The 232,192-nt window shown below is 58.7% G+C and overlaps 15 protein-coding genes and 1 long non-coding RNA gene across 26 annotated transcripts; 7 read left to right on the top strand and 9 right to left on the bottom strand.

The window, feature by feature from the left end:
- Positions 1 to 18,205: 18,205 nt before the first annotated feature.
- On the top strand, positions 18,206 to 41,202 carry SEMA3F (semaphorin 3F). Of its 3 annotated transcripts, none has more exons than XM_065642334.1 (19): positions 18,206 to 18,368; positions 21,474 to 21,638; positions 30,293 to 30,453; positions 30,617 to 30,679; positions 31,314 to 31,433; positions 32,879 to 32,959; positions 34,748 to 34,841; positions 35,219 to 35,338; positions 36,810 to 36,949; positions 37,026 to 37,140; positions 37,342 to 37,411; positions 37,525 to 37,669; positions 37,767 to 37,989; positions 38,840 to 38,928; positions 39,219 to 39,260; positions 39,509 to 39,666; positions 39,746 to 39,813; positions 40,487 to 40,620; positions 40,700 to 41,202. In XM_065642334.1, exons 2-19 carry the CDS (start codon positions 21,527 to 21,529, stop codon positions 41,108 to 41,110), a joined length of 2,346 nt encoding a protein of 781 aa, XP_065498406.1. In that variant the 5' UTR covers positions 18,206 to 18,368; positions 21,474 to 21,526; the 3' UTR covers positions 41,111 to 41,202. The 3 variants fall into 3 exon arrangements, with proteins under 3 accessions (XP_065498406.1, XP_065498405.1, XP_065498407.1); XM_065642333.1 differs by lacking the exon at positions 18,206 to 18,368 and adding an exon at positions 21,322 to 21,383; XM_065642335.1 differs by lacking the exons at positions 18,206 to 18,368; positions 32,879 to 32,959 and adding an exon at positions 21,324 to 21,383.
- Positions 41,203 to 44,346: 3,144 nt separating this feature from the next.
- GNAT1 (G protein subunit alpha transducin 1) lies at positions 44,347 to 47,381 on the top strand. The gene is made up of 8 exons (XM_065642300.1): positions 44,347 to 44,539; positions 45,667 to 45,709; positions 45,934 to 46,075; positions 46,148 to 46,305; positions 46,391 to 46,519; positions 46,603 to 46,732; positions 46,822 to 46,975; positions 47,191 to 47,381. The coding sequence occupies exons 1-8, from the start codon at positions 44,434 to 44,436 to the stop codon at positions 47,379 to 47,381; spliced, it is 1,053 nt and encodes a 350-aa protein (XP_065498372.1). The 5' UTR covers positions 44,347 to 44,433.
- Positions 47,382 to 48,054: 673 nt separating this feature from the next.
- On the bottom strand, positions 48,055 to 63,021 carry GNAI2 (G protein subunit alpha i2). The gene is made up of 9 exons (XM_065642460.1): positions 62,863 to 63,021; positions 54,765 to 54,807; positions 54,475 to 54,616; positions 53,949 to 54,109; positions 51,360 to 51,488; positions 50,063 to 50,192; positions 49,686 to 49,839; positions 49,128 to 49,334; positions 48,055 to 48,984 (listed from the first exon to the last, which is right to left on the bottom strand). The coding sequence occupies exons 1-8, from the start codon at positions 62,978 to 62,980 to the stop codon at positions 49,144 to 49,146; spliced, it is 1,068 nt and encodes a 355-aa protein (XP_065498532.1). The 5' UTR covers positions 62,981 to 63,021; the 3' UTR covers positions 48,055 to 48,984; positions 49,128 to 49,143.
- Positions 63,022 to 64,830: 1,809 nt separating this feature from the next.
- On the bottom strand, positions 64,831 to 79,444 carry SLC38A3 (solute carrier family 38 member 3). The gene is made up of 16 exons (XM_065642496.1): positions 79,275 to 79,444; positions 71,576 to 71,727; positions 71,327 to 71,411; positions 71,116 to 71,231; positions 70,565 to 70,638; positions 70,392 to 70,484; positions 70,216 to 70,297; positions 69,237 to 69,319; positions 69,049 to 69,107; positions 68,442 to 68,615; positions 68,228 to 68,307; positions 67,684 to 67,784; positions 67,458 to 67,582; positions 66,982 to 67,126; positions 66,602 to 66,705; positions 64,831 to 66,504 (listed from the first exon to the last, which is right to left on the bottom strand). Exons 2-16 carry the CDS (start codon positions 71,683 to 71,685, stop codon positions 66,400 to 66,402), a joined length of 1,536 nt encoding a protein of 511 aa, XP_065498568.1. The 5' UTR covers positions 71,686 to 71,727; positions 79,275 to 79,444; the 3' UTR covers positions 64,831 to 66,399.
- Positions 79,445 to 87,786: 8,342 nt separating this feature from the next.
- Positions 87,787 to 99,806, top strand: SEMA3B (semaphorin 3B). Of its 3 annotated transcripts, none has more exons than XM_065642277.1 (18): positions 87,787 to 87,827; positions 94,597 to 94,730; positions 95,577 to 95,734; positions 95,820 to 95,882; positions 95,972 to 96,091; positions 96,165 to 96,258; positions 96,346 to 96,465; positions 96,762 to 96,907; positions 97,002 to 97,116; positions 97,203 to 97,272; positions 97,395 to 97,539; positions 97,648 to 97,867; positions 97,950 to 98,041; positions 98,199 to 98,240; positions 98,343 to 98,500; positions 98,612 to 98,667; positions 98,740 to 98,879; positions 98,963 to 99,806. In XM_065642277.1, exons 2-18 carry the CDS (start codon positions 94,625 to 94,627, stop codon positions 99,401 to 99,403), a joined length of 2,286 nt encoding a protein of 761 aa, XP_065498349.1. In that variant the 5' UTR covers positions 87,787 to 87,827; positions 94,597 to 94,624; the 3' UTR covers positions 99,404 to 99,806. The 3 variants fall into 3 exon arrangements, with proteins under 3 accessions (XP_065498349.1, XP_065498348.1, XP_065498347.1); XM_065642276.1 differs by lacking the exon at positions 87,787 to 87,827 and adding an exon at positions 92,729 to 92,750; XM_065642275.1 differs by lacking the exon at positions 87,787 to 87,827 and adding an exon at positions 94,069 to 94,105.
- A 959-nt stretch (positions 99,807 to 100,765) lies between these two features.
- On the bottom strand, positions 100,766 to 102,985 carry LOC135992865 (2'-5'-oligoadenylate synthase 1-like). The gene is made up of 6 exons (XM_065642278.1): positions 102,734 to 102,985; positions 102,239 to 102,533; positions 101,972 to 102,159; positions 101,649 to 101,890; positions 101,429 to 101,561; positions 100,766 to 101,349 (listed from the first exon to the last, which is right to left on the bottom strand). Exons 1-6 carry the CDS (start codon positions 102,926 to 102,928, stop codon positions 100,846 to 100,848), a joined length of 1,557 nt encoding a protein of 518 aa, XP_065498350.1. The 5' UTR covers positions 102,929 to 102,985; the 3' UTR covers positions 100,766 to 100,845.
- Positions 102,986 to 105,905: 2,920 nt separating this feature from the next.
- On the top strand, positions 105,906 to 109,864 carry IFRD2 (interferon related developmental regulator 2). Its single transcript, XM_065642625.1, has 12 exons — positions 105,906 to 105,968; positions 106,228 to 106,344; positions 106,490 to 106,574; positions 106,706 to 106,830; positions 106,903 to 107,060; positions 107,278 to 107,328; positions 107,671 to 107,840; positions 107,955 to 108,060; positions 108,301 to 108,438; positions 108,580 to 108,708; positions 108,783 to 108,878; positions 109,018 to 109,864. The coding sequence occupies exons 1-12, from the start codon at positions 105,941 to 105,943 to the stop codon at positions 109,096 to 109,098; spliced, it is 1,284 nt and encodes a 427-aa protein (XP_065498697.1). The 5' UTR covers positions 105,906 to 105,940; the 3' UTR covers positions 109,099 to 109,864.
- On the bottom strand, positions 109,862 to 111,998 carry LSMEM2 (leucine rich single-pass membrane protein 2). Its single transcript, XM_065642626.1, has 4 exons — positions 111,906 to 111,998; positions 110,637 to 110,777; positions 110,343 to 110,552; positions 109,862 to 110,253 (listed from the first exon to the last, which is right to left on the bottom strand). Exons 1-4 carry the CDS (start codon positions 111,925 to 111,927, stop codon positions 110,117 to 110,119), a joined length of 510 nt encoding a protein of 169 aa, XP_065498698.1. The 5' UTR covers positions 111,928 to 111,998; the 3' UTR covers positions 109,862 to 110,116.
- Positions 111,999 to 112,356: 358 nt separating this feature from the next.
- On the bottom strand, positions 112,357 to 117,926 carry HYAL3 (hyaluronidase 3). Its single transcript, XM_065642700.1, has 4 exons — positions 117,875 to 117,926; positions 113,081 to 114,004; positions 112,903 to 112,992; positions 112,357 to 112,790 (listed from the first exon to the last, which is right to left on the bottom strand). The coding sequence occupies exons 2-4, from the start codon at positions 113,969 to 113,971 to the stop codon at positions 112,443 to 112,445; spliced, it is 1,329 nt and encodes a 442-aa protein (XP_065498772.1). The 5' UTR covers positions 113,972 to 114,004; positions 117,875 to 117,926; the 3' UTR covers positions 112,357 to 112,442.
- Positions 113,984 to 118,071, bottom strand: NAA80 (N-alpha-acetyltransferase 80, NatH catalytic subunit). Of its 5 annotated transcripts, none has more exons than XM_065642703.1 (3): positions 118,032 to 118,050; positions 116,915 to 117,011; positions 113,984 to 115,876 (listed from the first exon to the last, which is right to left on the bottom strand). In XM_065642703.1, exon 3 carries the CDS (start codon positions 115,865 to 115,867, stop codon positions 115,160 to 115,162), a length of 708 nt encoding a protein of 235 aa, XP_065498775.1. In that variant the 5' UTR covers positions 115,868 to 115,876; positions 116,915 to 117,011; positions 118,032 to 118,050; the 3' UTR covers positions 113,984 to 115,159. The 5 variants fall into 5 exon arrangements, with proteins under 5 accessions (XP_065498775.1, XP_065498774.1, XP_065498776.1 ...); XM_065642702.1 differs by lacking the exons at positions 116,915 to 117,011; positions 118,032 to 118,050 and adding exons at positions 117,159 to 117,742; positions 117,804 to 117,833; XM_065642704.1 differs by lacking the exon at positions 116,915 to 117,011 and having other exon boundaries at positions 118,032 to 118,071.
- Positions 118,072 to 130,672: 12,601 nt separating this feature from the next.
- Positions 130,673 to 133,986, top strand: RRP9 (ribosomal RNA processing 9, U3 small nucleolar RNA binding protein). Of its 2 annotated transcripts, XM_065642283.1 has the most exons (15): positions 130,673 to 130,753; positions 130,908 to 130,990; positions 131,057 to 131,169; positions 131,245 to 131,324; positions 131,434 to 131,475; positions 131,639 to 131,765; positions 131,977 to 132,101; positions 132,348 to 132,440; positions 132,536 to 132,636; positions 132,757 to 132,891; positions 133,083 to 133,145; positions 133,220 to 133,365; positions 133,455 to 133,534; positions 133,654 to 133,727; positions 133,820 to 133,985. In XM_065642283.1, the coding sequence occupies exons 1-15, from the start codon at positions 130,682 to 130,684 to the stop codon at positions 133,923 to 133,925; spliced, it is 1,440 nt and encodes a 479-aa protein (XP_065498355.1). In that variant the 5' UTR covers positions 130,673 to 130,681; the 3' UTR covers positions 133,926 to 133,985. The 2 variants fall into 2 exon arrangements, with proteins under 2 accessions (XP_065498355.1, XP_065498356.1); XM_065642284.1 differs by lacking the exon at positions 133,083 to 133,145 and having other exon boundaries at positions 133,820 to 133,986.
- Positions 133,987 to 135,126: 1,140 nt separating this feature from the next.
- On the bottom strand, positions 135,127 to 141,637 carry GRM2 (glutamate metabotropic receptor 2). Of its 2 annotated transcripts, none has more exons than XM_065642281.1 (5): positions 141,173 to 141,631; positions 138,049 to 138,886; positions 136,274 to 137,337; positions 135,385 to 135,608; positions 135,127 to 135,226 (listed from the first exon to the last, which is right to left on the bottom strand). In XM_065642281.1, exons 1-5 carry the CDS (start codon positions 141,629 to 141,631, stop codon positions 135,127 to 135,129), a joined length of 2,685 nt encoding a protein of 894 aa, XP_065498353.1. The 2 variants fall into 2 exon arrangements, with proteins under 2 accessions (XP_065498353.1, XP_065498354.1); XM_065642282.1 differs by having other exon boundaries at positions 135,153 to 135,226; positions 135,385 to 135,559; positions 141,173 to 141,637.
- Positions 141,638 to 147,177: 5,540 nt separating this feature from the next.
- Positions 147,178 to 185,542, bottom strand: TEX264 (testis expressed 264, ER-phagy receptor). Its single transcript, XM_065642286.1, has 6 exons — positions 185,407 to 185,542; positions 184,364 to 184,431; positions 182,935 to 183,226; positions 178,069 to 178,290; positions 154,726 to 154,897; positions 147,178 to 148,014 (listed from the first exon to the last, which is right to left on the bottom strand). The coding sequence occupies exons 3-6, from the start codon at positions 183,190 to 183,192 to the stop codon at positions 147,701 to 147,703; spliced, it is 966 nt and encodes a 321-aa protein (XP_065498358.1). The 5' UTR covers positions 183,193 to 183,226; positions 184,364 to 184,431; positions 185,407 to 185,542; the 3' UTR covers positions 147,178 to 147,700.
- Positions 185,543 to 193,466: 7,924 nt separating this feature from the next.
- LOC135993259 (uncharacterized) lies at positions 193,467 to 199,104 on the bottom strand. Its single transcript, XR_010606839.1, has 4 exons — positions 198,930 to 199,104; positions 197,605 to 197,680; positions 197,189 to 197,317; positions 193,467 to 196,062 (listed from the first exon to the last, which is right to left on the bottom strand). It is a non-coding gene; the product is annotated as an uncharacterized LOC135993259 (long non-coding RNA).
- A 162-nt stretch (positions 199,105 to 199,266) lies between these two features.
- RHOA (ras homolog family member A) lies at positions 199,267 to 225,429 on the top strand. The gene is made up of 5 exons (XM_065642987.1): positions 199,267 to 199,411; positions 217,465 to 217,622; positions 220,033 to 220,153; positions 223,135 to 223,265; positions 224,260 to 225,429. The coding sequence occupies exons 2-5, from the start codon at positions 217,467 to 217,469 to the stop codon at positions 224,431 to 224,433; spliced, it is 582 nt and encodes a 193-aa protein (XP_065499059.1). The 5' UTR covers positions 199,267 to 199,411; positions 217,465 to 217,466; the 3' UTR covers positions 224,434 to 225,429.
- Positions 225,430 to 229,168: 3,739 nt separating this feature from the next.
- GPX1 (glutathione peroxidase 1) lies at positions 229,169 to 230,218 on the top strand. Its single transcript, XM_065642504.1, has 2 exons — positions 229,169 to 229,453; positions 229,569 to 230,218. Exons 1-2 carry the CDS (start codon positions 229,199 to 229,201, stop codon positions 229,932 to 229,934), a joined length of 621 nt encoding a protein of 206 aa, XP_065498576.1. The 5' UTR covers positions 229,169 to 229,198; the 3' UTR covers positions 229,935 to 230,218.
- Positions 230,219 to 232,192: the final 1,974 nt, after the last annotated feature.

Here is a 232,192-nt window from a genome sequence, read left to right as displayed (position 1 = left end):
CAGCAGCCTCCCCCACCTCCCGTAGGTCCCGGCTGGCGACGCGGCAAAGTGCTTTGCTGCTCTGGGCTGTAAACAGAGGGGTTTGTTTCCCAGCAGGTGGGCTCGATGGGTCGATAAAGTGCATTTGTGCAACTCAGCTTCTTCCCAGCCCATCGATCCCATTCTCAGTGCATCCTCCTGATGAGGGGCGATGCCCAGGGCGTGAGGGGGGGCCCAGCCTGTGGTGGGCACAGCGCAGCCTTCTCCTGGCTCTGGCTGGCTCCTGCCAGGCTCGCTCCCTCTTTGCTGCGGCAAAGCGCTGCCCCAGTGCCAGGAGCTGAGCCAGCCCCGGCCGGTACCTCCAGCAGATCGGCTGCAGTGTGGAGCCAGGAGCACGCTTGTGGGGTCACACGGCTGCTTGCGGGGACAACTGCTGGAGGGGGAATGCCTAAAGCAGGACCTTCTCCTGGAGCAAGGCTTTAATGGGGGTTCTGGGAATGCAGCCCACCCCACATGGGTCAAAGCCATGGGGAAGGCACTGCTGCTGGGTGCCCAGTGACAGGGAGAAGTGGTGGTGTGGGAGACATGCGGCCCCCCCACTGCCAGGCATGTCCTTCAGCCCCCACGTCAGGCACTGGAGCAGGGCATGGAGGCACCAGCGCCTGCCAGCGCCCGCACCTCCAATTTAGGCAGCGCAACGCGGCTGTTCGTGACTGAATGTGCTGTGGCCCACTGCCTTTCAGAGGGACGTGGTGTCCCTGCCTCCCCGGGGACCAACCTCTGGGGGCGGAGCGGGGGGAGAAGTGTGGGACAGGGCCAGCCCCATGTGCACAGTAAGGAGGCAGGACCCCCCTCCCGAGCAGAGGGGAGCTCCCTTGAGCACCTGTCCCACTGGGGCTGAGCAGCCAAACTCCCTCTGGCCAGGGGAGCTGCCTCTCCCGATGGCCTGATCCTGATGCAGGTTGCCCCAGGAGAGTGCTGGCTGGTGGCTGAAGTGCCAGATGTGGGCTGATGCGGGTCCTAGCAGGGCCACAGAGGGAAGCAGGGTGCCAGAGAGAGGTTTTTGGAGCAGGGCACGGGCAGGAGGAGATACGGAGCAATCCCTGGATGGGCAGAGCTTCACTGCAATCCTTTTGTGCCTCAGTTTCCCCACTGCTAAGCAGCAAGAAGATCTCTCTGGATAATGCGGGAAGAGTAAGGCTCTGAGCCCCAGAGCACATGGAGACCCCAGACCGGGGGACAAGGGAAACACCCGAAGAGTGGAGACTCCAGGCACCGGGCCGGCTGCAAGGTGACCGCCAGGGCCCTGGCACCAACCAGGCTGCGGCTCCTTCCAGCACCTACAATATGCAGGACTAAAGGTCACTGTCAGTCTGATTTTAAGGTTTGGGGTTTTTCTGGCTAGCTTTCAGCATTATTAATATTAAAACTCCCAGGCCTGCTATGCCCTGGCTCTCCGGGAGGCCCTCCGAGCATCACAAGTTCCTACGCACTAATTGAGGCGAGGAAACCAGCCAAGTCGTTAGTGTGAACAGCCTCTCTCCCCAGAATTTGTTAATCGCTGGAGTTACCAACCCATGGCGGAGCTCGGCTGTCTGCATGGCCAGCCCCAGGCGTGTCTCACTTGCCTGCTTGCACTGTCGCTGAAACGCTGCCTGCAGGCAGGAAAACATCCCTGTGCTGCTGGCTGGGGCTGCCGGAGATCCAGGGTGCAGGGGGACTGGTCTGGAGCGCTTGTTGCAGCAAAACACGTTTGGGGTGCTCACAGAAGCTTGGCTTGGCCTCAGGTTTTGATGTGGCCTGGCTTGGCCCTCCTGCAATCCCCCCCTGCCAAAAAGCTGCTGTGCCCAGGGCCACTTCACCCCTCAGGGTTTATCTCCCTTGTGCCAAAAGCTGCCCTGAGACCTGAGACGGGAGGTGGTGTTTGCTGCCTGGGGGGCGGGCAGAGCCTGGCGTAGGGGGTGCAGGCAGGCACACGGGTGTGTGTGTGCAGGGGCGTACATGCTTATGCATCTGCCTGCGTGTCCACGGATGTGCGTGTGTGCTTATGCACCTATGTGTGCACTTGTGCACCGACACGTGTGTGCATGTATGCGCTTACACTCCATCAGCTTTCCAGCTCTGCCGCGGGGGAGGTAACACAGCTGCTTCCCCTTCTTCTCCCTGCCGTGTCACTCCAGCCTCTCTAGAGCTACCAAATATGTCTGAATTACTTTGGAATTGCCCTGGAAGAGTTTTCCCTTCCCTGCATAAATGATTTCAGCCAAATGCTCCATGGTTGTTCCACTCGAGCCTCAGCCATGGGGCTGTTGTGGGGAAGACAGGCAGGGCCATGGTGCAGCATCCTGCTCCCTTGGGAACCACATGGTCAAGATTTCCCTGCTGGGGCAGAAAAGAAGATGTTTTTTATTGAGTCACGATCTGCAGCAACATGGACACAACTTGCAGCCCTGGGGGTGGAGCAGAGGGTTCTGCTGCTGTTGGAAGAAACCAAAAGCAGCCAGGGTTGGGATCCCAGGGCCTGGGACCTGTGTGTGCACCCAGCACCAGTATTCCCGTGCCAGGCAGCCGGCTGGGTGCCAGGCTGCACGCCAGCCTCTGGGGCTCTGCCGCGCTGAGCACCGGGCACAGGCAGCTCACCCCGACTTGGGCACTTGAGCATCTTCCAGTGCCAGGCTGTCCCAGGAGAGATGCTCCAACCTTGCAGAAATTCTGAAACAAGAGGGTTTGGAGGGTAAAGAAATGGTTTCCCCAGCAGAGAGCCTTCCCGGCTGCTGGCAGCAAGCTGTCAATCACCCGCCAGGCGGTGTGGTGTCTCTGGAGCCGTGGCACGCTGGGCTGGCACTGGCTGCCCTGCAGAGCTGCAGTCGGTGGAGCCGAGCCCCTGGGGGAGAGGATGAGGGGGAGGCCCAGGGGCTGCAGGCAGCTGGACAAGCCAGTGCTGAGCTTGGTGCAGGCAGGGCCCTGGGGGGCGAGCCAAAGCCCCAAGGGCATGTTACTCCTGGGGAGGTTGGTGTGTTTCCTGTGCTGCCTCAGTTTCCCTCTTTCCCAGGGTACAGTGCACACCTTGTGCTCTGAGGGGTCCTCATACCCCTTAGTCCTCTTCCCACCGGGGCTGCTGAGGGAAATCGGGTCATGTGTGATTGACAGGCAGGCATGATTTTCAAGCAGGGCATGACTGACAGCAGGGTGGTAAGCGCCATGGGATGCTGTGCCGTGCTGGGGGTCCCGTGGTGCTGGCAACGGGTGGAGGTGGGTGTAGATGGTGTCTGGACCAGCTTAGGGCACCCCAAGCCGGGGTCACCAAGCAACCACCACCAAAACACGAGATGCCCCTTGCCAGCGCAGGGAAGAGAGTTTTGGAGAGCCAGGCTGGCTGTGGAGGCAGCGTGACACACACGGGAGCCGGACGCTGTGGGGCAGCCCGAGCCCCCTGTGCTGCTCCATGGGGCACCCGCTGGCTCCCGGCCCACAGAGGGGACTGAACAGCTCGGGTCCTTTGCCAGGCGTGGGAGTCGGGGGACCCGCTCACCATCTCCGCTAGGAGGGAACTTGGATGTGAGACAGCTTCATGTCAGAAACGTTTTCGCAGGAATTTGTCACCACCTACAAACGCTTTTTTTTTTTTTCTCCCCCCCCCCTTTTTTTTTTCCCATTAATGGCAACCAGACCCGAGGGGTGCGTGCGTGCGGGTGTGATGGGGAAATGGGGGCTGGGTTTTTTTGCTCCAGTTCCTTGGAAAAAATTGTTTGGTGCTCAATCCCCTCCTCCAAAGCCTGGTTTTGGGGGAGAAACTGCTTCCTGCAGCACAAAAAGCCAAGCAAGAGAGGGACCGCATTTCCCCCAGCATACCCCATCATGGTCCCTGCAGGGTCGACCCCATCCTGGGCACCTCGAAACATCTGTGGGCACTGGAAGCTGCTTAAAACCCCTCACCCCCAGCTCCATCCCTCCCCCAGGCCTGAATCGGGGTGGGATGCACCCGCAGCATCATTAGCACTCGTCTAGCCGCAGCAGCGGTGGTTTGAACCCGTTTGAAATGCACTTGAAAAGGGCGGATTTGATGGGAGGAATGTGACGGGTTTTTGTTCTCTGAGCCCCCCCGGTTGAAGATGTGCGTAATGAAGAGCTGTGACTTTCACTCGGGTTATTTTGGGATGGACTACTTTTTTTTTCTGAGCTGGTGGAAGACCATCAAAGCGGCGCTTTGAAAAATGTCCCAGTGTATAAATAACTCTGCTGAGAGCAGAATAACGCGGGCTCCCGCGCGCGGCGCGCCGAGACGAGGCAGACGGCATCTGCCGCGCGACGTTGCATTATAAAAAGGAATTATTCATCCCTTCCTCTAATTAACCGGGTACCGCTCCCCCGCGCAGGAGGGATGGCCCGACACGGAGAGCGTTCCCAGCCACGCTGGCAGAGCAGATGCTGCTCCCGGGTCCCCCCGTGTCCTCCCACCAGGACCCACACGCGTCCCAGCACTGGCGTGGGTGGGAGCAGGCAGGCTGGTGCTGCCTTGCCGTGGGGAACGGTGAGGTGGGCAAGCTGGTATTGGAAAACCAGAATCCCCAGGGGACTCACTATCACTGGAAAACACCTGATCTGCCAACTCACCATCCCCTAGCCAAAATCCAGGCAGAGGGAGCAGGATGGGGGGCAAGCCCTGGGCACCCTGCTAGCTCGTGGGTTCCTACACTGCGTTTTATGGTGCTCAGGGCTGCGAGCGCTGCATGGAGCATCCTGCAAAGAGCAGCTTTTGGTCACAGGAGCCACCCAAATCTGCCCAGAGACTCGGAGATGCGCAGCTCAGCTGCACCCAGGAGTGGGTTTTGGGGAGATCCCAAAGGGATGGGAGCAGCGAGGGGGTCCCTGCGCCCCCAGCCCTGGGAGGGAAGTGGCCGTGGCGGCAGCAGCCGGGCAGGCTCAACGCCACGGCTGTGTCCTGGCAAGGACACAGTGGCCGGGACCTCCCCGGAGGGAGACTTATTTTAAGAGCGCTCCGGAGGGGCTATTTTGGACCATTTGCTCTGTGTGAGTCACCTGCTATTTTTCAACCCCATGGGGCTTATTTCCGTGGCAGTGACTTACGCGGGCTGGGACAATGCTGCTGCCCCTCGCCTGGGGGCTTGGAGCCCAAAGCAATGCCGGGTCCCCAAACCCCTCCGAGCAGGGTGCAGGGAGGGTGCCCAGGTTGCCTGCCGGGGCTCCCAGCAGCTCCCGTGTGGTACCAGGAATGTCCACAGCAGCATGGACCAACCTAGGGCCTGTCCTACCTCTCTGCCACCTTCTTAGGTGACCACACAGTTGGGCTTGGAGCCTGTTGGTCCTCTTCCTTCAGCTCTTCCCATCAGAGATAGAGGGGGAGACGTTGGAAATGGTGGTGGGGTGGGCTGGTGGTGCAGCTGGCAGCTATGGGGAGGGGGACATCTTTGGGGGGTGCTTGGGGCTGAGCATCCTTTCGGCCACCTGTTCCCCACCACATTGGGCTCCCCCTCCCCAAAACCTGCCGCTTCGGAGCCCGCCAGGCAAAAACCTGGCTGTTTCGGGGTTGTCAGAGCGACGTGATGCACCTTTCAGTTACCACGGCAACCTCAGCGAGAAGTTTTTAAAATTCAGGCAAGGTAATTTCTCCTCGCCGCTGTGATTTCGTTATCGCTCGGCTTGCTGTTCCCCAGGGATGCGGCGTCCTGCTTTGCTCCTCCACCAGCAAGGTGGGATCTCAGAGATAAGAAACGCCGGGGCTGGCTTGGGCTGTGAGGAGGGGGAGCGAGCGGGGGCCCTCCCTGCACCCCACTAGCAGGCCTGGCCCCAGAGACGTGGTCTGGTACCTAATGAGCATCAGGAGTGCAGATCACGGGAACCTTGAGTTTGGGAGAGCAGATAGATGGGGGAGAAGGAGAGGTAGAGGCAAGGGTGGGTGGTGGGGTGGGTTGATGGCCCTGAGGGATGGGTGAAGGCAAGGGTGGGTGGGAGGATGGATGGATGGATGGATGGATGGATGGATGGATGGATGGATGGATGGATGGATATCCCCAGCTACCAGCCAAGTGATGAAGGAACCACTCTGAGGTGAGGGGCAGGCCCCATGTAAACTCTGAGGGTCACCCACCCAACAGCAGGTTGAGCTGTAGTCCCCCTGTTTCTCCTGATGGACAACGCAGAGCTGCTGTTCTCCACCATCCCTTCATCTCCAGGCCCTCAAGAGACAGTAGGTCTCTCTCATGCTGCCCTGTGGCCTTCCCCATGGGAGGAGGAAGAAGAGGAGGAGGAGGCGGAGGTTCCTATAGCACTGGCTGTGCAATCCAGCCCGCCTCCTGCCAGTCCTGCTCCTGTGCAGAGGAGGAAACCAAGACTAACGTTAGGGTTTGGAGGGTCAGGGAAGCCATGGGGCTGAAGGTCCCTTTCAGGAAGCAGCGAGAGAGCCAGGCGCAAACACAGAGCTGCCTGTTCTCCTGCCCGAGCTGCCCCACGCGCTGCTGGAGAGCACGTGGCCCCGCCGAGCCCCCTGGCCCCAGCCCATATGTTGTTTATCATAAAGAACTAACAAGCTTAATTAGGGATGTGTCTGCGATAAGGTTATCAACTCATAAACACTCCAGTCCCCCTGATGGCGGCCCTGCAGCTACTGAATGAGCTCGTTGTCTTCCACGAATCCGACCAGGAGAACGTGTGCTCCAGGAGGGTTTCATTCTGCCTGCGGTGCTGGTGGCGAGGGCACGGGGTGCAGGCTGGGCAGGGCTGCAGTTGTGGGAGGAAGGAGGCAGAGGGGCAGAAGCTGCTCCAGCAGGATGCCTTCCTACCCACAGGACAGACTCTTGCCCCACCATTAGATTTCAGAGTAAACACTTACTGGAAGGGACGAACAATGCTTTCCCAGCCCTCAGGATGGAGATGTCCATAGCAAGGGCCAGGTTCCTGAGGGGTGTCTGTGGACATGTCCTGTGGGGATGTGGCCTCCCAGGGAGAAGCGTGGCCAGGAAGAGAGCAGAAGAGGGAGGCAGAGTGTGGGAGCTCCTGGCCATGGAGGCGGTGAAGGCTCCTTTCCAGCTCTGTGAGCCTCTCTAGTGAGAATCTGCCAGCCCTGAGCAAGGCTCCCTGTCCTCATGGGCTGTTGGCGCAGGCTCACCATGCTGCTGGGAGCTGGCTGTTCTGTTCCCTCTGCTGTGTGTTCACTCTGGAACCTAATGGTGGGAGCTGAGGGGGCAGCTTTGGCAGCCAGGCCAGCATCACACTGTGCAAGTGTGCACCAGCAGGGACATGTTCCTGGTGGAGGGGTGCAAGCAGGACCATGAGCAGGGTGCAGGCAGGGCTGTAGACAAGTCAACAGGTCCAGGGATTGGCACCCCTCTGCCAGCCCCATCCTACCAGGGCTGGCAGATTTATTCCTCCACACAGGCAACAGCAATTCCTGCTCCCTGGATGCTTTTGCTAATGGAGCCGGCCCTGGGCAAGGCTGCCAGCACATGGGACACTCATCTTCAGCCGTCTTCTCTGGGGACGCAGGCTGTCACTGTCCCCCGCGGGGGCTGCCATCAGCCTGGGGGGACAGGCAGCATCTTGTCACCGGTACCTGCCACAGTGCTTTCCTTAATGACGAACTCTGCTTGTCTGTCCCCTCAATTAACTCTGCTGTGCCGGCTCATTAGGCTGCACGCGCTGAGAAACGCCGCAGCAAAGGGATGCTGCAGTCTCACAGGCGTGCAACACCGGCTCGGAATTGCACATATATATGTATGTATATGTATATATGTATGTATCTCGCCACAGATGCACTTGCTCCTGAGTACATGCATGTGCTGACACGTGCACACACATGCTGGACACACACACACTGCTGACCACACGTGTCCCAGCAACTCTCCACCCCCGCCAGCCGACACACGCACCTCCTGCCTGCACCCTGGCTCCTGCTGCTCCCGCTGATTGCAGAAACGAAGGGCGATGCGAAGTTTTGCAGGGAAGGTGCATGGAGCCATTGTCTCTAGACCAAGGCTTTGCCTGGCTCCATCCCAGCTCAGCCCACACCGAGCCAAGGAGCTGGGAGCGGGGTGTGTGGGGTGCACGGGGTGGGATGCTGCTTTGGCAGCCACAGCCCATGTTGCGCATCTCCCCCCGCACGCCTCCAGCCAGAGGACGTGCGGGCAGAGCGGCCAAGTCTGGCACATCAGCCCTGCCCCGGCTCTCTTGGCCACCAGCCTGGAGGGCAGCAGGTGACGGAAAGCGAGCCCCTGGCCGGAGATGAAAGGCGGCCGGCAGCTGCCGACACCCGATGCCACCTGCCCGGGCTGTGCGGGCAGGAGCCGGGATGTCCTTGCTCCCACGGGCAGATCCCTGTCCGGCGGAGGCGGTGCAGGCTCTCCAAACACCCAGTGCAGGCAGTGCCCTGCCAGGAGCTGCCTGCCCGTCAGGCAGCAGAGGAGCCCCATGGTCCCACCAGCCCTTGGAGGAGCTTCCCAGGATGAGCTGTGGCTGGGAATCCCAGAGTGGCCAAGTCCCAGCCTTGGCTGAACCCCCCAGGCCATGGGGAGAGGCAGCCTCTGCTGTGCCTCAGTTTACCCTATGCCAAGCACCTCTCCTCCAAGACATCTCCGCTGGGGAGGAGAGGTGGATGCCTGGGAGATGGGGCTGGGATGTACCCCGCTCTCTCCCTCCGGCTGAGCACCAGGATGCTTTCCCAAGGACAGACGTGTTCCGAGTCCCCATCCTGCCTAGTGGGGCCATCTCCATCGCCATGGGAGTAAATCCGAGCTCTGGGGAAGGCTGAGGAATTCTAGCCCAGCCACCTGGGACTCACCCCCAGCCTGCTCTGTCAGCCCTTTACCCTCCATCAGCACCTGCCATGTGTGCCCCGGTGCCGCTGCCTCCTCCTCCGGGCTGATCCCTCGCTCCATAAATCACTCCTCACACCCTGAGCTGCCCCGCAGGGCTGGGGACTGCCAGCACCCAGCCAGGGGCAGCCAGTTGTCCCCAGCCCTCTCAGCCCTCGTAGCCACGCAGTCCACCACGGGGAGGGGGCCAACCCACCCAGTGCAAGAACGCTGCCCAGTCCCCCCTGCTGCATGTCATCAGCAGCACTGTCACCTCCCCACTCCTTCTCGCCTCCATCCCAGGGCGCCAGTCAATGTCCTGACCCACAGCTGCCCTGGGGCTACGCAGGGAATTTGTTCCTACTATTTACCTCCTGCCTCCCAACCAGGTTTGGCTCCACCATGGGTTTCCCCTGCTCTGCATTGCTGCAGCTTCCCAGGCTGTCTCCTGCCTTCCCACACCAAGCAGCCGCTCGCAGCCCTGCAGGATGCCCGAGGATCAGTCCCGCTCCAAGTCCAGGCTCCTGCATCCCACTGCTCAGTCACCATCTCCGCCTGTGGCTGGTCATTACTGCTGTGCTGAGACATTGTGCTCAACCGTTCCTATCCTTGGCGAGAGGAGTGTGTGGAAATAAGCCAGTTTTGAGGTCCGTGCCCTTCCTGCAAAGCTGGTTGAGGCTTAAAATTGCAATTCTGGGAGCTGAGAATCATGTTTTCTATGGCTTTGCGGCAGGTTAGTGGTTCAGGTGATTCCTCCTGCTCCAGGTGATTCATCTGCATTTAATTTCCCCACTCGCTTTGGCACCACTCAGTGCCTCTCGGCCCCTGACAGCATCTCCCCAAGATGATGAGCCCTGGGGTTGTTTTTCTCCTTCATCCATTCTTTGGCGGAGCGGGATATTAGGTAAATCACATCCTTCCTCCGCTGTGGCCGCCCACCTCCCTCCCACGCTCCAGCCTGGGGCTGCCTGCCTGCCCCGCTGCCTGCTGCCTGCCCCCCTGCTGCCTGCCCCCCTGCTGCCTGCCCCGAGCCTCGGCTGCTTTGATCCCTGCCCTGTGGGGTCACCCCCCAGGGTTGCCCGGACATCCCATCCCTGGCTGCTGGACGTCCCTGGGCATCTCCTGACCCCACGGCAAAAAGCCAGGACAGTGGGATGTGGATCCATCCCCTTCATGGGGTGTCACCCGTGTCCCGAGTGGGCACTGCCTGCAGACCTCGCTGACCCCCCTGGCCACACGCATGCCCTTGGCACGGCAGGGACAAAGCTCTGACCCCCAGCCCAGGCAAACAGGTATCTCCTGGGGCAGGACCCCCCGCAAAAGGTGATGGGGAGAATCTGCATCCCCCTCCGGCAGCCTATCCCGCCTGGGACTGGTGCTAACCTTTGCCGCTGCAGCAGCTCCCCCCGCCCGCCCTCCCTGGTGGGTTGCATATTTTTAGCTGACAAAGACAAGGGAAAAAAAAAAAAAAAAAAAGGAGAGAGAGAAGAGAAACAAAGAGGAAAAAGGCTCCTTTTTTGTGGGGTTTTGAAAAAAATGGAAATTACCCTGCAGAGGAGGGGAGAAGGGCCAGGGGCTTTCAAAGCATCTTCTCCGCCCTGGAAGGGATGTGGAGAAGATGCTGCAGGCCATGTGGCCTTTGGTGGCTTTGAAGTTCAGGTGGCAGCCGGGGAGGGAGGGTGGTGAAGGGCAAGGCAGGGAGGCAGCTTCCCAGCAAGGCACGTGCCAGCACCAGCATCAGCATCGGCTGCCTGGGCCCTGCTCGCTGGGGCAGCCCCGGGCAAGGAGCCAGCCCTGGGGCGATGGGGCTGCAGAGGTGCTGGGAAGTGGTCTGGGGCAGGGACAGTGATGGGGGTCGGACCCTGCATCCCTCCCTTGTCGCGCCTGCTGGTTGCCACGGCGACCCGGGAGCAGGAGCATCTTTTCAACAAGATTTTTGCCGGGAAGGGGAGAGGTGGGTTGTGCTTCTGGGAGGGGGGGATCTAAAGGCCGAATGGCCACAGGAGCCAGAGGGGGACTACTCCAGTTCCTCCGGTCTCCATGGGGAAATCTTCCACCAGTATTCCCACTGCAAATGCAGTCTGGGCTCTAGCTTCCTGCTGGAGTGAACGTCCTTTCTCCACCCAGGGGATGCTGGGGGTGGCTGGGCTGTGCTGGGCATGGGGCTGTGGCCAGCACCCGCCTGTCCTCACCCGGGGTGAAGGCAGCCGTCCCTGGACACATGCTGGTGAGGGATCTTGGAGCTGAGCGATCATCAACTCCTCCAGCCAAAAATCCTCTCCAATTTCCTGGTGCTATTTTCTCCACACACACTGATCCAGCTCCCAGGCCAACTTCTCTGGAAGGACCCACGTGCAGGGAGATGTCCCAGTTTTTTCCAGCCCTTGAGCCATTCCGGCTGCCACCGCCCTGTCCTCTCCAGCTCCTCCGTGACCGCCGATGCCCACGGCTGTACCACTGACCCACTTCCATGGCACGCCGGCTCATCGGGGCTGTGCCGCAGAGCTGCTGGCTCCCACTCTCTGCCCATGCTGCCTTCCCAGGCTCTTGAAAGCCCTTGGTAGCCCCAGAAAATTGGGATGTTATTGTAAAAGTGTTTGGTTATCTGTTTCGCCCTCTCCTACAGATGACATCAAGCACCTCCCTGTGTTTTGGCGGCAAGTGGTCCCAGCCCTGTCCCCGTCTTTCCTATGGAGCAGGGACAGGATCTTGTCTTTTTCCAAAATCACCAGTATTCTTAAATTTGGTATGCATGGGGACGTGGCCAAGCCCCATGGCACAACCGCATGCTGTGACACATCCCTGTGCCCCAGCAGCATTCCCCAGGCACAAGGAGCTGCATGGGATGCCCAGAGCACCCCACAGCAAAGCGGGGAGCTGGGCCCATCGTCCCACGTCTGGTTTCCATTAGCTCTTGCCTATTTCCATGCCAACATGTGGGGTCACACAGATGCAGCCCCCACCATGCCATGGTCCCCTGCATGCCTGTGGGCCAGAGGGCACTGGGGATGCTTGGTCCTGGTCGGGCACACTGTGATGCTCCTGCTGCTGCAGAGCCTGGGGATGTGCTTATGGGGCCAGGGGGAAGAGATGGACAAGACGGGGCTGCCCTCGATGCAAGGGGGAGTGGTGGCTCCTTTCTCTGAAGCATGGAGAGCTGACAGGACAGATGACCTTGGTGCTGCCATCCAAACCACAGCTGGTGGGGACATCCTGCTCATACCGCCAGCTTCGAAACCAGCACGAGGGCAGGGAAGGATGAGTCCCCATGGCCGGGCATAGCAGGGGCAGCACTGGACATCTCCTGCCCACCGTCCCAAACAGGGCTTGTGTGCTGGCATCATCATCCCAAACCTCCTGGGTACAACTGGGGAGTAAAATACCCCAGTCCCAGGGGCAGCACTGACTCCGACAATTCCTGTTTTATGAGGCTTGACCTCTCTCCAGCCCTGTGCCCACCAGCACCTCCCGCTGCAGACAGGACCAGGGTACTCCTTTCCCCTCCCTCATGGGCTCTCACTCTGCCTGGGGATTGCAGGATATGCCCCTGCCTTCGCAGGCAGCTATCGATCCACCAAGAACCTCGTCATCATCGGCAGCAGCCGCACTTCAAATGTGTTTGCCATCAGTGCTGGGTTGGGCATCGATCCAGCACTACCCTTCATGTCCTCACCGCACCCGCTTCCCGTAAGAGCCGCGGCCAGGCTGTCCTCTGCCCAAGAGTCCGTGCTTTGTCTGATGCCCCTCTTGCTCCTGGCTCCTCAGCCTCCTGCCCCATGGCACCCGCTGCCAGGTGGTGCTGCTCTCCTGCCTCAGTTTCCCCACCTGCAACACGCATGGATTGGTGACCCTGGGGGCAGTGCTGGTGCAGGGGCTGGGGGCAGCTCTGCCTGATGGCATCTCCAGGTGCAGGGCACATCTGGGTGGCCAAACCCACTCTGCCAGGGGACAATAGGCTTGGCTCAGCCCCACATCACCCTCACTGCACCCACCAGGTCCCTCTGCTTGTCCTCTCTCTTCGCTGGGCCAGTGGCATCGCTGCCATCTGGGTCAGACCCCTCCACCACTGCCAGGGGACCTGCCCGGGCACCCGCACTCGTGCAACCCCCTGTTCGTTTTCCCAGCTCGTCACGGTACGAGGCGGAGGAGATGACATCCCCACTCCTGCCAAGACAAACACGGCGCCTTCCAAACACGCAGGGCTTGGCAAGCCCGTGCCTCGGCCATCGATCACCGAGCCTGCCGCACTCCAGCCCACAACAGCCCAGCTGGGGAGCGGAGCAGGGGAGAAGCAGTGGGGGGCTTGGGGGGGCTCTTGCCAAACCCCTCCCCTCCCGGTGCTGCCTGCTGAAGGATGCAGCAGGCGGCTTCATCCCCTGCCTGGGACTGGGGCTTGCCCTGGGCTCCTGGTGCCCACCCGCTGCTGCTGTGGGGTGCTGGGCAATGCCAGGGGGTTGGTCCCCAGCCCCTTGGCATACAGAGAGTGCCAAGGGTGGGGACAGCTCATCACCGGGGTAGCTGTGCCAAAGGGTGCCCTGCAGCTGCTGGCTTGATCCCAGGCGGAAAGTTGGCCAGAGCCACCTCCGAGCTCTTATAATAATAAACTCTGCTCAGAAAAGCATTTGTCACTGGGGCCGGAGCAGCAAAGGCCCAGCTATCCCAAACATCTGTGGGAGAGAGCGTGGGAGGAAGAGGGCAATGAGGAAGGTCCTGAGGGGCCAGGCAGGGTCTGTCCTCTCCACAGTGTCCTAGGATGGTGACAGCAGAGCATGGCATCATCGCCAGGTCAACCCTTCCAGAGGGCTCAGATCTGGCTGGAGAGGCAAATCCTGCTCCTTCCTTGCATTCCCAGCAGCAGTTCCTGGGCTGGGAGCTGCTCAGGGTCGCATACAAAGCTGGTGTGTCTGAGAGCTGTGGTGTGGGGACAGCCCTGGGACTTTCTGTGCATGGACCCCGTCCTCATGGCATTGCTGGGCTGAGCCTGGATGGAAGAGTGAGGCTGTGGCGCTGCTCTCTCCATGCACCAAGTTGCACCGTTCTCAGCAGTGAGCAAAGGGAGCAGCCACCCTGAGGGAAATGCCACGACCGCTGCTCCCACCTGCCTCCTTCACCAGCCCCCATCTGCCAGGGACCCCTGCAGCTGGGGATCTCCCGGGCTCCAGGGCACCCCACAGCACCACTTCCCACAGAGGGGTGGGAAGAGCAGAGTGCTGTGATGGGTCAGGGGAGGCCCAGCCCCTCACCCTGGACCCCTCTGGGTCCCCTCCAGCCCTTGCATCCCCCTGCTCCTGCCCAGCCCCATGCCCCCTTCCCAGCCCCCAGCCACAGCATCTGCCAGCCCTGCACAGCCCTGCCCACGCTGTGGGTGCCAGCCTGCAGGCACCCCGGGGACCTGGAAGGCCACCCCCACCACCCAGCCAGCCTGGGGGACACCGGCAATATGGGGGGGTCGATCCCGTGGGGCAAATCTCCCTGTCCCCGGGCTCAGCCAGGGGCAGATGCCACTTCCCAGTAGCTCCTGGGCGAGGAGCGGGGCAACAGAGGGTTAAGCAGCGTCTGGCAGGCGGGAAGGGGACCGGGAGGAGGGAGGAGAGATGGAGTTTGTTTAATAGCTGGAGACAAGCTATGCAGCTGTGCAGGTCAGACGGGCCCTGCAGCCCCCCGACCCCTGCCACCCCCTCTGCCTGCTCCTGCCCGGGCACGGCCCCCGGGGCTGCCCTGGGACTGGCGGGCAGGGCGGGCAGGCAGGGTGGGCAGGCAGGGCTGGGCAGGCAGGGTGGGCAGGCAGGGTGGGCAGGCAGGGCGGGCAGGCAGGGCTGGGCAGGCAGGGCAGGCTGGCTGGCACGGGACTGGCAGCTGGAGAGCGTCAGCAGGGTTATAAAAAGCAGGAATGGCTCTCCCAGCAGCAGGACACCCCAGGCGATGCCCGCCAGCCTGGTGGGGAAGGCAGCGCTGCCCGACCGGCTGGCAGCGAGGAGCTGGCACGGGGGGCTCCCCGCATCGAGCCCCCAGTCCAGGGTGCCAGGGAGGATCCCCTGAGCCAGTCCTAGGGTCCCTGCAGGCTCCCTGGGCTGTGTGGTAGTGGGTCAGTCCCCGGACTGGCACAGAGGGGCCACTAAACCCGGTCCAGGCATCTCCTCAGTGCTTAGCTGCCAGCTCTGCTCGGCTCCCTCCTGGCATTGTCCTCCTCACCAGGAGCACCCACCTGCTGCCTGTTCTCCCTGGGGACACGCACCCTGGTGCCTGCTGGTATCCACTGCCTGGGGTGGGCGAGCCAGAGACCCCTGGGCCTGAGGAGGAGGCGTGAGACGGCAGGCAGGGGACAGATGGCCGGAGCACGAAGCTGGCACGGGCTGTGCCGAGGCATCCGGGTGCAGGCTGCAGCCTCCAGCACTGCCGCACAGCAGGGCCAGGGAGGAGAGGAGATGTGGAGGGAGGGGGGAATGGGGACAGGAATGGGGACAGGGATAGGGGTGGGAACAGGAAGAGGAATGGGGATGATGGCAACAGTAGGGATAGGAATGGGAATGGGGACAGGAAAAGGAATGGGAATGTGGATGGGGGAATTGGGACAGGGACAGTTACAGGGATGGGAATGAAGGTGGGGGCAGGAATAGGAATCAGAATAGAAATAGAGACAAGACAAGGATATGGATGAGAATGAGGGTGAGGATGGGGATAGGAACGGGGATGGGGAAAGGGATGGGGTACCAGATGGGTGGTGGGCACCCACGCCAGGCCTGCAGGCAAGGGTCAGGGAGGAAAAAAAACAGCTCACAGGAGCTGGGACAGGCAGGCAGCTGCCCTCAGCAGTGGTGCGAGCGGGGCTGCATCAGGGCTGCCTGTCCCTGGTGCTCTCGGGAGAGCTGGTGGTGAGGGGAAGGGTCCGAGGGTCAGTGCATAAGCAGGGGATGCAGTGGCCCACCCCTCAGAGAGCCTTGGATGTGTAAAGAGGCTGGGGGCCAATTAACCTCACCGGTTAATTAGGACAGGAAGCCACAGGCTTAAACTGTAGCAGGGGAGAAGGAAGTTATGGGCAAGGCTGATTTATAACGATGGGGACTTGGGAGAGCAGGGCCATTAATGGCTCAGTTCTGGGTTAATGATACACCATGTAGGGCCAGGACCCTTTCCTTGCTGGCAAGCCAGGGTTTGTGGGAACAGGGAGGGGATGACAGGGACCCAGCTGCACAGCCCTGGCTCTTTGGCGGGTCTCTGAGACCCCCACACCCATTCCAGGGGGCAGGTCCCAGGAGGGTGGCCTGGGGCAGGGCTGAGCCCCCCCTCTTCTGCTTGGCATTACTCAACACAGCTCAAGGGAGCACCTGCAGCCCGTCCCCAGCACGAGGCAGGTAGTGGAGGTGGGCTGAGAGCAGCCTACGGCTGCTGCTGCCCCAGTTTAATTCACTGACAAATGTGTGCCACCACCCCCAGAACCACAACCGGGGGCCAGGAGGCTGCACTGGAATCCAGTGTCCCAGGGATGCTGTGAGCCTGGGAAGGCTGGGTGACCTGCCACCAGCTCAGCCTGGTGTGCTGAGGTGCCAGCACAGGGGAGAGGGTGCCCCAAGGCATAGACCAACTCACCAGCTGTGAGGAGAGAAAGTGAGACGGGAAATTCAGGGCAGCCTTTGTGTTGGACCAGACCACAAGAGACTGGAGCTCCAAGGGGAAAATAAAACCTCTCCTTAGAAATTCTTTTACCCCCGGAAGCTCTTGGGTATCGTGTTTCGGGCCATTTATTTGTACTGCTGACTGGGGCCATTACAGCTGCACTCTCCCGCACACAGCGTGGCTGGCGATAAGAAGCCATTGTCAAACTCTTCATTTTTTAAGAGAAAGCCAGAGGAGAAGTGTGAGGGCACAGGACAGAGCTGCTTATTTCCAAGGAGCCATCCCTGGGAAAGGAAGTGGCAGCGGGATGCAGATCACAGCCAGGCTGGGACCAGACACCGTCTCTGCCTCCTCCTCGAGCCCCGGTGGGTGCCAGGTGACAAGGTGGCCCTGCCTGGCTGGAAGCTCTGCCCTGCAAACTGTCCCCTCGCCCTGCGGTGGAACTGGGGAGCTGGAGGGGCACTAGGACAGAGCGAGGGGCTGGAATTGCTCCAGCAGCAAGGTCTGCTCATGGGTGTCTACTGCTCTCTGTCCCATGGCCCTTGTGCCCGAACAGCCCTGGCACCCCCGTGCCCTGCTCTGGCCCCCAGGGAGCCAGGCTCAGAGGCATTAGGACCACCCTGGGAGGGGGACATCCCAGGCCCACCCACCCACATGATGGGTCTAGAATCAGGGCACCTTCCCCTCCAGCACCCCTTTTTGTGCTTTCTCAGCAACCTTAATGCCTCGTTACCCTGTGTGGGAGCAACGTAGCACAAGGAGAGTTGGCAAACCTGTGGATGGGACTTCTGAAGCCAAGAGGAAAGGTCTTGCTAGGGTGGGTGGCATGGGACCAAGCTCTGTGGTGCTTGCAGGGGAGTTGTACCCATAGCCAGGGGAGGAGGCAGCTCCTGCCTTTGCAGGCAGCACCGCAGAGGTCCCAGCCTGGCGAGAGCAGAGCAGGGGAGCTGAGGCACATGCCTGGCATCTGAAGGGCTCCATGGTGCCCAGCTTGGGCCAGCAAGGACCAGGGTAGAGCTACAGGGCTCAGCCACATGGCACCTGCCGGTCTCTGCCTTGTGCCATGCTGTGCAGGGGTCCGGTGTTGGGCAGGAATAACCCACGGGCAGCAGATCCATGAGCAGAGAGATGCGGAGGGACCCGTGCTGGGCAGGGGCCAGCAGGTCTTGGGGCAGGGATGTGCATGGGGAATGGTTCTGGGGAGGGATGCCCCAGGGACCAGTGGGATGCCAGGTGCCTGTAGCAAGGCAGGGATCACCTGTCACGCCTGGGCTGCGGGTTGGGGGTCACCGGGGGGTGTAACCGGGGTGGGGATGGCAGAAGGAGCGAGGTGGGGCCGGGTGAAGGAGCCCCGCTCCCTGCCCAAGGAGTTGCCGTGTGTGGGAGGAGGTTTCTCGCCGGAGCCGGAGCCGGAGCTCTCACAAAGCCGCTGGCTCGCCCGGGCTCGGCTCCCCGCTGCCTCCCGCCGCCCCGGGCCGCCCCCCGCCGCCCGCCCAGGCAGACAAAGGAGAGACGGCGCATATTTATTCGCTTCCTTCCCAGGGCCGACGAGAGGGTGGTGGGCGCCGGAGGCCAACCGAGCCGCCCGCGGCCTCGCACGGCAGGACGCCGCCGGCACGGGACAACAAAAGGCCGGAGTGCCGGAGGTGAGCGGCCGGGGCGGTGGCGGGGCTCGAACCCGGAGGTCCGGGCGATGGGCGGGGCTGGGCTGGAGGGCGCGGCTATGCAAATGAACAGCCGCGGCGAGCGCACGGGCTGCGGCGCTCGCTTGGGGCCGGGGCGCCGCCCCGCCCCGCCCCGCCCCGCCCCGCCCCGCCCCGCCCCGCCCCGCCCCGCCGCTCCACGGGCCGGGGCCGCGGCGGCAGTCGCGGCCGCGAGATGGCGGGGGGCCGCGGGTGATCGGCGCGGCGCTGAGCCCCCCCGCCCTCCACCCCCTCCTCGGCCGCCGCCGCCGGGACCTGCACAGAGGTAAGAGCAGGGGCGGGCGGCGGAGCGGGGGCCCGGTGCGGGGGGCGCCCCGAGAAAACTTTCCGCCGCTCGGAACTCGTGTGTGTGTGTCCCCCCCGCCGCAACTTGCCGGTGAAGCGGGCAGGTGGGGTGCAGAATGGGGGTGCCGGTGCCTGCGGTCCGGTGCCGGGACCCGTGCCCCGCGCTGGCAGCGACACGGGGTGCTTCGCAGCTCGTCCCCCGCCGCCTCGCACGGGGGCGATGCCGGCGTGGGGGGTCCCTGCCCGTGCCCCCACCCCCGGGAGCCTGTGGCTGGGCAGGCGCGACCCGCTCCCGCTCGGGGCGGGGAGGCTGTCCCCGGGGGCAGGGTGCAGGCAGGGACGGGGCTGGGAGGGAGCTTCGGGGTAAGGGGGGCTGCTGCGAGGCTCGGCGGCGGGTGGGTGCCCAAGCAGGGGGTGCTGGGGAGACACAACAGAGACCCGCAGCACCGTGGAGCAGACAGCCGAAGCCCGCCGCGGTGGGACCGCCTGCCCCGGTGCAACCTCGAGCCCCGGGAGGGCTGGGGGTCCGGGGAGGGAGCAGCGCCCGGGGCCGGGGAGCAGGGGACAGAGGGCTCTCCCTGGGGAGAGGCCAGGCATGCCAGAGGCGCAAAGTTGTGCAAAGTTATTCCCGTGGTGCGAGGGGCCACGGCAGACAATTAGCATTATTATTTTTTTCTTTTTTTTTTTTTTTCCCCTTCCCGCCAGTGGCATTGCGCATTCGGGCACTGTGGCTGAGGAGTGGGGCAGGGTCCCCTCCCACTGCCCATCCTGCCTGTATTTCTTTTCCCTCCTAAAATGTTCCTGCTCGCTAGGCTCACTCCTGAGGCCACTGGGACCAGGCGTATAGGCAGCCCTACCTCTGAGCCCCCTGAAGCACCCCATCCGTGCTGGGGTCTCAGTCCCCCAAAGGAGTCTCTGTTCCAGCTGAGAAAACCTTTCCCTAATTGCTCCGGCTCAGTGGCACTTGGTTGACTGGCCTGGGGAGGGGGGGGATAAAGTCAAGCGGGATTTTCATCTTCCCGCGGCAGCACCAGCAATGGCCAAACTTTAATTGCCAAAAAAACACCCAACCCAGCCCCAGCCAGCCCGGGTGCTGGTGGGGAGGAATGTGGCTGCTCTCCCCTGGAGTTTCCAGTTTCCCTGGAGCGCAGATGACCCTGGAAATGGAGATTTCCCAGCCAAGGTGCACGCCAATGGGCCGTTTCCCCTTTTTGCTTCCTTGGAATTTGCCTCTCCCGACTGGGCCTGGGTGCCCCCCGCTCGCCGCCGGCTCTTTCCCCCCTCCTCGCCCTGCACTCGCTGCGCTCCCCTCCTCTCCCTCTTTTCCTTTGTTTGCCATCTCGCTCCCTGTCTCTGACGCGTACGCCGCTTCATCCAAATGCAATAGTGGGATTTGCCAGAATTATTTCCTAAAGCTGCTGGGGAGCGGGGGGGAGGTTTGGATTGGGGGGGTAGTGTTTAACTGCAACCAACTGGAGTTTTGGCTGGCGCAGAAATTGGGGGCTCCGGCTGTCCCAGCCTGGCGCTGATGGGAAGGGCAGAGCCTGGGAATGGGTGGGAGAAGGGGGAGGCAGCCTGGAAGGGGACCGAATGCCAGTACAATGGAGCAGAGCTGGGTGTGCGCCGGGGGAGAGGAGCAAATCGAAATATTTACTGACTCCAAAGGCAAGAGTGAGGAAAAAAAATATTGAGCCCTGGGGAACAGCGGTGCCGCTGCGCTCTGGGTCTTGCCCCGCCACTCGAGGAAGCGCGTCGCTGGAGGGGCCGTGTTGGCGCCCGCCTGCCGGTGACCGTGCCGCTGCTCTTGTCCCGTTCGGGGCTGGGGCCGGCGTCATGGGTGCTGTGCTCCCGGGGAGGGGCCAGACAGACCACCCGGGTGGGCTGCAGGCAGAGCCCTGGGGTGCAGGATCACCCTCCCTGCAGTTCAGCATCCGTCTCCCGGGGTGCCCCAAAGGGTTCCTGGCCATCCATCCGGCACCTTCGTGTGTGCGTGTCCCTCATGGGGCTGTGTGCTGGCAGCTGGCAGAGCTGTGGAGGGCATGTTCCCATGGGGGTGGCACGGTGGGGACCCCCCGGCACAGCGTGCTGGCAGGCAGTGCCCATCTCCGCGGTGCAGAGCCCCTGTGGCTGGGCTGGCCGGGCACTCCCTGTTTGCCCCAGCCCAGCCGGGTACCACGGCACAGCACATCCCACCCCGTGTGTGCAGCTCCCTGGGGACGCAAGGGGCTTCCCACTGAGGGCATCCTCCCAAATCCTGCCATGAACCTCCTCTGGAGCCCCCTGGGAGGGTGCTGCCGTGGGAGGGGGACCTGGGCCCGAGGGGACGGTCTCTCTCTGGGAGAGGCAGTGGGGCACACTGGGGGCACCACGTGCCGTGCGGGGTGCTGAGCCGGGGTGCGTGTGTGGCTTGCTGGAGGCAGCTTGGCGGACTCCGCTCAGTGCTGGAGCCCCAGGGAGTCCAGCTGCCTGGCACACAGGCATGGCTTTTTTTTTTTCCTTCTTTTTCTTCCTCTTTTATTTATGAAAAAAAAAAAATCCTCCCCCCCCCCCCCCCCCTTTTTTTTTTTTGTACGTTCTTGGAATAATGAAGTCCAGATTTCCTTCATGTTGGAAAGATTTGATCCCGGCTCTGCTTGCTGTGGCTTTGCTGGGGGCTGGGAGAAGGGGTGGGGGGAATGGGAGAGGGCTGGGTATGGGACCCCTCTGGGTGCCAGCGTGGGGGGAGCCAGCCTGATGGGGTGGGGATGCTGCAGGCTGGGGGGGGTGAGGAGAGATGCTTCTCACCTGGGCAAGGCTTGCTGGCTTGTGCGAAGGAACACGCTGCAGTGGTGCTCGCTGCCACACTCACCTCACCCTGTGCGCTTGGCTTGGCACCCAAGGAGGTGAGGCTGGGCCCCCCAAATCCTGCCCCCCACTCCCCCAGACTGCAGAGCGAGGTTCAGCTGAGCCCCGCCAGGGCTGGCTCCCAGCCCTCCCTGGAGGATGCTGTGTGCCGGTGGGTGATGAAGAGCGGGGTGGGGAGATGTGGGGGGGGCTTGTAGGTGCAGCAAACTGACGTCCCTCCCCCCCATACCCTCTTCGGCAGGCTCAGCCCCCCCTGGACTCCCCTTGACCTCAGCACCCAGGCGCGTGCCCACCATGCCCGTGGTCAGCGTCCTCCTCTGGGCCACCCTGCTGACTCTGGGCTGGCGGGCGGCCCACGCCAAGGACCACAGCGTCGCCACCCCAAGGGTCCAGCTCTCTTTCAAAGGTAAGAGCCGAGCAGCGGCTGTTGGGGAGGGGGTGGGAACCCCAGCTGGGTGGAGGAGACCAGCAGCACCCTGGTCCAGGCTGGTCCTCCTCCTCACTTGTGGGGTGTCAGCACCTCCAGAAATCTCCATGGGGATCTGTGTGCGGCATGGCTGAGCTCCCAGTCTGCCCCTGTCTCTCAGTCTTGGGGGGCTGGTAGCCTGCCCAGTCCCCCCAGTACACTTCCTCTTGTGGGTGGGCGGCTCCCTCCATCTGGCGAAGCTGGGTGCCGAGGTGTGGGGAGCCCCCCCGGCAGCGCCCCAAGTCCAGACGGCAGCTTGACGCCGCCCCGACCCCCCAGCTGGTAGTAACGCCTGGGAGCTGGCAGGGAACCGGCAGGAGGGGAGGATGCTGGGCCAGGGGGGAAGGGGCTTAACCCTTTGGTACTGGGGCTGCACGACCAACCCCCTGTGTGAGCCAGGAGGGGACCCCAGCATCAGCTCTGGGGTGCGTGTTGGCAGAGGGGTTGGTCCTGAGCTCCTGCCAGGGGGATGCTGAAAGGAGGCAGGATGGGGGGTGATGAGGGCTTGGGCTTGGAAACCTGGAGGAGCAGAACACAAATTGCTGCTGCTGACATGGTGTGTTTGGTGCCACCGTCACCCTGGCTCCTGCGGGAGCTGGCTGCTCACTTGGATGCGTCCCAGCCTGGGGACATGTGTCAGGAGGGTGACAGGCACACAGAGCCTCATGTCTGCCCCTCCTTGGGGTCCCGGTGGAGGTGAGCCGCGGCCGCGCTGCCTGCGCCCCTGCCCTGCCTTTGCCCTCTGGTTGGGTACCGAACCGGTGAGTCCGGACTGTGGTGGCAGAGCTGTTGGGGAGCACGGCAGCTCCAGTCTGGCAGAGCCCGGCAGGAGGGGCCGGGGGCGCTGACAGCAAACACAGCGCAGGCAGGGCAAGACGCTGGTGTTAAAGGCTGGTCTCGGCAGAAAAATGGCTGGTATGAAGAGGCTGGGGACAAGTCCAGGCTGGAAAGCAGTGAATTGTTCCTCCCCATTTGGCAGGCACTGCTTTCCTCTCCCAAAGGTGTTTTCGGAGGGTTTTTGGGGGCTGCTGGGGCACTTTGGCTGCTGCTGTTTCCTGCCCAAGGCTGTGTCCCTCACCTCCGCTCGGAGCATCTCTTCCTTGCCTCTGCGGTGAGGGGAGGCTCTGGCAAAGCCCTGGCTGGACCCGGCGCCTGCCACCCCGGTGACGTGTGTGTTAACGCCTGTCACCATCCTGCAGCCACCGGCATGCCTGGGGAGCGGGATTAATTCCGGATAAGCATGGCTGGGCGTGCTGTGCCGCAGGGTGGGGGCTAGTTTGGGGTTGGTTTTTGGCCCCAGATGGGTTGAACGGATGTCCCTGACCTTGCCCAGGGGATGTCACTCAAGTGCCCCTGTTGGGATCTCCAGTCCTTCTCCCTTGTGCCAGGGCAGCAGTGCCCTGAGGGGTCTGGCAGGGCTCCTTCTTCCCAGAGGTTGGATTTGTGGTGGGAGATGGGCCAGTTCCCACTTGCACAGGGAGAAGTGGTGCTAGCGACATGTTGGATCTGAGCATACCAGGACTGGGAAGGGATGCTGCTCGCCCCTTCCCTGCCCATGCTCTTGCAGTGACAGTGGAGGATTAGCTCAGGTCCTCCTTGGGGTGCAACACACCCAGCTGCTGGTACGTGGCTTCACCAAGTCAATAACGTGCACTCATCCTTCCCGAAGCTGTGGGGCCACAAGATGTGGGGCGGCAGTGGCGTGTCCCAGCCAGCCCAGCCTCTTCTCTTGCTTGGGAAACTGGGGCTGGTGCTCAAATCCCCAGCCCCAGGTCGCCTGGGGTGGCTGAGCAGGTGGCGGGGCTCGGCGTGATGGGAGCTGGGCTGTGGGACACCGGTGTGATGAGTTGGGCCGGGCTCTGCCAGCAGGGACACAGCCGTGGTAGCGCAGGGGGCTGCTGAGATGCTGCGGGGCTCGGGGTGCAGGTCCCTGCCACCAGCATCCCCTGGCTGAGGCACTGCCCAGTGGGACCAAGGTGGCTGTCACCATGTGCTGGTGCCGGGGAAGGAGCTGTGCCGGCGGGAGCTGCCGCGTCCCCCCCGGCGCCTCGCCTCGGCCGCGCTGCCTGGAGCCCCGCCAGCCCTGGGAATGTCTCCGGGTTTGTTTGCCTTTGCTTGTTATCGCGCGCCGGAGGTTTGTCGCAGCTCCCTGGGGCCTGCGTCATCCTCTACAGAACCTCTTCGTCTTTGAGTGCTTTTAAAATATATATATATATATATATATATAAAAAATAACGAGGCAATAGGAAAGGAGCTGGAGCCAAGCTCCTTCACGCCAGTGCAGGGGCTGTGCAGGGTTACCTCCCAGTCCTCTCCCCATCTCGTGACCACTGTGGTCCCTGTCTGTCTGTCCTCCCTCTCAAGGCTTTCCTGTCTATGTGTCCGCGGGAGGAAGGTGACCGGCACGGAAAGAGCAGTGCTGGGAGCGGCTCCGGTGTGGCTCCCTTTTGCCAACAGCTCTTCCCAGATCCCAGCCCGGTGCCAGCCAGAAATAGGGTGGATATTTTAAATCATCTCCTTGCTAACAATTCCCCCCTTCTCCCGTGCACATCCTGCGGCCCCCTCTCCTCCAGGCCTTCCTCTGGGCTGGGGGCTCTGGCAACAGAGAGGTCCTTGCTTTCCCCGCAAGGATGCAGGAGGTGATGATGATGATGGTGATTCATCCCTCCGTGTCCTGCTCCCTGTCCAGCGTGGGAAAAGCGTGCGGGAAGGAAGGGTGGGCTCTCGCCCCGCATGGTCGCGGGAAGCCCTCAGGGTCAGAGCTCTCCGTGGGGCTTCAAAGGGGGAGCCGCTCACCCCCCCACGGCGACGGGAACGGCCGTGCCGGCACCTCTCGGAAACGCTGCGGCAAAGGTCCAGCCAGAGGGGCAGCCCTGGCTGGGAGGGGCTGGGCGAGAGGCAGCGCAGTTCCTGTGTGGGGGGAAAAAAAATCACTTTAAAAAGAATGAATCAAGTGGTGGAAACTCCCCTTGGCGCTACTGCCAGCCCTCTGCGTGACTGTGCTCCTCCCCACCTCTTGCCTCAGTTTCCCCTCCCGCCCCGCTGGCATCTTGGCTGGCGGCTGGAGGACATCGGCACGCTTGATCTGAGGCTGAGGGTGGCAGATGGCTGGAGAGGAGCCCGGTGAGGGGGACATGGCCCCAGGGGCCGCCCGGCGCCCTCCTAAGCTGCTGCAGCTGTGGGCACCGCTTGGTGACAGCGGGCTGGGATAAACATAGGGGGACACAGGGGGAATATGCAGGCAGGGCCAAGGGCTTGGGGACAGCCAGCCCTGGGGACAAGCTGGGAGGGTTGGCACCATCAGTCCCCACTCCAGCGCAGGCTGGGTGTGCGCTGGACCCCCATGCTGCTCCTCGGAGCCCTTGAAGGAGGGGATGCCGCACAGTCCCCTCTGCCATGCCCTGGGGGACAGGGACGCGGGGCTGAGCCCTGCAGCCCCTAAGAGGATTTCCCTGGCTGGGGCAGTGGGGGGCTGCCGCAGGGCCCCCCCCCACCCGCTGGGACCGGCTGCCACTGGGGCTGAGCCCCTAAGGCTCTGGCTGCGAAGCTCCATAAGCTCCTTAAACCCTCCTAAAAAAGCCCCCGTGTGATTTCAACCCCTCCACCCCCAAGCCGGTACCTAATAAGCTTGTTATCCCTCAAATTAACGCTGCTCCTTCTGGAGCAGCACAGCCAGCATGGCCCTTCCTGGGGTCCTGGTGTGTGTCCCCCACCCCTGCCCAGAGCCTCCCCAGCCGCTCCCTTTCCCAGGGCCTGGAATAGCGGCTGCCTTCCCACCCAGCACCTCGCCTTGCTCGCAGGGGCTGCAGAAGAAAATAATGTAAAAAAAAAAATTTTAAAAGCCCTAAAAATGGTGAGTGGGGACCCCTCAGCTCAGCCCTTTGCTTTTGCAGGGATTAAAGTGTTTTTTGAAGTGGGGCTCCTTCCTGAGGGGGTTTTCCTGTGGAGCATCCCCTGGATCAGATCCCCTGTGGGGACCGGGGTCACCGCTGCTGAGTGATGCTCAGTGGGGACAGGGTCCCCCTGCCAGCGATGCTTGCTGGGGCACGTCCCCCTGCAAGTGCTTTGGGCAGGCTCACTGGGGGATGAATCAGCAGTTTTGGCTGAAAAAATGTGGTTTTCTTTTTTTTTTCTTTTTTTTCTTCTTTTTTTTGTTTTTGTTTTGGTTTTTTGGCCTGTGCCCAACTGGCCGTGCAGTGGTGGCCGATGGGGGAAGCGCCCGGCCGGCCCTGCTTTTATCCCCAGGGATTTGACCCGGGTGTTGGTGACACCTGTCCCCTGCTGCGGGGGCCGGCGGGGTGAGTGCCGGGGCGATGCTCCCCAAGGGGGGCTGGAGACGGTCGGGGGTGGAAGGCAGCGATCGGGAGCCGGAGCCATTTCATCTCCATAGCCCCAGTAAGGCAGCTTCGGTTTCCTCCCACCTGTGAATCGCTTAAATGGGAAAAGAGCTTGGCTGGGGGCCACGGAAACTCTCTTATTACATGTAATTAGCTTAATTACATCATAAATAACCCATCAAGGGGTAGCAGAGTGACGCTCAAACAAATAAGCAATTCTGCTTTCATCGGGCAACCCACCCAGCGCTTTGATCAGCCCCAATAACAACAAATGCTTTAAACACGCGAGGGGTCGCATCCAGCCCCCCATCCCTCTCCCAGCATTGCTCCGCAGCCCTCCCCTCTGCCCAGTACCCAAAAACCTGCCTTCCACATTTCAAGCAGGGAAAAAATTGGGGAGGATCATCCCCAAAATTTAGGTTGAGCTTTAAATTGATGTGGGATGAAACGCTCTGGGCTGGAGCTGGGATTTATCCCTGCTGGGCCAGGCTCCCTGGGATCTGCACTGGGCTTCTCCATCGGCACGTGGAGTGAATTCATTTGCCTCCACGGACAGAAAGGGCTCCCGAAGGGCGCCGACGCTGCCAGCCGGGGGGAGAGCGGTTATTGAATATAAACACGCCATGTAATTTACATGCTAATTATGTTGAATGCGCTACAAGCCCATAATTAGAAACTAATTTGGTGAGAGCGCCTGTAATTGCTTTTGGGCGAGTGCAGTGCTGGTGCACCTGGGGAGGTGACCGACTCAGGTCCTAATGGCATTAACCCTTTTTGCCAGCACCCTGCTGATGTTTGGGGGGGATCAGGGGCATCTGGGGAGCTCAGGTGGGGTGAGCAGCACCCTGGGATGCTTGGTTTTATTGGTTCCTCCAAAATCTCACCCTTGCTTTGGAGATCAGCGCTGGTCTCCCTGCTGATGGGCGATGGATGGGGACTGCTTATCGCTGCCTGATGGGGACGGGGGTGGCATTCAGCACTGGTGGAGGTGTGGGCAGCTGCCGGAGCTGTAAATTCAGCCTGAATTTGGCATTATGGGAGGAATTTGGCTTTGCAGAGCAGGTAATCTGGCAGAGCTGCTTGCCACTGCCGCGGGCAGAGCTGAGCATGGCCCCAGGTTGCCGGCCAAGGGCCTGACAGTTTCCTGGCCGCCGGCATCGCTTGAGGGTGCTGGGTAATTAAATCTCAACACCTGAGGCCACCAAATGATGCTGGGAAGGCGAGTCCTGGGGGGAATCAGTGGGGGCTCTGTGGGATGCTTGTAAGGGGACAGTCCCCAGAGAGGCCACCCCGGCTGCGATGCCGGGCAGCTCCTGGCTCCGGTGCTGGGCAATTAAAATGGGATTAGGCTCCCAGCCAGCCAGGGAAGCTCCGCCGTGCCGGGGTTGGCAGCAGGGATGCGGGAGGGAATAGGCTCATCTGGGCGCATCCACTAACGAGTCAGATTCTCCATCCCAGGACCCCCCCGTGGCTGCTGGGGGTGGGTTTGGGGGCACAGCAGTGGGGGATTAGGTGGGGAGGGCAGTGGGGGGTGACGGTTTGGGAGGTCAGAGGTTGGGGCAGGGGCTCACCTGTCCCTCCATCCCCTTTGGAGAGGGCGTCACGGGGCAGTGGGTCCATCCCCACCCCGCTTTAGGAGTGCCCCCTCTGATCGCTGGGGCATAGGGGGCTGAATGAGGGCCCCAGCAAGGGGCCAGGGCCCTTTGTGCTGCTGTCCCTGTCCCCTGCTGAGCCCTGGGGCCGCCCATCCTGATGGGCGTGGGATATTTGGGACCGTTGCTGGTGTGGGACCCTCCACTGCCAGGGTCTTGGTGCTGCTCGACTCAGCCCCAGGGTCCCGGCTGGGAGGGGAGAGCAAAGACGGGAGCGCATCCCCTGGGAGGGTGGACATGATGTCCCCTGGGGAGGGTGGACACGAGACCCCCAGGCCAGGCAGCAGTGGCAGAGTGGGGCTGTCCCAGCGTGGGGGTCCTGCCTGGTTTAACTGCCATCCCTGTGCCGGGCTCGTCTCTGCCCCCAGTGGGATGGATGGGCGCATGGTGCTGGTGCTGGCAGTGGGTCCCCGGTGCTGGGGACAACCTGTCCTGCTCTGCCTGCATCACCCACTGCCAGAGCCGCCCTGCCCCTGGCTCCGCAGCTGCAGCGCTCACCGGCACCAGTGTCCCTCGGGGAGAAGCCCCAACAAATTCATCCCATGCCCTTAGGGCACAGTGTGGGGCACACGCAGGCACACACGTGTACACACACGCTGCACGGGGCACGCACAGGCAGACGTTGCATGCTGTATGTGCACACACACGCTCACTGCATGGGGCACGCACACGTGTGCACAGATATTGCACACTGTACACACACGTGTACGTACGTGTTGCACACTGTACATGTACACACACACTGCATGGGGCAGTGGGGCAGCTGCCGGCCATGGGGCAGGCAGGGACCGGACCCAGTGTGCTATGGGACAGGCAGGGGACACCACAGGTGGCAGGCGAGCCGGTGCTGGCAACAGGGAGCATGTGGAGCCCAGATGGGCCAGGCAGGAGGAGTGTGCCGTGGGGTGGGTGGCTGGGCCCCCCCTGTTTCCCCATGCCTTTCACTGCATCACCCCACCTCTGCCATGGTGGGGACACCTCTGCACCCACAACCCAAACTGCCAGCCCCTCCACATTCCCACCATGCTCGCCCCATCCACCCAGCATTGGTGGGGAGGTCTGGACCCCTGGAAGGTGGATGTCCCGTCCCATGACACCGTTTCCCACAGTGTGTCCCGGCAGGTTCCCTCCCCACGGTGCCCGGCATGTACCGACCTCACCGCCATGCTGAGTGGTGCCGGGGGGCTGCAAGTGGCCCGCCATGGGGTGGGCATTGGGGAGCACCACTGCCGACCAGGGGACAGAGTGGGTCCTCCCAGTGACACCAGTGGCTGCGCCTGGGCACCCCTGTGCTCCCTTGGTGTGGGCTCCCATGGAGACCCCTATTCCCCTCAGGCAACAGGAGGTGCCTCCAGCCCACCCCCAGGATGCCAAGCAGGGAGTCCGCAGGGCTATGTGAGGGGGTTCTTAGCACCACTGGGGTGCCAGGGTGCAGGGCACATTCTCCCCTATCCCTCCTGCTCCCCAAAGAGGGCAGACCCCTGCATCCCTGGTGTGCCCAGGACGGGACGCTGAGGACACCCGTGGGACATTGCCAGCCCCACATGGGGCTGGGAGGCAGGAGGTCAGGGGGATGTGCTGAGCTGCCCGTTGGAGCCCTGCCCAGCCCTGCCTGGAAGCTGACGTCCTCCTGCGGGACCCTGCTCCGCTCCCACACAGTAAGGGGCATCCCCAGGGGCTTCCCCCAGCACTTGGCATCTGCACAGAGCATGTTCCTGCCTGGAGGGACAAAATCTGCGGGGTGGGGATGCTCATGGGGCCAGTGTTCCATGGGCTTGGTATCCAAAGGGAGTGACACCTCCAATGGGAGTGGTGTATGGGGAAGCTGACACCCCATAGGGGTGGCATCTGATGGCTGCTGGTGGCATCCAAAGGGTTGGCACCTCCAAAGGAGGTGGCATCCAGGGCAGATGGTGTCCCATGGAGTAGGGTCCTCTGTCTCGCTCGTGTCCTGGCCCTTGCCACGTGGTCCTTGGCACCGGCCCACATCATCTGCAGCACTTCTGCCTTCCATCTGGCTGCCTCATTGCACTTGTGAATATTCATGACCCTCATTATCCTCTTTCACTCGTTGCTCCCACACTCGGGCTAAAAATAACTTCCCAAGGGGGGGATGGGGTGCACGGGGTAGGGGAGAGGCTCGTCCCCTCCCGTTCCTTGGGGTGCTGGCTCCTTAGGGTCCCAGCTCCCCCATTTGAGGAGACAGTGGCCTGGTTGGGACATGGGAACACACGGCTGGAGAGGGATGATGCAGGAGATTTTGGGAGTTGGGCACTTGGCTGGGGCTCCAGGGAGCACCCCCCTTCCTGCCTCATCTCATGGAGCTCCACTCCATGCTGTGGGGTGCTGGGTCTCCTGCTGCCCCCTCCCCTGGCCACCCTTGGTTGTCCCAACTGGCCGTGAGCATCTCTGTCATTGTCCCATGTCCCATGTAGAGGAGGCAGCATCATGGTGCTCATGGAGGGGAATTTGGGGGCTGGAAGGTGGGCACCTCCTCTCACAGGGCATCCTCCATTTGGGACCACACTTGGACTCAAGGGCAGGGGTGGCAGCAGGGAAGGTGAGGGTCCCTGGGATGCTGACATGTGCCCCTTTCTCCCCGCAGAGCTGAAGGCAACAGGCACAGCACACTTCTTCAACTTCCTCCTCAACTCCAGCGACTACCGCATCCTGCTGAAGGACGAGGACCACGACCGCATGTACGTGGGCAGCAAGGACTACGTCCTCTCGCTGGACCTCCATGACATCAACCGCGAGCCCCTCATTGTAAGCTGCCATCACAGGGCATGGGTGGAAGGGGGGCAACCAGGCACCGAGGGGTGCATTTCGGATGCTGGGCCAAGGGCTCGCTGGGCATTGCTGGTGCTGGTGGGGCAGAATTGGGGCCAGGCAGGGAGCCCTGGTCTCCCCTGGGCTGGTGTCTCCACAGATCCACTGGCCCGCGTCCCAGCAGAGGATCGAGGAGTGCATCCTGTCAGGCAAGAACAGCAACGTGAGTGGCCACCACGATCCCCCTTCTGGTAGCGGCGGGTGGGTTGGTGACCAGCACTGGGGAGGGAGTCATGTCCTTGTATCCTGCCCTGGAGAAGCTACCCCTGGGTCCCCTGTAGCAGCATGTGCAGCCATGCCGGGATGGGGTGGCACTCCCAGGTGTCACGGTGTCCTGCCACCCCTTCTGTCCCAGCCACACAGGTCCTGGAGAGCTTCATGGGCGAGCAGGAGGCCAAGGTCCCCATGCTGCTTCCTCCCACCGGCTTCCTCCCGCCATGGCCCATGCCAGCCCCTCACCTGTGCCGTCCCATGACCTATGCCAAACTATGGCCATGCCATCCTAAATCCAGTGCTACCCCTTGACCCATGCCACCCAATGGCCCATACCAACCCATGACCACGCCAACCCATGGCCAAACCCCACCCCCCATGGCATGTCTCATGCCAGCCCGTGCCCTGTGCCAGCCTTCCACCTTCCTGGCTCCTTGCCCCGCTTTCTCCCTTCCCCAGCTCCCACCCTCTGCCGGGGGGCTGGACCCCATGGTGCCCAGCTCAGCGTGAGTGCTGACAGGTGGCGGGAAGAGGGGTGTCCTGTCCCTTTGCTGGGGTTGTCACCCCCCACTTCTTCTTCCCAGGGGGAGTGTGGCAACTTCATCCGCCTGATCCAGCCCTGGAACCGGACCCACCTCTACGTTTGTGGCACCGGTGCCTACAACCCCATCTGCACCTTTGTCAACCGTGGGCGCAAAGCCCAGGTGAGGGGTGGGCGGAACGGGGCGGACAATGAGCCACTGCCCGGCTCAGCGGTGCCGGCGCAGCCGCCGCGGGGCTGCAGCAGGATGCGGGGGGCAGTGCAGCACAGCTCGGCTCTGCCAGCCAGTGCCAGGAGGTTTGGGGGGCAGATTTGGGGGCCAGCAGGCTGAGGGGTGATGGTGGCTAACAGTTCTACACTGCTGAGCGGGGCCAAGCCATCTCCACAGACCAAGGGCTTCTCTTCACGCCGGAACCCGGCTGCCCCAGCTGGACCCCGGACACCGGTTCCACGCAACGTGCCCTCCCGCCCCGCCAGCCGCAGCCGCCACCGGATCTCCACCGGGGTGAGGGATGTGCCCACCCCCAGCTGCCCACCCACCGCCAGCCACCAAGCCCCCGCCACGGATGTGGAGGATACCAGACACCGCGCCAGCACAGGGAGAACCGTGGCTGAGGCCATGCCGGCATGCGAGGCTGTGCTGGAAGTGTCCCTGGATGGAAGGATGTCACCTGGCCCTGAGGACCGTGACGTGCAGCGAGCGCAGTGTCGAAGCTGCATGTCACCAGGCTAGATGTGTGGCAGATGGAGGAGAGCTTTTCGGATGGCCCTTGGAGGGAGCTGATCTCTGCAAGTAGCAGCACAGGTGTCCCGGGGGCCTGGAGTGCTGCAGGGTGTCCGTCCCCTCTGTGCCGGGCTGGCAGGTCCTGGGCTGTGTCCTCTCCCGTGGCTGGACCGAGCTGGGCACCATCAGCCCCAGCTGAGGGAGGAGCACGACGCTGGATGTGGAGGATGGGTGTCTGCCCCAGTGCTCCCCAAGTCCAGCACAGGCACCAAGAGAGGTGGATGCTGCTCAGACCACTCTGGATTGAGACCAGATTGGGACTGGACTGGACTAGGACTGGATTTGGACTGGGCTAGGACAGGATTGACACCAGACTGGGACTAGCCTGGGCAGTGGCAGCATTTGAGGAGCACTAGGGATGCCCATGCAAATGAGGACAGCATTGTGTGTCCCCTCTGGTGGAGCCAGTGGCAGTGTGGCAGGGACCGGGGGTCCTGGTGACCCCCATGGCGTCATGGCTCAGCACCAGGGCCTTGCTTCTCTGCATGGGGCACTGTCAGCTGGGTGGCAGGTGCCAGTGTTGTGTCCCCAGGCATGAGCCCAACCTGGCTGGCTGCTGGCAGCCACCTCTGCCACCCTTCCTGCCCTGCGCCAGGGCACCCCAGTTCTGTTGGAGATGGCAGGATCCTTCCCGGAGACCCTGCTGCTGGAGCCCAGCTCGCGGCATCCAGGGACCTCACCGGCACCCCCCGGGGGAGCTGCGGCTCTGCTGCTCCATGGCACCTGTCACCCCAGCTCTTGGGATCCCCCCGCCTGCCCCCGCCCCAGGGGGTCCTTGCCCCCCCCCGCCGGCGCTAACTCTCTGCCCTGCTCCTTTTCCCCAGGGGTTTCCGCCGAGCCAGCCGGGAGGCCGGGAAAGCAGATCCGCCGACGGCCCCCTCAGCCCGAGACCAGCACAAAGCAAGGTGGGGACCGGTCTGGGGGCCCGCCGCAGCCGTGCCCACCTCTCCCCTGGGCCGCGCCGGAGCCGCGGGCTCCTCCTTCCCACCGGCATGCTCCCGACCCCCGGGCTGGGCACCCTGTGCCATGGGCATCCCCACCATCTTCTTCCCTCTTGGCACAGCATCCTCCAGCCACCGGCCTGGCGTCTCCACTCTCCTTCTCTCACTAACTCCTTCCTCCCGGGCCGTGCACGGGTCCCTCGTGGGGGACACTGTCAGGGACGGTGGCTCTCCCCGCCACCACTGGCTTTGCCTGGCTCTGGAAGTGGGGCAATGTGTTGCGCAAAGCCTCGGGAATCGGGATGGTTCAGGGGAGAATGCCAAGGCAATGTGTAAGGTGTTTTGGTAGGGTCTGTAAAAAAATTGCTGAACAGCTGCTTCGCCCTGCCCTGGGAGGGGCTGGTGTCATCCCAGAGGGCAAGCGGGCTCAGGAAGGTGACAGCATCCCCAGTTTCTGGGGACATCCAGCGCCCAGCCTGCCCTGACAGTGTCACCCCCTGAGCCTCTCCCCCCCAGACTAACGTGGGTCGGTGCATGGGCCGGGGATGGCATGGGGCACCAGCGCCGCAGTGGCTCCTGGGTTGCCCGGCGGGAGGGTGATGTGGTTTGGCCGGGGCCAGGGCTGTGCTGCAGAGCCAGGTTGTCTATGCAAAGGGTTTGCCCAGCTTGGGACCAGGGCCAGCACTTGGCAGGGGCGTTTGTGATGGTGCCAGTGGTGCAGGTGGCATGGTGCAGTGATGGGGAAGGTGGAAGCATGGCCGTGCCTGTCTCTGGGGCTGGGATGCCCCAGGAGGAGCTGGCACAAGCAGATCTTGTGATGGGAGATGTGTGTGGTGAGCATCCCAGCTCCCCACCTGCTCCTGCCTTTCCTGGGGCCAGGGCCTCTGCCAGGACCCTGCTCCCCTCTCGATGGAGGGTGACCACCACCATGACTGTCACCCCTGCATCAAAGAAAGGCTGTGGGGCCAGCAGGCAGCTCCACCAGCCCAATTCGGTTGCCTAAAGGTCCCCTGTGTGCCCAGGCTCCCCATGAGTGCTTCCCTGATGCTGCTTTATCCCAGCTCTGGGGGTCCGTACACTGAGCTGCGAGGTGATGTGCCCCCAGCTGGCACTGGCAGAGGGTTTTGTGTGCGTCTCTGGAGGCAGCGTGGGTCTCCCATGATGGTGCTGGGGCTGGCCATGGGGAAGGCAGAGGCGACATCAGGGAGATGGATCCTAACAGCGTGGGGCAAATACCCTGGAGCGGGTGCAGCGTCTCACCATGATGCCACCGCAGTGGCACCCACTGGAAAATGGGTCCTGGGAAGAGGAGCCCAGTGGGTCTGGCAGCCAAGCAGTGCCAAGCAGTGTCGCTGGCCAAACCCTGCCTGCTGAAGCTGCTGGAGCTACATGACCTGGAGCAGACCAAGTGGCAATGTGCAGCACGGCTGGACGGAGCGAAGAAGCGGCTGGAAGCAGAAGTTTGTCCAGAAGTGGACCTGGGGAATGGATGCCCCATTTCAGCCTGGCGGCTCAGCCAAGTCTCCAGGTGGTGGAGGGCACGGAGGAGCACCCAGCAACGTCGGAGGAGGAGTTCATGGGGGCTTCAGCTTCTCAGGAGACCTGCAGACCCGTGGTGTGGTCCATCTGCATCTGTCCTTGCTGCTGGGCTCTCTCCCGGAGGAGGCTGCCTCTCCCAGTGGACTTTGGAAGGTGCCACAGGGATGGGGGGATGAACGGCTAACCAGCTCCTCCATTTGCTTCCTTCTCCAGGATTATATCTTCTACCTGGAGCCGGACAAACTGGAGTCAGGCAAGGGGAAGTGTTCCTACGACCCCAAAGTAGACACTGTCTCTGCGTTAATAAGTGAGTCCTGCAGCCCCCTGGGGCTGGCTCTGGCTGCGTTGGGCAGAGGGAATGTACAGATGATGTGGGACCCACCATCTTCCTGTGTTGCCCACATACCCCTCAGGAGCTGGGTTCTTGCCCCTACCACCCCTCCAGCTGCAGATGTTGGGGCACCTGGGGTGCCCAGTCCTGGGGCACCTGGCCCAGCAGAGTTGGGGGTCCTAGTTACAGACCACTACCAAACTCCTGAGTTTGCTGGGATGGCCACAGCCAGTGGCTCTTGTTTGCCTGGTGGCTACTAGCCAGAGCTGGGGCTGGATGGAGCCCAGGGCAGTGGGAGAAGGTGGATGGATGTGACTAGGTGGGGGTCCCCAGCTGATCTCTGCCCTCCGCAGATGAAGAGCTCTACGCCGGCGTCTACATTGACTTCATGGGCACCGACGCAGCCATCTTCCGCACCATGGGCAAGCAGACAGCCATGAGGACAGACCAGTACAATTCACGCTGGCTCAATGGTGAGTTGGGGTGTCATTGGCCCAGGTTCCCTGGGGAGCCCACGACTCCAACCCAGAGACCTATCATGTCGTACTGCGTCCTACCAGGAGAGAGACAGCAGCCAGCATGGGCAGTCAGATGGGTCATGGTGTGGGATGGATGGATGGGTGGTCAGATGATGGATGGTTGACAGTTGATGGGTGGATGATTGGGTGGACAGATGATAGATGAACAGATGATGGATGGATGGATGGATGGATGGATGGATGGATGGATGGATGGATGGATGGATGGATGGAAATCCAGACAGAAGAGCAGAGGGATAGCTGTGCAGGGCACAGTGACAGACACACCAGGGGCTTCACTGGGCAGCGGGAGCAGGTGAGAGATGTGACTGGCTCTGCCGGAGTCTGTGCGTGGGTTTCTGCAGGGCTGAGATGTCAACCGTGTCGCCTGCGATCGATGACCCCAAACGCTCATCCTGTCCCCCCGCAGCCCCCCTGCCCATGGGGCAGCAGCTGAGTAAACAGAGCAGAGCAGATGGACTGGTCCTGCCGGGCCAGGGAGCCGGCAGGGCGGTAACCCGAAGAGGGGGAGCTGTCAGTGCAGGCTGGGCACTGGCTGATGGATGGCAGGGAGAAGCTTCCTGAGAAGCTTCCAGGTTGTGTGGTTCCTCCCTGGGGGGTATGACCAGTTCCCACTGCCCTGCTCTTGGAATTGCTGGAGCCCTCCACACTGTGGACCTCAGGGGTGCTCCCAGGGATGCCAGGGATGCCCTGAGCCCCTCCTGGAGCACTGATGACCACCAGAGACCCAGTTCCTCACCCCACCTCTGCGACTTTGCTCCAGATCCAGCTCTCACCCTACAACCACAACAGTGCTTTTCATAGAATCAGTACAGTTTGGGTTGGAAGGGACCTTCAAAGCTCATCCAGTCCCACCCCGCCCTGAGCAGGGACATCTTCACCAGCTCAGGTTGCTCAGAGCCCCATCCAGCTTGGCCTGGGATGTCTCCAGGGATGGGGCATCCACCACCTCTCTGGACAACCTGGGCCAGTATTTTACCACCTTCATTGTAAAAAATTTCTTCCTCCATGTCTGGCCTGAATCTCCCCTCCTTCAGTTTAAAACCATCGCCCCTTGTCCTATCATAACTGGCCCTGCTAAAAAGCCTGTCTCCATCTTTCTTATAAGCTCCTTTTAAGCACTTAAGGGCCGCAATAGGGTCTCCCTGGAGCCTTCTCTTCTCCAGCTGAACACCCCAGCTCTCTCAGCCTGTCCTCCCAGCAGAGCTGTTCCAGCCTCGGATCATTTCTGTGACTCCTCTGGCCCCTCTCCAACAGGTCCATGTCTGTCCTGTGCAGGGGGCTCCAGAGCTGGATGCAGCGCTGCAGGAGCGGGGCGATGCTGGAGGAGGGGGGCTCAGCACCCCACTGTGGTGGTGGGCAGGGGGTGCTGCGGGACTGAGGGTGCCGTGCTGTGCCGTTCCAGACCCGGCCTTTGTCCGCGCCCAGCTCATCCCCGACAGCAGCGAGAGGAACGACGACAAGCTCTACTTCTTCTTCCGAGAGAAGTCGGCTGATGCTCCGCTGAGCCCTGGGGTCTATTCCCGCATCGGGCGCATTTGCCTGGTGGGTGGAGCCGGGGGCGGGCAGGGGGCAGGCAAGGGGGCAGGCAGGGCTCAGCGTGGGGGTCTCTCCGTTGCAGAATGACGATGGGGGCCACTGCTGCCTCGTGAACAAGTGGAGCACCTTCCTGAAGGCTCGGCTCGTGTGCTCTGTGCCAGGACCCGATGGGATTGAAACACACTTCGACGAGCTCCGTGAGTGGGCAAGGCCGGGGGGGGAACCTTCTGCACCCCTGCAGGCTTGGGGGGCACCCTGGGGAGGGCTGCGGACCCCCTTGCTGCCCCCCACCTCTTACTTCTCCCACATGGAGCTGCTCTCCCTCCTGCCCTGGTGTCCCTGAGTGCGAGGGGTGTCCCGTCTGCCCCATGGTGACACCCTGGTTTTTCTGTCTCAAGAGGATGTCTTCATCCAGCAGACTCAGGACACCAAGAACCCTGTTATCTACGCCGTGTTCTCTGCTTCGGGGTGAGTGCTGAGTCTCCTGGCATGGAGCAGGGGAGGGGGATCCCCAGCTGGGTGGGGGTCCTGGTGTTGCTGCAGTGCCAAGCTGGAGGGTGGCAGCAGGTCCTTCCCTCCAGGTCGGTCTTCAAAGGCTCTGCCGTCTGCGTCTACTCCATGGCTGATATCCGCATGGTCTTCAACGGGCCCTTTGCGCACAAGGAGGGACCCAACTACCAGTGGATGCCCTACACGGGCAAGATGCCCTACCCCAGGCCGGGCACCGTAAGTAACCCCAGGCACGTGTGGGGAGCTGAGCTGTCACCCTCAGACCCCTGCCTGGTCACTAGGTCACCGAGCACTGGTGACGTTTGTACTGCAGTGCCCTGGGGGGACCTTCACCCCATCCATGAAGTCAACCAAGGACTACCCCGATGAAGTGATCAACTTCATGCGCGCGCACCCACTGATGTACCACGCTGTCTACCCCGCGCACCGCCGGCCGCTGGTGGTCCGCACCAACGTCAACTACCGCTTCACCACCGTGGCCGTCGACCAGGTGGACGCGGCAGACGGGCGCTATGAGGTGCTTTTCCTGGGCACAGGTACCCACGCCGCGCACCGCGGGGAATGCAGCATGCTCCAGCGCGGCCCCGGAGGGCACGGGCACCACCAGGGCTGGCCAGAGTACTGTGCCCTCCGCCACACTGGAGTGGGGCAAAGAGCCGAGACCCCCTCCAAGATCCCTGCCCCTCCTCGAGGCTCCAGCCTGGTCCTCCCCCTGCCCCATTGCCCATCCCATGGATCCCACCACCCAGCCTGGTCCTTCCCCTAGCCCAGTTCCTGTCTGCAGGGCCAGCAGTCCAGCATGATTCCTCCCATCCAACTAATGCCACCAGCAACCCTGGTCCTCCTCTGGCCCGAGTGCTAACCCTAGGGGCCCCACCATCCAGCCTTGTACTTTCCTGACCCTGGTGCCTGTCCTACAGACTCTATGACTCAGCTTCATGCTTCCCATTGGCCATCCTAATCCCGCCATCATCTAGCCTCAATCTTCCCCTGCCTGGTTGCCCATCCTAGAGGCACCAGCCTCCCACCCTGTCCTTCCCCAGCCCCAGTGCCCATCCTGAGGGCACCATTGCCTGGCCTGGTGCTTTCCCTGCTCTAACCTGCATCCCAGAGCCCCCGTGAGCCCATCCTGGTCCTTCCCCTGCCCCAGTGCCCATCCCTGGCTGCTGCTCCAACCCTGCCCTGGGTGATGGCAGTCCCTAGGCATGTGCAGTGACCTGGGCTGCACCCCGGGCACAGCCACCCACTGCAGCAGGAGAGAGATGGGGGTGGGCTTGGGGGTCTCCTTCCTCCCCCCAGCCCCAAGCAGGGACCCCCTTCACAGGAGGGGAGAGCGCATGTGCCCAGGGGTGGCACTGAGTGCCTGGGCATTGTGGTGTCTTGCAGATCGAGGCACTGTGCAGAAGGTCATCGTGCTCCCCCGGGATGACATGGAGACGGAGGAGCTCATGCTGGAAGAGATCGAGGTGTTCAAGGTAGGAGCTGTCTTGTCCTCCACCCTCACTGAGTGTCCTCAAGCCAGCCAGCCAGTCCCTTGGGACACCAAGCAGCCCCTTGAGACATCAGTCAGCCCCTTGGGACACCAGCCAGCCCTTGGCTGGCACTGGAGGGACCCCAAGCATTGGTTCTCCTGCCCCTCACAGCTCCGCCTGCCCACCCCTGCCCCACCCCAGCTACCTAGGGGGTGTCTGGGCTGCCCCCCCAGGCCTGCAGCATCAGGCCAGGCACTTGCCCCTCCATCTCTTCCACTCTTGCTCCCATCTAGGTGCCAGCACCCGTCAAGACGATGACCATCTCCTCCAAGAGGGTGAGTGATGGCACGTGGGAAAGGGCTGGGCAGATCCCATTGTGGGCCTGACCGTAGCACTGCCCAGTGTCACCACAGCAGAGCAGGAGGCACACGGGTCACCCCAGGATGAGCTGGCTCTGGTGGCCCTGGGTGGCTTTGGTGTCTCGGCCAGTCCCAGCACCAGGAGACTGCAGCTCATTCTGGGGGGGTGCTTACAGGGAGAGGATGAGATGACGTCTCACCCTGTCCTCTTTACCCCCCAACAGCAACAGCTGTATGTGTCCTCGGCCGTTGGCGTGACCCACCTGGCCCTGCACCGCTGTGATGTCTATGGAGAAGCCTGTGCCGACTGCTGCCTGGCACGGGACCCGTACTGCGCCTGGGACGGCAGCGCCTGCACCCGCTACTCCGCCTCCTCCAAGAGGTATGGGGGGCCAGGAGGGGGCAGTCGGGAGGGACCACCTGGCCCCAGGCTCCCCTGCTCACCTCCTGACCCCCCACAGGCGGAGCCGGCGGCAGGACGTGCGGCACGGCAACCCCATCCGCCAGTGTCGGGGCTACAACTCTAACGGTGGGTGAGGTGTGGGGCACAACCCCACAGCACTGGGAGGCAGCTGGAGGGCGTGCTGAGAGCAGGAGGATGTGGGATGTGGGCAGCAGCCAGAGGGGGACATGGGTGGATGGGAGCCCTGGTGGGTTGATGCTTTTGTGGGTGGATATACAGGAAAAGGGTGAGGATGGATGGATGATTTCATGAAAGAATGGGTACATTGGGGAGGAGGATGAACATGGATGGATGGATACATTTGGGAGGAGGATGAGCACTGATGGATGGGCAAGTGGGTGGATGGATGGATGGATGGATGAATGGGTGGATGGAAGAATGGATAGATTGATGAAAAAGTGGACACATTGAGGAGGAGCATGAGCATGGATGGGGGGGACATCGGGGAGTAGGATGAACATGGATGGATAGATGGATACATTGGGGATGAAACATAGAGGGATATGTTGGGGAGGAGGAGTAGATTTGGATGGCTGGAAGGAAGGATGGACATCCTTCTGGAAGGATGGCTTAGCTAGAGGAGGAGCGCACTTGCTTGGTGGCTGGGTAGCTGGCATACACATGGCTGGAGGTGGAGAGAAGCTCTCCCTTGGAGAGTGAGTGGGCTGGGCAGGAGTGCAGCGGGGCAGGGGACACGGAGCTGCAGGTGTGACCTGGCTGCCCGTGGCCACCCCTGCAGCTAACAAGAACGCGGTGGAGGCCGTGCAGTACGGGGTGGAGGGCAGCACCGCTTTCCTGGAGTGCCAGCCCCGCTCGCCCCAGGCCAGCGTCAAGTGGCTGCTGCAGAAGGACAACAGCGACCGGCGGAAAGAGGTAGGGCAGGGGGGTGCTGGGGGGTGCCGGGGGCGGGCAGGGACCGGTCGACTGAGCCATGCCACCTGTCCCCCCGCAGCTGCGGGTGGAGGGCCGGGTGCTGCGGACAGAGCAGGGCTTGCTGCTGCGCGCCCTCCAGCTCACTGACAGCGGCCTCTACTCCTGCACTGCCACCGAGAACAACTTCAAGCACACAGTGACCAAGGTGCAGCTCCGCGTCCTCAGCAGCCGCGCTGTCCACGCCGTGCTGGTGCAGGCGGAGACCCCCCCCGGCCTGCCTGGGGCCCCCACTCCGCGCTACCAGGACCTGCTGCAGCTCCTCACCCAGCCCGAAATGGGACTCCTGGACCAGTATTGCCAGGGCTACTGGCGGCACATGGCCGCTAGCCCCCCCCAGCCGCTGGCTGGCCTCAAAGCCAAGGAGCAGCAGGAGCAGAAGAAACCTCGGAACCGCCGGAATCACCAGCCAGAGACCTACGGGCACACATGAAACCGTCATCAGGGACTTTGCTAGCACAGTGCTCTATTTTTCCTCCCTTTTAATATTAAAAATATCTATAAATAAATATATATATATATATACATCCATGCACACACACACACGCAGACACACGCACTCCCCCCTCCCGCGGGAGATGGTATTTATTTGTAGGTTGTACAAAGTCACTGGGGCAGTGCGACCCCCACCTCCCAGCCCCGCAGAGGAGCGGAGACCCCCAGGGTGGCTGCAGCCAGAATCACTGTCTTCCCACCCCTCCAGGACCCCAGGATCCTGGTGTGGGGGACCACCAGGCACCGTGGCCACTGTCTCCCCCCAGCTGGGACACGTCACTGCACTGGGGACCAGAGGAGCAGGTCCCGGTGTGGGATGAGGGTGATGGGGAGCGGGGCAAACTCCAGTCAGGGGGGACAAGGCAAGGGCAGGGGGAGAAGTGGTGCTGGACAAAGTCTGACCCTCACAGCCTTGGCATGGCCCTCACAGCTTCCTGCCTCAGTTTCCCCAGCCAGTTATTGAGGAGCAAGTGCTTTTCAAGGAGAAGGTGCAGACCACCAGGCAAGCCGAGGAGAAGGGGGCTGTGTGGCCCAGAGGCTTGGGTGGGGACAGACAGGACCCTCAAGACAGGACCCAGGTATCTAAGCCATGGTGGGGGCTCAACCAGGTATTTTGGGTGGGGAAGGGAAGGAGAAAGGGCTGTGCTAGGGTAAAACCTCGGGCAGCTGCCAGCGCTTACTGGCATTGCCACCCCTGGGTGTTTGGGGCATCCAGCCCATCAGCCATCTCCTCAGGGCATCCTGGTGGGTGTGGGGGCCTGTAAATAGTTGTACTTGGGGAGCGCAGGGGTGGCCAGGGCTGAGCAAGTGCCCCCCGACACAGCCAGGGGCACCCCCAAATAAACACTGGCTTTGGGACGGACGCGGGCGCCTGCGTGTGCTCTGTCGGGGAGCGGGCAGGGAGCGGGCAGCAGCTGGGGGCTGTGCTGCCACCTGGCCCCGTCACAGAATCCCCCCAACTCTGCCGCTCAGCCCTGCCAGGGTGTGGAGGGCTGCGCTGGAGCCAGGCAGGGAGCTGGGGAGCCCTTGGGATTCACGTGGCAGGGCTGTATTGGGAACACTGGGGGCACTGGGTGGCACTAAGGGCACTGGGAAGTTGACACTGGACGGGACAGGGGTCATAGAAGGTGGCAGTACTGGTTGACACTGTCTGGGTGCTAGGGGGACGCTGGGCTGGGCTAGTGTCCACTACCGGCTGTTACTGGAGGCACTGGGAGCACTCAAGAGTCACTACTGGGAGCACTGGGGGAAGTACTGGAGCGCTAGGATTCTGTACTTGGAGCCGGTACTTGGCCGTCCTGGGGCCATGGGGAGGGGGAAGACTCTACAGGGGGCACTGGGAGTGATAGTGTCTGATACTGGGCTGTACTGGGAACACTGGTTGGTACCGGGGGCAATGTGGGTTGTACTGGGCTCCTCTGGACAGTCCCAGGAAGGCACTAGGATAAGTGCTGCGAGGTCCTGGGCTAAACTGGGGGCAGTGCAGGGCTGTACGGGGGGCGCTGGGCTGTGCTGGCGCGGTGCAGGGCTGTACTGGGGGCGCTGGGATGTACTGGGGCGGTGGAGGGCTGTACTGGGGTTGCAGGGCTGTACTGGGGTTGCAGGGCTGTACTGGGGGCGCTGGGATGTACTGGGGGTGCTGGGCTGTACTGGGGCGGTGCAGGGCTGTACTGCAGGTGCTGGGCTGTACTGGGGGCGCTGGGCTGTACTGGGGCGGTGCAGGGCTGTACTGGGGGCGCTGGGCTGTACTGGGGGCGCTGGGAGGTACTGGGGGCGCTGGGCTATACTGGGGGCGCTGGGATGTACTGGGGCGGTGGAGGGCTGTACTGGGGGCGCTGGGCTATACTGGGGGCGCTGGGATGTACTGGGGCGGTGGAGGGCTGTACTGGGGGCGCTGTGCTGTACTGGGGGCGCTGGGCTGTACTGGGGGCGCTGGGCTGTACTGGGGGCGCTGGGTTGCGCTGGGTCCTTTCGCCCCCTGGCGGCCGAGAGCGATTCTGCAGAAGCCGCGCGGGACGGGAGGGGCACTGTGGGCGGGGGGGCGGATCAGGACACGGGGCACTTATCTTTACTGGAAACACCTGGGGGAACCCTGGTAGGGCCTTGGAACACGGGGCGGTGGCAGGGGGATACAGAGGAATTACTGGGGTGTCCTTGGAGACACTAAGTCTTACTGGAGGGGCCACGATGGCAATGGGGGGGGGACTGAGGAGGCGGGAGACGGGGAAATGGTGGCCTAAGGACACTGAGGAGGGCGCTGAGGGGCCTGGGGACACTGAAGGGGCGGTCATTGCAGCTGGCATGGGAGCACTGGGGTGCCCCTGGACATTGGGCAGGGCTTGGGGGGGAAAGGGGGGGATCCTGAGGACACTGGGAGGGGACTAGAATTTCTCCTTGGGATGCTGAGGAGTGTTATGGGGAAGGGTTCTGGGGAGGGTACTTGGGTATCCCTGAGGACATTGTGCATGTGTTGCTGGAGGGGCCTGGGGACTCCAGGGGTGATACTGGGCTGGGCTGGTGACGCTGGCAGTGTACGGGTGGGTGAGTGGGGACACGAAGGAGTGCACCTGGGCGGCCTGGGAACGTTGGTGGAGGGTCCTGTAAGGGTCCTGGGGACACAGGGTGAGGTGACTGGGGATGGCATTCAGTCACTGGGTGCCCATGGGGACACTGGGCATGAGAACCTGGGGACGCTGAGATGGCTTACTGGGGAGGTTGTGGGCACTGGTTCAGAGTGGGTGGTAATGACCAGCCTGTGCTGGGGACAATGGGGACATTTCAATCCATGGCACCCAGCCCCTGACAGACCACAACAGATCCCCCCAACACCAACTCCCACCGGGGTCCACAGCAGAGACAGAGCTCGAGGAGTCCCACGTCCCCAGGTCACTGTCCCCAGTCTCACGGCAGGGACAAAGCAGAGGGCTGGCCAGTGTTGTGCCCCCCCGGCAGAAGCGCTGATGCCGGGAGCTGCGGGATTGCTGAGCTCAGCCTGCTGCAGACTTAAGGGGGTTTATCCAGGGGTGGACGGCTTAACCCGTGGGTGCTGGCGCAGCACCGCGCCGGGCGGCCCCCCGGGACCTTGGCCCCGTCCTTGGCCCACATTGGTGGGCGGTGGTGGCAGCGAGGTGGCAGTCGGCGGTGTGCACAGTGGGCACAGCGGGGCAGCGAGCGCTGGAGGCGGCGGGAGGCTGGAACTCGCTGCCCATCCTGGTGCTGACCTCCAAGGAGCGGGTGAGCCGCAGGGCCGCGGGGCCGAGGATGGGCGCCGGGGCCAGCGCCGAGGAGAAGCACTCCCGTGAGCTGGAGAAGAAACTCAAGGAGGATGCTGAGAAGGATGCCAGGACTGTCAAGCTGCTGCTGCTGGGTATGCGGGGGACAACACCCTGGGGGAGATACCCGTCCCTTGTGAATCTTCCCCCAACAGCCCACCCAGTGTTCCTCTGACACCTCCTAGCACCCCTTAACCCAACCAGCCCACCTCAACAGCCCCTCCTAAAACCAACCAGCACACCCAACCTTCCCCTGGCCCCCAGACATGCTCCCTAACCGGCCCACCCCAGCAGCCCACACAAAGTTTCCTGGATTCCCGCAAACCCAACCAGCCCAACCCCAAAAGCCCGCTGCTCCTGAGCACTCCTAAACCTAACCAGCTCACCCTAACAGCCCCCCAACCCTTCCCTTGTCACCCCCCAGCACCCCTAAACCCAGACAGCTGACCCTAAAAAACAACCCAATGTTTTCCTCTTTTCCAAACACTCCTAAGCCAAACTAGCCCACCCCAACAGTTCCCCTATGCCCAGACTCCCCTAAACCAGCTCATCTCAATATCTTGCTCAACAGCCCCCACCCTGCCAGGCACCCCAAACCCAACAAAGCACCTGAACCAACCCTGTGATCCCCTGGCTTCCAGGTATCCCCCAAACCCAGCCAGCCCACCCAACATCTCTCAAATCCCAGCCACCCGCCCCGACCCCAACTAACCCATCTCAAGGGCCTTCACCAACACCCCCTACCAGCACCATGCTGGCAGCCCCCCCACCTTACCCCATCCTCCGAGGCACCCCACACAGCCCACACCAGCACGCCTGTGTCTGCCCCTGCTGTCCCCCAGCACTGTGGGTCCCTCCCAGTCCCTCCCAGCTGCTCCAGTGGTGCCCAGGGACTGGGGTGCCCTAGATGTGTGGGATCATGGGTGCCATCGCTGCCCCCCAGCATGTCCTCCTGTGCTGCTGCAGGCTTGGGTATCAGGTGGTGGGTGGCGGGGGCTGCAATGCCACCATGTCCCCTACCCCTGCCCTGGGTCCCCAAGCACGTCCTTGGCTGAGCTGCCACAGATCCCATTAACCACAGCGGCTCAGCCCAACCTTAATGCCCGTGGCACTGGGCTGTAATCTCCTGCCCTGCGACACGGCCCTGGCACAGCCACCAGTGTCCCCAGGGACCACCGGTGCCAGCGTGGACACTGCTGTGATCTGTGCTTTGTCCCCATAGGAGCAGGGGAGTCAGGGAAGAGCACCATCGTCAAGCAGATGAAGTAAGTGCCAAGGGGTGCCGTGCCCCACTGTGCCACATACCTACCCCACACCACAGCCACCGGGTGTCCATGTCCCACCGTGCCCAGCTCTGCCCCATGCCACATCCATGGGGTGCACCCAGCTCTCAGTGCCTGGCTCAGCCCCATGGTGCCCAATCCAGCCCCACGCTGCACCCATGGGTGCCCCCACTCCAGCTCAGCCCTGTGTCCCTCTCCCCGGCCAGGATCATCCACCAGGATGGCTACTCACTGGAGGAATGCCTGGAGTTCATTGCCATCATCTACAGCAACACGCTCCAGTCCATGCTGGCCATTGTGCGGGCCATGACCACTCTCAATATCCAGTATGGGGACTCGTCTCGCCAGGTGAGGAGCAACCCATGCCAGGCAGGACTGTCCCCCCAACCCCCTGGCCCCGCTGAGCCCCTCTGCCTCTAGGACGATGCCCGCAAGCTGCTGCACCTCTCTGACACCATCGAGGAGGGCACCATGCCCAAGGAGATGTCAGACATCATTGGGCGGCTCTGGAAGGACACGGGCATCCAGGCCTGCTTCGACCGTGCCTCTGAGTACCAGCTCAACGACTCAGCCGGCTAGTATGTCGGGTGTGGGTGGGGGTCTGGGCTGGGGTGGGTCTGGGGGTACCAACCCATGTCTCATGCCCACCATGTGCCTGGTCAGCTACCTGTCAGACCTGGAGCGCCTGGTGACACCTGGCTATGTCCCCACGGAGCAGGATGTGCTGCGCTCACGTGTCAAGACCACTGGCATCATTGAGACCCAGTTCTCCTTCAAAGACCTCAACTTCAGGTGGGGGCCATGTCCCCAGTGAGGGCTGGCACCAGGGGTGGGCAGGGGTGCGGGGTGTTGACCCCTCTCCCTGTCCTGCCCAGGATGTTCGATGTGGGTGGCCAGCGCTCGGAGCGCAAGAAGTGGATCCACTGCTTTGAAGGGGTGACCTGTATCATCTTCATCGCGGCCCTCAGCGCCTATGACATGGTCCTGGTGGAGGATGACGAAGTGGTGAGAAAGGCTCACCAGCCCATACCCCCTCCACTTTGTCCCCATCACGACATGGCGGGGGGTCACCACGGGGCTATGTCCCTCTGCAGAACCGCATGCACGAGAGCCTGCACCTCTTCAACAGCATCTGCAACCACCGTTACTTCGCCACCACCTCCATTGTCCTCTTTCTCAACAAGAAGGATGTCTTCCTGGAGAAGATCAAGAAGGCCCATCTCAGCATCTGCTTCCCTGACTACGATGGTGAGGGTGGCAGCAGCTCACCCGGCAGGTGGTGGGGGGTTGGTGGTGAAGGGTTGGGTGCCAGCACCCTGCAGCAGCACCCACCAGGTGTCCTCAGCACCCCGTGCAAGCAGTGCTGCAGGAGCATTGCTCACGGTTTGCCCACCTGGGGGAGCACCCATGGTTGTGGGAGACATCAGCCCAGGCAGGGACTCCACTCACCATCACACCACCAGGTCCCAACACCTACGACGATGCGGGCAACTACATCAAGCTGCAGTTCCTGGAGCTGAACATGCGGCGGGACGTGAAGGAGATCTACTCCCACATGACCTGCGCCACCGATACCGAGAATGTCAAGTTCGTCTTTGACGCCGTCACTGACATCATCATCAAGGAGAACCTCAAGGACTGCGGGCTCTTCTGAGCCCCAGTCCCAGCACCCCCCCTAGTCTGACCCACCCCCTCCCCTGGGGCCCAGGCCCCCTGTTGCACCCCCCCACTTCTCCCCAACCATCCCCACTTGCCCCCAACCCCCAGGATTTGACCCACTCAGCCCCAGAGCCACTCCTGGGTGGGGCATGGCCCCACTTCCTCCTCTCCATCAGGCCTCCCGCTGGCCAGTGAGGCATCCAGTGCCACTGGGTGCTGGGGAGCACTGGGTGACCCTGGGTGCTGGGCACTCCTGGGGCTCCTTAGGTTCCCCTTGGAGCTGGGGGGTCCTGAGGCTCCCTGGGTTCCTTTTGGAGCTGGGCGATTCTAGGGGTGGGGGAGACCTTGGGTGCCAAGGGTCCCTGGGTGCCCCTTGGATCTGGGGGTCCCCTGGGTGCTGCAGGATGCTGGACATCCATGGGTCCCCCCTGTGGACTGCTGGGTGTGTGGTACTGGGGCCCCTTGGGTGCCAGGAACCCCTGGATGCCACCACCCCCCTACTGCATGGCCAGGGGTTGGTCACAGCCCCCGCAGCAGCACCCCAAGCTGCTGAGCCAGCACTCCTGGGGTCCCACTGCCACCCTCTCCCACCCCTGGGGACCCCCCAGCCCTCCCACAGAGGTGAATCACCCACCTCCACCCCTGGGTCATGGCGGGGAATCAAGACATACATATTTTATCTTTATTTTCTTTCTACATTTTATTATTTCAAACCATGTGAACAATTCGGTAAAACATCCTGTGGGAAAAGCGAGGCCGCGGGCACCGGCTGAGGGGGCCCCCCCGGGCTGGGGGGGGACAGCGGGGGCCGCTCTGTACAGCGGGCTCTCCTCACCCAACGCAACAGCTAGCCCTACAAAACTAGGCTTAGAAAGGGGGGGGGCAGAATACAGGCAGCGGGCAGCACCCCCTGCCCACTCCCCTGCCCAGCCGCTGCCTGCCAGGGGCTGCCCGTCCCTCAGGGTAGTGGGGCGGGGGGCAGCGAGGCGGGGTGGGGTGCAGACGCCCCCCAAGGCACACGGTTGGGGGGTGGGCTGGCCATGGAGGGCACCACCACCACGTAGCACTTGACGCTTTTAAATAGTTTGGTAAAAAGGTTTCTGTAAAAAGCAACCTCGACCCAGCCGGTGTGGTGTGGGTTTTTTTTTTTGCGCACTGTTGTGGTGTTTGTTTTTTTTTTTTTTTCTTCTACTTTTCTTTCTTTTCTGGTTTACTAAAAGGAATGTTGTTGGTTGTGTTTTCAGCCGGGTGGGTGTCCCCGAGGGGACCCCCGTGTCCCCCCCCCCGTGCCAGCAACACTTGCAATGTAAACAGTGAGAGCGCCAGGGCTCGGGAGCGAAGGAACAGGGGGGCTGGAGCGGTTCAGGGGTTAAAAACCAAGATGAAAACCTCATTTTCCGCAGGAAGGCAGAAAGGGTGACGCCGACAAGGAAAAGGAGGATGGTGGGGGGCGAGCGGGGCAGCGGGGGGGACACGGGCCCTGCCACTGCGCTGGCACCCAAAAGTCTCTTTCTGGGGTGGGGGTGGAGGGATGAATCCGAAGAGAAGCAGGAGGTGGGGGCGGCGCGGTCCTCCCTTCGCTGGCATAGCCAGGGGTCCTAGGAAAGAGTGGGGGGTGAGGGGGTGGGGGCTGGGGACAGGGGACACAGGCACCCACCGCCCGGTGGGGTCACGGCCCCAGATGATGCTCTGCTCTGTGACCACCCCATTTGGGGGGGCCACCACCAAGACCAGCACCCACCTGGGCAGCGCCACCCTCAGAAGAGCCCACAGTCCTTCAGGTTGTTCTTGATGATGACGTCGGTGACGGCGTCGAAGACAAACTGCACGTTCTTGGTGTCGGTGGCGCAGGTGAAGTGGGTGTAGATCTCCTTGGTGTCCTTCCGCTTGTTCAGGTCCTCAAACTTGGTCTGGATGTAGCCAGCCGCTTCGTCGTACTTGTTGGCCCCTGGGGAGGAGGAGGAGGAGACACAGGGTTGCCCCACGACGCCCCCACCATTGGCACTGGTTTGGGCTCAGCTCCCAGCGCCACCACCCCAATGTCAGATTGATGCTCCCCAGGCACAGGGAGCCTCAGCTAAACCCCCAGGGCTGCTGCCCCTTGTCTCCCCATCTTCCCCCATCCCTTGGGGCACCCCAAACACCACCGCACCCCCCTTGCTGCCCCAACACGCTGCTCCCTGGGCACAGGAGAGCCACCATCTCCATCCCCAGCATCTCCTGCTACACTGCCTGGGCAAGGTGCCACCCGCTCCTCCTGTCAGGGGTACTGGAGGGGCACTGAGGGACCCCGCAGTACCTGTGTACTCAGGGAAGCAAATGGTCAGGGGGCTGTGCACGATCTTCTCCTCAAAGAGGTCCTTCTTGTTGAGGAAGAGGATGATGGACGTGTCCGTGAACCACTTGTTGTTGCAGATGCTGTCGAACAGCTTCATGCTCTCGTGCATCCGGTTCTGCCAGGGGAGAAAGCAGGCTGAGCCAGGCAGGGACCCCAGGCAGCCCCCACCCCACTGCTGCCCCCCACCACTGCTGCCTGCCCAGGCAAGGGATGCCGAGAGCTCTGCAAGGCTTGGGCCACGCTGGCCAGGGCACTGGTGACCACCAGAGAAGGGGGTGCTCCCCCAGCCTCCCAAGGAAGGACTGGCTCACAGCACTGGCTCCAGCCCCCCGACTCACCATCTCCTCGTCTTCAGCCAGCACAAGGTCGTAGGCGCTCAGGGCCACGCAGAAAATGATGGCTGTCACCCCCTCAAAGCAGTGGATCCACTTCTTCCGCTCCGAGCGCTGGCCGCCCACATCGAACATCCTGGGCCGGGAGACAGCGTGGTGATGGGCAGCAGCTCCTGGCCCCACTGCCCTCACCCCACTCCCTGCCTCAGTTTCCCTGGGGCAGGAGCTGTGCCAGGAAAAGGCACCAGGATGGGCAGAGCACGGTGCCTCTGCCACAGGGGTGTTGCTGGCACTGCGGATCTGCCAGCACCCATTGCCCATCCCAGGGACAGAGCGGTGTCCGGGCTCTTTTCCCAGTCAGAGCAGACCCCAGATCCCCACCAGGAGCCAGGGCACGACCAGGCAGTCTTTCCCAGGGGGTGTCAGCATGATGCTTCCTGGAGCCAGGCTCCAGGAGATGCTCTCAGAGACCCACTCCGGAGCGGGCACAGTGGGGCTTTGCTGGACCAAGGGGAGCCGCTGGTGCTCAGCTGAGTGGCCGGCTCAGCGGGATGGCAGGCAGCGCCAGGGCTCAGGGGATGGTGTCGGAGCACCGCCTGCCTCTCCCGCTGCAGGCAGCAGAGGATGCTCTGCCTCCACAGACAAGAGCCTGGCAGCAGCGCCACATCCACGGCCAGCCTCGCTGCTGTGCTCCTCCCCACACCATTCCCTCTGCCCCGCTGCCACCTCCAAAGCACCGCCCTGGCAACGGTTGACAAAGCACCGCCATCCCATCAGGGTGGCAGGGGGTCCCTGCGAGCCCCCCGCACTCAGGGAGGACCGCATCAGAAATTTCTGCCAGCAAGTCCGTTGCCAAGTGACTAAATACCCTGGGATATGCACAATGCGAGCTTTTTAGCTTTGGAAACCAGAGCCCTGACTATTTCCCACAGGTTTTTGGTGGAAAGCAACCCCAAGGTGCTGGTGGGCAGCAGCACTGGTTCCCAGCCCCAAGACCCCTGATTTCCGCCCAGCACTCTTCCCGCAGCGGAAGCAGCGTCACGGCACCAGGAGGACACCTTCCCCCTTCCTTTCCTCGCCAGAGGCTGGATCCGCCCCCGGGCTGAGCCCTGCGAGACGTTTTTGAGGCTGCTCCAGCTATTTCAGCGGTTTCCGCTCTCTCCGAGGCAGCAGCTCCTGCCATGAGCAAAGCCGGGAGGGTTTGACGTGTGCAGCGCGCAAGCAGGATCCGGCCCGGCATGGGCAGGAAAGGTTCTTTTATCTTTTGCCTTGGAAAAGGCAAAAGTAAAAGGTTTGGACATACTTGAAGTGCAGATCCTTGAAGGTGAAGTGGGTCTCTACGATGCCGGTGGTCTTCACCCTGGTGCGCAGCACATCCTGCTGTGTGGGGATGTAGTCGGCACGGGCTATCCTCTCCAGGTCATTCAGGTAGCTAGGGAGGGAGCAGAAAGGCGCTGGGGAAGCTGGAGCATTGGGCATGACTCATCCAAATCCCATGGGGCATCCCCACACCATCCCAGAGTCCCCTGCCCACAACCCGGCATCGCCCACTTGGGGTGGGCAGCACCAAGCCAGACAACACTGCAGACCCCATCCGCACCCCGGGGCCACCCCACGACCCTACCAGCCACAGGCAGGGCAGGGTGCGAAGCTGCCAGGGTGGCAAGGGGACACGCGGGAACAAGGGCTGGGGGCAGAGTGCCAGCACCAGTGGTTGGGCAGGGGATACAGCTGGGGCTGGGGGGCTCCCCCCCTATTTTCCTGGCCGTTTGCACAGGGGAAGCGGCAAGAGGAAAGTATTCACTGCTATGGCAACCGGTCGCAGCGCCGGCGGAAACAATCGATGGCGCCGTGCCATTTATAGTCAAAAACACAAAGGGCCGGAGCCCTGGGAGGAAGCGGGAGGCTGGCGGCTGGAGGGACCGGGAACAGCATGACTAGGGGGTTGCCGGCCATCCCGGGACCCCCAGGACCAGCACTGCCTGCCCTGCAGACCCCGGCAGCGATGGTGCCTCGGTCCTGATGGCGCAGCAGCTGCCAGGACCAGCAGAGGGATGCCAGGAGGATCAAGGCGAGTTTCCATTTCTCCAGCTCACGTTCCTTTAATTGGGTTACAATAAACGGGCTCCTTTAAGCAAATTAGGCTTGTGTTAATCAAGGCCTTTGCAGCCCTGTAATCTGGTGAAAGCCAGATTACAGCTTGCAAGGCCACGGGGATCCCAGGCTCTGATGGCAACACGGCCACTCGCCAGCTCCTGGGAAGCCTTCGGTGTGCCAGGGCACAGCCGGAGCTGTGGGTGCCCCGGGATCCTGCCGCAGCGTGAGGGTGTGGGGGCCGGCACCCGCCACCACCAAGCAGCTCGACAACAGCCGGAAACACAGGCGGCTCCGGCTGACACAACAACAGGAAACACCGCGGCAGGGCCTTGCGCAGAACCAGCAGCGCTCCTACCTCGCGCCTACCCCGGCACCCCGAGCTCCTGCACCCCAAGGGGCTGCAGGGCAGGCGGCTGGGGGCTGCCACAGAGGGTTGGGTGTGGGGGGCTCCTCATCCCCAGGGTGCCCTGTGCTGGTGGCACCTTGGGTGCAGTTTGAGCCCCGCAGGGACGGACAGGCCATCGGTTGCCGCACCGGCACCTGTGTGGTGCTGGAGAAAGGCTGGAGCAACAGCTCAGTGGGGGCTCCTAATTAATACTTGTCCAACCCCCGTAATGCACCAAACGCTTAATAAATGCGCTTAAGGCGATAGTTGATTTGCAGACGTATTTGCTCAAACTGTGCGTGCGAGCTGCCAGGCACCTGCCGGGTCTCTCCTGCCTCCAGATCAGCCCCCACGGCACAGCGCGGCACTGCCGGGGACACGCCGGCGCTGGCTGGGAGTGATGGGGCTGAGCAGGACGGGGCTGGGGATTGGGGTGGGTTCTGGGCTGGAGGAAGCGAAAGCCACGGGCGCCGGAGCAAAGCGCCAGCAGGAGCTTCTCCGGGGTCGGCGTTTGCCAGGAGCTTTCCTGCAACATCGTCCCCCCAGTGACCTCAGTGCAGAAGAGGGACCTGCCAGTGCCAGGAGGGAGGGGACAGCTGGGCTGGCACACAGGGGGCCAAGCAGCCCCCAGGATGGCAGCCAGTCTTAAGGGTGCCCAGTCCCTTGTGGGGCCAGCATTAGGGGGGGTGTCCCAGTACAGCACGAGCTGCCCCCAGCGCTGCTTTACCGCGAGGAGTCTGGGCAGAGAGGGCAGGAGGGCACTGTGCGAGGTGAACACAGCCTCGGCCACGCCACCCACTCCAGCAATCATATTTTAGGCAGATTAACTTATTTATTAAATCTCTCCAGGGATAAACCCAAGCAGATGCAGGCAAATTATCCACACTAGTTAGCTGGCTAATATGCCTGTGTAATGCCAAGTCTTTCCATACAAATTCAGGCAAAAAGAAAAAGAAAAGCCTCTCGTGCATCCTACTCATCCTGTTCAGGCATAAGGGGCCCCAGTGCTTGCTTTGGGGCTTTTTCTTGCCTTTTTTTTGCCTTCATGGCCCATGAAGGGCCATGAGGATGGGGAAGCCCCCGGGGCTGTGCTCACACGGGGGAGGCCAGGGGGAGAATCCCCCAGGGAAGGGCAGCAGGCACTGAGTAGTGGCAGGAGGGGGATGCCCTGACGCCCCACTCCTGGGGGCTGCAGCACCCCGCCAGAAGAGAAACAGCTTTCGAAACATCTGCCTTCCCAGTTCTGCTCCAGCTCAGCCCCAGCGCTGGGCAGGAAGTGGCAGGACCAGCCCCCAAGCCTGGCGATGGGGAACAGCAGCCCCCAGGGGGATTTTCTGTTGCTCAATAAAAAGGCCGTGGGCCACAGGGCTGGGATCCAACTGAGCTGGGCAGAGGAGCCCGGGTACTCACTAGGCAGCAGAGTCGTTCAGCTGGTACTCTCGGGAGCGGTTAAAACATGCCTGGACCCCGTTGTCAGCCCACAGCCTCCGGATCACATTGGCCAGGTCCTCCGGTAGGATGCCTTGCTCCTCGGCAGTGCAGGAGAGCGCAAACAGCTGCCGAGCATCATCCTGCGGGAAAAAAACTGGGCTCAAGCATCAGCTCAGGGTTACAAAGCTCATTCTGCCCCAAAGGACCTGACTGGAGCCCTCTGTGTCCCACCCGGACAGCAGGGCAGGAGCTCCAGTGGTGGACGGGGATGAGACCCAAGGGACCCCCATCCCTGTACCCATCAGGGGCTGTGCCAGGGCAGGCCACCCACAGGTTATGCTTTTGGTCCCCACATCCCCAGTGTCAGGGACAGGCAGTCACAGCCAGCCAGGGAGCAGCAGGGCTTGGGCAAGGCCACCCTTAATCCTGGCCCAGCTTTGGGCACATCTGCTTTTGCTCCCCAGGACAACCCACCCCTGCCTGGCACAGCATGGTGGGCACCCACCGCTCTGGAGGAGTCTCCAAAGTCAATCTGCAGGTTCCCCATCGCCTTGATAATGGCCATGATGGACTGGATGGTGTTGCTGTAGACCACGGCTTTGTACTGCCGGCACTCCTCCTCTGAGTAGCCATCCTCGTGGATGATCCTGGGGACATGAGAGAGACATGGGCAAGGTCAGCCCTTTGCCAGGCACCCCAGGGTGCTTTCCCCAACCTGTGCCCTGTGGCAACACCAATGGGAAGCTTTCCCCAGCCACCACTGGTTTCAGAGCCCGTGGTGCAAGGATCACTCACTTCATCTGTTTGACGATGGTGCTCTTCCCAGACTCGCCAGCACCTGCGGATAAATGAGAAAGGGGGACGAGCAGTGAGGTGCTGCCTGAAGCCAGGGACCCCCACCCCATTGGGACCCCCAGCCTGGGGCGGAAGGGCAGTGGGTACCTCAGCCATCAGAGAAGAGCTTCCAGCATCAGCCAGAGCAGATGCTTGGATGGGCACTAGGAATGTCAGAGCCAAGAAAGGGGAAGGAAAAGGGGAGCCTGGGTGGGACCTAGCAAGAAATCACACCTACTCCAGGCCAGGAAAATGGCATAAACACACTAACATTTGCCCCATGGTCCCAGTGTGCTGCAGCCGAGACAATTGGCAGCCCCGGCTTTGGTTGAGTTTGGGAGTGGGGAACGCCTGGTGATAGGGGGGCTAAGCCCTGCCTATCACCCTCCATCACAGCTCCAAGCAAAGCTTCTACGTCCGGCATCCCAAGCCTCACATCCACATCATGTCGGGGGACAATGGAGCATCAGCCCCACCATGTGCCCACAGCTGGAGCTGGCAGCGGCCAGGACAAGGAGATGCTTGTGCCACCAGGTACTGACAGGGGGCTGGGCACCCCCAGCCAAGCACCCCAGGGAGCTCGGGAAGAAGCTGCCGCCTCCACCAGTCATCTCGAGCGGCTCCCGGTGGGAGCAGCTTCCCCCGGGTTGCTTTTTAAATCGCGTGGACTTTGCAGCCTGACGGGTCCCGCAACCCGGCCCAGCTGCGGAGGAGGCTGCCAGCAGGAAAAGCTGGTGGATTTTGGGGTGGGTTTATTTTTCAGCATCCCAATGCAGGATGCCAGGGGTTCAGAGGAGACGTGCAGCTCCCAGTCCAGCCCTTCCTGCCCAGGCTGGGAGCGGGGAAGGAGTGAAGTCACCCTGGCTGCAAGAAAGGGGAAGCTCAAAGGGGAAGCTGAAAGACACAGTGCGTGTCCCTTGTTCCCTCTCCAGGCAGGGAGTGCCACTGAGATGGGGGAGCATCTGGCTCACCCCAGCACTGGCAGCATGACAAGCCCCCTTTGGCTGGAGACCAGCACGGTCCCTGCCTCCAGGTGCCAATCCCAGGTGATCCCCCGAGCTGAGCCCGTCCCTGCGTCACTCCATCCCTCTGGGGGTCCCCCCGCTGCTGCCCTCAGCCCTGGCACTGCCCTTAGAGGGGGCCCCAAGCAGGCAGCAGCAGGGCTGTGCCAGCACGGCCACAGAGGGGGAAGAGAGATTACAGAGGAGTTTAAATTTTTTTTTTTTAAATTGAGATTATGCTAAAATTAACCAGGAAAAACAGAGCCCATCATCACGGCAGCCAAGACAGGGCAGCATAGAAAAAAACACCTTCTGCCTGTGCCACTGGCATAAACACAGCCGCAGTGACGGGCACACACACCTGGGGACATCACCGCAGGCACGGAGCCCCCGAGGCTGGGGCCATATCGAGGCTATACAGACCCTCTATTTACTGCCGCAGCCATCCCACTCCACAGCTTCCGCACTGTACATGCTGGAGCGTCTCGGCAGGGCTCTCCGGCACCGCCGGTACCGGTGGCTTTGCTGCTCCAGTCTCTGTCGGCACCCCAGGAGGCTGACGCGGCACCGGCGCAGCCCCGCCAGCGCGGCCAGGCCGGCATTCGTGGTCAGCGCTGGCAGCTCCTGCCCAGAGCTGGGGAGGGAAGGCCTCTGCGTATCCCTTCATTTTTTCCATTAAATATCTCTGGTTTCTGGCCACACCGCCCCATACCACCGGGCTCAGGGATCATGGCCAGCTGCATTCACCGTGCCTGACCCCCCTTCCCTGTGGCTGCCCAGACAGGGAAACTGAGGCACACAGCAAGTGAGGACCCTGCTGATAAGCAACCCCAGGGCAAGCTGCCAGCCAGTGGTCCCCCAGCCTCCTGATCAGCCTGCCCCTGCTGCCACTTGCTCCCTGCCCAGGACAGAACAACCTCCCGGGGACCTCCTGCCTGCTCCCGGCACAGTGACGGTCACCGGCACGGTGGCAGCCACCAGGGCCGGTCACTTCCCCGCGGCTCCTGCCTGCCCCCCCGCAGAACGCAGCCGTGCCATTGCCTCCCCAGTTCAAACCAGCAGCTCCGCTCGTGGCTGGGAGCTCGCCCAGTACCACACGCCTGTGGCGAGCAGAAATTCGGGCCTGAATTAATACCAGGTTCCCGGCTTACCCCACACCGTACTCCCCCAGCACTCCCAGAGAGGCGATTCCCACCCCACTGAGGGCGGGCGGACCCTTCCCAGCCCCCCCAGGCAAGCAGGGCAGAGGGAAAGAGCTTCCAATCCCCGGAAAACCTCAGCTGCCGTCCATTCAGCCCCAAAACAATCCCCGGGCAGGGTGCCAGCCACCGGCTCCCACCCTCCTGCCCAAACCAGGCGGGAGGCAGCAACCGAGGGGCTTTGCTTCCTTTGGACCCCCCGATGCCTGGCCGGCATGGGGAGAAACCCCTACCATGGGGTGACCCCACAGCTGGGCTCCCTTCAGCCCTGCCCACCGGGACCAGGCAGCGCTTGCTCCTGGAGCAGCGCCTGCCAAAAACAGGAGACCTCTCTCTCACGCTGATTCGCCTCTTTTTTTTGTTAAAAATATTCACCAAAAATTTAAAATAAGCAAGCAGCTACCCCACTCCAAAACGCCCTGTTAATCCACCAGTGAAAAATTTGTTTAGCCAACATGTATTTTGCAGTCTGTGATTTAAGATGCTTTCTGGCCAGCATATATTTAATGCCGTATATTTAAGGAGGTGGACACAGGTTTCAGGGTCCACCTCACCCGGCATCGCCGAGAGGGGATTTTCCATCTTGCTGCACAGCACTATCCTTTTTTATACCGTCAAATATCTGGGCATGGATGGAGGTGATGCACAGCTGGAAAATATTCCTTATTATGGGGGAGAAGCTGCAATTCAATCCACCGGGGGGTCTGGGGCCATCCTCATCCCCAGCCGATATACCGGCAAATTTTCCCCGCCCAGCAAACAGCAGTTATCATTCGTGTCTGGATTTACTGAGGGTTTTTACTGCCAGACAAACCCGCCGACCCCCTTGCTTGCAGGGCAGACAGACAGAGAGCTGGGCAGAGGGACGGCTGAAGAGCCCACCCCCCTTGGCACCTGTGAGGTCCCTGCCATCAAATGGGATTTTCAAAGGTGTGTGTTAAAAGCAGAGTTACCCTAAAGACCGAAAAAATAATAATAAAAAGAGATTCCCCTCAACATTTTCCTTCCTACCCAAAATAGATGGAAAATTGCTGTAAAAATAATCGCGTTTTTTTAAAACCCCACAGCGACACAGGGCATTTTTCCCAGGGGCCGTCCCATTCCGGCACAGGGCTGGCCGCTTCCCAGGAGGAGCCCGTACAGCCGGCGGGATGCCACGTCCCCAGGCAGGACCCCCAGAAACTGGGGGGCACCAGGGAGGTGCAGATCTCTCTGTCCAAAGCAGCCAATGGAGACACAGGAAAAAAAAAAAAAAATCACAACAAAGAAATAAATACAAATAAATTGTCAGCAGGAAGGATGTTTGGAACACATGGGGAGGAGGGGGCGGTTTCCCGGGGGGAGTATGGCGAACGCACCCCCGGTGCAGACAAGGGCCGCTGGTGTTCGCAAGCTGGACAAAACTATCCTTGTGCCAGGCTTTTTCCAGGAATCCCAGAACTTTGCTGCTCTGTTTCTGCCCCTGCCATAGCCGGAGCCATCCCGCTCCCCCCCAGCTGGCACCAGCCACCTCCGTGCCCCCATCCCAGCTGTGCCGTGACCCTGCATTTGGGTGCCGTTATTCCCCCCATCCCGCCCTGATGGGGCTGGGGCTCACCCACCGGCACCCTGCTCCCCTGGGGTTTCCACCGGTGGGGATGGGGGGGTACTCAGCTCCCCCGGCCCCGGTGATTCAGTCACCTCTGGCCCGGAGCAGGAAACCCGGTGGCTGCAGAGACACCAGGCTGCACCGGCTACGGCACCCGGGCACATCCCGGCCCCAGCACCCACAACCTTGGGCACACTCAGCCCACGGGAGACCTTCTGTAAAAATATACATGTGTGTAAAGCTATATATATATGCTTTTTAAGACATACATTAAAAAAATCGATATATGTATTGCTCCATATAAAAAAGCAATACATATATACAAAAGAGCAACAAATATTTTTAAATATATGAAATATATTTCTAATACATATGTGTAAAAAAAAATGTAAGATATAAACATATAAGCCTGCATGTGGGACACCACCGGTAGGGACATGGGGGTGATCCGTCCCAGGGCCTGTGTGCCAGGGTCCTTCCTCCTATGCCATCCCACCCCATCCCCATCTCAGTCACCAGCTCCAGGGAGATGGGTGCAGGGTCCCCCTGGATCTAACAGCACCGAGCTCTTCTCTGCTCACGCCCCACCACGACACCTCCTGGTTCGTGGTCAGAAACACCACTGGGACCCCAACAGTGTCCCCATCAAGAGGAGGGCCTGGTCCCCTCCCATCACCCTGGGCTGGGGCAGCAGGAGGGACAAAAGCAAAACCCCAAAACCCAACGAAATGCAGCAAACCCGGCTACTCGCACGCGAGCCCAGGGCAGGGCTGGGGCAACGCAGCCTCCGAAAGTCACAGCTGGTCCCTCCCTTCCTCTATTTTTATGCAAGCCCAAAACAAAATAAATATAAAGCTGCTGAGCCCTGCCTGGGCTGCCCTTGCCCCGGCCACAGTGCAGGATTCGGTACAGGCACCTGTCTGCATGACTTATCCCAATGTGACCCTGCCCAGGTGGGGTGCAAGGGGAGCATCCTCCCCCAGGGTTTGCACGTCCACCTAAACAGCACCGAAAACCACTGGGAATCGACCCACCAGTGCCTTCCCCTGCCTCAAGCACCTTCCCTGCCTCAAACGCCTCCTGAGCAGCAAATAAGTCCTTTTCCTTTCCTCATCCTTTGTAGGAAGACGAGGAATTAGGGGCTCTGAGGACAGTGGCCACTTGCCTGCCGCTGATCCTGCATCCCTCTGGAGCATCCTGGCTCCCGTGGGCAGGGAGCAGGGCTGGGCAGGACCTGACCTCCACTGCTGCCCAGCAGAAACGGCTGGTGACTCCAGCAGTCTGAGCCCTGGCAACGCCAACAAGCTGGTGGTAGCACCAGAAGCTGCCAGCAGCACCACTCCATGTGGTAGGTGAACCAGGGCTGGGGACCTTCAGGTGCCAGTGGCATCTCCTGGCCTCCCCCAGCATCAAAACCTTGGGCGGCTGTTGGTTTCCAGTGGCAGGGAAGGGGACATTGCTTCATTATGGTCTTCTCCCCATCAGAGACCAGAGCTTCAAACCATCCAGCAAGCAACCTATTTGCCCAAGCCAGCAAACAGTGGCAGGTGCCGCGGGCAGGAGCGGTGCTGTGCCAGGTGCTGCCGGGGGGTCCTGCTTCCCCCACCGCACCAACAGCATGTGTCCGTCCATCCCTGTCCAGCTCACCCACTCTGGAGGAGGAAAGGCCGAGGCAGGATCACGGCCACACACAGGGCACGGCACCAAGCTGAGGTGGCTTCACCAGGCAGCCCCAAGCCCTCTGTGGTGCCGGTGGCTGGCATAGTCCTGCGTTCCCGCTGCCACCACCAAACGCCAACACCAATGGTCTCTGCTCACACCGCGTCCTGCCCGGCTGCACCAGCAGCTCCAAGCCAAGTTGCTGGCAAAACCATGCAGTGCTTGGAAGAGGCATCTCTTTGTGCTGTGGGCTGATTCGACACAAAGGGTGAAGCCGTTTTCCTCCTTAATTTTTCCTTCCAAATTTTCCTCCAACCATGGGGAAAATAATAAGCCACAGGAAGGGTGAGGAGCAGGGATGCCTGGAGTATCTCCCTGGCACTGCATCCCCACCTCAAGAGGTTCTTGCGGAAGGGGGAATGCTGCGAGCAGCAACTCATGGGGGGGCACGGCCGGCCCCACCTCCACAGCCACTCCCTGACAGTTGAGAGGATTTTCTGGCTGTGGCTCAGAAATGGGCAGTACTGACCCAAGGTTCCGGTGCTATTTAGACCTGAACAGCTGTGAGGGGAAAAAATAAATGCACATTAAAACCAAAAAAAAGTAAAAAAAAAAAAAAAGAGACCCGTTTTGCTCTATTTTTGGCTTTAGAAACCTGCCAAGATCAGAAACACCACTCATAAATGCCAGCCCCAGCAGATGGGAGCATGTCCATCCTCCTCCTATCCCTGCTTCGGCAGAGAGCAGGACATGGGGTAAGGGATGCTGGCTGGCTGGCCCACACGATGACCCTTGCCAACCAGTGAGCCCCCGGCTGCCCCTTGGTGATGCTCAGCACCCACCAGGCTCCCCAGTGCCAACAGCACTGGAGTGATGCTGCCCATCCCGGCCAGCCCTGAAACCTCCGCATGCCCTGAGAAATGGAGGTGCCAACCCCCCCCAGCCAGCTGCACTCCCAGCACCGTTATTTCATGCCAGGCAGGGGTTCAAGAGGAGCCGTGGCAACAGCAAGGCCCAGGCGGTGAAGGGGGGGAACCACGTGTTTCCCCACCAGCCTGCAAACCCCGTGGGGTTTCGCTCCGCCGGCACCGTCCCCTCCCCGGAAACAAGCAGGTCAGCCAGCTTGCACAACCAGCGAGAGCCCCCCCCAGCAGTGTAGACCCCCGCCTGGCCCCCATCAGGATGGGTCTTGCCCTCGGCACAGCTCACACCAAGGTAAAAATAAAATAAAACCAAAAAAACCTAAGCACTCCGTTAAATGAGCGCTTCAAGGCGTTAATTACGTATTTCTCAAGGCAGGCAGGGGTTGAGCAAATAAAGGACTGCCGGATTTCGGCGTGACTTCCTGCTGCTGGCGGCTTCCTCTGCCGACGGCGACGAGCCCAAAGACATTTTCTGCCGGCGCTCCCCAGGCAGCAGCCGGGGATTTCTCTGCCCATCCCAGGTCCCGCCACCCCCCCATGGTGCCATGGGAGCCCCGCATGCTCCTGCATCACAGCCAGAGCCAGGCTCTCTCTGGGAATTTCGGAAAGGGAATAAAAACTCCAACTGGGAGTTATTAAAAAAAAAAAAATTAAAATAAATAAGTGGCTGCCTTGCCTGCAGGCACAGGGCAGGTCTGTGAACGCCCACAGGAGCATCGCCAGGTCGCTTTGAAGAGCGCAAGCAGCCCGTTATCGGTATGAAAATCGAGTGTCCATGGGGCAGAGGGCCTGTGGGGAGCCCTGCCCACTGTGGGCAGCACGTGGGGCAAAGCCAGCTGCCCGAGCCCCCTATCTCCCCATGGCAAGTGGAGGGCAAAGGAGAGATGGAGAGGCTCAGCCTGTCCCGGTGCCCAGGCAGGGGGAGGCATGGGGCAGCGGGTGCCCATCAGTGCCACCACCTCCCCCCCAGCTAGCCTGGGCCAGGGCAGCCCATGGAGGAGCCCCCTGGCATGGCTGGGGGGGGTCCTGGGCAGGCAGGATAAGGTGCCCAGGCTCCCAGGGTCTTTGCTTGGTGGCCCCAGCCACCAGGAGGGTAGGGATGCCCCCACTTGCACCTCAAAGGAATGTGCCCAGGCTGGACACCGATGGGGTTGGGGGGACGGTAATACAGCGGGGTGGGATTGGCACTTCATTTGTGGGGGGAGCCCCACAGCCCAGGGTGGGTCTGGTACCCTACTCCCGAGGGACACCCAGGGCTTGCTGTACGGCCAGCACCCCACTCCTGGGGAGATGCTCAAAGACTGGAGTGGAGCTGGCACCTCGCTCCCAGGGGAGTTACCCAAAGCCCGGAGTGGGGCTGGGACTCTGCTCCAGAGGAGATTCCCAAGACCTGCTGGGGGGGCAGCACCCCACTCCTGCGGGAGAACCCGGCAGCCTGGGGCGGGGCAGGCACCCCCCTCCAGGGGGAATCCCTGAAATGGGGCCGACACCCCACTGGGGGGAAACCCCGAAGCCTGGGCTGCGGTCAGCATCCCACCCCTGGCTGATGCCCGGGGCGCGGCCGGTACCCCGCGGGCTGGTACCCGGGGTCGGTCCGGTGCAGCATGGGGCGGGGGTGGCGGGGCTGCGCGGTTCCGGCCCCTGCGGTGTGCCGGGGGAGGGGTCCGGGGGGGGTCCCGGAGATCTCACCCAGCAGCAGCAGCTTCACCTCCCGCGCCGCCTTCTCGCCGTCCTCCCGCAGGTTCTTGTCGATCATGCGGGAGCGCTCGGCGGCCGCCTTGTCCTCGGCGCTCACGGTGCAGCCCATGGCGGCGGCGGCGGCTGCCTGCGCGCGCCCGCGGCTCTGCCCTGCCCGGCCCCGCCCGCCCCGCCCCTGCGCGCCGCCGGGGGGCGGGGCCGACGGAAGGGCGGGGCCCATGGGTGGGGCAAGGCGAAGGGCGGGGCCCGACGGGGCGGGGCCGCCGCGGGCAGAGGGGCGGGGCCTCATTCCTGCGCGGCGGGATGGGCCCTCCAGCGGCAGCTCCGGGTACCGGCGTGCGGGGAACCACGGTGTGTCCCGGGAGAGACGTGGGGAGAGAGGTGGAGTCTGGGTGCTGCATTTTGGGACTGGGGTCCTTGGATGCAGACAGGCGGGTGCAGCCGTAGGACCAAAGTGGGGGGATGCTGTTTCTCGGAGGGGACACAGTGTCACAGGGTGGTGGCTCAGCCCGTGGGGACCTGCTTGTCCCATCATTTGCCATGGGGCTCAGCACTCGGGGGCCCACGTGCCACGTTGCTGGAGGAGGGAGCTCCTTGGTCGGTGCGGAGGCTGGGGGTGCCCGCGACAAAGGATGGAGCTGGGTGGCACTGGGCAGGATGAGGCACCCAGCAGCTCTCGCCCAGGGCAGCAGGGGATACTCCTGGCACTTGCCCCCTCCCCGGTTGGCTCCTTTGGGAATTGGACCCCCCACGCAGCCCGAGGAGGGTGCCCGGCTGTGCCAACTGCCCCGTGGCGCTGGCCCGTGCCCAGGAAGCCGCCCCAGCTCCGTGCCAGCCCCCCGGCAGAGCCTCGCCACCCGCCTGGGCTCCCCAGCCCCTCCTGACCTCCCAGGCTGGCACCCACTGAGCGGGCTTGGGGGGCAGCAAGGGCTGCTCCACGCTAGAAGCTGCTGTGCTGGCGGAAGGGGTGCAGCATCGTCCCACACAGCCCAGCCGTGTGAAGGGCCCGTGGGCCCGGCGTGGAGGCAGCAGGGCTGTTCCCGTGGGAGCGGGCCGCGGTGCTAACGAGGCTTCGCTAATGAGCTGGCGCTGTGCCCAGGCCTGGGGCCGGCTGCAGTAAAGCGCTGTCCGTGCCCGTGGGCAGGGGCAGAGAGGGGCCCGGGCTGGGGCTGGGGGGGAAGCGCGCCACGCCGTGCCATGGCAGAGGGCTGGGGGGCTTGGGGTTGCCCACGGGATGTGAGGGGGGACACCCGCTGCCCTGGCACCGGGAACGGGATGTCCCCAGCCCTAACTACAAGAGTCCTGCTGCCCGGGGGTCCTGCTCTTCGGAGGTTCCGTTCCTCGGGGTCTCGCTCCCCTGGGGTCCCGCTCCCCTGGGGTCCCGCCGCCGGATCCGTGCGTGGGGGCGCAGCGCCCCCTGGCGCCCGTGGAGCCCCGCGCCCCCGGGTGCGTGTCCCCGTGGATCTGCCGGCCCCACCGCTGCGCTGCTGGCCCCGCGTCCCTGAGCCTGTGTCCCGGCAAGCGTCCCACTGTGTGTATCCGTGTCTGTCTGTCCCCGTGGGCGCGCAGGAGTGTCTGTATGTCCGTGCTGTCCCGTGTACATCTGTGCAGGAGCACACTGACCCTGCGCATGCATGTCCGTGTGTCCTTCGCTGTCCTCGTGTACACTTGTGCATCCATATGCATGTGTCTGTACATCCGTGCTGTGCGTCCATGTGCAGATGCTGTGCATGTATTATTTATTATTATATGGACATATTATTAATATGTCCGTGCTGTCCCCGTGTATGTCCGTGCATCCATGTGCATGTGTGTCCATATGTCCGTGCTGCCCCCGTGTATGTCCGTGCATCCATGTGTATGTGTGTCCATATGTCCGTGCTGTCCCAAGATGCTGTATGCCAGGTGCCAGCCTGCATTCCAGCTCCTCACCCTCCCCAGTGATGCCCGAGACCTGGGCACATTCACATCTTTATTCTCAGTGCTGGAGAGAGCCAGCTGGCCTCCTCGCCAGCACAGACATCGTCCCCACAGATAATTTAAAAGTGTCACTCCCCCAGCATGGCGCAGAGGTGGCCACAGGGCAGCTGGGCTGGGGATGGGGACACTAGGGCTGTGCTGCAGCCAGCAGCCCCCGGGCAATGGCAAGGGTCTGCCGAGCCCCCCACCGGCACCAGGTTGCAGCCCTCCACCCCACATAGATACATACATTATAACAGAGCTACCCAGAGCAACACGACACATTAAAAAAAATCTACTCTTATATACAGTATTTATAAAAAGCATCCCAGCCTCCACCACCCTGGTAAAAAAATACGTCTCTTATGTACTTCACTGCAGGACAGCCCCCGACTCATGCCACCCACCCTGCCGGGCTGCCCCCCCACTGGGAAGGGAGGTGGGGGGGTGGGAGAGCTGCTTTCAGGATTTTGGCATGGCATGGGGCGTCCCAGCAGCACGGATGGATGGATAGATGGATGGATGGATAGAGGGGTGAGTGGGTGGGTGGATGGGTGGGTGGGAGAGGCCAGTGGAGGCCTGGGTGCTGGCCCTGGGTGCAAGGCAAGCAGGGCCAGCTTGGGTTCAGGAATGCCCGTCACCCTGCTGTCTGGGCACACAGAAAGGGGGGTGGCTCTGGAGCCCCAAGATGGCCCCCAGCGAGTGATGCTCCCAGCCCCCACAACCCCACCCGCACCCCTCAGAAGGGCCCAAGCCCTGGGCAAACAAGCTGCACCATGGGCAGGATGCCAGACAGCGTCGAGCCCCCAGTGGGCACGTCGCCTCCCCAAAGCGATGCAGTTGGTTTCCAAGTGTGGCCTGGAGGTCACCAGGGTCCTGTCCAAGGGCACCGGGAGCCAACAATTCCCTGGTGGGCTCAAAAGCAGCGTGCTGGGTCCCACCAGCCATGGCAGCAGGACCATGCTTACCCGTGGGGCCAGGGTGTCCCCCGGATGCCGGAACAGTGGGGCAGCATGTCATCAGGGACAGGGGGTCCAGGGAGAGATGGCAGATGGCTTGGGCATGGGCACTGCCAGGGTCTCACTGCCCTGCCAGACCCCAGTCTGCTGCAGCCACTGTTCATCAGGGTTCTTGGTGCTGCCCAGGGGGACCAGGACATTGCCCTGGCCCTTGGCCCCCGTGGGGGGCAGTGCCCGCTGCTGGCGGCTCGGGGTGCGCAGAGACGAGCTCCAGCTGACAGCCAGCTCCCGGTGAGGTAGGGCAGTAGTATTCTCCCCATTTTACAGATGGGGAAACTGAGGCGTGGAGCAGGGAGGGTACCCACTGGAAAAAGGGGGAGGCGCACAGCATCTGCCCCAGCCTTGCTGCCCCATCCTGGGCACAGGTCAGGGGGTCCCTGCACCTGCCATGGCTCATGCCCCACCTCCACCACCACGGGTGATGGGCAGTGACAGCGGAGGGTCCCCAGGGTAGCCCACTGGGGCCATGGAACAGGGGCTGAGTGCGGGGCCGGCTCTCCCTGGGGCACCGGCGGGTGGGGGGGAGGTTGGTGTGGGCACCCAGTGCCGGCTAGTGGCTGCCGCCGCTCTTCCCCCCACCTGTGGCCCAGTCGATGATGATGAAGCTCAAGCTCATGATCATGAAGAGCACCCCAAGGAGGGCGAAACAGGCAGCCTGCAGGGACAGGGCAGGGGGTCAGGGACAGCCAGGGTGATGGGCTCCCCAGCCCAGCCCTGGGACCCCCATCCCTGTCCCCTTCCCCTGTGCTTACCAAGATTTTGGGGGTAGAGCGCAGAGGCTCCTTGTCCTTGGGCATGATGCGGATGTAGAAGATGGCAGGGAAGATGAAGATGAGGCAGGGCGCAGAGGTGGCACCTGGAGCAGACAGGGACAGCGAGGGATCAAGGGAAATACCCAGAGGAAGCCCAAGCGCCGGCTGGCAGTGCAGCAAGCAGCAGGGACCGCACCACGGGAATCAGCTTGCTGGGACAGGAATGGGACTCCCCATACACTGTCCAGTCCCGGCACGGTGAGGAAAGGGAAACTGAGGCACAGGGAGATCAGGCAAAGCCCAGCACCAGGCAGGGTCTGGCATGCTGCCTGCCATGCACAGTGCCTGGCAGGGGACGGGAGAGGGGCTCTGCCACACACCTATCAAGCCGAAGATGCCGAGGATGGAGGGGGCGAAGATGACCAGCAGGTTGATGAAGGTCAGCAGGACCACAGCGATGGCAACGTGGCGGATCCAGCTGAAGTCCTTCCCTTGGAACAGCATCTGCTGGATGGCCCGGCGCACCTGGGGACAGGGACGGGGTGTCACACTCTGTCCTGGAGCTAGGGCCCATTTCATGTCCTGTCACCACAGTTCTGAGAGTCCCTGTCACTCCTTCCTCTGCCAAAGCCCTGTCCCCATGGCACTGCTGGTCCCCATCGCCCCTGCCCCAGGCCTGTCCCTGACACCCATCCAGTCCCATCCCTCAATCCCTGCAGCCCCACCAATCCCTGCCACCCTGTCCCCAGGCCTCGGCCCCATGACTGCCCCAGTTTCCCCTCTGAAAGCCTGGTGCCAAAGCCCTGTGGCAGCCAGGGGTGGCAGTACCAGCTGGCATCCCTGCAGGGCCACTCACCGGGAAGAGGACGATGGGGACAGTGAGGGTGACAGCTGTCAGCACAGCCACCCGCACGCACAGGATGAGCACGTCGAAGGGGTCCACCTTGTTGTAGGTGTGCAGCAGCTCCGACTCCACGCGGCCTGCGGGCACCGGTGGGGAGCCACTGGGTCAGTCCCGGCCCCACCACCGCCCTGGTACCCGCACCCCGGCAGGGCCCCCAGCCCCTTCCCCCAGGGCTCACCGTAGAATGTAAGGTAGCCAAAGAGGGCAGCCAAGAAGTACATGAGGTACATGACAGCAATGGAGATGTTGGAGATGCACTGCATCTTCTTCTTGGAGGGGCTGCAGGCAACAGCAGGCTCAGCACGGCCCCCACGGCCGAGTCCACCCCAGTGCTGTGACACTCACTGGCACTGAGTACCAGTCCAGCAGGGAGGAGTGATGCTGGGGCACCCTGGGGTGCACAGGGACTGTGCAGAGAGGCATTGTATCCCCCTCCCCAGGCTGTGTGGTGGGTCAGATCACCCATCACCAACCACCCATGCTGCGTCATAACAACCACCTCCCAGGGATGATACCACCCACCCATTCCAGGTTGTATCACCCACCTACCAGGACTGATGTCACCCATCCCAGGTCCTACCACCCACCCAGGGTCATATCACCCACCATATCCCCACAATGCCCTGGTGCAGGTCCCACACCCAGAGGGCACTGCCTTGCAGTGGGTGCCAAACAAAAAACACAGATCACACCCTCCGTGGGTGCCCCCATCCAGGACTCACTCCTTCAGCTCAGTGTAGATGGGCAGGACCTCGGGGTGGCAGACGAAGGCGAAGGCCATGATGGGGATGGTGTACGCCGTCTGTGTGAGAGGGGGACAGCTGAGCGCCGGGGCCCAAGCCGGCAGGTGGCACCAGCACCGGGACCACCTGGCTTCATGGGGTGCACAGGGTGGGGGCACACGCAGAACCCCAGGGCTGCATCCTCAGCACCCACCTGGGAGTTCAGGGTGAAGAAGCTGGGGGTGCAGGTGCCCTGCTCAGGGGTCTGGAGGACAGTGTAGCCATTCTGGTAGTCACTGGTGCTGACGGAGGTGGCATTGAGGCTGCCCGTGAGGTTCCCCTCCTGCTCGGGGAGTGGGCACGGGATCTGGAACTTCTTATAGATGACCTGGGGTAGGAGGTACATGGGGACAGTCAGTGCCTGGTGCCAGCACTCCCCAGCACCACCTGCCTGAGCTGCAACAGCACTCTTTGCTAGCGGTGTCCCGCAGTGATGCTGTCCCCCCAGCGATGCTGCCCCCCTGGCCTGCCCTGGCGAGGGTGGCAGCGGGTCAGAGTGGGGCAGTGGCACGTGGAGGGGCTGCATGCGTGGCTTTTCCCTCGGCACCCTCTGCCTTCCCCTTTGCCTGACACTTGGCTCCTTCAGCCAAAAATAAACCAGCAGTGTGACAGCACCACCACAGTGTTTCCACAGCCTGGAGCACCCGCTGTCCCCGCTGATCCCACTGCCACTGCAGCTCACAGCCTGGCTGCACACCACTGGAGCCTTGCACCCTGGCAGAAGGGATGCTCGGCGTCCATAGCCACCGGCCAGTGCTCACCGAGATGAGGAAGAAGCCCATACAGCTGAGGGAGAAGCCACTGGCGTAGCCGAGGTAGCCTGCAGAGGGAGGAGAGCGACTGGTGGGTGCAGGCAGGACCTCCACACTGTCTGGGTGCCCTGGCCTTGCTCACCAGCCCCAGGTTGGCACCATCACCCCATGGGAGCCCTGATGTCCCCATGACTTACCCAGCTGCTTCATGAGGGCCAGGGGCAGAATAACAGTGATGGAAACCAGGATCACCAGGTAGTTCCCGTTCATGTACCAGTCCCTGGAAGCAAAGGGCCTGCTCACCACCAGGGCACAGGAGGCACAGGGAGCTATTGCAGGGGGGCTGTCTGCTATCTCTGGGGACCCCAGAGCTGGCAGCACCAGAGACCCCAGAGCTGGCATTGCTGGACCCCTGAGCTGGCACCCTCAGAGATGCTGGCATCTCCTAAGGCTGGCATCCCTGGTGTGCCAGCACCCCCAGGGACCCCTGAGATGGCATCCCCAGGGACACCTGAGGCCAGCGTCCCTGGGAACCCCCAAGATGGGGTCATGCCTACCCCCACAGTGGCACACCCCCAAGGGCTAGAGCTGCTGCAGGCAGGCTGAGAACTGCTGTTCTCAGTACATTTGCTGATGAGCATCCTGGCAGCAGGAGGACATAGGGACAAGGGTACCAGCACCTGCAAGGGGGCTCAGCCAGGTCCTCAATGCCTCAGGTGGAACGAGCTGCCCCCAGCCACCCACGGGGCAGGACCGCTGCCCAGCCCCAGTCCCATGTGCAGTTGAGTAGCTGGAGTCCAGCCTGGCTGGGACATCCCGTCCTGGGCTGGTGGAGGTTCCAGTGGCAGCTCTGCCCAGTATGTGTCCGGCTCTCACCCCTTGGGGATGCGGGCACAGCATGGGGGGGACTCATTCCCAACCAGAGCTCCTGCGTCCCCCCCTGCTGCCCCAGGCTCTGCTCAAGGAGGAAAGCTTGATCCCAAGGGGATGTGAGGAGCAGGGATTGGAAGTTCAACCCGGTTTAATCCCACCCAGGGGCTTATTCAGCACTGACGGTTATCAAAAATAGTAGTGGCTTAATGGCACTAAATCCCTGCCATAGGCTGCACAGCTGGAGATGAAGTCCGGCGCCTGCCCGGCGGAAGGCACGCAGGCAGCGCGACAGCAGGCACTCACGTGGTCTTCTCCTCCAGGTTGAGGAAGGTCTGGATGACAAGAGGCACTTCAGATTTGACGATGTACAGGTAGCTGGACATGGCTGCAGGGCAGAGCAAGGTCATGCTGCGCTGGTGTGCTCCGGTCCCGTGCCCCCCGCCAGCCCCACTGGGTCCCCTTCCCAGTCCCATTCTCACCTCCGATGTTCTGCAGCGTGATGGCAATGGCTGCTGCCATCTTCCCCGGTGTGCCAAAGGCTCGGTAGCCCAGCTGCTCATAGGCACGGATGCCTGTGGGACAGAGAGTGATGGTGGGGTGAGGGTTGGGACGGGACCCCCCAGCATGGCCCCACCAGGGACCTGGCACTCACCCACGATGCCAGAGGACTTGAGAAGCAGGTGGATGGAGTAGCTGGAGAGAAGGGCCACCGCTGTCAGGAGGAAGCTGCAGGAGGACAGCGCTGTCATCAGCAGGTCACAGTACCAGGCTCAGACACAGCCTTGGAGCAAATGCACACAGGCAAGCTCTGCCAGCAGGCAGCCATCCTGGCAGCCACGGGGCCCCTCACCTCAGCACTGCCTCACAGGATGGAGGGGCCAAGGGGTGTGGACACCCCACAGCCATAGGGCTGCCCCAGCCCAGGGGGTCTGTGTCCGCATAACTGAGGGAGGCCAGCACCCATGTCCTTTGGGTAAATCTGGTCTTATATTAAGGCAGTCAAGCCTTCATCCTCCTCCTCCTCTCCAGTGGTGCACAGCACCCAGTAGGGACAGACAAGCTCATGCCAGGGACAGGCATTGCTCAGGTAGCAGAACACTGGTCCCTGTGTCACCTGTGCCTCTGGCACCCACCAATCCCCTTGGAGAAGCCCCCCACACCTGGACACCCCCACCCAAGCCCCCACGGGCACATGGCACTCACAGGAAGAGGATGATGCCGGTGTTGGCCATGGCATAGGCCAGCCCCAGGATGCCACTGCCCATGATGGCATTGCTCAGGTTGAAGACAGACATCCCGAAAGACGTCTTCCCTTCGAACTGCACACAAGAGACACAGCAGGGAGAGGACACAATGGTCACACCAGTAGCCGCCCCCATCCCACCACCACTGTGGTGCCCGCACCAACACTCACATCAGTGAAGTGCGTCTGCTTCTTCTCAGCGCCGTGGGGCAGGAACTCCTCCATCTCAGCCATGCCAGACTGGTTCTCCTCAAACCTGGTCACCACAGAGAGGGGGTGAGGCTGAAGCAGAGCTGGGGGCTGCCATGCCCCTCCATGCCCAGGCAGCACTGTCTGGCATCACGCGAGCAGGGAGCAGCTGGGAGGACATCCCCAGCATCCCCAGGGTGCTGTCATCCCTGCTTGTCCCCATGCCTCTACCTGTCACCCGTCAGCGAGGGGATGGCGGAGGCAGTGAGCATGGCTGCGTGCTTCCCATTAGGCACCAACTCCACCATCTCAGCCTGGAGGGGCATGTCCGTGGTGTCCATGGTGGGGAGGCTGCTGGGCTCGCTGTGGGCTCTCCTTGGGCTCTGCAAGAGGGGGACAACAGGGGTCCAGCTCTGGGCAGGAGTTCCTACAGGTCCCTCATCTGCTGGGGATGCTGGAGTCAGTCTCAGCACCAGTGCTGGTGGCAATGCAGGGACAAGCACCCCAGGGATGACAGGGATGCCCAGCCATGCATCACCACAGCTGGACTTCTCCATTCTACCTGCTCAGCACACGATGCCCTGCAGACCTCGCCCCAGCTCTGACAACCCCACAAGGGTCCCCGGTGGGGACTGTCCCCTTGCCCAGCCAGCTATCCCACAGGCCACCCTGTGGGGCTGCCCCGCTCCCCCGCCCGCATCACGATGCCAGCCCTACAGCCTCTGCCCACCTCTGCTCCCCTGCCTGCAGCTCTCAGTGCCGTGCCTCAGTTTCCCCTCACAGAGATGAGTACCAACAGGCAAGTGGGGGCATTTAGGAGGGCAGCTGGGGACAGGGTGGGGAGCTCAGGGAACCCCCCCAGCCACCGCTGTTATGTAAAGCCTGTGGCGCTGCCCGACGCAAAGGGCTCGCCCGTGTCCCACTGCCTGGGGCCGGCACTGCTGGAATGCCAAGGCAGGGGACTCGGGAGCACGTCAGGGCTGGACAAATGGAGCAGGAAAGAGCACGGGCCCGGGAGACAGCTCCTTGGCAGGGGCAGGCAGCCAGGCTGCCGAGCGCGGGACGCCTTGGCACACCGCACAAAGCTGCCTCTGTGTGAGCCCTGGCCCTCCCCGTCCCGCTGGAAAACGGTACAAGGTGGCTTTCTGGGGCAGGCTGGCAGCCGGGTCAGGGTGCCCTGCCACCCCCAAAGCCCTGGGGGGCTGGGGTCCTGTCAGCCTGGCTGGGGGAGCTCCACCTTGGGTCCACATCCAACCAAGGGATGATGCCACCGGGTCCGAGGTGAGGGCTGGCTGGGATGCAGTTAGGTCCCTGACCCCATGAGGAGGCTGCTGCCCACTCACCCCCGAGCCTGGGGTCCCTGCGGGGTGAGCAGGGGACATGCATGTCTTTGTGCTCCCAGGGGATCGGTGGCCCCAAGGACCAGGTGAGTCTTCCCAAGGCACTGCTGGGGTGGGGAGATGCCGGGGACAGCAGTCCCCTGGCACGCAGGGGAAGGATGTCACAGAGCAGTGTGGGTGCCAGCACCTCCGGGCTCCTGAGCCGCTGCCCTGCCTGTCTGTGCCCATCCAGGCTACCAAGGGGACCTGGCAGGGTCATCCCAGGTCACATGCCAGCTACTGGCAGTGCTCGGGGGACAAGCCACTAAGGCTGGCTTGAGGTGGGGGGCACATGGCTAGGTCACTCTGCCAGCGGCACCCAGCCTGGTAAGGAAACTGAGGCAGGCCACAGGCCAGTGGGAACCAGAGCAGGGTGACTCAGCTGTGCAGGGGAAGAGAGGGAAGGGCAGGACGGCCGCTGGGTGATGATTTACCCCTTCTGCTAGGCCTCCGCTTGGGCTGGATCCAGGCACAAACAAGGCTGCCAGCACGTTCAAACCACCATTAACTCTGCGCCTTCCCGCCGCTTCAGGCGGGCATCACCAAACCCACCACTCCCACTACCAGGCTTGAGGGGTGTCACCAGATCCCTGGTGCCCCATCACCTCCCGAAACCCCCAGCACTGCTGGGCTGCCTGCAGGCAGAGCTCCGCTGCATCCCACAGCGGCGGGCAGGAGCTGCCTGCTCCCCCTGCCCGCTCCCCCGCGGGCGCCGGGGAGGCTGGGCTTTCTCCTCTGCAGCCCTGTTCTTCTCCCAGGTTATAATTACACCTCGCCGGCAGCTCAGGAAATAGCACTTTCTTCCCCCAAGCGCCTCTCAGAATAGCAAGCAACACAGCCGGGCTCATTCGCATGCACTGGGCTTAGCGCTGTCACCCAGACGCTTCCTCCCGCTGGGCAGCACTGGCACAGCTCTGGCACAACCCCGACACAGCCCTGGCACCGCTTACCACCAGCTCCCCAGCTGTTCCTGGCCTTTGCCCCTCGGCCAGGGTCTCCCAGTGGTGGCGGCTGGGGACAGAGGGGAGATGAAAAGGGAGGTGACAGGAGACAGTTCGATCGGGCAGAGCGTGCCCTGCCTGCCGCTGTTTGCCTAGCGATAAGGCTGGGCAGAATAGCAAATACATGGAGAGGGTGGCCCTGGGAGGTGTTGTGGGTCCCCCCAGGGCTGGGGGTGGTGGGTTCACCTGTGTCCCCACCTCAGCGGGGACCCTCTGCTCTGGGCAAAGATCATCTCCCTGGAGATCTCCTCCCGCAGCATGCCAGCCCCAAGAGCCCCAGCCCACAGCAGGGCTGCTGTGCTGCTGCATGGATGGCGTGGGCACAGCCACGTGTGTGGGCTCAGTCCCCCCCACTGTGGCACCCAGGGCCGTGTCCCTGGGAGCGCTGAACCAGCTGCACTGGTTTCCCAGTGTGCGCCGCTCTGCCGCCTACCAGCTCTGGGTGACAAGGACGGTGACAACCCCACTGCACTGAGACCTCCTGCCTCTCCCTACCCAGCCCCAGCTCTCCAGGGGGCTGTTCCTACTGCCCCACTGCTCAGTGACACCGGGGACATCATCCACCCCACTAACCCTCCGGTGTGGCTAGGCAGCCCCAGCGGGGCCCTGGTGCCATCCCACAGCCCCCCCGCGGGGAAGGCCGAGCCGTATGCGAGGGGCCGCACGTACCGTCCCCGCCAGCCACGTCTGCACGGCAGGGAAGGCTACGTTTGGTCTCGCACGCCGCGTCCCCGCCAGCACAGATGCCTGCCCAACCCTTGCCAGGACGGGGAGACGCATGTGGGGCTCCCAGACCAGGCAGCCCTGGTGTCACTGCAGCCCCCTGCCAGCCTTCCCCAAGGACCAGGACACAGCGGCGAGGGATCCACTCCTGGAAGTGGCTGCATCCCTCTGCTGACACCTCGCTTCCACCCGGACTTTTTTTGAAAAGTGGAAAATCCCAGCTGCGAGCGAGGCACAGCCGGGAGCGGGGTGGCCAGGACAGGAGAGCTCTGCCAGCAATGCCAACGGGACGTGTCAGATGGGGGTCCAGCACACCCGCAGCATGACCAGGAGGATTCGTACCAGCCCGGAAAGCCTGGCTCTTGTGCTGTGCCGGTTCCCTTGGTCAAACCTCGGCACGGCACGGTTCCTGCCACAGCACACCATGCCAGTGGGAGTACAGCACACGCAGGGACCAGCAGCTGCTGCCTGCCAGCCCTATCTGCACCACACGGCACCAGCCCAGGGTGCAATAACCCACTGTGTCCCGTGGCACCATCCATGGGCACCCACTGCTCTCACCCACCGGGGACAAAAGCTCCTGCCCGCCCTGGCAGTGAGCGGGTGCTCTCCCAGGGCTGCGGACCCCCGCAGGGCAGAGACTCCCTCCCTGTCTCTTCTCCCTCCGCAGATGAATCCCAGCTAATCCGCCCCAGCTGAGGCCGTGGGACTATTCCGGGTGGTAATCCGGCTTTAGCACCAAGCCTGCCACAGCTGCCAGCCTGCGTGCTCCCAGCCAGGTACCCCACTGCTGCCGGTGTGTGCTGGGGGGGTTGGCAGCAAGACCTCCCTGCCTGCCTCCCCAGGTGGCTGTTCGGGTTTCAGCAGAGCCAGGCATGCACAGGTCTCATGTTTCCTGCGGCTGCGCTGCTGGCAGAGCCCTCCCAGAGACATGGGCAGTGACGCCAGCCGTGACCCTCCACTGCCATCAGCCCCCAGACCTGGAATTACTTTTGGCACTGCTGCCGAGCACAGGGTGACCCCAGCCTGGGGTCCCTGGCCAGCCCTTGACACTACCATGGGCACAGAGCAGAACTGGGGCAACAGCCTGAACATCAGGGCTTCCTGGGCATCAGATCCCCAGAAAGGCTGGTCACAGCAGTGCAGGCACATGCAGCAGGGACCCCCACACTCCTCCCTTTGCCTCTCCACAGAGAAACTCCCCTGGGGTGGCCCTGGGAGCCCAGGCATTGGGAGCAAAACCAGTGCCACCCTGCAGGAGCTGGGCCTGCCCTTCCCCTCTCCCAGCACACACAGATGTGGCTTTCCCCAGGCCTGCCTCCTAAAATTAGCAGCCCAAACCTGTTTTTAAACCTACAGCATTTCTCTGCCCACATCCCAGCCAAGTGAAGGTGGTGCCATCGTCCCACCTCCCCCAGGTCCGATGGGTACCTAGAACAGTAATTCCTTCCACCCAGGGGCATGGCTGGGCACCCCACCTTTGGGGTGAGGGCTCTGGGGTACACCCCCATGTGCATAGGGATACCATCAGCTGCGGGGAGGGACAGTTGGAGACAACCTGCACAGTGCACAACTGGAGAGCCCCACTGTAGATCCTCCCCAAACAGACCACCTGGAGACCCCCATGAGATACCCCCACCAGACTGCCATGCCAGTCAGCCCCACTCATGGTCCCAGCATAAGCATGGCAGTGTGGTCACCACTCCCGGGCTCACCTAGCCCCAGGGTGGCCCAGGGTTCCAACCACAATTATTGTGCCGCAGCTCAGCCTTGGGCCAGGTGACGCTTCTGGTGCTCTGGCCAGGGCAGAATTGTCAGCAGCAAGAAGGAGCAGGTGGCTCTTGAAGCCACCATTGTAGCTAGCAGGGCTCCAGTGGCACTGACAGCTGCCTTGGCAGCTCCAGGTCACCCCTGTCATGCAGGGAGCGGTGTCTATCCAGGATCTTTCCTCGAAGAGCACAAGTGGCACCCGTGTCCTCGGGGACAGCTCTGCCCGAGCCCAGGTACGTGCCTGCAGGCAGAGCGTGCCGGCTGGGCTGGCTCATGGCCACCAGCCCCAGCACCATCCTGCAGCAATGGACATGTCGGTGTCTGGGACACACCAGGGAGGGGAAGGCACGAGAGGGGAGAGTGTGGCAGAGCCAAACTGGAGGGTTTTCCAGTGCTGGAGCCATGGCACAGCCCAGCTACCGCAATCCCCTGCCAGTCGTGTGCCCCAGGACAGAGACACAGGGAGAAGGGAGGGACCATAGGGTAGGTACCAGCCACCACCATCACACCATGACCACCCACATCCAAGCGCTGGGATCGAGGTATGCTGGGAAGAGTGGTGGGGAAACTGAGGCACGTATAGGCCAGGCAGCGGCATGGGAGCCATGCCCAGCACCGGGACAGCCCGGCCTGCTGCTGACACAACCCGGCATGGAAGAAAGGTCTTGAGCCCATGTGGGACAAGGTCAGGCAACAGATGAAGCTGGCAGCACGGGGACAAGACAGGGATGGGGACATGGTAGGCACAGCATGAGGCTGGCAGCACCCAGAGTGGCTCCAGGGGAGGCCGGATGAGACGGCAGCTTGAGCCTGAGGTGTCTCAGTTGACTTCAGGTTCCATGTCAGTATTTGTTTTAAACTTAAAACTGTCAGGAGCTCAGGGGCACCCAGGGAGAGCAGTGGCATGGATGGTGGCACTGCAGGAACGTATGGGCAGGTAATACCCAAAAAGACCTACATTAGGTTTTCTATCGCACCTCTGGAGATATGTTTTGCCTTGGAAGAAAGGTGCTTTCCAGGAGTTTCCACTCCTTGAAACACACCCGGCCTTGAGAGGGACGACACGGAAGGGTCAATGGCAAAAAATCCGAGCTGCCATTTGCTGCGGACATTGCTGGGGACACCAGGAGGGACAAGCCTTAGCCGCGGCCTCATGTGTCCCCCAACACCCCCAGCATGGCACCCTGTCCCGACCAAGGGCTGTGACCTGCCCAAGCTCGGTGGGATCACCACTGTCTCCAGCCCTGCCACTCTTGCCACTGGGCCACCCCCATGCCTGCTCCCTGTTTTGGGGACAACAGGGCCATGTTGACTGTCCCCCCACTGGCACAGGGGACCCAGCCAGCCCCAGACCTGCGTCAGTGGCTGGGGAGGTGCGCAGCGGCCAAGACCCATGCAGCGAGGACGGCCGGAGATATGGGGGGCCTGTCCTGTCCCCAAACCACCTCTGTTTTCTCAAAGGCTTTGTTTCCAAAGGAGCCCGTGGGATCCCACTCCTTCCCCCCGTCCCCACGCGCCAAGGAAAATAGGCTCTGCCAGTGCCTGTTTGTTTGCCGTGGCTGCAGCCCCGGTGTGTGATTACAGCTGCAGCGCGGCTGGGGGCTGTGGCGCCCTTTGCGCCTTGGCCAGGCTCCCCCATGGTGCTGGAACCCCCACATGCCGCCCCTGGGCCGGCCAGGGTGCCCCTGCAGCCCCCCAGCATCCCCGGCCTCCAGAGCCAGAGTCTGCCAACACTCAGTCCCTGGGGGATAGGGCAGCGCCGCGGGGCACAGAGGTCTTTCTCTGGGGTGCCCCCGCAAAGCTGGGGGGTGAACGCGCACTGCTGGCCGGCAGCAGGGACCAGGCAGATCTAACGGCTCAGCTTGGGCAGGATCCAAATGTCAGTGGAAAATTCCCCATCTCCTCCGCGGCGACTCGGCGCAGCCATGCCCTCCACAGCCAGTTGGGGCTCAGCCCCATGCTGAGGCTCTGCCTCCCCTCCACCCCACCTGCCAGCGACTTGCCAGGTCCTCTGGCTCGCCCATGCCACCACAGAGCCAGTCCCTGGCACGGGAAGCCCAGGGCCAGCAGCCGCCTGCTGTGCCTCAGTTTCCCCTTGGGGAAAGTTTCTCTCTGGCAGGACATTTGCAAGCCAACCCAGGCAGAGCAGGCTGCCATGCCGGTTGGCATGGGACACGCGTGGCCGGTGGGAACGCAATGTGCTGCCTGCCTTTCCACACTGCCGTCCCGGCCAGCCAGGCTCTATAAATACCCCGCGTTTTGGAAGCACTGCACGCACAGCCAAGTCGAGCCCCGGCAGCCCCCGTGGTGACCAGCATCGCTCTCCCCGGCCGTGCCCCGCGCTGGGCACCGCTCATCACCCCAGCACCCTGACACCCGATCCCCGCCACGACCGCTTTCAGCCTTAAGAAACATATGTCATTCCCACGGGCAATTAAAAATTAAAGCGGAAAAAAGGGAAAGAAAAGGGGGTTTGAGTGTTGGTGTTATTATCAGAGAAGTGGGTGGCGATGCCGAACCCTGCCGGCACCACGCCGCGGGCAGGAGCTTTGCCTGGGCGTTAGAATGGAAAGGAGGCAAGGCAGGGCTCTGCCTTCGTTTTCCCCACGCAGGATTTGTTACCCAGCCGTGAGAGGGTTTCAGCAGCTGAAGAGGGAAGTGGCAGGAGAAAAGCAAAGCAAACAACCCCGGGGCGCTGCCACCTGCCCGGGCTGCCGAAGCCTCGGAGCCCGGAGCCTGCCGCCGGTGCTGCCGGGGGACGGCGGGGGGAGTTGTCCGGCTCCGGGAGGAGGACGAGAAGGAGGAGGGGAGCGGGGGATTGTGGAGAGCGCCGAGCTAGGGGAGGAGAGTGGGGCCGGGCAGAGGGTGAAGAGAGATGGGTCGGGGTGGGGGTTAGGAAGGGGTGCAGGGCGGGAGAAGAAGGGGAAGCGAGGGGTCCAAGCCCTCGGCAGCCTTCAAGTACGGAGTTTCCCGAAGGAGAAGGAAGGCAAAAAGTACGGGAGTGCGTGCAACTGGGGAGACTGGGAGAAACTGGGAGGGAGTGGTGAGGAAACTTACCTGTCCCCCTCTCCGGCGGTGCCTCTGCTGCAGGCTGGGGCGAGCAGCCCCCGGTGGCCGGTGCCGCGGATTAGGAACTATCCTGCGGCCGTAATCCCGGCCGAGCCGGAGATTAAACCGAAGCCGAGCCCGCCCCCAGCGCGGCGGCTCCCAATCTCCGCGCCGCCGGGACAGCGTCAGGGGCAGCGCCGGGGAGGGACCGGCCGCGGCTGGCAGAGCACCCGGCCCCCGCCCCGGCCCCGCCTCGCCTGCCGCCCCATCGGCTATCGCCGTCCCTCCGGCCATCACCGCCCCACCGGGCATTCATGCCCCACTGGGCGTCATCACTCCATCGGGCATCAGTACCGAACCAAGCATCCCCACCCCACTGGGTATGGCCACCCCACCGGGTACCATTGCTCCACCAGGCATCACCACCCCACCTGGCATCACCGCCCCACCGGGCATTACTACCAGCAGCACCTGGGGGCGACACTCAAAGCAACGAGGCTGCCACACTTACTCTGACCTGAAGGGCTAAATCCGTTAGGTGTCAAGCGTGGGTGCTGGCTTTCCTCTTAGGGAGGGGCAGATTCACTTGACAGCCGAGGAAGGTCCTCCCCAGCTCACCTCACAGCCAGCTTCTCTCCCCAGTCTGGGAAATTCAAGCCACTCCCACATTAAACCAGTCCAGCTGGCTGTCCTGCTCAGGGATGCCCTCTGCCCCTGCAGTGACTGCCCTGGCACCTCCAAATACTGGGAGCAAACAAACCAAGTGAGACCATTCCAACGTGACTGAGAGTGTGTGTGTGTGGGGACACTCCAATTCCCTCCTCCAGTCTCCATCAAACTTCCCTGCTTGAGCTAAAACACCTCTGTTTTCATGGAGACAAAATTTTGGGGTCTATTCTCATAAAAGTGCCCCAAAGAGGAAATTTCTTCTTCCAAGAGCACCTCACACACTGCAGGGAAAGCCAAGAGCTCCTGGCCAGCCAGCAACCATGTTCCCACAGGTTCCCTGCCCCTTCCAAAGGGCTGTAATCCCCAAGTCACCTCCTGCCCTGCTCAGCAGAGCACCTTACTCCTCTGCCCTGCCTGGCTTTTACTTTGGAGAAAAATCTTTGGGATTCTCACCACAGCGAGGCAGGGGCTCAATGCACCCACCTCCCCATGCAGAGCAGGGAACCCTGTGCAGTGCGTGGGATGGAGCTGGACGGCCGCTGCCGCACGTTGGCAGGATGGCTCTATGCGTTGCTGGGAGGCTTTATTTGTATTACGCATATCTTTCATAAATCCTCAAGAAGCCTCAGGAGGCCTGGGATGGAAACGGCTCCTCTGGCCAGCAGCAAGCGTTGCCATCGGGCTGGGAGGAGGAAAACCTCCCCTCGCCCCGCCAGAAGCGGTGGCACCCTCTCGCCTGGCTGTTGTGGGACGTTAAATATTCAGCAGCAACTCTGCCCTCGTGCTCCCGGCAATCCCACAGCTCCTGTTACTGCTGCTCTCCTTTGGCCAGGGACATCCATTAACTAATTTCTAATAACAGCAGCATGCGTAAGTGCTGAACCAGCGCTGGCTGGCACGCCGGGGGACTGGAGGCAGCCAGGTTTGGCAGGGTGGTGAGGGGGGAGTCAGAGGCACCCAGAGCCATGGGTATGGCTGGGCTTCAGCCGTCTGTTTAACCCTTCCCCTGCCCTGGCCCAGGCGGGCACCAGCCACGTGGCACCCGTGCGGAGATGTCCTGGGAATGGGTGGCAATGTGCCTCACTGGGGATTGTAAAAGGAGGCTGAGAGTTGCCGCCCTGTAAGCAAACACAGCACAGGCAGCTGGGTACAGGGACGGGCAGCACAGCCCCACAGCACACGGGGTTCAGCACCCACCGGTGGGGTGGGCATGCCAGGGGACTGGGGACTGGGGTGCAGGCAGTGACTCAGAGCCTGCCTGCTGCTTTCCAGGCTCCAAATGTCACCCTTCCCCTTCTCTTGTTGGCACAAATGAAGGCATGTCCCCTTTTCATCATCCCTTCTCTCATCCTCCACCATGTTTCTCCATCATCTCCTCCTTTTCAGCTAGGCAGAGATGTCCACACCATCTTCATCATGTCCAGCTGTAGCTTTGCAAAAAATCAAAGCAGTGAGAAGGAAAGGAGGAAACAGGAGCAAAGACAGCCCCAAACCTCCCAGAGGATCCCTGCATCCCGCAGTCAGCACATGATGGCCCCAGCCCCATGCAGCCAGGCTGGTCACACAGTGGGGAGCTGGTACGGGGACCGGTCCCCTCACCGCAGCTGGGGGCTACCCGGGAGAGGGATGGGCTACAACCCTCCTCTCACCCTCCCAAACCCCTCAGCCAGTGGTCCTTGCCTGACACAGCCCAGGACAGTTTCGCCACCAGCCCTGGGGGTGTCAGGCCTGTGCCTGCGCTCCAGCGGATTGTGAAACTGCAGCCGTGTGGTTTTCAGCGGAAGGATGGAAAGTTTGACGCTGGATTCCCGGATGTGAGGAGCCTTTGGGGAAGCGCGGCACGGCACAGCATGGAGCGTCCCGCTGGCAGCATCCTGCCTCGCTGGTGGCAGGGAGCTGAGTGCCATGTCACAGCCCTCACCCACAGCCTGGGTGGTTTGCCCTCTCACCAAGCCCCCCAGGCAAAATATTCCCTATTTTCCATTTTTCAGCTACACTTGGAGACTGAGCAGATTAAGGTGAGCCTATAAAACCCCTTGGTCTCCAATGTGTCCTGCCACAGGATGAGGCCAGCCAGAACCCATTCATGAAGGAGGGGATGCTGTGCATGGCCGGGGTGTGCTCTCCTTGTCATGCTTGGTCTCCTTGCCCAACCTTTGTGGCTGCTGTCACTGCCCACCACCGCCTGCTGTTCCCAGGGCCAGGATGGGAGACGGCAGGCAGAGGTGGCAGAGATAATGGTCAGATTTGCATTCAAAGTGGTGTTCCCCCACAACGCTGCCACCTTGACCTCTTGAGCAAGAAGCTACCCGGGACATGTCCTTGCTTGGAACACACCAGTGGGTGCCTCCAGCCATCCCACAGGCACAGCCTCAGGAGCCAGTGGGGGCTCTGAGATCCCCACTGCCCCTGAGCCCATCACCAAGGAGCAAGTGAGGCATGAAAGGAGCTGGGAATGCCAGCGGCAGGAGGAGACGGATGCCTGTGGCAGCAGTGCAGGATGGGGGGATGCTGGGGTGACACCTGCCCGACGCTGTGCCAAGGGCAGGATCCTTCCTCCCCCCCAGCCACCCCCTCTGGAAAAGCCCCCAATGCCAGCAGCATGGCAACCTGGGCGCAGAGCGGGCAGGGCACAGGTCCTGACCCCATCCCTCGCCCTTGACTGCCGGCTCCCTCATGGCACATGCTGTCATGTGGCAGGGCACAACAACAACAAGGACTAATTGGTTAATGCGATTTCAAAACATGATTTGCAATTATAACTTGCCAGAGAGCATTCAATGATCCCGCACATCAGGGTGAGTTGGTTTTTCTCCTTCGTTTGTTCCTGGAACCTCAAAACCAATTACCTTTACAGAAGCCAGAAGCAAAGTGCTGCTCAGCAGACCTGAAGGGTGGGTTATCTCTGCACTCAATCGCTTCCCTGCCAAGCACGGCACTGGGAACCAAGGACCTGAGGATAAGCCCCGGGTAACCTCACCACTTCTCCCTGCAGCACTGTGGGGTTTTGAGGGGGTCCTGGGGCCCCCCAGCTCCCGCAGCCCCCACCAGGATGCTGGTACCACACAGGCTCCTCCAGCTTCCAGTCATCAAGCACCAAGTGAGAGGTCCTGAACCCTAAGAGATGGGAACAAACTTCCTCTTGGCATAAGGGGACCATCTCCTCTGTCACCTCCAGAAGTGCCAGTAACAGCCGGCTCATCTCTGCCACCCAGGAAGGGCAGCATGTCCTCGCTGTCCCTGCTGGCAGCACCCACAGTCCCACTGGGGCCAGGGACTTTGCTCCCGTGGGCTTGCCGTCCTGCAGCAAGGACGTCAATGCCTTTAAATGCAACTTAAATGCCTTTAAAGCCAAACAAGCCCAAGTGGCCGTGATGCTCCTAAGACTCAGCTCCTCTGAGTCTCAGTTTGTTTCCCCAGTGTCCCCAGTTGCTCAGCATCCCACTGGAAAGCTGGGCATGGGTCCGGCAGCATTTTCCCTTGAGCAGGCAAAGAGGGACTCGGTACCAGCTGCTGGAGGGATGCTCTGGCAGCTGTCCGTCAGGAGGGTGCCAGGGCCCTGCTCTGCTGGAGGACCCCTTCTCACAGTGGGACCCACCAGCCCACAGGGGACACTCTCACATGCAAAGGGCTTGAGAGTCTCCAGGTTGCAAGCTGCTTTCCATCAGCTGCCCCAGCCCCAGGGTCCTCCATCCCACGTTGCAGCCATTCAGGATTCCCAAGGATGGGGAGGGAGCCCAGGCAGCTCCCAGAGCCTCTGAGGAGGCATGGGACAATGCCAGCAGTGCAGGACAGCTGGGCTGGGCTACCCTACACCCCAAAACCTGCCTGAGCCAGGCGCAGAGCCAGATCCCCAGCCAAACTCCCCTGGGATCCAGGTCCGAGCTGCAGCCGAGGAGGGAAGTTGACATTTAGCAGAGAAGGAGCAGTGCTCCGGCATGGGACAGTGGAAGGAAATGTGGGACAGCGTTGCGGGGTCTGAAGTGCCCGGGGGGGGTCTCCCGTTCAAAGCTGAGCTCCCCAGCAAGCTGTCATGAGTATGGAGCCGGCTGGGGGAGCCCCAAGGGGGCCCAGGCATGCTGCCCAGGGCCTGGGCAGCAGATGGCTGGGGAGCTGGAGACCAGGGAGCAGTGGAGGACAGGGGGCGCCTTTCAGCCCACACGACTGTAGCATCCTTGTTTAAAAGATATAAATAACTGGGCCAAAAACAGAGACGTGGCCACAGCCATGTCCCTTCTCTCCCCAGGGCAGCAATCAGTTCAGAGCCAGCCCAGGAGCAGATAGAGCTCGTGCAACCCCAGTGAAGCTGTGGTTTGCTCCAGCTCCCCAGGGCCCTGCTGCGCCCCCACCCTCACTGGGGTGACTGACGATCCCAGGGCCAGAGGGCAGCACACGGTGCTGCTGGGTGTGATCTGGCCACGAGGAGGAGAGGGGATAAAGGCCCTTTCATGGCCTGCCAGGGAAATGGATTCAGCAGGAGAAGCACAAAAGGACATGTTGGTGCTCAGGACTGAGGCTGCCATGTCCCCCCAGCACTGGGGAACCCAAGCTCCTGCAGTGGTGGGAGGCAGGGTACAGCTGCCTCAACTAGGGGGCAACTGGTGAGCACTGGATGCCAGGGTCCTGGTGGGCACCCCCAGGTCCCTGCCAGCATCACCCAGCCTTGCACTCAAGTGTGCTGAGCCTGGCATCATTTCAGGCCAGGCGGTGCTGGCATAGTGGCCCCCTCCACAGTTGGGAAAGCCCAGGGAGGCTGCCTCTCTCCCTCCCCTCTGAGCTGGCCAACAATTGGCTGCCCAGGGGACGCTGGCCTTGATCCGCATCCCTGGCCGTCCCCACGGCTGAGCAAACAGAGAAGGAAACAGCCCCAGCCAGCCCCTGCCACTGCTGGCACACAGCCAGGCACCCGGCACCCCCCAGCACTCCCATCCCCAGGGATCCCTGCCACCGAGCAGAGCTGGCAGCACCACCCTGCCTGGCGATGCCAGGGGGGTTAACGGTACAGACCCACCTGCCCCACAGCCAGGAAAAAGCCTAGGGGGCTGTGAGAGCTGAGCTGAGAGGAGGAAGCAGAAGCTGGCATAAGTGCCCACCGCACTGGCGGAGGGGCTGTGCCGAGGTGGCCAGTGCGGTGTGGAAAGTGCCAAGGCGCAGCCAGGGCAGCCCTGCAACCACTGGCCCCAAGTGCAGGACAATCCCTCCTTGCTCAGCCCAGAGGTCGGTTTGCCCAGTTCAGTGCTGTTTGCTGTGGGGCTGGGCCAGTCCTCGGGGCCTGTGGGCTAGTTGGGGCTAGCTGGTTGGCAGCGGGCAGCCAGCGTATGCCAGGGGCATGTGCTCCAACCCTGCCCAGCTGCCCCATGCACTCCCCCCTGCAGCCTGATTCCCTCACACCCTTTTCCAGCTGCAGAGTATGGTGCTTCATGGAAATTCACCCCCGGCCCCCTTCCCAGAGCTCCCCATCAGAGGGACACCCCGCTCCCAGGGAGATGCCAGAGGCTCCAGTCCCATTTCCCCCAGTGCACTTCACGCCACTCAGAGTCCCACCTGCCTGCTCTGTGGCACCCCTGGGACAACCAACCTGCCTGAGGGCAACAGGTCCCACCTGTCACCAGCATCGGGCTCAGATTGCTGCAGGAAGCCGAGGTGGCCAGGATGGGCGTGGGGAACACCGTCACCAGCTCATGGTGGCACCGCGGCCGGCGTGGGGATGGGGACACGGTCTTCCAGCCGCGCCCCTGGCACCGCAGCCTCGGCTGGTCCTCGGGGCGTGGGTGCCGAGGCACAGGCGGCTGCGCCGGCTCTGCCGAGAGCGCTGCCCGCTCCCCGCCCTGCCGCCGGCAAGGTGAGCGCGGTGCCGCGGCCGCCACCGGCCAGCCGCTCCCGGTTCCCGCCGGGCACGGACCTGGTGACCCTGCGCGCCGCCCACGCAGGGACGCTGCCGTCCCGTGACGGCGTGGGCAGAGAGAGCCGGTCACGGCTGGAAGAGGGGCGGGAGCCCTGGCACCGGGAGCCCGCGCCAGCCCCATAGCAGCCCCGGGACTGCCCCATGCCGGGCTCCCGCCGACCCATGTCAGGCTCGGTCCCCGCCCCGCCACTCTGGGTCCCGCCCGCCACACATCGCGGCTCCGGCCCGGCCCGGCTGCGCGGGCCCCGACCGCCCTCTGACGGCAGCCGGTGGCACGGCCGGGCTGCTCCGGGACCCGCCACCCCGGCACACTCGAGTGACCCCGGCCCGTGTGCCCCCCGGCCCGTTTCCCCCCGAAAGCCCTCTCTCCCCACACATCCTCATCTCCCGTTGCCAACCTGCCCACGGGACTACTGCCCCTTGTCCCCCGTGCTGGGGGCTGGCAGGACAGCGCTGGCCCCTGAGGGCAGGGTGCTGTGGCAGGGCAGGCAGGAAGGGTGCAGGCAGGGCCCTGGCAGCCCCCCGCTGTCCCTCCCGGAGTTGGGGGCAGGCCCCTCGAGAGTGGCAGCTGAGGGGGCTTGGGGGTGCCCCCAGCACCCTGGCAAACTGTATGCCCTGCTATGGGGCAGCCCTGGCCCCTCTCAGCCTCTCCACACACCCCCGCTGTGCCCAAAAGATCCCTGTGGAGTTTTACATTGCACGGTGCCCTGCGTCTTCACATGGCACCACTCGACACGGCACGGTGTGCCGTGCATCCGCATCCCCAGCAGCTCCAGGCCGTGCTGGCCTGCAGCCACACAGGCAAGAGCCCGGCTCTGTGTGGGCAACATCCCAGGCTCCATGTCCCCCCAGCCCCTCTCCTCCTGCACAGGGCACAGCTCCTGGGGAGAGAGGCTGGGGCTTGGCTCCACAGCCTGTGGGGCAGCCGTGCCAGCACCTGGCCACCATTGCAACAGAAAAACAAATCAAAACAAAACATTTTCTTCAGATGGAATTTCCTGCCTTGTTTTTTTTATTAAATTGGTGCCTCCCGTGCTGGCGGGCACCGCAGAGCGGAGCTCGGCTCCCTCACCCTCACGTTCTGCCACTGGGCAGCTGGGCTGAGCCTGAGCCTCCCTTTCGGAGGCTGGGGCAGGCGTGGGTGGAGGGACAGCCTCCCTCCTCTGGGGACGGGCTTGTTCCTGTCCCAGCCCAGTGTGCTGCCCACTCCTGCGCCGGCTGCATGGCTCCCGCCCGGATAAAGCTGCCGGCTCCCGGCACGCTGGGTGGGTGAGAGGAGCCGTGCGGCTTGAACTGCCCTGGCCCGGCCGAGAGCTCGTTACACATTTACCCCGCATTAATGAGGCAGCACGGCTGCTCCTGTCCTTTGGACCGCAAGGATGCTTTGCAGGCAGCCAGCCGGCCCTGGGGCCCCAGCCGAGCAGGGTTCTGGGGGTCCCGTGGGGTGAGACCCCCGGGCACAGGCACCGCGGCAGCAGCCATGTCCCTGTTCTCTTGCCCCAGCCCCGCTGGGCCGGGCTTTGCAGGAGCAGATGCGGTGGAAGGACGGTGACAGCGCATTCGCCCTGGCACCCTTTCAGGCAGACACAGGACCAAGCGGGCAGGGACAGGCTCTTGGGGATGTTGGGATGCTCCATGGCTGCGATCGGGGACCCAGGGCTTGCCGGCGGCTCTCCTGCCTTCCCAGCACAGGCAGAGGCGCTGGAGGCACCCTGAGGAGCCTCGGCGTCCCGAGGGGCTGCCCCTGAGCCGCCGGCCGGGTCGCTGGGTGCACAGGGAGGACACGGGACACAGTTGCCTTTTGTTGGTGCCAGCCCCGAGAGCAGGGACCGGGGTTTTGTGTCCCCTCCCTCCGCCCCCGCCGCCGGCAGGACTGGCGCCCGGCACCGGGGATTTGGGGTTTAAAGAGCAGGAGGCAGCCGCAGCCCCAGCTCACCCACCAGGCAAGGAGGCAGGAGAGTTCCAGCAGAGCCAGCGTGCCATAGCAGGTGAGATGGCGGCCACCGGGAACCGGACTGCCCTGTCGAGGCGGGCTGCAGGGTCAGGGGGCCAGAGTGGTGGAGCTCGCTGGGGGGATGCCAGGTCACTGTCTCCCCTTGGTTGGTCCTGGGTGCTGGTGGTCTCGGGCATGATCCCGAGAAGGATGGGAGGGCATCATCAGGCACACACTGCCTCCTTGTCCCTGTCACCCCATGTCTGAGAGGGGGTCCTTGAGCCCTCTCGCAGTTGGGGTGAGCATTGCTGCTTTGGGGGGTTTCCTAAGCCATGTCCCTTCCCCAGGGCGCTGGTTTACAGGAAAAGGGGGATTTGCTCAGTGCCTTCCCACCTGTGGCTCCTCCACTGCACTTGCCGGCTCAGCCTCAGGCAGAGCTTGCCCTGGCTGGGACCTGGGCGAGCTCTGAGCCATTCAGGGAAGAGGGGAGCCCGACACCGGGCACCCGGCTGGGCAGGAGAAGGAGCTGGGCCGGCAGACAAGGCCCTATTGTGCCCCGCCGGGGCCGCCAGCTCGCCCATCAATAGTCGCATTATGCTCGGTGGTGGCCCCCCCAGCCTTCCCAGCCGCCGCGGCTCTGCGGGAGCACCGTGGGAGGCGAGCTGAAGTGGCTGTTGTGTTGGGGTCCAGGGGTGAGAGGAGGAGGGTGGGCAGGGCAGGGTGCAAGGACCCCCCTGCCACTGCCTGGCTGGGTGCTGCTGGGTGCTGTGGCAGTGGGATGCTATGCTCCTGCGTGCCATTCGCTTTGGGGGCACGACGACCTGAATGAGGAGCAGGCAGGCTCAGGGGGCACCCAGGCATCCGTCCTCCCTCCTCTGCCCTTGTCATCCCGCCAGGCATCATTTGTGTCCGAAATGGCCACGGCCAGGCTGCACTGATGGGCACTGCCCCAGGGCAGGGGTGAGCAAGTGGGCAGTGAGGGGCTGACATCAGCCCTGGGCACAGATGCCGCAGGAGCAGATGCATGGTCCTGCATGCTTCCCAGTGAGACACACCCCAGCTAAAATTACCGACCCCACAGCAGGGACACCAGCCTATTTTTAAAGCCTAGAGGAACTGGATGCCACTGTTTGGTGTGCCACAGGGCAGGGCAGCAGGCAAGGGGGCTCAGCCAACATCTCTCCTGCCCTTCCACTGGGATGGGGAGAGGGCCAGGCTGGGGGTAGAGTGCCAGTGTCCTGTGTCCCACACACCATGGCTCCACTGTTGCTCCTGCCCCATTGAGATGGTTTTGAGGAGCTTCAAGCTCAATGTTTTTTGGTGCATGGGACACAGCCCGTCTGTCTGCCCCAGAGCCTGGCTGCTAGCAGCCACAAAGCCAAGGGCAGATGTTCACCCCGGGGCAGCAGGATGGGATCCTAGAAGCCCAGGATCCCTCCCTTTCCCAAAAAGCCATTGTACTGCATCGGGAGGATGGATGTCTCCTTCATCACCAACCCAAAGGCTCACCATGCACCCCACAGCTTGGTTCCATGGCAGGGATACCTGATAATGGCACCCCAGACATGTTCAGGCACGGGGACGCACCCAGCACCCCACATCCCCTGAGCAGCCTGGCCCAGCCCAGCACAGGGTGAGGACAATTAAAAAGAGATTAGCCGGGCTACACTGGTATGGTGCTGCCGGGAGCCGGTACGTAATCCTGGCAGGAATGCACTGGGGCCATGCGGGTCCCTGCTGTGGGGGTCTCGCACCAGCGTGTTGTGATGGAGGGTGGATGTAGGGTTAGGAGGGTGTATCCATAGACGTGGTGTGAGCCCTGAGCTGATGTCCCCCTGGGACATCACCACCACACCAGGCTATGAGGATGCAGCTGGCTCAGGCGTGTTTGCTCACCACCAGCACAGGCCCTCTCACTGGCACACTTGGCACCCCATGGGCTCTGTCCCCTGCCGGGTGTATCCTCCCTTTGCACCAGGGATGTGGCAGCCACTCGAGGCTGATGCCGTCCTGTGGCTGGACGTCACATGCCACGGGGACATGCAGCCACTTTCCTGTCTTGGTGCACAGCCAAGCCAGGAATGATGGCAAGGAGACACTGGCATAGCCATTGAAGTGGCGATGGGAGAGATCCCTGCAGTGTTCATGGCACGGCAGGGCTCACCTCACTCCCCTGGAAAAGCCATGGGCTGCAGTGGGGAGCAGGGCTTGGGATGGGGACCCAGCCTGGCCAGGGATAGAGGGGGCACACAGGCAGGCAGTGAGGGGCCCTGTGCTGGGGAACTCCCAAAGGAGTCCTAAAGCTGGTGATGTCACAAACCACTGAGGGCTTTTTGGGGTGGCCAGGCCCAGGGAGTACCAGCCTGAGGACGTTATCCCCATGCCCGGGCCACAAGTGCAGGCTGGGGTGAGGATGCCTCTCGTCCTTCTGCTCCCTCCTCTCCCCCCGGCAAGCTGGCAGTGTCACCAGAAGTGCTGGCAAAGGCCACTCTGCTGCACAAGCACATCTCTTGGCTGGGGAACAGGGCCGTGCCAAGTCCAGGTGGCACGAGGACAACTATGGCACCAGTTGGTATGATGCAGCTCACTTTGCCCCCGCTTCGTTTTGTCTGGCCCTGGCCACGGTGGCTCCAGCAGGTCAGAGGGTTGATCCTCAGCCCTTATGGAGACGGGGGGGCACCCTGCAGCCGCCTTGCTCTGGGTCAACCCACAGGTCCCTGCGCCAGGGCCCTCTCAGTCACTAGCAAGATGGGGACAAATCACGGCTCATGTCTGTGCAGGCTCTCCAGCAGCCGCTGGTCCTGGTCACCCGCACACTGGCACGCATACTTCTCGCGCTGTGCCAGTGGGCAAGCTGGCACAGGAGGTGCAGGACATGCTGGCTGCTGCCTGCTGCCACGCCGCCCCTGGGAGCCCTGCGGAGGTGGGAAGGAGCCGTTTCCTACCACAAACACCGCTGGGGGCTCGGGTGCTGCTGGCAGAGCTACAGATGCACGCCTAGAGCCGGAACCGCCAGGGGAGATTTGGCCGAGGTAGCAATCCCCCGGCACGGATCTGCCAGCGGCAGGGAAGGGATCAAAGAGCGAAGGAGCCGGCACCTGCTCACACTGCTGGCGGTGACACCCCCGCGCTGGCAGGGAGCCCGGCCACTGGCACCTGACCGTGCCGCCCTCCGCGGGGCTGGCAGTGAGCACAGGGATGAGGGTGGGATGCTGGTGGCGATGCTCATTCCAGCTGCGGACTGTCACCATGTCAGCAGCCAGCAGCTTCAGCGCTTGCCAGAAACACCCAGCGAGGCAGAAAGGGGTGGCCAGCGGGCGACGTGGCGCATCCCTCCCGTGCCGTTTTTTCCGGGATAGAAGCCCAGCCCTTCTGACTCCTGATGGTTTCTCCAGGCAGAGCTGCTGCTGGCAAGGTCCTTGCTGGGCTCTGGGGCTCAGTGACGGTGACACCACACAGCCACCTCAGCACACATACCGGGAGCAGCACCAGACGGAAAGGTCCCAGCTGGGTGGAGGGAAACTGAGGCACAGTGCTGGCACAACAAACGAAGGTGCCCACTGTGCAGGGCTGGGCACAGCATTGCTGTCCCCACTGCCCCAGCTGGTCCTGATGGCTGGGGCAGTAGGGACAGAGACACCATGCCGAACCCTGTCATGGCAACCCAGCCCAAAGCCCCACCACAGCAACTGGGTAAAGTCTTGCAGCAGATTAGCACCTGCCAGCGGCTCCCCTGCCACCTGTCCCCTCAATGTCCCCATCCCCTTTGCCACCCGTGACACTGGACTGGCGCTTGGCACTGCAGCGTGACTGGGAGGAGAGTGGACGGTACACCCGTGCCAGCAGCAGGAACATTACCGGTAGTGAGACGGAAGGGCATTGCTTGGGCACCCAGTCTGGCACAGCTCCTCCTGCCTGCTGCTGGCCTGCCTGTGCCTGCCTGCATGGCTCCCACTGCCTGCTGAACCCACTGCCTGCCTGCGGCAGCTGTCTACCCGCACCTGCACCTGACCTGCCTGCATCCACTGCCGGGCTGCTGGCACCTGCTGCCAGCCTGTGCCTGCTGCTGGCCTGCCTGCACCCTCTGCCTGCCTGCACTCACTGCCGGCACACCTGCACCCACTGCCTGCTGGCACCCGCTGCCTGCTGGCACCCGCTGCCTGCCTGCACCCCCTGCCTCCCCACTCGCCCTGCGCCTGCCTGCACCCACTGCTTCCCGCACCCACCGCTTGCCTGCCCGCACCTGCTGCCTCCCCACTCATGTTGAACCTGCCTTCCTGGACTCTGGCGCCCACAGGTAGGGACAGCCAGGGGCGCGGGAGGAATAAAAGGCAGGGGTGTCCCCCAGGGCAGCCCGTGTCCCCCCCGGCCCCAGGCTCTGCCTGCCGAGGCACGCGTGGCCTCGCTGCCGGCGCTGCTCGGCACTTGCTATTCTTGGCAGCGGTGGCTGGAAAATGGGAGGCAGTGGAGGAATTTTGTTTGCTCCGGGCTGGGCCTGGGCCAGACATCTGGGCAACAGCTGAGTGGGGTGCGGGACCAGCCCCCCACCGTCCACGGTATGGCCCCCAGTGCCCCTCAGCACCCCCCAGCACAGCCTCTAGCACCCCCACACCCGGGCAGGCAGCACACAGCCGTCAGCTGCCCACCCCAGGGACGAAGCAGCCGGGCCACTCGTGTGCTGAGCGTGGGGTGCTCAGCTCTGCCCCGGGGCCGGTGGGTGTCACCGCGAGTGTCACTGTGGGCCACACAGGGTGGCAGCACGGCTCTGTGTGAGTGGGCATGAGGGGGCCTGGGGGCGTTTGCACGCGTGTGTTTGCACGTGTGTGAGTGCGTGTTTGCACACGAGTGTACGTGTGCACGCGTGTTCGCGTGTGCGCGTGCCCCCCGTGCCCCGCCCCGCCCCGCCGGGGCCGCCCCGCTCCCTCCCGGCGGACGCGGAGGGCGGGGCCGGGCCGAGCCGAGCGGAGCCGGGACGCAGGTGGGTGCTGAGGGTCGGGCAGGGTGCGGGGGCTGCCGGGGCCGGGGGGCTCCCGGGGCCGGTACGGGGGGGTGTCCGGGGCCGGGTTATCCGTGCTGCCGTCGGGGCTCTGCCCAGGCTGGCACCGGAGGGCTGGAGGCGGGGGCCGTGTCCCGGCTGGCACCGGGTGCTGGGGGGAGCTGCGTCTGCCCGGGCTGGCACCGGGGGTCTCGGGGGGCTGCGTCCGTGCCGGGGCTGGCACCGGGGCGCTGGGAGATTGCTGCTGCGGGTCTCAGGGACCTCTGTCTGCCGGGCTGGCACCGGGGGTCTAGGGGGCTGGATCTGCCAGTGCTAGCATCGGGAGTCTCTGGTGCTGCCGCTGATGCCCGCCCCCTCCAACTTCCCCGCGCGCCAGCACCAGGCTGGGGCAACTGGCGTTTGGGGTCCGTGCCCGGGGGTCTGCCCTGACCCCTCCATGGGGGCTGGCGGGTGCTGGGCAGGTGGGAGCACCCTTGGTCCCCCCACCACGGCCCTTGCTCATGGCAGTGGGGGTGTCTGGCAGAGCGCGGTGGGTCCCCCGCCTCATCCCAGCACCTCTGGAAATGTCATTAGCGCCTCCCGCCCTCACGCCAGGCTGCTGGGCAGCCCAGCCCTGCGGCACTGTGCCCGGCTGCGGCCGCTGCCTGCCCAGGACCTGCTCCCCACGCTGCCAGCCTGGGAGGGGGCTGCCCATGCCTGCAGGAGCCCAGGGCAAGCCCCAGCCGGCAGGCTGGGCAGCAGGCAGACGTGCCCAGATCTATGCCGGGCACCGCCACCCACACATGCCCCCTGGCCCGGCACTCACCGTGGCCTGGCTGGCACCATGCTTGAGCAGCGCAGCAGCCACTGAGGCAGTTACACGAGTCGCGGTGCTGCAGCGGGGCTTTGGTTGTCACCAGTGTCCTGGCAAGGCCCTGGTGGCCAGAGCACGGGTGAAAACCTGTTGGCTTCACCGGGGGCTGATGGCCAGCATGGCCAGGCTTGTGCTTCACACGCGGCGCAGGGAGGTGCCGGCTGGCACATCCTGGCTGCCTGCAGGTGCCCGGGGCTGCTGTGGCATGGCCGGTGGGTGAGGTGAGGAGCTGCGTGTTGGTGCGGTGCTTGTGATAATCATCACCTCCTGTTCCCCGGGGGAGAGTGTGCCAGAGCCAGAGGACCTCTTCCTCTACCCTGTGGTGGGCACCTGTGAGGATGGCGGGCATACCTGTGTGGGCCCCTTGAGGGGGTGTGGGCACCTGCTCAGCCAGAGCCCCCCTAAACCCAGCCGTTTTTCACAGGGTGGTACAAGAAGGGCCAGGGGCCAAACAGCAGGGGCTGTCGCAGTGGGGGAAACTGAGGTACGGGACCCCTTGATTCCCACAATGGTTAGCTCGCATGACGCTCAGAAGCCTGCCGCCTGTCTGGCGTGCCATGTCTGGCTGGCATCGCCCTGGTGCTCGCCCGTCCCTGCAGGACAGCTCTATGCTCACAGGCAGCAACGGGCAGAGCCCAGTGCCCTCCTGCCAGCAGGGCTCAGGCAGGCGTGGGGAGGGCTGGGTGCTGCTCAGCCATGCTGCCTCAGTTTCCCTTCAGGCAGGAGTGGGAAGGCTGTTCCTGGAGCCCATTTGGTTCAGGGTCAGATTAACACGGGCTTAAAAAACAGGGAGGGGTGTGGCTGGCCTGTTGCCCCCCGACTATCACTGGGTCAAGCCTGTGCTGTGCTGGGGTCGCCCTATGCTGGTGCTTGGTGTTCTCCCAATCCCAGCAGCAGCGCCAGGGAGGGATCGTGGTCTGGGGGCTGTGGGGAGGGGGCTGTAACCTGAGCTGAGGTCTCGCTTCTCTTCCTCAGCTGCGGGGCCGCCAGCCAGGCCCCGGCCATGAGCCGCACGTTGCTCCTGCTCCTGCTCCTGCTGTGTGGCCCCGCTGCTGCCACCAGCCGCCCCCCGCCTGCTGCCACCCCCCGCCTCAAGCTGGCCTTCCACGGTGAGTGTGGGACATGCAATCAGGCGTGGGTGAGATGGTGCTGTGTCAGCACCCAGCATCATCCCGGGGGACAGGGGACAGCATAGCAAGGAAGGGTGCAAAACCCCCGCACTGCCCTGCACCAGCGCCAGCGCTGCCCTCCCCGCAGGCTGCCAGGCATTGGCATGGGCTGCCGAGTTCCTCGCCTGATGCCAGCCCCCCAGGGCCACCTGCCTGCCCTCGGGGCCGTGCCTGAGCTTGGGCCATCGCTCTTGGCCCCCGGCATGTGCCACCTCATGTGCGGGTCCCCCTGTGATGCACCATGCCGGCATTCACCAGTCCTGGCTGCTCCAAGCCTGGTGGGACACCGTGCTGGCCAGGGAGCCAGTGCCGTGTCCCAGCTGGCCACCCCGCAGGCTGAAGCACAGCGCAGGGGGCTTTGTCCGGCAGTGGGTCCCGGCGAGCACTCTCCTCCCAGCCTGACAAAGGGCTGTTTGTTCCCGCCACGGTGGGATTAGCTCCGCAGGGCAGGGAATGGCCCCTTCTCCCCCACCGCCTGCTGCCAGGGTGGGGGGCATGGGGATGGGTGCTGGGGGATACAGGGACAGGTGCTGGGGGGTGTGAGGATGGGTGCTGGACAGCGCAGGGATGGGTGTTAGGCTGGAGTGGGGATGGGTGCTGGGCCGGCTCAGGGTTGATGAACCCGGTCAAGCCAGTGGGACAGGTTTGGGGGAGGGGGCGACACAGCCAGGGGACCGTAGCCAGATCCAGGTCTGCCCTGGGGCACGTGTCCAGGGCCAGGGAGCACGGCAGGCAGCGGCGGGTGCCATGGCTAGGCTGGGCTGAGCAGTGCTGCGGGTCCCACAGAGCTGCGGGCTCGTCACGGGCTGCGCCTCTTCACGCTGGAGCGCTCCTGCTGCTACGAGGCCCTGCTGCTGGACGAGGAGCGCGGCCGCCTCTTTGCTGGAGCCCAGAACAACCTCCTCTCCCTGGCCCTGGATGACATCAGCCAGCAGGACAGGAAGGTAACGTGGGGGGGGATACACATGCAAGCCAGGTGGCCCCAGGCGCACCCCAGGGCTGTGAGTGTCCCCCCTTTTTTCCTTGCAGATCTACTGGCCGGCACAGGTGGAGTGGAGGGAGGAGTGCAACTGGGCTGGCAAGGACATCACTGTGAGTGCTGGGGGGTGCTGGGAGGGGTGCCGGGGAGGTACCCCAGCATTGTTTCCCCAGCACTGCCTCCCCATGCATTCCCCCCACAGGCCGAGTGCATGAACTTTGTGAAGATCCTGCACCCCTACAACCGGACCCACCTGTATGCCTGCGGTACCGGCGCCTTCCACCCTGTCTGCGCCTTTGTGGAGGCTGGCCAGCACCCGGAGGTGAGCCCCCCCAGCACCACTGTGACCCCCGGCTGCTGCTGCCCACCCTCCTCCTGTTCTTACCCCCCTCCAGGAGCCCATCTTCAAGCTGGACCCCCAGCACATAGAGGACGGCAAGGGGAAGAGTCCCTATGACCCCCAGCACACAGCTGCCTCCGTCCTTGTCGGTAAGGGAGAGCTGAGCCCAGTGCTGGTGGGCAGTGTGCCGGGGGGGTGCCAGGGGGCCCCCATAACGCTTCCCGCCCGCCTGCTAGGCGAGGAGCTCTACTCCGGGGTGGCCACCGATCTGATGGGCCGTGACTTTACCATCTTCCGCAGCCTGGGCCGGCGTCCCTCCATCCGCACCGAGCAGCACGACTCCCGCTGGCTCAATGGTCAGTGCAGGGGAGCAGGAGGGTGGGGGGACTGCTGGGACCCTGGCATGGCATTGCTGCTCCCCAGAGGCATCAGGGTACTGAGTCCTCTAGGCTCAGCCACAACCTGTTCTCTGCTGCCTGCAGAGGGTGATCTGGGGAGTCCCTGTGCCTGGTGGGGTCCCACCCTCACTCTGCCTCTGCCCTGCAGCTGGGCAGGGGGCATCTGCACCCTCCTGCAACTCCAGTGGGTGCTCCAGGGTGCCAAGGGAACAGAGCTAGCAAGGGCACTGGACATAGCACCCCTCTGCCCCCAGAGCCCAAGTTCGTGGCCATTTTTTGGGTGCCGGAGAGTGAGGACCCCGATGATGACAAGATCTACTTCTTCTTCCGCGAGACGGCGGTGGAGCGGCAGCAGGGGCTGGGCAAGACCAGCTTCGCTCGCATTGGCCAGATCTGCCGGGTAAGAGCATCTGTGGGCAGGTGGGCTGGGGGCCGGGAGGGGCCGGGGGTGCGACCCGCTGCTGCTGACACCAGCGCCCTCTCTCTCCTGGCAGAATGATGTGGGGGGGCAGCGCAGCCTGGTGAACAAGTGGACAACCTTCCTGAAGGCTCGGCTCGTCTGCGCCGTGCCAGGACCCGATGGGGCGGACACCCACTTCGATGAGCTCCGTGAGTCAGGGTGGGAGTGGCCCCCCAGGGTGCCCACGGGCGACCATGGCATGTCAAAGCGACGCTGTCGCCCTCCCGGCTTGCAGGAGATGTGTTCCTGCTGCAGACAAGGGACAAGCGTAACCCTCTGGTCTACGCCGTCTTCTCCACCTCCAGGTCAAGCCCTCTCCCTGCTCCCCTCGCTATGCCCAGCGGTGCCTCCCTCACCCCTCACATTGTCCCCTCACCCCTCACATTGTCCCCTCTCCCCTCACATTGTCCGCTCTCTCTCCCGTCAGCTCTGTTTTCCAGGGCTCAGCCGTCTGCGTCTACACCATGGCCGACATCCGCCGGGCTTTCCTGGGCCCCTTCGCGCACAAGGAGGGTCCCAACTACCAGTGGGTGTCATACCAGGGACGCGTGCCGTACCCCCGCCCGGGCATGGTACGTGGCACAGGGGTGTCCCGGCTGCTGCCACCAGTGGGATGCCAGTACCTGAGGTGGGGGCTGTGGGGAGCAAGACCCCACTCAGCCAGTGCCGCCCCCACACAGTGCCCCAGCAAGACCTTCGGCACCTTTGGCTCCACCAAGGACTTCCCAGATGAGGTGATCCAGTTTGCCCGGCACCACCCGCTGATGTACAACCCAGTGCTGCCCCACGGCCAGCAGCCCCTTTTCCTACAAGCTGCTGTGCCCTACACCTTCACCCGCATTGCTGTGGACCGTGTCACCGCCGCTGATGGCCACTATGACGTCCTCTTCATTGGCACAGGCACGTGGTGACCCTGGGGCTGGGGGCACAGCTGGGGGGTGTTGCAGCTGTGACCCCCGGCCTAACCTCTCCCTGCCTACAGACATCGGCACGGTGCTGAAGGTGGTCTCGGTGCCCAAGGAGAGCTGGCACCGCATGGAGCCACTGCTGCTGGAGGAGCTGCAGGTCTTCCAGGTGAGACAGAGCTTTGTGCCCTCCCAGTGGGACCCCCCAGGTACCCTCTTGTGCTGCCTGTGCTCTGGGTCATGCTGGGCTGCTCCAGCTACCGGGACATGGGGGCCGGCAGCCTGGTTCCCCTGCACCCTAACTCCTGCCTGCACTCTGCCTGCAGGACGCCTCCCCCATCACCAGCCTGCAGCTCTCCTCCAAGCGGGTAAGGGGGGACTGCGGGGGGTTCCCATGTTCTGCCGAGGCTCTGCCCGGCACTGTGCCACAGCACTGGGGTGCTCAGCTCCGTTCTCCACCCGCCCTCCAGCAACAGCTCTACGCCGGCTCAACCACAGCACTGGCCCAGCTGCCCTTGCACCGCTGCGGCGCCTACGGCAAAGCCTGTGCTGAGTGCTGCCTGGCCCGGGATCCGTACTGCGCCTGGGACGGCACCACCTGCACCCGCTACATCCCCAACACCAAGAGGTAGGTGACATGCCGGGGCACGGTGCTCGGCTGGCCAGCCTGCCCTGAGGCCACGGTGAGGGGCGCAGGTGATGCTGCTGCAGCCGCTGCTCCTTCACCACCTTCCCGCAGGCGTTTCCGCCGACAGGACGTCCGCAATGGTGACCCCAATGTGCTCTGCTCTGAAGGTGAGCCGGGACTCGGCCAGGGGTTCAGCCCTGCCAGGGCAGGGGGCTGACAGCCAGGCCGTGTCCCCCCAGACCCCCGTCGGGGCAGCGTGCCCCAGAAGCAGCTCTATGGGGTGGAGGGCAGCACCGCCTTCCTGGAGTGTGTCCCCAAATCCCTGCAAGCCCGCGTCCTGTGGACATACCAGCGCACCCGGGATGATCCCCAGCGAGAGGTAGGCTCTCCCCGGCCAGGTGCTACCAGTAGGACTGTGCCATGCTGTGCCGACATGACCACCCATCCCCGTGGCTGCCACAGGTGGAGGTGGATGAGCGGGTGGTGCGAACGGAGCGGGGTGTCCTGCTGCGCAGCGTGCAGCGCGCCGATGCCGGCTTCTACCTGTGCCACGCCACCGAGCACGGCTTCACCCAACCGCTGCTGCGGCTCTCCCTGGAGGTGATCAGCACCTGGCAGGCGGCAGGCATGGCCCCCGCCAGCGACCCCCAGCTTGTCGCTGGGCCCCCTGGCCACAAGGTCTGGTACCGGGACTTCCTCCAGCTGGTGGAGCGCCCGCCGCTGGGGGCTGCGGACAGGGTCTGTCAGCAGCTCTGGAGCCGGGGGAGACCTCCACCACCCGCCCGTGCCTATGCTGGACCCCCCGGCCGCGGGCAGGGCGAGGAGCTGCGCAAAGCCCGCCGCCGGCGCACCCACGAGGGGCCGCGGGCCGAGCGGGGCCCCCGCAGCGCATCCCCCTGGTGACCCTGGGGCTGGCCCCGGGCACCAGGCTCTGCCTAGGAGCGGGGCTGCGGGCAGGGGCAAAGCCCCCACCGGCCTCGGCTGCCCCACCGGCAGCACCGGAGCAGGGCACGGGCAGCAGCGGGGGGCCACAGCTCTGGGGCCAGGAGGGCAGCCGGGCTGACCGCCCCCCACCGAGGGGCCACCAGCCACCCGTGCCACCGGCTCCAGCACCAGTGGGGGGACCGAGCCGGCTGCTGGCACCACAGAGTCACCGAAATATTTATTAACAACTGTTACAGATGAATGTAAACCTGCCCCTGGGCATGGCACCACTGGGGGATGGGGCAGCGGGGCCACCCTCATGTCCCAGGGGCCTGTGTGTGGGAGCGGGACCCCAGGGGGGCAGGATGGGCACTGGCGGGACGTGGGGGCCTGGCTGGAGGAGGGGTGCCCGGAGGGAGGTGTGGTGGGGGCACAGAGGTGGTGCCCAGCACCCCAGGTACAGAGCAGCAACACATGGGGGCTTGTACTAATTGAGCACAATAAAGCAGAGGATTCAGCCCAGGGTTCTGTGTCTGCCCCAGAGCCACGAGGAGCACTCGGGGGGAGCAGCCCAGTGTCCTACAGCGGGGACCCTACAGGGACCCTGAGCCGAGAAGGTTGGGGTGCTTGGCAGCACTCGGGGGATGGGGAGGCCAGACATCAGCAAGGCCGACCGGGTGCCCCTGGGCTCCCATCTAGCCAAGCTTTCGTTTCTGGAAGATGAAAACCGAAACTGGACTTGAGGTTTCCCCAGCGCTTAAGGCAGTGACAGGAGATGACCTCGGGCTGTGCTGCCTCCTGCTGCCTCCAGGTGACGCTGGAACCAGCCACATCGCATTGCTTGGGGTGGCATCAGGCCTCCGCCCGCCTCGCCCGGGGACACCCAGCAATGGCAATGTCCCAGCGCTGGCTGTGCCCCTGCCCGGACCCTTGAACCCCCGGCGTGGGCGCAGGCATGGCACCCCCAGCCCTGGGACGCTGCCTCCTGCCAGCTGAACACCCAGGGGACACCCCTAGGGAGTCACGGCCACCTTACCTGCTTGGCAGTCACTGGGGAGGTGGTCTGGGAAGGTTTAAAAGCTGCTGCAGGCAGAGGATGGAGCTGTTGTTTTCCTGAGGTCCAGCTGGCACCAGGCTGGCACCCCTGACCCCACTGGCCACCTCAAGTTCAGGCAGCAGCACTGCTCTGCACCCATGTGTCCCTGTGCCATCGCAGCAGCTGGTGGCATGGAGGCCCCCCCTCATCCCAATGGGGAATAGGGTCCCCGCTTGACAACCACCCCCATGCCACTTGGCACCATCCCCAACCCAATGAGCAGCACAAAGATCTACAGAGGTTAATTTATTTCCAGCATGATGGGGGGTACAGAGGTGAGGACTGGTGCCAGGGGCGATGCTCAGGAGGGTGAGCAGGCAGGGAACTAGGGATGCCGGGGGCAAACACCCCCCCGGAGCCTCAGGAGCATGAAGAGTGTGCTCCTGGGCTGGACATCATAGTATGCCAGTGTGTGCTTGTCCTCCAGCTCCCTGGAGCCATATGTCAGGCGCTGTTGGTCGACTGGAGGCCCCTGCCGGGCATGGATCTTCTCCTTCAGCTGCCGGACAGTGTCGGTGGGCAGCACCATGTAGGTGGTGGTCTTGTTCTTGTCGTCCTTCACAAAGACCTCCATCTCCAGGGGCTCAGTGTGCAGCAGTATCAGCGTGGTGCTGTAGAAGATGCCATAGGAGGCCAGGGGCTCACCATCCTGCAGGATGAGGGTTTTCCCACTTGTGTCCTGCAGTGTCAAACGCTGCCTGTACCGGGGGATGCCCCACGTCTTCTCGATCTCCTCCTTCAGCTTCCAGATGGTGGTGCTCGGGCTGATTGTCCTGCTCAGGCTGGTGCCCACCAGCTGCTTCACCTCGATTGTCACGGGCCGTGCTGGCTGTGGGGACAGAAGAATGGCTGGGTGAAGTCGGCAGGGGCGGGGGGGGCACAACGCCTGCAGGCACAGGGAGCCTTACCTGCACATTCCAGGGCCGGGCAGCACAGACGCAGGGCAGTGAACAGTGGCGGGCAGCTTCCCGCGCCACCAGGTCCCAACTCTTGCCTTGGCCCAGGATCCCCGTGGGGTCAGCAGGGTCCAGGATTATGGGGCTGCAAACATAGAGGGCAGGTGCTGCCATCAGCCCTGGGCAGTGCCACGGGGCAGGTGGCAAAGGTCCCACCAGGTAGGGCTCTTACCGGGGGTTGCGCAGCAGACTCTTGATGTGGGCACCGATCTGGCTGTGCTGGAGCGAGTAGCACGTCTCCCAGTAGATGCAGATCTCCTGGTACCGGCACAGCAACTCCAGCACTGTACGAAAGCCCTCAGCCATGGCGAAAGACTCACAGGAGTCCGTGCCCTCCTGCCAGGCATAGATGGTCAGCAGCTCCAGGGCATACTTGGGGGGCAGATCTGCAGTGGGGTACTGTGGCTTCAGCATCTGGGAAGAAGAAGGGGATGGGGTGAGTGCTGGCCAGGGTGGGTGCCTGGTGAGTGCCAGGGGAGTTGGGCAGCCCCTCACCTCCTTGTACCAGTACTTGACAAGGCGCAGGAGGCTCTTCAGCTTGGCGGGGAAACGCTTCACGAACTTCTTCTGCAGCTCGGTGAAGCAGGGGGAGAACTCCCCGGGGCCACTACTGGCATTCAGGAGCCCAACATATGCCTCCACATACAGCTCTGGGTTCAGGGGGGCATCCCGTCTCAACTGCCCTGTGGGGCAAGAAGGAAGGTAAGAGCCATCCCAGCACTGACGCCTCAGCCCAGCCCCGCGCCAGCTCACACCCCTTACCCAAGGCATTGTAGGCGGGCAGGATGTCCACCTCGATGGACTCTGACGTCCTCTTGGAGCAGAGGGTGAGGCTGAGGGAGCGTGGTGTATTGCCAGGACCCTTGTACCGGGGCTCGCTGATGTTCACGGTGAATGACAGGCTCTGTTTGCAGGCATGCAGCCTCCTCTCGATCAAATCCAGGATATGCCTTCTCTGCTGCTTCTGCTGCTGGTAGCTGGAGAAGCAGTTGAGGAAGAGCACCACATCGGCATCAGAGTTGTTCCGCAGGGCTGTGCCCTTGCCTGCCGAGCCACCCTGTGGAGAGATGCCCTGCCTGGTCAGCACCGCTGCCGTGACAAGCCAGAGGGACACTGCTGCCCCCTGTACAGGCAGCACCTGCCACCTTTCCTGGGGCTCCCAAGGGAAACTGAGGCAGGGCACGAGCTGGAGTGGCAGGACAGAGGGAAGGGTGGCAGCAGCGGTGCTGGCTGGTCCCTGAGCTAGGTAGTGCTCACCTTGACCGTCTTGAGGACACGGATGTTGTTCTCAAAGCAATTCTCCTTCAGGAAGTCGCAGATCTGCTTCACCGTCTCCTTCACCTGCGTGCGGAAATCCTCACTGGGCTGCAGGACCTCCATGATCCAGCTGTCCAGCCTTTTGGCAGGCACCGTCCCCAGCCCATTCGTGGATGTCATCTGCCCCACATCCATCCTGCTAGGTGTGGTTGCTCCCACTGCCCTCCCCTGCTTCGCAGCCTCCCCTCTGCCCGCTCCTGCCTGCAACTCTCTCTCCGCCTGCAGCAGCTTTTAAACCTTCCCGGGTCACCTCCCCGATGGCGTCACCGCTGGGAAGTTAAGGTGGCTCCAGCTCCTGGGTTTCGCCTTTCCCCGGCCGCGGCTCCCCGGGGGGGCTCCTGCCCATAGGTCCCCCGGTGTCCCCGGTGCCACCGCCGCGGGTCTGGGAGGGGGCAGGAGGGGCTGTACGGCACGGCCGTCACCCCGGCACCCAGCCGAGGGGCAGTGGTGACAGCCGTGGTGGCAGCACAGGCAGCTGCCTGCGGGCTGGGTCTGGGGAGCTGCAGGGCGTCATAGCCCGAGGTGTCTGTGGTGGCACAGGGTGTCCCCTGGGTGCCCAGATGGCAGGAGGCAGCGTCCCACCCCGGCGACCCCACGCCAGGCTCTGCCCAGGGGCTGGGGGTGTCCTGTCTGTGCCCCCCGCCAAGGGCTCAAGTGTCCGGGCTGGGGCACAAGCAGCACTGGGACATGGCTGGTGCCAGTGCCACCAGAGGCCCTTGGTGTTACCCCAGGCAACGGGACATGGCTGGCACCGGTGCCACTGAGGGTCCTGGTGTCAATGAACACAATGCAACGTGGCTGGTGCTGGTGTCACCAGAGCCTTTGTTGTCACTGCAGGCAATGGGGTATGGCTGGCGCCAGCGTCACCGGGGGTCCTGCTGCCCCCCCGCAGCGGGACGTGGCCGCTGCCAGCATCACCGATCCCGCGGTGTCCCGGAGCGAGCAGGACGCGGCTGCCCGCGCTGCCTTAAGCGCCGGCTGCGGCAGAGCCGGGAAACGGGAGTTTCTATTTCTGCCCCGGTTTCGGTTTCTGCTTCTGCCGGCTGGAAACGAAAGTGCAAAGGGGACTTCGCGGCGTCCCTGCTCCCGTCCCCCGGCCCCTCCCATCGCCCCCGCGGGACTGCGGCTGTCGCGGGCAGCCCGGGCTGGGTGCCCACGGGAGCCCCGCTCGCCTGCTCTGGGTCATCCCGGGAAACTGGGATGAGCCAAAAACTGAATGTCAGGCCTGGAAACTCAGGGCAGGGGTGGGCAGGGGCAGGAGGGTGGGCAGGGGGTAGGGAGAAGAGGCAGGAAGGGGCAGGGATGGGACAGGGCAGCATTGGGGTCAGGGACACGTATAATGGTGGGAAGAGACATGGTGTGCAGTTTGGGTCAAGGATAGGGGTAAGGGTACGGGCAGGGACAGGGACAGGGCAGAGGGAGAGATGCGCAGGGACAAGGGCAAAGACAGAAGAAGAGATACAGGCGGGAGTGGTGACATGGCCAGGGCAGGAGCAAGGATGGGTGTCCCCTTAGTATCAGATGACAAAGAGACCAGGACTGGGGCAGGAGTGCAGGCCGGCGCAGAGATATCGGCAGGGCTGTGGGCAGAGACAGGGGTAGAGACAGGGGATGGGCAGCGGTATGGGCACGGACAGTGACAGGCAGGGGCAGAAACGGGGACAGAAGCACATATTTGATCAGGGATACAGGCAGTGCTGTGGACAGCGACAGGACTCATGAACATTTCGCATCTGGCCTGTGCAGCCTGCGAAGTGAGGCCAGGATGCCAAGGCAAGAATGACAAGAACCATTTTTTATTTGCAGCCGTGGGGTATCTCAGCCAAATTGAGGCACCCCAAATGTGGTTTCACATGTGGCTCTCACACCCTTTGAGTGCTGGGGTACAGAATGTTTCAACTAATCCCCGCTTACCCCCCTACTTGCTTTGCAAGGCCATTACAGCTCAATGGTACTTGTCATCCTTGTTTCCTCATCCAGACGTCACTGAAGTTGGTCTCGCTACGGGTTCTTATCTGTGAGGCCAGGTCTCAGGGAGCTGTCGGAGGGGCTGGGATGCTGGCCTTATCTCAGGAGCCCAGGGGTGGCCTTCCTCCTTCATGGTGGGGCTCTCTGCCTCCTCCTCCTCCCAATGACCTGGGGTCCTGTAGCCATGCCTACTGAATCCTAACTATGCACTATACAGCATAAACTATAGATACATATCTTAAGAAAAATTCAGACCATTTCGTACTTCCACTGCCAATGGTTAGGGAATGACATTTTCCCAATGAGATGCAGGCAGGGGCAGTGACAGCGGCAGAAAAATGGATAGGGGCAGGGTGGGGGTGGAAATAAGGACAGGACAGGGGCACAGGCAGGGATTTGGGAAGGGACAGGGGCAAAGATGCAGGCAGGAACTGGGATTTTGGTAGCGACAGGGGCACAGGGGCACTGGGCCAGTGGCACAAGCCAGGACCAGGGCACAGGGACAGGAGCACAGGGAGCCGGGCACAGGGACAGGGGCACAGGGACACAGGGACAGGGGCACAGGGACCCGGGCACAGGGACAGGGGCGCAGGGACACAGGGACAGGGGCGCAGGGACACAGGGACACAGGGACAGGGGCACAGGGACAGGAGCACAGGGACCCGGGCACAGGGACAGGGGCGCAGGGACACAGGGACAGGGGCACAGGGACCCGGGCACAGGGACACAGGGACACAGGGGCACAGGGACAGGGGCACAGGGACACAGGGACACAGGGACAGAGGCACAGGGACAGGGGCACAGGGACCCGGGCACAGGGACACAGGGACACAGGGACAGGGGCACAGGGACAGGGGCACAGGGACCCGGGCACAGGGACACAGGGACACAGGGACACAGGGACAGGGGCACAGGGACAGGGGCACAGGGACCCGGGCACAGGGACACAGGGGCACAGGGACACAGGGACAGGGGCACAGGGACCCGGGCACAGGGACACAGGGACACAGGGACACCCGCAGCCCCGGCTCGGCTCAGCGCGCCCCCTGCAGGACACACGCGCAGCCGGCGGCGGGCGCTCCCAGGGGGCCGCGCGGCGGGGCGGGGGGCGGGCCCGGGGGCGGGGACAGAGGCGGAGCCTCCCGCCCGGGGAGGGGCGCGGGGCCGCGCGCGCCGGTCATGCCGCGCTCCCGCCGAGCCGCGCGGCGTGAGTGGGGGCCCGGGCGCGGTGCAGGGCGGGAAGGCGGCGGACCGGGGAGGGCGGCTGGGAGCGGCGGGGCCGGGAGGGCCCCTGGGAGCCGCCGGGCGACGGGGCTGCGGGGGCCGCCTGGCCGGGCCGCCCTGCCGTCCCCTCCCGGCAGCGGGGGGCGGGGGGCGGCAGAGGCCCCGTGGCCCGCACAGGCCTCGGCGGCCCCCGTGCGGCCGGGGCCGCGCTGACAGCGACCCGGCCCCGGCTCCCCGCGCAGGTGGCCCCGGCAGCGCCCGAGCGGGCTCGCCCGCCAGCGAGGAGGAGGCCGGCAGCGAGGTGCTGAGCCACTGCAGCAGCGCCAGCGAGGGGGCCAGCCCCGCCGAGGAGGGCGCAGGTGAGCCCCGGGGGCTGCCCCGCTCCACCGGCCCCCCCAACGGTGTCCCCCCCCGGGAGTGGCGGTGCCGCTGCTGGGTCCCCCACCCGTTGTCCCGCTGCCTTCGTGCCCGGGCACCCCCGTGACGTGGGTGCCACCCCGGCAGGGAGCGAGGCAGCGTGTGAGCAGGGCCAGGAGGAGGAGGCAGAGGACAGGCTGAAGGAGCACATGGACAGCCTGCTGGACAAGAGGTGAGCGGCGCCTCTCGCCCTCCGCGGGCACGCCTGGCACGCTGCTCGTCCCGCCAGCGCTGCCGGCCACAGGCAGGGCCGTGCCTCGGCCCGGGCCACCCCACCCTGTGACCTCCCGCCGTCTCTCGCAGCGCCAAGACGCGGCAGGCGGCACTGCAGAGCCTGCGCCTGGCCTTCTCCTCCAAAACCCTCTCCGAGTTCCTGCTGGAGCGCCGCCTCATGCTCACCGACTCGCTGGAAAAGTGTCTCAAGAAAGGTCTGGGCGCAGGCTGGGGGTGGCGGGGCCGGTGGACCGGTGTCTGAGGGAGGTCTCTCGTGCTGCCCGCAGGTAAAGGGGAGGAACAGGCGCTGGCAGGCACCGTCCTCACCCTCCTCTGCCTCCAGATGGGCTCTGGTCCGGAGGGGGAAGAGGTGTTTCGCAGCCTGAAGCCCCTGCTCGTCAGTGTCCTGACAGACAGCGTGGCCAGTCCCGGCGCCCGGCAGAGCGTAAGGCCTGGTCCCTTTCCTCCTGGGCATGAGGGACACCTCGGTGGTGGGGAGAGCCCAGGTGATGCCAGGAGACCTCTGCAGTTGTGGGTGGGCAGCAGGATTGGGTGCTGTGGGGTAAAGCAGAGGCGCCCTGACCCTGCCTCCCCTTGGCTGGGCGCTGGGTCTGGCCTGGCACTGCCTCCTCCAACTGCCTTTTCCCCACATCTCTTGCCAGTGTGCCACGGCCCTGGGCATGTGTTGCTACATTGCTGCTGCTGACCTCGAGGTAACTAAGCCCATGTGTTGCCTGTACCCCTGCTGGAGGGTACCCTGGGTGCTGCCGTGCCACCCTTGGCCCACAGTGCCAGGGCAGCTTGGAGCTAAGCTGGGGAAGGGGCGTGGGGACATTGGTGACAGGTCAGGTCCATTCCCTGGGCAGTGTGAAGCTGAGCTGGGGGAGGGAAGCCTGCCTTGCAAAGATGGGGTGTCCCAGGTGGAGGGACCCTCCTGCCGAGGGGAGCTTGTGGTGCCCCTGGGCAGAGTGGGTCCCCTTTGGTGCCCAGTGCGTGGCTTTGCTTTGGCGTGTTCCTGGCAGCTGTGGCCTGACAAGCGGGTTTCCCCCCTCCAGGACCTGGTCTCGTGCCTGTCCTGCTTGGAAGGCATCTTCAGCCCTGCCAGCACAGGCGAGGGGAGCTCTGCACCCGCCCAGCACGGCCCTCTGCACTGCAGTGCGCTCCAGTCGTGGTCCCTGCTCCTCACCATCTGTCCCCCCTCCCACATTAAGAGCGTCTTGGACAAGTGAGTGGGGCATGGCGGGATGTGGGGACTGATTTGAGGCAGCTGGCTGCAGAGGCAGCAGCCCCTGGGGTGGCACCTGGCCCCCCTGACTGCCCTCCTGCCTTCCTGCCCCAGTCGCTGGCTGAAGCTGCCCCCGCTGCTGTCCAGCAGCAGCATTGCTCTGCGCATCTTGGCTGGGGAAACCGTCGCGCTGGTCTTTGAGCTGGCCCAGGACATGGAGGTACGGCAGGTTGCTGCAGCAGTGGGCAGCAGAGCGTCAGGGAGCTGCGGGCACAGGCACCCTCCCTGTGCCCTGGCTGAGCTGGCACTGGTGGTGTTGGGACACTCCAAGCTGGCGTCACCAGCAGGTGCTCAGGCAGAGAGGCTGGCCTTGGCGATCCCCCAGCCCTGTCCTGGTGATGGCAGTGGTGGGCAGTGCCTGGAACTGCATCCCCCCCAGAGCCCCTTGGTTTTTGGGCAGGAGGACTTGGGCCACCAAAATACAGAGTTCCTGCGTGCCCAGCTCAAGGTCCTGGCTACTGAGAGCAACAAGTACCGAGCCAAAACAGACCGACGGAAGCAACGCTCCATCTTCCGGGACATCTTGCGCTTCATTGAGGTACCGGAGGCTGGCAGTGCCCTGCCCTGATGAGCCTGCGACCATGTGGCAGCTGCCTGGCGATTCACTGCTCTCTGTGGGAGCTGGGGGATGCGCAGGCCTGGCACCCAAGTTCTTGCTGATGCCCCTCTCTCTGCTCAGACTGGGGAGTACCAGGAGGAGACCATCCGATTTGGCCTGGAGTGTATGTACCTGGACAGCTGGGCACGCCAGCGGACCTACCAAGCCTTTAAAGAGGTGCTGGGCTCTGGCATTCGTCACCACCTCCAGGTAGGGGCCAGGCAGCCGCACAGGGTGGTGCTGGGCTCGTGCTGGTGCGTGCTGACAGGCCCCTGCTTCCACAGAACAATGAGCTCCTGCGGGAGATCTTTGGCCTCGGGCCCCCCTTGGTGCTGGATGCGGCTGCTCTGAAAGCCAGCAAGGTCTCGCGCTTTGAGAAGGTGGGTGCCCCCACCCAGATTCGTGCCCGCAGTCCCCTCCTGTGCTGCTGTGGGCTCCAGCCAAGCACCTGCCTTTGACCATGGAGCTCTGAGCATGGTGGGCACTCGCTAACCCATCTCTCCTTCCCTCCCCTCCCAGCACCTCTACAACTCAGCTGCCTTCAAAGCCCGCACCAAAGCCCGGAGCCGGGTGCGGGACAAGCGGGCAGATGTGCTGTGATGGGCAGAGGGGGCACAGCCCCCGGCCCACAAGGACTGCAGACCCACCACTGTGAGGGGCAATTGCCCCCAGCCCCCTTGGGCTTTTATTCATGTACAGCAGAGTATTTAATGCCTGGAGCTGCCCTGCGGGGGGGCTGCCCCCTCTTTTATTTTTTTAAACCAAAAAAAAAAAAAAAAAGAAAAAAAAGGATAGAAGAAGAGCAGGGGGGAGGTGGTGGTGTGCTACTGCGCGCTGGCTCTGCAGCTGGGGCTCCCCGGGGCATGGCGGGAGGGGGTCTCACAGGGCTCCTGCAGCCCCTTTTGGAGGAAGGGCTCGTGTCCCCCCTCCCTTGTCCTGCAGGGCACTGGGGTGGCCTGACACAGCCTGAAGGGCTGGGTAGGAGGGCAGAGCTGTGCAGGGCTGCGGGGCAGCTGGCCCTGGTGTCCCTGCCTGTGGCAGGAGCGCTCCCCCTGCCACGCTGGATACCCGGGGGTGTTGGCAGGGCAGCACAGGGTGACAGGTGCTGCCCAGCGCTACCAGCTGCCCACTCTGAGCCCTTTTCCAGCCAAATGCTTTATATGAAATTGTTCTCGTGTGGGGAAATCAGTTATGGGAGAGCAGCACAGCAGACAAGTCCTGGTGCTCCCCATGCAGCCTTGGGGGCTGCTGCCTGGGCGAGCATTGGGGCCACGCTGCCCAGAAGTGCCTGTCACCCTGGGAATGTATCTATGGTGGTGATTTTCTAAGACTTTGATTACAGGAGGTAATTAAAAGGCTAATTGGAGGGTGCCTTCTTGCCTTGTTGTGAAGAGGAAGGGCTGTCACTGGGAGGGGTGCTGGTCCTTCCAGCCCTGTCCCTTTCTCTTGCAGCCTGGGGTGGGGGCCAGCATTTCCCCCACTGACCCCTGCACCCCATGGGGTGATGCTGCCAGGTCTGAGCGGGATGGGGGGGTGGTAGGGCTGCCCACTCCCCCCTCCTGCCCTTCGGTGCCCCTTCCCGTGGTGTCCCATTGCCCATGGTGGTGCCGGGAGCAGCTCAGCGGTGCCCGCCAGGCTCGGTGCTGGCGTTGAGGTGAGCCCAGAGCTGCCTGCTGGCCGCCCGCAGCTGCCGCACAGCCTCCTCCTGGCTCCGCAGCCACTGGGCCAGCGCCCGCACTGACTGGCTCTGCAGGACTGTGAGGACAGGACGGGGACACGCTGGGGATGGGCGGCTTGGCCTTCCCGCAGCCCCCCGGTCCCCCACCTTGCCCAATGCCACGTACCACTCAGGTAGATGGCCAGCGTGGCCAGGACCAGGCTGGCCAGCGCCAGGAGTCCCAGCAGGGCCAGGAGCAGGGGGTGGCCGAGACCAAGGCAGGGGCAGGGGCCGGCGGGGGGCACAGGGCGCAGGGTGGGCAGGAACACCGGGGGGCTGAGGAGTGCAGGGCGAGGCGGGGGCCGGTGCAGGCTGCTGGAGGGAGCCGGGCTGTTGTCTGTGGGCAGGGGAGAGAAGAGGTCAGAGCCCAGCTGGCGGCACTGCCGGGGCTGGCGTGACCCCCCACACACCCCGCTCTCACCCTCGGCACCCTTGTGCCCGCCCGAGGCCCAGTGCAGGTCGCTGATGGACTCCACGGGGTGCAGACTGATGGCTCCAGGCTCACCACCATCAGGGTCCCCAGGCTCTGCCGCCACAGCGCTCTCAGCCCGTCCCATGCTGTCTGCCAGGAGCAAAGGCAGAGGGTGAGTGGGGGCCCTGTGGGGACCATTCCCTTCCCGGAGGTGACCCCAGCTGTGACACCAGCCTGGTGCTGTGCCAGGGCAGGCAGCCAGCAGCAGTGTTCCCTTGGCACAGCCCCGTGGCTACGGACGGGCAAGCATTGGCTGTGTCCCCCGGGCCCCAGCACTGTCATCGGAGCAGTTAGCGAGTGCCTGGTGGCCATGATCCCAGAGCCTCGTTAGCGGGGCTGGAATCTGGCCCTGGCTTGGGGGCAGGAATATGCCAACCCTGCAGCGTGGGTAGCCCAGGCACACTGCGGGACTGGCTGGGACTCTCCTGGGCCAGCGGGCAGGGCAGAGCCAGACCAGCCAGGGGCACGGCTTGGCGCGCGCTGTGGGCACCATGCTTAGGGGTGCATGGATGGAGATGGGGTGTGCGTGTTGTGCCAAGGAGTCCTGGTGCCCCCTACCCAAATGAACACGTCCTCCATGGGAGTGAAGGGGCTTTCTGGAAGCAAGCACCATCTTGGGAAGTGACCATGCCCACGCTGGGGTAGAGGGAAGGGTTGTTTTTTTTTTTCTGGGTGTTTGTGCATGTTTGAGCAGTGGGCAGGGCCCTGACGCTGTGCCCATGGTGGGGCAGGGCAGGGTGGCACTGTGCCCGCTCCCAGTCCCTCCCAGGGTCAGCGGCATGTCACAGGGTGCTGTGCCGCTGCTGTCAGCACGGTGCGTGCTGCTGGCTAGGTTGGCAGGCATCAGTGCTGGGGGGGCTCAGCTGGTGCCCAGGGTCCCCCCAGCCCCTCCTCAGGGCTCTGCCTTTGGTTGGGGACAGGCCTATGGGTACCCCCATCACCCCTGCAGCCAATTCCCCCTCCAGCTGTGGGGCACGGCTGTTCATGAAAGTTTGGTTGGGGGGGTATGTGCCAGCCAGCTGCCTGCCCCCTCCCCAAACCCTGCTGCCCTGCACCTGCAGCCCCCCAAGACCTTCTTCTTCCCCAGGCAGGCAACTCTGCCCGCAGCCCCCACAGTGGAGGGCAGCATTCGGCCACTGCTCACATCCCAACCCCATGGCTCCGTGCCCCACAGTGCCCCCCGGGGTGCCAGGGCCCCCACCAGCCCCCCCAGCCTACCTTCTCCAGCCTCCCTGGGCATGGCTCCCCGTGCCCGGGCAGTGTGAGCGGGCAGCGAGGCAGTGCGGGGCTCCCAAGAGCTGGGCACTGGGTTCCTGGTGCGCCAACTGCACCGCTTAAAATAGGACAGTGAGAAACACGGTTGGGAGGGGATAAAAATAACCATGGGGAGGGGGGCCCGGCAGCCCGGTCAGGGCTGCTGGCAGCACAGTGCCAGTGTGGCAAAGGGAGAGCAGCCTGTGGCGGTGCCCCGTGCTCCCTTCCCAGGGTAAAGGGACTGCCAGCCCACTGTGGGATCACGGCAGAGCACGTGCAGGGCAACCAGTGGGCCCATCCAGAGCCAAACTGGCCTCTCTGCTGCCTCTCAGCAGCAACAGCGATTGCTCCCAGCCTCGGGACACCACAGAGCCCTCCTAGCTTTGCCCACAAGGACCATGCCAGTTGTACCAGGAGGATTTATTTAAGTTAATGAGACCACAGGAAGCTCCAGGCAGCATCGCTGCCAGGATAGGGGACTGCAGCAGTCCCCAGCCCTGGTCACCAGCCCCACGTGCCTCGTGGTGGGCAGGTGTCGGAGGGCGGGAGGTCACTGTGCCCATAGAGGCCGTGAGCGTGGGTGGGTGCCAGGCAGGAGGTGGCAGGGCTGGGCTGGACCCGCCGGGCACAGCCCTTGCCAGCCCAGCCACGGTAGCAGTGGCAGCGGAACGCTGCTGGTGGGCTGGCGCTGAGGTGCAGGAGGCTGTCCAGCTGCTGGGGCTGCCGGCGCACACAGCGCCCATGCCCGTGGCACTGCCCGTAGCTGCACTCCTGGGCTGCTGCTGTCACGTTGGCCACGTAGGGACCCAAGGTGGACACGAGGTAGTGGCGCAGGCTGGCACAGCTCTCCTGGGGGGGGAAGCACTGGTGAGAACCTGCCCTGGCACAGGGGATGTGGCTCCCCATGCCCGTGCCACCACCACCACATGGCAGCTGCAGCGCAGCGAGGGGCCATACTCACAGCCGAGCGGGAGTACGACATGTCTCCCCAGAGCACAAGTCCAGCTGCACCCAGCGCTGCGCTCTCCCCAATGGTGTGCACCAGGTCAGCCTGACGGGGAGAGAGACATGACAGGGCTGGAGGAGACACGGGCTGCCCCCAGTGCCCAGCGGGACCCTGGAACACTCGCAGTGCTTACCAGCTCCAGGAATCGGCGCGAGCGGCGGAAGGAGAGGCGGGAGTATGCAACCACGGGCAGGGGACCCTGTGCCCCGAAGGCGGCCACACGCAGAGCCTCACGCAGCCGGTGGTGCACGTAGCGGTGGCGCAGGGTGGGCGGCAGTGCCAGTGGCAGATAGATGCTGGGGTAGAGGGCAGCCGAGGCAGCCCAGAGCCAGCCCAGCTGGTTGTTGCGCTGCACCTCTGCTGGCTGACACTGCCCGGTGTAGTTGGCCTCCTTGGCCCAGTTGCTGTTGAGGCAGTCAGGGAAGCGGTAGAAACCCCAGAGCCCCCTCGGGCGCAGGGTCCGACCCAGCAGAAGTGTCTCCTCCATTAGAGCCTGCGCTGCCTGCTCAAATTCCTGCTGGGCCAGCCGGAGCTGCTGCCGCACCGGCAGCAGGCTGTGCCGGTCCCGCACCCACTGCTCAGAGGCCACCCGGTAAATCCGCTTGGCCCCCCAGTTTTGGGCCCAGAGGGGCCTCCACTCCTCCCAGTCTACCACAGCCAGGCCGCGGAAAGCAGGGCGCAGGAGACCGCGGATATCCCCAGCTGCCCTGGCGAGGTGGGCGCCGAGGGAGACACGCTGGGGGATGCCCCCATTGTGGGGGATGCCCTGCTGTGACAGGTAGGGGTACAGTCCAAACTTGTTCTTGTAGAAGATGGTGATGTTCTGGCCGGCGAAGTGGCCATGCCGGTTCTCTACGATGCCGTAGTCGCCAAGGGGCAGCCCCACACCAAATCGGCGCTGGCAGCGGCCGGTGGGGATGTTCCACACCACAGCAAAGGGCTGGCCACCTGCCAGGGGCTCTGGAGCTGGGCTCTCCCCACTGGCCAAGCACAGCACCAGGCAGGCCCACAGCACCAGCACCATCCTGCTTCGTCAGCTGCCCGTGGGGCCAGCACCCTGTGGGGAAAGGAGAGCGGCGGGGTGAGGCGGCAGGGTGCACCAGGCACCCCGGTTGTGCTGGCACTGCCACACTGGCACGTGTTGGGCAGGGATCAGCCACAGGGACTGGGCTGCCCCACAGGCACATGCTGCCCACCCCAAAAATCTGACAGGAGTGAACAAATTTGGAGGTTTCAGATACTCCCTGCCTCGGGGTTACCAGTGGGCACCTCTGCCTGCTGCGCCCCAGTGCCCAAAGTCCCTGTCAGCACTACCGCAGCCACGGCATGGTTCTGCTGCGGCACTGCAAGCTGCCCACCCTGGTGCCTTGGCTTCCCTGCCAGCTCCCAGCCCTGCCCATAGCAGAGACACCGCAACCCCCTTTTTCCCATTTCGTAGCAGGGCTGAGCCAGACTGGGAGTCCTGCCGAGGGCCTGAGCCCCCACCCGGCATGGTGGAGTCAAAGGGGCAGCTCTGTCCCCTCAGCACAGGCAGGGCCAGAGGGGGCCGGGTGCCCTTGCCTGGTGCTGGCCACCCGCCCAGGGCCGGGGCCACCTGACACCACAAGGACGGTGCTAATCCCCCGGCGCCGGGTCCAGCTGCTCTCCCTGACCTTCCCTCTCCTGCTACCATGCCTCCAGCCCTCGCTGCCGCTGGCTGCCTCGAGGGAGCTGGGCTGCCTGCCCCCATTGCAGTGCGAGGCAGGACACCCTGCAACCTGCCCCGGTCCCCCAGTGCCCCTCCAGCCGTCGTGTTCCTCAGTTTCCCCAGGCTGCTCAGTGGGGAGAGCAGCAGTCACGCTGGCAGACACAGCATGCTGTCAGCCCCAGCTGCCCCACAGCGAGGCCCCTGGCTGGAGGACACACTGGTGGGACTGGGCAGGACTCCTGGGACCAGTCCCAGCCCCAGTGCCTGATGTGGGGCTGGCTCACTGCTGTGATGGCGGGCCCAGGCCCCGGCCAGGCCAGCCAGGGGTCTGGCAGGAGCACAGCTGGCATGGCAGGGCAGGGTGCGGGGACCACATCCACACTGACACCCCAGCAATGGGGCCAGGACAAACCAGGAAGGCTGGGGGAGCTGGTGCCAGCCCCGAAGAATGTCAGGCAGGCAGCGCCAGGGCAGGCAGCTCCTGCCCACACTTGCTTTTAATCACCAGCTCAGGGCCCCGGCCCCTCAGATGTCCTTCTTCATCCAGAAGATGGGCAGCCCTTTGGCGTCACGGTGGGGGGTCTCCAGGAGGTTCTGCCCAACGCTCTCGGCCAGAACTCCCCTTGCCCACACCACAGTTGGTGGAGGGGGTGGCGGGGGGGCGGCTGGGGGTGGGAGGGGAGGCGGAGGGGCAGAGAGCACTCTTGGCCTGATGTTGGTGGTGGCAGCGCCAGGAGGAGCAGAAAACAGCCGCAGCACCCCGGCGGATATGGTGGGGCTGAGGAAGGCCACGCTTTGCACCGGCTCGCCCAGGACAAAGCCCAGGTGGGCATAGAAGTGCTGCTTATCGTGGGTGGTGAGGTGCAGGCAGCTGAATCCCTGGGCCCGTGCCCACCGCTCCGTGGCCTCCATCAGCTGCCGCCCGTAGCCCTGGCCCCGCAGCGCCCGGGCCACCACCACGCTCTCCACAAAGAGGTCACGGGGACGACCAGCCACACGGGAGAGACGGACGTGGCCCACAAGCTGGCAGGGACCCTCCTGGGTGGTGGGGGCCTCGGTGGGGCACCGGCTCCGCAGCAACAGCAAGCAGGCAGGGAAAGCATCCGAGGAGCGCTGGAGTGTGTGCAGCCGTGACGCATGGCTCTTGCCCCACTCCTCGCGCAGCAGCTCGGCGCAGTCCTCCAGCAGCTCCGGCCTCTTGTGCAGGGGGACCAGGCTGAGTTCCTCCGACATTTCTTCTCACTGACAGGAAACGAAGGAGGCCACAGCTTAGACGTGGTGGGGGACAGACCACGTGTGTGTCTGCTGGCCCAGCCCTGGCACGGCTCCCCAGTGGTGTAGCTGGATGGGTTCGTGGGGGTTAGCAGTGGGTATGAGGTCAAACGATGGCACTGTGATGGGAAAGTGCTGCGTGGTGCCAGATCAGGCACCCACACCATGAGACCCATAGGTCGGTCTGGCACTGCCAAACCAGTGGAGGGGCAGGAGGCACAGGGCTGGCTTTGCCCCCTCCCCAGCCCTGTCACTGGCCCCTGCCACTTGGGCACTCACCTGAGACCAGCCAGCTCATCACACCTGTCCCCAGCCTGCAAGACAGGGCTGCAGAACCATGGAGCTGAGCAGACCCTGCCATGCTGCACTGGTGCAGGGGCTCAGGGAGCCAGGAGCCCCTGCCACAACTGCTGAGCAGTGGGGACCCCCCACCCAGCCCGGCAGCCATTCCCCTTGCGCAGGAGAAGCCACAGGCAGAGGGAAGAAGGAACCACCGCACTGGCTTATCAGCAGGGTTGAGCAAACTTCCCCGCTTCCCCCGCTGCGAGCGGTGAGGGCCTGGCTCTGACCCCCGCACCCTCAGGGTGCCCCCCAAAGCCAGTCCCCCAGCTCCAGCCCAGCCCACGCTCTCCCCTTCACAGGCCAGGCAGCACCCCAGGCCCTGCCAGCACCCCCAGCCAGATGGTGCTTTTCGTTCTGTCCCCCCAGCTGGGACCCTGCCAGCACCTCTCTCCACTCAGGGGGGCCTTGAGTGTGGGGGCAAGCCCCTGTCATGCCTGTCCTCCTGCCTGCCGTCCTGCCTGCCTCTGCCAGCAGCGCCCCGCCAAGCTTCACCCACCCTGGTGACCAGTTTCCCCCCATGTCTGCCCCTCTCCAACCCCTGTGCAGGGGTGCACGGCTGCTCATCCTGCCTGCCACTCACCCTGCCCGCTGCTCACCCTGCCCGCTGCTCACCCTGCCCGCTGCTCCTGCCGCTCCCCCTGCTCTTACTCCCCTGCTCTCACTCACCCTGCCCGCTGCTGCCGGCTCCAGTGCCCTCCGTGCCCACGCAGCAGGAAGCAGCCCAGGCTCATGGCCAACCACAGCGCCTGGTTCTGCTTCCCCGCTGTGAATGACACGTCTGCCCAGGGCTTCACACATCCCCCCCCTCCCTTGGTACCCAAACCAGACCGCACACCTGCAGAGGGATCCCCATGCTGCCTGCACCGCCCATCACTCCAAACCACACCACACCCACACATGGGGCACAAACCTGAATGGCACCGATGTGCTGATCGCTGCCCCCAGCCCACAGCTGCACCAACCGAACACATGGCCCCCTCCCATCACTGACCATCACTGACCTCCATTCACCTTCATTCACAATCACTGACCAATCACTGACCATTATTGACCATCACTGACCATCACTGACCTTCATTCACCTTCATTCACCTTCATTCACAATCACTGACCATCAGTGACCTTCATTCACCTTCATTCACAATCACTGACCATCACTGATCATCATTCACCTCATTCACAATCACTGACCAATCACTGACCATCACTGACCATCACTGACCTTCATTCACCTTCATTCACCTTCATTCACAATCACTGACCATCACTGACCAATCACTGACCAATCACTGACCATCACTGACCTTCATTCACCTTCATTCACCTTCATTCATCTTCATTCACAATCACTGACCATCACTGACCTTCATTCACAATCACTGACCATCACTGACCTTCATTCACCTTCATTCACAATCACTGACCATCACTGACCTTCATTCACCTTCATTCACCTTCATTCACAATCACTGACCATCACTGACCTTCATTCACCTTCATTCACAATCACTGACCAATCACTGACCATCACTGACCTTCATTCACCTTCATTCACCTTCATTCACAATCACTGACCATCACTGACCAATCACTGACCATTATTGACCATTATTGACCATCACTGACCAATCACTGACAATTATTGACCATCACTGACCATCGTTCACCTTCATTCACAATCACTGACCATCACTGACCGTCACCGACCCAGCACCGGCCCAGCACCGCCCCCCTCCCTCTCGCCTTTTCCCCTCCCCGGCTCCCGCTCCCGTCCCGCCCGTACCGCTCTGCCAGCCCCGCCGCCGCCGCCACTTCCGCCGCCGTCACTTCCGCCGCCGCCGCACCTCAGCGCCCGCACCGCGCCCCCTGGCGGCCGGAGCCGCGTTCCCCGCGGGAATCAGGGACCCGTTTTTGTGGGGAAAAACCCTCAGGATCATCCGTTGGAGCCGTTACCCGTCCGACCGCTAACCCAGCTCTGGCACTCACTGCTGTCCCTTAGAGCCTCTTCTGCGCGTCTGTTCAACCCCTCCAGGGCTGGTGACTCCAGCCCTGCCCTGGGCAGCTGTTCCGCTGCCCGACCAGCCTTTCTGAGGATAAATGTTTCCTCATAGCCAACCTAAACCTCCCCTAGTACAACTTGAGGCCATTTCCCCTCGTCCTGTCGTTTGTTACTTGGGAGAAGAGACCAACACCCTCTATGGTACAACCTCCTTTCAGGCAGTTGTAGACAGCGAGAAGGTCTCCCCTCTGATACCAAAATATCAGACAGAAAACTCCTTAACACCATTTTGGAAGTGTTAAAAAGCAGAAGGCATTTTTTTATTGCGGCACGGCAGGCACTCTGAGGATCCTTCCTCTAATTGAGACCAGCACGGCTTAAACTTCCCGGTATTTATTACAACCAGGAACCTTCCCCCCCTGCCCCCTTTCTGGGCAGATGAGCCCCTGAACAGCAAGTGTGAAGTTCCAGGAAACGTGGTGCTTGTTGCACATTGTACCGCAAAAGTTATAGTTCCCTAAAGACTTAACGGCCTCCTCCTTCAATGTCCCTGTCACCTCAGCCTCCTGTTCTCCAGGCTGAACCCCCCCAGGTCCCTCAGCTGCTCCCATCACACCTGTGCTCCAGACCCTTCCCCAGCTCCATTGCCCTTCTCTGGACTCGCTCCAGCACCTCAAGGTCTTGCCATGAGGGGCCCAAAACTGACCCCAGGATTCGAGGTGCAGCCCGACCAGCGTCGAGTAAGGGGGGACGATTACTGGCCTGGGCCTGCTGGTCGTACTGTTTCTGCTACGAGCCAGGATGCTGTTGGCCCTTTTGGCCACCTGGGCACACGCTGGCTCATGTTCAGACAGCTGTCGATCAACACTCAAGTGCAGGACCTGGCACTTGGCCTTGTTGAACCTCATACAATTGGCCTTGGCTCATCCAGCCAGCCGGCCCAGCTCCCTCTGAAGAGCCTTCCTACCCTCCAGCAGATCAACACTCCCGCCCAATTTGGTGTCACCTGCAAACTTTCTGAGGGTGCGCTCGATCCCTTCGTCCAGATCATTGATAAAGAGATTGAACAGAACAGTGTCAAAGGGTTTATTGAAGTCCAGGTAGACAATACCACAGCCTTTCCCTCATCCAATACCTGGGTCACCTTGTCATAGAAGGAGATCAGGCCGGTCAAGCAGGACCTGCCTTTCATAAACCCATGCTGACTGGGCCTGATCTCTTGGTGGTGCTGTATGTGCTCCATGATGGCACTCAGGATGATCTGCTACGTGACCTTCATAGAATCATAGAACAGTTGGGGTTGGAAGGGACCTTCAGAGCTCATCTAGTCCAACCCCCTGCCATGAGCAGGGACATCTCCACCCACATCAGGTTGCTCAGAGCCCCGTCCAGCCTGGCCTTGAATGTCTCCAGGGATGGGGCATCTGCCACATCTCTGGACCAGTATTTTACCGCCCTCATTGGAAAAAATGTCTTCCTCATGTCCAGCCTGAATGTCCCCTCCTTTAGTTTAAAACCATCACCCCTTGTCCTGTCGTAACAGGTCCTGCTAAAAAGTCTGTCCCCATCCTTCTGATAGGCTCCTTTTAAGTACTGGAAAGCCACAGTAAGTTCCCTCGCAGGCTGAACCACCCCAACTCTCTCAGCTTGTCCTCACAGAAGAGTTGGTCCAGCCCTCTGATCATTTTTGCCATGCCAGAGGGGGTTGTGTTCCCCCTGCTCCCTGCCTTGGTGCCACCCCATTGTTTGTGGACTCCTCCTGTGTGACACCACAACCGTAACCGGGGAACCAACAGGGACCAAAAGGTTCCAGCCGGAACTGCCGACCACCACACTGGTGGTTCCCTGCGAGAGTGGCTGAGCGCACGGAGATCGCCTGGCGTCCCTGTGTGCCCACCAGCCTTCGAGCGAGAGGAGCCGCACGGGCCTTGTCCCGAGCCTTGTGTGGAAGAAAGAAGAGTCTCAGTGTGCCTGACGTGCTGTGGGCTGCGCTCTGCACCAACCCCACAGCAGGTGGGGGTGGCAGCAGGCCCAGGCAGTGAGGGGACAGGGGACACAGGGGTCCCTGTGACAAGGCGGGCGCCCCCAGTACACATGAACCCCAGCCCAGAGTGGGAGGAGGAGGAAGAGGGAGTCAGTCCTGTCCCCCAGGGCAAGGAGGGCTCCTGGGAAGAGGGGGGCTGGGGGACTTGGTGGGGTGACATTGGGACACTGTGTGGCACCCCGTGTCACCCAGCCCTGGCTCCACAGTGCCTGGGAGGATGGTGTTGGAACAGGGTGGGAGTGAGAAGCCCCCCCGAATGCAGCCGCCTCTGCCTCACTGCCCTGGCAGGGCAGCCCTGTGTGGTGTGGGGTGCCCCTCACTGCTTTCCTCCCTCCCTCCCGTAGGATGGCGGAGAGATCCCCCAACACCCCCAGTCTGGCCTGCGTGAAGCCCAGCGAGACCCGAGCTCCCAGGTCCAGTCCCAAGCCCGAAGACTCAGGCGAGGTGCAGCCGCTGCCGGCAGGTGAGTGTGCAGGCGCTGCAGGCAGGGGCTGCCCGCCCTGCGCTGTCCCAGCACAGGGGACACCAGTGTCCCAGCCTTGAGCCAGGGCTGGTGGCATCCCTGGGAGCTGGGCAGAGGGCTCAGCTGTTCCCCCCTGCCTGCCCCACAGCCGCGCCTGCTGTCTCTGGGCCCACCTCGGCTGTGCCCAGGAAGGAAGACCCCCTGGACACCATCCGAGCCTTCCTCAACAACCGACCAAAGGTATCTGGGGCCATTTCTATGAGGCTGCACCCATGTCTCCTGGCTGATCTTTCTGCCCTCGTCGCGTGCTCACAAGGTGCCAGGGGCTGTGCTGGGCCCTCCTCAACCATTTCTCCTCCCTGATCCTGTTTGTCCTGTCCATCTGCACCTTCCCTGGCTGGCAGCAAGAGGACCAGAAGATGAAGTTCCTGGACTCCATTATATCTGCCTGCAACACCATCAGCAAAAGCAACAGCATGTGCACCATGAAATCCATGGCATGGGCCATGCTGTACTTCTGCCAGGAGGAGATGGTGGAGATGATTGTGGTGAGGGGACCGGCAGCGGCACAGCCCTGGGGGCGGGAGAGGGCTCGGCCAGGCCGGGGGGTGGATGAGCACTGCTCCGGGTCTCCATCTCTGGAGGTGCTTCAAAGCCACCTGGGTGGCCTGGCTGGAGCCAGGGCTTGGAGCCAAGGACGTTTGCAGGTCCCTTGGCCAGTGCATGTGGCTCTGAGGTGGGCACAGCCCTTCCCACCATGGGGCTTGGGACCACTGGGTGCTGGGTGGGGAGGGGGTGCCTGGATGGGGGCTCCCAGGCTCTGCCAGCCCCGCAAGCTCTTGCTGGGTGAGGGAGACTGCCCCATCGCAACCCAACTCATCCCACCCTGCTCTGGTCCTCAGGAGCTGGTGCGAGAGGAGCCCCCTGACCAGCTGAGCATGGCGGTGCGGCAGCAAGCCATGTTGGCCATCTCCTCCATGAGGTACCTGCCCCGGGCCTCAGCTTCGTCTCCCCAGTGCTGGGTGGCCCCAATGGCACCAGTCCCAGGTGGGGGAGATCCCCAGTCCTGGGTCCAAGAGGGAGGCAAACAGCAGGGCAGGGGGTTCCGCAGGGTTTTGCCCCGGAAGGCGAGTGTCAGTGTCATGGGAGGCTGAGATGCCCCTCGCAGCACGGGGATCAGGCCAGGTCTCCAACCCCGGTGTCCACCTCCCCCTTGCCGGGTCTGAAGAGCACCTCTCTGTCCCTGCAGCGAAGTGAAGCTGCTTCTGCAGGAGGACAAGAGCAGCCTCCTCCAAGTCTGCTTCAGCAGCATCTTCTGCCTGCCTCCAGAGGAGGCCACCGAGGAGTCTGTCTGCGCCCAGGTATGCCATGGGGTGAACCATGGGGAGCTTTCCAAGCCTCAGGCCCCTTCCTGGGCACTGCATGGCCACAGCCGGCCCCCACCAGGCTGCCAGGACTGCCCCCAAGACTCTGTCCCCCTTGCAGACCCTGGCCATGATGGACAACATGCTGAAAGCGCTGGTGTCCAGTGCTGGCAACCTCGGCTTCCAGGAGCTGCAGAACATCTTGGAGGTCTGACCTTGGCACAGGACCCCCATGGGCAGTGACCCCTTGCTTGAGCGGTGCCCCCTCAGCACCTGGTGCAAGGACAGAGGCAGGAAACATCCCTCCTTCCCCGCCATGCCTCCCCCACCAGCCGCCTGCCTCCTGGCTGCTGCCAGAGCCCCTTCTCCTCGTGCCCCAGCCCACCACAGGTGGACCTGCCTGTGTGGCAAGGGGAGCCCAGCCCTGGGGCTTTCACCCTCTGGCTCCACCATGGGCCATATCCCAGAGCCCTGACCACAGGTTCCTAGGGAGCTGGTCACCCCAAAGCCTCGGGGTCCTTGGGTGGGGGTGCAGGGACGTTTTTTCAGGGTGAAGTGGAAGGCAGCAGAGGCAGCAGCAGGACGCAGTGACCTGCCTGGCCACAGCAGGTTGCTGCGAGGGGCAAGAAGGACACGTGCCCCATGCCATGCACTGCCCCACAGCAAGCCGGGCCGTGACGTGCTGTGCCATGCCACCTCCCTGGCACAGCAGCAGCTTTTCTCCTCCTCTCCTAGCTCCTGCTGCCCTTCGCCATTTCCGAGACAACAGAGGTGCAGGAGAGGGCTGTGGCACAGATTGCCAGTCTGGTTGAATTCATCAGCACCCATCCCCTGACACAGGTACCGAGCTCCTGCTCTGGGCAGCCCCAGTCCCCCATCCCTGTGCCCCTGAGCCCCAGCACTTCTCAGGGAAGCTGGGCACCCTGTCGGCAGGAGGTCAGGAGTGGGGGGCTTTGCCCTGCCCCTGTCCTCTGCGCGCTCTCTGCCAGAGCAGGGCAGGGCTGCCCCAGGCACAGGCAGCAACCTGGCTCCGGCAGCCCTGCCTTGCTCTGGGCTGCTGCTTGGCTGCCCTGGGAGCAGCGGGGGCTCAGCTGCTGCCCGGGTTCACCTTGTGCCCGCACTACCTCTCTTCCCCCAGATATGCCACTGCTCCATCCAACGGAAATCGCTGCCGCATCAGTGCTACGACGCACAGCAATTTCCCATGCTGGGGAGGCTGGTGGGGCACCTCACCCTCTGCTGCACCTGCAAGAACCAGAGGACCTGTGAGGAGGCTACACGAGCTCTCTTTCACCTGCACAAATTCATCCTGGCGCAGAAACGTAAGAGAAATGTCAGGCTGGGTGCCCGCCCCAGGCACGGGCAGCCAGGGGCCGCTCTCCTTGCTGAGAGAAAGCCTGATCAAACCTGCCTGCCTGCAGCCTGAAAAGCCATTTTCCCTTGCCCTGGCTTGCCATAGTCCCAGACCCTCCCTGGGTGTCTGCTCCCCAGATGTGTCTGGGTGCCCTCTTTCTTTGCCAGCAACTTTTCTGCCCAATGCTTTCAGACTGCACCTCCAGCTCTGCACCCCTTCTCTGAGCACCCTGCTTTTGCTCCTCCACAGGCAGGTGGCCTGAGTTGGATAATTCAGAGCAGCAGCAGCACCTGGAGCACTGGCAAGAGAGACATTCCCACCAGCTAAACAGCTATGCCAGAGAAAGCTTTAAGGTAAGAAGTGCCTTCAGCTCCTGGCCAGGGGCATCAGCGTGAGTGAAGGGACATCTGACATGAGGAAAAAACTTTTTATAATGAGGGTGGTACAATATTGGAACAGCTTGCCCAGAATGCTGGTGGATGCCCCATCCCTGGAGACGTTCAAGGCCACCTGATCTGGGTGAAGATGTCCCAGCTCATGGCAGGGGGTTGGACTAGATGAGCTGCGAAGGTCCCTTCCAACCCAAACTATTCTATGATTCTATGATGCATGGGCATGAGGGGGGCTCACTCTGTTCCTGAGCAGGGGCTAGGCAAAGGCCCGCAGCAAGCTTGGCTTCCCTGTGGGACTCTGACCCCAGCCTTGGTCTCCTCCCCAGTGCAGCCCGGCTGTGCGTCCCACTCTCACTGCACAGCCAAGATGGTCTGGGTGACGTTCCAGGTGACAAATCTCCCCTCCTCTTCTTCGTCCTGCAGCTTTTTACAAAATACCTCAAGCCCTCTAGCCGGGCAAACGTCATTCTCATAGCCATCAAGAACATGAGAAGCCCAAGTGACTACAGCACCAGCCTGGCTGCCTACATGCTGGAAACCCTTGTGAGCGGCTCTACCTTCTACCCGGGGCAGGTGAGTAGCCCATGGGTGGCACGACCAATGCTCCAGCCCACTGGGGGATGGTTCCTCCCCCGGCTCCACGCCTGGCTGGTGCATCTCAAGCTGTCAGACTGCAATGGGAACAGAAGCAGCTCCCAGCGGGAACTGAGGAAATAGCCATGCTTGCCCTGCTGACAGCCCCGCTCCAACCCATGTCTTCTCCCCTCCAGGTGCAGAACATCGTGGGGGCCATTTACAGGAACCTGCCCTCCATCACAGAAGAACTGGCCTGCAACAGCATCAACAGAGCCCTGCAGAGCCTGATGGACAAGCACCTCAGAGACGTGGTGGCCAGCCTGCTGCAGTGCTCCCCAACGTGCACCCAGTACGGGGCCCTCCAGCCCTTGGGGCACCTCTCACACTGGCAGAGGGGCCTCAAGACCCTCCTGAGGGACTTCAGCCCAGCCATCCTCTAGAGCATCCCTGCTGACATAGCCCCACGTCCCCACAGTGTTGCCGTGGCCATGTGGAAGGTGATAGTCTCTGAGCCCCAGACTGCAAAGAAGGTGCTGCAGGACCTGCTCAACAGGCTGATGAACAAGTCGTGGCACAAGATGACCACCTTGGACGACCCGCGCGTCCTCTCCCTGGCTGTGGGTTGCTGGATGGGGCCTCGCTGACCTCCAGGGCTGCTCCCAGCTCTCTGGGGCCCCTGCTCCCCTTCCCTGCCCACCTCAAGTCTTGACTTCCCCATGGGCACACAAGGACATCTCGGTGTCTGGGTGTCTTCTGCAGGCAGCACGGATGATAAGCAAGATCCTCCCAGAGCCCACCTTCCAGGCTGAGGCCCAGGAGATTTTCCCCCAGCTTTTCCTGGCACTGCTTTGCCAAGTGTCGTTCACCGAGGAGCTGACGCACGAGGAGGTGCAGATCTTTTGGGTGGAGGACCCAGAGGGTCTGCTCAGTCCCATCAGGTGCTGCATCCCTGTCCTCCCATCCTTGCCAGCCACCCGGATCCAAGCCGGTGGTCCTGCTGCGAGCTGGGCATTTCTCCTTGTGCAGGTCTGCAGTTCAGCTCTTGAGGATGCTGCTCTGCAGCGTGGGCTTGGAGAGCCAGGTGCTGGCCATCGAGGCGCAGGGTGGCTGGGATGCCCTGCTCAGCAACCAGGGACACCTCATGGGCGTGGGCATCGTGGCCAGGTGAGAGCCCCTTCTCCCCACTCCTGGAGGACCGGGCATCCCGTGCCACCCCATCCCTAGGGACTGATGGCAGGGGGGTCCCCACTGCTTGGAGAAACTGCCGCAGACTGGTGATGTCCAGCCTGGTGCAAACCCCAAAGAGATGTGCCCGGCTGGCTCAGGCCTGACAGTGCCTCCTTCCCCTGCCAGGGAGATGATGAATATCGAAAAAACCCTGCTCTCCAAGATCTTCTGCCATCTGGCAGAGCTCCTCAGTGTGCAGTACTCTGGCTGGGAGATGGTGGCCATGGTCTTCTTTGTTGAGGTGAGCCTAATGTCACCGCTCCAAGCTTCCTCGGACACTTGGCTCTCCCATGCCCACCACTGACTGGGGAGCTGGGCTGGCGGGCGGGCTCCAGTTGCTACCACGCAGGAGCAGGCAAGCAAGCGGTGCGGTGCGGTGTGGGGCATGGAGGTTCTCCACAAGCCCTGCTGCCTCCGTACAGGCTGGGCCTTGCTCCGGCACCCTCACCCTGAGCTGGGGGTCAGAGCCAGCACCGCACCACGCCAGCTCCTGCTGCCTGTGTTGCAGATGCTGGACTGCTCTGACCTCACAGAAGACCTGGACTGTGCACTGACAATCTTCCCCAAGTGCCTGCAGAGCAAGTGCCTGGGGATGCCCAGCCTGGTGCTCAGGGGAATCTTCAAGCTCATGGCGAAGCCCAGCATGGTGAGGAGGGGACAGCAGTCCAGGGTGGAACAGTGGGTGACACAGTGGCTGGTGCTTTTCTGGGCATGGGGAGCTGTGCTGGCTGCTGCCAGCTCTCCCGCCTGCCCAGCCCTTCGCCCTGCAAGGAGAGAGGCATCAGTGCCTGCAGGAACAGGCTCCTGCTGCCAGCACGTCCCAGCAGGGATGTGAGCGTGGGTTCTGCAGAGCCTGGCCAGGGGATGCTGAGCTGCGGGGTGAAATGCAGCAGCTGTGGCGGGGGCTGCTGGCAGCTCAGGCAGCTTTCCAGGCAGTGCCGGTTGCCCAGCAGCCTGGCCAGGGGGTCTGGTGGAGAAGGGGGCAGCCGAGGGGCTGGCAAGGAGCCAGTGCCATCCGTCCTTCCCCTCTGCACCCTGCTCTTCCCACCGCCATGCCGGTGAGCCCTGCCTGACGGGACCTTACCCTCAGAACCCACGTTGCCTGCTGAGAAGCCAGCAGGAAGGCCGGTGCTTGCGGAGAGGGCTTTCCCCCCTGCAATTGGTTGCTGCTTCACAAAAAGGAGGTGGCGTGTCTCACACAGGCAAAGAAAACCCTCGTCCTGCTGCCACACGTCGCAGAGCTGCTGCAGGATGCTGACAACAATGCTGCCAGTGATGCCAGCGCCATGGCCCTGTCTGTGCTCAGCAACATGCTGCAGATGCTGGAGGGGACGGCGAGCAGCCTCACTGCCCTGCAGCTGGCTCCCAAGCTCCGGCCGCTCTTCGACAACGTAAGGCTGGGGCAGAGCCCCGTGCCTCCTCCTCGGGTCACTGCGTTCCTGCCTCCCACCACAGCCCCTGTGCTGCGCAGGGGGATGCTTTGCTCCACAGCCCCCAGACCTCACTGCTGCCCTTGGCGGCTCCGTGCTGCATCCCAAACCCCCAACGTGGACTCATGCCGGCTTCGCCTCCCTTCCGCATGGAGACAGTGGTGGCAGATAACGGCAGGCACGCTGAGCCCCACTGACGCGCACCCTGCCCCGGCAGCATCCCCCAGCCCGCCCCACAGGGTCTCCCTCAACCCCAGGGTACCCAGCCCCGCCTGGGCAGACCTGCATGCCGCAGTTCCCTCCCTTTTGGAGCAGGGCTGCCTGCGGCCGTTTTGGCGATGTTCATCTCCATGTCAGCCCCTTGCTCGCCATGGGCTTGGGGCTGAGGTCTTCCTTCCCTTCTCCCCCAGGAGTCAGTCATTGTGCGGGAGCTCTCCATCCAGCTCTTCCAAAACATAATGGAGCTCGTGGTGGGAGCTGAAAAGAAGATGATGAAACAGGAGGTGTGGGACAGCCTGGTGCCACTGCGCTTTCACCTGCACGACCAGGACAGGAACGTGGCCCAGGTGGGATTCCCAACCTGACTGGTCCTTTGGGCAGGGCAAGGATGGCATTGCACCCTTCCAATGTGTGTCACCATAAGGTCTAGCTGCATCTGGCAGCATCAATCCCCAGCTGGTGCGTCTTCCCTGCACAGGCTGGGACAGGCTCTGAGGCCTGCCAAGTGGGGGGACACAGGGTTGCGTGCCCCCGGTGGTGACGGTGGCATCTCTGCTGCTTGCCAGGCTGCACAGGAAGCCCTCTGCTGTGCTGGCCAGTTCCTGAAGTGGAAACAGCTGAAGAAGCTGGCCAAGACTGCACAGGCATGGAGGATCAGTGAGCTCCTGGTAAGCACAGTCCCAACGTCCCAGATCTGGCCTGGGCCAGCGCTGTCCCGTGTCCCATGCAAGGGACAGAGGGCTGTGCCCCCACGGCGACACGCACCCTCCCACAGCAAACTGCTCCAGGCTGTCCTCGCCACCACGGTCCCAAAGGGGACCTGCAACCAAGATGACAACCCAGCGTCCCCAGGGAGCCCTCTGCTCCATCCAGACCCTGATGTCACACGCGGAGAGCTGGGAATGTCCTGCTGGGGGGAAGGAGGGCGGTCCTGGGTGAGGGTAGGGCCCGACCAGGGGCAGCTCAGCACCCACCTGGTGCCCTTCTCTCTCCAGCTGTCCAAGGAAAAGCACAACTACAGGAACTACGTGCGCACGAGCCAGTTGTACTTGAAAAGCCCACAGAAGCCCCTGCAGCAGCAGGCTGTCAGGTTCATCGGTGAGCCATGAGCCCTGGGGTTCCTCCCTCTCCCAGGGTCCCCGTGTCCCTGCACAGGACCGATGGGCACCCGTTCACCCCCTCCCACCCCTGCCTGCACAGGTGGGGCTGGCAGGAGGCTCACCTCTTCCCTCTCCAATGCTGCACCCCGGGGTCAGCCCTCCCCGGGCAGCTGTGTGGGGATCTCCCCCAATCCCCAACAGACAGCGGGGTCCCCAATGCGCTGTGTCCCCCCAGGGCTCATCAAACAGCAGACAAATGATCAGAAGGAGCAGGAGTACATCACAGAGAGTGAGTGAAGGCAGCGGGGAGGAGGAAGGAGCCCAGCGTGGAGCTCCCCGCCAAGCGTGGGCGATGGGGGCTCTCCTCCCGGCACGTTGATGGGAATACGGGTGTTTCTGGAGGGGGGGCTATTCCTGACCAGAAGCCTCCAGCCAAGCCACCCACCCCCTGGCTCCCTCCTGGCCCTGGGAGTCACAGGTGTCATCTGCCCTGCCTGGAGGGGACACAGGACTGTCACCTCACCTCTGCTCTTTGTCCCCACAGTCCTTGAAGGGAAAATGAACGACAGCAGTGATCAGGTCTCCTCCCTAGCGACTCAGACAGCCATGCTCCCTGCACGAGGAAGACTGCGCTTCTGGTTTCGCACACCATGGTTGAGCGCATGGCTGCCGAGAGCATGGCGGAGGCAGAGATGAAGCAGCAGCGCCAGCCCTGGGACTCTGCAGGCTGGAGTGTCTCTTCTTCCCAAAATCATAGAATCATAGAATGTACTGAGTAGGGAGAGGACCCACAAGGATCATCGAGTCTAATTCCCATCCCTGCATGTGACAACCCTGAATCTAACCTGAAAGAAGAGACCTCCGCCCCAGAGGAGCCGGCATCCTCCCGAGAGCAGCAGGACAGCCATTCTTCCCAGGGCAACACCTCCCACACGCTGTCTTTGCTACAAAGCACCACCTGCTCTGCTGAGCTGTGAAACAGAGGGAAGGAAAAGCCCAAGGCAGAGCTGGAGCCCAAGGTGAAGCTGAAGCTGAAGCGTTCCCTCCAGGGCCGTGCTGGGGTAAATCACTTTTTCTGTGTCCCACCATCTGAGGAACCTGCGCTGCCTCGGGCTGACGTGGTCAAGCCCGGGATCTACAAAGCTACCGACGCTCTGGCTCCAGCAGCATTGTCCTTTCCATGTCCCCAGCAGCATGGGCAGCTCTGCCTCCTGCCCGCACCACCCATCCTCACTGGCCCTGCAACCGCTGCTGCCCAGGGACGTCAGAAGTCAGAGGAGCAACGGTAAAACATGACACCATAAAACTAAGCCCTCTGTGGAGCCGTCGCCTTTGAGCAATCTCCAGATAGGAGAGCGGCGCGGCCGGCAGCCCCTCCAGGATGCTCCGGGTGGCACGGTGACACTCTTGCCTGTTTCTCCCTCGGGAAGCGCGCTGGTCACCTGTCATTGCCACATCATTGACCCATCACTGACTGTGCTGGGTTGACTGAGATAGGGTTAACTTCCACGGGTAGCTGGGGGGTTGACACAGCCAGGAGACTGACCCAAAACTAGCCAAGGTGTATTCTGTACCACATAAGGTCACACTCAGTTCTAAAGGGGGGACTGGCCCGGGGTGGGGGGGGGCTCTCTTTGCTGCTGGGGAGCAGGTCAGTCACAACTGGTTTTAGCTTCTTTAGTGTATACACCAGGACAGGTCCTCCTGCACCCACCCCTGGTGGAGCCAAGGACGGGTTCCTGGGACCCCGTGAAGGACACAAGATGGGACCGGAGGCCGTGCCCCGCGGCTGGGGCTGGCCGAGGGTCCCTGAGGAGCAGAACAAGCCGATTGTGATTTGGGACCGTCACCACCACGCCGTGCCGGTGAGTGGGGGACACCGGCTGCGCTGCCTGTGGGGCCGAGTGTGAGGGGTCCTGGGGGGCAGAGTTCGGGGCCCTGGGGCTCTGCAGCAGGGGGTGGCCGGTCTCTGGGGCAAGGCGGGAGGGTCACGGGGGAACCCTGCTCCCCGCAAAGCCCCCGCACGGCCCCGCTCCGGCACCCCCCGCGCTCCGGGGGCAGGGACGCGCCGAGGGGGCGGGGAGAGGGCGGGGCTCAGTGCTGAGGGGCGGGGCCAGCGCGAGTGACAGCGCGACCCGCTGGTAGGAAGCGGGAGCGGGGAAGGGGAGGCGGGGCCTGGCCGCCGACAGCCAATAGGTGTGGGCGGGGGCGTGGCCTGGCTGCCTGCAGGCGGGCGGGGCGGGCAGCACGTGTGGCAGCAGCAGCATGGCGGCGGCGGGCGGCCGCAGGGCCAAGGCCCCGCGCGGGGCGGCGGGACGGCGGCGGCCGCGGGCGGCGGTGAGGGCCGCGCCGGGCCGGGGGCGGGAGGCGGCCGAAGAGGGGCTGTCCCGGCGGCTGTCGTCGCGGCGGGTTTCTTCGCGCCCGGTTTCTTCGCGCCCGGTTTCTTCGCGCCCGTCTCCGTCCCCGTTCATCACCCCGGTTCGTCCCGCAGGTCCCGGGCGCCGAGAGGAGGCCACGAGCGGCGGCCGGCCGGCCTGTCGACGAGGAGGTGTCCAGCGACTCCGAGCCGGAGAGGTACGGGCTGCGCCGGGGGGGTGTCGGTGGGGGTGCCGGTGCCGGTGCTCACACGTGTCCCCGCAGCCCGTCATTGGGACGGCGGCGGCGGGAGGCGGCGGAGGAGGAGGTGGAGGAGACGCCGCAGGAGAAGAAGCTGCGCCTGGCCAAGCTGTACCTGGAGCAGCTCCGCCAGCACGGTGAGTCCCGCCCGGTGCCCCGGCGGGGCGGCCGCGGGCGCTGAGCCCGACCCTCATGCCCCGTGCCCACCACAGAGGAGGAGCGGGCGGTGGAGGAGGAGGAAGAGGAGACCGAGCCGCTGGATCTCATCGGTGACCGACTGAAGGAGGACGTGGTGAGCAGGGGGGTGGACGCATCCCCTCGGCCCCGGTGGTGGCAGCGGGCTGTGCCCCTGTCCCGCGGGGCCAGGGCTGGCTTCACTGAGCCTCCTGCTTCTTCCCCAGCTCGAGCAGAAAGGCCGTCTGCAGCGCCTGGTCGCCAAAGACGTAAGTGCACATTGCTGGGGGTGCTGGACTTAAATGCGGGCTTTTGGGGACACTCAGCAACGGCCAGCGCCCCGAGTTGTGGTGCCAGCTACAGGACAGGGCCCTTCTCCTAGCCGGGGGAAGGGACCGGGGCAGCCCAGCTCACATCCTGCTCTCCCTGCAGGTGCAGCCTCCAGATCGTGCCAGCATCCGAGTGCTGCGGGGACACCAGCTGCCGGTCACCTGCCTGGTCATCTCTCCGGATGACAGGTTCATCTTTTCTGCTTCCAAGGATGGTGCCCTCATCAAATGCAAGTGTTCCCTTGGGGCTGCAACTGGCTGTTTGCCCAGCCTGAACCCTGCGGGGACCCTGCAGCAGCAGGATCATGAGTGCCCATGGAAAGTGCCTTGGTCTCTCCAAGGACATGCATGTGCACCATTTTGGGCTCTGTGGGAGGCTTATTGGTGCTTTCCAGAGTGGTTGAAGGATCACAGAAGGTGATAGTGATCCCTTTCTCGCAGGGGAGGTAGAGAGCGGGAAGAAGCTGTGCGTGGTGCCCGGAGGCAAGAAGGGCACCGAGGAGCAGCACATGGGCCATGCATCCCAGGTCCTCTGCATGGCCATCTCGTCGGACGGCAAGTACCTGGTATGAGGAGGGGAGAATGGCACTGCCACGTGGGGTGGAGAGGTGGCTGTGGGGAGTACATCTCCTTTTGGGGTCCTGGGGTGTCTCATGCCCAGATGTACCTTGCTGGCTTAAAGCCAGCCCTCCCCCTGCCAGGGTCAAAAGTGGGTCCCTCGGATCCCCTGAAGCACATGGGGTGGGAACAGAGACTGGAGCGGGCTGTGGTTCCCCAGGGGGGAGGTCTCAGGCATCCCTGCTGTCTGCCAGGCCACGGGAGACAGGAACAAGCTGATCATGATCTGGGACGCAGCCACATGCAAGCGCCTGCACATCTTCACTGGGCACCGTGATGCCGTCTCGGTGAGTTGCAGCATTGGCCACAACACCTGCTGGGCCAGGCAGCACTGTCCTCCCCAGCACCCCTCACCACTGCCCCCGTGTCCATCTGTCCACAGGGCCTGTCCTTCCGCAAGGGCACGCACCAGCTGTACAGTGGCTCCCACGACCGCTGTGTCAAGGTCTGGAACGTGGCGGAGAACGCATACATGGAGACCCTGTAAGACCTGGGGAGGACACTCTGCTGACCCTGCTGCCATGGGACGCTCTGGAAGCCCCGAGAGAGGTGAGGTGGCAGAGTGCTCTGCCCACCACAGCTCTTTGCCACCTTCCCCTCCAGGTTCGGGCACCAGGACATCATCACGGGGCTGGACAGCCTGAGCCGGGATTGCTGTGTGACGGCAGGGGGACGTGACGGCACCGTGCGGCTCTGGAAGATTCCCGAGGAGTCACAGCTGGTGTTTTCTGGGCATCAGTAGGTGTGGGATGGGAGAGGGGGGCTGTGGGCAGGTGTGTCTGGCTGGGGCAGCGGTTTGCGGGTGCCAACCATCACCGGGAGCCTGCCGGCACCTGGGGATGCTGATGCCCCAGTCGGCCCTAAATAGGGTTCCTAAATAAGATCCCAGAGCACGCTTGTAACTGGTGGTAGTGCTCTTCTCTTCACAGGGGCTCCATTGACTGTATCCAGCTCATCAATGAGGAGCACATGGTGTCAGGCGCCGATGACGGGTGAGTGCTGGGCTGAGGCCTAGGCTGGGCAGGCACTGCCCGCTTGGCCCCCTCACCCGTCCCCTCCCTCACAGCTCCGTGGCCCTGTGGGGGCTGACGAAGAAGAAGCCGCTGGCGCTGGCCAGGCAAGCACATGGCATGCAGGATGCCCAGGGCCTGCAGCAGCCATACTGGATCTCGGCGGTGGCCGCTCTGCGCAACAGTGACCTCGTGGCTACAGGTGAGCGGCAGGCGGTTTGGAGCGGGGGTTTGGGGTCCTGCTCCCTTCCACGGGTCAAGGTGCATGGTAGTCTCCTCTCTATACCCCAGGCTCCCACAGTGCCATTGTGAAGCTGTGGAAGTGCGGTGAGGGATTTCGGAAACTGGAGCCCCTCTGGGACATCCCCTTGGTATGGATGGGGAGGCTGGGGATATTGTAGCTGGGCTGGGGGTTGTCCCTCACTGGGGGCTGCCCCTGGGCAGCGGGACAAAGCTGCAGGACCCCCTCACTCTGCCCTGTTCCCTCCAGGTGGGTTTTGTCAACAGCCTCAAGTTCTCAGCAGCTGGTGACTTTCTGGTGGCCGGCCTTGGGCAGGAGCACCGGTACCGTCCCCCCTCCCCAGCCCTGCCTGGGGGCGCAGGCCCCCTCTCCATGAGGCTTGGTGAAAGGTGACCCCCATCTCTGTCATCTACAGGCTCGGACGATGGTGGAGAATCAAAGAAGCCAAAAACAGCATCTGCATCATCCCCTTGAAGCAGAGGGTTGCAGCCCCCAGCCCCAAAGCCCCCAATGGTTCCTAGGACCTGGAGCCATGTCATTAAATCCTGTTTCTGGAGCTGCACCCCGTGTCCTTTGTGTGACGACCTTCCTGTGGCCGGCAGGACATGAGCAGGGGGTGTTGTGTGGCCCCCCAACCCTGCTGGTTCCTGTATCATGATGTGGGCCTGCCCTCTGTGAGGGTCTGCCGCCTTCCCTCACATTCAGCCAGACCTGAGCTCTGGAAGAGTCCTTTTTTTAAAAAAACAAACCCACTTTATTTACATAAATTACCAAAAAAAAAAAACCAACCACATTCTTGCTCACAGAAAAATCTACTCTTAAAAACTTGGGCTCAAATACTTGGGTCCTGTTACTCACACCTAGCCCCCCAACAAACCCCCAGCCCGGGCTCTGCAGGGGCTGGCGGGGCAGTGGGCGTTTGCCCCGGTCCTGCCCTGTCTCCCACGAAGGGGTGAGAAGCACTGCAGCCAGCGAGGGGAGGGATGGAGGGGGCTTGGGCCCAGCCCAGCAGCGCTCAGCAGCTTTCCTGGGGCCGAAAACGAGGAGGAAAAGGTGAAACTCTGCAAAGCGCTGGGGGAAGGGTGACGTGTCACGGCGGGGTGATGGGAAAGTGGGTGCGTGATGGGGTGAGGGCAGTGGGTGGGTGATGTGGCAGGGGCATGGGCAGCGTGTGCTGGCACAGGGCTTGGTGTGAGCAAAGCCTGAATTGGGAGGTGGCTCGGTGAGAGGGGCAGGTTGTGCACCATGGCCAAGTGCCAGGGGCAGGGGACGAGCACCAGGGCTCAGTGCGGGTGCGGGGGGGACGGGATTTGCACCAGGGCTCAGTGCCAGGACAAGGTGGGGGGCTTGCACCACAGCTCGGTGCAGGGAACAGGGAACGCGCACTACAGCTCGGTGCAAGGGACGTGTGATGTGTGCTACAGCTCAGGGCAAGGGCTGGGAGGACACTCACCATGGCTCAGTGCAGGTGACTTAGAGGGACATGCACCGTGGCTCGGTGCGGGTGATGGGGGGATGTTCACCATGGCTCAGTGCAGGGGATTGTGGCCCAGGGCTTAGTGCAGGGGACATGTAACGTGGCTCGGTGTAAGGGCAGGGTGACATGTACCGTGACCCAGCAGTGGGATGTGTATCTCTGCCAGCTCTGGCCCCTGCGCTGGCCGTGCCATGGGCACTGCTTGCTGTCCATGGGGTGCGATGTGGCCATGGGCAGGAGTGGTGTCACCATGGCCTGGCCCCCCTATCCTTCACAAGGACGACGTTGTGGAGTCCACCACCTCCCGACCGTTGCACACTGTGGGCACGTACTGCGAGGCTGAGCCTGGCCAGGAAGGCAGAGGTCATGGATGAACCATAGGGGATACAGCATCCTCCATCCCCCCAATTCCAGCTGTGCCCTACCCTGCACCCCAGTTTCCTTCAGGGGCTCATGCTGGGGTGCTCCCCCTCTCAGCCCTTCCCCAGCCCCCCTGCACTCACCGTGGGACTGGCTGGAGCCGGCAGCTGCCACACTGAACCGAGTGGTGCCCACGCGGTGGCTGGCCACGTTCTTCTGGGGCTGGAAGAGTATGATGTGGAGCTTGGGGGTGAAGAGGCAGCCAAGGACCACGGTGCCACTGAGGCTCACTGAGATGCACATGGTGGTGGTCTGGACCTGGAGACAGGCATGGGGGGTCAGGTGCTCCTGCCACCAGCCCTATGCCCTGAGCAGGGCAGGATGAAGCTTTTGCTGTGGCACCGGCCAGCCTCCACCACCCAGCTGGGGCTACTGCCTGCCCCCCACAGGCACATTCTACCCCACGCCAGGTCCCTCTGGCAGGGTGGACCTGCTGGAGGTCCACGGGCAGAGGATGGGCACTGCCCTGATGGGGACACACTGCCTCTGCAAAGGGTGTGCACCCTGAGCAGCTCTCTTACCCAGCCTTGTCAACAGCCCTCATCTCCATGCCCGCTCCCACGGCGGGGTGCAGGTCCTCTACAGAAGCCCCCGACTGCAGCTTCCCCACACACTCCTCCAGGCCTGGCAAGAACGCGGCTGGGCGCCTTGCTGGGCAGAACAGAGGGGCTGCAGTGTGCACCCCATGGTCCCCCATCCCCAGCACTGCTCAGCTCCCCAGGCACCACCATGGTCTCAGGACCATTTCCCACCCTCACTCTAGCAGTCTGCCAAGGCAGGGGTTGTCTCCCCGGGACTCACTGGCCCTTCAGCCACACTTCACCTGGTCCCAGGTGCCCCAGTGCAGAGGTGACCATCACCAGGTCCACGGCCAAAGACCCTTCCCCAGGCCCATGCATCTCCTAGCCACAAACCTCACGGTGCCCAAATGGCCAGGGCCCTGTCAGAGCCTCCAAAAACTCAGGCTCTTACTCGGTAGTCGCTGGAGGTCACGTAGAAGATGGGCAGGAAGGCCAGCCAGATGATGCAGGTTGTGTACATGGTGAACCCAATGAACTTGGCCTCATTGAAGTTTTCTGGGCATTTCCGTGTCTTGAAGGCATAGACCGTGCAAAGAACGATCAAGAGGACATTGTAGGTGAGTGAAATGAGCATGTTGGAGTCACGGTTGTTGCACTTGAGGGTGACGATGTACCTCTTGTCAGGCTCTGTCTCCTTGCCTGTGCCTGGAGTCTCCACCAGCAGCCAGATGATGACGATGATCAGCTGGCAAGAGATGAGGGCCATGCAGATGACCACCTGTGATGTGGGGCTTATGAACCGCGGGCGCTGGACCCCCTCCTTCACTCCACTGAAAATCCTGGCAATGCGATTCGTCTTGGTCAAGAGGGCCGAATAGCAGACAGCAAAGGATGTGCCCAGCCCCAGCCGCCGGAGTGTGCACACCTCAGTGGAGGGCTTTGCGATGAAGATGAAGGTCATGCTGTAGCACATAAGGACCCCGGTCAGGAGAATGTAGCAGAGCTCCCGGCCAGAGGCCTTCACGACAGGTGTGTCATTGTTCTTCATGAATACTCCAAAAACGAAAAGAGTGGAGATAAAACCCAGGCAAGAGATAGTGACAGGACCAATGGCCCAGACGTCTTTCCAGCGGATGTACTCTTGAGGCAACTCGTAGCAGCCATTCAGAGTCTCGTTGGGCCAGTAACCCAGACCACAGTCCATGCAGGTGAACTCATCCAGCAAGTACTCGTAAGGCTGGCAGGGGATGCAGATCCAGCAGCAGATGTCTCCAGGCTGCATGCTCTTTATCTCATTCTTCTTGCAGGGGTCGCTGCACTGGGACACAGGGATGGAGGTCTCAGCCCACGGGATGAGGCTGGTGTTGAGGATGAGTCCCTCAGCCCAGTAGCCCACCTTCTGGTACCGATACCGCCCGTCCATGTGGTGATAGTTGAAGATGTTGTAGCGCCCAATCCCATCGCCATAGGGGTCAAATCGAACAACGCTCTCGGTGTCTGCTGGCCTGAACGGAGCTAGAGGCAGGAGAAGGGGAGATGGTCACTGCCGTGGGGCGGGAGAGTGCTCGCTCCCAGCCCGGAGGCAGGGCTCCATCAAAGGGTCACATCCCACCACGGCCACAAGCAAATGTCCAACCTGTTCCCTGCCTTCACTCTCATACTTGCTGCCTATACCCATGTTAGGAGTAGGAAAGCAATGGTGGAGAACTATCTCCCCATGTGCCCAAGAGCTCAGCATCCCCAGCCAGCTCTGAGGGGGCAAAGTGGGGGGTTTTGCAGCCTCCGTGGCTCTCAGTGACATCTGGGTAGCTGGGCTCAGACCAAGCCATGGAGGACACACTTGAATTCACCCCACTGTGTAGGTCCCTGGTGAAGGGTCTCCCTCCAGTTTAATTTCTGGAATATGAATAAATCATGGTGCTTGCAAGTGTGGTCTCTCAGGACCCATGTTCCCAGAGGGTCCCCTGTGGGGGGGAGGCAGGATGGAGCTGGTCACCAGCTTCCCCACACTGGGGACAGAAGGCCTGGATTGCTGCCCAAGGGTGACAGTGGGCTGTTGGCAACCTGGGACAACCACAGCTCATGGCATGGGCATCCCCGGGTGTGGGCAGGCTGGAGAAACTGGACAGCATTGGGCCAAATCTGGATGTCTCACCTTCTTCCCTGCCCCTCCGCCCATCCCTTACCAGTTAGACAGCCAAACCCCATCTCCATCTCCGGACTCACCATCAAAATTAACATTGAGCATAAAGTCCTTGTAGAACCTCTTGCCATTGACAGGCTTCATGGCGTCGCAGAGCTTGGTGGTGTTGGGGCACAGCGCCTGGTGCATGTTGTGGAGAGAGTGAGCCATGGCGTAGACTGCATTGACCACAAACGTGATCTTGGACTCCGGCTCAAACTTGCCTGTCTTGAGGGAATACCGGCTACAGTCCTGGGTGTGGAAGCTGCACTTGAATTTCTGCTCCCAAAACTCCCGAAACCAGGGATTTCGGCTGTTATTGTAGGGGTGGAGGTTACGGAAGTAGGCAGCAAACTCCTTGATGGGGTAGGCTGCCAGCTCGATGGTGATCGCTCCCTCCGCCACTGCTTCACTCCCAGCCACCACACTCTCCAGGGCTCCCCACCCATCGCTGGCCACCCACAGGAAGGACACATTGGCTCTCTGGGCAGCCGTCAGCAGCTCCCGGGCATCTTCGCTTCGGGTGAACAGCACGACCACTCTGGCATTGGGCTTCTGCAGCAGAGCCCGGACCACCCCATCGTAGGTCTTCTTGTTCATGGAGCGCCCCACCTTCTCCGAGGTGGCGATGCAGATGTTGCGCATGCGGGCTTCTTGCTCAAAGGCCTCAATCCCCGTCTCCCCGTAGTCACCCTCTGAGGCCACCGTGGAGACATAGGTCCAGTTGAAAAAGCGGAGGATCTCTGCCATGGCTTTGGCTTGGTAGAAATCTGGTGGGACAGTGCGAGCGAAGTAGTCATAGCGGGACTTGTCGCTGAGCTTGGCACTGGTGGAGGCATAGCTGATCTGTGGGATCTGGAAGAGCCGCAGCAGGTTGGCCACCTGTGTGGAGGAGGAGAGGTGAGCACCTGAAGACGTGGCCCAGGGAGGGACGTTCCCACCGGAGGACCCCTGCCCAACACCAAGTGTTGCCTGGTGCTCCCAAGCACGACCATGGGGCTGATGAGCAACCCCCCCGACACGGAGGGTTCCGGCTGGTGGCAGGCAAAGGGACGGACAGATGGACAGCACATGCACACGGTTGCCTGAGCCCTCAGATGTGCCCATTTCTTTTTTTTTTTTTTTAATATTTCATGCACTGCCCTCTGAAATTCAGGGCTGGGTAGAGGATAAATGGATTCCTGGCAAAAGCAGAAAGTCCCCTGCAGGTGCCTGGTGGGAGATGCTCCTGGGCAAAGAGCAAGCCAGGGAGCCTGGCAGCCCCGTGGCGTGGGGAGAAAGGGCTGCAGGGGCCAGGAGCTGGGGCAGAGCCCCCCATGCAGCCTGGGGGGGGCTGCAGAGCTGGGCCTGAGGACCAGTGCCTGTGCACCTGCCATTAGGAGCCCCAGCGGGACCAGCACCTTCCAGCCGCTCGGCAGAAGCCCTCGTTAGCTTCAAAGGGGAAAAAGGCCCACTAATGAGGCTGTTAAAAACCCAGGCTCTTGGAGCAGCAAGGGGGGGCTTGGGCATACCATGAAGGCTTCTGAGCCTGCCCACATCTCGCTGCTCACCAGGCGAGAGACGTGGCTTAATTAACGTGGACAAATGTTCTCCATGACAAAGTCCCCGAAGGGCAAGAAGGCCCCCGAGCACAGCAATGCTGCTGCCTGGCCTTGCCGCACAATGGGAGCTGCCAGCCCGCTGTGCCACTGGGGTTGGGACGGTGGCCCTGGCCATGGAGACACACCGGGTCCTCCAGCAAGGGTAAAGACAAGCACCCGCATGAGCTGGACTGGGATGCTGCCTCTGTCACCCGGTCCCGGCTTCCTCCACCCCATGGCCAGAGGGACGTGGGGACCCTGGGGACCAGCAGACTTGGTTTGACACACCACGGGGACTCATTAAATCTCAGCAAGTGTGTGGCCCCCACCAGCATCCCACAGGACTCCGCTGGCCACCCCTGGCTACCTGCATCCTCTGGGGATGCCTTCTCCCTGCCAAAGCCAGCCCCTGCCTACACAGACCCATGGTTTTGGGGACTGAGCTGCACCCCAGCCAGGGTGACAGCTGGGTCCAAGGTTCGAGGTGCCTGTTGCCCTGAGATCACTGGGAATGTGGGGGCAGTGGCCCCTGCACTGGCCACACCTCACGGGCTGGGTTTGGGGGTCAGAGGGGATGGTGCCCACTCACACCAGGCAGCTCTGCCTGCTGGGAGCAGTGTCCCCACATCCCCACTGCGGTGTCCCCAGGACCATTCTGACATGAGGAGTGTCATCACCATGCCGGAACGTGCCCCTGTGCCTGGCCACCACCCACCCATCCCATGGGGGACAGGACCCGCGGGGCTGGGGGTGAGCAGAATCCCGCTCCCACACCACGGCAGACCCTGGGGACAGCCACCCACCGGGTGCCAGGGCACTGCAGCAGCCACCCCTGCAGCACTACGCTGGCCAGGGGGTACCGGGACAGCCATGGCGCGGCCGTGACCATCCAGGCCTGGTGGCGGGGGCAACTGGTCCGCCGGGCACTGGAGGTGGCCAACCGCAGCGCCCGCCGCATCCAGGCCTGGTGGCGTCGTGCTGTCAGCCATCGGCGGGAGGGGCAGCGCCGGCGGGCGCTGGCAGCGTACGTCAGGAGGGAGAGGGCCGTCGTCCTTCTCCAGGCCTGCGCCAGGATGCGGCAGGCCAGGGAGTGGTACCGGCGCTGCAGGGAGGCAGCTTGCACCATCCAGACCCAATGGCGGCGGCGAGCGACATGGCAGCATGGTGGCACCGATAACAGCGTGGACCTGAACATCAGGATTTGCCTGGCCTGAGGAGCTGCGCTTGCTGCTGCCGCCCCAGGAGGGGAATAAATCCCCATCCCAGCATGGGACGGATCCACCAGCTTGGCTGCCATGGCTTATAGAAGGTGGAGGGGCTGCCCACAACCCCTGGGGGGGCCCCAGCTGCCATCAGGGCTGCAGCTCCACCATGGCAGTGGCCAGGGACCACCCTGGCACCTCCCAGGTGCTAGGCTGGCTTCCCCCCACCATTGTGGAAAGGGGTACAGTGTCACCACAGGGACATGAGAGCATCCCTGTGCCACACCAGTGGTGGCATCGCAGCCTGGCCACCAAGATTTTACCCTCCCCACCCCATTTCTGCCATCCACCCAGCCTCATCTGAGCCCCTCTTGCCTGGGGGGTACCTGGATGGAAACGTCGCTATAGGAGCCCCCGATGACACCGGTGATGGCAGTGGGCACGTCATCGTGGACAGCATAGGAGCCGTCGGGGCAGATATGCTCAGAGCCGTCCACCCTGGTGAGGGAGGCGCGGACAAAGTCGAGCGACTGCTCGAGGGCGTAGGTGTCCTTGGAGCAGGTGTCAAGGATGTGGGCACCCAGCCTCACCCCCGGCAGGATGCTCCCGTCCTTGTTGATCTCATCCAGGGCAAAGAGCATGGCCTCCAGGCGCTGGATGCCACGGTGCTCGTTGATCTTGCCGCAGTCTTCGCTCCCTGCTCCTTTCTCGTGGACGGGAAACAGGCCCCCGATCACCAGGTCCCCGTCCGTGCTGATCTCCTTCTTCCCAGCCATGCCGTGCCCGGCAGCCAGGCAGGTGGCCAAGCACATCAGCCACAGCCAGGCAGCCAAGGGGACCGCCATGGGGTGCGCTGGGCCAGCCAGGGAACCCGTGCCACCCCCGTGTCACCCGCTGCCACCTGTCAAGGCGAGGGCAAGCGGTCTCCAGGCATCGGGGGTGGGGGGTGACACGGCGTGGTGTCCACAGGAAGGGGATCGTGCTGTCCTGGCACAGCCGTCGGCGCCTGGAAAAGCAAAAAGCCGCTGGGTCTGTGGGCTGCAAGGTGAGGCAAGGACTGTCCCCGGGGCAGTGTCAGCACTGCACGGGTGAGCAAAGGCATGAGCCTGCCTGTACCCCCGCCTCCAGCGCCCCCCCACCCCACGGGGTGCCCTTAGGAAGGATCCCTCACAGAAAGGTGAGCTGAGCAGATGCAACATCTCTCTCAGTGACCCAGGACCCCCAGGACACCCGCAAGTGACACAGACCCCAGGGGACAAGCAGGAGCACAGGGTCTGGTGCCCCCACAGCACGCCCTGGGCTGCACCAGCATGGGCGGGGGGGGCACAGAGCTGGCTCCCGCAGCACCAGGCAGAGCAGCCTGCCAGGGGGGCAGCTTGCCAGCCCCTAAAACATTGAGGGTGGGGGAAGGAGCCAGGGGGGTCACCCAGGACAGCGACACCACTCTGGGCAGGGGGCCTGGGCTGGGCGGGCAGAGGCAATGCAGGCTCCAAGCCGAGCCCTGGCCCATGCAGCAGCATCAGGGGTTCCGACAGCTCCCCACCTCCAGCCAAGAGTGCTGCCAAAAGCAGCCGGCCCTGAGCCTGCCGTGCCTGCAGCACCCAGCACCCTGCCACCACTGTAGTTTAATTCCCACCCCGCAGCCCTGCAGCCCACCTGCTCTGCCACTGCCACCAGTGCTGCCCGTGGCACCGGAGCTGGGACACGCCACTGGCTTCCTCCTCCCGCAGCAATGTGCCAGGCGGGCACCGGCAGCCACAGTGCTTCAGAGCCTGTTCTCTCACCACCGCCCCTTCCTTCCCTTTATACTAAATTCAGAGATTTCAGTAAAAGTAAGAGCCAGGTTTGCTGACTCCCTCTGCAGAAAGCACAGAGGCACGGGGGAATCAAAGGCTTTTGCAGCAGGCAGGCCTTTTTTTGGCAGGAGATGCAGTCCCCTCTGAGATCAGTTGTCTTTTCCCAAATCATGGGAGAGATCTGTTTCCCATTTGAAGCCGACTGCTGAAATCCCACAGGGCCGTTGTTTTGGGGGTCATGGGAGAAGGAGATCCCCTGACAGCCCAGAAACCTCAGGCTGCTCCAGCACGGGAAGCTGCTGGTGCCGTGGCAGGTCCTGGGGCTCACCCGCAGCCCAGCAGAGCAGGGTGCTCGTGAGGGCACGTGGACTGGGAGGGTGATGCCAAGGAGTGCTGCTCCCCCCTGCAGTCCCCACAGCTGCTACCAAGGCAGCTCTTCCCAAGCAGAAGCAGGGCACTCCTCCATCACCCCATGGTGCTCCCAGGTCGGTGATGCCCGTGGCTGCAGGAGCCCTCTGGCAAGCAGCCAGAGCTGGCAGTGATGCCCAGGGGATGCAGACAGCAGCATGGCATGGGGGAGAAGGGGATGGGGCGGTGAGATACTTGCAGCCTTCCTCCGTGCCCCCAAAGTGCCTGTACCGAGGTGCTGCCTGCCTGCACCCAGGTGCTGCCTGCCTGCAATGAGCCCCCAGCCACTTCAGGGCATCTCATACCTGTCCCCCCCAATTTGAAGGAGTTTGGGGAAGAGGCTGAGGAATGGCTCCTACCTTATTTCAGGCAGTGAATGCTTTTGAGGGACTCGGGGTTTCCTCAAGCAGGAAAGAGGCTGCAGGCAAATTGGTTATTGATAGAGCCCATGGGCAGCAGGCTGAGCCCGGCATAGAGGTCCAGCAGCACCAGGAACCCAGCTCCTTGGGGTCCATCTCTTCTGGAGCAGCTGGCAGCACTTGCCAGATGAAAGGCACTTTCAGGCAAAGCTCTCCCAAAAGGGCAAACCATCACCCACCCTCCAGTGAGCCCTGAGGGATGCTGTGAGCAAGGCTGTGGCCATCCCTGCAGCTGCTCAGCTGGGCTGGCACAGTGCCAGGGGGAGGACAGCACTGCGGGAACATCTGGGGAACAGCTGGGGAGGTGAAGCACTGAGCAGGGCAGAGCCCAGTCCAGCCTGATAGCTACAGTGCAGCGAGAAGGCTCCTGCCGGCTGCCAGCATCCTCCCCTTCCAAAAGCATCGGTGAGTAGGATGGGTGAGAAGGTGCTGTTGCTCCTATGTGCCCCAAGTGCTTCCCATCCAGCCCCTGCCAGGAGACCTGGCTCTCTCCGACACCAGCACCCTTAGAGGTGGCATGGAGTGCGTGTGAGAGCAGCCAGGCTGGGAGGGTGCAGGACAAACCCACCTTGCACAAGCATCCGTTGACACCTCCCCTGGGTGTCCCGGAGGTCTTGCCACCACCGAGCTCTGCCAGGACCCCCACACCTCTGTTCTGCCCCACAGCCTGCAAGCCCTGGTGCTCCGTGAAGCCAAGGCACCTTCCCCGGGGCGCTCACCCTGTCGCCCCCCACCATCACGGCCCTTCAGCTGCTCCTGCCCAGCCTGGCAAAGGTGAAAGGAACTGACACAGCCCTCGCCCGTGCACCCCATCGGCCAGGTGGCAGAGGAGGGGTCTGCCCACCCCACCGCAGCTCCCCGAAGGGCTGGGCGTCACAGGCTTGGCCAATCCACCCCAAATCCCATCCCAAACCTGCCGTGAAGTCCGGCTGCCCCCCAGACCCACTGGTCCCCCCGGGCTGCGGGCAGCTGGAGGAAGGACCCAGGAGTCAGCAGCCGGGGGGGGCTGTCCCCGCCGCCCGGGCGGTCACCCCCGCTGCCCTGTCCCGGTGACGGCGGGCAGCCGCTGCCCGGGGCCGGGGTCTGCGGCGGTGGGGCCCCTCTGGGGGCTTCTCCCGATGTCCGGCGCCCCGGCGTTCTGCGCCGGCCATGGGGAAGCCCGTGGGACCCGTGCCGGTGCTCCCCGCCCGCCCGCACCCCTAGCCCAGCCGGTGCCGGTGCCTGGGCTCGGCTCGGCTCCCCTCCCGTAGCCCCGGGAGCCCCGACACCGGCTCCGGGCACCAGCTGCCGAGCCCCGCCGTGCCGCGGCCCCGACGGCTGCGGGGCATCGCTGGTCGCCGTGTCCCGCCGCCGCGAGCACCGGGGACTCTGGGGACGCCGGGGCGCCGCCGAGCCACAGCGCGGCCCGGGGCCACGGGGACGGGCGCGGCCGGGAACGCCCGGGTGGGGCCGCAGCCCTTACCTGGGCCCGGCGGGCTGCGCCGGGAGCCGGTGCCGGTCCAGCGGCTGCCTCGGAGCTGCGCCTGCCGCCGCCTCCCGCCGCTGCCTCTGACACTTCGCCAGCCCCAGCTGAGCGGAGCCGCTCCGCCCCCCGCCCGGCCCGGCCCGGCCCCGGCCCCCGCCCCGGCCCGGCCCCGGCCCGGCCCGCTCCACCTGCCCTCCGCCCGCTCCCGGCACCGCCGCACCGGGCAGGGCACCGGCAAAGCCGGAGGCTTACAGGGCTTGGGCAGAGCAGGGAGGACATGGCCAGGTCCAGGCAGGGCATGGTCAGACCGAGCCGGGGCACAGGCAGGACACAGCCAGAGCAGGCAGGACCTGCTCAGCAGCCGGGCAGACCCACAGGGCACAGCTCAGCACCTGCTCCCCCGCGCCCCTGTCTCAGTCCCAGCCCAGCCAGAAGGGTCCCAGCCCCGACTTCAGCTCCACAGCTGCAACCTGGTGCCCCTGGAACCGCTCCCCCCATGCTCAGCCAGACCCCTGATCCCAAGCCCCTGGGGGGCACCCAGGGCCCCAGCATCACCCCACTGTCCCCCTGCACTCAACGCAGCCTCCAGCACTCACTGTTGGCCCAAGCACCAAACTGGGCAAGGCTTTGGACCATCTGAAGGCAGAAGCAGCAGTTGGATTTAGCGTTCCAGGTCTCCGCTGCTTGCACAAACCTTTTCTGGAGCTATTTGGCCACCCAGGATCCCACCATGCTCTGTCCCCATCGGTCCCATGCTGGCAGCTCGGCCATCCCAGAGAGTACAGCATCTCAGGGACAAGAAATGACACAGGACCCGCAAGGATGGGCAGGGACCATGGGTGCATCCAGGTCACCATCCCAAGTAACTACCTCAGGGCTCTGTGCCTCAGTTTCCCCACTGCCAGTTGCTGTGCTTGCAGGCTCAGGTTAGGGCACTGTAGCAAGAATCAGATCTGCTCTGTTCCCCCGCAGCAGTTGTGGTTTGAGGAGGGGATAACCGAGGAACTCCATCGCAACGTCCCCTCTGGGGACCCACAGCACCAGGACCCCAGTCCCTGCCAGCCCATCTCCTTCCAAGGCTGTGAGCACAGAGCAGGCACTGGGGAGAGGAAGGTGCCTAGCTGGGGGACCTCGGCGCTGCTGGCTGGGGGGACAGAGAGCCAGGGAGGGCCGCAGACACGCTGTGCCGAAGGACGCTGGCACTGCCGAGGTGCCGCTTCCTCCGCAGCAGACAGGACCTGGCATGGGCCTCGCACGTGCGCTGGCACCGGCTGCGTCCTCCTGGCTGCTGCTTCAGCGCTGCTGACAGCAGAAGGATGATGGCAAAACCTCCCCAGTCCCATCTTCAGTGGGGTTAGGGACAAGTGGTGTCAGGATCCGCTGCCTGGCTCCAGCCCCCCCAGAGCCTCAGCCAGCCATAAATATTTCAGGGGGCTTGGCAGTTTTGTAATAACCGGCAACAAAGATAAACACCGGGAAAAGCAATATTTTTCCATGTGGGCTGGAGGAGTTTAATATTTTATCACTGAGAGCACAAAATATTTATGAACAATCTCATGTCAATCACTGGCTGAGGACTAATCATGACCTTTCCAAGCCAGGGAGGACAATGTCTCCACCGCAGAGGGACGGCCAGCCCTCCCCTGCCCCTTGTTCCCCCCACCTCGAGCCCTGGTTTTGGGCCACCATGTCCAACCACTGGGCTGCCGGAAGCACCGTGGGCACCAGGGCGGGGGCTGAGCTCTGCCAGTCGGGCAAGGTGCTCCAGCCCCCGACATCACCCCAGGGCACCGTGGTGGCAACGTCCAGGCTGCTCCCTCATCCCCAGATGGGTACAGGGAACTGGGACCAGCATGGGCAGCCCCATGGCTGCAGGACCAGGCAGGTGAGACATGAGGGGGGTACTGCATGGGCAGGCTGGTCCCCCCTGCTGCGGGACCTGCTGCAGCCCGCCAGAGGGCCAGGGACCCAGCTTTACTGGTTTTACTCTCAGCAAGTTCCCAAGATGAAGAGGGACACCACCTTCTTCCAGCCCAGCCCTGCCCAGCTCAGCATTGCAGCCAGGACCCTTCCGCACTCCCTCCACAGTTTGCAGAGCTGGGGACAGTCCCCATGGCCCCGCTGGGTTGCCCAGGCAGGGAGCGAGCCGAGCAGCGTGGAGGCAGAGCCCTCGGGCAGCTCCCCAGCTCAGTCGGGGCACAGGGGGCAGCCCACCAATAGTCCCCCACCCACAGCCCTCTCCCCACCACGGGGCAGGACAGCGCAATCAGCCGAGGGGCAGTCAGCAATGCCACCGGCCACCAGCGAGGAAAAGCATCCACTTTATTACAGACCCCAAAAGCACCTGTGGCAGCTCCAGGAGGACCAGGTTTACACGGGATGTTTCCATTTTTCAGCAAGGGGAAGGGGGGAACGAACCCAGCCGGCCCGGCTCACGGCTCTTTGGTGCTAGAAAATACGTGGCGGTGCGGCAGAAGCTGTGGGTGAGAGGGGCACCGGCAGAGATGAGGGGGGACACCTCTGCCGCCCATCACCACCCCCCCCCCCGAGATGCCTGCAAGGAATTTGCGATGCATCTAGAGACACGCAAACAGCAAATGCGTTCCACTGCCCCCCTCAAGCCTGCACCTACCCCGCACTGCTGAGTACTGCAGAAGACCCCTCCAGCTTCCCAACACCCCCAAAACAGTCAAACACCCTTTCTGCAAAGAGGGAGAGTGGGTCCCAGGGGGAATCAGTGACCAAAATCTCTTGGTTGGAGAGGAAGGAGATGGAAAAGGCAACTGGTTCCCAGTAACTCAGACCCTGGCGGGAGGTGAGGCAGCTTCACTCTTCTCCTCTCTCAGCAGCGATGGGCTCCTTGGTCCACTTGTCTGTGACCTCCTGGTTGCCCACATAGCCCACATCGGGCAGCAGGCCTGGGGCTCCCTCCCCATCTACAGTGACCTCCAGGTCCAGCTCCTCGAAGGAGGAGCCGCTGGCTCCCGACTCGCTGTAGCTGTGCTCACTGCGGTTGTCCGCCTCCTCCCGGCCCCGGCTGGTTGGGAAGGGCAGCAGGATGGAGGTGGCCACTGAGGTGTCTCTGCTGTCGGTTGTGGCTTCCATGCTGATGGAGCTCGTCTCACTCATGGTGTCGGCCCCTGGGATGGAGAGAGAAGGGGAGGAATGAATGAATGCTGCGAGAAGGTGATGTGGATGGGGTGCCACAGCCTTCAAAGCCACCAGAAACCTCAGAGACATCAGGCGACAGTGGAGAGCAGCTCCTACTTCTTGTTACCTCCTGTGCCTTTGAGACTCAACTGGGCCAAGAAAAGCATGAGCTGGACTTGTGCAGCTCCCTGAAGCCAAGGCATCACCCAGCCAGCACAAACAACCCTGGCTTCTCAGCTGTGCTCTGACCTCCCGCCATGCTCTCTGCACACATACTGAGCACCCGACAGGTCCTTCCTTAGGGAGAACACATCGCCTGGGAGCCAGAGGACACCGCTGCCCCTGTCACAGCACCAGGAACGAGGTGAGGAGCGGGACACTGTGCTGTGAGGGTGACGGGGAGCAGCAGCATTGCTTGAGCACCCAAGGGGAAGGTGGCATGTGGGAAGGTTCTTGCATGTGCCACTGTCAGAGGTGTACGTCCAGCCCCACTTTGGAGTGTCAGAGGATGGGGGGAGCCTTCCCAGCTCCCTCAGCACTTCTCCACGCCACACGGCTGCCAGCCCACAGCCCCTCTTGTGGCTGAGCCCCCGGGGGCTGCCCCTGCCTGCCCGGGAGGAACCCTCAGCCCACAGCCCTCTCCCTGGATCCCTGCCCCATTAGTTCGGTCGACAACACAACTAAGGAGTCAACAACAAGACGAGCATGTCAGATCGAGACCAGCAGCTCAGTGCTGTTGCCGGAGCAACCAGCCGGGAGAGAAAACTCTCCTGTAAAACATTAATCATTGTTAATTAGAACATCAAAGATCCACATGGTTAATTATGATATCACAGATCCACGTTGCTGATTACGACATCGCGGATCCACGTTGCTAATGACGACAGTGGCAGCAAACACCGGGCGGGCTCCTCCATCACCACCTGCCTCGCACTGGCGGGACACGCGTGCCGGGCTTGGCCGTTTCCTGGCACCACCGCTCCCGGGGGCTCCGTCCGCACCAGGCTGGATGCCCCTGCCCAGGATCGTGCTCCGCACCAGGAGAGAAACTGGGAGGAGCCCTGCTCAGCAGTTGCACCGGTGGAGGACCACGGCTCGTCACCAGAGAGGCCGGGAAGCGGCAAAGAAGATGGTGATGCCAGCGGAGGGGTGAGAGGAGAGAAGGAGAGAAGAGGGGAGAGAAGAGAGGAGAGAGAGGAGAGAGAAGAGAGCCCTCTCCTCCATCCTGGCTCCTGCCCCGTGGCTCCATCTCCAGCCACCGGCACAGGGCTGCCCCAGGATCCCACAGGCATCTCCAGCCTCCTCGGGCTCCTCACCCTCCTCCAGCTGCATGGCAGCCACCCATCTCCTGGATGAGACCTGCCAGGGAGGGAACTTTCCTTCCAAACACCCTTAAATCCCTCTTTTTGCTGTTTTTCTTCCCAGCCTGGGGAGCTGCCAGCAGAACTCCTTGTAAATGGCAGTCCTCTGCCTTCCGAGCAGCATCATCCCACGGTCCTGCCGGCTAAGCGAGGGCTGTTCGGAGAGGACTGCGCAGCAGTAGCAGGATGAGGAGCAGCTGGGAAAGACCCACAGACACAGTGTACCCTCTGCTTCACCCCACTTGCATGGGGTATCGGCTCCATCACACCCTGTCAGTGCCCAGAGAGGAGCCTGAGCCTCCACCCTCTCACCTTGGCCATGGCACACAAGCCCTTCAGCAGATGGCACAAGCCAAGCCCTCAACCACCTACCTAAACGACGCCTGGTGACTCCCCCATGAAAAGGAGAAAAGAACTGTCGCCCACCGACACGCCGTGCCCTCGCTGCGGCATCAGAGAGCACCTCGACATGGAAACTACATTTACTCTAAGTTAAAAAGGATGTTCTGCACGCTGCTGGTGAGGTGCTCGCTGAAGGGGATGGCGGCCACCAAGTCAGCAGCAGAAAGGTAGGAGATGTCATCCCACCCAGCAGGACCACGGCAGGGCAGTGGGTCAGCAGGAGCTGCCAGGAAGACAGAGAACCGTGGGGGATGGAGGGGAGTGTGTGACCCCCAAGCCTTGAAGCCAACTAGGGGTTTGCAAGGTCTCTAGTGAGGATTTCAAAGCAAAAAAAAATCCAATTCGGCGAAATTAGTAGCATGAGTTGACACGGACACATTCCCACCATGGCTTCATGACATTCATGGCCACCTTGCATCCCTCTGAAATCCAGGACAAGAGTGACCCCAAGCTATGCCCTGTCTGTGCAGCACCCCTCTTGTGTCACCCCAGAGACCCTTTTGGCTGAGAAGCCATCACATAACCCCATGCCACAAAGCAAAGGAGCTCTGGAGAGGAGCAGCAGCTCGGGAAGGGCAAGGCAGAGATGAAGCTGACCCACGTGCTGCTTCGAGCTGCCACCGCAGGACAGCACCGCTGTCCTCACCCTCTTCCCCGCTCCGAGGGCAACAATTGAGCCCTGTTTCCTTTCAGCTAGGCACTTTTTCACCGCTCCGTCAATTCTGATCATGTTTGAGCAGCCTCAGCTGGCAAATTTGCCCATTTCAGCAGCCTCGCTCTCTGCGCAGGACAGGGCTCCGGCACGGCCAACAGCGAGCGTGGCAGGGGATGGATGGCCAGGGTGGGCAGGGCAAGAGATGGAGCCGCTGCTGCTGGGGATGGTGTGGGGTCAGCTCTGGCAGGGGGACGTGGCAGGAACCCCCAGCTGTCCCAGCACAGCCTGGAGAGGCCAGACACAGAGTGTGGCGGGGCTGCAAGAAGGCAACCAAAGCCTCATTGGAAGGTGCCTTGTGGGCGAGCAGGGGTTCAGCTCTCCTCTCCTGGGCACAGAGGTTTCCGTCAGCCCCCACACCCATCTCTCCATCTTGCCCCCGTCACCTTGCTCGGTGTCCCAGCCAGCTGCATCCCACCTCCCAGGGCCGATCCCTGCACCAGCAGCCAGCCCAGCACCCGGAGCCAGCATGGCTTTTCTGTGGCACACAGCAAGGTGCCAGATGGCCCGCAGAAACTCCCCACTCCACTCTGCTCTGCTCCCCCGAGGACAGTGTAGCTATCCCGCTGCGCCTTCACTCAGCAGAAACGAGGAACTCTGGAAGTTTTCATTTGGGAAAAAGAGGCACAGCTTGGGCCAAAGGCTGACCAGGGTATTGAGTAGCCCCACAAAGGCCAGGGACACCTAGGAAGATGGGAAGCCAAGCAGTCAGCACCAAGATACCAACCAGGGATGGGAGCAACAGGAATCACTCACTCCACGCTGCTGTCAAGCCTGGCAGGGAGCCGGCGCCCCCAGGCAGCTCAGCCCTGTGCCACCACGGGACCCTGCATCCCCAAACCCCCGGGAAGGACCTGCTCCCCTCCCGCATCGCCCCAGCAGGACACGGATGCCTGAGCGTCACTCCCTTCTTGGTGCACTGGGGCCCTCTCCTTCCACCCGTTCAATCAAATATTCATTGTCTCTGTTGCTAAATAATAGATCAATGTGCTGCCAGGAGGGGCACTGCCCCCCCGCGCTTGCCAGGGCTCGCACACAGCCATCAGGAGAGGGGCTGGGGCAGGCAGAGCAGCAGGCAGGAGCTGCCCGCTGAGACCCTTCTTGTGATGCACAGGCAGGCAGAACAGGCAGGGCTCTTCGGAGGATGGAAGCAAGCAGGGACGAGGCAGAGCACACCAGGGAAGGTGCCCCCTCATTGCACTGGGGCTCCGCAGGTGATGCCATCGGTTGCACCCAGATGTTGCTGGACAGACTCAGCTCCAGGAAAATGAGCACCTGAGACTCCGGGCAGAGCCACGTGCTCAGAAACCATCTGTGTTCATGCCAGCACACCCGTGTCGAGAGGCTGCTTTTGTTTGCTTTTACCTTCCAGGCGGCGCAGCGGAGTCACGCTGGAGAGCACGCTGCTGAGAGCCCGCCGGGAGCGAGGGCCCGCTGAGCGCCGCGCTGACGCCAAAGCCCTGGAAAATAATTAAGTACAAAACAACTAATCGTGATTGACACTGGCCCCCTGGAGACCTGTCAGCCGCCTTCCAAAAATGCTTCCTGTCTTTCCGATGACCCTGATGATGGCAAAGAAGGGACAGAATCCTTGCAGAGGCAGCTGCAGCCCCTGACCCCTTCATTGTGTGCTGAGCGTGTCCATCCTCAGCGGAGCTGCCAGCACCCTGCCCTCCTCACAGAGTGGCACCAGAATGCAGAGACCCTGTGCCACATCCCATGGCATTTATGGCCACTGGCTTTGCTCGGAGTCGCAGGCACCCAGCACCTTGCAGGGAGAGCTCAGGAGCAAGGACAGCAGACAACCTAGATGAAGAGATGTGCTCCAAGGAACAGTGGCAGAGCTAAGGTAGATCAAGAAATAACCCAAACCCATGCAATTGGGGTTGAGGGGGGACTGCACTGGAAAGCAGACCTTGCTGCACCCAGCCTCCAGCTGGCAGAGGAGAGCTTGAAAGCTGTAACAGACACCCTGGGATCTGCAGGGTAACGAAGATCTTATGGCCATCATGCCTGTTGAAGGCGTCTCCCTTGAGCGGCTCCCCAAGCAAGAAGGGAGTAAAAAAGGATGGGGAAAGTTTGTGGCTTTCTCTTCCTCCAACTCAGAGGTGGTTGCATGGATCCCAACACAGAAAACACTTGGGAAGAGAGGACCAGTCTCAACCTATAAGGCATCATCTTCAAGGTGGTATCTTCAAGGCATCTCCAGCAAGCGGCTGGGCAGAGAGGAGATCTGCTGGCTGTCCCCTCCCACAGGATCTCCTCTCACACCGGGGCCAGAAAACCCACGCGGGACTTCGGCAGTGAGATGTGGACCCCAAGGAGGCCAACTGCTACCTCCCACCTTGCTCCCCGACTTTGACCCTGCTGCTGAACCCGGGGCAGCCCCACAGCCACTCAACTGCTGCAGCAAACCAAGTCCCCGGTGTCAGCAGGCCAGCAGCAGTGGGACAAGGATGCTCACCAGCCACTATCTCCCTTTGCACAAGCCCGGGACCTCCTCATGAGGTGTCATTCTCCCCAGGCGACAGCTGTTGTGCCGGTCCAGGGTACTGTGATATGATGGGGATTCAGGAGATCAGGGAGACCTCCAAGATCCTCTGGCAGGAGCAGCACAAGCAACCTGAAGGCTTGCCACGTCCTCAGCCCTCTCCTACAGCTGGGGCAGGGATATGGTGCCCCGTCAGACCTGGTTCTGCTGCTGTGCCCAGCAGCGACTGTGATCACAGTGCTGACATCCAAGCTCAGCTCTTCAGTCTTAGAGGCAAGGCCAACCTCTCACAGCTATTATTATTTTAAGCTGGTTTTGTGCAGACTCAGCAGGTGATACCACATCAGACTGCACCTACAAAAGCCCATCTATGCGACTGGAAGGGGAGGGGAGGTGGAGAAGCTGCTGAGAGCTGCTGCTGGGAAGCCCAGCCTGAGGTAGGGGTCTCCCACATGAGAAAGTCCAACATCATTTGCCATCTAAAATTGGAAAAACCTTCCCAGCCTTTCTTCCAGCTGGGGAGGGGACTCCCCCACTGTGGGCGCACCGGCGGCAGCGTCCCAGGGAAAGCACCGAGACAGCCGGGGCGCAGGGCAGTGGCTGCACCGAGCATCCCCCAGCAGTGCAGAAAGGAGCACGCACAGCTGCTGAAGCCACCAAACCAACACGGCTTTTGCTCACATGGGTCCTGCTGTCCCTCTCCGAAACCACAGGGCAACTGTGGGAAGGTACCAGAGGGAGTGGACTGCAAGGAGCCTTCAAACAACCTGGGCTGGTGCCCAAAGCTGCCACCTCAACACCAGGCAGACAAAAAAGCAAAGAGCCAAGTGAGTGCTGTGAAAACACAGGACCTTGAAGCACTGGGAAACCACTCCAATTAGACTCTTCACCGCAGCGCTAAATGGACAGAGCTCTCAGAAAGCAATTCCCAGGCTTGCTTTTACGCTGCACGCGATTAAGAATTAAAGCAATTCAAACCTGAAGATGTGTTAAATAAAATGACCAAACTCCCCGGCAGGCGAGGAGAGCTGTCATGGTTTTTTCATGCCCGTTATGCAAGCGCAGGCGACCCGTGGGGCAGGAGGAGGCGGCTGCCCCCGCCAGCGGCCGGCTCGGCCGTTCCGTCCAGCGCCTGGGAACGCTGGGCCAGCCGCTCCTGCATCTCGCAGACACGTGAGCACGTGGGCTGGCGATGGCAACTAGCATTTCGGGTTACTATAGCACTGCTGTTTTGCGCCTACAGCCATTGTGGTCCCTTCCTGTATGAATACATCCAGGCTCCAACAGATCTCATGGAGCAGATGCTATCGGGCAACTCCACCACCAGCTACAGCAACCTGGTATTTAAGCTCTTCGCAATCCCAATATGTAACAGATGAAGATGAGATCAAGGAAAATGTATATGACAAGGAGAAAAACAAGCCCAGCTGCAAGCAAAAGCTGCAAGATCCAGCTCTGCTCTGACAACTGTGGGTCGGCAGCTTGGCCCTCGTCCCGACGCCGCAGGGGTGCCCGGGTGCTCCCCAAGGAGCGATGTGACACCTCGGGGTCGAGATCCCATCTCAGCCCGGGCCAAGGGGAGGAGGTGTGCTGAGACTCAGCAGCTGGGTGCCAAGTGGGCGCAGGTGGGCCCCTCTCTGCCTGCCCAGGTGGCAGCACTGGGGACACCAGGACCCCCACCTTTGGGAGGGCTGATGCTGGTTGAAGACAGAGCCCATGTGCAAGCCACAGGTACCTGTGATGTCTGTCTGGGCATCCTCGGCCTCAGCTGCAGCAGCCCTGCTCTTCCTCTCCAGTTCTTTCATTTCAGGCACGTAGAAGTCCCCTTGGCGGGCGAGGGGACACACGAAGTAGATGCGGTCCTCCTTGTAGATCTCAATCCGGGGGTGGGCGCACAGCTTCCTCTCCTGAAAGACAGCAGGCAACTGTGGGTCAGGGATCTGCCCCCCCAGCAGCCCCCACCACGTGGACCTGCTGGCCTGGGAGTGTCACAGACGGACCCGCTTTGCCCACAGACATGGGGGCCCAGGGAGGAGCGGTGGGTCCCATCCTGAAACTGCAGTGCTGCTTTCCCTATCGCAGCAGTCCCCTGTGTGCCAGGGCCGGCGGGTTTGGCCCTGGGGGTGAGCAGCCGACCAGGCTCAAGGAGATGCTGAAGCCCCAGGGAGACTCAGCCTGTTTTGGTGTGCTCATTTTGGGCTGGAGCAAGGGGGTTTGGGGAGCCCAGCAGCTGCTTCACACAGACTTGCCAAGTCTCCGGTTCCTCCTGGCAGCACAGCCCCACAAGCAGGCGTAGCACTTCTCAGCTAATTAATATAATCCAGAGCCGACAGCTCAAGCAGCTCCTTTCAGAATGGCGAGGGCAGGGGGAGTGGGAGATGAATCCCTGGTATTTCAGACAGCTCCCTCTCCTCCTCTTCCTCACCCCACCTCTCCCTGGCAGCACACTTCAAGACCTCAGCCCCACCAGGTCTGCCAGGGACCCACAACGGGGGCTCATCCCCCCCAGCCATGCCCCAGCCCACAGCGAGCCGGGGCTCCGGGGACTCTTGGGGTGCCAGGGCCCAGCCGAGGAGCAGCTGGACCCCTCCTGCCACCCCCTCCTCACCCGCCCGCCGGCTGCTCGCTGGGAGAGGGGGAGGCTGATTACAACCTGGGTGAGAAGGGAGAGTGTCTCTTCAGTGGGTTTTCTCTTTCTTTTTGTTTTTTCTTTCCCCTTTTCAAATCGCCGACAGCTTTTATTTCACCCCACAACCACCCTGATTATCCTCCTCCTCCCTGCCCTGACTATCCTCCTTTCCCTCCTCCCTGCCCCAACTATCCTCTTCCTCCCTGCCACGTCCCCCTTGCACAGCTTGCCCAGACACCTTCAGTCAGGGTCCCCATCCCTTTGGGGCTTCCCGAATCCAGGGCTGGCCCCTCTCTACAGACACATCAATCCTGACCTTACAAGAGCCTGTTCATTCCCAGCTCCCCTCGTCCCTGGGGATGGACGGGGCTGATTTCAAGTTATTTATTTCCCGGCCAAACGCTGGCACCAGGCAGAATCGATGACAGAGGGGAGCCAATGCTGACCCTCATCCCAGCGCTGGCAGCAAGGCCACTTGGAAAGCCACCTCCATGATGGCAGGATGCTGGGGAGAAAACCCCACATGAGCCATTTTCGGGTCTGTTTTCCCAGGAAAGCCCACAGGAGCTGGCTCTGCAGAGCCCCACTTTACCCACCGGTATCACAGTGGTAGAACCCAAAACTCAGCAGAAGCTTTACTCATCCTGTTCCAACACCTCCCAGCCTGAATTTCAGTGGAGTCCCTCCAACCAAGGAGGAACCGCATTCGCGATCCTGGTGCAGCAGGGACACACAGGGACACGGGAAGGCTTCCATGGCACTCGGAGCCCAGAGTTCCCACTCGCAGGCAGGTGAGACCCTAACACATGCAGATCAAAACTGTATTAAATAAAAACACGCTGGGCTGTTTTTAGCAGCAGAGCAGAGGCGGCTCATATCACTCCCGCTTTTTCAGTAACAACGCAGACAAGAACCCTCCCCGTTGCTCTGCCCCTTGCTCTGCCAACCACGAGCCCATCAACCAATCTTCAGCTCAGCTCGTTATTTTAGGTTACTGCAACACATACCAGAGACGGGTATCTCCAAGGTTCGCAGCATTTTTGGATGCAACCAGCTGGCTCTCCACCACTTAATGCAGACAGGGACAACTCAAAGGATCTTAAAGCAAAGAGACCTTCACTAAATTCATATGAGGTCTCTAAACAGTCTAAAATCTCAGGGCTCCAGTCCTGCCACCAAGACATCCCAAACTGACTTCCCAAAGCCCACCCAGGGACTCCTACAGAGTGGACCTGGGACATACCCTCTCCCTACAGATTATCTAGGCTGCTACAACTCTCCTTCCCATTACACAACCATAGTAGTGACTCCCCAAAAGCACAAAAAATGCCCCCTCCACACACAAGGAAGGTGGGAATCATGGCTTTTTAAAGAATGAAAATGCACCTGCATGAAGAGCAGGGTCCTTGACTGACTCTAGCACCCAATGCTGCTTCACACTCAAGGACTATCCTACAAGAGAGACGAGGATGCTCCACCCTGCCGCACTGGGAAGCAGCTTTGTCTCCCTGCAGCCAAAGCCCACGGCCATGGACCAGTCAGTGGGATGATGCTGAAGTGGCTGGACATTCACAGTTTAAACCAACCCCTGCCTCGTTACAGACAGCTGCAAGGATGCTTAATACTTGACTTATTCCAAATTCACCCAGGGGTTCCCTCCAAAGGAAATGGAGGGAACCAAAGCCTGGCAGTCCTAATTGATGCCTGTAGAAACCAAGCTGGGAGCCAGGCTAGCAAGCTGGCCTCTGCTTCTGTGCTTCTCCCCAGAGCAGCCCAGCTCCTGGCAAGGCTACTGCAGAGCTCAGTGCTGGCAGTGGGCTCAGGAGAGGACAACGTCCCCAAGAAGGAGCAAGGAGGTGGCAGCTGGGAATGCTGTCCCATCGATGCTGAGACCAAAGTGATGAGGCTGCATAAAGACTTGAGGAAAGGGAAAAGGCGATGGGGTGGGGAGCAGGACAACAGAAATGGATGAGATCATCCAAAGGGGATCAGGAGGCAGGCAGAGGCCAGGCAAGCACAGGCAGAGGTGCAGCAAAGTGTAACTGAGAGGCAGGTGTCAGCACAGGACAGAGCGAGTTTAGGATTATCTCAGCACAGAGGAAGGCTGAGAGGATGCTGCAAGGGAAAGAAGAAACCTGGAGAGACTAGACAGCAGAGTCCAAAGGCGAAGGCGTAAGCAGAGAGTGAAACAGTGAAGGCTCAACAACATGGCAAAACAACAGAGACGCTCAACAGGCAATAAAGCGCTCTGCAGCTGAGGAGGAGCCCCTCACTAACTGTACAGCTAAGCCGACAGATGGAGCAGCGAGGTAGACGTGGAGTTTGCAAGGCAGAGCCCTCGAGTCAAATCAAATGCAGTCTCACACGGGCGGAGGAGCCCAGCGAGAGGTGAACAGTGGGATGGTGACAGCGTCAGGGCCAGGCTGCTGGCCAGGACAGCAGGGCCCGGTAAGTAGGGCAGGGAAAGGGACTCGTCCCTTCACAAGGTCACGCTGTGCCACCTCCCTTCCCAGCCTCTGCCGGGAGCTCGTCCTCCCTAGGGCCAGCAGAGGTGGAGGTGGCAGCGCAGTGCACAAGGCTTATTTCTATGCAGGACCCTCCACCGGGCACCTGAAAAGTGAGATTAATTACACGTAATCCATACAGTCAAGCTACACACACAGAGCAAAGGCCAATGCATCCGGAGCCCACCAGTTCAGTGCTGACACGCGTGGCAGCTCTGGCGTACCACTGCTGTGTCAGACATGCTGCTTCCCATGAAGCCGAGTCCTTCTTGGCCCATTCGAGGGCCGTGGTGGGTGCTGCTCACAAGCCCCTGGGGAACAAGGGTTCATGTAGGGGAAGACTCTTGCACTCCTCTGTCTCAGGTGAAATAACACTCCACCTAATCTTTACCCCTGGGTTGTTTCCAAAGCATCCACCACCCCTGACTCCCTGTAGGACTTTCTCCAGGTTGGCCTCATCCCTCTATGGATACGTTCCCCAGCCTCATGCATCAGAAAGGAGGACAAGGATCACGGTCTGAACCAGCATTCTGGGACACCTTTTCCAGCAGTGGGAGGTGGCACCTCCCCAACAGCACAAATTTTCCTCTCCCCACTTGTCTGTTAAGCAACAGACCACATCACCTGCCCACGGAACAGCTTGGGCATGGCCTCCTGGCCAGAGGTTTCCCCTGTGTCCTTGGCTGGGCAAGAGAGCAGTCCCAACACCACGGGACACAGGACAAGGCAGCTGAGACATGACATGCAGCCATAAAAAATCCCATCGGAATCGTGCCAAAACAGGAGGTGGCAGGGCGCTTGTGCTGTGCCCCTTGGGGTTGCCGGGAAGCAGAAGGCGAGCTGGGGCACTGCGGGGACTGGCTTTGTCACTTTGTCAGGCTCCTCTGCTCAGGAATTCAAATGCCACCAACTGGGTCTGCTTCACCTGCCACTACTAGAAGAATTCAGCCTGTTAGATCAGCAAATGAGTTGCGGATGCTCTTAGGATCCTCTCTGAGCCTGGGCACGCTAGCACCCAGGCTCCAGCTGAGCCCACTGTCTGGCCAAAACCATGTCTAGGGTCACTGGGAAAGCAGTGGGGAGACAGCTGCTGTCCTTGCCCTGCTCCTGGCCATAAGCCCTCTGGCCCCACAGCCATCTCAACTCATCACCTGGGCCTCCTGGCACAGCTCACGCAGTGATGGTTAAGCCACATCAGCCCACTGAGTCGCTGTTTTGGGGCTGATGGCTGCGGGAGCAGCAGGGAGAGGCTCTTCATGCCACCACCGAGCTTCCCACTGGAGGCTGAGCTCTCCGTGCCACACAGCAGCTCCTGGCTCCAGCGCAGACGTCCACCTCACGCCCCAGCCACCAGCGTGCCACATGCACACAGCTGTCACCTGCCCCTGCCAGAGGACCTGCCAGCAACACGGAGAAAAACACACAGGACTGGCAAAGCTGTGGGGAGCAAGCGATCGGTCACCTGGCAGATGCTCCCCCTCTTCTGCCTTAGGGGCACCAAGGAGCCCCTGGAGCTGCCACCAGCCAGCGATCAGCTGCCATCACCCTCAGGGCATCGGCCAGTGGGCACTGCCAGAAAGCTGGGCCAGGCTGGAGCCTGCCAGCCACTGGGAAGGCAATGGTGCAGGATCCAGCCTAAGCATCAGCTTCCCTCCACACAGTCCCAATCGATAAAACAACTTCCCAGAGAGGCCAATAAGCACGTTGCCCCAACCTGCACTGAGAGGGGACCCAGGCTCAAGGAGAAGCCGCAGGTTGCTCACCGGGGGCCGTCTGAACATCAGTTTGGCACAACGTGCCCATTGCTGCCGCTCGCCTCTGCTCCCACGGCGATGGGATGTGCCGTTGCCATTACAGCGGAGCAGAAGGGCTCTGGGCACACGGGTCGGCTCCATCCGCATCCTGCTGTGAGCGGAGCAACATCAGCCGTCTGACAGGGCTTCCTGTGGGCAGCTGCAGACCAGGGTCTGCCCAGCCCAGGTTACCGAACCGGACCATTTGCTAAACACCAGTGACGCAGAGCGGGTGTTTGGCTCCTGCCCCAGGGGGACATGAAGGGACACCCCTGCAGCCCCACACTGCTGCACCAGGGCTCCCCTCCCTCCATTTATCACACCTGGGAGGGGAACAGATTGCGGGTGCACACGCATGGGGAGCTTGTGCCCATCACTGGGGGTTGCCCACCACCACCCCCCTGGCCAGCCAGCCGAAGCATCATCACACCCTCGCCGTCACCAGCCTCCCCTCGCCCGTGCCACTGGCACTTGGGCTGCTCCGGTTAGTGCTGGCAAGTCAGCTGGCACCCAGGGGAGTGCAGGGGACCCCAGGGGACCGCGGGGGACCCCAGGGGACCCGCCAGCCCCGTCCCCGCACACCAGCAACTCCTGCCTGCTCAGGCAACACGACTCCCACACGTTTTTCTCCCAGCCGGCGGTGATCTCCCTCTCCTCCTCCTGGGGAAGGGGTTGGACACTTCATCCCAGGGATTTTATAGAAATAACAAAACCACATGGAGCCGAAGGGCCCTAAAATCAGTTGCTAAAATTAGAGTTGAAACTGAGCCACCAGCGAGGACCAGAGGGAGCGCGCGGTGTGCCACATCCTCCTCGCTTTGTCACACGCTCCATGCTCGGTGTGTCATCCCCGCTTATCTTAGACCACGGGCGCTAGGTAGTGCAGAGAGGCTTTGCAATTCGGCTTGCACAGCACCCAGTGCAGACAGCACACTTTGGTGCTCTCCCAGTTCAGCCAGGGGACAGACTCCTTGCTGGGCCATACCGCTGCCCTAGTCCCAGAGTGGGGATGCCCCTGTTCCGTTTCTCCTTGCCCAGACAGAAGCTCAGGGTTAACAGCTCCTCGGTCCCAGGTCGGAACCTGATGAAAGCGTTCAAGGCCAGGCTGGATGTGGCTTTGGGCAATCCGATGTAGTGTAAGATGTCCCTGCCCACTGAATCATTTCGGTTGGAAGAGACCCTCAGGATCACCAAGTCCAACCGTAACCTAACTCTAGCACTAAACCATGTCCCTAAGAACCTCATCTAAATGCCTTTTAAACACTTCCTTGGGCAGCCTGTTCCAATGCCTGACAACACTTTCTGTGAAGAATTTTTTCCTAATATCCAATCTAAACCTCCCCTGGCACAACTTGAGGCCGTTTCCTCTCCTCCTGTCACTTGCTACTTAGGAGAAGAGACCAACACCCTCCGTGCTACAACCTCCTTTCAGGTAGTTGTAGACAGCGATAAGGTCTCCCCTCAGCCTCCTTTTCTCCAGGCTAAACAGCCCCAGTTCCCTCAAGCGCTCCTCACAGCAGGGACTGGATGATCTTTGAAGATCCCTTCCAACCCAAACCCTTCCGTGATCCTGGCCCTCTCTGCCAAGCTGCAGCCTGGCCACAAGAGACAAGGATGGAGCCTGGGTGCCCGGGGCTGCAGAGGAACCACCTGCCCAAGGGATGGTGTGGGCAGAAGGGAGGACAAGCTGCTGGCAGGCAGATGTGCTTTCCACCAGTAACACCTCAAGCATCAAAGAAACCCCAACATCTCAGCTCGCAGCTCAAGGAGGGCGCACATGGAGCCAGTGCCGGCACACGGCACAGCCATGAACACCGGGCTGCCAAGGGCTGCGGAACAGCTGCTGCTTCCCAGCCTGGAGAAACTCCCATTTCAGAGGTGGTGGGACTGCTCCCACGCACGTGCACTTTACTTTCAAATCCTCCGGGGTGTGAAGTGTTTCAGAAACAGAAGGTGATATTATTGCAATCAAGAAAAGGCCATTTCTGTCAGCCAGGAGGAAAAACGAGCGGCACCACCAGCACTACAGCAGCGGAAAATAAGTCTCACCAAAGGAAAGCAAATCCTCCAGGTAGCAAAATACAGCACCTGGCAATTAGCATCTCCCATGCCCATCAGCATCCGCTTCCCCCCGTCCTGCCTGCAACCAGGACACCGTCCTCCTGATGTGGCAGCGCCGTGGCTTTGGGACAGGCAGGTGAAAATCAGCCCTCACCATCTTCACAGCGGTGAAAGGCAGCACAATCGGGCCGTGGGAGCTGTGAAATGCCAGGCTCGATAGCTGGGAGGGTTTTTCATTTTCACCTTGGCGAAGGCAGCCCGCCATGCAATTTACACCTTGCCTGCCTGCCTGCCTGCGCTTCCCAGGGCCGAATCTCCCGGCTGCTCCCGCCCCGGCAGAGCCGCAGGAGCTGCAAAGAGGCAGCTGTCAGGCATGGCCAAACCGATGTGAAGGAACGAGCCCGGGTGGGTTGGTGGATACGGAAAGTCCCGGCGCCCCAAGAGGGCTGATGGAGACCAGACACAGGCTCCCAGGTAGCTGCTGGAAGCTGCTGTGAGAGCCGTGAACACTCTTCTCCTCCCTGGGATGGCGATTTCTTCCCATCCCGCAGCAAAAGGGAGGAAGCTCCAGTGCTGCCTTGCTGCAGGTGCAGGCAGGCTCCGGACCTCCTCCTCTTCCAGTGCCCAGCTGAGCTGAAAGAGAATTCCCACAGCGCATCCAGGAGCATCCCCCATCTTCAGAGATGAGCCTGGCAACAAGTCTCAGTGAGACAAAACCTTTCAGAAAGCAGCCATGGGCAGCAAGAGCCCCTGGCGTGGGGGAAGGACAAGGCTGCCAGCCCAGACTTGCTCAGGTACCTTAGTCCGTGTGCTTCCAGGGACATATTTGACTGCCCCCAACTATGGGAACGTCACCTGCAGAATAAGGAGCAGATGGTGCAAACACTCACAATTCATGGGGCTTGGGTCCCCCCCCGGTGTGATGGTTATTTGGTAGTAATTAGTCCTGGAGCAGAGAGTTTCAGAAGTGAAGCAAACTTTTGCATTAAAAAATTTCCTTAAAACTCAGTGTTTTCCATGTCACCAAGTCCTGCCTTGCTCCCATACCCGTGATGGGTAAGCTAAGCCAGTTAGGGAGACAGTTCTTACCAGCTTCCCAGAGCTTCACTGGATGTTCTCACATTCTTCCTCCTACCTGACTCCAGCCGCATCCCTTCCTCTCCTCCCTCCCCATCACCGCCACACACAAGCTCTCAAAGGGGACTTTGGTTTTAACCACTCAGAAAGCTCAAACACTGCATTTTCATTGTAAAACAAGAAACCTGCATAAACTCACATAATCTCCTCCTTCCAGGAACCAGTGTTGGTTTCCTGTCCCTTTCCCTAGGAACTCCATCGCTACAGGAGCGTGTGGGTCAACAGCCACACGTGAAAGGAGGCGGCTGAAGCTGCGGGAGAGGAGGACCACAGCTGGAAAGGGCTGCCTCTGCTTTGGAGCACACCTCTCCAGGGACCAACGCTCTCCCTCCAGCCCTCAGAGGATGCTTTTTCAGCATTAATTGCAAAGCTGAAGAGGTTGATGCAATGATCTCTGCCATCACAGATGACTGGAGCGATGCTAAATCGCTTTGCCTGCTCTGTTGCCTCGGTGAGGCTGCCAGGAGCAGCAGCTGTGGCAATTTCTCTGCCTCTTGTCAAGGTACGACCTTTGAGGAAATGAATCATCACCCCAGACGTTCTCCTGCCTGTCCTGCCTGAGACAGGTAGCCCACCAGACGGCAGCCTCCCACCCTAAGTACAACCTGCCCTGAGACATCCAATAACAGGTTGGTTCTTGCAGTGAGGGACCTTCTTCCATGGCTAACTCACAGCTGAGAGCCTGGAGGGCTCCTTACTCAGGTAGACATTCCCAACCCACCTTGATGGCTTTATCTCCTAGGCCACCACTCGCTCAAGTACTTGCCCTTCCGCAGCAGGGATGTCCAGTGGTGGCTCGTGTTCCCAATCTTCTCATGCACATCCTCACCCATAACAGGTCCTGTGATGAAGCCCTTGTGCAGCAAAACCAAAGTGACAGAGATGGAGCAGGAGTGCCAGGTGCCCGCAGCACGTGGGAACTCTTGGTCTCCTGAGGCAAGGTCTGGGCCATTTTCCACAAATCTCAGCCCTTTCCTCTCGCTCTTCAGCTCCACAAGCTGTCCTCCTGGGATCACGGGCATCTCCAGCTGCTCTTCTATAGCTTGTTTGTCACCAGGAAAAACTTAGGACATGTGTCACATAAATGCCCCCGGGAGGAAAATGGCACAGTGAAATAAGTACCCCCTCATCCCTTCCTACCTCCTTGAACAACCTTGTCTTTCTGCAACGCCCCCAGCTCCCAGGCTTCATGGAACATATTTCACGATGAGCTAAGCTCAGCCTCACAACATCCCTTCACAGCTGAGAAAGCTGAAAAGAGAAGCTGAAGAACCTGACCTTGCTGAACTTGCACAGATAAAGCCACTGGCAGCCCAGAGCAAACCAGGATGCAACCACCTCATTCCCAGACAAAACGGTCCTTCCCTCCCCACTGACACAGACTTAATGTCAGGCTTACCGGTCAGGCTTACCAACCTCATTTAGAAAGCAAGGAAGGCCACCAAAGCAGGTTCAGCCTGGTTTGTTAAGGAGGAATGGTTAAGATGATCACAACATCCATCAGCACATCTCCAGTACAGCACATCGGCAAACATGATGGCAGAAAGCAAGTTTCCAGGACAGAAATATCTTCTAAGCTATCAGCTAAGTGCAGCCAACAGTGGAAAAAGACCGTTTGAGCCCCTGCTCAGTGAGGCCCGGGCTTGCCTTCGGTGCCAGGCTCCCTCCCGGGCTCTGCTGCAAGACACTTGCTCACAGGCCACCACTCACCCTCGGTTCACTGCTCCTCCTGCTTCTCCTTTCTCTGCCCCGGGGACAGATGTCCCTATGTTTTAACAGCAAGCCCGAGCCAAGGACAAGCACCTTTCTGAATTTTTATGAACAAACAAGAGACATTTCCCTGCAGGCCTCTAGGAAAGCCACCTTTAAACCCCCACATCCAAGAGCTTGCACCTCGACCCCAAAAAGCCGGCAAGTCTGTGAGGCAAACAGCGAAGAGCCAGTGACCCCTGCGAGCCCCAGTGTGGTGACAACTCCCGCCAGGGAGCTCAGCTAATGAAGCCCCCAGAGCCTCCAGCCACCACACGCTGCCAGCGGTAGCGATTCGCCCGAGGAAATCCCCAGCGCAAACAAACAGCGCTGGCGGGCAGAAAGCAGAAGGCAAAGAGACAGGCAGGCTGCCTGCAGCGCGGGAGGAGGTGGAAACGCGGGCAGAGGTGAGCGGGGGGTAAGGGAGGAAAACATGCTGCACCGGGTAAATCCATTGGGGATCTCAGGACAGCTCCAGACGGCTGGAACAGCTCTGCTGGGAGGACAGGCTGAGAGAGTTGGGGGTGTTCAGCTGGAGAAGAGAAGGCTCCAGGGAGACCTTAGCGCGGCCTTTCAGTGCTTAAAAGGGTCTATAAGAAAGATGGGGACAGACTTTTTAGCAGGGCCCCTTACAACAGCACAAGGGGTGATGGTTTTAAACTAAAGGAGGGGAGATTCAGGTTGGACATGAGGAAGACATTTTTTTACAATGAGGGTGGTAAAATACTGGCCCAGGTTGCCCAGAGAGGTAGTGAATGCCCCATCCCTGGAGACATTCCAGACCAGGCTGGACCAGGCTCTGAGCAACCTGATCTGGTTGAAGATGTCTCTGCTCATGGCAGGGGTGGGACTGGATGAGCTGGGAAGGTCCCTTCCAAGCCCAACTGTTCTGTGATTCCATGAGCAGAGAGCGGATCCTGCCCCGCACCTCTGCAGCCCCATCCCAGCAAGGCTGCTGGGTCTGGAGGGGTTTGGACACCGGTTCTGTGCCCCACAGCACAGCGTAAAGCCAGAGCTGAGCTGATGCTATGGATACCACAGTAGCTCTCACCAGGAGACGCAGCTTTGCAGGGGAACTGGTGGGAGATGCAGGTTGGGGCTTCCTGGGGAGGCAGGAACCCAGCAAGGGAGGGACAAGTGAACATGGTACCTAGAGATACATGTGAGAGAGGAGGAGAAGGATGCAAGAGCAGAGAGGAGTCAATGGCCGCGCTCCTCCGCTGCGAGCCCACAGCACTAGGCAGCTCCCGCAGCCACAGTAGCCGCTTCCATGCAGCTCGGCTCTGAACCACTCGGCACAGAAGTACCGGAGGAAGTCTTTCTCCAGCACTGACCTCTCGGTAAGCTTTTGCTAACTCACAGTCTGGTTACTGTACTGCTGGGCAGACGTTACCCCAAGCTGTGAATCCGCACAGCATGAAAAGAAGAGCAGCTGGCCACAGCAGATGATGGATATCTACCTTCCTGCATGTCAAGGAGCTGCCATCAGCTCCCGGCAGAAATTAAACCCAGAGGAGCAGCTGAAAGTAACCGGCCATCCAGCGGCAGGGAGAAAGCACCAGTGTCCACAGTGGGAACGAGGCCACAGTTTCCCTCCTTCCAGCCTTCCTGGGACTCCCTACAATGCCCCGGAGCAGGAACAGAGCCCTTTGGCAAACGCACGAAGCTGGTGGACAGCTGCTGACAGGCTCGCTCTGTGAACAGCCACAGCGCATCCTCTTCACCCCCATGGGGCCAGGACACCCCTCTGGGTTTCATCTGAAAGGCAACAGCCCCCAGCACCGCGCTGGGATAGGGACTCCCAGACCGACCGCTCTTCCAGCTGCCTTAAAGGTTTGTCCTTGACCTTCAAACAGCACTTTTGCCTTTTTTGCCTGCAGAGCTGTGAAGATAAGGGAAATGGACACTAACAGTTTTACATATACCAGGAGATCTTCTGGTTGGTGGTGTGTGGAAGGAGGAAACAGAGGCAGTTTCCAGGGGTCCTGTGAACACATTATCACTGCAATAAGCAGCCAGAGTCGGGGATGCGGAGCAGTTACCAACCTCCTCTCCCTGCTGCACTTGGGTCTGTCACCCCCGCTTCATCCCCACAGGGTCATTATAATTCCTCACATTAGCAGAAGATGAACAGGTAAAACCATCCATCTGCAGAGCGAGCACCCGGCAGGCATTGTACAAGCTGTCAAAAAAAAAAAAAAAAAAAAAAAAAAAAAAAAAAAAAATCACCCCAATTACTCCATAGCACCAGAAACTCCCAGGCATCCTTCTGCTCCCTCAGGCCCTTTGAAATGTAAAGCCGCACTGTTTGGTGTCATTTAATTTGGAGCTCAGCCTCAGACTGGCAGAGCCTCGCTGAGCTTTAGGAGGAACGCAGTCACACAAAATGTAGATGTGCCCAATCCAGATTTCAGTGGCCTGGAAGACAAGCACACCTCAAGCCCCACCAGTGCCTCCATTTCATGGCCCCAGTGTCTCTGTTTTGCCGTTCCAGTGCCAGGGCAGGCTGCTGCCATTTCCTGCCTGCTCCGTGCTGGCTCAGGACTCCCAGCTCTCCCAGAGCATCGAGGAGCCCAGGAAAGGCAAACGTCGGGTGTGTTGGGGACAAAGAGAGGGGATGCTGCCTCGGCACAGCCAGAGGCACTGGTCCATCAGATGCTGCTCTCCTCTCGAGGGTAACAGGTACCTTCAGTCTCTTACCAATGCCACACACCACGGAAGAGAACTGGAGAGAAGTCAGCTCAAGGGTAACAGAGGACAAGCACTGGCGCATCCCCGAGCCGGTCCCCAGGGAGCCGCTGCCTCCGCTGCCCGCTGCGGTCTGACAGCAGGGGAACGAATGCCTTTTCTCTCTCTTACACGATCAGGCGAAGAGGAGAGGTAGCAGATGCCTACCCACCCTGCCCGCTGGCCATAAAGGCAAACAGGCTTGCCACAGCTTGCTGCTCACCCGGGATGGAGCAGGGGAAGCAGTGCAGAAAGCCTGGACATCCCCACCTGGCTGCAGACCTCCAGCAGCTGCCTCGGGGCACTTCTAACCTGGAGACATCTCTGCCGGCTCTGGGCATGGGTGCTGGAGTTACAAACTGCCAATGTTTCTATCAAAGGCTCCAATTTTCTCCAGTTTGGCTGAAGCAGAGAGGCTGGAATAAGCTGCCACATGCTGGAAAAGAAATGGGACAAAAGGAGTCCTGGAGCTGAGGGCTCTCCAGCACTCTCCAACAGCCTGTAAGCCAAGAATTGAGCACGGCTTGACCTGCCTCTTTCAAGGAGCTCACAGAGCAGGCTGCAAGCTGTTCCGGAGCCCTGCGATGGCAGAGGCAGCTGGAGGCCACAAAGATGAACCCAGTCCTGGCAAATCCAGAGGAGCTCCAGAGGGCTGGGATTCGGCAGCATGATTTTCCGCAGCCTGTCGGGACAATCTGAGTTCAGCACCAGGTGTTTGCTTCTCAAAGCAGGATGGGATGTACTGGTCTTACATAGGTCTGTACCAAACCATTTCACCTCTCCGTACCCTGCACCTCCTCAGCAAAGGCTGCAAGTCCCGACGGGTGCGGGCAGAGCGACAGCGACCAGGCAACAGCATAAACAGAGGAGAAGCACACGCTGAGCCCATGAAAGCCTCCCAAGGTGCGAGCGGCTCTGCAGACTACCGTGACTGCTGCTGTCGCGAGAACTGACAGCTCAGGACACCTCCAGCCTGCTGCCTCCAACCGAGGCCACCAGCACGCAGCGGCACCAACTCAGACAGCATCCCGAGGGCAGGCGGGCAGAGACAGCAGGTCAAGATAGATATATAGACACCCCTGTCGAAAGAAGAGACCCTGAGGGACTCTCAGTGCGACCTTCCACAGCCTCGCTGGTGCTCCAGCCACCAGTGCAGCCCCGAAGCCCGTGCCTCGCCTACGGCACGTCCGCTCTCGGCACAGGAAGGAGCAAGAGCTGATTCTGTTCTTTCATCGCTGTGATCTGATCACCACCCAACCTCGTGACTCATCCGTCCATATTTTGACTCAGTGCAAAAGAGAAATGTTTTCTTTCTCCTGCCCTCCCCGAAGTGGGACCTTTCCTACATTTGATACCTAACTAGCATTGAAAAAGTGCAAGTTAGTCATAGCACAACGGTCCCTTTTCTAGAGGTAAAAGTGCCACTGCTTTCAAATGTATTATTTCCCTGCTCCACAGGTTTCAAAGTGGGAGCTTCACAGCCAGGGAAACTGGGCCAGCAGCATTTGCTGGAAAAGAGCAGTATTTCTAAGAAGCTGTTTCGCATTTGATCAGGTTCATTTTGCTATTTCTCAAGCCTGGCACAGCTGGCAAGGTCTGGCTCGAAGTGCTACGGGGAAGAACCAGCCCAGAAAAAACTCATTAGGACACTGCTAAAATAATTGCAGAGAGGCAGATCAATCTCATCCTCGAATTAATTGACGAGCTGGCAAGGAGGGAAGACCCCAGGGTTTGGGACTATGTCACTGCTTGAGAGAGCTGGACCAGTCTCCAATGCCTGACAAAGAAAATCTTTTGAGCTGACTGCATCCTCTGGGATTCTCTATAAATACATCCAGGGAGAGCACACGTACACACTGAGTCGATAAAGAGATCTGACAGAAAAGCACTGTAGTACTTTACCTCCTTGCCCAAGGCAAACCATTTCAGTTCTTTCTCTCCCTTGGACAGCTATATGAAACATCCCCGGATTGCTCCATGATCATTAATCCTCGCTGCAAAGGAAAGAGGGGAGCAAATCTTTGTGACAATTTTGCAAGGCTGGCTAAGTCATTACGAGGCTGCGAGCCCCAGCCTTCCCCAGCTGGGTGCTCCCCCCAGGATGTAAAGACCCCCCAGCAGGACCAGCAGCTGGCAGGCAGCACTGGGCTGGGCTTTGGGCCACTGGGCTGGGCTTTGGCTGCTGGGCCAGCAGGGATGCCCATAGTTTGGCACGTGTGGGAAGGCAGGCTCTTGAAGTTTGCTCTCCTTCCAGAAGCTACCTTTGGAAACGCTCCTGGAAAAGGTGCTGGGATGGGAATAGGATCAAGATGCTGGATGTCTCAGGAAAGTACCCACGATGGGAGAGACCTGGGGCTGAGCCGCCAGCCGGAACAACCTCCCCAGGGAAGTGGTGGAGTCTCCATCACTGGAGGCTTTTAAGATGCAATCAGGTGCTGGATAACCTCATCCAGGCTCCCTTTCCCACAAAAGGTTGGACCAGATGATCTTTTCAGGTCTCTTCCAACCTGGGCTCTTCCCATTCTGTGGTCAATTAGAACTGGGGGGAAGCACAGCAGCCAGGAGGCTTCATCCCGCACCAGCTGCTTCCTTGGGACCAGGACTCCTCTGCCTGCTGCTGGGGCTGATGCTTGCACAGAGTCAACAAGAAGCTGGGGAAAAAACAGGTGATTTCACATAAGACAAGCTGCAGAGGCAGGGAAGAAGCCTTTGTAATTACCGGAGTTTAAAGCTGGCCAGAAAACCTTTTTTCTGCTCAAAGCAGCAAGACTGCCAGAGCTGCATTTTTACACCTGCCCCCGTGCAACTGAACGTCAGAGCTGGAACAGGAGCTGGGCGCTTGCGCAAGGAAAGGTGCTTGCAAGCATGAGGCGGCAGAGCAGCAGGTTTGGTGCCAGCACACAGACCGACCAGCCCGAGTCGGCCACGCCGGCCCTGTCAGGGCAGCACCCAGCACTGAACACGAGGCGCGGCCAGCGATAAGTCACCGCTCGCCTGCAAGGACCAGGGAAAAACTGAGAGCAGATGAGCCGTGGCCTGGGGCTGCCAAATTCCTCCTGGAGAAGTGGGAAAGCGGGGATACCTGCTGCGAGCGGCAGGAGACGTGATGCAGAGCCCCAGATCCCCATATGTTCCATTAGTGGCGCAGGAGGAGCGCGTTTCCCTGCAGACACAGGTTAAACGGACCTGCTCTGCTCAACGAACTGACCCTGAGCCAGGTCCAAAGGTCCCTATGGCATTAAATGACATTGCCCATGAAAACCCTTCCACCCAGCTCAGCTCCTGGCCCGACCTCACGGGCGCCCTGCCCTCCCCTGCGCTGAAAGCGAGGTCACTCATGCTCGCAGGACAGAAACTTCTTCGAAGGGTTTTGTCACTAAAAACATTTAGTAAATAGAAGTCACTGCGAATGCATGAACTGATGCGTTGTGACATGCAGCTGGGGGTTGCCAAACAGCAGCAAGCGAGCGGCCTCGCTGGACAGAGTCTGCTGAAAATCAGCTGTCAGCGCAGGTCAGCGGAGAGGAACGTGCCCGCGAAGGCACCAAGCCTGTCCAGAGACACCTCAGGTCCCACTCTGGTTCCTGCAGTCGCATGTCACCTTCAGAGGGGCTCAGGCTGGAGCATCGCGGTGCCCAGCCGCGATCGAGAGCGTCACTGGCTCCTGGCAGAGAGCACCACCAGCCACGGGTGACCCCCACGGCTGCTGGCTGAGCTGCTCCAGCGCTCAGCCACAACATCAGCCAGGCTCGTGGGGAAACACGGATGGGTAGGGAGCGACCTGTAGCTTACTGAGACCCCTGTCCTTACAATGTCTTTACTTAAAATCAGGTAAGGCCAAAATCTCATCTGCTTACATCACCTCTTCTACCAGAAACAAGGTGAGAAGAGGGAGAGTGATGGACCCAACGTGCACCACCACATGCCCCAACACCCACCAGCCCCCAGGCAACCAGAAACACTTGCCCAAAGCCATCCCTGACCTTGCCCTCTTCTGCTGTCCCTTCCTTTCTTGTGGCCATGAGCAGTGGTGGAAGACCTCAGCAGCACGTGGCAGGTTGGACACGACATCCCCCGTGCCTCAGTTTCCCTGGCTGCAGGGAGATGCTGCAAGCATTAGGCAGTGCTCCACTGCCCTTCGGGGGAGCAGGCTGTATCCCTAAGCCCACCGGGGTCCTAAAGGAGACAAGAGACTCAATCCACTATGTAGTACTCATGGATATGAGTGACACATGACAAAGACAACACCATTGAGAGCTTCCTTGATCATAGGATAAACCAAGCCAGAGCAGCGTTTGAGTTTCTAAGTGGGGAAAATAAGTAGGATGGGTCCTGCTTCTTGTCCCTCATTTCCAAACCCTGCTGCTGGCTGGCTGTCACCAGCAGGGAAAAAACAGGGAGGTGGCTTGTCATCAATCCCTGACTCTGAGTCAGACCATAACGCTGAGGTCAAAAAACAACAAAAATGAAAAAAATCTGGAAAGGAAAAAAGTCACACCCTCCACCAGGAGTCTGCACCGTCCACACCTCCCCAGGGTTTCCCACCATCTGCCATCCCCCACTCCAACCAAGTACCAGCCACTGGAGCTGTTACCAGCCCGTGGCTACACCCACACTGGTGGTACCTGAGGGACAACCACTGGGGACAGCCCCAACCTGCCACTGCTGCAGCCCCCAGGTACACAACCAGTGGCACCGGGGCCAGCGAGGTCCCTCTGCAGGGCACAAGCCACACAGGACCTGACCTACATGCAAGGGGTCCCAAAACACTTCCCTCAGTCTGTATCCTTACTCCAAGCCCTGCCAGCCCAGGGCCCAGCAGCCTGTCACACTGTCAACTCTGGTCTCGTATCTGCCATCAATACAGGTTAGACATGTCAAATCCTCTGTGACTCTCAAGGGCTTTTTTTTTCCCCACCCTGTTTGTATTTGATGCATGAGGATCGCTTAACAGCAGCATCAGATAACCTCTTGTCTTCCTGGGAACTCTATAGACCCATATTCATGTGCATGTAGACTTAAACTGGAGGTCATCCTACCTAGCCAGGCAGCCGAGGTGCCACCTCTCTCCCCAGCACCCCAAACCTTTCTCAAGGCACCCACAAACCGATCACTATGGTCACCTTGGGGCACGGGAAAAGGGAAGGAGGGGGATGAAGAGCTCCATCTCTCAGAAAGCTGCAGGCATATTCTGCAGAGTGACCCACTGATGCAAGCAGGGAGGTGGTCATCTGGATGAGTCCTTCCAGGCCCACATAATGAGACACAGTCGCAGGTTGGTGGTGACAGGTTCTGGATAAAGATATCCTGCTCCTCAGCCTCCCTGGGGAGATGGATACGCAACTTTGGATGGCCCTGGCTCAGGAAAGGGCTCCACCTTGGGCCGTGGGCTTCAGCACGTGGTCTCCAGCACTCACAAGAGACCAGAGGAGTTCATGAGGACAAGCAAAGCCACGGTTGAGAAACAGCACTGGCAGAGAGGGCTGGGCATCTATAGAACTTCCTAAACCCCTGGAAGAAAACCTCATGTGGGAGCCGATCAGTTGGAGATGCCGCTGCCACTGGGTCTCTCACAAACAACAAGCTGGTATTCAAAAAGGGTTCATCCACAGAACCCAAAATAAATAAACTAAATCAGCCAGGAGAAAGAATTTACATAGAAAAACATCCCAATAATTGATCCCTCTTTGAAATGTTCTACCAGCTGCCAGTCCCTGACCCCAACCACCCGACACAGCCAAGCAAAAAGACTGCTCCATGGTTTTGCTGTTAAAACACAAAACACCTTGGATGGGAACACAGATCCACAGACCTTCATTTATAACAAGTGGGAGAAAAGCAGCATCAACAGATCTGAGCAAAGGCAGCAGACGTAGAAAGGCGGTCAGGGGAGCAGGAGAGGAAAGACAAGGTGCAGCCATACTCACAAGGGCACCGAGGCTGAGCTGCTGTACAGGACCAGGTGTAGGTTCCCAGTCCCCTGCAGACAGAAAGCCTTTCACATTAAGAAGCCGTTCGGGGTGCTGGGTAGGGGAGGACAGTCTGGAGGATGGCACAGACCCCAGACACATCAGCCAGGGGAAACCTTAGTGGCACGGCTGAGAACGGAGGAGCATTCAGCGAGTATTTCTGCAAAGGATTTAGGACAAAGCCTAGGACAACATGGGCAGAGGACGTGGATAAAATGTTCGCTCTTCTGTGGGAAGATATAACACATGGCTCACAGGTCCAGATAACATACATTTAAAACATGCTGAAGTCTCAGCTGACAAGCTGTCCACATGTCAAAGTGATCTCTGGCCAGCTGGAGATACTAGGAAGTCCCAGGAAAAGCAGCAGCCTGTACCTGCCAACATTCAAATGCATAAATAACTGACTTGGGCAAGCACAGGACGGCAAAATAAAGGGATGGCTGAAACCGGACCAGATCACCAGAAAGCAAAGGAGACCAGCATAATTAATGCCAACCAACACACATTTACAGCTGTCAGATCCTGTTGGCAAATGTGATGTAATTTTGGGGCATTGCGGGCTTGACGGATAAATAAACCAGCACTTATGCCATTCATTTGAACTCAGAGAAGACGCAGGACTTGGTACCATTTCCCATTTTTAATCAAGAAACTACAACTCCATCAAAGGACAGGGGCTCGTGTTTGAAGTCAGAACAAACCCATGACTGAGTGGGGCAGCAGCAGAGGCCAATATCTCCACCGGAGATCTGTGCACCACAGCAAAAAGACCATTGCTGAAATATAGCATCCACTTGTGCTACTGACAAATCAGAGAACTTTCTAAACTGAAAACCAGTCAAAAAAAAGGTCCAAAAAGGGACCCAGGAATTAAGATTGGAAAATATGTCAGTGGAAGACTGACTCTATATTTAGCTTACCAAAGAGAGAACAAAGAGGCGACTGCATCCTAAACTGCCACAGCCGACAGGGGAAGCAGAGCTCACTCCGAGCTAGTGGCCAGAGGAATAACTAGATCACCCCAGCTCATGGCTTAAATAACTCTCACTGGGAGCTGTGAGCCAGCAGGCTCTCCTGGGCTTCTCCAAAGCTGTTCCTGCCAGCAAGTCGCTACAGCTTCCCAGAGGAAGGATGTCCTCTTACCTGCTGGGGACAGCCAGGAGGGTTCCAGCCATTTCCCCACAGTTCCCAAAAGCTGTGGCTGCACCCAAACACTCACAGAAATGCCAGCTCCTGAGCCCCAGGAGAGCCGCGGGGTGAGGGGGCACGCTGCAAGGGCAGCCTGGCCGCAGCGCATCCCACTCCGCGTCAGCCCATTTCCCTTCTGTCCCTAATGAAAGAAGACTCTGACAGCCTATTTATTTTTCTTCATTATTGTTATAATTTTTATTTTTAATCTTCCCTGTCTCTCTGAAGCAACACCAGGCTGGGACGCATGAAGCCCAGGCTGCTGAAAACTGGCACCACTGCTCCTGCACTGCTCAGGAAACCTCATGAGGAGCAGCTGAGGGAACTGGGGCTGTTCAGCCTGGAGAAAAGGAGGCTGAGGGGAGACCTTATCGCTGTCTGCAACTGCCTGAAAGGAGGTTGTAGCATGGAGGTCTCTTCTCCCAAGTAACAAGTGATAGGACGAGAGGAAATGGCCTTAAGTTGCACCAGGGGAGGTTTAGATTGGATATTAGGAAAAAATTCGTCACGGAAAGAGTGGTCGGGCATTGGAACGGGCTGCCCAAGGAAGTGGTGGAGTGACCATCCCTTGAGGTGTTTAAAAGGCGTTTCGACGAGGTTCTTAGGGACATGGTTTAGAGCTAGAGTTAGGTTATGGTTGGACTGTATGATCCTGAGGGTCTCTTCCAACCAAAATGATTCTATGAGCCACAAGCAGCCCTGGTAATTTCAACATCGTTCCAGCACGTCCAGAGGGAGCCACACTCCTCCACATCCACCAGCCTTCAGCCTGATGTCCCCAACAGTTAACCTCAGGGGACACCGAGGGAAAGGCACTGGAGGGCCACCTGTGGTGGGGCTTCCTCCAGCTCTGCCCCAGACCTCCCCAGCACCTCCCACCATCCTGTTCCCTCTGCCAGTCCCCAAACCCTCAGCTCCTTCACCCCACACATCCCCTCCAGTCCCCTTCTCCTCCCATATTTTTCAGCACCTCCAAAGCTTTCTGCAAGCTCCCTCCCCACCTTCCACTCCTCTTCCCTGCCTCCTCCACTTCCCCTCTCCATTCCCTGCTCTCCCACACCTCCTTCCTATGACTAGGCGGCCATGCCATCCTCCCTCCACTCCAGCTAATTCCCTCTCTCCATGGGAGCCAGTGTTTCACCCCTGCCGCTGAGCGTCCTCCTTTCACACCTCCTGGCTTTTGCCATTTTACCCCCCTCCTCTCCGCTGCCACCAGGACAGGAGGGCAGGGGGGGGACTCGCATGCTTGGCAGCCCTGACACCCAGCTCTCATTAACGGGTCCCTTCCCAAAGCAGGCACAGCATGAAATAAATAAATAAAGCAAATCTCTGTCTCGCTGCTGTCTGGGGTTGCTTAAGGGAGCTGGGCGTTGGGGGTGGGATGAAGGATGCTATTTGGAGAAGCTGTCTCCACGGCAACCCCCATTCCCACCACCAAGCGGACACAGGTCATCTGTTTCCATGAAAGTTTTAGTTTTCCCCCTGCCTCCCCATCCCTCCAGCCCAGGTAGTGCCAGCACAGCCCCAGGGGCGCAGGCGGTCCAGCCGGCACAAGAATCAGCGAGGCGGGGGTGGGGAGGGGTGCAAAAAAGGGGCCTCCAAAGCTCCCCATGCCATGTCAGAGGAAGCCAAGGCATCCCCACAGTGCAGCGTGCAGGGACCAGCAGCACCCACCCCTCTCTGTCCCACACCAGCAAGGCAACCCCATCGCCTCCTTGCCTGCGTCCCCACAGTCAGTATAACATGGGCAGGGCGGCCACGCTCCACCGCAGGACTTGGGGATGGACACTGGCACACACCCCAACACACGTGCTCTTGGGACTGGGGTAGAGATTAAAATGTGTCACCACCCTCTGCATGTGGCCCTGGGTGCTGTGTTTCTGTACGATTTCAGTTATTTATTTTAATTTGCAATAAGCCGCTCCCATTAAATGCTGCCAGGTGCTCCCAGAACCACCCGTGGTTCCCTTTCTAGCTCTAACAGCTCCATCTCTCATGCGACAGATGCGCTCGCCAGGACCTTTCCCCAAGTACAGCAGCGTCAGCCCCGCATCGCCGAGCGCTCCCGCAGCCAACCTGGTGCTCCCGCCCGCGCCAGCCCCCTCCCCACGCACCCACGCAACCGCCGCAGGGCTGGCAGCAGTGCCCGATACCCCCGCACCAAAACAGCTGGCAGAGCTCCAGGGAGAGTCGGAGAGAGGATGGAGCGAGGAGAGAATGGGGAACTGGTTCTGCTCTCCACCAGCTCTCCAGCAGGGCATGAACACGAGCAGCAATCTCAGCCCCTGCCGGCATCTTCCTCAGCAGCTGCCTAAGGCCAGGGTGGACAAGAGGGTCAGCAAAGAGCCCCCAGCTGAAGTTGTGGGGTTGGCACCCAGGCAGCCATCCTGCAGCACAGCACAGGCTGGAGGGATTCGCACGGTTCCCCCACAGGGCTGGGAGTTTTGCCAAGAAAAGCAAGTGTATAAATAGTGCGTTTCGACACGAACAAACGAAAGTGGCAGAACTCGACAGTCAGATAAGGCAGGGGCTGAGCGTCAGCCCCTCCCCAGCATCCACCTCCTCCAGAAGGACAGTCCCTTCCCTCCACCGCCCAGCTGGCCAGGACCATCCTTGCTCTCTGGAAAGCCTGGATCTGGAGGTATCTGTGTCAGATGTGCTGCTTGGGAACACCCTTGCTGCAGCTGATCTGGCAGCCAGAGCACAGCAGCAGAGCTGGCTTCAAAAAGACCAGAAGTAGGGGGGACGGCCACCTGCTCCGCTCGGGGTCAAGGGCGAGCACAGCCCACAGCAGCCGGCTGCTCAGCCAGGGCCAAGGGCCACAAATTTCAACGTTTTGCTTGAAACCAAGTTTTTATAAGCCCACAGGCCAGAAAGTTTCTAGCTTCTCCCCCCGTCCCTGCAGAAGACAGCTGCCCCATGGGTGAGGCTGGCACTCAAAACAGAAGTTTTATGGCATGATGCATTACACCAAAGGGCCATATACCTGCCAGATCCTAACAACAAGCAAGACACTCAAGGGGAAAACCAGCTTTTATCTCTGCGTTGAGCAGAAAAGCAGCAAGTCATCAGATGAGAACTTGCTTCTCATAAACACAAAACAGCAGAAAAGACATCCCTGTGCCTATGGAGCAAATGGGAGGACATCCCTGCTGGGGAACTACCTGCCAGATTGCAAAAGGAGGAGATCTTGATGGTAGTGCCCTAGGGAAAACATCAAGAGATGGCAGGTCTGAGCAGCCCCATCAGCTGTTGGCAGGAGAAGCCTCTGACAGTCCACCAGACATGTGAAATGCTCTTCATGGCACACTTGCTTACCTTGATGTAGACGTCAAGGGCTGGGTGGATACGGTTGACTGCTAGATGGATGGACAACGGCGTGGTGAACGGGAAGCTTGCCATGACCACGTGGCTGGGAGCAGGGAAGGTGAAGATCTTGAAGCCATACTTCTGAAACCGCTTGATCTGCTCTTCCGATGGTTTCGCGTCTCCCTCACACAAGATTCGGCCTATGGCAAACCGGCACTTCTCTGGAGACACCTGATTGAGGGAGACAGACAGATGGCATCAGGAGAAGAGTCCCACCTGGACACATGACCCACCAGCATGGGCCACCGGCACTAAGCCGGAGAGAAATCCAGAGGCTGCTGGGTCACTCCTAAGTGGGCACACTCAGTCGGGCACGGCTTCAGGGGTGGGGAAAATGAGGCACATAAGACTTGCATGTCATCACCGAGCTGTTTGTAGCAATACAAAGAGAAACACATCCCCTTCCATCCTGGATCACAACAACAGGCAAAACATACAACATGCTCTTTCCAGATTTGGGGATGCCTCCCATTAAGCCAGGAGGCTGCAGGGCTCCCAGCCCAGCAAAGGGGGAGCTGAAGGCTCTGCTACCGGCACAGTGATGGCCCACAGGACTCCTGCCATCTCCACGCCAAAGCTGACCCAGGTTGAGGCTTTCATTTCTGGTATTTATCAAAATCCCACCACTCAAGTTCCCATTTACCTGTGGCACTTGGCAGGAACACGGCAGGGGGCAGGAAAGCCTGGCAATTTCCCCCAGAGGCACCACCAAAGGACAAGATGCACCCTCCTATGGCTGGGGAGCCCAGGTCCCTCCCCTAACTCCAGCCTCTGTCCCTGGCACAGCTGCCGTCCTTTCCACCCTCAAAGAGATGCCTGAAGAAGGAGTCGGCAGGCAGAGACAAGGCTCCTTCCCCCAGGGCACACTGGCCTAAAAAAGGAGCCCATGGAGAAGAGGGAATATGGGGGGCACTCAAGGAAGGAGGCATCATCTGAGTGTTTCTGCTCCTGCCACCTGCTCTCAAGCCTGTTGGATGGAGAGACAACATGGCAGCAGTGACCAGAAGTGGCAGATGCACAAGCCTGGCCACCTTCTGCAGACCATCCCTCTTCTGGTAAGACCTGGAGAAACAAAGTCTCCAAACTCCCACCACACAAGGTGGCAAAACTCACCAGGACCTGCCAGGACACCTGACAGTGGCAGCAAGACAGATGGGCACCCTGCAGGTACTGACACCACGAAGCAGAGAGAGGGTGCAAAGAGACCAGCATGTTACCACTCACCCACTTCCCGGCCCCATGTGCCCCCCAAGGAGACCTCTGCTCCATGCTCCCCAAACTCATCCCTATCTTGGCCGGTGCTAGAGCTCAGCAACATCTCCTCCCACAGCATCAACCACCCCACACCGCACTCCTCACCCTCCCTTTCCCTTAAACACTGTCGAGTGTTGCACGGCAGGATCATCCCGGTGGGGAAACACCAGGAGATGTAAATAGGCAGAAGCCAGCCCGTCAGCAGCAGTGCCTGACAGCTCGCTCTTGCCCTCCTGCGCTGCCAGAGGGAGCTGCAGACGGGCTGAGCGGAGCACGGCAGCTTTGGGGTAGGGATGGAGAAGCAGATCCAGCCCAAAGACAGAAAGAGGCAGCAGTAAAAGGCATTCGTGGGGAAAGGGCCAGATGAAGCAAGGAGGTAAAGGAAATCTAGATAAAATGCCTTTGAACACAAAATCCTTATTTACATCCAGAGCGAATGTAACCCCAGAGGGATGTAACCCCAGCCCCAGAGGAATCAGCCAAAGGACTTGTGCTGCCAGAGCAAGCAGCACCATCAGCCAGACATGTTCGCTTCCTCCCTTCTTAACTTTCTTTTTCATAAAAAAAGCCCTGCAGGTGCTTTCTCAAGGGCAGCAGCAAGGCAGATTTCCCCCCTCCTCTGCATGGCAAAGCTCATCTCAAGGGAAGGAAGGAAATACTCCAGTTAAAACCAGCCTTTCTCTAATAAATTAATCCTTTCAGGGTAGGCAGGTGCTGATTAAAGCCTCTGCTCCCCCAAGCACCCCAACAGAGAAGGTCTGGAAACTATTAGTTAACCTACTCATCTGCAGCTTTGCCCATGGGAGCAAAACCCATTCCTGCCTCCAGAGAGCATTTTGGACTCGTCCATCCAACATCTGGGCACAGGCTGAGTGCTGAGCACACGACCGTGCAGACTGCAGGCAAAAGGCCCTAGCGTGTGCCTACGGCTGGAGCTGAGCACAAACCCGCCCATCATATCCAGTCCTTGCTGAGGAGTTATTTTTGTTCCTGCCAGAGGTGGGAGAAGAGGGAAAAGTCCTCTGGGCTGCTAAATATTAAATAAAAAGGAAGAGGGGGGGAAAAAGTGCAAATTAATATTAATCTTGTCCATTAAAACACATAAAACACTGCTGGCAGGGGTTCAGCAGCACTCGAGGAGCATCCTTGTGTGAATGCCAGAGAGCCAGGAGCCAGCAGAGAGCCCTGGGTATGCCAGCAAGGCTCTAAGGCCTGGCGTGACCCCCCGGCAGCCCGCACGCTCTGGGCCACGGAGCTGCCTCCAGCCCCGCTCCCAGCCAAGAGCCAGTACACAGCCACCGCTCTCCAGCTCTCGCGTCCCCATCCTCCCTCCTCACAAGAGCCTCCTTTGGACACAAGTGCACCACCACAGCAAACGCCGCACTGGTACCTGCCGGTTGTCCTTCCTGCAGCAGCACCGGGGCACCAAACCTCCCAGGAGCTGGTGGCCAAGAGCCCAACAAGAGGATCTGTCTGGCCAGAGCCCACTGGCCCTTGGCCAGGGACACCACAGGCAGCAAGCACGTTCTGCTGCCTGATGACAAAGGGTCTATTTTTGGTGACAAGTCAACATCCGTGGCGGGTGGCCAGCTCTGGGCGGACCAGGCTCTGCCAGAGGGTGCTTCACCAAGGTCAGGAGAGCAAGAAGGATGAAGAGGAAGAGAAGGAGGTCACCTCTTCTGGGCAGCATCCTTCCAGGGGAAAGGCAGCCTGGGACACTGACCCCACTGTGCTGGACCTCCAGGAATGAGGAGCCAGCAGTGCATGTCATCTCCCACACCACCACAGCTACAACAGGTACAAGCACACAGGGGCACCCCACGGGACACCAGGGTTCTCAGCACCTGAGCCAGCACACCCGGCACAAGTGTTGCAGCTGCCAGCCAAGGGACCCACCGAAAACTGGCCCCTTCTTTAGCTGCCTGGAGGCAAGGCAGCTCTCTGCCCCTCCTGCCCAAGGACACCCTCACTCCCAGCGCCCTGCCTGGCCTGGCCTGCCCGTCAGCAAGATGCGGATCTGTGCCGGAACAGGGCAGCACCGAGCACAGATGCTGAACCCTTCTGACAGCATTGACTGCCCTAGTCTGCCCCTGGGGGAAGAAGCAGCAGGACTGGGGTCCTCAGCTCCAGAAGACGACCTTGACACAAGGACACAAATTAGTGGCAGAGAAACTGGCCACTCTGACCATATGGACCCTAGCGCACCAGGCTCTCCCCACGGCTCCCACCCCTCACGCCCTCCAACACGACACTTCTGGCAGACAAAAGCGTTCAAGCCCATCTAGTCGAACCCCGACTCTGCCCAAGGACATCCTCTTCGCCAGCCTCCTTCCCAGGTCAGGAACAGGCACTGCACTGTCTCTTCTCTGCCCCCATCATCCAGAAGCAAAACTGGGAAGGTAAAGATAAGTCAGCTCCCCACAGGATACAAAGACACAAGGTGGCTGAGCACACCAGGCTCCACTAAGCAGTTAGCTTAGTGTTTTCTCACCTCCAGTATCTTCCTGCTACAGCGCTCCAAGGAGCCACTCAGCACGTTTTCATGGACATGTTCCCTCTAACAGGGTCCAACCCTTGGGAGAACCATCTTGCAAGCAATGAAACAGGGGCAGGTACTACCTGGCCAGTCACCCCCAGAGCAGAAGCACTAGGCGAGAGCCATCAGCCAAGCACATGCCCTGCACCAGCCCCAAGCACACGTGTCCAAATACACGGCTGCTGGCCACCCCGCTGTCCCTCCCCGCCACGGCATTCCTCCACGGTCACACTAGGTACGGCAGAATTACTGGGGAGCCAGGCTGTCTGCCACGGACAAACGCCCACATGCTGTTATCTGGACACCCTGGTGCCACCAAGCATCAGCAGCCAGGCTCCTCACCCCCCAGCAAGTTCTGATGAGCTTTTGTTTGCTCCTTGTCCAGAACCACAGCCGTTGGAGCACTGAGCTCTGGCTGGCAGCCATCAGGCAGTGCGCTTTCTGCTCACCTCAGCATGAAAAGCATCATGGAGTAACTGTTTCATCAGACAGGAGCCCTCAGCACGCACCACCTGAGCTTTCAGTAAGAACTCTCAGGGGATGTAAGGATGACAGGGAAGCTCAGAAATACATAGAGCACTAGAAACAAGAGAAGGAGTATGGATGAGGTGACGGCAAGCTGAAGTGACCATCTGCTTTCAACCACAGAGTCACAAGTCCAGAATGAGCCTTGGCTGCACTTGTGCAGCCAGGGGATCTGCCAAGGAACACCTCACCTTAGGATCATGGGCATTGGCCTCTGCTCCATAACCAGCTCCGTTATCCTGCTGATAACTTGTTCAGCAGGAGCTACCAGAAGACAGCAAGCTTTGCTTGCCCAACACCTTCCAGTTAAGGTTATCCATTTGCTTTCAGGTGCATCTCCCCACAGAGCATCTTCTACAGATCTACAACACCTTGTGAACCCCAGTGGCCATCTACAGAGGATGAGCTGCAAGTGCCTAAAATACAGTCAGGGAGCATCCCGAGCCAGGAACCCAGGTGCTGACCACGAGAGCTTGCCGGCCCCACCAGGCACACCTTACCGTGTGAGGGTTGTCATAGTAGACGCCGATGGAGTAGAGCTTTGAAGAAATGCTGCAGCCGTCCGTGAAGAGCTGCCCGGATTCGCCGTACGGGCCCACCCTGAACTTGTAGGCCAGTGTGATACTGCCGACAGGCGGGGAGCCAGCACTGACAACCACCTCCGTGAAGAGCCCCGAGTAGACAGCAAAACCAAAGACGGTCAGCAGCAGCAGCGTGACCAGCACCGCGATCATCCCGAGGAGCACCCAGTCAGACATGATGGACACTTGGTGCTCCAGGTTTCCAGATGCACTAGCAGCGAGAGGAGAAAAAGGAGGGGAGTTAACCCAGCACTAGGACAAGCAATCACTCTGTAAAGCTGCTTATTTGCAGCAGAACACACCCACTTCCAATTGCTCTTACACGTGAAGCTTAAAAGACAGTGGAGCCCTCCCTGAAAGCTCCTGTATATTAGTCCCATGTTGCATCAGCCTGTTCCAATTGGTCACCAGGTACAAATTATACTGCTCCTGCACCCCTTGGGAATGAGGTGGTTATGGAGGGGGGATGGAGAGGCACTGTTCCCATCACCCCTGAACCAGGCACACCACTCAAGTCCAGCCTTGCATCCAGGAGACTAAAAACCATCCTGGGAGCCCACATCACCCAACAGATACACAGCACTGGGCTAAGGACTGGGGACCATAATCAAATAATTTATCATTTATAGATACCAGACAAATATTGTGATGAGGGCAGCACCTTTGGCAAAAAGTCTAGAAGCCCAAGCCTTTAATGACCCAAACAAAAACCATGCTGGTCCAGAGCTGAGCCCTGCATCCAGATCCAAGCGCCCAGAGAGGCCCAGAAGAAGCTGAAGATCAGCTAGAAAAAGCAGCCCCAATACACTCAGGTGCAACAAATTATCAGTATTCCTTTTAGATGGCTCTTTTTTAACCTAAAAGAGTTTTTATAACCCCAACCAAGGCTTCCTGTTTGGCATCTCTTTCTCTCTCGCACTGATTGCAGGACACAGCAGCCTGGCGAATGCCTCCTGCTTGTTTTCACCCACCAAGCACAACCGCTCTGGGGAGTTGCGACCCAACCCAGTGCGGGAGAGTTGTTTGTGTTTTATTCTCCCTTGAAACGCAGCTCTGGTCACAAGGGCTGGTTGTGACATTCCCCTGGGACTTTCACAGGAGTCGGGTTTGAAAGCAAAGGTTGAAGTAAACAACTCACCTTTACCTCCATGTTATAAACACACTTTGTCTAAAAATAAAAAGTCGTTTGTGGCAGCTGCTGCTTGCTCAGCTTCACGGCGAGAGAAAAGCCACATCCTGGTAGGAATCGCAGGCAGCTCTGCCCAGCCTGGCGAGCTGGGGTGCAGCAAAACCAAGCCCTGCAGAGCCAGCACCGCCGGGCACCGTCTCGTGCCACAGCCCTACTCACCTGAAATACCAGCTCAGCTCAGAACCAGTTCACGACATCTGATCCACAGGGGTGTGGGATCCGCAGCGCTGCAGCAGGAAAAAATAAATATCATTGCTTCCTTTCTAACTCACGAGGCCAAAAGCCAAACAGAGCGACGGCAGAGCGCCCAAAAGGCGTCTGGTCACCTCCGACCTGCTCCCCAGACAAGGGGCGTCGCCAGGAGCGCCTTCTCCTGCAGGACCCCAAAGGCCAAGATTTCTTCCCAAAATGCTGTGGCCAAACGCACAAGCACCAAGAAACACAGAAACTGTAAAGTGACGGTGAAGGAGGACGATGTCCTGCAGCCACCTCTGCTGGCACGTCCCAGCCTGGGCGTCCCCCGGCTGCCCCGGGACACCTGAGCCGCACCTGGTGCTGCTCCCAGGTGACCCCGGAGCGGGCGCTCCCGCACCTATAGCTGGGCCAGAGCCGCACATCTGCCGCCAGAGCCGCACATCTGCCCGACCCCGCAGCGCCTCGGCTCCTCCCTGTCACCGGCACAGATTTATTGCTTGTAAATCACGGGTTTGGCGGTTCCCTGTGAGCCCGACGCCCGGCCCGCGGGCCCGAGCACAGCCGGCCCCGGAGGGAAAGGGGGAATTCTCGGCTCCTCTGCCCGGTTCCCGGGGCCGGTTCCCCACCGGCGATGGGCGCGGGCGGTTTCCCACCTGCCCGTCCCGGAGGCCGAACCCCCGCGGTGCCCGTGTCCGGGCGGAGGGGTCGGACCCGAGCTGCCCCAACAGGTGCCCGCGGCGGGCGGCACCGGCCCGCGCAGCTGCCGGGCCTGCCTGGCTGCTGACACCGCCCTCGGTACCGGCACCGGCTGCAAGCCCCGCCACCGGCCTGGCGGCCGGGGCAGGAAGGCACCCGCCGAGCCGGCGCTCCCCGGCTCCCGGCAGGCCGCGGCCTGGGGGGAGCGGAGCGGAACGGCGTTGCCTGCCCGGCCCCGCCGCTGCCCCGCAGATCCCCCTCTCCACGCCGGTAACGGCCGAAGAGCTCCCGGTGCCCCCTGCTCTGCTCACCCGGGGCTCGCCAGTGACGGCCGGGCCGGAGCGCTCCCGGCGCCTCGCTCGCCCCGCCCCCCGCCCCGCCCCTCTCGCGCGGGACCGCCGCGCCCGCCCCGGCTCCGCCAGGCGGCGGCTGCGCGCGGGGCCGGCGGGAGGGGCGGGGCCGGCGGGAGGGGCGGGGCCGGCGGGCCGTGGCCACTGGCCACGGGGAGGGGCGCGGCTTCCGGCGGGGGGCGGAGCTTCCGGTAGGGAGAGTGGCGCGGTTGCGTCTGTCTTGCTGGGGCAGGGGAGGCGGCGCCCCGCGGACGAGAGCGGCCCCTGGCGGGCAGCACCGGAGCCCGGTCCGGCGGCCGCGTCCCGGCCGGGCGCTGCGGCGGGGCCGACACGCTCCCAGTGCCTCCCGGCTCTTCCCAGGGCCTCCCTGCCACGCAGCGGCCCGCAGGGGTGCAGGGCCGGCGCGGCCAGCGCTGGGCAAACAGGACCCCCCGTGGTGCGGGCCGCACCCGCCGCTGTCAGGCCCGAGCACAGGGCTGGGCCGGTCGGGGCAGCGGGCGGATAGTTCAGCAGGCGCGGACAGCGCTAGCCAGCAAGGGGGAGAACCGGGAGAGTTAAGAGTTAGACGTTTGTTTGATGCAGGGGGTTCGGGGCTCGTTCGGCAGGCTCTCAGCACCGTGCGGGCGCTCCCAGCAGCGGTCAGGGGCTGCCCGCCTGCTTCTCCATCACCTGGGCCTGGTCACCCGGAGGGGAGCTGCGGTAGCTGGTTGCTGAAGGCCTGGGAAGCTTCAGCCAGCACAGGAGCTGGTCAGGAGCACCATCGCTGTCCCGGCTCCGCCGTGCTGGGCCGGCTGCCCCGCGGCGGTGCCACGGCCCGCTCCCACGCGGCGCCGCAGAGCCCACAGCCTCTGCCACCTCCCAGGCAACTCCGCAGGTCCCCATTTCTTTTCAAGGAATGGAACCAAGCACAGTACCTGAGAGGAGCACACAGTCCTCCCCACCCCCTTCACGAGAGACATGCTAGAAGGGTCCAGACTTAATTCCTGTCTTCCTTTTCTTCCCCCTGTATAAAAGCAACCTTCACATCTCCCTTCACACTGAGCTTTCTCCAGCCCTCTTAGCAGGGAATGTTTGCTCTCCGCTGGCACTTCCAGTAACCTGCCCAAGCCACCTGCAGGTGCAGCAACAAGAAGCAATGAAGTTTGCTGCTGTGCGTCCTGCTGCAGCGTCACATCCATTTCCCACACATCTCAACCCACTCCGTTGGGGCTGAGGCAGTTCCAGGTGCTGCTTTTCAACCCATGTAAAACTGAAGAGCTCATTTATGAACACTAGCTTGAAATACAGTAATACTTGCCTTTCTCCAGCAGTTTCCTAGTGAGGATCTTGAGACTTTCTGTAAACTGGAATTAGTTAAACTCCTTGTATTGGTGTCACAGCTCTCTTGCAGCTGGAAGAAAATACTTCAGCCTGGTTACGTGCCTCGCCTGGAGCCATGCAGTGAATCACAGGCAGGAAGAGGAACAGAGCTCAGAAGCCCTTTAACTGGCAGCTCTGGCCATCAGACACCTCTCTCTCCTCCAGCCTTGGAGTTATTTAACTCAGTATGCATTTAGTACTTAACACGTACATTTTCCCATCACAACAGCAAACGCTACAATTTGTGTCTCATTTAACAGCTTCGTGCCTTTGCTCTGAACCAGCACATCGAGAAGAGCCAAGGCAGAAGGACGTAAAATGTATGCTCGCTGGCGGGCTCCCCGGTTGTCCCCACCTGCTCAGCCACATCACACACCCACCGCTGGCCCCTGACGATGGCAGCCAGCCGGCCAGCTCTCCGGCGGGACCCTGGGCGGCCGGTTATGCCGGACACTTGGTCTCAGCAGACTTGTTTGGGCCGTGCTGGGCCCCACACGTCTCTGATGGGGCATGGAGATCAGCCCCTTCTCATTTAAATGCTCTCAGCAGACAAAAATGGAGGCAGGTTGTGAGCAGGAGCAGATGTGGGCAAGCTGGCCCTGCGCTGTCCCACCTCTCAGGCTCTGGGCAACATTTCTCCATCCACCTCAGCCGTCATATGAAGGAACTTCAGCTTCTTCCCAGCAGTAGCAGCTGGCGGTGACACCCAACAGGGCAGCCCCTTCACCCCACTGCCCCAGTGCTCCACATCATCTCAGCGGGGCATGTGGGACCTGTGCAGGGGTACTCATGCCCCAGGCTCAGCCTGTGGCCCAGCCCCTGGCTTCCCAGCTCTGCTGTCACCCGCTGGACCCTCCATCCCCTGCCCCAGCAAGCTGGGCTGTTGTCCTTCCTCTCTCAGTTGCCCTGAGTGCCTTCGTCTGCTAGAGAAGGTGAGCTGAGCTTCGTGAAGTTCACTTTTGGATGTGGTAAAGATGCTTATCACCTTGGGAACAAGGCGAAATGCAAACAGCTCTGACTAACTCAGCATGGAAATACCCTCCCTAGAGGGACAGGCAAGAGGCCAGAACAGAGCGTGCGGCTCCAGGGGAATTTCCATCAGCACCAACACAGACTCTGAATGTCCTTCCTGGCTGCCTGAAACATGGCAACTCTGCATCACCGTTGATGAACCCAGACGAGCATTTGGTCCCTTACAAATAAGGGAGACAGGCAGTTGTGGGAATAAGTGGAAGGAAGGCAGTATAGACATGTGGAAAATGTTCACCTGGTGGGCAGGAGGCTGCCTGCAGGGGCAGAGCCGGAGGCCAGGGGCTGTTTCTTAAAGAAGCCCAAAGCTGCATTCCTCAGAGCAAGCTGCATGACCAAATGGCACGGTGGTCCCACACACTAACATATTATGACATGCCGTTTGGCCCCCACCTGCCCCACGAGGCAGGCGCCACGTCCCAGGAGCTGCATGTCCCACCCTCAGCCATCCCGCTGCCCAAGGATCTCCCACCACCCTGCCACCTGCCCGTGCTGCCGAGACAGAATCACAGGATCACAGAACGTTAGGGATTGGAAGGGATCTCGAAAGATCATCTAGTCTAATCCCCCCGCTGGAGCAGGAACGCCCAGATGAGGTTACACGGGAAGGCGTCCAGGTGGGTTTTTCTCCAGAGAAGGAGACTCCACAACCTCCCTGGGCAGCCTGTTCCAGTGTTCTGTCACCCTCACCGTGAAGAAGTTTCTTCTTATATTAAAGTGGAACCTCCTGTGTTCCAGCTTGCACCCATTGCCCCTTGTCTTACCATTGGTTCTCACCGAGAAGCGCCTGGCTCCATCCTCCTGACACTCACCCTTTCAGTATTTAATAAACATCAATGAGGTCACCCCTCAGTCTCCTCTTCTCCAAGCTAAAGAGACCCAGCTCCCTCAGCCTTTCCTCATACAGGAGATGCTCCACTCCCTTCATCATCTGGACTCTCCCAAGCAGTTCCCTGTCCTTCAACTGACCCGCTTGGAAACCTCGGGACCTGCTCGGAAATCTTCCCCGTGTGTATTGCCTGCCCAGTCCACCCCTCTCCGGGAACTGGAGAAATCTCCTCCAGAGGGAAGATGCAGCAGAGGGCAGGGGCTGTGCTGGAAGGGCGCAGGGCAGGACTGGGCGCTGTGGTCAGGGTGAGGGCACAAAGGACTATTCAGGTGCTGCTTGGTCCAGTGAGCCAGGAACACGCTGCGGCTCAGTATTTAAACCAAGTTGGCCGCTGGCCTCCTGACACGCAGGTTGGTGTCACTGGGGTGCCAGGAGCAGGAGACCCTCTGGAAATTGTCCCCAAAGCCACACAGGACAGCACAGGTTTACTCCTCTGCGTAACAGCTTCCACTTTCTCATCACCCACCATCGGCACCACAAACTTGTAATATTTGCCACCGTGGAGGTTCTTGTACTGATTGATAATTTTTCTAAAATATTATTAATTTGTTGAAATGAAATTGATTTCAATGGGAAAACCTCGACAGGAAACTAGGAAGGGCAAACACACGTCCTGGCATCCTGTGAAAGCCACACTGCTGAGGGACAAACAGCATGAGGAGCCCAGGGAGCTACAGCCCTTCACCTTGTGGTGCCTCTGCTAACACAAAAGAGGAAATACACTGAGGGATTAACTATTGATTCGTTGTTTTGCCCTCAGATTTAAATTCATTTCCCACTGCTTTCTTCTATGTTTCTTTCTCAGGACAGGAATTCAAAATTCACAGTGTTACAGAGTAAGAAAAGAAAAGGCATTTATGTCTTTTCAGACAAACTTAAAAGTGTTAAGAAATATGCAAATTAGTGTTATGGTGAACTGTGTATTTAGGCCACAAATGCTAAATGCTAAATATTTTCCTCCTGGATCTGTTAGCTAAAATGGTTTTGTACTTAAATACAAACTCTTAAAGTTATGGAATGAAGTTTTCAGGCAGGCGCGTAACCTCCCCCACCTCCTCCCTGCTGAGACCAGAAGGGTCAAGTTTAGATTTTCATCTTGTTTTCAGATCCCAGTCCCGAACCATACGAACCTGGATGGGGTAGGGTCCACTTGCCAAATTAAAACTCAAGCTACCAAACCAAACAGAACAGACTACAGTGACGGACAAAAACCACCCAGTAATGCCCGTACAGTGTCTTGAGCAGCAAAGATTTACAGCAGCGGGACAAAGAGGAATGTCCCGTTTGGGGACCAGTCCTGTCCAGTCTGATGCATGGTGTCCTAGGATTTCTCAATAAATTTACCATGTGCTACCTTTAAAATAACCAGGCTCCTTGCTCCTGTAAATAGCTTTTCCAGATACTTCCTTTGGAGAGATGTGGGTCAGTAGAAGGTTCCAAACTGACTTTTATTTAGAACTAGTATGTACCTATCTTCTCCTGTGTGTATATTGACTTCAGTCTCTGGTGAGTTCTATTATTTTCAGGGGAGTCATCTCATTACAGCTTTAATTTTGCTGGGGTAAATGAATAAAAAAAATCAGTGTTCTTATGAATCACTCTCTATTCCCCTTCTCTACACCTATTCCATTTTGACTTAATATTTTCAGATAGGAATATGTAGGATTAGATAGATTACTCCAGGTGTTTTGTTAGGCCCTTTGTCTTAATTGTGACTTCTGCCACGGGGAGTTTCCATGGATATCACAAGCAAACTTTCCCAAAGCTATGGAAGAAGAATAATTTGCAGGTCATAGCCTATGAGCTCCTCCTTTTGCTATTGAAGCACTGAACAGCAGAACAGAATTCCGCACCTCTGATTGTCAGCTATTTAGTGAGACACTGAGATGGCTTTTATTTAACAAACTGTGATGGAACTTTCATCTCTTCCTTTTAGATGCCATGTCACCTCTGGTAGGTACTGTGAGAATGATCAGCAGTCATTCAGACCCCCCTCCCCAAGGCCAGCAATCGCATTTGTACATTGATTTTCTGTGAATACAGTGTTTGGCAGGATGCATTATTCAACTTTGAGCTCCCCTGAAAATAATTTTAAACCATTTATAGCTCTAGTTGTTTGGAACTAGGGAGCACAACTCTGACTCATGGCCAAACAGGTCTGGTCAAATCCCTGCCGTGACGCCAAGCAGAGCTCAGGAGGGATCTCTGCTCCGCAGCGGCATTCTATTCTCCTGAACTCGGTAGTGATGCTTCTCACAGATGTTTGTGTGTGACCCTGAGGGGAGTATCTCCCTTTACCTGCGCTGTAAATATTTGTACCCCTACTGCGGTGTATCGCACACACGTGAAGAACAGGGCCCTGCACATCTTTTCCTGGTGAAAATGTATTTTGTGCTGCCATTTGCATTGAAATATTGTCTTAGCTTCTCCCCCTGTGGCATGCCTTCAACTTTCATTGTCTTAGTGGCAACTGTGTGCTTTCTCCTTCATCCTCAGGATGATCTTATACTGTTTTCGAGCTACGGAAGAATACAAACTACAAACCAGGCTTTTCTGTCTTTTTTTTAACCTCCTCTCTTGTTTGTGAAGTTCAGATTAAGTTTAGGGTTTTTTCTTGCTGAAAACATGAGATATTTTACCCATCCAGACAGAAACCAGAAGGAAAGCACGAACACCCTACGCTCTGTCTCATTGGGTTTGCAAACTGCGCTTGCAAAAAGCACTGGGTTTAGCGCAGTCTTGTCAACAAGCTCATCCTCTAAAGCGAGTGACACTTTAGACTGCCACCCAGCATTTTTAATGAGGGACCCCCAAAGATGCTCTAGGGATTTCAGCAGGATGGGAAGGGCTTTACACAACTGCACTCTAACCAGGGAGGAGCAGAGCAGCCCAGCGGGAATGACACCAACAGAGCTTTCATGTCAGTGGTTCTTCAGTTTTACAAGAGTGACTGCAGAAGGAACAACAAACACGAACATTTGTCCCACCCTTAATTGCTAGCTTCAAAAATGGAAGATTAATTTTTTAAAGCCATGTTGTGCTCCTGCTTTTAATGCACACGTGCAAATAGTGCTTTTAAAAACCTCCCTGGCAGCTCTGTGAAGATTTACATTACAATGGCAGCTCCAAACTTAGAGTTGAAAAACATTGTTGTTTTAAGATCTTCATCTACTTCCTGGCAAAAAAACTGTCTTGGAAAAATACTTTGCAAGCCTCTTCCAGCTAAAGAACATTTGTGGGGAGCTGCTGTAAATCTGTGGAGGGGGAGCTCTTCCAAAAAGACCTTCAGAAGCCCTGATAATGAATGCTCTCCTGTTTCCCTTTCTTTTCCTGCTACCTCAGGGTTGCAGTGGACACGCCATTCATAATAAAAGCTATTAAACAAAAGTGATTTCTGACATTATGCCACTTCAACGTGAGCCCCCTTCTCTCCTATGAGCGTCACTGCCTGCCAGTGTGCTACCATCCGCCATGGGTACACTTCTCGCCAGTGACATTTTTCTTGATAGAAATAGCCCTGTCCTGAGTTACTGAAGCTAAAATGTTCTTCCAAAAAACTCAGCATGAAATGGAGAGATAAAGCCCCAAGTGTATATCTTGGTTCTTCTTAAGGAGGTTGTTGTGCAGCTCTACATTAATCTGAGCAGAGTTGCCTGGAACAAAGGCTCCTGTTGGTCCGAGTGACCAATTTTAAACTCTCCTTAAATTGAAGAGTCTAGCAACGTGCTTTGCCTAATCCCCACATTTCAATATGAACAACTTCAGAGGAAAGCTTCCAGAAATTGCCATTATGAGTTGCAAAAGCTCTGAATTCACAAATATTTCAGTGTGTCAGGGACAGTTCTCTGGCAAATTTGAGGCTTATTTTCCTGGAATAAGCAATCAAGTGAGCTGATGTCAGTCACCACTGTACAAAGCACACAAGTTTTACCATGAATTCAGACCAGCTCAGAACCATTAGCGCTAAGCTGATGCTGGTGCATCGACTGAGGTGGAGGAAAGGCTGCTGATTTCTAGCACCAGGACCTTGTGGAAAGACAAACAGGATTTGGAGGACTGACTGGGGCTGAAAAAATATTCCATTTCATATGGCATTTGGTATTCCCTCCTCATTTAGCCTTAGCCAAATAACAAAATCCATCTTCCTTGGGCACAAAGTGGCACACCAGAATCAGAGCCACAATGAAGACAGTGTGTGCTCCTAAATCATCAGCTCAGGGTCTCATGATAATTTAAAATTATGTCATCTAACAGAGGGATTATCTCCATGGCTGGAGAAATAAGCACACAATAAGCACAATATCCTGGGTAGGAAGACAGGCTGCCTTGACTTTCAATCACCCAACTGCTGTCAGAATACAAGTGTGGTGGAAACCAGTCCACAAACATGTAACACGGCCACCACTTTTTCTTACTTGCCTTTTCCAATGGCTAACGAATGAATGCCTATGACTCGCAAGAATTGGGTCTGAGCCATATTTCTGAAGGCAGAAAAGACTGCATAAAGAGAGCTCCAGTATAAAGTAGAAAAAGACCTTTGTGGTAAATTGAATTTAGCAACATCACCAGGAGCTTCTGACTCAGAGCCCCATTCTGCCCAGCTGCACACTCCAACCACCACCACACACCTGCCAAACCAGCATGATTCAGCCCACTTGGGGCTCTGCCACGAGCAGCTGGACAGAAGACTACGGATGCAGCCATAAAGCAACATGTAATGAAGAAAATATTTTTATTTCAGGGTTGTAATTAAGCCATATTTTGTCACACTGCTACTGGCTGAGGCAGGAAGGCTACCAAGGAGTTGTACCACAAGAAATGGCAAATGGGATCAGGTTGTTATTCCACTTCAGACCAGTCCATGCTGGCTTGAGTCAACCTCAGAGCAGTTGAACTTGGCTATTTCTTGCCCGTTTCTGCTGCCTGGCAGGTATCCCAGATAAAAGGGCTGCTTGCATAGCTCAGACACAGAGGAGGGTGCTTTGTTTCTGGCCATTAGCAGGAAGGTGTTGCACTGGCTGCAGTTTTCTGGGGGCTCTTGGGGCAGCAGAGCGGGGCATTGCTACAGCAACCAAAAGCACCAGAGCCCACAGCCAAACATTCCGCCTCCAAACAGCTTCTCAGGCCTGCTGCTCCCACTGTCTCCACAGAGTAGTTATTGTGGTTTTCATTGTACAGGGACACAAAAACACTCCATATATGCAACTAAAGCAAAACATTTAAGCACTTTCAGGCTAGCATCCACCTCCTGCAAGTCAGGTTTAACATCTTCCTTCGGTTGGCCACCCAGACAGCTTAACCAGCTTGCAGGTGGGCATCTCTGCTTGCAGAACAGTTCAATGGTGAGCTGACAGCTCCCTCCTCTGTCAGAAGGCACTAAAAGCAGCCTAAAAAAATCTGTCCTATCATCACTTGGAGCAGGAGACTTGAATAACGGAGGATATTAGGCATTTTCTCCCATTTTTTACATGTAGGTAGGGAGATTCTCCAGACAGGTGGTACAGGACATCCCAGCCAAGTGCATTCAGTGCTACTCAGGCTTCAGTTCTCATCCTGCTGCACTGCAGCTTATTTTGGGGAGCCTTACAGCCAGCAGCAGGGCATAGCCAGGACTTCCTTCCCCTTCCAGCTGTATAAGCAAACGCCAGGTGTCCTGCTCTGGTCCTTCTGGGATTTAGCTTCTCTAGGGCATAGCAGCACAGCACAGGGAGGGAGCAGAGCAGGAGCCCTATCCTGCTCAGGCAGGACTGCAGGTTCTGACAGGTCTGTCCTTGCTGCTCAGGCACAGTGTGTTTCACGCTGAGGGCGTATTGCTTAGTCCTTCCCTTCTGCATGCAAGAAGAATAGTGGTTTTACTGAGTATTAATGACAGGTTGAAATCACATATGAAAACTTAGTCCCAGCAGGATGTTATTTCTGATGCGTTCCCTCTGCTGACAGGCCAGCCTGGGATATAAGTGGAGTGTGCTGTACATTTGTGCCACCTGCAGAGGTTGTATCTGGAATAGAGCAAGCAGTCTAAGGGCTTTTTTGCTGGTTCTTGAAACAAAACCAGAATTGGGGGGTGGTGAAGGCACTTAACAGAAAAACAGATTTTGAAATACTAGTAAAATGGTATGGAAATTATTTCAGAATCAAGTTGTATCAATATATTCTGTTCAGTTTCATAGAATCATAGAACAGTTTGGGTTGGAAGGGACTTTCAAAGCTCATCTAGTCCAACCTCCTGCAATGAGCAGGGGCATCTTCAACTAGATCAAGTTAAAATGTAGATTTTCCTGATGGGGTTTTTAATTCAGTTAAATCTCTGCACATGCCACAAGGTAATTTTATTTTCATTGCATTTTCTTGCCATAGCACAACTTTGCTCTTAAAGCCTGTAGAATACCATGTACAAACTTAAAGCAAAGGTGCTATGTTGGTGTGAAAGAAGCCAAATAATTGTGACTTGAAATTCAAAGCAGCTTTCAACTGAAGTACAAGTTAAAAGAACTGTGCAGAAAAATAACTTGCAGCAATAAGGAAATGATAGTGAAATATAGGAAAGGTTTTCAGAACCACATGAGGAGCTGCTTGTGCCCTATTCGTGGGAGAGAGGAAGGTGGATCAGGCTAGGATTAAGAGATGAGCTTGTGAAAGTCACTGCTGTGTGAAGCCATCATGCCCAAGAGCCAGCTAGGGTCTCCAAGAGGTTCAGACTTTTGGGTTCATATTCCTGGGTAGGAATGCCAGACAAACTTTCAGTTCATGTAGCAAATCACCTTCACATGAGGAGATCAAGAGGATCTCACACCTGGACAGGGAATACGAACACAAAGAACTCTGGTCACTTTGCTGTAGGATTTTAAAGAGGGCTTGCTGCAGCTGGGGAGGCAGGGGAGCAGCTGGGACCCAGCCTGTTCTTGGAAGGCCTTTGCTCCTCTGAACCTTGATGGCTTCTATACCAGGTCTCTCTTGGTGGGAACAAAGAGCTGTCTCCTCCTCCAGCCGTCCCACAAGGGAGCTCACTGCTCCTGGCAAATGCTACCTGGGAGGTGTCTTGGCCAAGAGCAAACCTGTGCCAGTGCCACGGACTTCAGCTGCACCAAGCTGGGGCTCCAAGGCACCGTTTCTCCAACTGTGGCTAAGAGCCTGCGTTTGACAGAGGTCAGCATCTTTTGGAGTTTCTGCTCCCCCTGTGCAAATAAGAGGCTTTGGATTTCCTGGTCCCTGAGGAAGGGCAGTTCCCTCTTCTGTGAAAGCCCCCCATCCAGAGCACCAGAGTTCTCCCCATCATTAAGGCTATCATGACAGCAACGCTGATTAACACAGTGCCCATTGGTCCATCTGCAAGAAAACACCTGTGGAGAGACATAACTGAGTTAATTGCCAGAGCAAAAGGGAAAGAGGATACTAAAGGACTGGCTTGTGAGGTGGCCACTTCCTTCAGGACTTCAGATGGGCAACTTGGCCTTCAGGCTTCTTTGTCTACGAGACAGGTCAAAAACCAATGTCATCAAGGCCTGTGCTTGGCCTAAATGCTGCACAGACTGAGAGAGGGGAAGCATGTTGTCCTAAATGGAAGAACTAGGTCTCTCCTTTTGGTTTGGACTCTGCTGTTTTTACTTTTTTTTTTTTTTTAAATACTGGCACCATTGGGAGAGTTCCCATTTGCTTAACTAGGCCACATAAGAGGAATCTGGGAAGACACGTAACATGTTTGGAGTGGCTTGACCTGCTAATTTTCATCCTTCCTAAGTCTGAGCAAGCTGGGTTCAGATGAAAGTTCTTGGCTTTAAGGGGAGCTGGATATCCAAATCAGCTTGGAAAAGCAAATAGTTAGGGATTTTTTTTTTTTTTTAAACAGCACATACACCACGACCTTATAAATACATTGTTACTGGGGTGGACAGATGCTTCACACTGCTCAGCTGATAGTTCTGAAACAATGACAACATCAACATACCAACATATTATGTTGGTGAGCACACCTGAAACTGGGAATGGTATCTAGAAAGAAAATTTATAAAAGCAAATTACGATACAATTAATAAAGAGAAAACATTTGAGCCAGGTAAGTTATGGCAGAACTTTTGCTAAATAATGTCATGCTGTGGTGTTAAAAGTAAGCTCTTATACTTTCCTGGCATGGAAACCGTTTACTCTTCAATCAAGTGTATAGTTTAACTAAAAATATAACCCTTGTTATGTTCTCCAAGAAAAAAAAAAAGAAAAATCTTATCAGCTGCTTCTTTCTATTATTTTCTCTCAGTTTTTGTTGTCGTTTCTGGTAGCTGTAAATACACTTGAGAGACTGGCTGACTTAAGTGGAATTCATTTCAAAAGGTATCTTTGCAATAAATATATCTGCAAAATGTATTCTGGAATGTTTCAGCTGTTACTGCTATCACTTAAGAAATATTTTTTCCCCATATAGACTCTTATCTTGGCAAAGAATAAATTGAGAAAGGCAAAAATACAACTTACACTTAGGACCAAAGTAATTGTTTCGGAACACATTGCTTTAACTCATAAATGAAGCCTCCGCACGTCACGCGAGAAGAGCTGCTGTTCTCTACCACCTCCACGTCCTCGAAGCTGACACCTAGGGGTGTCCTGGCCAAAACATAAAAGTCAGGATGAAGACTTTGTTTTGAACTATGATGCACATGAGACAGAGATAAGAGAACACGGCAAAATAGCACTATGGACACCTTGAAATGTTGTGGTTTAATGGAGAGAATCAGACTGAGGATCCTCATAGCTGGTAGCAGAGCTCATTGGCTACCACCTTCATTCAAATCAAAGCTCTCAACCATTAAAAGCTACCCATTTACCAAATTGGAAAAAAATACCTCCTGAAGCACTTCTATTAGCATGATGTCTGCAGGAACAGGGCTCACCTGACAGAACAGGACCTGAGGCCATAGACTCATTGAAATCCAAAGAGGTCTCTCCCTTGGGCAATGAGATACTGTGCTAGAAGAAGGAACACACACATACTGTGATCAAAACACTCAACACTGTTCTGTAAACAAAGGCCAAACTTACCACTGGAACATGAAAAAAAGTAGTAGACCACAAGGATCTCTGTCAGACAGTAAGAATAAAAAAAAAATATATATTTTGAAAAGCCCATATGACCTAGGAATAACTGATTTGTGGTTAGAGCCCCAAGCTGGTGTCCAAACTACACAGGTAATTTCACTACTGACTTCAGACAAATGAACTTCTGTCTTATTGTTCCTATAATGTTAGAGGTGTAGGCAGACATCTCTCCACAGGACAAACTATCACAGGGCCTCCTGAGCACACATACTGTTGACTGCGAGTTGACAATCACTACCAAGCTGTATGCATTCAAACCAGTTATCCGTTCGAATCAAATGTTTGCTTTATTAAAAACAGTCTGCTTCCTTGAAATGCTTAATAGAGCTAGTCCTGGAGACTTGTTTACTGCCAGGGGTTGGGGTTAAGCAGCTCCTTCCTCTACAGACACCAGTCCCTGGAAAGATCAGTCTAAAGTTAGCTGGCAATGTAAAAGCAGCCAAATGAGGAGAGAATAGAAGAGGCACCTACTAACAGGATCACATACCAGGATTGGCACAACACCCAGTTTCCCTTAGGGGAACCTGGATTAGCCAGGCTACCCCCAAATGCCAGCTTCCATGCCTGTTGCACAAGGGAACCTTGAGAGCCGTGCAGAGGCTGAGTGTCATCAACCCTCTCCATACACATGAACTCCGCATCACCCTAAGGCCAGCTCCACCTGTTGAACCTTCTCAGGTGTGCAGTGAGGTAAACAAGGCAACAGGTGAAGCACTGACCTTCACTCCGGGACACAAAGCAGGCACCGCATCAACTGGGAGGTTTTGCATCCCAAAATGAAGGCAAGCCTTGCCATCAGGCACATCAATAGTGAGATGCTCAGACGATCCTGGCAGCAAAACATGGTGCCGGGTCTGACCTTTCCAGCTCTCTCTCACACCACCTGCCAGCACCTCAGCTTCCTCAGCTCCAGGAGCTCTGCTCAGCTTGTGTGCACAGAGCTCAGCAGCTCCACTGGAGGAAACACAGAGCCAGCTCCTGGCCTCAACAGGCACAGCTGAAAGGCTCATAGGAAAACGAGGCACCTACATACACCGCCTCCCTCCCCACCACACCTGCCCAGCGAGAGAGGGAATCCCGCACAGCAGCGAGGCTTCCAGTGCCGCTGCCTCTGCCCTACCCAGGCCTCGCACCGCCAGGGCCGAAGGGAGCCCCGCAGCTCAGCCAGATCGGGAACACGCAGGAGAAGCACAGGCGCCTTCCCCCAGCCCCGCTCCGCCAAACAAGGCCTCAGGACGTACGCTGGGCCCCAGGAGGGGGCCACCGGCGGCGCTAGGACCCAGCCGACGTCACCCAACCCGCCCGCACAGCGCAAACGCGACCACACAACCCGTGCGGCGTAAATAGCACCCGGGCTTTTATAGCGCCGCTTCCCGGCAGCCCCCGCGCCCGGCCGCGCCGATTGGCCGTCGGGCAGGCGGGGGCGCGCGCGGTCCGGAGGCGGGCGGGGCCGGGCGGGGCCGGGCTGAGGGAGCGCAGCGCCGCGTCGCGCCGGGCCGGTGAGCGCGCACGCCCCCGCCCCGCCCGTTTCCGTTCGCCGCTGCTCGAGCTCGGGCCTGTGGAGCAGGAAGCGGCGGGAGCGAGACCCAGCGCAGGCCGCAGGTACCGGGAGGGGCTCTCCGCTGCCCGGGGTCGGGGAATGCGCGTCTCACCGGCTCTTCCCCCACCACCTTTTCTCGGCGCCGCCATCGCTGCCGCCGCCGGGTGGGGCCCGCCCGCCCCCGCCGGGAACCCGCGCCGCGGCCTGCGGGCGGGGACGGACGGGCCGGGCCTCTCGCTGCCGTGTCCGGGCAGCATTGCGCGCACAAAAGGGGAGGCGTGTGTGGCGGCACGGCCGCCCCTCCGAGAGCCCCCAAGTTTCCGGGGCCGCTAACGGGGCCTTTTCCGGGCGGCGGGAGCGGGAGGGCCGGGCGGGCCGGGGCGCGGCCCCGGGGGCTCCCCTGCTGGAGCCGCCCGCGCCTCGCCCGGCCCTCGGCGCCTGAGCCGCGGCGGGGACCCCGCTCCCGCCAGCTCCGCCGTGGGCGGCGCGGAGGCGGCGCTGCCCCCCCCCCTTCCCCCGCCGTGGGGTGTGACACGAGTGGGCACCGGGCGGTGGGGGTGACCCGGCTGACTGGCAGCTTGTTGTGGTGACGTCACCCCGGCGCGCGGGAGGCGCCGCCACGCCGGAGCGCGGGGCCGGGGGTGAGCGGGGCCTCGAGCCGCGCCTCGCGCGTGGGGCGTGCGGGGGCCCCACGCGTGTCCCGCCGGCTGCGCGGGGCCGGGCCGGGCCGGCAGCTCCTGCGGAAGCGCTTCCCGGGGTCCCTTGACGTTTAAACTTTCAGCTGGGCCAGAAATCGCCTTTTGGAGTGGAACTACAAACTTTTAATTTTGGTGGTTTTTTTGGTTTGGTTTTGTTGATTTTTTTTTTTTTTTTTTCTTATGGTAGCCGAAGCCAGTGCAGCCTCAGCAGGCGGAGGGCACACAGGCAAGTGTGTAGCAAAGAGCTCAGTTTGGGGTTAAAACAAACTGGTAGCGCATTTGGCTTCATGTGCCACAACAGCCTTACCTTAGACTGAAAATTGCCCAGCTTAAAATTATCTGCTACCTAGACCTCCTTTGCCAGGAAGCCCATTCCTTCAGGGGTTAGAGGAGCCTCAAGACCACATCACTTGTGTTTGGCTCTAAAATAGCCCTGAAAAACTCATTCTAGAGATTCACAGAGTTAAAGTTGTTAGAGAAACTCAGGACAAAGTATTGTCTCCAGCAAAATGATACCGTAGCTGCTTTGATATCCCTTTAAGCCTGTCCTGTGAGGTGTCTGGAACAGGGGGTTATGTGTTTTTAGTTGCTGCCTCATATCCAGATTTTGTTTCTCTCCCAGTACAGTTCACTTGTTTGTGGCAGGGAACTCTTCACAAGCACCGCTTCGCACCCACTCTTTCTGTATGTGATGCAGGATTGGGAGAAAACTAAATCCTAAGACCTACCTAGGGAATGTTAGGTTTGTTGTTGCCTTTTTTTCCCCCAGAGCTTAGGCTAGGTAACAGTTCTGCTGTTTGTGTGATTCTAAGACAGTGCTGTCTTCTAAAAGCAAACTTTTATAACTCTCTTTTTATCTCAGAAATCTCAAAAATTAGTTTTACTCGTCCTAAATGTTGTTTGTGGCTCAAACTATTAGATTCTCCAATGGCTTTATGGGGGATTTTTTTTTTTTTAATAAAGTGTCTTCCTCCCTGAAGAGATTGTTCGTGAAAACTTTTCCTTTCTGTTGAAGGCTCTTCTGATGTATCTGTGTGCCCTCCTCCTGCCCTGTTCTGGCCTTACCCACGTCCCCAGCTACACAACACTAGCGTTTCTATTTCAAATATGTAGACTAATTCTGGCTCTGATTTGGAGCAAGGTTGCATGTTTAAAAAAAAAAAAAGTTGCCATTAGCCTTATTTCATTTTAATTAGTTCACTGGAATGCTTAACAGCATATTCAGCATAAATGCTTGACATAAATTAATTTTAATGGGCGATTTGTATCATTTAACACTAGAATATGTGTTTGGGGTTATTTTTTTTAATAATTTCTCAAGACATAAATGCACCTTCACACAAGGGGCAAAAGAAATTCAGTCAGAGCGCTAAGCTGAGCTACTATTATGTTATCCCTCCTAGTTCACCAAACTCACGCTCTGGCCGAGTGCCACAGCAACTGAGCGCCAGAGGCGGGGAGTTCTCTGAGCCAGGAATTGACAGTAAAAACATCCTAAATGATCTTAACCGCCACCAGGATGTAGGCCTAGCGATGGCTCTTCAGATAAGCAAATTCCAAATAAAAACAATTTGATAGTTTGGAGGGGCTTGGAAATATCATTGTCTTTACTCATTTTTAAATTGTAACTCTTGTTTTTCCTACTTTTTACACTTCATGTTTTTCCCTCAATGTATTAATGTTGCCCCGAATCCTGTTGGCTTGTCCTTACACCATCTCTGCCATCCGCTCAGCCCTAGAAATTTCTGACCTCGACTACTACCTTCTCACTAGCCTATGGATCTTCTCATTCAGTCTCTCTGTAACATTTTATTCCCTGCTGCTGTGATATCATTAGGTTCTTTCCAGGCTTCTACTCACGCACTTTTACCTTTTAAACTGAATTCTAATCTATCTTATGTGTTATTCCACATCCTTTTAAGCTCTCATGTACCGCTCTGTTCTCTTACAACTCGTCTTCAAATGCAGTTTAGCTAATGAGGAGGAAAAGTTTAATCAGTGAGCATGAGGAAGCCAGTATGTCGATAAAGGTGAGCCAGCGTGCCCTTTAAATCTTAAATTGATCCGTGATGAGTCTGTCCTAGTAGACAAGTAATAAGGGTGAAACCCCATAATACAGAACAGTGCTGTGTGAAATAAATGTGCCTGATGGCAGCTCCCTTTCTGTCCCAGGGATACAGCTGTGCAAACGTGCACACCTGGATGCATCATGAAAACCCTCTGCTGCTTGTGTATTGGTGGGATTCCTCTCCTGCCACATGGGATGTTATAAATAGCTAGGCAGCTGAGTAGCAAGCAGTAGTTGCTTGTTACTTTTGGGATCATCTTAAAAATAAGCACAAATATCCCCAAAGACTGTCTCCGGTATGCTCGTTAAGTTATCGTTGCTTTAAGCCGTTTTACACCACTGTTGGATGTCCAGATGCCTTCTGGCCTTGATATGATCTCTGTTCTCACCTCATTCTGATCTGTGAACAAAAGCATAATTGGGGTTGGTAGAGCAGCTCTGATGTGTCAGGACATCCTCTTTTCTGTCCTTTTCCTATCACCATGTTTTCACTTGAGAAGGGCACTTGAGACAGTAAAAGAACTAAGATGTCCATAGGCAACCTTTTAGTTATGATCTTTGCCATCCACTGTTGCATATACACAACTAACAGCCAGTCCTTCCTAAGTGAATCACCTAATTAAACTAATCAGAACAAGGTTCACTCTCTTTCTCTGACTGGTCTTCATGACCAAGGTCCCTGGTAGAAGAAGTGGGTGGAGAGACACTAGTATACCAAGCAAAATTGGGCTCTACACCCACAATGAATATGAGGGCTTTATTTCCTCAAGCTCTGACAGTTTGGGGGTTTTCGTTTGTTGTTTTGTTGTTCTTTTTAGTCAGAAACAGGGCTTAATTCAGTCTCTTTGCTCAGTTAATTAGCAGTGCTTTGCAACAATAAATAGTTCTGTCTCACCTGACAGTGTACTGACTGATTGAACTGTCGCATTTGGAGCAGATCTCTAGTGTGGATGTGTACAAAGTGATTTCTCATCCTCACAGCTTTAAAGAAGGTTGTCTTTGCCTGCATCACTAGTTTGAAAAAACTTGCAGCTCTCCAAGTACCAGTTATCTCTGTTTGCATTCTTTACTAATGTTTCATTTTTCTTATATTCTACACCTGGAGGCTCTTTGTTCTTCACCTTCACCCTCTGCTCAGTTGAAGTTTGCGAGATAAGAAGGCCCTCTTACAATAGGATCTTGACATGGTCCTGACAAAGTGAATTGTCTGGTTTTTTGAACCTCAGTCCAAAAGCTGTTTGGAAGGGCTGTGTTCCATGTAAACTACAGCAGAACTAGGCTTCTGCACTTGAAATTGAAAATGTTGTTGAGAAGATTTTAAATTATACTGTGGAATGTTGACAGATGAGAATGAGCATGTCACTTGGGATAAAGTAAGTATTAGAAATAAGAATACAGCCTTCAGAAAGTTCAAGTCATGAAGTTGACCAGAAGAGTAAATAGGAATGTGAACTCTAGCAAGTCAAATGAAAAATATAAGGAACTGGCAGAAAGACTGAGCAACATCATACTAATAGCAAAAAAAAATTCTTTTCCAAGTACATCAGAAGCAGGAAAGTTGTTGGAGTCCAGAGAGCCAATAGACGATGAAGAAGGGAAAGAAATATTTGATGATGAAGCCATCAGTAGAAAGTTAAATGACTTATGTGCATTCCTGTTTACTGTGGAGGAGTCCAAAGAGGTTCCTATGCCAGAAATTCTCTTTATAGGGAACAGGACTCATTGGACAATCTGTCTCTGCTTGAAGTGTCAGCAAATAAGTTTTTAGAGCAAAATGATAAATATAGTTGCAAAATGCCAAGGCCAGATGGTGCTTGCCGAAGTGTTCCAAAGGAAACTCGGGGATGAAAGACTGAATTATTAATTATGCTGTGTAACTTTTTACTTAATACCTTGAAGCCAGAGAAGTAGAAGATAGCTTGCAAGGTAGCAGTTCAGCAGGATATTACAGAGTTCGGTGCCCTTCTTAAAAATAAATTAGAAAAAAAAAAAGGAAAGTAAACAGGTGGACCAACAATTTAAGGTGGGAGAAAGTCAACATGGCTTTTGCAAAGGAAACAGTGCTGATTAAATCTACTGAAGTTTTTTAATGACTTGGCAAGCACAGAAAAGGGAAGTTTGAGACAAGAGAAGAATAGGGATCTGTGCTGCACCTCTGCTGTGCAGTGTACTCACAAATGGTCTGGTGAGAAAGGTGTGAGTAGTAAGGGAAGAAAAGACAAGGGCTGACTAGGGAGAATTGCAGCTTAGCCTTCTGAGACTGAATCACAGGCAGTGAAATGTCGAATGAAATTTGTCCCAAATAAATACAAGGTGGGGGCGCAGATCTTAGCTTTTACCCCATCAGTGCATAAAAAAACCTAATTATTGCCACTTAGGAGGAAGAGCTTGTCATAATTCTGTGAAAATGCGAGTTTGATGTTCAACAGTGATCATATGAGCACATGTGAGGGGCCTTGGGGAAAGGAATAAAGAAAAAGAGCATAGCATCATGGCTCTCAGTTCTTAGCACACTGATTGCCATGGGTTTGTGTGAAGGAAGATGGACTTTGAGATGCAGTGCAACTGGAAAAGCAAAGAAGAGGCTGAGAAGAATGATCGGGGTAAGGAATGGATGCCATACAAGGGATGCTTAAAAAGATTTGAACCCTCCAGTTTGGCAAAGACATGACTGAGCCCAGTCTGGTGGGCAGAGACCACCAGAGACTGCGGTACAGAGACCACAGACTGCGGCGCCACAAAGTGTTTTGGATGACAGTGGTTTACGTGGCTTCAGAATCCAACAGATGAAATCACAGAAGAAAATGCTATCAAATGGGCTGTTGAGCACAAAGAGAAAGAAAACCTAAGAATACTCCCAAGCTGGAAACTGAGAAAGTACACTTGCAGGGGTGTCAGTACATTTGCTCCTTCTTTTGCTCTGTGTTTGTCATCTGAGAACCCTGCATGTGTCAGTCAGGGTGCTGGGCTTGATGGGTGTTCAATCTCAACCAGTGCAATCTTGACAGGTGTCTTGTGGTGGGAGAAGAGGAGGAACGCAGGTCAGAGTGCCAGCTGTGGGTACAGAAAGAGTTGGTTTTAGTTTCTCTTGTCCATGTGTGCTTTTGCTGCCAGCTCCAGGGCAGCGGTGGGTGCCTAAAGACCGCAACCTCAGCCAAGCAGAACCTGCCTTGTTCAGTGTGTGGGTGCCCCACGTCCTCTTTGATGTGCTGGGGGTGTCCAGGCGGAGGGGATCCCAGGAAATAATGTCACAAATGTCAAGTGTTTTGCAGGTTGCACAGGAGTGGAAATCCACAGATCTACTATAATTACCTCAATATTAAGCCCTAATCTCATTTTGTGCAAAGTAATCTTGGGACTCGGTATTGCATAAGAGAAGTGCTCTCATAAGTCATCGTACCTACAGATAACAAGGACCTAGTCAGTAGGGGCAAAGTAACAAGAATGTGAAGTGTGTGTGGAAGGACGGCAATGGCAGCCACGGGTCCCGGGGACAAAATAAAGCTTTCTGACCCCATAGTCCCAGCTTTGCCTTCAGCCTTGAAGAGGGACTTGTCATGGTAGAGTAAGGCAGGGGAGAAGTGCTATAATTAGTCTTCTTTCCTGGGTTCTGAAATGGTGTTAATTTACTAATTGTATAGAAAAAGGGAGGTGAACAGCATAGGGGTGAACTTTGCAGGTAGCTGAGAACAAAGAAAACTTGTAGTAGACCAGGAGGACCTTGCTAAGTTTGGTGTTTGCAAAACAGGATGCATTATGACAATATTAAGACAGAGAGTTTTGCTTGCACATATTGCTGGTTTAGTTTCTAACAATTTTGGCTTAAAACAGGCTTAAGACAAGACATTTCAGGAACCTACTTTTGTGATATTTTTCCCCGATCAAGTGTTGAAAGCAAGCTAAATAACCCGACTTGGAAAGGAAATGGAGGCATCTGTTTTGTTTGGACTTAAAAAAACAATGCAAGTAAGCCCTACAGGTGAAATAGGAAAAAAAAGTAAAAACTGAAAGTAGAAATATAAAACAGAGTCAAAAGCACGAAGAGTAACTGGAAGAGAAAGGGAGCTCAAAGAGAAACCTGTGACTAAGAAATGTTGGGCCTGAAGAGTTGAAATGTGTCAGAAACAGTGAAGCCTTGCTGTGTGCCCTGCCACGAACCTGGCTCGTCCCCTGTGCCTTTGTCCTTGTTTTACCAACTGAACGCTCAGGCCCCAGCCTTTCTCACAGCTGCTTAGGATCTTAGAGAAGGGTCTGTAGTCGTTTTCTTCCTTGGTTGTGTCTCTTCCAGATTGTCCTTTTTCCAGTTCTGCCATAGTTGTTCTTCATATGGATGCTGTACTATAGTTTAATCATCCATGTTGCTCTGCTCTGAGTCATTTCCAGTTCCTTTGTAGCCTTTTGACATGGGGAGGATCACAACTGCACACAAGAGTCAAAAGATGTAGGTGTGCTTGGGGATTCCTATATCAGCTTAATGATTCCTGATTTGTTCATTTTTCCTAATTCTTAATACCAGAATTTTTAGTGTGTTGTGTGATTTTTTCTTTTTTTTTTTTTTTAGCTCTTCAGAGTGTTGAGCTTGTATTTCAAAAGAATTAGCTATATAACCCTAAAATATTGCCCTTGAGTAGCAGAGATCAGCTGCCAGTCCATCATTTCATATCAGAAGTTGAATCTGGTTTTTACCTTGTATATCACTGCACATTTATCTATTTCAAATTTTATTGCTTAGGCATGGAGCCTGTTAAGGTTCTGAAATTTATCACAGTAAGCCCTTGCCTTTATTACCTGAACATCTTGGCATCACCAGTAAATTTTATTGTATTGCTATTTGTCCTCGCTTTTTCAGGTCATTTATGTATGTCAAGCTGTGCAGGTTCCACTGGTGATCTTATGTGAGAGCTGAGCATTTCATTCTCTCTGGTTTCCTATCTTGCACAAGTTATTTATCTGCACACAGGGAACTTCCCTGTGATCAGGTATTTTGATTATCTCCTTAAATTTAAAAATAAATAAATAAATAAAAAGGTTGAATGGTATAGCAGGCCTAATCTGGCCAGGCTTGGTAATTGACACCTCTGTTTTGATACATAACTCAGCTCTGAAGATCTCCGGCCTGAGAATGGAGGGGTTTTAATAATTTTTCTTTTTCCAGGAAGTTCTTTACATACTGCAGCAGTTTAAGGAGTCTGAAAGAATGCTAATATGCAGTAATAATAAAGAGAAGTAGGACAACCTTAATGATTATAATCCCATCAGACTAAGATATCAATCCCAGGTACAATAATGGAATAAGTAACGAAGCCTTCAGGAAAGAATTAAGGCAATGTCACTCAACCTGGACTGGGGGAAATAGAAACAATTAGTGTTAATTGCTTCAGTTTGGTTCTTAAGTACAGGTGTTCATCTTAGCCTTCAGCTGGCACTTGGCAGTAATTGCATGTCATTTTCAGTGAGAAACTAAGGCAGTAGAAAATCAATATGGTTCATATTAAATTTAGTAGAAAGAGGACAGCTTTAAAAGGGAAGTGGAGACTCCAGTGCATCTGTGTCTAGCGAGAACATGAAGGAGTTAGCTCTTGGGCTGTATTTCTTACCAGTCACCTGGAAGAAGCCCAAAAAACCAGTATGAGGAGGCCAAATAAAAAAAGGAAGTGACACACAAAGCTCCATCACTAATGCAGAAAATGTAACTAACTGCAGGGGCAAGAAGCACAGTAGGGGATTCTCTGTTATCGCCTGTTAAAGTCAAGATAGTCCCTGCTTGAGTCAGTGCAAGGAGTGAAAGGTGTACCGGGGAATGGCTGAGCTGCTGCTTGTTTGCACTTGAAACGCAGCTCAGGGTGTGGTTCTCTGATAGGGCCTGAGTGGGTCTAACAGCACACCCTTGTCAAAACAGGGGCGTCTCTGGGCTCCAGCAGCCCCGCTGCCCTTGGGGGACGACGTGGGATGGGAAGGTACGTGGTGCTGTGCTGCTGGGCTTCCAAGGGCCCTCCTGGCTGAAGCACGCACTGTGACACCTCCACCGCTTTGTTACTCCTTCTGCTAGGAGCAGCCAGCTGACAGATCAGACGGTCGCTACTGCTGAAGGTGTAAAGGTATTTAAAAAAAAAAAAAAGACCACAACCACCAAAAACCACCACAACTCTATGGTAGGATGCTTCAATCTGGAAGGTCTGTGACATGAGCAGCAGAAAGAGGGTGAGCGAGGTAAATTTTCCACTCTCTTTCCATTTTGGGGTTAGGAGGCAGTAAAAGAAACTTACAGGGACAATCCTGAATTTGAAGGAAGTGGCTTTACACACAATGTGTAATTAAGCTGTGGGAACTCCCTCCAACAGGATGTTGTGAGTGCTGGAAGTTTACATGGGTTCAAAGGGAGTCTGGGCAAGCTCATGGAAGAGAAATCTGTTTGAGGTTACCAAATTCATGGGCACCACATCTGACCCAAGAAGATCCTGAGTTGAAATGGTTGGAGACTGGAGGGCGTGGAGGGGGAAGCTTCTCGTTCCTTTTTCTTCTTTTTTTTCTGTAGGAATCCACTTCTAAGCTGGTCCTGAATGCTGGGTGCTGAGGTGGAGAGACCAAAGTCTCAAGCCAATGCACCCGTTTTTATATGTGTGTAGGCCTGTAGCGAAGGATGGTCTGGCGGGTCTTTATATGTAGGAAATATAAGTTTAGCTGCAGGGACAAGTTGGTTCCCTGGTCGGTGTCTGTGCTGGAGCTGCTTGCAGGACATAGTGCTGGGTGTAGAGGGCTGCACAGCTCACAGCTTGGGTGTTAGAACAGAAGATAGTTTGTGTGTTCCTGGGAGCGTTTGATGGTGTTGAGGTGTTATTCCTGCAAAGCATGGGCAGGTGGGCTGTACAGGGAGAGTGCGCAAAGCAAAACGTTTTGCTCTGGTGGTTAGAAATCAAGAAAATTTATCAGAATCAAAAGCAATTTTCTTTGAGAGTCAGATAAATTGTATGTTGTCATACAACATCTATCCTGAAGAGGAGAGCAAGGCCAAAGGCTGTAATTTGATAGGATGAATCCAGCTTTGAGGCTTCACATGATATTTCAGATTAGATGTTCTGTGTCCGCATGACACACAATACGGGTCTAGTACTGGCTGCCGATTCAGGTTTCCTCAAAAACTTTGCGCTTGGCAGGCTTTGTGCTGGATGAGGTATCACCTGCCCCCTCGCAGCCATCGTAGAGGCAGCATAAATGACAGACTGTGTGCTAACTGAAATGCATTGTATGCCTATGCCTACTAAACACCAATGTTGTATCTTTGGATAACTCTTTATGACTGTATAAAATCATCAGTCATTAAGGGTTCACCAGGGCTGGCACTGAACCAATGTTGTTAAGACCTAATGCAGTTAAGCTGACCCTGCTCCCGGTTCTGGTGATGTGGTACAAAGAGGCTTGAGCTGGTTATTTGTGGAGTTAGCTGACACCTGATGAGGTTTATTGGCCAGGGTTGTAACACAGTTATAGTGTTCCCAATTTAAAACTGGCTCTGGAAATGCACGGCTATGCGTGCAAAGCACTTTTCACAAACTAGTAAAACTTGCCGGACTGGAGCCTGGTTAACACACAGTCTGAATAAGCTGCTGGCAGAAAGCTGAATGCTCTGCTTGCCCTGTCCGAGGACCTTCCTGAAGGACCTGTGTCCGGTATTTTAATCTTGTTGGATACTACACTGACCTTCTGTGTTATTTTTTCAATTGTACTTCAGTCTTACAATAGATAATTTCTGTTTCGCCATGGATTACATTTAATGTGCAATGTCAGTAGCCTGCCCTGTGCTTTGCCAGCTTTGGGACTTTTTTCAAGTGTTAAATTTCATATGTAACCCTCAAAAAAAAAAACCAAACCAGCAGATATCTTTTTCTTAGCAACTGCTCCCACATAGAACCGTAGTTGGAAATAGGTCTATTCTGCAGTACTGTCAAACTGCTCTATGTGCTGGATGCTGTAAGGAATATAAATATAGTTGTTTCCCAAAGGCCTTGTTAGCAACACTGTAAATAATGTGGCTTATCAGTTTATGAATGCAAGTGTCCACGGGCAGATTTGCACAGAATTAAGTAAATGTCAATTATTGAAATAAGCTGTGTTTACTGTCTCCTTTATAGTGGTGACTGCATTCATGTTTTTAGCATTTGTATCCCAATGGCTTGTATTTGTACTGTATTTGTACCCCAGTAATACTTGATTTCAAGTTGTACATGGTACCAAACGAGTGTGATCACTCTGGGCATGGAGTCCATCTGTCTTTACTTGCAGTGCAGCTGTACAGGTGGGTTCTATTCTGGATGTCTTTAGAAAAAAAGACAATAAAAAAGTGGTCACTTGCTGCATGGTTTGGTGTATGTAGGATTTTTTAGGAACCCTGTAACAGCAGCATAGGAAGTATCTAACTCTTTCATGTGATTGAGTCCCACCCCTCTCTTTTTTTTTTTCTTACTGCAGTCCCATGGCTGTTCGCTACCCATTTTGCAACTTCTGCAAGAGGTGAATTAGGGTCATAGTTTCCTTTACTTCACAACTGTTGCTATTTAAGAGCATAGCCCATCCTGTGTGGGTTATGTAGGAAAAAAAATAGCGCATATGGGATTACATATGCTCAAATAAGCTGATTTAAGGTAGCATGGATAGCATTTCAACAGCAAACTGCAAAGTTTCTGACATTTGTTTGTACATACTTGCACTAATGAAAAGTGTAGTGGAGGAAAAAAAAGTACAGAATGTATGGTTGCTGACATTTTCCATTGGTACTTCCACAAAGGAGAAGATTTTGAGACACTCACCTCCTGTTGGCAAATAAGCAGCTGGGAGGTGTGGGAACCCAGGGTTCTGCGCTAGAGGAGGGTGGATTGGAGCGGTTATGTCCTTCTGCCATCCTCTTCCTGGCCTGTTTGCCTGCACCCTCCCCATTGTCTGCTCGTGGTCTTTGGACCACTTCTCCTACCCAAATGCTCCACATTCAGTCCCAGTTTCCTCACTGTCTGTATGCAGCTGCCCTAAAAGCAGAGCCATTTGCTTTTGGGCTGATCTGTTTTGGTGGTTCTCTGTTTTTATGCCACACCTTGCTGAACAGCTGGAAGAAAACTGTGGGGAAAGCCTGTTCATCCGTGTCATCTTCATCACTGTAGTCTTTGGGGAAACTCGTTCCTCCTCCCACTCAAACTTGAACAAAAGTGAGCATATTTTAAGAATAAATGCAGATCCTGGTGCAGAGGCAGTTCTCCCCTGTGGTAGGTAGAGGGCAGGGCTTGACTGGTTGGGATGGGGGACGCTTGAGTAAAGCTTCATCTTCTGGTCCCTCAGCCTTGCTCTGTTTCCTCCTGCTGGCCCAGGGCAGGGGAAGTGCAGCAGTTGAGAAGAGGACCAGGCTGTCAGCGCTCAGCTGCAAACCCTGCGAGTGCCGAGTGTGGAGGAGGCAGCAGCAAAGCAGCCTTTACAAGGTTTCAAAACCCTCGCCAACATTTTGGTTTGAAGGACTTCAGCAAGGTTAGGTGGGAAAGAATTTAAAAGATGTTTCCCCCTCGGCACCAGAAACATCGTTAATGGTCCTACTGAACTGTTTTTTCTGAGTTCTTGCTAACATATGCAGTCATCTGGATCTTTTTTGACAAAACCGTGCATTATACAAGGCATCTGGTGGTATGGCATAGCAGGCAATAGAAATTTGCTAGTAGTTGGCTGGTAATTGAAATGAAATCTAGTTGGGATGCCTATGTGATGGTAAAGGGCTGTTTCTCTCACTTTATTACTTTCTCCAGGATGAGATCCAGAGCGAGACAGGCAAACCTGGCATGTTTGGTACCAGCTTATCCAACTTCAGAATGTCAACAGTATGTCCATAGTCCTCACTCATGCTGTGTGGCCTTGGGATTTGCAGGAGAGGAGACACTGGAAATGTTCTTTGGCAAAATACGTAGCATGCTGAAAAGAAGAGGCAAATTCCATTGCAGTAAACAATAATACTTGGGGGGAGTACATTTAAAACATGGAAAAAAATATTTTCCCTATTTCTCATTCTTCTGGAGTATTTGCTAGATTCCTTTAACAAGCAAGGCTTTATGCTGCGTGAGTCTTGGAGCATCACTGCACTTAGAAATAGCAGCCTCGTGTAACAAGGATATTAGTGTGGCAACTCTCAGCTAACAGGAGCTCCTTGTGTTGTAACCTCCTGTGATGTTATTGGGATTGAGTAAACGATGTCTAAAGCTCTTGTAATACCCATGAAAGGCCCTGGCCTAGGCTGAGGAAATGTCATAATTGAATCTCTTCCATTCAGATGAGTCACTTGACTCATGTTGTGAGAGTTTCCACTTTTAATCTAGCAGACTAGCTGGTTTTAAGCATCCTATAAATGCAGAGGTGGGAGGAGTGGTTCATTTAAGAGTAGGAAAAACTGCAGATCTGTTGTCTTGCTGCAGAAGACGGCACAGGTTCGTCTAGAGCAGCGAATATCCATGTACAGTTCTAAAATGACATTCGGCCCTTTGAAGGCAACCATGAGGCTGATGTGGCCCCAGTGAAAATGAGTTTGACAGCCCTGCCCTAGATCACTGCAGCCCTTCTGCTGCACTAATTGGGATAGAATATTTCTTGCTCAATGTTCTGTGTGCATCGTCAGTGATGCTGTTGCAGCAGCTTTCTGGATTTATTGGTTTCTCCCTACTCTATGCATCGCATAAAAGGATGAACGTGTAATACTTATGTTCAGTTACAGTGAGGCAGTAGTACGTTTGATTTGGTCTATTTGTAATATCCTGTTAGGTAGTTCATATAGTTGGGCATTTTTCTAACCTCTAAATGTAGACATGTACTCACTAGTGACAGGCTGTACTGCAGCAAATACTGACTTGCATGTAATGTGAGTACTGTACATCTGAGTATTTGCCAGACCTGACAATCACTTGCAGCTCCCCACTGGATAGGAATGTACTTATTTTATCTAAAAATAATTCGATAAAAGATGCTGATCTGTACACTGAATCCTCTAAATTAGGAAATTATTATTGTAAATATGCTAATGCATGGATTACAGGAGGCTGTTTCTGTGGCCAGATATCTGCTAAAATTCGAAGACCACAGATGGGGGTTTGCGACATTGTAGCACCACTAGAACAGTTTCCATACACATGGAGGCCTCCAGCACTAGGGACGAGATGAGTCTGTTGGTGCGGGCGCAGCAGCAGCGTTCCACTCTTGAACATCCACATGTTGAACAGAAGTGAAATATATTGTTCTGGCAGCAAGTAAGCGTTCAGCCTCACCAGGAGAGAAGAAAGTTCAAGTACCGTGAAGCTGTAGAGTTCGTAATCACTAATGTTCAGGAAGAAACAAGTGGCTGTGATGTTTGGTGACTTCTGAGGTTGATGGAGGGGTCTGTCCTGTGATCAGACCTGGTATCCTGAGGCACCTCTGTCTACCCAGTGTTTATAATCTGAGCTGTTTCTGAAAATCTGTTGAGGTCCATAAACAGAGGAACCTCAGCCTGTGCTACATGCCCAGGGAAACGCCTGAGGTGAGCAAAGCAAAACCAGCTCCTGGGGCTTTGGAGGCAAGTGAAAGCTCCAAGGATAGCAGTGGTGATCTTTGCATCCTGAAATGAATTGTATACAACACATTTGCTCCAAGGACATTATGCAGAGGGAATTATTCAGTGGTAATGCTCTGGAAGGTGAAACTAAAGTAAAAAAGATGAAACTGCCATAGGTCACCAAGAAAAGATAAGGTGGCTGGGGCTTTCTGTGAGCATCTTGGCAGGATGCTCTAGAAGCTGGTGATGAGGGAAGTTGAATTACTTAGATGTTCAATGTACTAGACAGAAGGGACCATTCAGCAGGTTTGAGATGTCCTGGTGACCGTCCTGCTCGTAAGAGACTGAGCAGAGGAGTCTCGGGGTGGGTGCTGAGCAGCGGGAAGGAGGCGGCTGGGCACACGCAGCTGATGGGCACCAGTCACAGGGTGCTCTGCCACAATGGGCCCAGGTAACGTCAATAGAGCTCAGGAAGTGTTCAGGCAAGGAGACTTTTCCTAGGAAAGGGGTATTGAGATCAAGTAAAACTCCTGAAATAATTTTTTAGATATATAATTTTCAAGCTGTTGGGTTTTTGGGGTTGCAGGGGGTGGGGGCGGGCGTGTTTTAGTTAATTTGGAGGGGGTTTTTTTGTTTGTTTTGGTTTTGTGTTTTGGTGGTTGGGAGGGTTGTTTTTTGTTGTTATTGTTGTTTTTAGGGAAAGGTTTATAGAAAGCATTACATTAAATGATGATTTTTTTACGGAATTGCAGTTTTCTTGTAGACTTTAGGCATAAGTATGTAGAAGCCAAAGCATAAAATGGGATTCAATGGACAAGGAACACTTAAAAAAAAAAATCTAGAGTGACAGAAGTATTTAGAGGAAGGTAAAGACAGAGTTGATCTGATAATCCACAGAAAAAGACAGTTATCCATAGGTGATGCCAGAAAGGTCACCTACCCTGGGTACTATCGCAGGTCACACACGTGCTCAGCACGGGAGGGAGGGAGAGAGAGGAGGGAGGATCCTGAGGAAGGACATGTTATCCCATTCCCTCATCCACCTGCGTTGTCTCCAGTGGGGGTTCATCAATGACCTAGATAATTACCTGGGAATTGTGGTTATTAAGCTGGCACCTGAGAAGGGCTGTGATTAAGCTGGAGGACAGCGCTAGAACTTGGAGGTAGAACTAAACGTTAGAGGAGAGATAAAAGCATGACAGCAGAACATTCAGCTGTGTGAATAGAGAGCAACTTACTGCGTAGCAGTCCTAATGAAAAGACCTGGGAGTTGCCATGAATTAAAAGTGGAATGTATCAACAATGTTGTCTTCTGGGAAGGTATGGGGGGGAAAGACGGACACTTCCAGTATGGTGTTTGAGCTACAGTATATCCTGGAAGATCAACAAAATAATCCTTCAGCTCTAATTAATGCGGGTGAAGCCCTAGGTAAAATACGGGATTCAGCTTTCGGGCTCTGTGCTTCGGTAAATTTGTGCCAATTGGACTGTGTCCAGTAGGGAACAACAAGAAAGTCTAGGAAATATGGTTTACAGAGAAGGCTTAAATAAACTGGAATTGTTTGGCCTGAAGATTAAATGAAGGCATGTATTCTCAACAGCACTAGAGAAAGGGAATAATCTCTTCTCCTATGCCTGTGACAAACAGGATAAACAGTAGTGGGCTTACATTACATCAAAGAAGGTTGAGGATACCTGTTGGGGGATATTTTCTCATAGTAAATATTGCAAAGCACAGGAATAGATGGCTTCAGAGGTTTTGTAGGACTCGGCAGTACAGGTTTTAAGGGCAGATTAGACAAAGCTGACAGTAGATAGAACTTGTAAGTAGTTGATCTTGACTTGGTACAGAAGACAGATGATTTCCAGTTCTGCAAATATCAAATATTACCGTTGCTAGAAACTCTTCAAAACCACCTACAATGAATGAAAGAAAACCTTTTTAAAGCTTGGATCATTTTAAACCTTCCATAAATGTAAAAATAACCCCCAGTCCCTAAGGTAAATAACTTGAATGTGTGAACATATATATTTACAAGGTGAAAGAAGCTCATTTTAGAGATAGATTTGGATTACTTGAGCAGTTGTGTCTGACAAAGCTCTGATGTGCTCTTGATGTGCTGAAATGGTCCTTCTCTGTCTGCACCTGGAGCAGAAGTACAGAACCTCTGTAACACCTACTGCTGCTTCACTACCTAATAGTACTAAAGGTTGCTTTTAGATGGTTAGTTTTACCTTTTTACTTAGACAAGAAAAGACGCAAAAAGGAGAAAACATTTTTGCTATGTCTTTTAATTCTCTTCTGTGCTTCTTCGAACCCTTTTGCCCTTGCCTTGTTAGCAGCCCTAGTCATCCTTACAGAGCTTTGTACTGGGATTGTCACGGAAAAAGTTAACTCACAAGGGTGCCCCCCTGTGCTGTTTTGGTCGCGCAATAGTAGGTATTATGGTGGCGTTGCTATTTGCTCCATTTCCAGGAAGCTTCATGGGATGACTAAGCGGCTTCCCCTGGAAACGCCTTCGTGTTATAGAGAAGAAAGTAGTTATGGGTCTGTCCTCATTCCAGTCATTGCAGCCAGATCCCTCCCTAAATCTCTGGCTTGTTCCTGCAATGACTGCAAGTAAATGCCCAGGGAAAAGAAAAAAGAGAGCAGGCGCATGTATAGTGCTTCCCAAAGTACTCTCACCGCCTCAAAGTACTTTTACTGTGGGGATTTTCACATTTTATAATATGGTTTCTGCATTCTTTAACTCACGCAGGAAGCTTCTTCCATGTACTTGCCCAGTCTCCTTTAGGCCTGTATAAATGTATTGTGTCCACAACATCCTCTTGTTCCTAAGGCTCCTTGCCTTGAACCTTGTTTGCTTGAACCTCATTCACTTGAATCTCATTCACTTGAATCCTTTTCTACTGTTTTTGTATCACCCCCCTCACATTTGTTTGGGGGAAGCGATGGTGAGCAGTCAGTCTCTATCTGTACTATTTGGGTTCACTTGTGACTTTGTAGAAATTTGCAAAATCCAACACAATCATCTCATTCAGTCCCACCCTGACTCTAGGCTTTTGTTAAACTTTTTCAAGCTTTTATAATGTCTTTTTGAGGCCAAAGCTGCATGTGAGCAAGCCGTGAATTTGTATAGTCCTGGTACAAATCAATATGTTGAACAGCAGAGGTCTGTGGAGCACCAGGGTGATGTCTCCCTCTATGTCCCCCTTTGCTTACCGTAAGCTGATAGCAGGCAAAATAACCTGATAACAGCGATGTCCAGGAAAGTGGGCTGAGGAGCAGGGTGCGTACTACCGAAACCCTTTGCAGTGTGGTGGCCGTAATCCAAGGAACAGGTTGGTTGCCTTGAGTTCCTTCCGTGGGTGCTCTGATGTGGCAGCGTCTCCTCAGCTTATGGCACTTTCTCATTAAGACAACTCGGCATGACAGGAAAACGTTACTGCCCTCGAACTTAAGCACCTCTTATGCTGCTTGCTCACTCGCAGTCTCTGGACATTACCATCTGAACCTTTAGAATAAGTAAACAAGTGCCAAACCAGGCTGGGCTCCTCTCCTATCTGTTATTTTTGTGCCCAGTAGCTCAGTGGTGTGTTGACAAATTCTGGAGAATGTTTTTCTCAAAAAGAATGGGAATTTCAACTCATATGATTCCAAATACCTGTCTGTGTCTCTAATGGACATGTAGACTCAATTTAAAAGTTCTTATTAATTGGAAACTTTGTGGTTGTTAATTATTAGCATCTCAGTTAAAAGCTGCAGCGGAAGAATTAATAAGTTGTTGTTTTGTTTTTCAGCTATGGCAGCCATTCGAAAAAAGCTGGTTATAGTGGGTGATGGTGCCTGTGGAAAGACCTGTCTGCTGATTGTATTTAGCAAAGACCAGTTCCCTGAAGTGTATGTTCCCACCGTCTTTGAAAATTATGTAGCAGATATTGAAGTGGATGGAAAGCAGGTATGTGTGCATTTCTGTAACAGTCAAAATGAACTTGCATTTATTCAGAATAGCATGGAGATCTCTACACTTCTTTACTAAGTGGTTAGTACACATGCTTAGTGCTTACGTTGTAAATACGTTTTTAAGTATTAAGCCTTTTCCTGTGGAACAAATATTGGCCTTGCTAAAACCTGCTCATATCCAGTGTCTGTTTAACATCCTATTTCTAACCTTACACAAATCGAAAGGCTGAAGCAGCCAAGCTTACCCACAGCTCCCTGAACTTTATTCATAGTTTATACTTCAGTAAATCATTAAAATATTTCATTTTAGTTTAAAATAGTTTGAAAATCAGTTTTCAGTCCACGTGACCCCTGACTCCTTTCGTTTGCCAAACCAGCGAGCATGCTGGACCCCTGCTCCAAGGGGCAGTTTTCAGCAGGCTGCTCTCTGAACGCTGGGCGAGTTGCCTTCTGCATTTATGTCACGCAAGGTAGTAGGTGACGTGTAAAAATTGTCACTTTCTGGGATACTCTGGGGGCACAGAAAGCAGAAACTTCATGCCTTGAAAGCTCAGCTATTAGAGCTTGCTGCCTCACCCCTTGCTGCAACATGCGCCTTTGCGCTGGGTTCAGGTGCAGCCAGAACATCTTTCAGTCAGTTCTAGTTCAGATGCAACGGCAGATTGATTGAAACTGTTCAGTTTTGATCCTGATTTGAACAAAAACTTTTTGAGCTAGTTTTGGGCTTTATGTTAAATTTTATTTTCTACTGTTACAGGCATGGGTTGTTTGTGGATTTAGTCATGGTAGTTGATGCTATTTGAGTCTAAAAAGATCTTTTCTCTCCCATTATATGAATGGGTTAAAAAAAAAGGCTTTTAGATTAGTATTAGAACATATTTTCCCCCCAGGTGATAGTTTCTGCAATTTCTATATTGTTTCTTAGACTCTAAGGTCTGTTGTTTAAAATATGCATGATATCAATTTCCCTCTCTTATCATCTAGTCAAACTTCTCATTCTCTTCTGCCTAAATCTCTGCATCTCTAAATGGGTTGAACAGAGAGTTGTACCCTATCAGTTATGTGCAACTGGCATCTGAATAAAAATTGCACAAGCATCTTGAGCAATGCATTTTCTGTTGTGGAAATAAAAGGTGCATTTTTTTGTAGCTAGATGACATACCTTATCTAAGCACTTTGTCTTCTGAAGATTTGGTTACAGAAGTTGATAGGAGAGCAGTGCTTCAGACCGTTCTGTTTGACAGCCACTTCCCTCTGTCATCCCAGAAGAGCATTGCCGGAAATGTTCAGAAGCCTTGTGAAGACAAAATAGTGATGGTACGAGATGCAGTTTTTTAGATAGAGCCACGGGAGCTGATTTCAGTGCCATGTGAGGGAGCCCTCAACAGACATCTCTGTACAAAATATGAATGTTTGCTACAGAATTCGCATTTGCAAATGAGAATGCAGAGGTGACTCTGAGAGAAGTATTTCTGACTGAAATACATAATTTTTTTTAATATGCATGCAGCTAAAGTTTTGTACTTTTTGCAATATAACCAGACAGTTGCATCGCACATTCAGGCTCACATTTGGGTTCCAGTTCTGCCTGCCTGTCTTTATCTGAGCTGCTGTTGACTTTTTTCCCCTAGTTTTTGAACATAAGAGCTTAAACAAGAAGGAACCCACTCTGTTGCAAGGGCAGATGCATCAGAGAATCTCAAGCAAGAGTATAACTTAGGAGCTTGATTATAGTTTTAAAATTTCCTAGTTTAAACATTGGCTATTCCTTCTACAGTTCTAAACAATCTTATCAGGGTGTTCTCCCCTAGCTCCACTCTAAGTAGAAATATTGAGAACATTAGCTGCTTTACTCAGTTCTTAGTAAGAAGCTGCTTTACACACATCAGGTTTATTTCAAAGCAAATTGCAAGTGTAAATTTCTGCTGTGATGGAGTTTCAATGAACTTGTGCACAAGTAAGTACAATCTTGACATTTCTTAATCACTACAGGCTCCAGATGTAAACCAATTGAAAATATGCATAATCCTAAAAAGTATATACTTAGAGAGTCCATTTTCGCTGAAAACTGGCATTTCTTGAATGCTTATCAGAGAAATTCCCAGCCCTTTGGAGACAGTTCCCTTCGATTCTTCTGTCTTGCTTTTCTGCTGGTAGCTTGTATGTCCTTTGAGAGAACTGACACTGGTCATGGGTATAAATAAAAGCCTCATAAGGTGCAATAAATTGGATTTTTTGAGTTACGGCACGTAAAGTTTCTAATAGTTCTCCTGTCAAAGTGGTTTGTTCTGTAGTCTCCTCCTTTTGAGTGCTGTTGACTGAAATATTTTACCCACTTCTCTTGGGTTACGACCTTCAAAACTTCCCTGGTGATCTGGCTAACCGCCTTGATCTTTCTTCTGCAGGTTGAGTTGGCTTTGTGGGATACAGCAGGACAAGAAGACTACGATCGACTTAGACCGCTTTCTTATCCAGATACTGATGTTATACTTATGTGTTTTTCAATTGATAGTCCTGATAGTTTAGGTAAGCAGAGCGTCAACTGAATCGTAACTATGTGTCGCTGTATTCTCCTTGGAAACTGTGCTGTAAAATGTATTTTCATGTGCTGTAATGACTGACAGCATTCCTAGTTTCAAAATTCACACCCCAAGCAAGCAGGAAGGCTCCGGCTGTGCTATGCTGTGTCTGGGAGCCCTGTGAGTATATCAGGTGTGCACTGAATGCCATGGCCCACCCCAGGTTGGATTTTTATTTTACTTTTTTTTTTTTAATGTCTCCTTGGAAATTGCAGGGTTTTGTACACTCAAGACCACACTATATCCAGGAAAACAGAGTAACTTCCTTTCTATATAAAAGGGAAAGCTCGCTTTCGCTACTTTTTTCATCCCTTCCACCACCCTCTCCCCCTCCTTTTATTCAAGATAAATCAGCTTGAAACACTCTGAGTTATTAATCCATAATGGCCTGGGGTTTGTTGCTCTGTGTCTGGTGGGTGGAGAACATGAGCTAGAGCCACCCTGGCGGGGGGTTTGCACTCAAGAGGGGTGGCTGTCTCACTGCTGGAAATCAGAGGCTGGAGATTTATACGCTCCTAGTCTGCTTTCCAGTGACTGCCATCTGCTTGTCATGGAGAAAATAGAATAAGAGTTGCATTATTTATGATTTCTGAGCTCCAAAACCATACATTTCAAAAATCTGTGCATTAGATGGGCACCTCTTCTGTGTGGACTCCAAGACTGAAATCTTCACTGATTGATTTATAAATCTGTTGCATACATATCAATGTATTTGGTCTTACAAAGATGTTTTTGAAGAGGGTAAGGAACAGGAGATAGATATACTCTGGTTTCGAAGACTCAGCATCTCTGGAACTTTGATTTCTGTCTCTTTACACTGGCAATTACTCCATCCATCCCATGTAGTATCCTAAACAAATACCTTGTGGTAGCACTTTCAAACAAGTGAATTTCTGTAAAAATTCCCTTATCTACTTCTCACTGGTGGGATTTGTTCACTGGTGGCTTTTGTGAGGTTTCTTATTCCGATGCAAATAATATTAAGGTAGATCTTTAGGCACATCAATTCTGTATGTGTGCATGACCAGCTGTACCCTAACGACAGCTTTCTGCACAGTGACTGACTGGTACTTGTTTGTAACTGGTCGATGTTATGTCCATGCATTGGCAGCCAGGAAGAGTGAGACACCGCTCTGCTTTGTCTGTTAATGACAGGTGTCAAATTATTTTAACTGGTGCTCATAGATTGGATACCAATTCTCTCTGAGATGTATTAAACCACTGAATCCTTTGGAGTTTTCTACTGCCAGGGTGTTCACAATCACTGCAAGTTGTCCTTAGAGAGGCTTTTTTACCATACCTCTGATCTATCTTACGAATAAATCCTGCCTCCCAGAGTTGTATCTTAGGAAGAAACAAAAATGAGACAAAAAGGATCCAGGGAGCACAGAAATGCAATTAATGGAAGGATTAGTCCCGAATACAGCTACAATGGTTGAAAAATACCATTCCTGCCACAGTTCACAGAAGGTTTGAGCAAGTGTGCAAGCAAAATATTCCCTAAGACGTTACAGTGTCGTTAGTCTAGCTGGGATAATGCTCAATAGCTGCTCAGTCTCATTGCCCACCTTGCCTGTGAAGGGCAGCAGCCATTGAAAGGGCCGTTGGGTGTGGAAGTCTTTTTAGAAAAAACAGTGCCTGCTTGACATCTGGGAAATCCTGATTTCTCTCTTCATCGCTTCCACCTGATCCTGTGTTTAGAGACATCCGTCGTTGTCTTCGCATCTCTGCAGAACAGTGTGAGGTTCAGCTGGCCGCGGTGCGGCCGTCCTGGCTGTTCACAGCCGCGTCAGAGGTTTGAGCCAGGCTCACTCGTGTTGCTCCCCTTGGCAGCTACACAGCCCTGGAAACAGATGGGTCACTGAACCCTGGAGGCAGGGGTTTAATCAAGTCAAGCCTGGGTTTGGCTATTTTTTCCTCCCTTCCTGCTCCCCAGTGCCAGGGTGCTTGTGTCCCAGGGCCAGGGAATGCCTGAGCGCTCCAAGTGCAACCGCAGAACCGCTGTTTTGACTGCAGTGCAAAAACTGTCTTCAAAATGCTTGTCTAAGTTGTTATTTCAAGCAAGAAAACAATGCCATGATAGCTAATGTCTCTTCAAAAGCGGAATGGAATTTCATGAAGATAAGAAAAGCGGTTACGTAGCCTGCAGGTACATCCACTGCTGCATCCCGGGTATCAGAGCTGCTGAAACCAAAGCCAAATGTTTTGGGCTGTTCAGCACTTCCTGCTATATAGAATTTATCAAGGTTTTGCTTTCAAAAGCCCTCAAGTCTTCCATGTGCAGCTTCATTGACAAAAAAAAAGTTACCTAGGGAATTTATTTTAGGAGCTAAAAATTTTGTTGTGTACAAGCACGGATTCATTTGCTGCAGATAGGGAGAAATGGCAAATCTGCAAGTGACTTACAGAAAGCCTTTGTTTCTGTGCATCTGTAATTAGTGTGTAGAACAGCATTTCCACTGCAGTTAATAGGAGAGTTCAGAGTAGTTGTTTGATGTTGCTTTCTATAAGGAAGAAGTGATGTAAAAACTTACACTTCAGGGTTACACTTCAGGGTTGTGCCCATCTTCAGTTTCTGGAGAGAAGTAAAATGTTTCTCTTGAGGCAAAATATTCCGTAACTCTCTACTTCAGAATTCTGCATGCTGTTCTTTGAAGTACCTTATGCTGACCCTAGTCAAGTAGCTACTGAGAGATGTAGAGAAGCCAAGAGTTTAGGTGTCCTTCAGCCTTAAAATCACCATAGGCAGGCTTGACTTTTTTGGTAGTACCAGAACAGTTCTATTTGCTTCCCAAATTAAAACTAGAAAAAAGGCATTGGTGTGGATTAGCAAGTTAAAACCACTCAGGCAGCAGGTAAAACCTTTAAAATAAAATTCTCCCCAGAAGTGGGGTTTAGTACAGTCATACTTCTATTTATTTTTTTCAGAAAACATCCCAGAGAAGTGGACCCCGGAGGTGAAGCATTTCTGCCCCAATGTGCCTATCATCTTGGTAGGAAACAAGAAGGACCTGAGGAATGACGAGCACACAAGACGAGAGCTGGCCAAAATGAAGCAGGCAGGTTCCTTTCTGATATTCGCACAATAAATGAAGAAAGTGTGTAGTGGTCGTACCAGAGCATTAAATGGGCGGCCGCAGCTGCCAGCTTCCTATGGGCTGCGTAATGAACACTTAACCGTGACAGAAACCAGAAAGTATATGTTATGTTTAATCAAGTGTTTCTTTTTTCATATTTGGAGATTTAATTTTTAGAAAAAAGTACTTTCAACAATGAAAATGGCTTTATTGGGTTACTAACAGTCAGCTGCTCTCCGTGCTGGAGAGCTGGATCCCTGGGGTAGAAAGGAATCCCGTAGGAGCCATCAACACATCAAGTGCACACACACTCATGTTGTTCTTTATTCTGTATATTCAGGATGTGAAATGAAATTATTTCATAGGTAAATGTTTTGGGGTAATAACCACAGGTAGTGCAGCTTGTTCCTGAGCCTATCACTAGGTTTCATTTTCCAGTTGTGTCTGAAACCCCCTGCTTGGGTATGAGACTGCAAATACTCTGCTGTGTCCTGGAATTATTGTTCCTGTTGCATAATATTTGTTTTTAAACAAAGGCTGAGGCATTAATTTGGGGATTTGTTCATAGGCGTTTGTTACAATTGTGGCAAAGAGTTGCATAAATGTTTCCTCAGCAATAAACAATCATTTGCTCAAGTTTCAAAGAGTGTTGCAGCCTTCAAGCTCAGAGGTGTTAGAAAACCGATCATGCCCTCAAGCTTTGGCACAGCACACAAATCTACATCCTGTCTGTGTAATCCAGGCAGAGGTGCTTGCAGCACCTGGAGAAAATAAGCAAATTTCATTTTAAACCTGCTCTTATTATTTACAGGATCGCTCTCAGGGGAGCAATTAATTATTAACTAGCCAATTAATTATGTGCATTTAATCCAGAAATTCCTTTGCCTTTGTTGGGAAGCTGGGTGGGAAGGGGAAGGCTGGTGCACGTTGCTGTGGCTTTGGATCGCTCTCACCTGTGGCTTTGGTGCTGTTGCAGGAGCCTGTCAAACCCGAAGAAGGAAGAGATATGGCAAACCGCATTGGTGCATTTGGGTATATGGAGTGTTCGGCAAAGACCAAAGACGGTGTGAGGGAGGTTTTTGAAATGGCCACTAGAGCTGCTTTGCAAGCCCGGCGTGGCAAGAAAAAGTCCGGGTGCCTTCTCTTATAAAGTGTGGCCAGAGGAAGATGGCCAAAGCAGCACCCTGCACTTGAGTAATTTTGAAGTGCTGTTTATTAATCTTAGTGTATGATTACTGGCCTTTTTCATTATCTATAATTTACTTAAGAGATTTAAAAATCGAGTCATCTTGCTACCAGTATTTAGAAGCCAACCATGATTTTTATAACAATCTGTATCAAATTCATCTGTGCACCCAAGGTTAACCTCAACATTCCTCTAACAAACCTTTTCTGCACTCACAGGATATGCCAGGCGCTAATTGAAGACAGTTCTCTATCTTGTTTCTTCTCTCTAGAAAGAGAAAAAGCTGTCAACACAGAGGATTGCTCTGTAACTACTTTATAACTAACGTCCTATTCTAATTGAGTACAACAGTTACATGGCTGTATGTGGAATCAAGTGTAGCTTCAGTGCTATCACATTTAGGAAGATCTGATTTTCATGGCTCAATGGTGTAAAACATTAGTTTGAAAATGTGATCACTCTGAAATGACCAAGTCCCATTCAGCTAAGGAAAAGTGAGGGTTCTGTGGTTTCATGTTAGTTACCTTTTAGTTACTGTGTAATTAGTGCCAGTTTAAATGTATGTTAGCAAAAATAAATCTATTTACCCCAGCTTAGATGTAGTATTTTTTGTATAATTGGATTTCCTAATACTGTTACTTGTAACCTCTGCGTTAAGGTGTTCTGGGTTTTTTAAGAAACTGTATTTGAAAATAAAGTCCGATGGAAAGCAGCTGATCCTCTTCCCCTGTTCATTTGTAAGAGTCTGACCCATTTGAATTATTTGAGTGGTCTGCATACCCAGGAGGAGGTTTTTTCCATGATGTGCCGTAGGGATGAGAAAAGACAGCCTGCTCACACTCAAAGCTTCTGAACTGTTCAGTTGCCTTAAGTTCATTGCTGGACCCAGTTTCAAAACAAAAAAAAAAAAAAAAAAAAAAGAGAGAAACTTTTTGTGTAAGTTTGGTTACCATGTAGTGATCAGACTCCTAACCTGTGAACTTCTTGCTGTTCTGCAGCCAACTAAACTCTTTCTGTATTTTCATTTTTCCAACAACTAATAGAATAAAGGCAGTTTTCTAAGCTCCCTGTATCCTGGTGTCTGTATTCCTCACTCTGGGTTTTTGACCCAGCATCTGACAGCTTGAATCAGAAATACCATTTTTGATACAGCTGTGATAGGATTCGCTGAGCAGTTGCAAGTGCTTTAATACTTATTGTTTCCCAACAAGTGACACCCATCCGCTGCTTGCAGCGGTTTCCAAACACTGCAGCTGAGCAAAGGTGGAACGCCCTGCCCTGCCCGGCCCCTGCGGTGAGTGGCAGAGCTTCCCAGGAGCTGCTTCTGACATCAAACCACATGAGGGAATGTCAGTTGAGTTGAATTTGTTCATCTTGAGCATGGGAATATACATGCAGGAGGAGGATGTGTAGGAAGAAGGGAGAAGGCAGCGGTGTTGCGGTTGCAGCGTGCGAGGGTTTGCAGTGTTGCTGGTCTGCACGGGAGCACACATGAGGTGTTGTGCGGGGCAGTATGTGCCATGCTGTTTTCGTGAGGGGTGGGCTCCAGGTTTGGGCCGTTGTGCTGCTGTTGGGTGAGAAATTACACGGAACGGCAGCACGTGTCTCTGCGCCTGCTCTGGTATTTACAGCAGCTGCTGTTGGGCCGGGAGCCGCTGCCTGCAGGGCTGGGCAGGACGGAGTCCAGGTGCTGATGACACTCTATGTCAGTGAGCACTGTGCTGCATCCCAGTAATGTCTGAAAAAAATGCCAATTTAGCATGTTTGGTTTGGTTTGTTTGTTTTATAATGTTACTGATTCCATTTCCCACAACAGAGGAGAAACAGACCTGGCTGTGGAAGTACCCTGTACCTCTGGTCCTTGTCCTCCCTGCGCAGCCACAGACACCCCCGAGTGAAGCGTCTGGCCAGCCCGGCGGTGGCACTGTCCCCACGTCCCTCCTTCCTCTCCTGGGTGCCCATTCTCCACCCATGCAGGGTGACGGGGTGCAGGCAGTTCCCAGCTGCGGGGCTGCCCACAAGGATTTCACTCTCTGCCCTGTTAACAAGCTTAGTCACTCCCCTGCAGTTCCCTTTTTTGGGGGTGGTTTTTGTTGTTGTTGGGCAGCTGTGGGGGGTAGTTGAAATTGAGCAAAAGTGGGGTTTTTCAGTCTTGCAGAGCCACTGGGTTGCAGTTCTCTGTGGTCACAGAGCAGCTCTTCAGCCACAGGGGTTTTGAGTAAGGTCTGCACATGATTCAGACCCAGCTCATGGGTTGTGGATCTGCCAATGCACTTCAACCCAGAAGGGATTGTTATCCCAGTTTTAATCTAAGCTTCTGTTAACCTGTAGCACCACCTCCCCATCTCCTCTCTCCTGTCCACCACCTGGTGTTAAGTTTCCAGAAGTTCTAGCTCCCTCTCCTTGTTCCTTGGACCACTGGCATCAGAGTGGAAGCCTGCATGATTATTTTCAGTCCTCCTCAGCTCTCCTGCCTTCAAGGGCTGGCAGCCTGGCTCCCCTTGAGTTCCAGTCATATCTGTCACGTCTGGAGGCCACGTTTGTTCCAGATCGAAACAGAGCTGAGGACACAGATGGCCAGACCAGACCCAGGAAATGAGAGCTCAGCACCCAAGGACAGTGACCCAGCCAGGCAAGGAGCTGTGAACGGGGCAGGGGAAAAGCTGGGAGCCCAGAGTCAGCCCCCTGGCCAGGGGAAGGAGTCTGGGACCAGGAGTGGGGGGAAGATGGAAGCAGGAGGGTGTGTTTTGCAACATTTGCGATTACCCACTGCTGTGACTGTTCAACAGCAATCTTCTGACCCCACAGGACAACTGTCACCTGTCACGCATCTCAAAAGGGGTCCCTCAAACCCATCTAGTCCTTTGGGAGCTCCTGGCACCCCAGCTAGCTCTGCAGAATGTGTCCAGGCACAGGGTGTAGCTCCAAGCCAACAAGGAAGTTCAACTCAGTTTCCTCAGAACTCACTCGAAGAAGAGAAAGTCTTATTCTGCTCTTGTCTGAAAAGGGCAGGGCCCCTGAAGGGAACTCCCTCCTTCAGATGAACTCCCCAGATCCAGCCAGAGAACTGAAGGTGCCAGCCTGAGCAAATGTCAGAAGTGTCAGCAGAGGTGCCTCTGTGGCACTGCCCTAGAGGTGACCTCTGAAGAGAAATTCCTCTTCTCCAAACCACCGTGGCTCGCCATGCGGCTCAGGAGTCTGTGTGGACTGTAACTGTCAGTTTACTCAAGAGCAAACACGGGTCACGTACCTCTGCTCATCCCATCAGCCGTTTCCTGGTTGCTCTGATCTCTCTCGGGACACTTGTCATGGTTCCTGCTATCAGTCCTGCAACTCACTGCAAAAAAACTGCAAGATAATCGGTCGAGTCCCCAGAACCCACTGCAGCCAGGAACTGTTCCAGTTCCCAGTCACAGGGGCAGGTGCCAAGGGCAGCCCAAAGCAAAACCCCTGGATCCTGCGGTCACCTGGGAACCCGGACCAGAGATGCATCATTATATGGTGGCATGTTAGTGACAGCCAGTGTTTTGTGACGAGTCCCCGATACCAAGCGTGAGAGAGAACAGACAGCAGCAGAGGGGGCCCTGAGCGCATCCCCCCACGCTGCGGGGCCCAGGGTGCCTTGGCTGGGGGCCAGCGCTGATAAGCAGCTGTCTGACCTTGGGGCTGCTGCGAATGGAGCTCGCTCGGCGCAAATGCTGGCAGGAGCCTCAACGGGGGCTCCCCGCTTCCCTGGGGAAGCTGAGGCCCTTGCTCCCAGTCCCTGCTGAGCTGTGCTGCCCCACGGTCGCTGTTGGTCCAACCCATGGACATCACCTCTGGGCCTGACCCTGGACCTGCCTCTTGGTGTGTGCTCTGGAGGGGGGTGATGCTTCAGCACAAACAGCCGTGGAGGAGCGGCTGGGCCGTGTTGCGTGCTGCGGGTACGGCCAGCAGTCAGTGTAGCTCACCTAGGCCTGCCCCGGATCCATGAGAAGAGCACTCGCTACTGCGTGATTTAAAACTCCTTAAAATAGGACAAGGCATTAAGGCAAAAAAAATGAAAAGCCAAGGACAGGGAAAAAAGCAACTGCTAAAGTAAGGGGAGACTTTAGCAGCCTCAAAGACGTGGAAAATCTATAAAAGGAGGCTGAAGAAGGGAATTTGTGGGTCCTCCTTGACCGTGGCACTTTGGGTTCAGCATACCTCCTGTTCCTCCTCCTGGCACACAAACTGAAGGTGTTTCTCTCCGAAAAGCTGCTCTCAGTTGGCAGTAGTGTCCTAGGAGGATGCTGCCACCCGTGGTGCTGCACTGTGCCACCTCCATGCTCTGACAGTCTTACTACCCCAAAGGTTTTAGCTCCTGGGGCCACTTTGTGTTTTGCTGATTTTCACAGCGTTTTTGAGGACACTTCCCCGTGTATTAACCGTGGAGGTACAAAGCACCCAGTTCTGAGTTTTTAATTGATCGGGAAAACGCCAAGCTTTTCCGTGAAGACAGGAACAAGGCAGGGACACAGCCGAGCAGGGCAGCACGGCCACCCCGCCCGGCTGCTGGGGGGACTCCCCGCGCCCCGCCGAGCCCCGCGCGGGAGGAACGGGGGCGCCGGGCGCACCGGGGGCACCGGCGGGGGCGATGCCGCCCCGGGCAGCGCGGAGGAGCGGCGGAGCGCTGGAAGAGGCGGGGAAAGGGGAGCGGCGGGGCGGAGCGCTGTCGGGGAGCGGGGCGGCCCGGCCGGCAGTGCTGACCATGGCGGCGGCGGGAGCGGCGGCGGCGGCGGCGGCGGGAGCGGCCGGGCTGGCGGGGATGTCGGCGCGGCCGCTGGGAGCGGCGGAGCCGCTGTCGCTGGGCTCGCTGCAGGGGAAGGTGCTGCTGGTGGCCAACGTGGCGTCCCTCTGAGGCACCACCACCCGCGACTTCCTGCAGCTCAGCGAGCTGCAGCGGCGCTACGGGCCCCGCGGGCTGCAGGTCCTCGGCTTCCCGTGCAACCAGTTCGGGCACCAGGTAGGGCGGGCGGAGCGGGGCCGGGGGCCGGGCGGGGCAGCGGGGAAGGGCCGCCCGTCCCGGCTGGGCTCTCACGGGCTTGGCTCGGGGCGGTTTCTTGGTTTTCTTTCCTTAGGAAAATGCTACGAATGAGGAGATCCTGCTGTCGCTGGAGCACGTCCGTCCTGGCAACGGGTACAAGCCCAATTTCATCATGTTCGAGAAGTGCGAGGTGAACGGGAAGAACGCGCACCCTCTCTTCACCTTCCTGAAAGAGGCGCTGCCCTTCCCGCACGACGACCCCTCCTCGCTGATGACCAACCCGCAGTTTATCATCTGGTCCCCGGTCTGCCGCAACGACATCTCCTGGAACTTCGAGAAGTTCCTCATTGGCCCCGACGGCGTGCCCTTCAAACGCTACAGCCGGCATTTCGAAACCATCAAGATCGAGGCCGATATCGAATTGCTTCTGCAGAAGGTTGCCAAGAATGTTCTTGAATAAAGCAGAGCGCCACAGAGTTCACTGCCTGGCCCCCTCGCTCCCTGCTCAGCTCACCGTGCTCCTGCCTGTTTTTCTCGTAGGGGGCTGCTGCTCTGGCAGAAATCCCAATGTCTCGTGCAAGTTTTGCTTGTGATGGTGCATCTTCCAAATTCTCGAAATGTACCTGATATTTTCAAAAGTTGCATGTGAATGTTTGGGAAACTATGCTGGGGAAAGCGGCTGTGAGTCTCAGTAGCTTACTGTGATTCTCTGAATAATAATAAAAAAAAGCGTACTTTCTTTAAGGCTGTGGCTTGATACATCTGGGCAAGTTGGGTAACGCATGGTGGCCACGCTACCTGTTCATCAGCTCATGTGGGTGCTCACAGGGGCTGACTGAAACCCGTGCAGTGCAGTCAGGCTGGAGTCTGAATACAAACGCAGGGCAGCATGATGGGCAAACAGTGACTGTGAGCTCTGCAAACTCTGAATCGGTGGCATGCGTTAGCTGTGCGTGATGAGCTTGGCAGAGCGGGAGGGCGGCACAGAACAGAAATACCTTGCCAGACCGCGCACTGGGCCTCGCTGGAGGCTTCCCTGCAGAGGAGAGACACGGTGGCACACAGTCAGGGGGTGATTTTACACGCACTGACAAACTTCCAGCTTGGCTACCGACAAGTCGTGACAGGATAATAACTGTCCAGGCAGGCAGAGGAGCGATTCTGCAGCCACGCTGGCAGAAGGATTGGGGAAGAGCCCATCAGCCAAGGCCCATCTCGTTATCTGGCCTCCGTCAGTGGATACCCAGGGGACACCTAGAACAGGAGCAGCACCTGCCAGCCCCCTCCTTGGCCCAGAGCTGCCAGCCCCTTGCTGGCTCAGCTGCGTCCTGGCTCTATCCCATTTTGCATCGGTGGTAGCCCAACACAGATCATACTGGCCCAGTCCTACAGGAAGCCCGTATTGCCTTTGTGCATCCCCGATGCCTTGAGACGCAGGGAATCACACAAAGAATCATAGAATGTCCTGAGTTGGAAGGGACCCACAAGGATTATCGAGTCCAAAGAACCGGTTCTTTTGTGTTCCCAGTGCAGAACACCAGCCTGTTCAACCACTTCTCCCACAGAAACTGTGCCTTGCCTCAGGGTGTCCTTGTTGCCCTTCGGGCACAGGAATTGCATATGACACTCAAGTGCAGGTACGCCAGGATGCAGGCAATATTTTCTTCTTACTCCTTCCCTAACACTTTTCTTTTGACTCCTGCCAGCCATGGAGCTGACAGGTATTTCATGAAGTTGTTAAAATAATCCCGACATGTTCCCGAGCAACAATCCTGGGTTTACAGCCTGCTGCTGGACAGCTGGAATTGGGAATTGGGATTGGCTTTCCCTGGGAAACAGCGAGCCTGTGCCAAATTTCACCTGCCATCTTACTGCCCAGTGGCTCAGGTCCATCTGCAGGTAAATTTTCACTCCATAAATGGCTCTGTGAGCACATTTTCATCACAAGTCACTCCTCACGAGGCCTCGTAGCACTGAGTATAAACTTGGTGCTGGACTGAGGAGTACCAACACAGACTGGAAACTCGGGCTTTCAAAGGGAAGGCATAACACTTTCAAGCATTAGTGCACTGTTTCCATTATTTAAAACACTTGAGATTAGAGTTCTGTTGGGGTTTTTTGTTTTGTTCTTTTTTTGTTTGCTTTTTTTTCCGTTTTGTTTTTGTGGGGGTTTTTGTTGTTGTTGTTGGGTTTGTGTGTGTGTTGTGGGGTTTTTTCTTTTCTTTTTTTTCTTTTTTATTTTTTCCTGTTCACAGCAGCTCACCTCACCAATTCGCTGGTTGCTTTGTTACTGTACCTACATGCCAGATCCCCCCGGGCTGACGTGAGACACCGGGGCAAACCCTCCAGCTGCCTCCACCCGCCCGCTGCCGCCCCTGAGTCATCCAGCTTTGAACTCGCATTGCACAACCCTCATCGGGCTATTTCTTAACTTCCAGTACAGCTTTGCAGAAAAAAAACAAAACAAAACAAAACCCAGGATGTTTTCAGTAGCTATTTCAGATTCGGAGCAGAAGCTTCTTGATTTGGGGGATTATTTTTGCAGTTACTTCCCTCCTTCAGGCAGGATGTTGCAATATGTGGGGAGCACAGAGGATCACGGGCAGCAGGAACTCACGGCGTTGGACAACCATTCTCCACATGAGCTGTGGAGCTTCCTCAACCCTGACTCACCAAACTCAAGCCGTTTGAGCGGGACCTCCTTTGCCTCACCTGTTC

The sequence above is a fragment of the Caloenas nicobarica genome, chromosome 11 (assembly GCF_036013445.1).
Source record: "Caloenas nicobarica isolate bCalNic1 chromosome 11, bCalNic1.hap1, whole genome shotgun sequence".
In the NCBI taxonomy this organism is placed as follows: domain Eukaryota; kingdom Metazoa; phylum Chordata; class Aves; order Columbiformes; family Columbidae; genus Caloenas; species Caloenas nicobarica.
This window is presented reverse-complemented; position numbering and strand designations above follow the sequence as displayed.

Coding starts and splice junctions, on each gene's coding strand:
- SEMA3F (XM_065642333.1), top strand. Junction 37,412..37,524: donor GCCGTGTTCTCTGCTTCGGG/GTGAGTGCTGAG, acceptor CCTTCCCTCCAG/GTCGGTCTTCAAAGGCTCTG. Junction 37,990..38,839: donor GGTGCTTTTCCTGGGCACAG/GTACCCACGCCG, acceptor GGTGTCTTGCAG/ATCGAGGCACTGTGCAGAAG.
- GNAT1 (XM_065642300.1), top strand. CDS start 44,434: ATGGGCGCCGGGGCCAGCGCCGAGGAGAAGCACTCCCGTGAGCTGGAG. Junction 46,076..46,147: donor ATGGGGACTCGTCTCGCCAG/GTGAGGAGCAAC, acceptor CTCTGCCTCTAG/GACGATGCCCGCAAGCTGCT. Junction 46,520..46,602: donor TTCAAAGACCTCAACTTCAG/GTGGGGGCCATG, acceptor TGTCCTGCCCAG/GATGTTCGATGTGGGTGGCC.
- GNAI2 (XM_065642460.1), bottom strand. CDS start 62,980: ATGGGCTGCACCGTGAGCGCCGAGGACAAGGCGGCCGCCGAGCGCTCC. Junction 54,617..54,764: donor ACCATCGTCAAACAGATGAA/GTGAGTGATCCT, acceptor TCATGTCCCCAG/GATCATCCACGAGGATGGCT. Junction 50,193..51,359: donor TTCAAGGATCTGCACTTCAA/GTATGTCCAAAC, acceptor CTCCCGGCCCAG/GATGTTCGATGTGGGCGGCC.
- SLC38A3 (XM_065642496.1), bottom strand. CDS start 71,685: ATGGACACCACGGACATGCCCCTCCAGGCTGAGATGGTGGAGTTGGTG. Junction 71,412..71,575: donor CCCTCGCTGACGGGTGACAG/GTAGAGGCATGG, acceptor TGTGGTGACCAG/GTTTGAGGAGAACCAGTCTG. Junction 69,320..70,215: donor AACCTGGAGGAGAAGACCAC/GTGAGTGCCTGC, acceptor CTTTGCTTCCAG/GGACTGGTACATGAACGGGA.
- SEMA3B (XM_065642277.1), top strand. CDS start 94,625: ATGAGCCGCACGTTGCTCCTGCTCCTGCTCCTGCTGTGTGGCCCCGCT. Junction 95,883..95,971: donor GGGCTGGCAAGGACATCACT/GTGAGTGCTGGG, acceptor TTCCCCCCACAG/GCCGAGTGCATGAACTTTGT. Junction 98,880..98,962: donor GGGATGATCCCCAGCGAGAG/GTAGGCTCTCCC, acceptor TGGCTGCCACAG/GTGGAGGTGGATGAGCGGGT.
- LOC135992865 (XM_065642278.1), bottom strand. CDS start 102,928: ATGGATGTGGGGCAGATGACATCCACGAATGGGCTGGGGACGGTGCCT. Junction 102,160..102,238: donor GCCCGCCTACAATGCCTTGG/GTAAGGGGTGTG, acceptor CTTGCCCCACAG/GGCAGTTGAGACGGGATGCC. Junction 101,891..101,971: donor TCAAGTACTGGTACAAGGAG/GTGAGGGGCTGC, acceptor TCTTCTTCCCAG/ATGCTGAAGCCACAGTACCC.
- IFRD2 (XM_065642625.1), top strand. CDS start 105,941: ATGCCGCGCTCCCGCCGAGCCGCGCGGC. Junction 107,329..107,670: donor TTGCTGCTGCTGACCTCGAG/GTAACTAAGCCC, acceptor TCCCCCCTCCAG/GACCTGGTCTCGTGCCTGTC. Junction 108,709..108,782: donor GCATTCGTCACCACCTCCAG/GTAGGGGCCAGG, acceptor CTGCTTCCACAG/AACAATGAGCTCCTGCGGGA.
- LSMEM2 (XM_065642626.1), bottom strand. CDS start 111,927: ATGCCCAGGGAGGCTGGAGAAG. Junction 110,778..111,905: donor GCCCAGGGAGGCTGGAGAAG/GTAGGCTGGGGG, acceptor TGCTCCTGGCAG/ACAGCATGGGACGGGCTGAG. Junction 110,553..110,636: donor CGGGCACAAGGGTGCCGAGG/GTGAGAGCGGGG, acceptor CCCTGCCCACAG/ACAACAGCCCGGCTCCCTCC.
- HYAL3 (XM_065642700.1), bottom strand. CDS start 113,971: ATGGTGCTGGTGCTGTGGGCCTGCCTGGTGCTGTGCTTGGCCAGTGGG. Junction 112,993..113,080: donor CGCGCCGATTCCTGGAGCTG/GTAAGCACTGCG, acceptor TCTCCCCGTCAG/GCTGACCTGGTGCACACCAT. Junction 112,791..112,902: donor TGTCGTACTCCCGCTCGGCT/GTGAGTATGGCC, acceptor TTCCCCCCCCAG/GAGAGCTGTGCCAGCCTGCG.
- NAA80 (XM_065642704.1), bottom strand. CDS start 115,867: ATGTCGGAGGAACTCAGCCTGGTCCCCCTGCACAAGAGGCCGGAGCTG.
- RRP9 (XM_065642283.1), top strand. CDS start 130,682: ATGGCGGCGGCGGGCGGCCGCAGGGCCAAGGCCCCGCGCGGGGCGGCG. Junction 132,441..132,535: donor GGCACCGTGATGCCGTCTCG/GTGAGTTGCAGC, acceptor ATCTGTCCACAG/GGCCTGTCCTTCCGCAAGGG. Junction 133,146..133,219: donor GTGTCAGGCGCCGATGACGG/GTGAGTGCTGGG, acceptor CCTCCCTCACAG/CTCCGTGGCCCTGTGGGGGC.
- GRM2 (XM_065642281.1), bottom strand. CDS start 141,631: ATGGCGGTCCCCTTGGCTGCCTGGCTGTGGCTGATGTGCTTGGCCACC. Junction 138,887..141,172: donor ATAGCGACGTTTCCATCCAG/GTACCCCCCAGG, acceptor TCCTCCACACAG/GTGGCCAACCTGCTGCGGCT. Junction 135,609..136,273: donor TGACCTCCAGCGACTACCGA/GTAAGAGCCTGA, acceptor TGCCCTGCTCAG/GGCATAGGGCTGGTGGCAGG.
- TEX264 (XM_065642286.1), bottom strand. CDS start 183,192: ATGTCTGACTGGGTGCTCCTCGGGATGATCGCGGTGCTGGTCACGCTG. Junction 178,291..182,934: donor ACTATGACAACCCTCACACG/GTAAGGTGTGCC, acceptor TCCCTCAATCAG/GTGTCTCCAGAGAAGTGCCG. Junction 148,015..154,725: donor TGCCCAGACAGACATCACAG/GTACCTGTGGCT, acceptor TCTCCATCCCAG/GGGCCGACACCATGAGTGAG.
- RHOA (XM_065642987.1), top strand. CDS start 217,467: ATGGCAGCCATTCGAAAAAAGCTGGTTATAGTGGGTGATGGTGCCTGT. Junction 217,623..220,032: donor TTGAAGTGGATGGAAAGCAG/GTATGTGTGCAT, acceptor TTTCTTCTGCAG/GTTGAGTTGGCTTTGTGGGA. Junction 223,266..224,259: donor AGCTGGCCAAAATGAAGCAG/GCAGGTTCCTTT, acceptor GTGCTGTTGCAG/GAGCCTGTCAAACCCGAAGA.